This window comes from Mustela putorius, unplaced genomic scaffold, assembly GCF_011764305.1.
Source record: "Mustela putorius furo isolate JIRA1106 unplaced genomic scaffold, ASM1176430v1.1 tig00000275_pilon_pilon_pilon, whole genome shotgun sequence".
Taxonomy (NCBI): domain Eukaryota; kingdom Metazoa; phylum Chordata; class Mammalia; order Carnivora; family Mustelidae; genus Mustela; species Mustela putorius.
In genome coordinates this window covers 7,322,116-7,610,473 of record NW_025421341.1, presented here as the reverse complement: position 1 = coordinate 7,610,473, position 288,358 = coordinate 7,322,116, and the positions used below count along the sequence as shown (strand labels likewise).

General features: G+C 38.4%; 4 protein-coding genes and 1 non-coding gene across 20 annotated transcripts; 4 read left to right on the top strand and 1 right to left on the bottom strand.

Annotated features, from left to right (window-relative positions):
* Positions 1 to 1,619: 1,619 nt before the first annotated feature.
* Positions 1,620 to 77,530, top strand: ALS2 (alsin Rho guanine nucleotide exchange factor ALS2). Of its 10 annotated transcripts, none has more exons than XM_013062309.2 (35): positions 1,668 to 1,813; positions 2,132 to 2,220; positions 14,819 to 14,895; positions 16,075 to 16,229; positions 19,113 to 20,050; positions 22,996 to 23,353; positions 26,003 to 26,171; positions 26,967 to 27,063; positions 31,822 to 31,899; positions 34,770 to 34,952; positions 36,828 to 36,999; positions 38,890 to 39,070; positions 41,824 to 41,889; positions 45,254 to 45,416; positions 49,216 to 49,347; positions 49,748 to 49,876; positions 50,416 to 50,486; positions 50,888 to 50,954; positions 51,297 to 51,499; positions 51,620 to 51,685; positions 52,779 to 52,877; positions 53,658 to 53,822; positions 55,189 to 55,300; positions 55,621 to 55,698; positions 61,425 to 61,558; positions 62,465 to 62,629; positions 67,049 to 67,166; positions 68,007 to 68,164; positions 70,049 to 70,171; positions 71,463 to 71,639; positions 72,487 to 72,532; positions 72,757 to 72,818; positions 73,590 to 73,739; positions 73,929 to 74,025; positions 76,198 to 77,530. In XM_013062309.2, the coding sequence occupies exons 3-35, from the start codon at positions 14,876 to 14,878 to the stop codon at positions 76,234 to 76,236; spliced, it is 4,971 nt and encodes a 1,656-aa protein (XP_012917763.1). In that variant the 5' UTR covers positions 1,668 to 1,813; positions 2,132 to 2,220; positions 14,819 to 14,875; the 3' UTR covers positions 76,237 to 77,530. The 10 variants fall into 10 exon arrangements, 8 of the variants coding, with proteins under 8 accessions (XP_012917767.1, XP_044934511.1, XP_044934510.1 ...); XM_004764171.3 differs by having other exon boundaries at positions 1,672 to 1,813; positions 62,462 to 62,629; XM_013062311.2 differs by lacking the exon at positions 55,621 to 55,698 and having other exon boundaries at positions 62,462 to 62,629.
* A 3,392-nt stretch (positions 77,531 to 80,922) lies between these two features.
* On the top strand, positions 80,923 to 120,924 carry MPP4 (MAGUK p55 scaffold protein 4). The gene is made up of 24 exons (XM_013062345.2): positions 80,923 to 81,033; positions 81,228 to 81,382; positions 84,498 to 84,607; positions 85,630 to 85,751; positions 89,148 to 89,225; positions 91,207 to 91,287; positions 92,450 to 92,581; positions 93,477 to 93,558; positions 94,707 to 94,792; positions 96,281 to 96,352; positions 96,778 to 96,974; positions 99,993 to 100,057; positions 102,180 to 102,197; positions 103,628 to 103,630; positions 104,298 to 104,333; positions 106,494 to 106,514; positions 108,137 to 108,151; positions 109,515 to 109,556; positions 111,338 to 111,508; positions 113,075 to 113,155; positions 116,211 to 116,304; positions 116,675 to 116,783; positions 117,937 to 118,071; positions 120,367 to 120,924. The coding sequence occupies exons 1-24, from the start codon at positions 80,923 to 80,925 to the stop codon at positions 120,556 to 120,558; spliced, it is 2,208 nt and encodes a 735-aa protein (XP_012917799.2). The 3' UTR covers positions 120,559 to 120,924.
* On the bottom strand, positions 119,289 to 119,390 carry LOC123391713. Its single transcript, XR_006606407.1, has one exon. It is a non-coding gene; the product is annotated as a U6 spliceosomal RNA (small nuclear RNA).
* A 1,467-nt stretch (positions 120,925 to 122,391) lies between the features above and the next one.
* TMEM237 (transmembrane protein 237) lies at positions 122,392 to 140,901 on the top strand. Of its 3 annotated transcripts, none has more exons than XM_045078572.1 (13): positions 122,392 to 122,568; positions 124,556 to 124,587; positions 125,199 to 125,209; positions 126,242 to 126,298; positions 127,222 to 127,362; positions 130,878 to 130,992; positions 131,735 to 131,892; positions 133,764 to 133,887; positions 134,182 to 134,373; positions 136,496 to 136,569; positions 137,242 to 137,335; positions 138,171 to 138,292; positions 140,273 to 140,901. In XM_045078572.1, exons 1-13 carry the CDS (start codon positions 122,530 to 122,532, stop codon positions 140,338 to 140,340), a joined length of 1,227 nt encoding a protein of 408 aa, XP_044934507.1. In that variant the 5' UTR covers positions 122,392 to 122,529; the 3' UTR covers positions 140,341 to 140,901. The 3 variants fall into 3 exon arrangements, 2 of the variants coding, with proteins under 2 accessions (XP_044934507.1, XP_004764227.2); XM_004764170.3 differs by lacking the exon at positions 122,392 to 122,568 and adding an exon at positions 123,215 to 123,330; XR_006606347.1 differs by lacking the exon at positions 137,242 to 137,335.
* Positions 140,902 to 146,430: 5,529 nt separating this feature from the next.
* Positions 146,431 to 270,508, top strand: C2CD6 (C2 calcium dependent domain containing 6). 5 transcript variants are annotated; one of them, XM_045078567.1, is made up of 18 exons: positions 146,431 to 146,720; positions 174,544 to 174,630; positions 178,203 to 178,254; positions 180,659 to 180,804; positions 182,755 to 182,877; positions 183,608 to 183,652; positions 184,748 to 184,816; positions 186,497 to 186,576; positions 190,832 to 190,972; positions 198,807 to 198,912; positions 208,697 to 208,763; positions 210,963 to 211,006; positions 212,434 to 212,799; positions 229,639 to 229,696; positions 241,346 to 241,389; positions 262,229 to 262,303; positions 263,450 to 266,962; positions 270,040 to 270,508. In XM_045078567.1, exons 1-18 carry the CDS (start codon positions 146,472 to 146,474, stop codon positions 270,385 to 270,387), a joined length of 5,613 nt encoding a protein of 1,870 aa, XP_044934502.1. In that variant the 5' UTR covers positions 146,431 to 146,471; the 3' UTR covers positions 270,388 to 270,508. The 5 variants fall into 5 exon arrangements, with proteins under 5 accessions (XP_044934502.1, XP_044934503.1, XP_044934505.1 ...); XM_045078569.1 differs by lacking the exon at positions 146,431 to 146,720 and adding an exon at positions 173,252 to 173,293; XM_045078568.1 differs by lacking the exon at positions 182,755 to 182,877.
* The last annotated feature ends 17,850 nt before the right edge of the window (positions 270,509 to 288,358 follow it).

Below are 288,358 nucleotides of genomic sequence, written 5' to 3'. Positions count from 1 at the left end.
AAAAACATCCTAGCCCATACTCAGGTGAAGAGGAAATAGAATCCATCTCTTGACATCAAGTGTGGCATTTATATACATGGAGGAAAGACTTGACAGTTGCCATCTTTGGAGTGACTTTTCTACACTACCAGAGTGGAAGTTCCACTCGAGCGATGACCCTTGTCTGTTTTGTTCATTATCATGTCTCTCTAGTGCCTAGAATAGTGCCTGGCACATAATCAAGTATGCAATAAAGATTTATTCAGTCCAAGAACTTAAGGGACAGGTTAGGGTTAGGGTTAGGTCTGAAGAAATAGGGGGGAAACCCGGAAGGAGTGTGTCCCAGAAGCCAAGGAGAAATCAGGAAAAGGAAGACTTAAAGTCTAGGGCTGCCAGGTAGGTTTTGTAATAGTGGTTAGTGGGAGTTAGGGCAATCCATCCCAAGGGGTCCCATTTTCCTCAGAAACGTAGGAGACAATTTTTAAATTTTCATTTTTAAAAAATTTTAAAAATTTTAAATAAACATATAATGTATTTTCAGCCCCAGGGGTACATGTCTGTGAATCACCAGGTTTACACACTTCACAGCACTCACCATAGCACATTAAATTTTCATTTTTAAAACTGTTTACCGAAGGGTAGGTAAAGTTCAGTTAGCAACGTGTGCGGGTTGGGAATAAAAGAGAAATTCCTAGTAGCCAGGTGTTAAGGACTGTTCTAGGCTTCGCAAGATTGCCTGCCCACATATAAGTCCCGACTGAAGCTGGACACCTATTCGTTTGCAGCGCTGCCAATTCTCAAGGTTATGTTGTTTTTAGCACTGGTGCAACAGTGGACAAGGTTGGCCGAATTGGTGCAGACCTTAACGATTTTGCAGGTGGGCGGAGGATCAAGGATGCACTGGGCTGAAGGTGAACAAGACAGAACGTTTATGCAAAGGAGCTTCAGACTTTGTATCTCGGTCGCTGATGGACTGAATGCAGGTTTGCAGGCTCAGAGATGGCACACTGCCTGGCAGCAGAAAGTTCGCACGCACTGTGTGCCAAAGGTGGCGGCTCGGGAAAATCTTCCAGAGAGGACTTATCAGCCGCGAGCTGAGTCGGGGTGGGGCTGCGGCTGCGACGAGCAGATTGTTGCGAAACTGTGTGCTGAGCCTTCAGACTAGTTTTACTCAGATCGTACATTGGGGAACGCTGTGCGTATTCATAAAAGATACCAATTTACTTCCTCTTACCCCATTGCACCTTTCGGGGTTGCAACCAAGTAACACTAGGACCAACTGGCGCCATTGCCAATGACGTCATTTGCGGGGCGGACGGGACTACGTTAGGGTATAGCCCGTAGAAGCAGAAGATATCTAGCCTTTTCCCTGTAAAGAGTAGCGAACTCATCCTTCTGACTTCTGCAGTTTGAGGTGGCAGCAAAATGCCTGCAGCTCCCGGTCACTTTCCTCACCACCTGTTACCATGGAAGCTCCCGGGTAGTTAGGCCCCGGCGACTCCATGTTACGTCACCGTCCAAGCGCGGTTGTTTTTTTTTTTTTTTTAGGCCTGGTGGCTCCGCCCTATCCTGAGGGAGGGGCAATACTCCCGAGGACATTACCCACAGTGCCTAAGGCCTCTTGGATAATTTTGATCCCTATCAGACGCCGTCGGCGTCTACCTCCACCTATTTCAGGGGGCGATCCCGGCCCGCCTTCACACTAGCCGGCCGCCCCGCAGCCCCGCCCCCCCGGAGGCCCCGCCCACCCCCGTGAATCAGCTGATCTCAGGGACCCGCTGGGCTGGGAAGCTCGCGCCGGATGGAGACTGCTGTGCTGCCGGTGGAGCGTCAGGTGAGCGAGGCTGAGTCTCCGGTCGGCCCTTGGCTTCGCAGGGCCCCGGCCCGGCTGTCCTGTGTGCGGGAGGCCGGGGTAGGAGAGAGAGGCGGAGGCTCAGACCGAGGCCCGGGAGCGCGCTTGGTGACCCACGGAGACGGCGCCCGCGTCTTCCAAAAAGCTTGCGTCCGACCGTCGGCTCCTGCCCGCCAAGGAGCACCCGACGCGGCCCCCTGTCCCGGCCCCAGGTTCTCCCACTCGCCCCCTTACTTCCCTCCCCAGACGTCGGAGCGGCGGGAAGTTCTTTCACGACCCCTTTCCCGCCTCCACCCACAGGTCCTTTCCTTCACCCATTCATGAGGATTTACTGAATGCCCGCTCTAGGCGCTCGGCACCGAAACCGGGGTCCCTGGCCGCGAACCTTGGTGAGTGTCCCAGGCGGGTTTGCCCCAAGGATGCAGATCACAGTGGAGGGTGGACCTGGTGCTTCGTGGGCTTGAAAGGGCGGTTGCTGAAAAAGACAATGACTTTGATAATAAGAATGAGTCGTTTAACCGAGTCCTTTGGCGTGTCAAGTGAGCATCCGAGGGTGAGCAGTTCTTTTAAGAGCCGAAGACGGAAAAGTAGCATAGGTCTGTCATTAGGAAATGGTCCCGACGCTGGTGTTGGTCCTCTGGGTAGTAGGACTACTTTGGAGACAAGCGACTGTAGGTTGGCAGGAGTGTTGTACTCTGGCTTACTGAGGGCTTTGATGATGAGGGAAGAGGAAAAACACCGGCTAAAGCGGCATATTCAAATACAGTATTCTCTCTAGGATGGAAAAAGAAATAACTGTTAAACGCAAACACAGATCTTTGTCTCTTGCCTTTTAAATTTGTTGGTGGCTGTATATGTTCTTTAAAAGGCCTTATAGAATAAAATAGTGCGATGTGTGTTTATTCGGAACAGGTATCAAAATTCAGCAAGATATTGGTCCATTTCTCCCCCCTGGTTTATCATGAATGTGAAGGATTTCGAGTGACCACTTGACTCTTGGGTTAATGAGTATTTAAGGCAGTGAAAAATTTGCTTTTGGAGTAAATTGCAATATTTTAATCTTAGTAATGTAAGCAAGCATGGGCTTTGGATATGGACATACCTGACATCACATTCACTTATTCTTTGATTTGGGGAAAGTTACTTAACTTTTCTACATTATTCTTCTAAATTGAGGATTAAAGTACCTTTCTCATCAAAGTACCTTTACTTTTAATGGTTCGTGTATTATGACAGTGCTGGCTGTGGTAAATATTCAGTACATATATATTTCCTATTTTTATAATTATTTTTTCTTCCACTATCTCATGACCCACACTGACTCACTGTTTTCTAAGTGGGAAAGAGAACTGAATATATATAGAAAAATATAATTCGCTTTTTAAATTCAAGGGATAGTTTCCAGATAATTTACTGATACAGATATCTGATAGTTACAGGAACTAGGTCTTCTGGTTGGTCTGTAGTAACTTTGGTATTCAGTAAGGGTTTTTTAGTGTGAAAGATGCTTTTGGAATCTATACTTAGTTTACACTTATTACTTAGTTTGCAAACTATGAACAGTATTGGCATATTCAGGGTTCATAGTTATAGCAAGAGAAATTCAAATCTGTTTCACAATATTAACATTTGAAAAGATAATGATCCAGAAAATAAAGTACCAAAAGGTCATTTGGTGTTGGGGTGGGGGATTCTGAGTTGTATCAGATAATCCTCTTTTTTTTTTTTTTTAAGTAGATTGAAGCAGTACCAATGGGAATTCTTCTGTTCAGATTTCAGCCTTTCAGAATTTATGTTCTTCTGAGACACTTAATTTTGGGCATTTTGACTGTTAAAGACACAAGAGTGTGTTAAGAACTTCACTGACACATGATTTCACTCTTATGTGATTAGGTGGAGAGAGTTCTATTAATTACCTTTCAACAAAAAGTATGGGTTTAATGCGTACTGCTGAGTCCATTTTAAGGGTATTTCTGAAGAATATGACTGACTTCTAAAAACCTTTTATAATCTTTTATGAATAGGACACTAGGTAAGGTATGGGTTAAAAAACTACAAAGAAAGGTAAAAATTGGTGATTTTTGAGATGGTGTAAAAGAAGGTGTGCTTTTAGGTAGTAAGAGGTTGAGCTCCTTTCTCAGACACTCCGAGGAGTGCTGGGAGGATTTTAATGACTTTCTAGATCATTTAGCCCTTTTTATAACTTTGTGGGATTAAACCTAGCATATAGTCCAACTATATTAGAGATTTTACTTGTACAGTTTTTTGTAAAAGCTGTTTTTCTTTCTTGTTACTCTTCTCTGTTGAAAACCAGATAATTCAGTCATCAGTAATAAGAGAGTAGTCGACTTTGTAGGTTATCAGTCCTTAAGAAAATGCACAGTAACCACAAATAAAATAGGAACAAACTGTGACATGGTTCTTTTGAATGTTGCGTTTATTTTCCTATACCCATCTCTTAACACTATATATGTTCAGGTGCTGTCTTTACATTATGTCTGGATGTTCATTGCATCACACAGTTGGTAGATTAGCTGAGAAACTGGTACAGTAGCTGAAGTAAGTGATCCACATGGGTAGAGCAAAAATATTTAAATCAGTGAGATAATGAGTACTTGTTTGGACTCTTGCAGGATTTCTCTTTCATATAGACTTCTTTTTCTTTTTCTTTCTTTTTTTTTAAGATTTTATTTATTTGAGAGAGAGCACTCACACGAGAGTGGGGTGAGGGGCAGAGGGAGAAGCAGACTCCCCACAGAGCAGGGATCCCAGTGTGGGGCTCAGCACTGGGACTCTGGGATCATGACCTGAGCCCAAGGCAGGCACTTAATCGACTGAGCCACCCAGGCACCCCTAATAGAGACTTCTTTTTTGGAGAAAATGTACAGACTGGGGCTGTTCCATAGAGTTTCAGTTGGCTACCAGAGAATTATGCTCATAGAGATAAACTTTAGTATCGTTAATTTCACTAATCAACTCATGGTTCTCTTTTACATATAATGTAAATAATAAAAATTATTTATTTATTAAATAAAAATTATTAAATAAATTTTGTTCTTTAGCATCCTCATACAGTTCTTCATTTCACATGATCTCTCTGTTAGGAACATGGTGGTTAAACCCAATGATGGCATCTGGATGGGTAACTTTCGTTTTGGGGTTCTTCCGCAACCAAATTTTTGTTGAGTTGAATTCTTAACTAAACTTAGGGCAACTGCCCAGGCAAGCATGCAGCAAAGATGATTATAGCAGTTCTTAAAATAGCAATGAAGTAGAACAATCCAGCTGTACTTCAGTAGGTTAATGGATAAACTATGGTTTATTCATGCAATGAAATCCTATCCCCAAGTAAAAATGAATGAACAAGATCCATACTTATCAATGTGGATACATCTCAAGTGCATAATAATGGGTGAAGAAGCAGGTTGCCAAAGGATGTCTACAATAGGATGCATTTATGCAGTTTTAAAAAAATATAGCTTACATGTGTATCTAATGAAATACATTAAAGTACAAGAACATATGGAAAATAAAACACATTAAAAATAGTGGCTAACTCGGAGGTAAGTTTGGGTGGAGCTCTTTCAGAAAATTGTGTAATGTTTCTTTCTATTTTAAAAATAGTTGAAGCAAATATAAAAATATGTTAACATTTAAAACTGAATGATGGGAGATCAACATGGAGTTAATCATTATTTTTACAGGTTTGTGTATAATTAAGATTGTGAAACTAGCACTTAAATTTTAACTTTAATTCTATTCTCATTTAAATTCTATGTAATTAGAGAAAAAATTCAAAAATAAATTTTTTATTTATAATTAGGGCTCTCTTCTGGTATGCTTTCTTTATTTTACTTTCTAGTCTCATGGTAGTTGCCTATGGAAAAATAATTCTTTTCTTTATGTAATAGGAAAAGGATGTGCCACTGCAGCTCCACCATGTAAAGCTTTTTCTAAGGAGAGGAGACAGACCAATTATTTAGTCAATTTTATTTTGCTGTTTGACTTGTGCTCCTGTGAAAATGCTTTTCTTAAGATGAGGAATATTTCCTTAAAAGGTTACAGAGGAATTTACATTCTAGAGACTCTTGGGGAATGCAAGCTTACATTGATCATGATCTCTCAAAGGATCGGGGAGCAGAATATATCATAAAGTCCTAAAAGGAATTTGGATAGAGTGACTCAGATACGACATGACCACAGATATCATGTGGTCATTAACACTTATTTTTAAAGTTTGGGTTGATTACATTTTATTATAGTGTGGTGAAACTGAATTTATACTGTGACTGCTGGTGTCCTAGTTACTGCTCAAAGAAAATCTAATTCTCTCTTAAATAAGTATTAATAAGTAAACATGATGAGCATGTGTTAAATGGTTCAAGTGGTGAATAGTAAATTTAATAGCTGATCCCTTATTTAACCTCAGTATTTAAACTTGAGTTAAATAAACTTTGATTCCTAATGAAGAATACCTGTTACGTGGGGCGCCTGGGTGGCTCAGTCGGTTAAGCATCTGCCTTCAGCTCAGGTCATGATCCCAGGGCCCTGCTTCTCTCTCTGCCTACCACTCCCTCTGCTTTCTCTCTCTTTCCTCTCTCTCTCAAATAAATAAATAAAATCTTAAAAAAAAAAAAAAAAAGAATACCTGTTACTAGCATTTTCAAAATAAGTAGGATTTATGTCTCCAGAACACTATTTTTTGGCATGTATACCCCCTGTTCAGTTATATGGCCCCATGATGACCTTAAGTCCCAGATGTTTTTGATTGGTAAAATAAGCCAACATACTTTGAAATGTATTTGTGTAGTATTGTCTTATTTAAAAAAAAATTGTGGCCATTTAAATGAGAGAATAGTAGCAAAATATTAAAGGAATAAACAATTTGTATCAGAAATTATACTCTATCATGTAATAACAGACACAAATTGTTACAGTACCTGAGAATTTGAAATTCAGTTCCTAGTATAATATCCATCAAGATGTTTCATGGTGATTTTAATTTGGGAAGATGTATTTTAAAAATTTTGCAGTGGATACAAAAAGGAGCTAAATGGGCATTGCTGGGCGTTTGTTTTACTGTATTTACCCCCCTCCTTCCCCCTCCGCCCGTGGGTAATATCCATTTTAGAGGATTTTCACAATCAGAAGAGTGTAGTTTTAGTAATTTTCAAGGGGAAAATAGCAGCCCTTGAGAGAGAGAGAGACCGTGAAGTGTCGTGTCCCTGATGGCACCGAAAACGGTCTCCATGTACTAAGACAGAGACTTATTTCCTGGGTTGTATAATATTTGTGAACTGACATGAAATAAAAGCATCTTCATTGTTAGGAAATACCATCAGCAAACTGAGAGTTTTTATCAAAAGTAGACACTTTGCTTTTGTGTCCTATATTGACTTTAATTATAGGTGGTGGAAATCTACATCATTTGGAAGTGGCGTCTCTCACTGAGTCCTCACTTAAAGGTAGCCCACTTGTACCTAGTGGTTACTATGGTTACAAGAATGCACCAATGAATAAACCATAGTTTCTGACCTCCAGAAGTTTATAATATATTTTGAATCAATGACTTAGTGAGTGCATTATCCCATTAGTAACAACATAATAAATAATAAGTACTTTCTAGGCTAGCTTTATTCAGTGTGTTAATTTACTGAATCCTTGAACTCTGGGTCAGTATTTAACGGGCCAGTCAGCTCCCATAGTTGTATCACAGACTGCCTTCTGGGTTGTAATTAAGGCTAAGAGGACCGGGATTTGAAGTGGCCTCCGCCTCTGGTGATGGTTGGTTTGTCAAGGCTGCAGTGCAAGGTGAGTGTTTCCCAACCTTCATCAGTGTTGGGAAAGGCTTCGGTGGTGGGATACCCAGGAAGCAGCAGTTATTGGTGTATAGATAGTATAGTAAGTCAGGTCATAATTTGCTTTGATCCATGTATAAATATATTGACTGAGTCTCTAAAAAAATATTCATTGAGCATTTGCCATGTGTGAAATAGTATAGTGTCTTAAATTATTGTTTACTACATTCATGATATAAGGTCTGGTTTACAACATTTAAAAATTTTTAAAAAGGTTATTTATTTGAGAGAGAGAGAATGAGCGTGTGCCCATGCTGGGCTAGGGGCAGAAGGGGAGAGAGAATCCACAAGCAGACTCCACACTGTGTGTAGAGCCTGACATGGGGGCTACATCCGAGGACCTTGAGGTCATGACATGAGCTGAAACCAGGCGTCGGCCACTCAACCAACTGAGCCAGCCGTTCAGGTGCCACCCAGGTGCCCCTGGTTTACTACATTTTAATAAAATGAAGCCAATTCAAACTTTGGAAAGAAAGTGTAAGCGCCTGCAATTTTACAATTTTGCAGTGGACACGAAATACAATTTACTACTCTATTGTTTATTGTCCTGTCTTAATGTCTTGTCATTCTAATCTCTAATTATCATTACTCTTGTAGCTACAATTATTGCAGTTGTCTAATCAATAAAGCTATTTTAAAACAGTAAGTGAGACAAGAGAGTAAGCCTGGAAGTGCTGTTTTACTGGCTTTTTCTTTGAGGGTGGTGTCTATAGAGAGCCGTGATTCTAGCCAGAAAGACAGAACATGATAGCATGTAAACTCCTTAAGGACAGGAGCTCCTTTATGTGGGCCTAATCTCGCCACAGATATTTCTTGAGTACTTGTTATAGATCAGGACTATGTTAAGCAGCTGGGCTGTAATAGAGAATAAGACATTTTTGGCTTTCACAGAAATTTTAGACTGGCATACCCAGAACATAACAGACAAAAAAAAAAAAACAAAAAACCAAAACAAAACATGTGTGGTGTTAGTTGTGGAAATTTCAGCATTTGAAAGTTGATGTATTTATGACTTACAAATTTATCTTTCACTAAATCGTTAAGGGAAAAGGACTTTATCCAGAGAGTAAAGTTTACTAGAGATGAACAAAGAGAATCCTGCATGATTTAATTTTCTCTTTGCAAGTGAGATAGTAGTTCACTAGCAAATTTCTGTTGCACATTAAATTTTTTAAAAATCTATATTCTGCTGTCATAAAGGGATTTAAGGCAGTTTGCAAAAATGTATAATATGGCAAGATGGAATAAAGAAACAGAATGACTGGAGCCAGGAGCGAGATTGGAATACATAGCACACATGGACTATGAAGTCCTAGTCACTTAACAGATGGCATCATATGAGACTCTCTCTCACCACGAAATCTGTACCCCTGTCTATATCTGTAACTGTGTCTGTGTATCTGTACTCTAGATCTGTTTCCTTTTTCATTAAAACATAGACCCTTCCTTCTGTGAAAGATCAGTGCTGAAACACGTGTTCCAGACGCTGTCCTCTTTCACTTTGTCCAGGACCTTGTTTCTTCCTCTGTCCCTGGCATCTGGGATGGGTGTCGTTGTCAATGCAGACATGCTTCTATTCTCTCATCTCCCCAGCCCTGCACATGCAAAAAACACACCCTTTATCTTCACATTCTTCTCTAGGTATTGCTCCATTTCTGTCATTTTGACAGTGTTTTTCAAAAGAGTTCTTTACATGAACTTAATTTTCTTGTGCTTTACCTCCCTTTTATTTTTATTTATTTATTTTTTGCCTCGCATTTAAAGCCAACCTACTACAATCTGGTTTTCAGTCCCCTATCACCACTGAAACTGTGGCCATGCTCAGCATTGATTTCCGTGTTGGCACATGCACTGGACACTTTTCAGCTCTCATCCTATGAGACCCCAGCAGCATTGACCTAATTGACCAGGCCTTTCTCCTGGAAACACTCTGCTTTGTTTTTATGGGTGCACATAGCCTCATGCTTCTCCCACCTCTCAGGTCACTTCTCAGCCAGTTGTTATCGCTTGTTCCTCGTCCTGACCAACCTCTAGGTGCAGGACCTCCTTACCGCTTGGTTTTGTTCCTCCCTTTCTCTTAGGACACACCCAGTGATACTCTGCATTGTCTTCATTTCACATATTATCCATATGCCTCCCAAGTTTGTATCAATAGCTGAGACTTTTTTCCTGAACTTCGTACTCATGTATTTAGCTGCTTTTGCTAGGTACCCTAGGATTTCTCACTGGCATCTTGAAATTACCATTAAAAAAACCCTTATCTTAACCAGAATCTTATACTTCAGAATCCTATTTTTTTTTTAATGTATTTATTTGACAGACAGAGATCACAAGTGGGGGTGGGGGTTGGGGAGCAGGCTCCCTGCCGAGCAGAGAGCCCGATGCAGGGCTCTATCCCAGGACCCTAGGATCATGAGCTGGGCCGAAGGCAGAGGATTTAACTCACTGAGCCACCCAGGTGCCCCCAGAATCCTGTCTTTTACTCTTCTCCATCATGGTAAATAGTACCACCAATACACAGTTCAAGGGAGAACCTAGAAATCATTTTTGATACCTCCTTCTTTATATTCCAGTTATGTCTAAATATATCACCAGGTCCTAGTTGTTCTAGGACAATATACCTCTCCCATTTGTTTACCTCTTTCTCTTCTACCAAATTGGTAACTTTGTATGAAATTAAAGAACCTAGGCTTCCTTCTTCTACCGAGAAGATGAGCCAGGTCAGTATTTGCAAGGATATTCCTTGGAAAATTAATTTGGGCACTGTATGTGAATATGTTTACCATAAAATAGACTTAAAACTTCTGAGATGAATGTAAATCATCACCACTGGAATACATTGTTAAAGCACCTATAGAATGTTTTGTAAGCAATGCAACTTTCTAATATACTGGTCAAGATGAAGTTTATATTAAAAGTACATAAAAGTAACTAAAGGAAATATAAAATAGTTAAAAGTTGGGGACCCCTACCAAAAATGATAGTTGTTTGTTTTAGAATACAGGTTCCTGTGGTGCCTGGGTGGCTCAGTGGGTTAAGCTTCCAACTCCTGATTTTGGCTCAGGTCATGATATTGGAGTCCTGGGATCAAGCCCCTTGTCAGGCTCTGTGCTCAGCAGGGAGTGTTGAGGATTGTTTCCCTCTATCTCTGTCTCTCTCACTGCTCAAGCTTGCGCGCGCTCTCTCTCTCTCTCTCTCTCTCTCTCTCTCTTTCGCAAATAAATAAATCTTAAAAAAAAAAAAAATACAAGTTCCAAGTACCTTTCTTGGACCCCCTGAGGCAATGTATGTTTTAGAATTCAGAATTTTTTGATATTTAAAGTGATTTGCATAAACCGTATATTATGTAACACTTTCTGTGGGATCTTTGGTACCACCCCATAACCATATTAATGTTTTTTTGAAAAAGATTTTAAAATTATTATTTAAGTAATCTGTACATCCAATGTGGGGCTTGAACATAAAACCCCAAGACCAAGAGTCACACATTCTACTGACTGAGCCAACCAGTCACCCCTTTCATATTAATATTTCTACAGCAAAATATATGACTATTCACACTAAAGGGACAAAAACTAACCTCATATTAGTTTTGGTCAGGTTTGCTATCAGATAAGTTTAAAACAGATTAGATTTTGCCAGAGTTTGAATTATGAAAAAACTTATTTTTCAGAGTTTTTTGGGCTTGGATTTTTCTTTCTTCCTTTTTTTTCTTTTTTAAAGATTTTATTCATTTGACGGGGGGTGGTACTTTGGATTTCTGGTTAGGGTTTTGTGGATCTGTAGATCATTTGTAGCTTTATCTAACAATAATTCGGATGCCTAGATCACATTTTTGGGGGGGCACTCTCAGATCATGGTGTTAAAAGCATACCCTCTGCTCGTACAAGGTAGCTTATTTCTCTCTCAAATGTAGCAGGAGGTTGTTTCCAATGGGATCTAAAGATGGAGTCAGATTGTTAAGAACCAGGGTTTGGTTTTTGTTTTAAAGGGCCATCTGAGAGTTTAACTGCTTTACCTTTCACTGTAAGGGAGATAATTTAAAGTATAGATGGCATTCTTTAACAGGAATCTAGCTTTGTTCTGGGACTCCTAGAATTTAAGAGCTGGAGGGGATGCTTGAGTCTGTTTTGCTCATTTTACAGATGTCCTTGATCTCTGGAAGACCATGCAAGGCAAAAGGGGACCCCATATTTTTTTTTTAAGATTTTATTTATTTGTTTGACAGACAGAGATCACAAGTAGGCAGAGAGGCAGGCAGAGAGAAAGGAGGAAGCAGGCCCCCCGCTGAGCCGAGAGCCCGATGTGGGACTTGATCCCAGCCGAAGACAGGCTCAACCCACTGAGCCACCCAGGCGCCTGAGGACTCCATATTTTGACTGTACAACATCACACGGTTTCTTTATCAGAGCTAATTAATATAATAAAGGCATCTGAAGGAAAGTTACTATAATAGTAGAAAAGAAGCAGAGTTTAGGGATTCTGTCTCCCAAAGGAATGTAGAATGAGAACCTTAAAGTTTATCTGGAGAGAACTATCCCCAGAAGAAACCCCATGATTAGGCAGTTTTATAACAAACATGTGAAGCAATGAGAGAGCTTAAAGGAAGTTTAGGTGCTATTTGAATGCTTGAGGCAAATCTTAAAGATTTCCATATAGAGGATCATAAAAATATTAGAAAAACAAAAATTTGAGGTTTACTTTTTCTTACAGATACATTAATTGAGAAGAATGTTAGGTTTGTTTTATTTTGTTTTGTTTTTAATGTAGACTTCATGCCCAAGAAAGAATGTTAGGTTGAATAGAGTTACATTTAAGTATGTGAGATAAAACTTTGTAACACAAGCTTTCCACATTTAGCTGTAGTATTCTTTTCCAGTTACAGTTTTCTTAGCGGTCATTTCTTTCTCATTGCTCTGAGTCTCAGATGTATCTTCTTGGAAGAAGTCAAACATATTAAAGCAAAATGAGACAGATTTATAAATACTGATATAGAAAGATGTCTATGAAATAGTACATTAGCTAGCTTTCTGTTGCTGTTTAACAAATTGCTACAAATTTAGTGGTTTAAAATAACACAAATTTATTGTTTTTGCGGTTCTTTGGATTAAAAGTATGACACGAGTCTCACTGGGCTAAAATCAAGGTGTCAGCAGGGCTACATTCTTTTCCGGAGGCGAAAAGGAGAGAATCTGTTTCCTTGCCTTTTCCAGCATCTAGAGGCCACCCACATTCTTTGGTTTATGCTCCGCGCCTTCCCATCTTCAAAGCCAGCAGTCTCTCTGACCGTGTCAGCACATCTCTTTCTCTGGCTCTCCTTCTGCCTCCCTCTCGGCACTTCTAAGGAGGCTTGTGATAAACACAAGGATAACCCAGTAATCTCCCTGTCTTCAAGTCAGCTGATTAGCAACTTGAGTTCCCCTTTGCCATTAACCTAAGCTATTCATAGGTTCTTGGCATTAGGTTGTGGGCATCTTTGGGGACCATTATTCTGCCTAGCATATATAGTAAGTAACAAAAGGAAGTTACAAAACAGTTTTTCTGGCTTTAATTCCATTTGGATTTGGAAAAATGTGCGGTGGTGAAAATATGGCAAAAGATGAAATCTACTTTAAGAAAACTCTGTATTAAAAAAATGTAACACTAAAAGAGGAAAAAGGCTGACTGTTTTGTTCACTTCACCAAAAGGGTCTCAACATTTTTGATTGTCAGGCAGTAGGATAAAATTCAATTTACATTCAGTCAGTCAGTGATGGAAGCAGAGTGTGCTCGTGTATGTACTTCCACACCCTCCCGGAGGTGTTCTCTGGTTTGTGCTGGGTAGTGTTTAACTTTAATCAAGGGAGCAGTTATTCCTTGATCTCTGATGGATAAACACAGGTTAGATCTGGCTTCAAGAATGTCTCTGTATACCATGAACTATACATTTTCCTAATGGTTAATTATTATCACCCACAAGGCGTAGTACCACTTAATAATCATAGTTATTTAAAAATAATCATTTATTAAATTAATAGCACTTATTAAATCTATTCAGGTATATGTTTTATTTACATGCTACCCTTCGTCCAACTTTGAATGATTCAAAATCTTTCTAAAATAAGCGTTAGGTAGAGAGTAATTTCCTCCAGATACACAGATGGCAAACGGTAAGAATTCACAGGCAACCTGGAGTAAACAGATGGGTCTTACATCACTCCTGCTGGTATGGGCTCTTTTCAGAGTACAGTGACCATGCCATATCCTTTGCAGGAAAATCATAAATTTGGCTTTGGTCTTTTTATGGTTGACACAAACAAAACTTCATTGCCATTATGTATTTTCATGAGTTTTGGTGCCCTTAAAAATATGAATTTTTGGTTGAAATGCACTGAGTATTTCTGTCTGCTTATTTATATTTCTGTCTCTTTATTAAACACTGAGTTTCTAAACTGATTGGTCATGATATTTGTACCGTAATTTCATATAACTCTTTATTATTAAATGGTGGATTTTGAAACAGAAACAGATATTTTAAAACCCCATTTTATCCAGCCTTTTGTACTATGGTTTCGAGTTGAGGTTGATTTGAGGAAAATACTCCTAGTTCCGATAAATAGAAATCTTTCTAACTTTAATAATGTAGTTTTTTGTGTGCATTGCTGAAAACTGTAAATTAAAACTACTTGAATCTGATACATTACTGAAGAGATTTTAGAAATTCTTTCTTATTTAATTGGTGTTTATATGTTTATGTGTTCCAGAAGCATTTTAAAAGTAACCCTTAAAGTGTGTGAAATGGGTAAGGAAAAGAATTTTCAGATTGAACTTCCTTATTTATAATAAAAAAATAAAATCCAGTGCCTGACAAAGTACAGCTAGCTTAATTATACGTAGTCTGGTCTTCCTTTGACGTTACATTAGGTGGTCAGCAGGCATTTTTATAAGCTCAGTGGGCAGGCTCAGTCTAGATATTCGACTTTGGCAGGCGGGATATGAAATAGTTGAAATAGTTTCACTGCATATTTATTGCCTAGTGAATGTGCACTTGTTAGAGAGCTGCCCCTCCCCCCTTTTTTTAAAATCTGAGGAATGAAGTAGCACCGTATGCTTTCATTGCTTTTTGTGCTTACCTGTGTTTGCCATCTAGGTCTTTATATACTTTTCACAAAGAAGTGATTTGGTGATGGAGTGCTTCCCCTGACCGATGGACTCAAAGAAGAGAAGGTAAAAGCATTTCTTCTTTTACCTTATTCTTCTAGGAAAACACAACAAGCTATTCCACATACACGTAGCTTCTCTTTGGTTTAATTTTCTCGTTTGTGGTTATTAAGTAGGAATAGTGATGTTTATGTTGATTGGTAAAGAGAGAAAGATACTATAATAAAACTGACTGGTGATAAGCTTTGTTGCTGGTTTCTTTCTTATGCTTGTAAAAAGGCAGAAAGTGTCTTCATCATTTTAAAGCTTTTGAAGCCATTTTTTCTCACAAATAATTTCAGGTCTTCAGGCATAGCTTTATTAGTTTTAATCCTCTCTACCCTTAGAAAACAGGATTGAGTTTGTGGCTCTCCTTTCATATAACCATGGTTATGCCTAATCATAACTGAGAGGGATATTACTTAGCAAAAGCAGAGAAATTTTATAGGTATTATAAAATAAATAAAACCAAAAAACTTTCTGTGCCTCATTAAAATTAGCATCAGTGTTCCAGAAAAAAGAATGTATCATCACTGGCAACAGAGGAAAATTTGCTATAAAGGAAACCCAGCGTATCTTAATAGACCTTTTTCTTCAAAGGGTAGGCAGTTATGGTATGGTCATTATCATGAAGCTTTGTGTCTTGTGTCCTTTGAACCGGAATCATCACATGGATAGAATTCTTGGGCTAGAACATGAGTAAAGCATGAAGGATTTTATTGTTCCTGATACAAATTTGATTCTCAAAAAACTAACAATTACAGAGCTTACCCAGTATAAAGTAAAATATGGATCTCTATTCCTTACCAAACACTTTTTTTAGCATGTTCAAAACGAAAATTTTGAAATAAGACCCCAACTTGGGACATGTTCCAACTTTATCATCTAAACAATGATTTAATAAATGGAGAAGGTAGAATCTTAAAATTTTGTGCTATTAACTCTAAAATGTCAAAAAATAGTCCAGGTTTTGTTTGTTTCTTAGATAGAGGTAAGTAATTTGTGGGTTTAGATTATCCTCAAGCCTTGTCTGTAAATAGTTGTTCTATCTCTGCTCCTGTGTCCCAACCAAAGGTAGGTGCTGAGTGATCTGACCCAGTCACCCATGTGCTGGTAAAAGATACAGATCTAATGAAATTAGTAAGAAATCCCCAAATACAGTTTTAATTGCAGGACCAATTAAGCTATTTTTCTTAATGTTTGTAGCTCAACAGAAGCAGAAGGATCCAAAGAAAGAGGCCTGGTCCACGTGTGGCAGGCAGGATCCAATTCTGTAGCACCAGAGAGACTGCCAGGCTGGGGAGGAAAGGCTGTTCTTCAAGCAGCCCTTGGAGTGAAGCATGGAGTTCTTCTGACTGAAGGTAGTGAAAAGAACCTTTTCACTTAAAGGTTCTTTCGTTTAACAAATACTCACTGAAGTGCTAATAGTACCTGTGTGTGTGAGATCAGGTAAGGGAGTTACTGGATATCAGAAATGCTTAACGAAGATTGTTGGAGCCTATACTCTTTGTGTTTTCAAAATATGTTCTTACTCCCTTCGTCAAAAATCAGATTAGTTCTTAAATTTAAGTTCCATCATATCTAGCATAAAAGGGAGAAGTACAGTTTGTAAGTTTTATAGTAATTAGTAATGAAGAATTAACTATGGAAATATTACCTATTAAGAAACTCTTTTGCTGTGCCTTTGTTCATTAAGTGTATCAGAAGAATCATGCTCATACTAGCTAGTGTTTATTACACAATCTTGCATGCCAGGCACGGCACCAGGCGCTTTGTACCACCTCGCCGAGTCGTCACAACCATGTTGCGAGGCAGGCCACTGTTGGTGTCCCCTCTTCACAGATGAGGAAGCTGAAGGTCAGGAGATGAAATGATTATCCCCAAGCCCCCACAGCTCTTGGAGTGTCAGAGTCTGAATTGGGATTCAGAGTCTGATTTCAAAGCCTGCTTTTTATGCAGCTTGGCTGTACTATGTCAGTATGGTTTTTCTCAGGCATAAATAGCAGCTTATAAGAACATGTAATGAAATCTATAAATCTATAACAGATAGGAACAGAAGCTATAATTTATAGAGAGAGTTGCCTTTAATTTTGACAGCAGTTTAACAACTCAGTCATGGCAAATTTGGCTTGAGCCAGGACTGCCATCAACTAATTTCTAAATTTCAATTCCACAAGCATTTATTAAGTATTCAGTAATGCTTTGCTATTTTCTTCGTAAGAACTAAGGGAAGCCAAATTCTACAAGGCAAATTTAACTCTGACCTTGGTAATTTTGTGGGGTAAACATGAATTTCTTTCTAGCCTGCTTATTACTATATCACTTTTATTATAATAATATAGAATACTCTTATTATTAGGCCAGAATTTGGAAAAAGCTTTATTGTAAAAATGTACACTATATTCAATCACTATCTGCCCTGGAGGCTTCAAAATCTATCATTCTCAAGCACCTATAAATAGAATTCTGTTGTTTTATTTACCCTTCAGTAAGATATTTAGGAACCCTTCATGAACATGATCTTTAAATCTCTAGAATCATACCTTAAGTGGGATAACTGAGGGAAAACATTTTAAAAATATATGAATAGCCTATCATTGTCCATGTTTAAGCAGTGTCCTGTTTTTAAGCGTTAAAGCTACAGGATGTCTGGGTGGCTCAGTTGGTTAAGTGACTGCCTTCGGCTCAGGTCATGATCCTGGAGTCCTGGGATCAAATCCCGCATCAGGCTCTCTGTTCAGCAGGGAGTCTGCTTCTCCCTCTGACCCTTCCCTTCTCATGCTCTCTCTCTCTCTCTCTCATTCTCTCTCTCAAATAAATAAATAAAGTCTTAAAAAAAAAAAAGCTACAAAAAAGAAATCTTACATAAGTGTGTGTTTGAAATAGCAAAAAGATCTCCAGTGCTATCTTTTCCAGATGAGAAAATGTTACTGATGGAATGTTGGAAATTTTCAAGTTCTTTTTTTCTATTCAGTTTGACTCTCAGCTCATAATTCAGTGAGGACACTTCATTGAATCACTATTTTTGAGGTATTCCAGGTTGAAAAAAGGGAAGAGTTGTCTGAATATCTATTTCTTTGCTCGATTTCTCTCTCTAGTGGAGTGATAATCATTGAAAGAACTAGTGAGCTGTTGCAAGTGTATATCGCTGTATCACTCGGGAAGAAAAATTTAAATATCTTAACCTATGAGCTGATTTTATCAGTACTCTATCCAAACTGGAAATTCCTTAATAAAAGCTCATGTCTTCCTTCTAGCCACTGTTGTGTTCTTTCTTAGGGAGATGTTCTGTTTAGTTAATTTGAGTATATAAATATATTTTATATAAATAATAGGCCAAAGCTAAAGAATGCATTTTTTTTTCATTATCAGCTCAGTTGCTGCTTTGTAGGGAAAAAATACTACTATAAATCTACTTCATTATTTCTTTATTAACTTAAAAAAAAATGGATGAGTCCCTGGTCATATGGAAAAGAAGAAATAGTGGGCTTGCTTTAGTATTTTTCAAAACCCATGGCTAAGTTGCCCTTGGCCAGCCAAGTTGCCCTTCATTCTAAAGCGAGCTGTCATAGTTTTTATCATTGTTTGTTTTTTTGCTTCGTTCTGTAATTTACTTTTTAAACAAATGGCACCTTAGAAATGCTGTATAGTGCGCAATATATATGATATATAACATTTAAAATTATACATGATACTGTACACATCACAAAGACAGCCATGTCTTATTAAACCTGGTGCTTTCGTACAACCTAGAAGTATAAAGCTGGTTTCTTAGTTTTGGCCAAAATGAATCTCTGATATTTTTATGCTACAGCATAATTTTCTGCTGCCCAAGTAGCCGTGAATGTTGTAGATGTTAACGAATGTATCTGTATTGTCCTCTGCTCATTTTATCTTATAGTCATTAGTTTGTCTTTGAACACATTCCTGTAGTAGCGCGCATTGACAGCCATTAGTAGTGGATCTGTATAGGACTTTGTAGGATGAGGAGCAAGATTGCTTCATTTGGAAGTAGCCTCCTGTAGTTGGTAGAAATTCTCACTATTTTTCAGCATATTAAAAATGATACTTGTTAAAAGATGAGTAAATGTGGGATATTACATGCTTGAACTAAAATCTCTATAACTGCGCTTAAACAAAAAACAGCCCTATTTTGTTAACCTAGAGGAGCCAAAAATTTGCTGGTAAGATTTCTAGCTAACTCACTAACTCCTTTTTTTTTTTTTTTTTTTTTAAACATTTAGATGGTGAGGTCTACAGCTTTGGGACGCTTCCCTGGAGAAGTGAACCAGCAGAGATTTGTCCGAATAGCCCCATTCTAGAAAATGCCCTGGTTGGGCAATATGTTGTTACCGTGGCATCAGGGAGTTTCCACAGTGGAGCAGTGACGGAAAGTGGCGTAGTGTACATGTGGGGGGAGAACTCTGCAGGCCAGTGTGCAGTAGCTAACCAGCAGTATGTTCCAGAACCGAATCCTGTCAGCATTTCTGACTCTGAGACCAGTTCTTTGGTTGCGGTCAGGATTTTGCAGTTGGCGTGTGGTGAGGAGCACACACTGGCGTTGTCGATAAGCAGAGAGATTTGGGCATGGGGTACTGGTTGTCAGTTGGGTCTCATTACCACCGCCTTCCCGGTGACAAAGCCACAAAAGGTGGAACATCTTGCCGGCCGAGTCGTGCTACAAGTTGCCTGTGGCGCCTTCCACAGCTTGGCCCTTGTGCAGTGCCTCCCTTCCCAGGAGCTGAAGCCAGTCCCAGAAAGATGCAACCAGTGCAGCCAACTCCTGATTACTATGACCGACAAAGAAGACCATGTGATTATATCAGACAGTCACTGCTGCCCCTTAGGGGTGACACTGTCAGAATCCCAGGCAGAAAACCAGGTCAGCACTGCCATCAGCCCCTGCACTGAAACCCTGGACAGTCAGGGAGAAGTGTTCGAGAACACGCTGGGAGGAAAGGAGCCGCCTGTTGCTACTGACACGAACGTTGGAAATGTTCAGACCACGGGTGGTGATGCCATTTCCTCCCAACAAGATGTCGTGGAAACAACTGAAATTTCTTCGGCCAGAAATGTACCGTCATACCCTGATACTCAGGCAGTGAATGAGTACATGGCAAAACTCTCAGATCGCTCAGTAAGAGAGAACTCAGAGAACGGCGAAAAGCCAGTGCCATCTCAGGTACCTGCTAAATTTTATAATATAAAGGTGTTTCTGGAGTTAGGAGTTTTTCTTTAGCAACTTTAAAATGCTTAAGTCTTGAGCTTGACTTTACATCTCTTTTATCATGCAATCCTAGAGAAGGGAAAACCCGGATTACTCCAAAATTACTCTTTATGTTCAAATTCTACCCTTTAAGAGGCTGAAAGATGTCGAAAGATGTCATGCTGGGCTTCTTTTTTAAGTAGCAAAATCTCATTTATTTTTTTCTAGTACTTTTTCTCCCATGGCTGACTATACTGAATTTTGCTAGGCTCCTGAATACTGCCCCCCCCACCGAATACTTTTAATATAACTATACATTCATAGAGATTCATCTCACGTGTATTTGTATGACTCCAGATTCTGTGGAGAGTAGTCCTTTCCTTCTTTATCAGGGAAAGTTGCCATGTGGTCAGTCCCTCAATTGTAGGCAGATTTAAAACACAAACAGACTCCTGGTGTTATATGTTGTTTGAATTTTTTTCAGCATATACCTGTAGTCCTTACTGGGCTTTGTTGTGGGACAGGGGATTCATGTTTTCTTCATTTTATTTGAACTACTCTCATTTTAAAAACGTGTAAATGGAGAAAAGCTGTTGACCAGTAGCATACAGTAAAGTTTGAGTCTCCCTGATTAAACAAATTGTTTTAAAAGGATAATTTGTTTTTTTACTCTTCATGTAAGCCTTTCAATTTTGTTCTTACCAAAACTCTAAGAAAATGAAACAAAACAAAAACCTCTAGTCATGTAAGAACTATACCATGGTGTTTTTTCAGGCCTTTGAAACCATGTACCTCTTGATTCTTTGTTTTTGTTCTTCACTCCGTCAGGATGAGAACATGGCTTAGAGGTATTTTTAGAAACAGTTTTTATTTCACAGTTTACTCATCGAACCTTGTGGATATCTGATTTTTTTAAAAATTAAGAATAAGCTGTTTGGAGAAAGATACTATTAAAACCTAAACACAAAAGTAATGATTTAATAGGAATGTACATAGAACATTCTTAGACTTGAACATGCTTATAAAAATTTGGACTTTGACTTTTTAGAAGTCATTCTGCTAATTTATTAAATTTGAAGGTAAAAATTTATTGTATACACTTATTTGATTATTAAATAATTATCATTGAAATTGCATTTTCATTTGGATTTATTTTGTTAAACATGTACATTTTTGTTGCCTATGCTAAATTTGGCAATGTCTGTTTATACTAAATTTAATTCAGTTTTTGCAAATAGTGTCTCAGACAGCTAATTTACTAGGAATTTATATAGTCTAAGACAAGTTTTTTCTCCTCTGACCAGAAATAACTGAGAAAGTATCTCATTTTTGTGAAATAAACCATAATACTGGGCCATGAAGCATATACCTCATAATTGAATTTTATTATTGGTTGACCAGGACTCCTAAAATTATGTCTTTCATCAAAGTTGCTGGCTCTATATTTTTGTTTTATTGATTTATGTATTGTTAAACATAATTAAATAGAGCAGCCAGTAAGAACAATAATTTAAAGTTTATTGAAGATAGAATTTTATGACTTTCCTGTTAGGTAAGAAGGCCCTAAAATATTGACCCATAAATACCTATCACTGTTTCTGTTATGAGACTTCATACACAAAGGGTGAAAAGAGTGATGTTACTTCTCAGCAAGTTTTTAGGGAACTTTGGCGCCAAGGAATTAATAGGCTTTGTATTTATCTTTTGCTTGATATGGCATATTTGTTTGTTTTGTTGAATATTTTAATTAAAGACTCCTTTGCTCCTCTGAATTTAGTATTTAATTCAACAAAATGTATTGAGTACCTACTGCAATCAGGTACTGTGCAGGAAACGGGGATTATTTCCTTTAAAAGAATCAGAAGTCAATGTTAAAAAATTTGTTTTCATTTAGCTTCCAGTTCAGAACAAATTAAGGAATGTATATATACCATTTGAGACCTTTGTACAGCCTAGGAAGTAAATTTTTTGTAGTGACTTATGCTGATAAGCTAAAAGCTTTTTCTGTGTGTTTTTAGTAGTTACATTTAATGATTTTCCTTTAAACAGTGGTGCTTGACTGCTCAGAGTAAGTTTCAACTGATCTTTTACTAAGATACTAGACAACTTTAGTTTGACTTTCAAAGAGAGCTATGAATAACACAGAAAACACTGGTCCCAAATGTTTAATTATTAACCTACCACATTTACTTTATCATAATGAGAGCAAAAGTAATCCTTCAGCTGACATAGCCCATGGATCATGGAAAATAACACATTCATGAGGCAGTGGAAGGGCTTGAACTTGAGAGCTTAACTTGGGGACAGTTATATACTGCCTATGCAGTATGTATATAACTATAGGTCAGAGGTATAACTTCGTTTTCTGCCTGTATATATAAATATATAACAGCTAAAGTACTTTTTCTTAAATATTTCAGGAAAAGCCTTTTTTAGACATACTTTTTTTCTGGTATTTCTTAGTAGCAACCTGTAAATTTTCCTAGAAGCGATCAATAATATTACATTTAATTATTTTTTTTTATGTACTGTTAAACCTTTTCAAGCTTATATCCAGGGCTGTTATACATTGTACCTCATATGAAACGCTGTGTTTTCCAGACCTTTCTTTCCCTCTCCCCTTCTGTGCTTAATTTTATTAAAGCAGCTGGGGCTTCTGTTTGAATAACTTGGAAAAACACAACACTCAAACAAAAGGAAGTACTTTTGATAAGGAGCTGTAGTTTGAGTCCTCATTTCCATATGATATGTTAAATCCAGTACGGAGAGCAGATAATACCTTTAAGTTAAAGATAGAAGCCCTTGTTTCAGATTCTTAAATTTGCAAATAGTGGTGGTTTTTGTTAAACTTTGTTTTTATTGATTGCTTGTTGTATAAGGGATTATATTTTTATATACTTTTTTATGTGTGTATATTTTAGCCTCTTGTAGAAGAAGCAGTTCCTAATCTTCACAGCCCACCAACCACAAGCACCTCAGCCCTAAACAGCCTAGTAGTCTCTTGTGCATCTGCTGTTGGTGTGAGAGTGGCTGCTACATACGAAGCTGGGGCCTTGTCTCTTAAGAAAGTTATGAACTTTTATAGTATGGCCCCTTGTGAACCTGGAACTCAGGCAGGCAGTAGTTCCATAGGCCCAGAAGGTCTGAAAGATAGCAGAGAAGAACAGGTTAAACAGGAATCCATGCAAGGAAAGAAGAGTTCAAGTCTTGTGGATATCCGAGAAGAGGAATCAGAGGGAGGCAGCCGGAGACTCTCCCTCCCTGGCTTGTTGTCTCAAGGTAAGGAGATAACCAGGTGAAAATCCAAGATGCTCCGACATCACATGTTATATTATTATAAATCCGTAGCTCTCCTAATTGCTAACTGACATATTCAAATGTCAACAGTTATTTAATTTTGGTGACTTGGGTGGTTTAAAAAGAAAGTTACATATTCCTCTGCTAACCGTAGAACGTAATTTTTTTGTGATGTCTGCTTTTGCTTCTGAACCTTACTATGAATCTTATTTTATTCTGGAATGCAGTGACAGCCTCTGTATATCCTAGTTTGGGGCGTGTAACCCAGAGAGATGAAGTTGCAGATGTGACTGTGGTTAAGTGGGAGGGTCTACTGTATTTGACCTCAAAGTGGAGATAATTTAAACTTCAAGAAGAGGAAAGTTCATTTTCTGATACAAATAGCAACAAACTTCTTAGAATATTAAGACCGTTACCCAGTTGATTCTTCAGCATTTCTCGGTTGGTTTAGGAATCTCAGTTCTCTCCACTTTTGCTTCTCAAACTGTGACCTACGGACCCGAAACAAGAGCAGCAGCATCTGGGAATCTGTTAGACATGCAGGGTCTCAGGCTTCCCGCCAAACTTACTGTATCGGAATGTGCATTATACCAAGATTCCCGGGTGGCTGGTGTGCACAGTAAAGTTGGAGCAGCATTGGATTTAGGCCAGGAGTTGGTAAACTTTTTCTGTAAACAATGAAAGAGAAATATTTTATGATTTGCGGGCCATGTGGTCTCTATTATATAAATACTCAATTTTGCCATCGTTGCTTAAAAGTAGCCGTAAGTAAAAACAAATGAGTAAGGCCGTATGTTCCAGTAAAACTTTGTTGTCAGTGGGCTCTATTTGACCTGTGGTCTATGGTTTCCAGCCCTCAGTCTTTACACCATTTTGTACAAAGTTCTAAAATGGGGAATCCTACCTTTCTTATCTCCTTACTTAGGGCTCAGTTGTGCCACAGAGTACTTCTGTTACCCTGTCTTCTATTTCTTATTGCCACTAGATTTTTAGCTTGCAAATAAAGCCCTTAGTCTTGATTGACTGCTTGTCTATAAAAAGAAAGCCCATGGATTCTGTCAAGTCTGAAGGAGGACTTTGTGCCAAAATTGTCTTGTTGTGAAATGTCCTTTCATATTTGTAGCATAAATATATTTGAGATCTCCTGGAACCACAAATGTGGAATATTGATTTTTGTCACGTCATTAGGTCATTGAAATATGCAATACTGCTAATAGATTTTTTTTCCTTTTGGTTAAATTTTACTTAGTGACCCAAAGTATCTTTATAAAAATTTTACATGCACTTTTTTTTAAAAAAAGATTTTATGTATTTATTTGAGGAAGAGACAGTGAGACAGAGCATGAGAGGGGAGAACATTAGAGGGAGAAGCAGACTCCCGGAGGAGCTGGGAGCCTGATGTGGGACTTGATCCCGGGACTTGATCATGACCTGAGCCGAAGGCAGTTGCTTAACCAACTGAGCCACCCAGGTGCCCCTACATGCACTCTTTTTCTCTATTTTAACCTGAAATACATCTTTGAGGGAACTTCAAGTAGGTTTATTTGAGTGTCTGTGTGTATAAATGGATGGCACATTTATCAGAAAAGATGTTGATTTTAGCCAGTGATGATCACTTTTTTGTGCCCTCAAGTTAATGACCAAGTCTGCACTTAAGCGACATTTGATGATTTTCTTTAAAACATATCCTGCCACCAAATCAGTAACAACATTTACATAGTGTTACGTGTCGTTATTATAATTTTAAATACTATAAATGATTATAAAGATATTTTAAAACATTAAGTCCTCTATAAAATAATTTGAAATAGGCAAAATTCAAAAGTTATTTAGTACTTATATTCATAATCTTTTTCCCACCATAGAAACTTGAAAATTTTATATCTAAAGTAAGTCCTTTATTACCATGTTTAAAATATGTTTGGGGGCACCTGGGTGGCTCAGTAGGTTAAGGCCTCTGCCTTCGGCTCGGGTCATAATCCCAGGATCAAGCCCCACATCAGGCTCTCTGCTTGGTCGGGAGCCTGCTTTCCCCTCCCCTCTCTGCCTGCCTCTCTACCTACTTGTGATCTCTGTCAAATAAAGAAATGAAATCTAAAATAAATAAATAGATTAAATAAAAAATATTTAAAATATGTTTGAACTTAGACCTTAACTTGGAAAGTCTTAACTTTTAACTCTGCTTTGAAATGGGAAAAATATTTGTCAGCCTTAGCGAAGTATTTTGTTAAGCATGTTCTGTAGAATACGAATTCCATAGGATGTCACAAAGACATTCTGTGTAATAAAAATATTATACAGAAAGGGATTCTGTGACCAAATGCTTGGAAGTGGGGCTAAGTTAAATAAATCTAAACAGGCCTTTTAATTGCAGGACTTGTCAGGGCCTTTAGCTTGCTAATAATGTGTGTATGAATCTATAGGGCAAGATAGTGTGGAGGATAGAATGTAGTAGGCAGCATTCATACCAAACTCATCTCACTATTAAATCCCCATTTTTGCAGAGAACCTATAGAATATGCTTCACAAATACCACGTTAGTGTATTTCTTTGAAAAATCAACATCTGGTCAAAATGATATCTTTTTTCCCACCCATCTACTCCCTCATTCCATCTCTGGTTTGTTTTCAGTTTCCCCCAGGCTCTTAAGAAAAGCTGCCCGGGTGAAAACACGGACAGTGGTTCTGACTCCTACATACAGTGGAGAAGCAGATGCACTTCTGCCTTCTCTGAGGACAGAGGTGTGGACCTGGGGGAAAGGGAAGGAAGGACAGCTGGGACATGGTGATGTTCTGCCTCGGTGAGTGCTGGCTTTGTTCACGGGTAGAAGTTGGCATTAACCAATAAATCTCTCTCCTGTGAAGGCAGTGTCATGTTAGCCTTGAATTTGTACCTAATAATAAAGGACTTCAATATCTTTGGTGTACTTTTCCATCTCTTTGATGTATATTCATCTTGGAACAGAAAGTGATGTTTGGGATAAGATTGTATTTCATCAGGATACTTAAATAACTCAAATTTTTAACTTAAAGAGCCAACAATTTTTTTTTTTTTTTTTAACCTGAAACATGTCCTTTGTGGCTTCCAAAATAACTGTAATGGCAATATTAAACCATTAATGTACATCAAGGAAAAACTGTTGTTTTATTTAAGAACTCATAATGTTAACAAATTAGATATTTGTGAAAGTGTGTAAATGGGATGATTATCTAAAATAGCCAGTTAATGTGAATGTCTCCTTGTAGCAAAGCGGAAGGCAACTGTAGCTTTAGACAAACAACAAAAAGACCTCTCTGTGGCTTTATAGTTCATTGTGTCCTAAGTATATTCTGCTGTAACAAATCAGTTAGTTGTTTTTGATTCTTAACAAATTCTGAACTATGTTAATTAGTGACTGATGGACAGAGATTAAATTAAAACCATCCATAATCATTTACAATATTTAGGAGTAAATTGAACATATATTTAATATTTTAATGCTTTCTTTTGAAATGTTTATTTTTACTTGAAAGCCCTTGCTCTATAATTTGAAAAAGGTCATGATTCTTTCTGAGCCTCCTTACTTTGAGTTTGTGTGTGTATGTTTTTCTTTAAGGCTTCAACCACTGTGTGTAAAATGTCTGGATGGTAAAGAAGTAATCTATCTGGAGGCAGGTGGTTACCATTCTCTTGCACTTACTGCGAAATCCCAGGTAGGAAAAAATGTCGAAAGCTGATCTTAATTTTGTGGAAGCTTAACATGATCAAATTAGACCTTCATTTATTGAGTCTCTGCCGTGTGTTAGGCAATAATGCCATATCTCATTTGATCTTCCTAATATTTTACATCATTTTGCATTACCTCTGTTTTACAGAGGAAGAAAGTAAGGTTTAGAGAAATTAGGTAACTTGTGTAAAGTTACACATATGATAGGAGGATTGATTGAACACTGGTCTACCTAACAAAGGTTTTTATAATGTGTTCTTATCAAAAAATAGAATTCAAGATTTTCCGGGATATTGATGATTTTTTTTGTATTGATGAATTTTTATGTTTTTTGATGAAGAAAATCTATGATAAGACACTAAGAAAAGAAAACAGGTATTTTTCTTAAAGTTGTGGGACTTGAAAGTGACCTCCAGAATCATTTAAAACCACACCATGATAAATTTTATTTATATCATACATCCAAATACATAAAGTAGTTGTTTTAAGTTGGTTTCTTTTCTTTCTTTTTTTTTTTTTTTTTTTTTAAGATTTCATGTATTTATTTGACAGAGAGAAATCACAAGTAGATGGAGAGGCAGGCAGAGAGAGAAGAGAGGGAAGCAGGCTCCCTGCTGAGCAGAGAGCCCGATGCGGGACTCGATCCAGGACCCTGAGATCATGACCTGAGCCGAAGGCAGCGGCTTAACCTACAGAGCCACCCAGGCACCCCTTTTTAAGGATTTTTATATAATCTCTACAATCAATGTGGGGCTTGAAATCATAACCCCTAGCTCAGGAGTTGCACACTATGTGGACTGAGCCAGCCAGGTGCTCCTAAGTTGTTCTTAAATGTAGTCCTAATGATTCTTCATCAGTCCCTTCATCTTATTAAAAAAGTCAATAAAGAAATCTAAATTCTTAAATATTTTAAATTTCACATACTAGGCTAGCCAAAATGCTAACATAGCTCAAATAAATAAATGAAAATATTAGGAAAGAAAAGGATAATTTATTGTTATTAACACGATGAATCATTCAAAAGACTTTAAAGTAAGAGGTTAGGAAGACGGTCAGTTACAAAACAAACATGAAAGTTACTAGCTTTTTATACATATAAGGTAAAACAGAAGACATAGGGAAAAAGAAGCTGTTCACAGTGGCAACAAAAGTATTAGGAAAATAAGAATATTTTTAATAGGAAGTGTGTAGATCCCATGTGATACAAACTCACAAACTCTTCTGATAGGTTATAAAAGAAAATAATAGAAAGGGATTTTTTTTTTTTTTAAATTTTAGAGAGAGAGGGCGGCAGGGGGCGAGGGTGAGGGGCAGAAGGAGAGGGGGAGAGAATCTCAAGCAGGCTCCATAGAGCCCCAGCTTGGAGCCCCATGGGGGGCTTGATCTCACAACCCTGAGATCCTGACCTGAGCCAAAATAAAGAGTCAGACACTTAATCCACTGAGCTGTCCCAGGGCTTGGAGATTTTTTAAAATTTTATTTAATTTATTTATTTATTTAAAGATTTTATTTATTTATTTGACAGAGAGAGATCACAAGTAGGCAGAGAGGCAGACAGAGAGGAAGGGAAGCAGGCTCCCTGCTGAGCAGAGAGCCCGATGCGGGACTCGATCCCAGGACCCTGAGATCATGACCTGAGCTGAAGGCAGCAGCTTAACCCACTGAGCGACCTAGGCGACCTGATTTTATTTATTTTAAAAGATTTTACTTTTTTTTTTTTTTTTAAAGATTTTATTTATTTATTTGAGAGAGAGACAGTGAAAGAGAACATGAGCGAGGAGTTCAGAGGGAGAAGCAGACTCCCCATGGAGCTGGGAGCCTGATGTGGGACTCGATCCCGGGACTCCAGGATCATGACCTGAGCTGAAGGCAATCATCCAACCAACTGAGCCACCCAGGCGCCCAAGATTTTACTTATTTTAGAGAGAGCCCATGAGCAGGGGGAGGAGCAGGGGGAGAGGGACAAACTCAGTGTAAGCCTGACACAGGCCTTGATCTCACAACTTGTGATCATGACCTGAGCTGAAATCAAGAATTGACTGCTCAATTGACTGAACCACCCAGGCACCCCCTGAAATTTTATTTTTAGGTGGAAAGAATCAATGTTGCAAAAATGCCATTTTCCCCTAGGTCATTAAATATTTCAGTGTAAGATTTACAGCTTGATAAAATGATCCCAAAACTGTTCCAGGAGAATAAATACAGAAGGTAAATCATATAAATTCTGAAAAAGAGGGGCGCCTGGGTGGCTCAGTGGGTTAAGCTGCTGCCTTCAGCTCAGGTCATGATCTCAGGGTCCTGGGATCGAGTCCCGCATCGGGCTCTCTGCTCGGCAGGGAGCCTGCTTCCCTCTCTCTCTCTCTCTCTCTCTGCCTGCCTCTCCATCTACTTGTGATTTCTCTCTGTCAAATAAATAAATAAAATCTTTTAAAAAAAATTCTGAAAAAGAACAGAAAGGAAGGGTGAGAATTTGCCTTATAAAATATACTATTAGGGGTAACTGGGTGGCTCAGTAGTTAAAAGTGGGTTAAAACCTCTACCTTCAGCTTAGGTCATGGTCCTGGGATCCAGCCCCACATCGGGTTCTCTGCTCAGCAGGGAGCCTGCTTCCTCCTCTTTTTCTCTGCCTGCCTCTCTGCCTACTTGTGATCTCTTGTCTGTCCAATAAATAAATAAAATCTTTAAAAAAATATATACTATCAGACTACAAACAAATGAGTGAGATAGAAATATACCTGTGGACTAGAAATAGACCCAAGTATATATGAGAATTTAGTATATGATAAAAGTGGACATTTTGTATCAGTTGGGGAAATAAGACTGCATATTCAATAAATACTGTTGGAACCATTGGCTTCTTATTTGCAGAAGAAAATTAAGAGAACCACATATTCTACTTCTGGATGGATTAAAGATATAATGTTAAAAAATAAAACCTTACATGTGTAAGAACAAGTTTGGGTGTTTCTTTTTCTTTCTTTCTTTTTTTCCCCCAATAACCTTAGGAGTAGAAAAGGACATGATACCAAAACCAGAAGTTAGAAAGTAAAGATATGTTTGTCTACCTAATAATTCAACGCTCCTAAATAGCAAAACTGCTACACACAAAATTAAAATACATAACAAACTGGGAAAAAACTTTTGTGATATATGTGATAAAGTGTTACTGCTAAAGATACAAAAGAAAAATTGTCAAAGGGTGCTTCTATTCAATTCATAAAAGAGCTAGAAATGACCAGCAATGAATGAAAAGATGGTCAGCCACTTAGCAGACAAATATAAATGAAAACAACAGTAAAATATTTTCTCACTTACCAGATGAACAAAGATCCCATTTAATAGTGGGTGCTGGTGAGGGTGGAAGGAAACCTAGAGTGCTGGCAGGAATGTACATTGGAGTTGGCTAGAAAACAGTTTGTCGGTATGTATCAAAAATCAAAATATACAGGTTCATGGACCCAGAGTTCTTTGCCTAGGAATTTATTCTAAGATATGCAAATATGTATATTCAAGGATTTTTAATATTTTTTATTAAAGAATTAGAAATTATAAACAAATATGGTTACTTTGTTAGGTATTTTATTAAACTACACCTGCAGGGTTCTGCATAGTTATTCTAAATGATGTCGTAGGTTGGGGCGCCTGGGTGGTTCAGTTGGTTAATCGTCTGACTCCATTTCAGCTCAGGTCATGATGTCAGGGTTGTGAGATTGGACCCTGCCTCTGGCTCTGCACTTGGTGCTGAGTCTGCTTGAGATTCTCTTTCTCTCTTCTTCTGCACCTCCCCCTGCTCCCATGCTCTGTCTTTCATAAATAAAGAAAAAGAAAGAAAGAGAGAAAGTTGTAGCTCGATACTTACTGACAAATGTCAAGGAAGAGCATTAAGAAAAACATCAGGTTGCAAAACAGCATTGTGTTTTGTGTCTACGTTATATACCATAAACATTAAAATTTCTAGAAGTATGTATGTGAGTGTGTTCCCAAAACAAAATAGCAGTTGTCTCTAAGTGGTCAGTTCATCAACTGTTTCCGACTTCTTTTTGTTTCTTTGTTCTGTGACAGTCTTGTACAGTGACAATGAATAGCTTTTAAAGCCGGAAGAAACCAAACCATTTGCATAAACATGGTCACTGTCATCTAGTTTCTTTTGTCTGTAATGGAGCATAGGTACTTGTGTACCTTATACATAACTCTTCGATAACTCTTTGAGTATGAAAAGGTGTTCTAGTGATTTCACTGTACTCCTGTCTACAGAAAAATAATCAGGATTAATTTTTCTTCATAGCATTTACCTTTTTTATCACCTTCTTTGTAAGAGGCAGTGTAGGATAATTCCTGGGATTATATCCTGACTTGGCCGCTTATAAATTTGTGACTCCTCTGAGCCAGTTTCCTTATCTGTAAAGAAAGGATTGTCTTGAGAATTAAACATTAATTAATACAAACAAAGTGTTAACAACAATGCTGGGCTGGTAGTAAACACCTGAGAAATGATAGTTTTTGTTAACCCTTGGACTCTATCTATGTACTGTTTGCTCATTATCTCTGGCCTTATTTAAAGATGAATTTTTTAAGTATTTTAAAGAATGTAAGTGATATGTGTATAACTATTGGGAGTGTGTGTGTGTGTGTTTATACATACACACATATATACACGTATATATGGATATTTTGTTATAGACATTCAGAAATGACATGTAGTCAGATTCACAACTCTTACCACATTTCTATGATTTTGTAATAGGTTTACTCCTGGGGAAGCAATACCTTTGGTCAGCTTGGGCATTATGATTTTCCAACAACAGTTCCTCGTCTTGCAAAGGTACTTTTGAGAACTTGGTGATTTTTATAGCAACTTATTTCAGAATTCTAAGTTATAGCACTTTATATATCTCCATTTTGTGCTTGAAAAATTAGTAGCATCCTGTATTTGTGACCTAAATTCATTTTGGTATACTTAAAAAAATTTTTTTTATAAAGCCATGAAGCCCCTTATTTTCAAGCTAAATTTTTTTTAATAACATGTTTATATTTCTTTTGTTCTTAGCTTCTATTGTTCATTGAATATTCATATTCCTTTGTCTTTTTGTTTTTTAAATAAATGCAAAAGTTTTTTTTTTTTTTTAAACAAAGGATTCTAGGACTGTGATATTGACTTCTGAGCTTTGTACCACCAAATGATGCCTACTCTGACTTTTCACTTAAGTTTGATATTTATATAACATTATTTGTTGGTGGTATTTTGCGGGGGCGGGGGCTTTTGTTTTTTGTTTTTGTTTTTTTTTTACATATGTAATCCTAGTAGTAAAGCTTTTTTGTAAATCTTTTCATTTTCTATAGTGAAGCTAAAAGTATAGATGATTTCTTCACTGTTGTATAAATTGCTTTTGGTTTACGCAGTGCTATTCCGAGGTTGGTAACTTCTGGTCCCTTTGATGCAATTCTAGAGGACTATTTATCAATCTTTTTTTCTCCTCCAAAACTGTGTGGAAATACTAAATTTTCATCAATGGTGTTGACTCCTTATGTGGGATTTGTTTTTTTGGAGGGTAGAGGGCCGGGAGTTATACATGGCAGCAGCCTAACAGAATGAGATATGGAGCTCATCCTTTTGTAGTTTTTTTTTTTTTTTTTTTTTTTTAAAGATTTTATTTATTTATTTGACAGAGAGAGATCACAAGTAGGCAGAGAGGCAGTCAGAGAGAGAGAGAGGAGAAAGCAGGCTCCCTGCTGAGCAGAGAGCCCAATGCGGGACTCGATCCCAGGACCCTGAGATCATGACCTGAGCTGAAGGCAGCGGCTTAACCCACTGAGCCACCCAGGCGCCCACATCCTTTTGTAGTTTGATTCTGCTATCAACCCAGCCCAAGACATGCTCCCTCTACTGAGAGCAGCAGAGACAAAAAGGGTGGTTATGTCAAGTTCAGGAGCACGATTGACATATAAACTTCAGATAATATATATTACAGTAATGCATGTTTTCAGGGTACACTGTGATCCATTGCTTCATAAGACTTAAACGTGCTGCCTTTCCTTCCAGGGAACTTCATTTCCCAGAGAGGAAAAGACTTAGATAAAACATTAGGCAACAGTTATTACTTTCTAGTTCCAATCTTAAATATTTTCACTATAGAGCATTTCAGTGGTAAGCTATTCAAACTACTGATATTATATAACAAAAAAATGTGGTAGATCATTGTTCCTTGTTTTTTACTTCAATGAAATAGATTGTACATTTATTCTTACCAAGGAAAGTTCTGTAATAGGATGGAGGCCCTGGAAATCAAGTTTTTATGTAACTCTGTACAGTCAGACTAGAGAGAATAAGATTTTAGTTTCATTACTCATTAACTGTACAGATAAAAATTACAGCATCAGGATTTTTTTTTTAATTTGTGGGAAGGATGAGAGAAACATTCTGATGTCATTTTAATTAATCTGTGAAATAAAAGTCAAGGTAGAAGGAGATCTGAATTAGTTTTGATTAGAGACTAGTAAGAAGACTTTTGTCTCCTGCAAAAATTGTAATCCATTCCTTACAGAATTAACAGGAAGCCAGTTATTTGGAGAGCCTGAATTTGAGAAGATAATTTCATGCCAGAAGGGGATAGCTATGAAGTAGTGGAGACATGTGCACACACTCACACAGTCATCCATTCACCTAGGATTTGGAGCCTGTCTAGACACAAAGAATCAGACAGATAAGAGGGTTTTTGCTTATCAGTATTGAAGTCACAGCTAAAGCTGGGGCTGGTGGTTGGGGCAGGAGTTTTCATAGCAGAATACTTTCTTCAAGTGAAATCTGTGTAATCCCATACACAAAATGGATAAAGCTAGAACTACTTTAGTTGAAGGATGGAGAGGGATGGGGCAGAGCCCTGACACCTGCCTTTCCATGGGGCCTCCTGAATCACCACGTGAAATCCTGAGAGGATTGAAAACCATTGGTTTAAGGCAGTGGCTCTTAAACTTTTGCACACATCAGTGTCAAACCAGATGGCTTTACCCCAAGTAGCTCTGTGGCTTGAGAGTTCGCATTTCTAACATGTTGTAGGTGTTTGCTGCTACAAAGACTGCTTGTTGAGAACCTCTGATTTGGGGATCCCTGTAGATGGGCTTTGAGGGGGCCTTGCCTGTTTCAACAGCCTGGGAGTTGGTACAGTGAAGTCACATCAGAGAGGTAGTGAATTCCAAGTAGGACAACTAAGTTTTAGCACGCAAGAGTCTAGTTGGCTAGAATGCACTTGTGCCTTGTTAGAATTTTTTTCTTTTTGATTTTTGTACACACAGTTGGATATGAATGGACAAAGGTGTGTCCTAGCTGTCAGAATAGGGCTCTAGAAGTTTCTGCGGCTCCTAATTGTAGTACAGCCTAAGTCTTAAGTCTTATAGAGACTTCCAAAAATAACTATTAAAAATTAGATCTACAGTTTATCCTTTTTAAATCCTAGTTTTTCAGATTTTTATAGAAACAATCCAGTTCTGAATTTAAAAGCTGAACACAGGATTCCTTCTTATCTATGTGTCTGTGCTGTGGTTGATAGGGCACATTCGTGGATGAGTTTTGCCAGTAGAGATATTAGTGACTGTGCACCCACATCTGTTTAACCCAGCGTTTCCATTCTGGTGAATCTGAATTTCTGTTTAATTTATTCTTTCATCTTGGACAGATGTATCTTGCTGTCATTACAGGTGAACAGTGAAAATGGAGTTTGGAGCGTAGCCGCAGGCCAGGATTATTCCCTGTTTTTAGTGGATACAGAAGACTTCCAGCCTGGGTTATATTACAGTGGCCGACAGGACCCTGCAGAAGGTGACAACCTTCCAGAGAATCACAGTGGTACTAAGACTCCAGTACTTCTCTCCTGTAGTAAGGTGAACGGGCATTGGATCCTAAGGCCTTCCGTAACACATGAGCAGTCTTTTGGTTTGGTTATTATTTGTATGTATGCCTGTTATGACTTGTCTTTGTCTACTGGGTTTAAAATGGCAAACCCTGCCCATCCCCCCTTCTCCTTACCTCCTTTTCCTGACTGACTTCTCTCCACAGTGCGTGGCACCATCAAGTACACTATATAGTTTACCCTTTTTGGTCTATTTTTCTGCCCTCAACTATAAGATTCTGAAGAGTAAAGATTTTAGGTGCTCTCATTCACTGCTGTATCCTTATAGCAAGTACTTTACAAATACTCATTGAATTAACACCCTCATGTAGGAATATTAAAAACTACATTTCACAATGAAGTTTCCTAACTATGTTCATGGAGCCCTCAGAGGTGAATTAGAATAGAAATGGAGTAGATGAGGTTTTTAAATTTTGTTTTATTTGCCAAAGATTTTATTTATTTGAGAGCGAGAGTGTGTGTAGTGGGTTTGGCGGGGAGAGGCAGAGAGAAAGGGAGAAGCAGACTCCTCGCTGAGCAGGGAGCCCCACAGAGGGCTCGATTCCAGACCTTGAGATCATGACCTGAGCTGAAGACAGATGTTTTACTGACTGAGCCACCCAGGCATCCCTGGAGTGGATGAGGTTTTAATTGTAAATGGGAAGTAAAAATGTCAAAAAAAGATGGGCTCATGGCAGACTGGACAGGCCACCAGCTGTGCTTCTCTCCTCTGTTAACTTGTTTTATTTACTGCTATTTACTCTCTTCTTTTTCATTTGTTGATTTATATTTCTTTGCTTTCCTACTTCCTATCTCTTTTTCATGAACCTAAAATGGCCTGTTCCTGGTTTTCTTTTTTTCTCATTAAAGTAACTCATATCCTCAAAGTGCCATGATTTACCTTCAAAGCTAGTACATTCTGGATTTCTTATTCTTACTGGATAATACAGTCTATGGATTTTTTTTTAATCTTTCATATTTGTTTTTCTGGGTAAATGCATAAGCTATGAATGTATAGGGAAAAGTATTTCTTGGTAAAGGCAACACTGGCCAAGATTTGGCTGCTGACCAATACACAGGCTGTTATTTCCGATGTACTCGACTCTTCGTAGTTGCTGGCCCTTGCTCCACATTCCCCATGAAAGATCCCACAGTCCAGATAAATGAGGAAATACGCTGGTGAGAGGAGTGAGGCTTTAGTATGTATCATCAGTTACCATGGATATTAGTCTGCGTGGTCTGCAGCTTGGTTTCCTGGGTTTATAGTGATCTGTGTATACACTGATTATTTTTGTCAAGTGGTATAGTGGATAAATGACAAAAAGTCCCTTTTAAAGAAAATCCCTTTATGGTGCACTTTTAAGAGACAAGATAATTTCTAGACCCTTGATGTTCCAGTACACAGTATAGAGATCCTCTGTGCTGTCATTTAGCCTATTTCACAAAAAAAGAGGATCCTGAGACATGTATCTCTATCGTTTGGATCTTTGTATATTTAGGGTGTCTGTGGTTCTAAATACATGTAATATGAAATAAAAGATACTGTGGCAATAAAAGTATAGATATATGTGGTAATACATAGGTCCAGATACACATCTAGAATAATGTTGTACTGGTAAACCAGCTCTAAAAAAAGACAAAACAAAACAAACAAATAAGTCCCGATCTGTAGTGTTTGCCATTTTGGGGGGGTAATTTTACTATTGCCACTTTCAAGCTACGGGTGATTTAATAACTAACTTGCGAAATTCTTGAATGTAAATATTCCATTTGGTTTCTGCCAGCCGATACGAGCCAGTTTTAGCACCCAGATTACTGCTAGTACATTATATTCTATCTTTAATCTTTTTCTCCTCCTCTGTTTCAGCTCGGATATATAAGCAGAGTGACAGCAGGGAAAGATCGCTATCTAGCTTTGGTGGACAAAAATGTTATGGGATATATTGCCAGTCTCCATGAGTTGGCTACTACGGAAAGACGATTCTATTCAAAACTAAGTGACATCAAATCGCAGATTCTCAGGCCTCTTCTCAGTTTAGGTAAGTAGAACCTCCCCCAACCCCCTCAGTTATCAGGACTCTTTATCTGTTCTTCCTGTAGCACAAATTAAAAAAAAAAACTTGAGTTAGGGTTTCTTTCTTTCCATTCTCTTATTTTTGTACATAGGCTGTCAACCACTTACAAACTGTTTCCACTTCGCCAGGAGCCCAGCTGCCCCTGAGTGTTCTACCATTCCCAGAGCTCTTTTTCCCCTGTGGAAATAGGAAGTGGAGCTTTCCAGAATATTCATGGTAGAGAAGCAGAAACAGCTTTGGGAAAGTTGATCTAGGAGCTAGACTTCAAAACAGCACTTCTGGCCCCACTAGTTCTAAGAGATCTTATGTCGTACTACCTGACTTTTTCATTTTCTTGGTTGTAGTTCTTAGAATTACATCAAGTGGAGATTCGTCTGGATTTACAAGTAGTCTCTCAAACTGTGGGCGAGAGCATTCAGGGTCTTATCCAACATTACCGTGAACTGGTTAAATCCGATTCCTTTCATTAGCTGCAGTCAACAGGGAGGAGGGGCTGAAGATGAAGCGATACTACAGCAGAATTGCAGTAGTTCTAGAGGGGGTCTGCTGTCAGGGTACACTAGCTCCCTGGGTCTCCAGGAGGTTAGAAAGGCATACAGATGGAAGTGGGAGAAATGACTCTTGAAGATCAGAGTTCACTTTTTTCAAGAAATTTTGTAGGTTTGGCCTTGTGCGTACAAAACGGAGAGGAAGTTTTTCTCTCTCTTTCCTGTACTCTGTGGCCCCTGTGAGGGCCCTGTGAGGACCTGGAATTCAGATCAATACTGTAGTGCTTAAATTCTGCCTTGTTTAGTAGATCAGTTTTTCCATGTTAAGTTTGCACTGGTTTGTGTGGGTCAGCTCATTTTTATAATGGGAAAACACTTATTTTTTCAAATAAGTAATTTATAGTCTTTCAGAATGTGACCTTTGTAAGTTAGGGTCTGTCTGCATTTTAAAATTTCTTTATTTTATTTTATCTTATTTATTTTTTTATAGCTTTTTTTTTTTTTTTTTTTAAAGTAATCTCTACACCCAACGTGGGGCTCAAACTCATGACTTGGAGATCAAGGTTTGCATGCTCTGACTGAGCCAGTCAGGAATCCTAGGTGGTTTCAGTTTTTATTCTGTTTTGCCTTTTTTAAATGTCGTAGAGTGCCTCTTCTATAAATTCTCTTCCAGTGGGTGGGCATAACAGCACAGGAGATTGGCAGGGGAAAAGCAGCCGTCCCAGCTGGAAGCTTCCTGGATTGCTCTGAAAGAAAAGTGATTTCTGTGTTCTTCTTGCCTCATCTGCTCATCAGCCTCACTGCTTAGAAGTCCTGGAAATTAGGAACTTTGGACTGGGAAAAAGCACATAATCCCCTGGCACCCCCTATAAAGTTCAGAGCAACCTGGTCAGTCTGATTTGAGGATTGCCCTCTCTTCACTCAAGTGTTGGGCTTGTCCAAGGGTCAGTAGAGCAGAAATCAGAACAAAAAGTTGAAAATGTAACTAAAAAAGTGCGCTGAATTCCTGGCTGTCACTTACCAGTTGTGTGAAATCAGATAGCTCACTTCCTTTTCCCCAGCTTCCGATTACTTATCTTCAAAATGGGAGGAGAGTGAGATTTGCCCAGTGGTTCTCATGTTCGGCCTACTGAGTCAGAAGCTATGGGAACCCTGTGCCTGTGTTCGTAACAAGTTTCTCAAGTGACTGGATTCTCTGGTCTCTGAAGCTCCTTCAACATTGTGATGATTTGAGTTCCACAGCTGAGAGTACATCTCAGCTCGTTAAGTATTTTTAGAAAAGGGCGATTCGTCATCTTGATCTTGAGAAGGTGTTCACAGTCATGAGTCTTCAGGTTGTGTCATCATCATCATCACTGTGTTACAGAAAATTTGGGCACCGCAAGCACAGTCCAGCTGTTGCAGGAGGTGGCAAGCCGTTTCAGCAAGCTGTGTTACCTGATCGGTCAGCACGGAGCCTCACTGAGCAACTTCCTCCATGGGATAAAGGAAGCCCGGAGTTTGGTCATTCTGAAGCATGCAAGTCTCTTCTTGGATAGTTATACAGAGCAAGTATCCAGTCCCGTGTCATGTTCAATCTCTGCAGGGTTATTCTGCCAAGGAGAACAGCTCCTTAATCAGAAGAGACTAGATTAGGGACAGTGATATAAGGTAATAGAAATTGCAAAGCAGTATTTTAATCTTAAGCCGACTGTAGTTCTGCATTGCTAAAGTTTCAGTTTTCTTTAAATGGAAAAAAGGTTGAAAAATAATGAATTACATTTCTTTTTGTAGTCTAGCAGAATGATTGATAGTGTTTAATTTAGAATGAAATATTCTTAATTTACATAAAATATACTATAATAAATATGGTTCTTTAGAGAACAATTTCACTTACTTTAGTAAATTATGATAAATTAGAAGAAATAAGTAACTAAACAAATTATTCTAAGACCAACTGCTAATGGTAAATATGGAGTTGTTCCAGTGTCTCTTTTATTGTTGTGTAAATGGAGGGCTTAAAGAGACCACACTATCTTCAAAATAAGGATATTTCCTTAATAAAATCTAGCATAAGTTATCCAAGATTCTTTTAATTTTTTCAAATAAAATATCCTAAGTGTATTTGAAAATTTAAAAATTTATCACTTTTTCTTCATTTATTCTTTGCCATTTTGATGTGAGGCCTAATTTGTTATTTTAATGCATATTAAAATGACATCCGTGCTGTTGATCTGAAGTGAAAGTTTTATTCTTTATTAGTACCTCATCCATTTAGCAAGTATGGACCGACCGAGCACCCACTAAGTGCCAGGCACTTTGTTGTGCTCTAAGATCACACAGCCACAGCCAGGAGCCAGTGAAAAGGAGTTCATGTTCTGTTGGTGTTTTGTTTAGGTTATTTTTAATATTAGTGATGATGTCCATTACTGAAAATTATACAAATAAGAATAGTCAAAAAGATACTTAAAGTTGTCTGCAATTCTACCACCAGAAATAACCATTGTTAATTTTAGTGTACTTCCTTTCAGATTTAGGCATATACATGTGGAGAGATGCATGTGATTTTAATTGTAAGCAATATTGAATATATTTGAAGATAATTGTCTGAGAGGAAGTAGCCTAGTTGCAGTCTCTCGTATTCTTTCAGGCATGAAAAATAACATAAATTGATACCAGTGTACTTTTTATTTTGGCGGGTGGGAAGAGGGAGAGAGAGAATCTTAAGCAGACGCCAGTGCAGGGCTCAGTCTCCTGACCCTGAGATCATGACCTGAGCCAAAACCAAGAGTCAGATGCTTAACTGGCTGAGCCTCTCAGGCACCCCCCAATTTACTTTTTTAAAATAGATTTTGTTTGCATGAGGGTTTCAGCTTTTGCTATTGTAGTTCTTTTTTGTCTTATTTATCTCAATTTTTTAAAAAATTTCTTGTTCTGTGATACTTCAGGACTTAGAGATGCTTTTATTTTGATACGTTGGACTATCTTTTAATGTAATTTATTCATATAGATGAGGCAAGTAAAAAAATCTTGATTTGTTTGAGTTTCTAAAAAATTTATTTATTTAAATATTTTATTTATTTATTTGACAGACAGTGAGAGCAGGAACACAAGCAGGGGAAGTGGGAGAGGGAGAAGCAGGCTTCCTGCTGATCAGGGAGTCCAGTATAGGGCTCGATCCTAGGACCCTGGCCGGGATCACAATCTGAGCCAAAGGCAGAATGCCTAATGACTGAGCCACCCTGGCGCCACTGCTTATGAATTTTAGAAGTTACTTTTAATTGTGGTAAAACACACATAACATTTAATTTATCATCAGGACCCCCCACTTTTTTTTTTTTTTTTAAAGATTTTTCATTTATTTGAGAGAGAGAGAGAGAGAGAGAGAGAGAGAGAACATGAGTGGGGGTGGGCAGAGGAAGAGGGAGAAGCAGACTCCCCAGGAGCCTGATGCGGGGCTGGGTCCCAGAACCCTGAGATCATCACCTGAGCTGAAGGCAGACACTTAACCTAATGAGCCACAGAGGCTCCCCACATCAAGATCATTTTTAAGTGTAAGGTACCTTAGGTTATTTTGAATAGGCATTTGCCTTCTCTTGAAGTCCATTGATTCCATTTTGCCATTCTGAGAGTATGGTAGAAATGTACATGCATCAGTGTATCAAGACATTCTGTAACAGTAGATCAAAACTTAACCGACATTTTCTAATAGTTTCACTTGAGCTCTTTTAACATATTTTCTTCCCTTCTCTCGTTTATTTCTGAAGACTTAATTTTCATTAAAAATCGACTGTTTTAATTATATTTTCTCAAGTTTGTTAAGTTAGCAAAGTAAAGAAGTGCTTGGTGGCTCAGTTGTTAAAGCATCTGCCTTCGACTCAGGTTTTGATCCCAGGGTCCTGGATCGAGCCCTGCATCAGGCTCCCTGCTTCACGGGGAGCCTGCTTCTCCCTCTCCACCTGCTTTGCTGCTCCCTCTGCTGGGTACGCTTGCTTACTTTCTCTCTCTCTGTCAAATAAATTAAAAAATCTATGAAGCAAATCCTAGCATCTTCTGCATAATTTTAGTTGTATTTTAAATTTACAATTATATTAACATCTTTACTAAAATGGTTTTTTCCCCTCCTCATTATTGTGATTATCACATAATCTGCCCTTCTTTTCAGTCAAGTCCGTTCATGACTGTAATGTTGACATCACAAAAGTTCTGAAAGTTATTGGTGAGACCAAGAAGTACCTGCTCCAGATGCTTGTTATGTAAATTTGTCCTTCAGAATTTTCATTTAACGCTAATGTATGTGTGTTTTCTTTTTTTGCTCAAGGTATTGCACATCTATTACAAATTTCCTGGTTATGGGAGGATTCCAGCTTCTTGCTAAGCCTGCCATGTAAGCAAATACATTACCTTCCAATTACCATTCTAACAAACAAAGATCATATTTTATAGTGTTCTGTGTTTTTGAGTGCCCAGGAAAAGTTTTGGCATAATCATTTTATCAAATGAATCGAAGTGTAGACTTTCACTAACTCTTACAAAAGACAGGTATTATTAGCCCCTGATTATCACTGGAAGTCGTATGGTATTGACAAAACAGAATCTGGGGCCTTCTTTATTATCCCTGAGATGGTGGACAACTCTCTTAACCAAATTGAGCCTAATTTTTTTCATCTGAAAAATGGAAATGTTTTTTCCCCTGCTTGTGAGTAACAAATAATGTATGTGATGGTATAGAGAAAAACACAAAGTGTTACACAAATATAAAGATTTTGCATTTAGCTTCTGGGTAATAAATCTAAAAGGCCCCTTACATGAGGCTAATCATTCTGAACAATGTAGATTCTTAACGAGTGTTGACCTAGAGACAAAAGCAAGTTTAAAAAATTCAGTTATATTTTAGAAGTCAGTATATCAAATATGTACTCACAACCCAGATTTAATAGATGTTAATATCTTGCCATGTTTGCCTTTAATCTTATATCCTAACATAGTAATAACACCCTTGTCTTACTTCTGAGCTTCAAGGGAAATAGTTTTAGTATTTCCTCATTAAAGATGATTGCCTTAGGTTTTTGGTAAATATCATTTCTAGTGTTACAGGTCTCCTTTCTTAAAGGAAGGGGGGAGCATTCCTTTCCATTCCTTTAAGTTGAAGAGCAATAGATTTTTTTTTAATGTAAACATCCTTGAGTTCCCAAGATAAATTCAGTGATCTGCCTGTATTAGTTTTTCAGTACATTGCTGGATTCAATTTGCTGATACTTAAGATTTTGCATCTATATGAATGTGAGGTTTTCCTTTTCTGAACTTGAAGTTTTGGTAAGAAGATTGCACTAGCCGTTATAAAGTGGGTGTGGGAACTTTGTTTTTCTGGAATAGTTTGTATGAGATAGAGAATATCTGTACTTTGAGATTTTGTAGAATTCATCTGTAAAAACATATGGCTTCTTGGGGGCATTTCTAAAGGGAGTTTTTAAACTACTGACTTAATTTCTTGGATGAATAGATCTGTTCAGGACTTTATTTTTTCTTATGGCTTTAATTATTTATACTTTTCTGGAAAATTATTGCATCCAAGCTTTCAAATTTATTGGTATAATATTGCTACCATTTTCTTAAGATGTTTTTACCTCCATAATAACTGCAATTTTATCCCCTATTTTTCATTTTTCTTATTTGAGTCTTTTTTCTTTTTATCTTAGTTTTGTCCGCAGTTTACCCTCTTTAATTTTCTTTTCAAAGATTAAGCTTTACTTACTTCTTTCTTTGTTTTCTATTCCATTAATTTCTCCCTTTTTAAAAAATTGTATTTATCTGAGAGAGAGAGAGCTAGCCCAAGTGGGTGGAGGGCAGAGGGATAAGCAGACTCCCTGCTGAGTGCGGAGCCTGACCCGGCTCCATCCCAGGGCCCTGAGATCGTGACCTGAGCTGGAGGCAGACACTTAACGAACTGAGCCACCCAGGCGCCCCTAATGTGTTAATTTTTGAGTAACACATACAAACCCAGCCATGTAAGGGGAAAGCAATATTGCCACTATTGGATTAAAACTCCCAAGAGAAAATAAGCTGAACAGTCCCTGGTTCAGGTTTCTTGAGAACACACAAGGCCCTTTTGGGGAAAGTCCATAGGCCAAGGGCCTGAGTGAATCCTGAAAAGTAATAGGACTTAAAAGAGTGGGAACATTTCTGGTGTCATACTGGGCATCCAGAAGAAACGTGGTCATAGTAGGTATGTGTTCAACATGGGCTATTTCAGGCTCTCGGGAGCAGTTTAAAGCAGAGCAGTTCTGTGGGTTTAAGTGAGTGTCCTTAGCTGATCTCAGCAACAGAATATGTAGGAGGAAGAACATGTAGGAGGAAGGAACATCCACACAAGCCAAATACAAATAATAATCTGGGTCATGTTCCCCAAGGCACCCTCAGATCTCTTACTTGCGTTATAAGACAGTCCACTTTGCGCTATTGAACTTCTGGGCTCCTGGAAATTATTACGTGTTTTCCATTCCAAGATAATACTTCATAATTTCAGAGCTAAACATTTATTTTTTAGTTCTCTAAGAGATTGTAAAATGATTCATTCTTGCTTATAGCCTTGTGTGACATTGTCTAATATGAAGCCTTGTGGGTAAGAATTGTAATAAATGCTTATAAAGCACTCGGGGTAGTACCTGCCACATAATTATTGCTTTTTAAGGGGCAGATAATAACTACTATTCTGTCCCACTAACTCTTACTTCTTTCACTAACACTTTCTTCTTTCACATCTTTTATGTATTTTGGTCTGATCATTGTCTCAGTGGGTTATTGATCAATATTAAAATTTGCAAAAAATTTTAATAATGAACTTAAATGAAACTAAATATAAAAACTAAATGTTGACTTCAGTTTAAAAGGATTTTGAATATTTCATCATTGCAGTCTTCACATAGAAGTAGCTCTCCTGTTTCCTGTTAATTGTAGTACTGGTACCTACAGCTTTTCATTACTCTCTTGTAATAAATTTGTATTAGGTGTAGGAAAAAAAAAAGAAATTTGAAGTATTTTAGTATATGTGCTGCCAAAGCAAGCACTAAATAGAAGTATTTTAATATTACATGTCAGTTGGGGCGCCTGGGTGGCTCAGTGGGTTAAGCCGCTGCCTTCAGCTCAGGTCATGATCTCGGGGTCCTGGGATCGAGTCCCGCATCGGGCTCTCTGCTCAGCAGGGAGCCTGCTTCCCTCTCTCTCTCTCTCTGCCTGCCTCTCCATCTACTTGTGATTTCTCTCTGTCAAATAAATAAAATCTTAAAAAAAAAAAAAATATTACATGTCAGTTGTGTTGGAGCAAAGAGCTTTGTTTTTCTCCATTATTTCTGTTTAGAACCACTGATTAGAGCAATTAGTCTTGCCATTTATTGCTGTGACTTTTGGCTTGGAAATTAACAGGTAATGGTGTCAGCTGGCCTGCAATTATTCCCTGAAACTGCGGGATGCATGATTCATTTCCTAGAACTCAAGGCGTAGTTTATGATTAACCATCTCTATTATAGAGTTACTATTGCTACCATATGCTGCTTTTCATATGCAAAAATCTATTTTATAGGCAGGCGAAATTCTGTTAATTTTACCTACTTATTTCATTGTATTTATAGTCTACTGTCATAGCACCTAAAAATGTGCATTCTGAAAAAAGTTGTGAAATATATCTATTCAATATCATGCATATTTCAATACCAAAAAGATTAACTAAATTTCCTTTTTTCCTCTATCTCCAGTGATTTCCTAAATAAAAACCAAGAGCTGTTACAAGATTTATCAGAAGTAAATGATGAGAACACCCAATTGATGGAAATACTGAATACTCTGTTTTTCTTGCCAATCAGACGACTTCATAATTATGCAAAAGTTTTGCTAAAGCTTGCTACTTGTTTTGAAGTGGTAAGCTCCCGTAAATATCTCATTTGAACTCTCGGGAAAGCCGAGGATCATGGTGGTTTGTTTGGATTGTGCTACCCCAAGACCTCAGACTCCACTGATTTACTATTTGTATGTGTCTAATTAAATTTATTTGTCTTTAAGAACATGAAAGAAGAAAGTTTGTAGGTAAATCAAGTTCTCTTTGCTGTTGATTGGGTTTCTTTTCAGAATCTTCCCAAGATTAATTTTATATTCATTTTTTGAAACTGTGTCCGAAGTCGAGACCCAGTTATGCTACTTGCTCAATAGTTGTCGAAGTGTATTGAGTGCATACTAATCCAGGTTGCACAGAGCTCTTTAAAACCCTGGCCTTCTATGTAATGAGATCCCTGTAAGGCAATGGAGTTATCCTGGCCAGGACTCAGGATAGACTCACGCCAGGGATTTTGGTCACCTTAGCATACGCTCTGAGAAATCACAGTGTTACAGGACTTTCTCAGAGGTTAAGTGATCCACTTTCTGTATGAAATGAGTTGAGTAGAGTCCTAGAAAATTAGTACCATTGTAGGATATGGTGTATGTTAAAGCTGGTCCTGAGACATTGACCTTTGAAACTGTACTAAAATGTGTAGTTTCCTTTTATTCCCACTCTGAAGTGCTCCAGAGAAACCAGGATGATTCTCGGGTCTCCTGTACCTTAGAATCTTCTAAATCCCGGAAATTACCTCCTGATCTGGACAAATTGCAGTCTCTAGAGTGACCCTCAAAGTGCTGTGGGCTTTTTACATTTGATTCTATTGTGGTCTCATAGATCCTTTCTTTAGTCTGATTTCAATGTTAACTTAAACTGATGTAGTTTTAACAATGAAGGTTTGAGCTACACAGGTAACCCCCTGAGCTGCAGATGTCATCTCAGTGTATCTTCAGTTAATCGCAGATCTTCCCCCTCTAGACCAGCTAAGAACTATTCAGGGGGTCTGGTAAGACAGTTTCCAGTCTGAAGGGTCCTAAATCTGTGTGAAAAACCAGACTCTTTTAGTTTGGCATTCAAGGCTCTTGATAATCTGATACCGTCTTTTGTTTCTAGCCTTATCTGGTTTGTTTAGATCCCTGAACATCATACATGTTTTATATTTCCTTCATGAGACTGGGGATCAAAATCATCTGGGGAAATTTTTTCAAAATACGTGGCCATATCCCAACACTGCACATTATTATTTAGTAAATCTCAGGTACAGCTTAGACATGATATATACCTATAAATTTCTCTAGGTAAAAACACCTGATATTTATTAAATGCATTCCATGTGCCAGGTACTAAGCATGTTATGTGTATTCATTTAATCCCCATGTCAACCCTGTGAAATAGATTTTATTATTATTAATATTATTATCCCCTTTCATCAGATGAAAGAATTGAGGCACAGCTGACAATTAGTCAAGCTAGAATTTATATCCAAAGGCTCCAGAGTCTTTTCTTTTAACCACTTTACTATATTGTCTCTTCTGATAGATAACCTGTTAACAAATCCATTGCATTATTCTGCTATGTTGTATATTTTTCTATCTTTTCTGCCTTGTTTTAAGCTCCCAGAAGACAACGATTGTCCCTTATTTTTTTTTAGTCCCTGACACTGAGCAGAATATTCTGTATGTAGTACATGCCATTAAATGTCTTTTAAATGAATGGAAAATGAATATGAATCACTGTAAGAATTGTGGAATGTAAAGTAATTACTCATGGACATGAGGAGGTCATCCTTTTGTTTTACCTTCTGCTGGCTTTCTACCTAGCATAGCAATTATACCCTGCCCTGTATTTGGTTCCCCAAGCTTGGCCCACAAACCCCTGGGGGTTCCAAAGACCCTTTCAGAGGGGTCACAAGATCAGACTGTTTTCAGGACAGTAGTAAGACATTTGCTTTTCCATGGTGTGTCATTTGCACCAATGGTGCAGAAGTAAGGATGGACAAAACTGCTGGCTCCTTAGCATGAATCAGGGCAGTGGCACCAGACTCATCATTGTGTTCTTATGCTGCCGTGTGCTTGCAGTTAAAAAAACAAAAGCAGTAAAAATAAAAATATGCCAGTTTCACTTAAAAATACTCTTGGTGACACAGCAAAAATTATTAATTTTATTTAACCTCAACCAGTGACTTTTTTCTTTCTTGTTTTTCTAGATATAATTGACTTGTTACATTCTGTTTTCAGGTATCCCATGTAATAGTTCGCTAGAGAGATGTATTGTGAAATGATCATCCACAATAAATCTCATTAACATCCATCACCACACACAGAAGTACTTATCTTTTAAGATTCTGTGTGATGGGCTGGGAGTACCAGAGCAGCTCTGCTGCATATCGGAGTAGAGAGGTTTTTCAAGAAAAAAGCTCAAGATCTCTATTGTTTGAGTTGAGAGCTGGTTTTTGTTTTTGTCTTTGTTTTCTCACTTGAAAGAACAGTTGACAGATAACTGTGTTTATTCAGATTTGGGTATTAGGCAGATATTTTCTCAAAAATGAGTAAACGAACCTGTTACTTCAAGGAGAACAACTATTTGTGGCAAATGATAAAATCTGAACTCTGAAGCAAAAAGTAAAATGTGGGAAGTGTGTATGTATCACTGTTGAGATTGGCAGTTTCCCAGTACTTGACAACTTTTTCTGATGAGATTGGTGATAATATTAACATAGAATTTTTGATGTTTTATAATAAAATGTATCAGCATTTGGATACATAACTCAGTGAACCAGTATTTTTCCAGAAGTCTAATCCACATGCTATAAAATCATGTGTAAGTAAAAGATCTATCCAAAATGTAAGATTGATCAGTGGATTTAATTTAACAGTAGAAAAAGTTTGATTAATATAGTTTCACATTCCACATTTCCATTACTCTTTTTTTTTTTTTTAAGATTTTATTTATTTATCAGAGAGAGAGGGGGAGAGAGCGAGCACAGGCAGACAGAATGGCAGCAGAGGCAGAGGGAGAAGCAGGCTCCCTGCCGAGCAAGGAGCCCGATGTGGGACTTGATCCCAGGACGCTGGGATCATGACCTGAGCCGAAGGCAGCTGCTTAACCAACTGAGCCACCCGGGCGCCCTTACATTTCCATTACTCTTTAAGAACTTACCGCTTAACAACTTTTGGTTTAGTTTCAAAGATGTCCACTGTTATTTGAAATGGCTGTAAAAATAATCCTAGCCTTCCAACTATATATCCTTATAAAGTAAGATTTTCTGCATCTGTTTCAACTAAAAGATTAAGTCAATAACAAATGGAAATCTATTATCTTGTCAGCCAGATAATAAGTAGATTTGAAAAAATGTAGAATAATGCTGCTTTTCTCACTAAGCATTTTGTTGTTGTTTTGGAAAATATATTTTTCATTTAGACTGTTACTGTATTTGAAGTGAGTTAATAAAGATTAAAGGTTATTTTTATTTTTCAACTTTATTTTCTAATATGGTTAATGTCAGTACATGTAGCCCAGATAAGCAAAATAGAGGGCCTTCCCGAGACCAAAACATTTGAGAATTCCTCCCATATTCTGAATTCTCTGCTGTTTTCCTCACTGATAACTATCTAAGGAGTTTGTTTGTTTCTCTCCCCTGGAATTATGCCTCTGTTTCATATATACATGTGTATAGTAGAATGTTCTGGAACCAATCTTCTTTCTGCTCAGCCCCCTTTAGTGCACCGCGTCTGTTCTTCATTTAAATTTCTTCCCTAAATTTAATACTGTATCAACACCACACTGAGATTCTGGACAATTGTTTTATATTATTTTTCTCCCCCTTCCCCCTTTATTGGCTTTCAGACATCTCCGGACTACCAGAAACTACAGGATTCCAGTTCTTGTTACGAGTCTCTTGCTCTCCATCTCGGCAGGAGAAGGAAGGAAGCTGAGTACACACTGGGCTTCTGGAAGACCTTTCCCGGGAAGATGACGGTAAACCATGCCAATTGTCATTACCCCAGCAAACAGCAGGCGTATCCCTAACAAATGTCAAATTTTCTCCTTTCCTCACTTGTTTATGATAATGTTTTAATGAGCCCTCTTCTAAGGGTGGTCAAAGGAGCACAGCAATAGGAGCTCTAGACCTCAGCACCTACCCTCATTTCTAGGACTCCTCTCTGAACACATAACACTTTTTGTTTGTTCCTGTGTTTTTCTTCATTTCCTTCGAGTGCCTTTATTAAATGTTCAGATCCTGTCTAACTTCAGGTTTAACACCAAACTAAGCTATGAGGCACACATTCTCCTAAATGTGATTTGTGTCTTTTTCATTTTCTCTTTGTGTGCTAACATAATTCTGATGGTTCACTTATGTGTCTGTGTTCAATTCCAGGATTCCTTGAGGAAGCCAGAGCGTCGGCTGCTCTGCGAGAGCAGTAACCGAGCCCTGTCTCTGCAGCATGCCGGGAGGTTTTCTGTGAACTGGTTCATTCTTTTTAACGATGCCTTAGTCCATGCCCAGGTATGCCAGATTTGTAACTTTTACTTAATTAAGCCATCAGTCTGTAATAAAAATATTGTGATTTCGCTGAAACTGTTGAATAAAAGAGAATGTTCAGGGGCACCTGGGTGGCTCAGTGGGCTAAGCTTCTACCTTCAGCTCAGGTCATGATCTCAGGGTCCTGGGATTGAGCCCCGCATCGTGCTCTCTGCTCAGCAGGGAGCCTGCTTCCCTCTCTGCCTGTTGCTCTGCCAACTTGTGATCTCTCTCTGTCAAATAAATAAATACAATTAAAAAAAAAAAAAAAAAGAATGTTCAGCTTGCATTTGTGGTATGAGCCACATTTCAGGGAGCTCTTTTAGTTTCCAGCTTGAAATGAATATCAGTTATGTGAAGGGGTCCTTGTAGCAGAGATGACAAGACCCACTGGGATTACCTATGTTATGGGGACTCTGTCCGAGATGTGGCACCGATGTGGACTCAACCATTTGAAAGGGTATGCAGAGACTCCAGGGCCCACATGAGCTTTCTCAGATATGTCTCCGTGTTCTTTCTTTCAGTTTTCCACACATCATGTTTTCCCTTTGGCTACGTTATGGGCAGAGCCACTTTCTGAAGAAGCTGGTGGTGTGTAAGTGTGTCCCCTTCCCAGGCCCTCACCTCATTCTCTCCCTCTGCTACGTAGGTGGTTTCCTTAGACAAGAAGAAAAGCTCAGGAGTCCTCCCCATTCTGCATAGTGAGGCTCATTTTCTCGGCCTATAGATAGTAAAGTGGCCTGTTGGGAAGATCGTGGCTATTCTAAGTGAGGGAAGGGCTTCTCCACTGCTCACAACCCCGTTGTGCCACACAGAGCAAAGGGACTCCGTGTCCTTTCTGTCTCCTACTGTGAGAACCAAACCCAGGGCATGTCTGCATTTACATTTAATTGATTTCTGCTCCTCTTGAAACAGACAAGTTGCTTTTCATATTTGAGGAGTGATACTATGACGGGTTGTCATACCTATCTGTATTTATCCTTGTGAACATTTTAGGAACGGCTTAAAGATAACTACACCCGAGGAGCAGTTCACTCTCGTTTCATCAACACCCCAGGAAAAGGTTAGTCCATGAGGACATTTTCTTTTGATCTTTTGGCCTGGCTACTTCTGTCTCTTATGCTAGGAAAGAAAAGATAAAAATTGTTCTTCCTTGGCTAATGATCCATAATTATCTGGTAAATCTTTGTTAAACCAAGACTGTAAGTTTGTTTTCTTTGTTTTTTAATGTGACTTAATTTGGAACATCCAGCAGTGAAATCCAAGAACCAGTCAGGATTACTCAATAAGAAAAGCATTCGGAGATGGACAAATTATTCCCAGCAAGGAGAGCTATCAGGATTTAAAGCAGTGCCTGAATGAGGTATTGCCTTAGGCTTATTGACACTTACTTTTTTGTTCCTAGACTAAGTGGCTGCGGGCTATAAGCCAAGCTGTGGATCAGGCTTTGAGGGGAACATCTGATCTTCCGCCCTATGGAAGTGGCAGCGGTATTCAGAGGCAGGAGCCACCCATCTCACGCAGTGCCAAATACACTTTCTACAAGGATCCTCGCCTGAAGGATGCGACCTATGATGGACGCTGGCTTTCAGGGAAGCCTCATGGCAGGTGAAAACCTTTAAGATTTATGCATGGGGTGAAGGGATGATAGCCTGATTCGATACTGAAAAAGTATCGGTTCTCTGAAACATTCATTGATGTGTATTATTTTTTGCTTATGCTTTCCAGAGGGGTTTTGAAGTGGCCAGATGGGAAGATGTATTCTGGCATGTTCAGGAATGGCTTGGAAGATGGGTAAGAAGATTGTATAAAACATACGAGTGAATTCAGCTTTAGCTCACTGATGATACTGTTAATGTATTAGGAGTTATTTTCAAAACAAATAGATTTTTGTTTTCTCTTTTAGAAATGCATGCAGTGTACTAGGGCTTACAATGTGGGTGTGTGATCATAAGAGGGCTGGGAATGTAGGAAGCAGCCTTGGTTTACCTGGAGTGAATCATTTACCTTGATAGCCTTGTGACGTCAAGTGACACAGCCCTTCTGTCTGTTAAAGTGGGACTGTCATCTGTCAATTTCTCAATGGTGAAGACTGAGAACCTGGGGTAATATTGATGGGGAACTGTTGAGATAGTAGTACCCTTTACACAAAGGCATAGACAGATTTTCCTTTCAGTAGTTATACTTTTTTTTTCCTTTCAGTAATTTTAAGTCATCTTTAATTTCTGGGGTATGCTAAAGGAGAAATCTTCTACATGATATATTCTCCTAATGGTACTTAAGTGACATTATTTTTGTATAAGCTTGTCATGTTTTCTAACACAAAATATTTGCACAATAAACTTACGGCAGTGAAGTATTTTATATTATGTAAGAAAAGTAATTTACTTTACTATATGGAAAAGATTACTATACAAATTGGATAGATTTTTGTGTGTGTGATGATGTAAATTTTTATAATGTCTTTAATCTCCCTTTAATGGAATTTTACAATGAAAGGAGACTTCAGATAATCTCATTTACACCACCACCACCATCACCCCCTCCCCCTGCGCAATGCATGGGTGAGGGAGGTGGGTATCTGCGCTTATCCAAGGTGATGTGGCTCCTTAGTAGCAGAAAGGCTTAGGACATAGGTTTTCTGTTTTTCACTGGAGTTAGGCTGAAACATGTCTGTGTGTAGTGGGGTTGAGTGCTCACTCCTTTAGACTTGCTGGTAGCTTGGGATCACAATCGATACATTTTAAACCGAAACCCCCTTTACCCCTTTCCGCCATAGGTAGTTCTTTTTCCTGTTCTCCTTGTTGAAATGTTTACAAGTGCATCTGTAGAAAAGGTGGATATGTCCAAATGTATCGTTTGATCCTTTTTTTTCCCTCTGCGATAGATATGGAGAATACAGAATCCCAAACAAAGCATTGAACAAAGAAGACCATTATGTGGGCCATTGGAAAGAAGGAAAAATGTGTGGTCAAGGAGTTTATAGGTAATAACATTGGAAAGGTTGTTGGGCTGGTATTGCTTTTTCAAAGACTCATTTAGACTTAAATGTTTGTGTAGCCAGAATTTCCAAGGAGTAAGTAAATTTTATTTGTTCTTTTTATGACTGAAACTGTTTAAAAAATCTTATAAAGGTAACTTCTTATCTATCACAAGATGAAAATATTAGGTTATTTTTTAGTTTTCAACAAAACTACAAACCTTAGAAATCTTACTTTATCATAAAATCTGCTAAATGTCTTCCTTATAAATTTATCTTATATTTATTAAATAACTCTAATGTGGACAAAGCCTATCATTCTTTCAGAGATTACTCATTATTTAATTTTCCCCTCAGGGATTAATACAATTTTCTGGGTACCTCTGGCCCAGTTGGTTAAGCGACTGCGTTCGGCTCAAGTCATGATCCCAGAGTCCCTGGATCGAGTTCCGCGTTGGGCTTCCAGCTCCACAAGGACTCTGCTTCTCCCTTTGACCTTCTCCCCTCTTATGCTCTCTCTCACTCTCTCTCATAAATAAATAAAATCTTTTAAAAAAAAATACACGTTTTCCCCTGTGTTAACATGGAATACCATCCATGATGTCTAATTTCTAAGCCTCATTCATTCAAATATGAAAAATTTTGATTGGTGAAAAATAATCATATAAATAAATAATTATAGCTACCAGTGGGACATGAATATAATTTTGAATTTCCTAAACTTTGTAAAAATTAGCATCAGAATTCAGTGTTTTTGTGATCTTTATCCATTCTTTGTAACCACAGTTATGCCTCTGGTGAAGTGTTTGAAGGCTGTTTTCAAGATAACATGCGTCATGGTCATGGTCTCCTGCGAAGTGGAAAATTGACTTCCTCTTCTCCCAGCATGTTCATTGGCCAATGGGTAATGGATAAGAAAGCAGGATATGGTGTCTTTGATGATATCACTAGGTACAGTATTCTGCTTCTAATCTCAGCATTGAGTGATAGAGGATAAAATTCCTGCACTTCTCCAGTAACAGCGATGCTTTCATGAAGGCTCAGCTAAGATCTTAATTAGACAGTATTGAGACATTTTTCACTAAGACGACATAGTTGTCAGGCATCATTTTATCCATTTGCTTATAAACTAGATAATTGGTTACTTCTTTACAAGATCGAGATCTTTCAAAATTAACCTTGGAGCCATTTTCTTAAAGCTCCACATGTACAAAGCTTTTAGTGTTACGGAGGTTACCAAATCTTTAAATATTATTAAAAAACAAAACAAAACAAAAACCAACCTTTAAAACAATCTGTAGATAATAGGAGTAAAAGGTCAGTGGCAACCAATGGAAATTCCCTTTTGGGGTCATAGGATGGCATCCAAACCCCTTTCTGCTTAGGTCTTTGTTTAGGTCAGAGACTTGTCACCATGCTAGCAACCCAGCAGACAAGCTTAAATTCAATTAACTAAACCTTGGGGAGGAGTGTATTTCTTTTGCCTCCATATTTGATTTAGCCTGATTTGCTTTTGGACTTAATATATACTTTTTTCCCCTTCATGTTATTTTTATAATGTGGGGTTTTAAACTTTAGATGTTATTACTAAATTCCATGATTATTTAACAGGCACTTCATACCTACTTTGTTTTTTTAGTGGAGATTAGTAAGATTTCCCTGAGTTTGAGTTTGTGAAGAATGAGACTTCTTATATGATAAACCTCATTTATTTCTTTAAGGTTAGGAAGTTTTGGAGTTAAAAAAGTATGCAAGTATTTGAGCCTGTGTATTATTACATTTTGAATTATTTTGAGTTGAATTCTTGGCATTCCTATTTTCAATTATCAAGGACATACATGGAATATATGCAAACCTATGTCAGGTAGACTATATTAATTAAATTCCTGAGAGAACGTTACTCTGAGTAAGACATCTTTGTACTACATTGTTCCATGTTTCAGGAGACACAGAGTTAAACACTTTAATCAGAAGAATGGAACAGGGGGCGCCTGGGTGGCTCAGTGGGTTAAGCCTCTGCCTTCGGCTCAGGTCATGATCCCAGGGTCCTGGGATCGAGCCCCATGTCAGACTCTCTGCTCAGTGGGGAGCCTGCTTCCTCCTCTCTCTCTGCCTGCCTCTCTGCCTTCTTGCTCTCTGTCAAATAAATAAAATCTTTAAAAAAAAAAAAAAAAAAAAAAAAAAAAAAAAAGAATGGAACAGATACTAACGAAGGGGTGATGCTTGGAATCTTCCATGTTATAATTGTTGTTGTTGTTTTTTTAATCTCATCCTTATCATCAGTTTTTCATTTCATTTCTTTTCTATTTCTATATAGGGGGGAAAAGTATATGGGAATGTGGCAAGATGACGTATGTCAAGGGAATGGTGTGGTAGTTACCCAGTTTGGATTATACTATGAAGGCAACTTTCACCTTAATAAAATGATGGTAAGTAGTAGAATACTTAGCTTATAGTTATTGACTTTTTAAAACTTCCATGCCCTTAACTTTTAAATCATCATTTTATTAATGTTCTACGTTCTTGGTAGTATTTTTCTTGTCTTTTAAGCTTATTTAAGGCTTTGGGGGATATGGCTGTATGAACTCTTAAGTTCTTTGAGTTAGAACTCTAAGTTAGTTTTAGAGTTCTAAGTTTAGAGTTCTAGGTAACTTAGAACTCTAAGTTACTTTTAGAGTTCTTACTTTTAAGAACTCTAAGTTACTTTGCATTTTGTCTGTTGTGATTTTTGTTTTGTTTCTTCCCATAGGGAAATGGGGTTTTACTTTCCGAAGATGATACTATATATGAGGGAGAATTTTCAGATGACTGGACTCTTAGTGGAAAGGTTGGAAACTAACTTTCTTCTTCCTCTAATATAATCTTCTACTAATTTTTCTTTGACTTAAAAAAAAAAGTCTACCTTACCATAAAATTCACCTGTTTTAAGAGTACATTTCAGTGACTTTTAGTAAATATAGAGTTGTACAGCTATCACCACAATCCAATTTTAGATACTTTCACATTATCCAAAAAGATTTCTGTCACCATCTCCTGCTCATTCTCAGTCACTCTCTGTTTCTACCAGCAGTTCCAGACAACCTCTAGTGGACTTTGTAACTCTGTAGATTTGTCTTTTCACGTCTGTCCTTTAGTGGAATCAGGCAATATGTGGGCTCTTCTATGTGTCTTCCTACACTTGGAATAATGTTTTTGGGATTTTTCTGTATTGTAGCCTATATAGCAGTTCATTCCTTTTTATTGCTGAGTAGTATTCTAAAGTCACATTTTGTTTATCCCTTCACCAGCTGATGGGCATGGGATTATTTCTTTACTTCTCTATAGCTCTATATTTTTCTGTATTTCTTTGTATTTCTCAGACTATTAGGAATAATACTGCTATAAAGATTTGAATACAACTTCTTGTTTGAACATGTGTTTTCATTTCTCTTGGGAAAATATTTAGGAATGCAGTTGCTGGGTTGTATGGTAAATTGATATTTAACATATCAAGAAGCTGCCAACTATTTTCCAGAATGTGGCTACATCATTTTACATTCTCATCATCAATTTATGAGGAATCTAATTTCCCCACATCTTTGACAGTATTTTTTATTTTATTTTTTTTTTCCATTCTACAGTTCTAGTAGGTGTGAAATGCTATTTCATGGTTTGGATTTACATTTTTTAATGACTAATGAGGTAGAGCATACTGTCATGTTCTTTTTTTTTTTTTAATTTATTTGATAGAGAGAGACACAGTAAGAGAGGGGAATACAAGCAGGTGTAGTGGGACAGGGAGAAGCAGGTTTCCTGCTGAGCAGGGAGCTGGATGTGGGGCTCGATCCCCAGACCCTGGGATCATGACCCGAGCCAAAGGCAGATGCTTAACGACTGAGCCAACCAGGGCCCCTTACTGTCATGTTCTTATTAGTGATTCCTGTATCATCTTTGCTGGAACACTTCTTCAAATATTTTGACATTTTAAGAATTTGCTTATATAGTCTTTTTGTAGTCTTATTGAATTATAAGGCTTTTTATATATTCTGGATATAAGTCCTATATCAGCTATAAGATTCACAAATTCTTACAGTCTATGGCTTTCCTTTTATTTTCTTATTAGTGCCTTTTGAAGCACAAAACTTTTTAATGAAGGCCAGTATATCAGGAAATTTTTACAAATCAGGCTTTGGATGTCATATCTAAAAAATCTTTGCCTAACTCAAGATTACTAAGATTTTCTTCTTGGGGCACCTGAGTGTCTCAACTGGGTAAGTGTCCAACTCTTGGTTTTGGCTCAGGTCATGATACCAGGGTCATGGGATCGAGCCCTGTGTTGGGCTCCGCATGCTCAGTGCGAAGTCTGCTCGAGATTCTCTCTCCCTCTCTGTCTCCTTCTATCCCTCCACTGCTTGCATGCAGAAAAAAAAAAAAAAATTTTCTTCTAAACGTTCTATATTTAGGTCTATAATTCATCTTTTTTTTTTTATAATTTTTTATTTTTTATAAACATATATTTTTATCTCCAGGGGTACAGGTCTGTGAATCACCAGGTTTACACACTTCACAGCACTCACCAAAGCACATACCCTCCCCAATGTCCATAATCCCACCCCCTTCTCCCAAACCCCCTCCCCCCAGCAACCCTCAGTTTGTTTTGTGAGATTAAGAGTCACTTATGGTTTGTCTCCCTCCCAATCCCATCTTGTTTCATTTATTCTTCTCCTACCCACTTAAGCCCCCATGTTGCATCACCACTTCCTCATATCAGGGAGATCATATGATAGTTGTCTTTCTCTGCTTGACTTATTTCGCTAAGCATGATACGCTCTAGTTCCATCCATGTTGTCGCAAATGGCAAGATTTCATTTCTTTTGATGGCTGCATAGTATTCCATTGTGTATATATACCACTTCTTCTTGATCCATTCATCTGTTGATGGACATCTAGGTTCTTTCCACAGTTTGGCTATTGTGGACATTGCTGCTATAAACATTCGGGTGCATGTGCCCCTTTGGATCACTACGTTTGTATCTTTAGGGTAAATACCCAGTAGTACGATTGCTGGGTCATAGGGCAGTTCTATTTTCAACATTTTGAGGAACCTCCATGCTGTTTTCCAGAGTGGCTGCACCAGCTTGCATTCCCACCAACAGTGTAGGAGGGTTCCCCTTTCTCCGCATCCTCGCCAGCATCTGTCATTTCCTGACTTGTTTATTTTAGCCATTCTGACTGGTGTGAGGTGATATCTCATTGTGGTTTTGATTTGTATTTCCCTGATGCCGAGTGATATGGAGCACTTTTTCATGTGTCTGTTGGCCATCTGGATGTCTTCTTTGCAGAAATGTCTGTTCATGTCCTCTGCCCATTTCTTGATTGGATTATTTGTTTTTTGGGTGTTGAGTTTGCTAAGTTCTTTATAGATTCTGGACACTAGTCCTTTATCTGATATGTCGTTTGCAAATATCTTCTCCCATTCCGTCAGTTGTCTTTTGATTTTGTTAACTGTTTCCTTTGCTGTGCAAAAGCTTCTGATCTTGATGAAATCCCAATAGTTCATTTTTGCCCTTGTTTCCCTTGCCTTTGGCGTTGTTCCTAGGAAGATGTTGCTGCGGCTGAGGTCGAAGAGGTTGCTGCCTGTGTTCTCCGGGTCTATAATTCATCTTGAATTACTTTTGTGTATGGTGTGGGTTAAATACCAAAATTTTTCTTTTTGCATGTGGGTATCCAGTTGCCTCAGCAACTTTTCCCATTGAATTTTCTTGACGCCTTTTCTGAAATTAAGCACCATAAAATGTGTGGGGTGTTTTTTGTTTTTTGTTTTTTGTTTTTTTTTGGACTCTTGAATTATATTCCAGTGATCTACTTATCTCTTATTGTGCCAGTACAATACAGTACCTTGATTACTATAGTTTTCTTGTAAGTTATGATATCAGGAAATGTAAGTCTTCCAACTTTGTTATTTTTAAAAATGTTTTGGCTATTCTGGATCTTTTAGCCTTTCCATATTAATTTTAGGACTGGTTTCTTAATATTTGCAATAAAGCCTACTGAGAGTTTGAGAGGGATTGTGTTGAATCTGTGGATCAATTTCAGGAGAATTGCTGTTTTTAATAATATGGAATCTTCCAATCCATGAACATGGGATATCTTTTATTTAGATCTTTAATTTTTTGTCAGCAATATTTTGTAGTTTTCAGTGTGTATCTCTTGCATGTGTATCTTTTTTTTTTTTTTTTTTTTTTAAAGATTTTATTTATTTATTTGACAGAGAGAGATCACAAGTAGACAGAGAGGCAGGCAGAGAGAGAGAGGGAAGCAGGCTCCCTGCTGAGCAGAGAGCCCGATGCGGGACTCGATCCCAGGACCCTGAGATCATGACCTGAGCTGAAGGCAGCGGCTTAACCCACTGAGCCACCCAGGCGCCCATTGCATGTGTATCTTATTTTTTTTTCCCTAAGTGTTCTATTTTTTTTAAAAGATTTTATTTGTTTATTTGACAGACAGAGATCACAAGTAGGCAGAGAGCCAGGCAGAGAGAGAGAGGAAGGGAAGCAGGCTCTCCGCCAAGCAGAGAGCCCAATGTGGGACTCAATCCCAGGACTCTAGGAACATGACTTGAGCCGAAGGCAGAGGCTTTAACCCACTGAGTCACGTAGGCACCCTGCTAAGTATTCTTTTTAATGCTATTGTAAAGAGAGTTGGTTTTTAATTTTATTTTTGGATTATTCATTGCTATTATATAAAAATAAAATTGATTTATGTATTTTGTTCTTGTGTCCTGAAACCTTGCTGAACTCATTTATTCTACTAGGAGTTTGGTGTGAAGTGTGTGTGTGTATTTCTTAGGAATTCTTTTATACAGGATCATGTCAACTTAAAGACTGTTTTACTTTTTCCTTTGCAGTATGGAGGATTTGTTTTGTTTTGTCTGATTACACTGGCTAGGTTTTTCAGTAAAATGTTGAAGAGAAGGGGTAAAAGTGGATGTCCTTGCCTTGTTTCCTGTTTTAGAAGAAAAGCATTAAATCTTTCACCATTAAGATGTTAGCTAAAGATTTTTCATAGATTAATCAGACTGAGATAGTTCTGTTCCTAGTTTGTTGAGAGTTTTTGTCCTGAATACATCTCGGATTTTCTCAGAAAGCTTTTTCTGTGTCTGTTGAGATCGATCATGTGATGTTTGTCCTTTATTAATATGGTGTATTATATTTATTGCTTTTCTGGGATAAATCATAATTGGTCATGATGTATAATTGTATATTTTGCTGGGTTTAATGCTAATATTTTGTTGAAGATTTTTATATCTATATTTATGAGAGATAATGGTCTATAGTTTTCTTTTCTCATGATGTCTTTGTCTTTGGCAAAACTGGCACCATAGAATGCATCGGGAAAGGTTCCTTCCTACTTTGTTTTCTAAAAGAGCTCGTGAAGTCTTGGTATTATTTCTTCTTTGAATGTTTTTGAGACCAAATGAAATCATCTGGTCTTGAGCATTATTTTGTGAGACTATTTTTAGTTTTTAATTCAGTTTCCTCCTATTCATATTTTCCACATCTTCTCAAGTCAGTTCGGTAATTTGGTTCTTTCTAGAAATTTTTCTGTTGTATCAAAGTTATCAGATTTGTTGGCATAAAGTTGTTCTCTTAGTATTCCCTTGACCTTTTTAATTTCTGTAAGACTACTGTAGTACCCCCTGTTTCATTCTTGATTTTGGAATTTCATGTCTTTTTTTTTTTAATTAATCTAGTTAATGGCAATTTTGTGTATCTTTTCAAAGAAGCAAATTTCAGTTTCATTGATTTTTCTTTTTAAAAATCTCATTGATTTCTCCTCTGTTGTTTATTATCTTCTTCCTTCTTGTTTTGGATTTCTTTGCTCCTCTTTTTCTAATTCTGTAAGGTGGAATTTTTTTTTTTTTTTTTTTTTTTTTATTTTTTATTTTTTATAAACATATATTTTTTATATACATATATTTTGGGCAGAAGGTGGAATTTTTTTTAAGAGGTTTTATTTATTTATTAAAAAGTGAGTGAGAGGAGGAGAGAGCACAGGCTGGGGTTGTGGAGAGAGAGAGGTAGAGGCAGAGGGAGAAAGAGAAGCAGACTTCCTGCTGAGCAAGGAGCCCAATGGAGGGCTCGATCCCAAGATCCTGGGATCATGACCTGAGCTGAAGGCAGATTCTTAACCAACTGAGCCACCCAGGAACCCAAGGTGGAATTTTAGATTACTGATTTGAAGGCTTTCTTATTTTCTAAATAGACATTTATAGTTTTAAATTTGTCTTTGGGCACCAGATTGGATAAATTTGGGAAGTTTTGTGTTCATTTCATTCAGCTCAAAATATTTTATCTGTTTTTTCAGTGATTTTTTTTTTTTTCTTTTACCCATGGATTATTTTCATACAGTCTTTACACATGTATATACACATACTCTTTTTTTTTTTTTTTTTTAAGAATACTGGGGACTGTAGAATTAAGGGAAAACGTTAACTAATTGGTGTTTTTTTTTTCTTTTGATTTTTAAATTGGAAATTCTTCTAAATTTCACATTTTCTTTAACTTTACCTAGGGAACACTGACTATGCCAAATGGAGATTATATTGAAGGTTATTTTAGTGGAGAATGGGGATCTGGGATAAAAATCACTGGAACCTACTTCAAGCCTAGTCTGTATGAGAGTGATAAAGACAGACCCAAAGTTTTGTGAGTAACTGGTGTTAATTGTGGATTGATCATTAAGTGTTTTGAGTTGTCTTGCTTTTATCAAAGCTGGTTAATATTTTAATTACAGAACAACTTTTTTTTTTAAGGCAGAAGAATTTTTGAAGTCATTTTTTAACAAAGTGTAACTTCTTTGAATTGCCAACTGCTGCTATTATAACAGAATCTATAGTCTTGGTTAAGATTATAGCCTCAGAGTATAGATGTTTAAAATAAAAGTTCTGTGTGTGGGATTAATTTTACTGCTAATGGTGCAGATACCCAAACTGATTGAAAGAGAGCATTCGTAAATGGAATCCTTACACAGCTTGATTTTGAAAAGTAAAAGCCAAACCTATATATAGCCGATATATACTCTGCACATGTGGGGAAGAAAATAAGATCTATATCTCTAAGGGTTATTATGTTCTGCCTCCATGTTTTTGGCACATATCTATTCTTCTTTATTGATTCCAGCATTAGCTTTGTTTTTGTATTTTGGTAGCTTCTCCTATTCTTTGTTCTGATGGTGCTTGATATATTTTTAGAACCCAGTATTGTATAATGCATTTTACAGTTCTCATTATGAGATGGGCAAAGCATAGAAGTCCTTGTTTTAACAGAAATCAATTTTACAAAATCAGTTATGTGGAAATGTAGACAGCAAAGGAGTCCGTTCTGATGCGCTTCGTACTTAACCATTTATACACTTTAGTACCTAATAAACATTAAGTAGCTAAAAATCGTTCCTTTAAAATTTCCATTCAGTGTTTATAAAATAGAACCACTGCCAGTTTCGGCAGATTTGTTGGAGAAGCGTTCCCAGTTGTATATGAGAAAGTTTCTGTTCTTCAGAATTTTTGCACAAAAGAAGTGATTAATAAAAGCTTGATGTGACTTTATTAGCAGGAAGCTGGGAAACCTGGCAGTGTCCGCTGATGAAAAGTGGAAAGCGGTATTTGATGAATGTTGGCATCAACTGGGCTGTGAGAACCCAGGCCAAGGGGAAGTCTGGAAAGCCTGGGACAATATTGCCGTGGCCCTGACCACTAGTCGGCGCCAACACAGAGACAGGTGAGTGAAGGCCTACCCGGCAGCGTGTTAGAGGCAGTTGAAACTTAAAAAGTAGGCAAGCCTTGCCATATTTAACTTCAAAATACAATTTTAAAGTCAGTGATGTTTTTCTGTTTCTGGTAATATAGATACAATACACCTCCCTTTGTCTTCTACTGAACTGAACTATAAAGCCAGGCAGAATTACGTGGACAGCTGTTCTGCAAAGAAAATATCAGCTGGTGTATTGAGGAAAAACACCTGAATTCCAAGTACCATCGAACCAGTTACTAGTTGTTTTTGTTTTTGTTTTAGTTGTGAATTTCTTAACTTCAGTATCCCTCAGTCTGAATTCAGTGTAACCCGAAACCTTGGCGTAAGCACTGTGGTGTATACGCATAGCTCCAGAAATAACCTTCTGCTCCTGGCTCAAGATGCAAAACAGAGACTCTTAAAGCTCAGAGGAAATGGAGGAGACACACTTTGTTCTTTTTCTCTTTTTCCTTCAGTTCTCAGGCTCCCGCCTCTAGGTACTTCAGTGGCAGGGATGACAATGGCGTTTGCTAGAGCAGCCAGGAACAGGAAGAACTCTTGGGGGAGAAGAAACTTCTTCCTCTGTTAGTGGATCCTCAGGTCCAATGGTCATGGCCAAATCCCACAGTTTTTTTGGCCTTGCGCTCTGTCCTCCCACTGCTTCGCCCTCAATGTGGTACACTCACAGAAGTGGGCATTTTCCAGCCTGAGGATCTAATAGGGGCCCAGAAAATGCAGGGGAGGTAACAGAGAGCAAAGAGCTTGAGAGAGCAACTCTGTAAGGTTGTTGAACTCCTGGGCTCACCCTACACCTGCTTTGTGTGGATTTGGTCCTAATTAGCACACAAACACTTTGAGAACTGAGCTAATAGGTAGATTTCCACTCAGGCCCCACACTACTGCCCGCCGAGGGGCATGCTCACAGACAGACCTAAACAGGACTGCAGAGGCTTTGAGAAGTGAACTGACATGGAAACCACGGCCCCCAGAAGGCTGAAACAAAAATGTCAGCTGTTTCAGAGGTTTCCAAGATCAACTACATGTTCAGTGATCCACTAGAGGGACTCACAAGACTCAGTCGTCCATGTAAGAGTTCCTACAGCAACTCGGCGAGGAGCTACAGCCGGATCGTAAGAGGAGACCCAGGCAGAGTGTAGAGGAATCCATGGGCGAGCTTCCCATGCTCTCTTCCTTCTGGGGGTGAAAAAAATGCTTGAAGAAATAATGGCTGAAAACTTCTCAAATTTGATGAAAGTGCTGATTCAAGAAGCTGATTCAAGAAGCTGAGCAAACTGCATCCTAAAAAAAAGACATCCATGAACAGACACCTCATAATCAAACTGAAAGACAAAATCGGAAAAGGAGCTAGGGAAAAAAAGAGGCACTTTTCTGGAGGGGAACTGCTATCTGAAGGGTCCCACAGAGCCCACTCTCTGTCCTCAGCAGTAAAATTCAGCCACACATGTACAGTCTTTCTGCCCAAGGAAGCCCGTTAGGGACTCAGTGCCTACAGTTTTTATTGGGGGCTGGTCACATAAACTCTCTGTGCTTAGCAACTGTCAGGATTCCACAGTCCCTGAAGGAAAGCCGATATTCACCATAAATCACATTGTTAGCCGCCTTGTGTACAGCAAAATACCCTGACTAGTTAGGGAATATTGCATGTTTTTTTAGGGGACTTTCAGGAAGCAAATCCTTCTAAAGATAATAGTTTCAACTCTATTATGTTTATTATGCCTATCAACATTCTTTTTTAAAATTTTACTTAAATTTAATTAACATATAGTATATTGGTAGTTTCAGAGATAGAGTTCAGAGATTCAGCAGTTGCATGTAACACCCAGCGCTCGTTACATCACGTGCCCTCCTTATTGCTGGTCACGCAGTTATCGCATCCCCCGTGCACCTCCCCTCCAGCAACCCTGTTTGTTCCCTATAGTTAAGAGTCTTTTATGGTTTGTCCTCTCTCTGATTTCATCTTATTTTTCCCTCCCTTCCCCTAGCCTGTCAATATTCTTCATAGTTTAAAAACAAGACCTAAAGTGTTATAACATGATACTCAAAAATGTCCAGAATATAAACCAAAACTACTTGGCAATCAAAGAAGCACCACCTCATTTTGGGAAGGACAGTCAATACATACCATGACTTCCCAAAATAAATTTTGACAGAATGACAAGAACTTTTTAAAGGAGCTAATATATAAATGCCCAGATGAGCAATCACAAACACACTTGAAACAACTATTAAAATTGGAAATATCAGCAAGGAAAAAGAAGTTGTAAAGAAGAACCAAATCAAATTTTTAGAATTGAGGATTCTAATTCTAAATTTTCAGAATTTAGAATTATGAGGAAATCTCATAATCAAAATCACTGGGTGAGCTCAGTAGCAGAATAGAGATGACAGCAGAAGAGTCAGTGAACTTGAGAATAGATGAATAGAAATTAACCAAACTGAACAACAGAGAGAAAATACATGGGGCAGGGGGAGAAGGAACAGAGCTTTAAGGACCTGACAGTCTAATGTTTGTGTCCTTGGAATCCCAGAAGGAGAGGAGAAAAATTATGGGGATGAAAAAAAAATACTTGAAGAGATAATAGTAGAAAACTTCTCAAGTTTGGTGAAAGGCAAATGTGCTGATTCAAGAGGCTGAGCACACTGCATCCACAAAGGAAGATACCCGTGAACGGGCACCTCAGAATCAAATTGAAAGACAAAATCGGGAGAGCAACTAGGGAAAAAAGAGACACTACCTGGAGGGCAACTGCCATTTACGACGAGCCTGCGTGTTTGTCATCAGCATCCTCTGGAGATCCGGAGCAGGTGGCCCCGCAGTTCTGCAGCACTGAAAGCAAGATTACAGCTGCACCTCTTCCTTCCTTTCTTCTCCTTATTTTCTCCCTTGTTCTCCTTTTTTTGTTGTTTTTGTTTGTTTGTTTGTTTGTTTTGTTTTGTTTTCCCTCCGTCTGCTCTTCTGCATATTTCCTTATTCTTTAACTTGGCCGGAAACTCCCACAGCATTGCTTGGCATTTGGACCCAAAGAACTTGATGATTCCTGCTGTATAGAAAGAAGTTTGGGTTTTTTGGGGCCCTCCTATATTAGGGATAAACAGGAACGGATAATAGTGTTTCATTCATGAAGTTCATGATTTTTGCCTTATATTCTTTCTATTAGTAGAAGAAATGGAGACTCTTAGGATCATGAAAGCTGTGGACTCTGCCCTGTGTGTGATGCTGATGGTGCGCCTTCACTGTTAGAGCCTGTCTGTCTAAATGCTGAGACTCTGGTCCTCTGGTTGACCTTGGATAGCTGTTGTTGGGTGTTTCCGAAGATGAGAGTGAATGGACTGTTTTGTTACTTTTTTAAAGATTTTATTTATTTATTTGATAGAGACACAGCGAGGGAGGTAACACAAGCAGGGGTAGTGGGGGAGGGAGAAGCAGGCTTCCCTCTGAGCAGGGAGCCCATTGCGGGGCTCGGTCCCAGGACCCCGTGATCATGATCTGAGGCAAACGCAGATGCTTAATCACTGAGCCACCCAGATGCCCATGAATGAACTTTTATATAATAAAACATGTTGCAACCACAGAGGGCTTGTTTATCTAAAATAGGATAGTAATAATGATTGCATGCCATTTCCAATTGGCTGTAATCTAATAATGGGATACCATTACCAAAAATGTCTCTTGATTACTGAGTATGTGTTTTACCGTGGCCTCTTCATCCAAAGCTTCCCTTTACCCATTTTGTGCTTACCTCACCGCCCTTACACCGTCCTCATCTCCTTGTTTGAGCTCAGTTCCCTTCTTCCTCTGCCCTTTCATGTGTTTTTGGTTTTGTTTTGTTTTTTTAAGATTTTATTTATTTATTTGACAGACAGAGATCACAAGTAGGCAAACAGGCAGGCAGAGAGAAAGAGGGGGAAGCAGGCTCCCTGCTGAGCAGAGAGCCCGATGCAGGGCTCCATCCCTGGACCCTGGACCTGAGCTGAAGGCAGAGGCTTTAACCCATTGAGCCACCCAGGTGCCCCGCCTTTTCATATGTTTTTGCTTTTCCTCACTACTTTCTCTCTCTTATTACATTTTTCTCTTGTTACTAACAAGTCTATCACCAGTTTTCTGTTCAGGCTAACATTATAGTACCTCCTGACACCATCATTGATACTGAAGCAAAATCCTCATTAATTAATTGTAGTTGGTATGAAGTAACATTAAATGACACAGGAATGGCTGTTAGAAAAATCTACTAGCAGGTCACTTACCAGTCATGAGCTCATTTGGGCCAAACACTGCTGGGTAGTCCATTTCCTCCTTATTTGATGACAGTGTTTCATGTGCACATTACAGTTGCCTTGTTTTTCTGATATGAAATACATAATGGGCTTTCTTTGGCTTTTTTACAGTCCAGAGACATTAAGTCGTTCACAGACTCAGACACTGGAGAGTTTGGAATTCATTCCTCAGCATGTTGGAGCCTTCTCTGTGGAGAAATATGATGACATCAAGAAATATTTAATAAAGGTAGAGTCAAAATTACAGTGGTCTTGTGAATGAATGACGCAGCTACTACGCTGTATCATTCCATTGCGCTCAAGCTTATTGGTACTCTGTTCCTATCTTTGCTTTCCAGGTATTCCCTTTGTTAATTGTCTGACTACTAAAAGCACATTTCCACGTGAATATTGTCCTATTGTGATGATAGAACTTTTTAAAGTTTTGTGATGGTGCTCAAGGGAGTTCTTGAGAACAAGGGTCAAAGTTTAAAATGGCTTTTTGTTAGTAACATGAGCAGACTAGAGGTTGAATAAATCATGTTGCCCTCACCCCGTGGTTATGCTCTTTGCGTCCTTCTCAAACCCCATACGATTAGCTACACTTTAAAGCATGACGTGCATTGATAAGGGGTTGCAGGAAGCCGTATCAAGAGAAATCAAGGGAACTAGAGAGTGACAATATTGGAGCATAATCAACTATCAAGTAGTTGTAATTATATCAACATATAATATATATTATATAAATATAATTAAGCTATAAACTTCACCAAAAAAAATAGGAGAGGTTACCTTTGAGCAATTTTTTTGGTGAAGTTTATAGCTTAATTATATTTATCAGTATATCCAGAGCTATTTTCCAAGATGCCAAAAGGATTCTTTGATTAAGATTAGAAACTCCTACTCCATATAATTTGGGTAGACTCAACACTTTCAAGAAAAGTTGAAGTATTTGAATTTTCCCGATCCAAAAGTTGACTCCTGCCGTTTTGAAAATTGTTTATCATTTATGAAATTGTTTTATTATTTGTTGGTTGATTGTTTCTGCTGTTAGTCCTTGACTGACTTCGGTGATCCTCTTCCTGTTCAGGCCTGTGACACGCCTCTGCACCCCCTGGGCAGGCTTGTGGAGACCCTGGTTGCAGTTTACAGAATGACATACGTGGGTGTGGGAGCCAATCGCCGGTTATTGCAGGAGGCTGTGAAGGAGATCAAGTCTTACCTTAAGCGAATTTTCCAGCTGGTGAAGTAAGAGATCCTTCTCGCTGAAGTCTGCAAGCTGCAGAACGCTGCTTTATACTAACGCTTAGGTGTCTTCGTCCTGAGTCTAGAGATTTATAGCTTTGTGAAGAATCATTACGGTTTCTCATCCTTGAAGAAATTATTCATCAAGACAATAGTTTTTGTGCCACAGATTCTTAAATAGATTAAACAACAAAAAACATGTTTTTTACTTTATGCAATAAACACAGGAAAGGAAACCACTAACAAAACAAAAAAGGCAACCTACTGAGTGGGAAAAGGTATTGGCAAATGATATATCTGATAATGATTTGGTTAATACCCAAAATATATAAAGAACTTACTCAACACTAAAAAACAAACAAACAAACAAAACCCCACTAATAATCTGATTTAAAATGGACGCAGGACCAGAATAGACAATTTCCCAAAGGAGAGATACGATCACCACGTACCTGAAAGAATGCCTAACATCACTAATCATCAGGGAACTGTGTGTGTTCTCGCAGGCTTCCATTCTAGCAGGACAGACTAAATAAAATACGTAGTGTGTCATGGGATGGTAAATGTGGCAAAAGATGGGGCTGGAGGTAAGAGGCTGCTATTTTAAATAGAAGGTCCAGGAGACCTGCCTAATGTACTGTCTGAGCAGAGACTTGAAAAGAGGTGAGAAAGCAAGCAAGTAGAATACCTTTGGAAAGAAAGTTTAGGTAGGAAATCTGGAACTTGTGAAATTTAAGATCTTTTACTGGGGTTAAGCCAACATGTAAATACTGTAATGAGGTCATTATACAAAAATTTATGAAATTTCCAGGAAAACTTCTATTATTAACTTCAGAATTGATAGATGCATTTGGAACTGTCTTCAGTTTTGAGGGGACAGTGTCATCCACTAAAAGACCGCTGGCTGGGAGTGTTTCAACTCTGACGTTACTTAGATGAGTATCATGAAGATAAGTTTTCTGACTTTTGGTTTAGTTTTTCCAACTATAAAATTAGGGGCAGAGACAGGGGTGAGATATAAGTCTACAAAAAATAGAAAAGATTACAATTTCCCTTTAAAGAGTCAAGGTGTATGTCTAAAAGAGGACCATGAACTTGTTTATAGTGGAGCCCACCATTGCATATAAGAGGTCAGAGATAAAATCTAGAGCAAATTGAAAACTTAGGGGAAAAAGTCCTCAGTAACCTATCTATCATCTTGATAATTTGGAAAAATATTTTTTAGCAACTTGAATTTTTGTTTTAAAGATTTTACTGAGAGAGAGCAAGAGAGCAGGGAGAGTGGCAGTGGAGGAGGGAGAGGGACAAGCCGACTCTGCGCTCAGAGCCGAGGGGGCTCCGTCTCGTGACCCTGAGATCATGATTGGACCCTAAACGGAGAGTCAGCCATTTAACCCACTGAGCCACCCAGACGCCGCAGCAGCTTGAATTAAAACAAAAAAAATTTTTTTTATATTTTACATTTATTAGATTTTCAGTTTTTCTTAGTGTTGAATATTTAAGTAGTTTCCAACTAATTGTTTGTGCTGTGAGAATAATGGTCTCTGCTTGAAGAGTCAATACAGATTGACCTCAGATGAAATTTGCCAGTAAGAAAAACACAGAGATAAGAATTTCTCACTCTTTAATAATCAGACAGAGAAAAAAAAAAAGCACATGATTTTTTAGTGGTATTATTATTCATTAGCTACACTCTTAATTTTATCCTGTAATTACGAAGAATCAGTTAAGAATCTTAGGGAACTAAAAAATTTAGTTGATTTAAAATTTGATTGCATAGATCCTTTAAATAGATGAAATAATAGAAATGCATAAAAATGCATTTTACTCTTTTTAACCATTCTCGAGGTGCAACATTTTATAATTGTATTTTCTGTTATTCCTTAGATTCTTGTTTCCTGAGCTTCCTGAAGAGGGCAGCACAATTCCCCTCTCTGCCCCTTTGCCAACGGAGAGGAAATCCTTTTGCACTGGCAAGTCAGACTCCAGATCCGAGTCGCCAGAGCCAGGGTAAATGGAGTTGGGTAGAGACAGTGAAGAGGGTGGGCAGTCCTAGCCAAAGAATCCCAAGGAGGGGTGCCTGGATGTCTCAGTCTTTAGGCATCTGCCTTTAGCTCAGGTCAAGCTCCCAGGGTCCTAGGATCCAGCCCCACATTGGGCTCCCTGCTCGGCAGGAAGCCTGCTTCTCCCCCTGTCCCCTCCCACCCCCAGCTTATGTTCCCTCTCTCCCTGTGTCTCTCTCTGTCAAATAAATCAAATATTTAAAAACCAGACATAGTGGGGCGCCTGGGTGGCTCAGTGGTTTGGGCTGCTGCCTTCGGCTCGGTTCATGGTCTCAGGGTCCTGGGATCGGGCCCCGCATCGGGCTCCCTGCTCCGCGGGAAGCCTGCTTCCCTCTCTCTCTCTCTCTCTCTCTCTCTCTCTGCCTGCCTCTCTTCCTACTTGTGATCTCTGTCTTTCAAATAAATAAATAAAAATAAATAAAAATAAAAATAAAAACCAACCATAGAAACAAATACAAAGAATCCCATTGAAAAGTTTTCTCTTGATCTCAGTTTCCTTATTTTTCAAATAATGTGTTTGGGCTAGATCCCTTTTAGGCTGTATTACATTGTATGAGCCAAACCCCACGGAAGCACAGTCCCAGATGACTGGGTGCAAAGACTGCTGAGCAAAGTGATGTCATGCTGATCTAGAATAACCACAGGGAATTCTTTTCAAAATGGAACCAACTAGATTTTCAGTTAGATTTTGAGTTAATGAAAAGTATTCACAGTTGGTCCAAGATAAAACTCTGGGCCCATATAGGTAAGGCCCTCCTGTTAGCTCCAAATATGAAAGTAGAATAAAGTTATAACTTTTTCTTTTTTTTTTTTATTTAAATTTTTAAATTTTTTTTTAATAAACATATGATGTATTTTTATCCCCAGGAGTACAGGTCTGTGAATCGCCAGATTTACACACTTCACAGCACTCACCGTAGCACATACCTTCCCCAATGTCCATATCTTTCTTTTCTTTTCTTTTTTAAAGAGAGAAAGTAGGGGGTCTGGGGGAAGAGAGAATCTTAAGCTGACTCGCTGCTGAGCACAGAACCTGACTTGAGGCTGAATTTCACCACCCTGACATCCTGACCTGAGCCAAAATCGAGTCGACCCTTAACTGACTAAGCCGCCCAGGTTGCCCCTCTTATAACTGTGTCTTTACTTGAAATGTCCCATCTTTACTTTCAGCTCTAGAAACTGAAGCTCGTTGATTCTGTATTCCATTTTAATATGAATGCTTCTCCAATATTTTGTAGTTATGTGGTAACAAGCTCTGGGTTATTGCTTCCCGTACTGCTGCCTCGGCTCTACCCACCACTGTTCATGCTCTATGCCCTGGATAACGATCGCGAGGAAGACATTTACTGGGAATGTGTTCTGCGGCTGAATAAGCAGCCAGATATTGCTCTTCTGGGCTTCCTTGGGGTACAGAGGTAAGTGCAGTAGTTAGGAGTAGAATCAAATGGTTTTAATTTAAAATGCAAACAGCATTGTCAAGAATCTGGTACTTTACTACCCAATGGAATATATGATTTGCAGTTTCTTCCCTTATTTGCTTATCTGTTATTCAGCAAAATAGTGATATTTAACCTTTACTTTTGAGAATTTTTGGAGTGGAGTGTAAAACTTTTTTATTCTTCTGAATTGTGTTGTATTTGAATGTGTGCGTGTGTATAAAATGTGTGTGTGTATATATAAATTTTACCCATCCTATTTGCAGTCCTTAAAACAGAATACATACGTTGACAGTTTCAGAAAAAATTCATTATATTTTGTCTTCGACAGTCTTCCTTTCCTTCTCTTTCTTTCCTCCCCCTCTCCAGTTTCTAATTAAAAGTTTTAGAAATGCTCTTTGTTGTGGAGCATTGTTTCTTGTTATTCCAAGGGAACACATTATGCTTTTTTCTTAGTGCTGTGATGAGGCTGGTCCCCCCGAACCCAGTAACTATGCATATGTGCAATCAAAAGTGACCAAGCCTTAACCAGAAAGTGAATTTTTTTCAGTAGGATAATTTGACAGTAAAAATACAATAAAACTGAGTGAAGGAAAGACTTTGGCCAACTTGGTAATATCCATAATGTATGGGGGTACATTGACAGATCCCTTAGAATGTGATAGGAACTCTTAAGTTATTTCTGGAATGTTTATTAAAACTGTATCTGTGGAACAGTTATTTTAAATGGGGACAGGGAAGGCAGTATAGCCATCAGCTTTTTTTAATGGGTATTAAACTATCATAAGTAACAACTTGTGCTAACAGTGTCTGGATTCCATTGTAGGAAATTCTGGCCTGCAACCTTGTCAATCCTTGGAGAAAGTAAAAAGGTATAGTAAATTATGGTAAATTTTAATTTCCTCAGTAATTATGTTTTTCTTCGATGTGGGATATTGAAAATAACAAAACATTTCCATTTTACTTTGATACAATGGTAGCTAAGCATGAGTTATTCACTGAAGAGCCACACCTTGCTACCAGTGTCATTTAATTTTTGTTGTTACTGTGGAAGATAGCTTTCTTTGCTGACCTTCATAAATTCTCTTTTTTGCAGGTTTTGCCAACTACAAAAGATGCTTGTTTTGCCTCAGCTGTAGAATGTCTACAGCAGATAAGGTAATTGCTGATTTGTTGAAAAATCACACAAGTCGAAGTAATAGTCTATTAAGATACTATTGAGATCTTATCTTTACCTAAGCTCTAAGTGCCCCCCCTTCACTCCTAGAAGGTGTCACACTTAGCCTGGAGATCAGAAAAGGCTCTCTTGATGGGGCGCCTGGGTGGCTCAGTGGGTTGGAGCCTCTGCCTTCGGCTCGGGTCATGATCCCAGCGTCCTGGGATCGAGCCCCACATCGGGCTCTCTGCTCGGCAGGGAGCCTGCTTCCTCCTCTCTCTCTGCCTGCCTCTCTGCTTACTTGTGGTCTCTGTCTGTCAAATAAATAAATAAAATCTTTAAAAAAAAAAAAAGAAAAGGCTCTCTTGAGACATTTGGCTTACCTTTTACTCTACAAGGCCATTGTGTTTTCAAAAGAGGTAGAGAGCCTACCCAGAAATGTATCTACGTAATCACATCTTTAGCCAGATGGAAATTAACCAAACTTTATTACTCAGAGAAGTGTTAGGAGAATAGTGTCCTACATGGTTAAGGGGGGTAATCTTACGATTTAGTGAATTCTTCCATGTGAACCATAGAGAGTTGGAGGCATCCTTTCTCAAGGAACCAAGGGATTAGTCATCCCTTCCAGCAACTCATTATGCCTGATGTGTGCAACTTAAGACACCCAAGCCCCAGGAGGGCTTATTGTCCAGAAATTAATATTTAATATTAAACACTTCTATTAAGAAAAATTACAGGACTTTTTTTTTTTTTTTTTTTTTTAACAACAGCACAACATTTACCCCGTCAGACAAACTTAAGGTGATCCAGCAAACTTTTGAAGAGATCTCTCAGAGTGTGCTGGCATCACTTCAGGAAGACTTCTTGTGGTCCATGGATGACTTGTTTCCTGTTTTCTTGTATGTGGTGCTACGGGCCAGGTGACCAACCTTTTCTGACTTGATTATTAGGGACTCATTATTTTAATAAGTGTTTTTCTGAATTGATGAGCCATTTCTCTTTACCCATTCCACTGTGGTGAGCTGTTCTTTATTTTCCCTTATGTATATTCAGAAGGAGGATGTACATATAAACAGAAATAATTCAATGTCTTTTTCTCATTGGGGCAGGATTAGGAATTTAGGCTCCGAAGTACACCTCATTGAGGATCTAATGGACCCTTATCTTCAGCATGGGGAACAGGGAATAATGTTCACCACCCTGAAGGTAAGTATAGGTAATATTTAATGTATATTTTTTAATCTTAAAGTCTGTCCTTAATTTACCATATTATAAATCTGTGATTAACCACTGTCATCTTTATACAGAGGTTTAATGCAAACATTAAATACCTTTAGAGCACATATTGTAAATTATTTTAAAATATAATAAAAGTAGAATCAGTTAGTTATTTTTCAAAATACTAAAGCAAATTACCCAATCCTCCCTATAAACTGAGAAAGCAAATCATTAGAAATGCTTATAACGAGAGACCATCTATGTAAATGTTAACTCTAGAAAAAAAGCAGAAAGGATTCGTAGTGTCCAAAAAAGTGTCCAGCACTAGAGCTATTTAACAGAAATGAGGTAACACAGGGAAGGCAGTATGTATATAGTGAATGTGAATTGCATCTTCTTTTTTCTCCATGAACTTACTGTAACCAGTGTCTTACGGATGAGCTTCTGTAGTCTGAGTACTCTCTAGGGATTGTTGCAAGTCATTGTATTTCCTCGCCTTGACTTCTCTTGGAATTTTAGAATAATTCTGCAGTATATTGGAACAACAACAAATAGAAAATGGCATAAACACTCCTGAAAGAAAGGGAGAATAAACCGACTCTGCCAATTAGTAAAATAGAAAATTACAATAATTAAGACAGTATGTTACTGTCACAAGAATGGACGTGACCCCTAACAGAAGGGACGGCCCTCACAAGAGCAGTGTTACAGTAAGAATTTCCCATGTGAAATTGGAAACATCAAACATAAAAATGGAAAAGAAGAATTATTTAATAAATGGTTAATGTATTGGGATGCTTATTAGATGTTTTGGAGGGAGGGTGGAATCAGGGTAACATCACCCCCATTGTTAGTGGCAGATGCTTTGGAGAATTTAAGTGTAGAGAAAAGAAGAGAGGAGAGACAGGCAAATTAAGATGAGAAAAAATCCTAGAATTTAATGGCAGATTTAGGGCTTGGGGTAGTTGTTTCAACTTTTCCCATGAAATATCACTAACATTTTCCATTAAATAGACTAGAAAAGGTAGAGAAACTAGGGAAAATATTGCCCACCTAGAACTTAAATTTTTAGTATTTATAAGAAGAGTTTCTCTCAACATATCTGCAAGGGAGAAACAACTGATACGTTTATATGTAGGAAAATGCTCAACCTTACTGAAAATTACAGTACTGCAGATTTAAGCAAGATGGCATTTTGTGCCTACTAAAATAGCAAGGATCTTTTAAAATTATAGCCAATTATAGCCAATGTTGGTATAGGGGTATAGTGAATTCAGGAATGTGCTCATATTGCTGGGCATATTGGGTTAAATAGCAGTCACTCTTTTAGAAAACTGTTGTTAATATTGATATCATCGATATCAAAAATGTTCTTGGGGTTGAGTAATCCAGCTCCTGGAGATTTATCCCGAGAAATTGAGGAATGGAAAACATACATGGTTTGACTGAGGTATTCTTTGTAGCGTGAGTAACTTCCAAACTTGGATACTTTCAGGATCACCTCGGAATGCTTCTTAAACATTCATTCCTGGGACATTTGGGTGGCTCCGCTGGTTGGGTGACTGCCTTCGGCTCAGGTCATGATCCTGGACCCAGGATCGAGTCCCGCATTGGGCACCTGCTCAGTGGGGAATCTGCTTCCCCCTCTGACCCTCCCCCATCTCATTCATTCTCTCTCTCTCTCTCTTTCTTTCCCTCAGTCAAATAAAATCTTAAAAAAAACCAAATTCATTCCTGGAAATTCTGACTCACTGATGCTTACTCTTGATTTGTAGTTTCCTAAACATACTAGATGATTCCAGTTACAGTTGTTTGTATACCTTATAATGTTCAGCATATTCTAAATGTCCACTCAGTAGTGGCTTAGCAATTAAGGTATTTCTATTTAGTGAAGAATATTAAACAGCTTGTAAAAAGCTTGTTTATTTTAGAAGTAGAAGAAAGTGTGCAAAATCTTCTCTCTACGAATTTACAAGTAGGCCGAAGAGACCGTGGACAGGTGAACTGGAAGTAAGCAGGGAAAAATAAAGCACCTAACTGATTTTGTTGGAGCATTTGGTATTAATCAGACTTTCCCTTTCTTTTGTCTCCTGTGCATTGCTGTGTTTATGTGGTTTCTTTACAAGTAAATTTTAAATGGTTTTGAACTTTTTTTTCCAGGCATGTTACTACCAGATCCAGCGTGAGAAGCTTAACTAGGATGCACGACAGCTTGCCAACTGGATTATCTGTAGGATGTTTTTGTACCATCTGGCGTCTTCCCGAAGTGGCGAAAACGAATGGTGTTGAAATTAGGGGACGTTGTGTTATTTTGGTGGCTATTTCTGAGCCTTACTAATGATGATAGTCCTGCTCCCAGAAAAAAAAAAAAAAAAAAGACTGTTTGACTCAAAGAGAGGGTTGGAACACAGATCAAATTCAATTAAACGAGTCCCTGGCCTATGTTAAATCCCCCAGATATCACACATTTGCTGTTCGGGAAACCAGGACACCCCTTCCTGCGGTAAAGAGAATGCCAGCTGTCAGAAGAGTTCCCAGTATAGCTTCTTACATTAAAGAAGTTAATAAATTGTTCTGAGTTCTGGGTTTGCCTGCGGTTACCCCAGACCCCTTTGCAAGGAGCAGATTGTACTTGAAACTGTAGTCGCCACACTATGCCTTCCTGAGTCCCTTGCAGTCACGAGTGCATCGTGCTTCTTGGCTGAGGGAGGGGAAAGAGGACCTTCTCGAACTGCAGTTTTAACTTTTTCTAAGCTTTTCCACCAGGGTATTCATGACGGGAGAGGTTCTATGCCGTGACGACCGCAGCCCGACCCCCACCATGGAACATCTAAACAGGAGTCTTCTGCCTCCCTACTAGAATATTCTTGGATTCCTTTCAGTGCTGCAGAGTGAACACACTGGAATTCACACACTGACCCCGAGCTGCTGGGGCCCCTCCCTCGTCCGGGTGCAAGTGCTGTATCTCGGGGCCCGTGAATGAGAGCCCGAGGAGCTTGTGCATGTGGGCTGTGTTTTGGAGCAGGACGAAATTCTGGGAAATTCCAAAGCAGGGGACTGCATCCATCCCTGGCCTGGCGTTCTGCTTCTTTCCTGTACCTCGCACTGAACTCACAGAAGGGAAGAAGGAAACAAGCTTTGGCTTTTCCCAGCTCAAAAGTATTGTAACACCTCAACATTTTAGTGTTTTGCCTTTCACATTTTTTTTTTTAAATGTCCTATTGTGAATGGTTGGTTTACACTGTACAAGTAACACTAGGAGCTGTTTTGAATAACACAGGTGCTCTTCCTCATCTCATCTCCTGCACACCGTGGGGAGCACGTGGAGTGTCCTCCAGATTTATGTTAACATCAGCAGGTGTTAATCAATTTTAAAAAAAAGGATCATGATTTCTGCTCTACTTTATAATCAAGACATGTTTATTAAAATACTGTTTCGGAATGTTGGCTGTAATGTAACAGCAATTTTCATAATAAAAAACATTCATCTCGATGAGGTTGTTTTATGACTATGTAAGAAACGACTCAGGGGCAGCTTAGAAATTTAAATCCAGACTTAGTGGTTTGTTTATTTTTGTTTTGTTTTGTTTTTTACTTATTTATTTTTTGCCTGAAGTGTAATCAGTGCCTCTTCGTATTGGCCTCAGAGGTCCCTCTGGCATTTTAGAGATCTGTCTTTAAAATAAACATAAATTCATAATTAGAGCCCCTTTGCTGGCAAATTGATTTTCTGATCCTAATACCCCAAGGACAGGGGTCTTAAATCTATTATTTCTTTGAATAAAAGGCATATTTTCATAGTCACTGTTTTTTTGTTTTGTTTTGTTTTGTTTCTCCTGAACAGATTCAGGGAAGGGAAAAGTGAGGGTTTAAAATTATCATTGGACCTACTACATTACATTAGTTAGCTGTTTCCCAGCTATGTCTTCTCAAGAAGGCTTTCCATGTCACCACTGCTGTCTACCAGAAGGTGGCTCCCCATTATAGGAAAGGAACCAACACTCGATTAGTTTATGTTAAACACCTTGCATTTCCATTTGAGATTCTTTTGATTTTAGAATAAACACAGATTCCACATCTTGGTTTTAAAGGCAAATTTACCCAATGTCTTGGATCCCTTGAGAGAGAGAGACAGACAGGGACAGTTCTAGAAAATGAACGAAGAAAGACTTGAGACCCACGGAGAAATTCTCAAATGATGGTAGACTGTTTCAGTCCTAAGAAAATCATATTTTAACTCCTCCTTTTTTTGGAGGTTTGGATGGAACTTTCCAGTTACTTTAGGCCCTTGATGCTGTTATTTATACCTTTCAGATAGCATAGCAAAACCATAAATTTTCAAGTTCTAAATCTAAATCTCCAGGCCACTGTCTTTAAATAGAAATACCTAGCTCTCATGCAACGGGTTACAGATCTTTCCTATGTGTGGTGAATGCTGAGAGTAGCTCTGAGGGGCAGGTATTAACCCCACTGATGTAGACACGGACGGTGACTGTGATTTGCTCACTGTTTGAGCTGGGACTCTGAGAGAGTATCTCTAATTCCAGGGCTCTTTCCCACCACTGTTGCCAGAGATGCCACTTCGAAGCTGGGTTATGTGTTAGAGCATAGAGTAGTGGCACCTGGGCAGCTCAGTCGTTTGGGCAGATGACTCTTGATTCCTGCTCAGGGTTGTGAGATCCAGCCCTACATCTCAGCAGGGAGTCTCCTGAGACACCCTGTCTCTCGCCCTCCACTCCTACCCCTGCTCACACACACTCATGAATGCCCTCTCTCTCAAATCCTTTTTTTTTTTTTTTTAAAGATTGTAAAGTAAAAAATGAGTTAAAAATAAAACCTTTTTTTTTTTTTTTAAAGATTTTATTTATTTGACAGACACAGCAAGAGAAGGAACACAGCAGGGGGAGTGGGAGAGGGAGAAGCAGGGAGCCCGATGCAGGGCTTGATCCCAGGACCCTGGGATCATAACCTGAGTAGAAGTCAGACACTTAATGATTGAGCCACCCAGGCACCCGGAAATGAGAACTTTTCATAACATTAGGTGTTTATGGTGAGATATGGTGTGCTCAGAATCGTCACCGATCTATCATAGTCCCAGCATCCATTTTCATCAACAGTGAAAAGCAAAGAAAACCCATCTGTTTAATTTCAAGTAAATGGACAGATAAACCTCTGACTGGCCATTTTGTCTTTATTCTGCTCTGCCCTGCTGTGAGCAGAACCTTTAGTTTTCTTGTAGGTTATCTACTTGCCAGTGTGCTTCCCACCGACTCGCGCTTCCTGTGTGTCGCTGCAATAGAAGATTTTCAAATGAGTAACTCTAATCTGAGAGAATCGGTATTGACAGTCACTTGGTAGGGAACCTTCCAGAAGGAACTTTTTTTTCCAGGCCTCATTATTATTGGCCCAAGGGTCTTCCATCATATTCTCATAACATGAGACAATAAGGTTAAGAGGTCTGCTTACTCTCTGGTGTCTCCGGTTTTTCCTTCATTAAAAATGCTATCATCTGTTGGGCGTGTGTTACCGAGGAGTGGTCAACAAAAACAATGTTTGTCGTGGTTAACCACATGGTGACATTTTGAGAGAAAATACCACAGCGACGACTGAAAATGATATAAATTATACTTCTCAGTGTGAGGAATACTTAAGATTTGTGGCAGGGGAAGCTTATGAGTATCTTAGTGGTTAGGTTGGGTTAGGCTTCTGTGGATTAAATCAAAGAGGATGTGCAGAGATTTTATCTAGAACAGTGAGGTGACTTTGGCAGCTAATAGCCCACTAGTATTTTCTACCAAAGCTTTTCTCTGGATTGGAGTAACATTGTGTGTTTGCAGTCTTGCAGGTAAGAGACTCTACCAAAGGATCCTCAGTTACCAGAAGAGATCTATAAATGTCTGTGCTGCTGTGACTTTTTAATAGCTACAGATAAAATTCTGGGTAATTTAATTTGAATGGTTTAGTTTCATTGTAACCCAAATCGTATGGAGAATTCTGTGATTTTGAAAGAGCAGGTTTTGCTTTGGGAAACTGTTTCTTATGGATGGAATAATGCGCTGTCGCGCAGCCTGAGTAAAACTGAGCATTTGTTCCAGCCCAGTCAATGGCATTTTTACCCAGAGGAAGCTGGGCCATGTTTGTACGGGCATTAAGTTTTCAAGTGCTTTATCAGGCTTTGTTTAATAGGAAGCATTGTTTTGAAAAATGAACTTAATAGGGGTAAGGGGAATGGCATTTAATAGTAATCACTGCATTTTCATAAGTTCATGGAAATACTGATTTTTAAAGTAATATTTAGGACAAATTCCTCATGAGTCCGTAACACTAATGCAGCTTCTCAGTGAGTAAGAACCAGTGACCCTTCACCTCTTACTTAATTAGTCCAGAATTGCATGTAGTTTTATGTCTACCTGCAGCCTCCATCGTGACTTCTCCTCTGACAGCAGAAATAGGTAAGTTCTAACTGACAAACTTGGTCCAAAAGTCGAGAAAAGGTAAGGAAGAGCGATTATAGTCCTTTGCCAGGCATTTGTCACGGCTAGTCCCAGAAACAAGAGGAAAACTTTTGATTTTGCTACTTGTTAAGTGTACCGAATTCCTCTTTGAATGTCCATTTCCACGTCTGAAAAATGAAAGTTTTTCCAAGTTTGATAGGGAAGGAGGTTGAAGTCAATATAAGCAGGCTGAGGTAGAGAGGAAGCGCACAGGCCTCTGGTATCCCCCGCTCCCACCTGAGGACGTCCCAGCTGCTTTTGAACTCCAAGGGCAAGTATCAGCCTCTGACTTCCATATTTCGGTCTCCCGTTTTTCCACCCCTTCTCAACGACCTGACATACAGCCCAGCCCCTGCTACACATGCTGAGGCTTCACAGTGAACTGGAGACCATGGGGTCCGCCTTCCAGAACTTCTGCAGACATGACCCACACAGAAGCCAGGCCCCGAACAGGTTAATTCAGAAGAGAATTGTGAAGCAGATTGTGAACCGAAGCATCGCAGTAGTTTTCAGAGACGTCCGGAGAGCGGGAAAACCATTTTCCTAGTTTCCTTCTAAACTTCTTGTCTTGCCTTGGGCTAATACCAGGGGCTCAGTGGCTTAAACAACAGAGGTTTTCTTTTCCCCCCACAGTTCTGGAGGCTGGTAAGATTAGGGTACGAGCATGGGCGGTTCTGGTGCTGTCCTTCTTCCTAGCTCAAAGAGACAACTCTGTCTTCTTCTGGCAGAGACATTGATGGAGAGCTCTCTGATGTCTCTGCTTACAAGGGCACTAACGCCATCATGGGGACCCCACCGTCGTGGCCTCGTCTCAGCCGCCTCTCTCCCAAAGGTTCCATCTCCAAATACCGGCACAGTGGGGTTAGGGCTCCAACATCTGAATTTGGGGGAACACCATTCAGTCCCCAGCAATTTGTCACAGGAACCTGACAGTGACTCTGTTTTTAGAATTCCCCCTAAAAGTCACGGAGATGAAAATCGCTGTTTATGACTTCATGGGAAAGGAGGTTTTACTCAACATAAGCTTTTTAGCATATATGAATTCACTTTCTGCAACCCTGGAGTCAGCATAGATTTACTGGAAGCTATGTTAATAATTAAAACTCGCTCTAGAAATCACAGTCTATCTGTAAACGTCCCTCACAAATCAGGTCAAGTCTGGAATGCACAGTCAGGTGCCCCCGCTGCTGCACGGACAGCCTGGTTCGGCACATGGGCTTTTGGACATTAATATGGAAGAAATGTGATCCACCTTATGATGCAGAGATAGCGGTAGGCTTGTTTAATCTGTACTTCCTCTCCAAGGATGTGACCTCTGAACCACGCTTTGGGTAGCATTTCCAGCATTTGCCTGAATATGATGGCTTGCTGTCGGACCCATCTGTCTGCTCTGACGTCTGTCTGTCTGGCAGATACTCCACCTCCCTTTTCTTTTCTTTTTTTTTTTAAGATTATATTTATTTATTTGATAGAGATCACAAGTAGACAGAGAGGCAGGCAGAGAGAGAGAGAGAGGGAAGCAGGCTCCCCGCTGAGCAGAGAGCCTGATGGGGAACTCAATCCCAGGACCCTGGGATCATGACCTAAGCCGAAGGCAGCAGCTTAACCCACTGAGCCACCCAGGCACCTTCCACCTCCCTTTTCAATGATCTATCCTCCATATGCTCCCCTCTTAGGGAGGGGAGGTAAGTCATACATGCAAATGTTGTGCTAAATGATTCGACAGAGTGCTCAAAAACTAGAACACAGGAAAATGGCAGGGTTTAACCTAACTTGGTTGGGACTGGGCAAGGTGCGTGGTGGTGGGCATGGCAAAAGCATGTGATGTCAGGTTTTGGTAGAATCTAGCAAGATAGAATACTTCAGTGTGACTGGGAGACAGTGTGTATGGGACAGTTGTTTAAAATTCTATGACTGCTTTCCTTCTTACTGTCTGGGAATTTAGGGACAACATAATAATGATCTGTCTTCTTCTAGACAGCCCTCCTGCTTCAACTCCACAGCCTGTCTAAGTTCTAGACAGCGGTTCTCACCCATATCAGATGCAATATCGCAGGCTCTAAAAATTAATTTGCAATACTCCTTTTTTTAAAAAAAAAAAAATCCCAATTTCTCCTTTATTATCCTACTTGGATACAAATGCTGCTGTTGCCCTACCCATAGACCCTTGGTCCTTACGGCTTTGGTGCCCTCCAGGCCAACCTCCTAGGGCCAGCACCTGACCTCACTATCTAAGAGGATGAATGTAGGAGGCTGGAAGAACTAGAAGTGACATTCGCTGACAAAAGCTCTCACCCAATGACTGGCAACATTGATGTATAAATACCCTCCATTTTTGTCCCTTAGGCCCCCAAGGGATTAAGCTCCACAGTGCCCAGAGTAGTCACTTGCTTGATGCACTTTTCACTAGCTTTTCTCCTGGCCTTGTCTTAATATCCCACTCTGCTACTGGTGTTTCTTGGGATCACTTTCCAAACAAATCATCCCTCTAGTATCCTTGCTCTGTGTCTAATTCTGGGGAAACCCAAAATAAGATGCTTGCTTATACACAACTTCAAAAAGAAAAAATCTGTATGGTGCCCTAGTAATAAAAAGATGTTAAATAAATGTTGTCAATAAGTCATTGTAAATTTCAACAGGTAAATGAACTACCACTACACCAAAAGATATAATGAAACAACATGTTTGCACCTATTAAAAAAATCCACCAGGGACACAGCTGCAGCCTTCAATGCAGACACAGATAATAGCCAGATAGTGGTATGTTATAGTGATGCCCTAAATGTTAAGTTTTTAGGATTCTAATGCGATAATTTGTTGGGAAAGTGATCCCAGGAAACACCAGTAACAGAGTGGGATATTTCTTAAGACAAGGCAGGGGGAAAAGCCAATGAAAGGTGTATCAAGCAAAACAGCCTCACTATTATTGACATGATTTTCGGAAAGGGTGAACAACTTGATAAAGTCCAAGCAAAACAAGGTGAATTCATTTCTAAATTATGGTGGTAGCATTTCAGAAAATTCAATGTATGTTAAAAGTATGCAAAAATACTTTGTATTTTTAGGTAAAGAAAAGCTGGGTTCTAGGCTCTGATAATTAATTTTAAGTATGTGTTTTGTTTTTGTTTTTCTAAGCAACGTGAAAGTCCAGTGAGGTGTTTTAAAGTTATACCAGGGCATAAGTTTCATTATATAAGGCAACTTCTGTGAAATTTCCACAAAGAACAGTGAGCTTATTCCCTTTGCCTCATTTTCTTAATCCTCCTTTTGCTGGCGGAAAAGTAGAGGTGATGTCTGGAGCTCCAGCCTCCATTTTGGAACAGGAAGATGGGAACCACGGCACACCCCAGGAAGGTAGAGCAGGGAGCTGGAAGGAGCCCGTTCTCTGAGTGCTTCATGGAGCAAGGTTGCCCTACCCGCCCTGAACTGTCTCTGCCTCTACACTTTTATATAAGCAGGATATAAACTTCTACCCTGTTTAGCCACTACTATTTTGGGTTTTTGTTTCTTGAAACCAATCCTTCCTAAAGCTACATAGAAAATAACCTCTGAGAGTATGCCTTGGATATAACCACGCCTCTTGCCATTCTGATCAGTGGCAAGAAGAGCTGTAGGTGCAGTGAGAGGGAACAGGGTCCCTGAGTGGAGTCCGGCCAGGGAAGGCCCTTCTGAGCTCTGACGGATGGTAAAATTAACTAGGTGAGAAATAAACAAATATTGGTTACTTGTTAAAAAAAAAAAAAAAAGGAGGAGGAGTATTCCATGAAATACTAATGCTCTCTCCTAGGGTTGGTTAATTTAGAGAGTAAGCGCCAAGGGCCAGTGTTTTGTTGGACACGGGTCCCCAGATGTAGCATAGGGCTCCACTTGCTCAGTAAATGTTGTTGAAAATATATTCCAGCGCGTGAGAGCTGCAGGGCCAGCGTGACCGAGTGAGCTGTGTCCTGTTTACGGGTCTGCTCCCAGTGCTGAATTCCGCCGGAAAGCTTGGGCAGGAAGGACACAGTCAGACAGAGGAGCACATCCACTGGACAAGAAGAACATGAAACCATCCACGGCAACCAATCCGGAGAATGGTATGTGGTGCCCGGACTCCTTCCTGGACCAGAAAGGTCTTCTAATGTCACTCTAGATGTGAGATCGAATTTAGGGGCAGGGCTTCTAGAAATATTTATTGTGATTCTTATGAGGAACTTGTGGGACACTACCTGTCTTAGTGATGAGTGTAAGCAATTTCCAAGGCACGAAGGTAGGAGATTGTCACAGTGGATTCAGAACCTTCTTTTTTCTCTTTTCCCCAATGTTTTATTTAAACTTGGAACTTCACATTAAAAATATCACTACAAAAATAGAATGCCTATGAAAACATGTAAAAAAAAAAAAAAAACCAGCATTCGCTGAAATCTGTTCAGTTCCTTTAATCAGTAGAATCCTGAGATTTGTGTTAAACACTTATTGGCAGTTAGAGTACTTTTTTTTTTTTAAGATTTATTTATTATTTATTTGAGAAAGAGAGGGCACAAGCAGGGGGAGGGGCAGAGGGAGAAGGAGAGAGCATCTCAAGCAGATTCCCTGCTGAGGGCAGAGCGAGACTGGACCCTGAGATCATGACCTGAGCCAAAACCAAGAGTCTAACATTTAACCCACTGAGCCACCCAGACGCTCCAACAGTCAGAGTTTTTCAACAACACTTTCAATAAGAACTTTCAGAAAAGGTGAAAACAAATGATTGTTTGAATTAGAGAAGGAGGATCCAGAAAACAACTCGATGATTTTGGAATAAACCAAAGGTTGATAAGGTGGGGGAAAGGAAAGAATATTGCTCTCATAAAATCTTCCATCTGTAAATGATCTATTATTTCATCTAATGTTAGCAACAACCCTATGGGAAAGCTAGCAGATTATTTTGCCCCAAGGATGCTGGGCTTCAGGTCGACGGATGACTTTCTGAAGTTCCCACAGTGATAGAACCAGAGCTCTTGGCCTTAAACCCAGCGTCATGTCCTCTCATTTGTCCCCGCTGCCGGAGTTCTTCACGCTTCCACCTGCCCTTCTTCACCGCCGCCCGCCGCCCACCTCTGCCCTCTCCCTCTCCCAGGTGTCTCCCAGATCCTGAGGCTTGTGCTGCGGGAGCTGAATCTGTTCTACAGCCGAGACGTGAATGGCGTGTGTCTCCTGTACGATCTTCTCCACTCCCCGTGGCTGCAGGCTCTGCTGAAGGTGAGTGCCCCATTCCCGGAGGCCTTGGCTGCTGCGGGAGCTGGAAACTGCTCACCCATCTGGCCACTCTCTGGTCAACGGGCAGGGAATTTCAGCTTGGTACATTTCTCAGAAGGCAGTTCTTTTGTGTGTTCTGAGAACTTCCAGCATGGGTGTGGGGCACCCCCAGCAACAGCTGTCGGGGTGCTGGTGGATGTCTGTAATTGATCTCAGTTCTGCCGCTCTCTATCGGGAGATGGCATCAGATCCCATAAGGAAAGGGTTATGTCTCCTGGACTGCTGCCCTTCCCCCCCCATGTCAGTCACCAGTCACAAGTCCAGGCTGTTAACCTGTACTTCTGACCAACGGTCTATAAATCAGAGATTCCCATGACCTTCTCCTTGGATGTGATTAATTTGCTATAGCCCACAGAACTCAAAGAAATATTTTATTTGCTACATTACCAGTTTATTATAGAAGGATATAACTCAGGAACAGCCAGATGGAAGAAATAGATAGGATAAGGCATGTGGGAAGGGGTGCGGAACTTCCATGCCTGCCTCCACACTCCCCTAGATTTCCACAAGGTCACCAAACCAGAAATTCTAACAAACCCAGTCCTTCGGGGCTTTTCTGGAGGCTTCATTACATAGGGGTCTTGATTAAGTCATTAGTCACTGGGGATGGATTCAACCTTCAGCCCCTCTGGTTCCCCAGAGGTGGAGGTGGGGGTGGGAGAAGGGACTGAAAATCTGAAGTCTAATTACATGGTTGGTTCTCCTGGCAACCTGCCCCTAACCTTAGGTGCATTCCAGAAGTCACCCCATTAACATAAAAAAAGGCATCTTTGTCAATTTCCTCACTTCGGGAATTCCAAGGGTTTTAAGAACTCTAAGCCAGTGTCAGGACCAAATGCATAATTCTTATTATAAATCACAATATTACAGCAGTCCTCAGAGAAGAACTACACAAAGCTCTTAGCTTACAAAGGGTTAATTTAGGTGGGCAGTTCCTCTTTCCTCCCCCAGTTCCTTTGCTTCTAGAGGACCCTGGGATCACAAAGTACCACAAATGGCCATTGACAGGACCCTTAGCATCGGTCTACAACCCTTTCTCCTTGAGGCTAAAACTCAGGACAAATAAAAATGCTTTTAAGAAACTGTTCCTCTTTGGGGTGCCTGGGTGGCTCAGTCGGTTGAGCATCTGACTCTTGGTGTCAGCTCAGGTCATGATCTCATGGGTGGTGAGATGGAGCCCGGCCTTGGGCTCCCTGTTCAGCGGGGAGTCTACTTGGAGATTCTCACTCTCTGCCCCTCCCCCCAATAAATAATTAACTTTTAAAAAAGTATTCCTTTTTGTTTCTTGAAATCGGGAAATGAAAGATCTACAGTCCTGTTTACGTATCTTAATTTTTTTTTAATCCTGAAAATTTCTTTTTTAAAAAATTTGTGGCTAAAACATTATGCACTCTACAATAGCATTAGCTATGTGATTATAATTTTGTTCAAAAGCTATTTTTAAGAAAGATTCTTTTAAAGTTATTTTTGGGGGATATGGGTGTTTCCTTCAGCTAAGTGTGAAATGTGGTCAGTCTTTTGACGCATGTTAATACATTCTTCAAAATAAGAGAAAGTGGCAACATCTTTAGCTTGAACTAAGAGGTGCTCTCACGGCGCTTGTTTTAAAGCTCTTGATTTCTTCGTCTGTTCCTCTCCTGCTGGGGTCACTGGTTCCGCGTCATGACTGCTGTGAACAGAGCCGTGGTGAACATGGGGGCGCAGACATCTCTTTGAGTTCGTAATTTCGTTTCTTTTGAATACACACCAGGAAGTGAAATACACAATGGGATGGTATTCATGAAAAAGAAAGAAATCTTCCCTTCTGTGACAATATGGATGGGTATCTCGCTAAGTGAAATAAGTCACACAAAGAAAAGCAAGTATCGTATATTTTCACTTGTGTGTGAAGTTTAAAAAAAGTAGAGCTCGTAGGGACTGAGACTAGGGGCTGGGGCTGGGGAAAATGGGGAGATGTTGGTCAAAGGGTCCAAGTACCAGTTATGAGAAGAATAACTTCAGGGATGTAATGTAGGCCATGATGACTATAGTTAGTAACACTGTATTATGTACTTGAAAGTGGTGAAGAGGGTAGATCTCCAACACACAGTTGTCATTATGAGAGGTGACGGAGATGTTGACTTACTGGGGTACTCGTTTTGTGAACATACAGATATCAACCCAACATATGGTGCACCTTAAACTCACACGGTGTTATCTATCAATGACATCTCAAGAAAGCTGGGAGAAAAAGCCCCTCCTGATTCCTCTCAGGCATGTTTTTTCCTCCTGGGAGTAGCTCACACAGGAGTTCTGTCACTACAGGGATTCCCGTGCTCACGCGTGTAGGCTGTGTGTCCCCTGCAGGCCCTGCGTCAGGGCACCAGCCTTCTCACTTCCAGGCTGATCTGAGCAGGGGCTTGGAGGCAGCCCAAGGAAGCACCGTCAGCCCAGATCCGGATGGAGGAAGGCTGAGCCTAGTTGGCCTCCTGGGCCTCATCTCTCCGTCTGTGAGAGAAAGGAGATTCCTACCAGAAGAAGGTTGGGACCACAGAGCGAGCCGTGGCTGTGTGTCCTTGAGCCAACTCCAGATCTCAGTATGGGAAAAAATCCCTCAGGTCAGCAGAGATGAAGTTGAAAGAAAAATTTTTTTTAAGATTTTACTTATTGATTTGACAGAGAGAGAGGTGGGGAGCCCAAGCAGGAGGACTGGCGGGCAGCGGGGGAGGGAGAAGCAGACTCCCCACTGAGCAGAGAGCCCGATGCGGGGCTCGATTCCAGGACCCTGAAGTCATGATCTGAGCCAAAGGCAGCCGCTTAACTGACTGAGCCATCCAGACGCCCTGAAGCTGAAATTTTTGTGACTGAAACTTTCTGGATGATTAAGGGAGGAAAAGGAAACAAATAGATACGAGCCGAGTGCAATCAGCGCTTGCAGCGTGCCTGTCCTCTTGTTCGGATCCTCCGCGGAACCCCGAGCCGCACAGCGCATGCCTGGCCTTTGCCCAGCACAGAGGTTCCTACAGGTCTCTGGCTCCAGATCCCTATTGGCCTCCACCCTGGAGACCCCAGTTGTTCATTTAACAAGAGTAAATGTCTGCATTTCTTTTCATCAATGACTCTGGCTGGGGAAGATCAGATTCCAGTGGCCGCCAATAACCAAGCCCCTGGAGGGTGGGAGCCACCTGACTTGGCCCGTTTCTGACGGACAGTGACAGACACCTTAGGAAAGGCCAGCACACCAGCCTCTTGACTGCTGGTGCCGTGGTTGGCCAGGCTCTCCGCTTGCAGATCTTTTGCCCCCCGACGTTAATGGTCCTGTTATCAACATGTCATTCTCCTGGCACTGCCTCTCTGCAGGTTTATAATTGTCTCCTGGAATTTAAAGAAAAGAAACTTGTTCCTGCCACAACTCATGCACAGACATTATCCTGCGAGGTAAGGTGGTTTTTAATCCACAGAATAGCGGGGCTTTAATGAATTAAAGGATCTAATGGCGAAGTTGGATTGAGGATGATGCATCTCACAGGTGTTTCTAATTGAGCTTCAATAGAAGGAAGAAAATTGGTCAATCCTTCAAATTTAAAGACAAAAAATAACATTTTTAGCATGTACCCATTTCTTTTTTTCTCTAAACCTTGGACTCTGTTTATCCTATGTAGTCCAAGGGTAAATATTGTTAGAGCATATGTAGATCTCTCTCCAATGTAGATCTCTCGGTGGGCTCTTTGCTTGAACTCCAGACTCTCATATCAAACAGTCTCCTCTCCACCATAAGTAGATGCATGCTTGATGGACCCTGGAAACTCACCGTGTCCCATGAGCTCCTGATCTTCCCCACACCCAAGGCCACTCCCCTGCCAACCTTTTCCATCTCAGTAATGACGTCTTTATTCAAAATATATCCAGAATCTTATCACTTCCACATTGCCACCAATAGAAACCTTCATCATCTCATATACTGACAATACAGCCTCCTACCTGGTCTGCTTCTACACTTGCCCTTCTATAGTCTATTTCAGCATAGCTATTGAACTGATCTTCTTGTAGGGTGTGTCAAATCATGTCACTCCTCTGCTCAAACCCTCCCAATGACTTCCCATTTCAGGGTACACATCATAGTTCATAGATAGCCAAACATAACGTAGTTCCCTCTTTGACTTAACACTCAGTGCTCTAGCCCTTGTTCATTCTGCTCTAGTCAGATTAACCCCTTGTGGTTGTGTGAACCAGACACACTTCTGCCACAGGCCCTTTGGACTTGCTATTCCATGTCAATAATATTCTTGCCCATATAGCCACATGATTTGCTTCCTTATTTCCTGGTCTCCACCCAAATGTCACCTTCTCACTATGGCTTTCTCTGGTCACCGATCTAAAATTGCAACCCCTCAGAGCACTCTCTGTCCATTTTCCTGTTTTATTTATCTTCTTAATTCTCATCAAGTAAAAATGGAGATTTTTTTTTTAGAATGGGGATTTTTGTCTGCCACAGTATTTGTATCATTGAAAACAGTGCCTAGCACATTGTAGATACTCAGTAGATATTTGTTGATGGATGAATAAGTGTAATCCCTTTTATTATTACTTTTTACGCAAACCATATTAAAAGATATGGGAAAAAAAGAAGCAAACGCTGTACCCTCAGTTTCAGAAATCAACGATTCAAATTCTTCTCAGTTGTCCCCAGGAAAATATACACATGATATTTTATTTGCATGTAATCCTAGGGAATGGGGATAAAGCTTAGTAAACTACTGTTTCCATTTGACTATATATAATAAGGCTCAACTGCTGGGGTTTCCTGGGGTTCAGTAAAGTCTTGAAAGGTTTTATGTCCTCCCAGAAAGCAGGTCTACACCCCAAAAAGGAAAGACATCAGAATTAGAATTTTTAACACTTTTTCACTGCAACAAATATTAGAATTGGTAATCAAATAGTAAGTCCTAAAAAACAAATTATTATTCCCATTTTCTACTTGACAAATGGAACATCCCATGGAATTAAGCTCCCTGAGTTCTTCAGGTATTTGAGCCTGTGTCTGGAGAACTCAGACAACTTAACCTGACCGTAAAGATTCACATTAACAAACTGTTGTCTTAGCGCCACTGGAGGGGAATTGCCTTGATACATATTACAAAATTGTATTTGTTTTTCCTCCAAGCCTCTGGCATGCCAGGATAGAGGCATTGGGGTTTAGACTGTCCCCAAATCTTGGATTCTACCTGCTGTAGCAAAGTTGAATGAATGAGAGAAGATCCTAGACCCAGACTTTAAAGATAAAAAGGAAGATTTCAATAAAAGCTTTTCTTAGGTCAATAAGATGCTGGTCAATGTATCTGTCATCCAGCTTGGGTGGCCTTAACTAGGTGATGAAGATTTAAAAAAATTTTACAGTGTATGCTTTTCCACCAATCAGGTAGTGGGACTATTACGTGAAACTCCTAAATCCCCTGAGATCCAAGAGCTGAAACAAATCCTCCAGGACCCACACTTTAAGGCAAGTGCTTGCTAAAATAGACAAGATATGCCCATCTGGCATGTGGGCAAAGTTGGCAAGAAGAAGTAAGGGTGATAGGAAATGTACTTTCTGAATAGATGCTCTATTACTGTACGTGGGTGACCAACAGATTGTTCTTAAAGATGTGGGACTCAGATGTGACTGATTCTGTGTTGTTAGCCACGGAGCCAAGCCTGCCGTATTTATGAAACGTCCAGAACTTTCCATGATGTCTTGTTTCCACCCTGAAAAGCCATTGTCCCTCCAAAATTCTGGGGGACAATCAGGGTAGTATACTTCCTTTCCAACTTGGAAATATTTTAAGTTTTGGACAAAGAGTGTGAAAGTGTTCTGAAAATATAGTGTAAGGGTGATCAACTCAATGAGGGAGTATATGAAGGACAATTGATTAAAGAACGTTTGATTGTAGAACAGAAGCCTGTCTCATAGTACTCATAGAGTTTGAGTTCAGTTTATCAACAAGTGAGAACTTTAAGAGACTCTCTGCATTTGGAACAATGGAATTTATAAGTCAAATTTTCAGTTCACAAGTTAACCCTAGACAGTTTTCTCTGAGTTCCAGTGAAGTTCTGTCCATCGGTCTCATGTTGGCCTATAGAATGACTACTTCCCCACCCAAAGAACTAAATATTTAACATAATGGACCATCAGAAGGAACTCTTTAATCACACCCCAGATCAGGAAACTACTTTTTCTTACTCCGTTCCTCATAGTTCCTTGGGAGTCACTGACAAATGAAACCAGCAAGATGTTTTGATTGCTGTCTCCCATTCTGCCTTAATTAGGGAAAACCTTACAAAAGTTATTCTGTAGTTCAAGCTTATGGGAGCATCATGGATTACTTGGGTTTGCAGGAAAAGAGAAAGTGACAAAGTACATTTTAGGAGAAATGCAAGACTATCTTGTGTATCACTTAACCTCTCTGTGCCTCATCTCTTTATGAAGGAGGACAATCAAAAAGCCCGCCTCACGGCGTGATCGTGAAGATTGAGTTAATCCACGTAGAAGGCTATGCCCAGCATGCGTGTGTTGGTTGTTGTGGTGATGGCGGTGGTGTGTCTTACAGAGTGTTGGCTCACCTTCTTCTAGGAGAGGGTGTCCTCTGTGTGACCTTTGTTCCCCTTGCCTTCTCTGTTCCTAGGCCTTGCTCAGTGCCCATGACAGCGTGGCTCAGAAAGATTTTGAACCCCTTCTCCCCCCATTGCCAGACAATATCCCTGAGAGCGAGGAGGCCATGAGGATTGTTTGCATAGTGAAAAACCAGCAGCCCCTGGTAAGGAAATCACTTCATCTTCTCAGAATGATATCGGGGCTCATGGTGAACCAGGGGTTAATTATGAGCTAAGGGTTAATTGTGAACTACATTATCTCCTGTAGTTATTTAATATAATGTTAAATATTCTTGTTTGTAGTCACAGATATAGTTTGAGGCATTCAGATAACATGGGGATCCGTGATAATGGCTAGAGCATGACATCCTAATGATTTTTGCCTGTGGTTTCAAGCACGTTATATGTTACAATGTTTTCACAAGGAAAGACTTCTGCTTTGTGTTTTTCTTTGTTGAAAAATCTGTGAGAAATAAGACTTATTTTATTTTATTTATTTTTTGGGAGAGAAAGAGAGAGAGAGAGTGAGAGCATGAGCCAGGGGAGGGTCGACAGGAGAGAGAGAGAGAATCCCAAGCAGGCTCCACACTCAGCACGGAGCCCCTTGCAGAGCCCAATGTGGGGCTCGATCTCACAACATTGAGATCATGACCTGCGCTGAAATCAAGAGTCAGACGCTTAACTGTCCAAGCCACCCAGGTGCCCTATATTTTATTATTTAGCCCTCTGATGTACATAAATTTCACTAAATTCCGGTGTATTTACCTAACTTTTTTTCTCTTTATTAATTGGAAGCTAAGTGAGGCATTAATTTGATTTTCTAAGAATAGTCTCTTTGATTAGGTTGTAATGGTAAGAGCTTTCTTTGTGCGTGGAAGGATCTAAATATTCTTTTGTATCTATGTGGTGGGATAGAGGCTTTGTTCGGCCAAGGCTGAGTGAATGGCTCTGGCTGGTATATGTACCCTCTTGTGACCAAACCAGAGCTATACTGAAGGAAGCCACCCGAAGAGTGATCATGTTAGGTAAAAGAGGGATTCCACTGCACTCTCTCCCCAGGGAGCTACCATCAAGCGCCACGAGATGACAGGGGACATCCTGGTGGCCAGAGTCATCCACGGCGGGCTGGCTGAGAGGAGCGGTAAGCTGGAGAAGCAGGGCACACGCATGACCAGAGAAATAGGAAACCCTCAGTTGTTTGGTCGTTCCAGGGCAACCCGTCTTTCCTAACCATGGTCAAGGCTTCTCCGCATGGCATTGCTCGGTTACTAAGAAGGAGGGAATAAATATTCCAGAGAATCCTGTTCCCCTCCTTCACCGAGGCCACATTTTCCTGTCCACTCGGTTTACATTCTCGTGGTGACCCAACAAGCTAATATTAGCACGCCATTCTGTAGAAAAGGAAACTGAGGCTCAAAAAGATGAAGTAAGTAACATGCTCGAGGTTACACAATTCAAGTCAGGAGGCAAGTCCAGGTGTGCCTGCTCCATATTCCCACCTCCCGCTCTTCCCCTGGTCCTTCTGCTCTCAGCAGGCGTAGCTCTGCCCCACCTTGCAGTGCCCGTTGCTTGCCTTTCTACCAGGCAACCGAATTTCTTCCTTTCGTTGCTATATTTCTGAGCCTGCTGTCCTGCTTGTCCACTGCCCAAGGCCCTGCAGACCTGGCACGGGCTTCATACCCCACCATTCTTAGAGCAGTGACCCCAGGGATTCCTAATTGCTAAGCCCCCAGCCCTTCCTTTGGCCTCAGTTTTATTTTTACATCTCTAGCACATTTGACATTGACCATAACTGCTTGACGTTTTCACTGTCATGGATTTCTGTTCCATGATGTCATCCTGCATCTCATCTCTTCCCTCTGACAACCGTCCTGCTTCCTTCCTGTTTCTCAAAGCTTGATCGTACCCCCGTGTCCCTCCACATTTCCTCTTAGGAGAATGCTGCACCCCCTCTCTTCATCATTGATCATTTACTCATGACGCCGACATCTTTACTTTTAGGGTTATCCTTGTTTTGCAACATCAGTTTAGCAACAATGAAAATATCACCATCACTTAGTACCCAGTGAAGAGGTGTTAAAAGCACAGTTCTCTGTGCTTTTGTGGAAGCGTCCACTAGAATAACCAGTCTGTTGATTAGGATTAGGATTAGTTCAGAGTAAATTTTTAAATGTTAGAGTATGCTTGGGTTAGTGAGTGTGCTAAAAGTCTTTGGTGGAGCTACCTCCTTTTTTTTTTTTTTAACCAATTTCCTGTACCCTTCTTTGTTTTGTGTTCCTGTTTGCCTAGGGTTGTTATATGCTGGAGACAAACTGGTGGAAGTGAATGGAGTTCCCGTTGAGGGACTGGACCCCGAGCAAGTGATCCATATTCTGGTAACAGTCTCCTGTTTGCCTTATCAGCAACTCAGTGCAAAGCTGTGGCTATCCTGAGCCTGTCTGGCCCATGGTGCAGACATTGTACTGTGAGGGGGCTTTGGTCCCTCAGGGCAGTTTCCTTCCTCCAGACCCCCAGACTTTCCTGCTTCTGTGCAGCTCAACCCTCAAACTCACACCCCAATCTGGTTTCTGCTGGGAGACTTCTCTTGCCAACCTGCTCTTCCAGCCTTGGGAAGGCTGCCAGTTCCCCTAACCCATGTCCCTTGTTGTTTGGGTTGTTTTTTGGGAAACTGAGCCTGGGGTGGGCAGACTGAGACTCTGGAGGGGAGTCCGAACCTGAGCAAACTACCCTTACTCCACCAACATTTTTATACAGCTGGAATCTATTTAACATCTCCTTTGATGTAGCTTCGGGATGGGAGAGATGTCTTGGGAGTCAGGCCTGTGGGGAGGGGGATTTCCTTGCTCGCCCTGCCACTGTCCTTGGTGGTTGAGACTGGGGATTTATGACCGGATGATGGTTTCTCCTGGAAGAAACTTTTCAAACCTTTGTCTGAATCACAGTCCTAGTGGTATGTCCCCGCCATCAACCCCATGCATACTCTGAGCGTGGGGCCTAAGGTAGATGACTATCTATCATATAGACTATGGTTCCCAACTGGGTTTTGGGGGAACTCTACATTTTCATAGATGTGCCTCAGGGACTGAGATGAGACATGGTGGTATAAGGAGTATACCAAGCACCGAAATATTTCACAAATAACCATTGCTGCAAGGTGTTGGATGGCACGAAGCCACCACGAATGGAGCTCGACAAGCTGTCCATCACAGACGCATGTGGCTCCACTCATGCCATTTAGGTGGCAGCTGCACAGCTAAGATGGCGGAGCTGTGAAATCTCTGAGTAAGGACAAGGTTGGTTCCTCTCTGGACTCACAGTGCCTGTGGCAGGAGCATTTTACTTTTCCCATCAGGCTGAGAGGTTCCCTGTCTCCTCAAAATGTGTGAGGGCTCCCCATTCCCACCATTAACTTGGAGCTGTCAGTCCCCTCAGAAGACTGGGGAAGCCCCCTCTCCCCAGAGTGGGCTGCCCGGTGCGGGAACAGGGGCTCAGGAAGTAAGTACTGACGGAGTTTTGAGGAAGGGAAGTCCGACTGAGACCTCATCTCCTCCCCCAGCATCTGCGGGAAGAAGACCTTGTTGAATAACGTTGTAAGATGGAGTGTTCCTGGGAGAGGCCAGGCCTCAGGGTAGGGCTCAGCAGGCCAGAGACTCCAGAGCCCCACAGCCAGGCAGAAGCTGAGCTGTGTTTCTTCCTGATTTCCACTTCTGCATGTGATATTTAGCTGTTGAACCCTTGTAAAATCTCTGTGGGGGGATGTCGTCCTTAAAGCTGGCCACACTGTGTTGTAACTCCCTGTGGGGAACCCCAGTAACCCAGTGGACCCTGTGACTTGTTATCCCCTCCCTTTTGACATTTTCTAGGCCATGTCTCGCGGCACAATAATGTTCAAGGTGGTTCCGGTTTCTGCCCCTCCTGTTAATAGCCAAAAGACGGTAAGAATGTACTGTGCCTTCATAATCACACACAGTAAATTACCAGTGACAGTGACTTAATATTTTGTATCATAGCGCCCTTCTTTATAATGTGTTGCCCATTTTTTAGTACTGATGATATGAGAAGCAAATAAGTAAACGGATGTGCTAAAAGGAGATGGGGTACAAGAATTAAAAAAAAATAATAATAACATTAAGAATGGGAAACACTGGAACAAAAACTTCTCGGCACTAAAAGATTCTGTTGCCAAAGTCACTTTTTTCCATGGATCTTAGGACTCAGTTAAAGAGGCAGGCTCTCCCTTTTGGAGAATATGGGGAGACAAGACAGCAACAGCAGGTAGAAGAGTGGGGAAATGGTTTCAAGTCTTGACAGCCCATGGCCAAGGGTTCTTTTGATGGGGACATTTTGCACCTGCTGTCAGGTGTATGTTCGCGCCATGACGGAGTACTGGCCCCAGGAGGATCCCGCCATCCCCTGCATGGACGCAGGGTTGCCTTTCCAGAAGGGGGACATCCTTCAGATTGTGGACCAGAATGATGCCCTCTGGTGGCAGGCCCGGAAAATCTCAGACCTTGGTACCTGTGCTGGCCTGATACCTTCTAACCACCTTCTGAAGAGGTAAGAAAATTCTCACTCCTGGACTCAGGACTGAGCCTTCAGGAAATAAAATGTTTTCTCAGGCTTCTGTTACTGCAGTTAAGATGGGGTGAAGGGAGAGAAGTGGATGGATAAACACATACACTGGCCTCTTAATCCAAAAGTCAACTTATCCACATACCTTAAGCATCTTAAATACCAAGGAGATCGGCTAGAAAAGAGAGAAAAGCACTTGTGAAACTCAAACGTAAGAAGATAATTCTAACTCTCTCTATTAGTCATTCAAGGCTGAGCTGACTCCTCGGCTATTGAATCTGAACCCATGACCCTCACTTTTGTGTTCTTGAGGTCCAAGGGAATGAGTAAGGGTAGAAGATAGGAAAAGGTCCAAGGCTCAGCGAATGTTAAGAAGTCAAAGAAGGAAAGGAGCCAACAATAGAGATTAAGAAGGAGAGACCAATGAGGCAGGATGAAAATCAACCACGTCAGCTGCCGTAGAGAGGACTGAGAAGTCACCATTGGATCTGGTAATATGACAGTCACAGGGGATCTCAATAAAAGCAATTTCAATGGAGGGTTGGGACCAAAGACCTAGCAATGTGGGATTTGAAGAAATTGATGGCATGAGACCTTTTACTACAAAGCAGAGCAGAGCAGTGGAGATACAGCTGGGAAAGTGGAATGGTAGGGGAGAACTTTTTTAGATGAGGTTCATAATGCTGGTGGGAACAGTTCAGTGACAGGGAAAACTTTTATGAGAGAGAAAAAAGAGAAAAGAATTGTCAATGTCTTTGAGCAGACAGAAGGAGAGATAATCTAGTACAGTTGACATTTGAGCAACGTAGGGATTAGAGGTGCTGACCCCTTATGCAGTCAGAAATCTGTATATGACTTCTAACCCCCCCAAACCTAGCTACTGAGAGCCTACAATTGATCAGTAATGTAAACAGTGGATTCACACATATTCTGTGTGTGAATGTATTATATATTGTATTCTTAGAATGAACTAATCTCGAGAAAAGAAAATATCCACAGGAAAATCATAAGGAAGAGAAAATACATTTACAATACTGTACTATATTTATTGAAAAAAATCCATGTATAAGTGGGCCTGTTTAAAGGTCAATGATGTGATGGGCGCCTGGGTGGCTCAGTGGGTTAAGTTGCTGCCTTCGGCTCAGGTCATGATCTCAGGGTCCTGGGATCGAGGCCCGCATGGACTCTTTGCTCAGTGGGTATCCTGCTTCCCTCTCTCTCTCTCTCTGCCTGCCTCTCTACTTGTGATCTATCTCTGTCAAATAAATAAATAAAATCTTAAAAAAAAAAGGTCAATGAGGTGCAAGCAGAGGGGTTGACCTTATACGGGATCATAAACAGTAACAGTAACAGTAGAGAATCCTGAGTGTGTGGACACGGATATTGTGGGAGCTTGTGGAAGTTCTGGGTTAACCACTGTGATTTCCTCAGTGAAATAAGAAGTGATGTCATAAGCTGAGAATAAGGATGGATAAGGAGGTGCTGGGAAGAAGAGAGTAGAAAGTTCGACATTTTCTATGAGAACCTGCCAGCAGATGCATTAGGTAAATATAGTACAGTCAGCATGATTGGCCCACGCAAGGTTAAATGTCATGCATTTGAAATGATTCCGGTTCACTTCCTGGTGGACAGGTCCGGATGAGGCAGAATTGGATTTAACAGTAAATCTAGAAAAGGGCATGGGAGTGTTGTAATGATGGACCCTGATGCTCAAGCTAGTAAGGAGAGAAATGAGGGAGTAAGAGTCCGTGGAAAGGAAGTAAGATAATGGGTTATAGGTGCACAGGAGGTTAGCAGATTGTTGGGGCTGGGAAGGCAGGGGGTGATGGGAGAAGAAAGGGATGCTGGAAGGTGAGACTGAGCTACTGATACTGAAAAGGTCTGGGCTGGGACACTGGGAGGCACTGGCTGAGGCTGAATGAATCCTGAGTAAGAACTGGAAGGAAAATCATGCCAGAATCATGTTGAGAGCGTGAGAGTGAGTAGGCATGATCTGGAGAAGGCCAAGACCCCACCTCCGGCCCGTGGAGCCAAGGCCAAGTGCACTGAGTGGTGGGCTGGAGGCAGCTCCCAGAGCCCGTGTGCTCTGTCCTGGTGTCCTCAGTCAGCGAGGTCAGGTGGCAGCTGGAAATCAGCCACCAGGAGAGTACTAACTTGAGAGACATCAGCAGAGCAGCTCATCTGCTCCAGCCAGTCCTGCAGAGCTGGTTGACCAGCAGCCCACTGGCGGTGGGAGAGGAAACTAGCCACCTCTTGAAGGGTACAGGGGAGCAGCCCCCTTAGGAGTCCCGGGCTTGGGTTAGAGCAAGGCAAAGGGGCTCACTCACTCACGGTAGAGGCTGAAGTCAGGGAGACTCGGGGAAGGACTGACCCCGAGATCTACCCGGTGTGGAGAAGAGCTTGGGGTGGGGGTGGGCGAAGCCTGACAGGAATTAACGTGCAGAGGATAAGGGATGACCCGAACGTAGGAGCTGCCACAAACAAGGCTAAAGCACTCATGAGATTAGTCCTTACGGCCTGGTGGGGGCCTTGCAAGGTGCCCACAGAAATGACAGCTTTACTGGCTTAGTGCACAAGGAGCAAAATCCACGTGGCTCTAAGGGAACTGGAGAGCACCCCCAGCCCAGGACAGGGCGGTTGGGTGGGGGTGTGGGGGTGGGCCGGGACAGGCTGTGAAGACTCAGAGGCAAGGGTGAGGCAGGTGAAGAAGTGGGAGAAGCAGGGGCCTCTGGGCCAGGGACCGAAGCCCTGGGGCTTGTGAGCTCTCCATCACCGCAGGATTTTCAGCAGAAGTCAGAGTTGCTCTGGAAGGATCCTGTGAGGCAGGAAAAGAGTACTGAGAAAGCCTGTGTATTTGGAGACTATTTGGGGATGTGTTTGGAGAAGAAACTTCCATCTTCCCATGGGTGGAGGCAGCAGAGTTCTAGGAAACACTGAATCTGATTCACCTGGGTTGACCTGGGTTGACTTTTCCCCCCTCACGGTGTATTTCTTTGTGCACAGGAAGCAACGGGAGTTCTGGTGGTCTCAGCCGTACCAGCCCCCCAGCGGTCTCAAACCCACCATATGTGAGTGTGCTGATAGCTTGAACCCAGTGTGCGCGTCACGGGAAGCCTGCTCCTTCTCTCCCAGGGCTGCCTTCCTGCCCGGGAGAGGATCCCTAAATGCTCCCCCCCCCCCCGCCCCGACTGCCCAGATAACCTCCTGCGGCCATCTGAAGTCCTACTCTGTACCTCCTTTCCTTTGGCTTTAGAAGACAATGCAAATAAATGTTCCAATGTCGGTGACACCTTCCAGGATGGTTCCCCAGCTTGGAGTCCCCCACGATTCTGCAGCTAACATGCACCTTACAGCCGTGCTGGGGAGGGAGGCATGGGGGGGGGTGTGTCAATTTCATGCTCTTCAGAAGCTCAGCTGAGCAGCGATGTGTGTCTTTGATGAATAAATGTGAGACTGAATTATTACTTAATCCAGGCAGCTTGCTGGCTAGACAGTATTATTCAAATGGCAGCGGGGGAGGGGTGGTGGTTAGTAAGGCATCCATGGTGACAAATGCTTGTAAACTCCTTCCTGCCTTAATAGGTGGGGGCTGCCCCGGCAGAGCTCAGCGGGGACCGGCTGGGTGAGGCCCTTCAGAAATGGCCCTCACCCCAGGCCCCTGGAAAGGGGGAAGGGAGGAGATGCACCAGGTGGAGGGAGAGGCGCCTGGCAGGAGGCTGTGTGGGAAGAGTGCAGACAGTAGGGGCGGTGTCACAGATCAGCCCTGGCTAGTCCTCGGTCACTTTATTACTCACTTGTCTCGGCCCCGCATGGGGTTTTCTTTTCTTTTTCTTTTGAAACCTTGTGATGACAACTACAGAGAGAGTTTTGAAAGAAGAAAACCCTCTCATGAATCCTTCAACCTGGTAGTGTTTTCATATGACCTTATGGATACATATCTTACAGCCTTCGCGGACAGCAGGAGTGCCGCTTCCTATCTTTTTTTAACCTAATTTTTTTTTTAAGATTTTATTTATTTATTTGACAGAGAGAGATCACAAGTAGGCAGAGGCAGGCAGAGAGAGAGGGAAGCAGGCTCCCCGCTGAGCAGAGCTCGATGCAGGGCTCGATCCCAGGATCCTGGGAACAGACCTGAGCCGAACGCAGAGGCTTTAACCCACTGAGCCACCCAGGGGCCCCTAACCTAACATTTTATGAGAAACATTTTTCATGATATGATCGTCATAGTGGTATGTTAGTTATTTCTCCTGTGTTTTGGAAAAGTTTTTTGGTTTTTGGTTTTCGTTTTTTTACCAAACCAGATTGAAGTGCTTCTTTAATTCGGTTTCCTACTTCATTTCTCAAAGGCACCTGGAAAAGCTGCTGAAGCTACTGATCTAGCATGACCCCCCGGGTGATGTTTAATTTGCTTGTGTAGCCTCAGTGCGATTTACGTTAGACGTTTGGAAAAGTCCATCCTGAGAAAGAATTTGCAGCCCCTATTATTATACTCTGATATCTCTGAGTCCAAGAGCCCCAAGGATGGAGCTGCTGACTTGAAGGCTCACAGTGTTGTTTCTGAAGGAGTGTGATCAGTTTCTAAACTATTACGTCATTTCTTTTCTTTTAACTGTTGTAGATGGTGCTGCCAGAGTATTATTTTGTACCTTTCTGTTTCATGTTACCATAGGGAGAAAATAATCTAAGGGAGAGGTTATTGAGTTCAAAGGTATAGGCAATTTTATTTCACTTTAAGGGAAAATGTGCAGATCACTATTAAAAATATATTTACTGAAGACGCACATACACTTGATCCGTTGCCTCTGTTTTCTTCCTCCCTCCCTCCTTTCCTCCATTCCTCTCTCCTTCCTTTTATTCCAGTCAAAATTTGAATTCCTAAAATATAATGCAAGTGCATTAACTCAGAGATGAGTAGAATACAGCCCTTACAGAACTTTAGTGTGGGAAGGGAGTGGGTTTGCCGGAAGCAAGTTTTCCATTTCCAGCAAGATCCATAAATGAATAAGTTTCTGTAGGATATTCATTTATCATTCCATTACCAAATCTCTACCAAATTTCTATAGATTAAGCCCAGAATATCAATTGTTATAATTTTGGCACTTCACTTTTCTTATTATAAGTTAACCTGAAAAACTATAGCATTAACCAATGTGCTCTTTTTTTCTGTTTTCATTATTTGTCTGTACCCAGCAATTTCTATGGAAGATGGTAAGAAATGGTATTTAAAAAAAAAAAAAAAAAAAAAAAAAAACCTCCAAAGTCTTACAGAAATTCTGTATAGTTTTCTTAATTCACTTCAGTGCAGGTTAGCTATTTATTAAGCTCTTCCTGTATACCTAGTAGTGTGCTAATTTGCAAAAGAGATGTCAGTAAACAGAGAGCACACATGGTATAATTGTTCTAGGACTGAGGAATAGGAGAAAAGAGAGAGAACATTTAGATGCAGCTCATGGTAAAAATTCAGTAGAAGCTGTGACACTGGTTCACTGTTTTGTGTCAAATGTTTTAGATACATGGTCTTAAAAATAACCCTGTAAGGAATTGCGATCATTCCCATTTTATGGATGAAAAGATTGAGGTGGAGAGAAAGTAAGAATTTTGGGAGGTGTTACAGGCAGTGTAGTCTGGATTGAAGCTTCCGTCTGGAGGGCGCTGCCTGAAGGGACAATGGAACTTCCAGTTGTTATTTCTCCTTCTCCAAGCCCAGACACGTGGGGGACTCATTATGATGCCAAACACACACACACACACACACACTCACAAAAGCAAGAAAAGCAAGAAAGGTGCCATCTGCTTGTGGAGGGGGAGAGAAGAAAGAGGAGCAGTCCCCTAGCTACTCCCCTATTTCAGTTCTGAAATTAGAAAGGGTACAGGGAACATGGGCAGGCTTTGGAGAGCCTGGGTCTCTGTGGCCTTGGTGGGTAACAAACCCACTGTCTTAGTCCGCTCAGGCCGCCATCACAAGACACCACAGACTGGGTGTCTTGAACAACAGACACTTATTTGTTCACAGTTATGAAAGCCTGAAGTCCAAGATCAAGATTCAGTGGGTCTGCTTTCTGGTGAGGCTTCTTTCTGGGTTGCAGATGACTTCCTGTCCTTTTGGGCTAGGGCCCCAATAGTATGACCTCCTTCAACCTTAAAGACCCTGTCTCCAAATATGGCTGTACTGGGGGCTAGAACTTCAACATACAAATTCAGGAGGGATACAAATCAGTCCATAACACCTACCTGTGCCAACGGTATGGAATTGTTGTTTTGAGAGAGTAAAATCAGTGTCTTAGATCCCCGAGTTGCAAGTTAGAAAAATCAGGGTTCCTTGTGCCGTTTTTAGAAATTCACTCCTGTCCTCTGTAAAACAGGAATACTAATTGTAGTTTTCCTTTGCTTAGAAAACAAAACCAATAACACACAAATCCTCTAGTGATGTCTTGGGAACTAATGGATCAGCTGTTATTATAAAATACTGACCTGAAAAATAATCTTTCAATAAATGGAAGGAATTGAATGGTAGCTATGGTACGCATAAGCAAAGGCCCAGAGGAGACCTGATGATGGCTACTCTAATGCGGGCACAAGACATGCAAAGGAAAGAAGTAGATGACAGCCTTCAGATTTGGGCTTGGGTCATGTTGTAGAGGGTTTTGGATATTAGGATAGGATGGGTGGTTTTAAAAATTATATTCTCTTATCCTGTTATAGATATCTCAGCTAAAGGTACAAATAGTTAACATTTATTGAGCACTTAGCATCTGTCTGAGCTTTTCATATATTATCTCAATGAATCCTCTCTTATATGGTAGGTATTTCTACCATGTCCATTTATAGATAGAAAACTGAAGCTTTAGATAAACTAATTCGCTCACTCAAAAAGATGATTTTTTTTTTTTAGATTTTATTTATTTGTCAGAGAGAGAGAGAGCACAATCAAGAGGAGCAACAGCAGGAGAGGGAGAAGCAGACTCCCTGCTGAGCAGAGAGCCTGATGTGGGACTTGATCTCAGGACCCTGGGATCATGACCTGAGCCAAAGGCAGTCGCTTAACTGACTGAGTTATCCAGATGTCCCAAAAAGTTGATGCTTTTAAAATTTTTACCATTTTTTGTTATGTAGCCTTCTATACCATAGATTTTCATTTTCATTTATTACAGTGGAGTCCTTTGCTCCGAGTGAGTGAGCATGAGGGATAGTTGTCAGAGTATCGTTATCATAAAATGGTCTTGCACTGACATAAGTCTGTACATTGGGAATTTTGTTTGTGGTACGGATACATTTTAAGTTTGTTTTTCCCTTTCCATCCTCTTTTAGATGACATGAAAATTGATGAGAAGTGTGTGGAAGCAGGTAACATTTCCTCTTGACAGATTTACCACCAGAAGGAATATGAAGCGTCTTAGCTGTAGATTTTCGGAAGCAGAGTTAGCCAAATGGGGCCCCAGCCCTTTCCTCTGGAAGTAATGTGTAAAATGAACTCCTCCTGTCCCATGGTCCTGGCACTTGGAAGGGAGGCACAGCTATGAAAAGGTCTCCAGGCTCCAAACCAACCTTCTAGAAAGTGTTCTAGAAAGGAGTGTCTTGGAAATGATCACAGGAACACTTAGTAATACTCAGGTGTTACATTCAGTAACATTCAGGCGGAATGTCTGGAAACCGCCATGCTCTTTATAAAATACTATAAAATATTGAAATGCCAATTTTTAAAAAGCAACATATATTTTTTGTTATTGTTTGGTAACATATGATAGATTCTAGTATAGATAATTAGTAGTGGGTTCCAAATTTTTGAGAAATGTATGAAAACTTTTTATGTTTCTACACTTAATTTTTTTTGGAAGTTGGGAAAAGATGTCCCTAGTTTAGTGGCAGAACTAAGATTGGCTAAAGAATCAGGAGGGTAATGCTAGAAGACTATTGGAAAGGCTTTAGTCTGAGAGGTCAATTTGTCTTGGCTTTCTGGGCTCATCTAGTTTTTAGAAATTAAAGAGCAATATGAAATCTTTAAATAGTGGATATTTGAAAGATTCATATATACTTCCCAGAACAACTACAAAATAATGCTGACACCATGTTTATCCTATCAAGTATACATTCTGGTTGTTTTTTTTTAAACTTCCACCAATATTCATTTCTTTCTCTAATTTAAATCTTTTATTAGGTACTATATTCACATGCTTTAAAATTCAAAAACTACAAAAGTACAGAGTTCCCTTTCCCTGCTTCCTTACTCAGTTTTATTTCTCGAGGCAATAAATGCTCTCAATTTCTTGCAGATCCCTCCAGACATATTCTGTGCACATAAAAACAATGCTGTATATTTTTTTCTCCTCTCCCCACCATCATCCTCACCATTTCTTTTTTTTAAAAAAGCACCTTTAAAAATAAAGACTTTTTTGATGGTACACACTACACGCTGTTCTGTTCCTGGCTTTTTTTTCCTTAGTGTTATCTATGATTTCATCCTAGCACTTAAAGAGCCTCCTCATTTGTTTTTAATAGCTTATTGGTGAGGTTAATTATTGTGCATTTATGCAATCACTTATCCATAGACATTTGAGTTATGGCCAGTCTTTTCCATTACAAGCAGTGCTACAATGAACAGCATTGCAAACGCATTATCTAACACCTGGCCGAGTATGTTCTCAGTGCACTCTGGTCTGATCCAAGGACACACGCTTTGGTAATGTCGCTACGTACTTCAAACTGCTCTCCACATACATTCTTGTTTCTTAGTCCTTAATATCTCTTTAAACTACTAATAAGAACTGTGTTTTTTTTTTTTAAGATTTTATTTATTTAGGCAGAGAGAGAGAGTGAGAGAGAGAACACAGCAGGGGGAGTGGAAGAGGGAGAAGCAAGCTTCCCACTGAGCAGAGATCCTGATGTGGGGCTCGATCCCAGGACCCTGGGACCATGACTTGAGTCCAAGGCAGACGTTTAACGACTGAGCCACCCAGGCGCCCCGCTAATGAGAACTGTTTGACTGATGAGGAAGTTGATTAATATAGAATCTTTCCTTGACACCTAGACAAGCCTATCCAGTCAAACCATTTATATACTCTTTCTCCTCACCCCACTCCTGTTGCTTATGCCCTACCCCCTCCAAAATCTTCAGGTGGGGAAGTCCCCTCTCCCCCTGCAAGCCTTCTCACTGCAACCCTGTGCGCTGTCTGATGTCCATTGGCACTTCCTGTGACATTCTACCTTTCTCTCCCCTGAGCCTCTTTTACATTCTCTTTATTCTCTTCTATTTTATTTATTTTAAGCTCCTGCAGCACCCGTGCTTGCTGTTGTGGCCCCACTGCTTAACACCATGTATCTCATTTAAGGTTCTAATATGCCAGAGAGACCCCACGGACTTGGCCTTGATTTAGGAAAGAATTTCAAGAAGTTGGTGTGTCCACAGAAGCATAGGGTTGGGGAATTAGACTATTAAAATATAGACTCAGTACAGATTGTACTATAATCACACATTTGGTGTTATTTTTTCTCCATGGGAAACTATAGATGAAGAAACATTTGAATCCGGTAAGTAAAAAATGAGTCTTTGGTGTTGATTTTTAAGAGTCTGTTCTACATTTTGGTATATTTTAACCCATATTTAGGGACATCATACGATGATTGTTTAAATATCTCAACAGTATGGTTGTGAGATATTATATTCTTTGCCCTCATTGGTGCTTCTTATGAGGGACATTTTGGGGCTCTGTGGGATGGGCAGATAGAGCTGGGAAGTATGCACATAACCGGATAACTTCCCACTTACGTTGATTCTAAATTTCCCGTTTTTAGTTAGATAGTTGGTCTGTTTATTTGTCAGAGAGAGAGAGAGGGAGGGAGCACAAGCAGGGGGAGCAGCAGCAGGAGAGGGAGAAGCAGATTCCACTGGACACGTGGCTCTGTGTTCGGGACTGGCTTAATTTTTATTGCCTCTGGATCATAGTCTTCCTTTGCTCTATGTTCAACTCCTCATTTTTCTGGAAGACAGTCTAACACATGAACACCATGGCTGAGGCCCAGAGGTATTTGTGGCATCTGTGGACGGAGAGGCGGTCCGGGGGAGTGGGTAAAGCCAGGGACTGGAGCCAGGCTGTCCCAGTAGAATCCCTCTCCGTGACTCATTACCTGTGGGTCTTCCTTCATGTCACCCCCCTGCCTCACATCTAAAGCAAGAAAAATAACTTATACAAGTAAAGTGCTTAGGATGTTAGCGGTACACAGAGCGTAGCTAGCATTGTTCGGCCTCTCGCTCTGGACGGGCATTCTGCAGCCACCTCTCTAATCACTGCAGAGGAACACGTGAAGCCCCCCCTTAGTTACTGGGCGATGCCCCTTCTGGACCCCTCTTAGTCAAAAGATTGAGAATGTCCCTGTACCTTCTGAACCCAACTCACTGAAGAGGTCATTTAAGGAACAATGAGCCCCCAGCTGGCAGGTTTCCTAAGTAAGTATCTCTTGATATTTATTCATGATGCTTAATTCTGTTACTTAGAGCTCTAAGTGGGTCCTTCCGTCTCTTTGGTTTGGGGCTCAAGTCTTCTCTGAATGTGGTACCCTGTGACCTCCTCGCATTTTTCAGGGGGTGTTGATATAGTCTAATTAGGAATGCCATTAAAAACAAAGCAATGGGTGTTTTAAGACATCTAGAAAATGCTTTGTGTTCAGTTCCCCCGTCTCCAGTGGAGCAGCTGGAGAAGTCCGTGTGTCACTGGACCCAGTGAGAGGTGAAGGAGAATGCTCAGGCCAGAGGCTGCCTGCCCGAGGGCCACTTCACAGGACTGCGTATGGCCTCTGGGAGAGGAGAGAGGAGGCTCACAGCAGTTGCCTTCCTATAATTTCTCTCCCTCTCAAGCCCTATTTTGTGCCAACCAGTAAAGAGAAGTCTCCCCAGACAAAAAGCCCTCAGAGAGAATGTAAGTAAGCTGCAGAAAAAGTTATTGTTCCCCGAGCAGCACAGTCGGTCCAATGAGTCCCCAGCCCCCAGCCATGTGTATGTCGCTCATTCGCTGTCCCAGGCCGACCCCCGAGTTACAGCCTGCTCTAGGGGTGACCTGAATGCCTTGCTTTTGTGTTGGTCTTTATGGGCTGGTCAATTTGATCATCTCAAAGGCGTAACTTTTTCCTGTTTCTTCACTCACGCAAATATCCAGAGGAGCTTTCAGAAGGTAATTGTTTGTTTTCATGTTCTGGACAAGCCACCTTGAACTATAGTTAAGATCTTGCAGTGCTTCAATGTGCGTGCGTGACAGGATACATTTTAAGATAATGTATTTTAAGGGTGAAATCAGTGGTGAGATATTCAATTTCATAGAAGAATATTTAAAAATGAACAATGAAAAGTAGTTAAGCTATGAATATATCCTTAATATATTAAGGATATATTCAGAGCACTTCCGTAAAAGACTCTTAACTACAGAGAACAGACTGAGGGTTGCTGGAGGGGGGGGGGGGAGATGGGTCTGGGGATGGGTGAAATGGGGGATGGGTATCAAGGAGTGTACTTGTGCTGAGAACTGGGTGTATATGTAAGTGATGAATCACTAAATTCTACTCCTGAAACCAATGTTACATGATATGTTAGCTAAGTAGAATTTAAATAAAAATTTGAAAAAGAAAAAAAAATCTTAAAAAAAAACCTTACTGACATATTTCAGTTAGAAAAATGTGCTTACTTATCAGATGATGGGATTGATATTGGTGTGTTTTCTTTGTATTTTAAAATATATGTTTTTTAAAAAGAAGAAAAGGTTGTATATGTTAATTCATTCTACAGACAATGGCTCTTTATATATTTCAGTGATCAGAACAGAGTTGCCTAAGTGAAAAGGAACATGTATCTGTAAAAAGTAATTTGAAAATGACATTTTTATAACAGCTTTTTTTTTTTCCCCTGGAGTTTTAAGAATTTTTATGAGACCCCAGTAGAAGCAGAGGTGGAATTTAAATAAGTTCTAGGTGCTTCAGTCCCCCTGGGATCAGTGTTCCTCAGCCTTGTCCCTCAGATTCCTGGACAGTCAGAAACAATTAGCAACCATAAAGCAAATACTAATTTTGTACAGAATAAACCATTTTATCAGGGAGAAAATAAAAACCCATCTTTAACAAAAGGACTAATTATAGGTCCTGCAGAACACCATTTCTACAGTTGAAGCCAAAGCCAGTTTACCTGTTCTCTTCTTTAAGACAGCGTTCGTTGGGCCTGTTTAACAATGTATACCTAAATTTATTTGTTTTTATGTGACTCAGTATCTTTCTTGTCACTTTAAACCAGTGTAAAATAGCTTTTTGTTTCAATTGTACTTGACAGAATATATTCAGTGTTTTGGTAAAATTCTGAAGAGTTTTCACATAGTTTGGTGCATGTGAGAGACTGGAAAATGGCAAGAAGCCATTCAAGATTAATTCAGCTGTACTGACGTCTACTGAAATGTGTCACTTGCAGATCTGAAGATAATTTCATGCCTCTGTTCTAAGTAAACTTCTCCTTCTCCTTCACATATTCTGTTCGGGCCATTCTCTGTGTTCCAGACAAGGAGGAATTTGTTGGCTCCGGTCAGAAGTTCTTTATCGGTAGGTAATGATTAATAAGAGGCCGGTCATTGTCACTTGTCAAGTTTTATTCATACCATCTTGACTCTCCTGAAAGCTTCTTTTGCGGATGAACATTTCCAGACTTGTTCTTTGTTCTGTTTTCCCTCTATCCTCCAACTCGTTTTTTGGATCAATATTCTGCTGTGTTGATCATTCATTAGAATTCATCTATTTTCCACTGGATATGTCTTAATTATTCATTACAAATCTTTGGTTCTCTTCCAGACTGTTCCATGATATACTTATGTTACTCAAAAGAGACCCATTCTCTGACTACTAAACTTGGTTTTGATGGCCACATTTCTGTCAACTGGGCAGAGCTTTCTGAAGGATCCATTTAAAGGCTCACGCAAACCCATGCTGAGCTTCCTCCAAAAGACAGCAGGGTCTGTAAAGTGAAATGTTGGTTACTCAGGCCTAAATATACATTGGAATCATTGAGAGAGCTTTAAAAACAAAACAAAACAAAAAAACCCATGAGGCCACTTTTCTGATCTCTTTGGAATAACTCAGCCCGAATGCCATTAGGTAGGCCACAGGAGCAGGCGTACACAAAGGTGGAGAAGCAGCAGCCTGGGGAGGGGCATCACTGAACGGTGTGAGGAGAGCGTCTGTGCGGGGAACGTTGTTGACTGGTACAGGGTGTCAGGGCCAGAGCAAGGTGAGGAGGACTGTGGCCATCACTTGGGTTCTGACACCTTGCAGCCTCTACAAAGATGGCGTCCTCACCTCGTGTGGGCTCTGACACTTTCTGCTAGGTTGCCAATGTCACTTGTCCCTTGTCCTGCACAGGTGCTCGTGACCAATACAGTAAGTAAATGTACTGAGGACGATTAGGTTTCTCAGTGTTAGAGAAAGGAGTTACACAGGCAGTGAGGGTGGGGACAGGTGGCTGGAATGGATCCTGTGGTGTTGACTTGGCATTGGTGGTATTGGTGTGAACTCATGGTGTTCGACATAGATAGATAGATATAGTGCACGTGTGTGTGTGTGTGTGTGTGTGTGTTTATATACACAAAGAGTCCCGAGCTGTACCTCAGGGAAGGACCTGGGAACAGCAACAGAGGACTTCTTCAGAAACATAAACCATGTCACACCCATTTCTCCACCACCCAGTGACTTCTCAGTCCCCGTGAACCACAATCCAACACGGGGCTGGAGCCCGCGGCCACCGCCCCGGCTTCCTCTCCAGCCTGCCCCGCTCGGGCCTCCTTGTGCTTCCCCCTCATTCCCGGGGCCCTCCTTTCTCCGCACCTGAGCGCTTGCTGTTCCCTTAGCCTGGGTTGCTTTTCCCCCAGACGCCGCCTCACCTGGCTCCAGCGCTTCACTCTCCCGCCCGCTCGACGTCAGCGTTTCACACCCGCTGTGCTTGCACCACCGGCGGCGGAAGCTCCGCCATCGCTCTCGATGCCCGGACCCTTCTAAGCACTTATTTTTATCGATGTGTTTACTTTCCTCTCTCCTCCTCCATGAAACGTAAACATCAGGAGTAAACGGTTTGAGGTGATCGGCCCCCGGGAGGCCCAGCCCCCGGCGCCTGCGGTGGGCCCTGGGTGCCGCGGAGGCAACACGGGCGGGAGGAGGGGGCGCGACCCGCTCTTCTTCCCTCGCGCCGCGTCTGACTTCCGGCCTGCCGACGGACGGCCGCGAGGAAGCTCCGTCGCACTCGGCCGCGCGGCCCCCGAAGGCTCCGTCAGGCGTGGCGGGGTCGGGCTGTCCCCCGGCTGCTCGTGACGTCCCGCGCCTTCCCACCCCCGCAGCTGGCTTCCGCCGCAGCATGCGCCTCTGTCGCCGCAAGTCGCACCTGGGCCAGCTGCGCGCCGGCCTGGGCGGTGGGGGCGGCGGCCTCCCCGCGCCCGGCGCGCCCTACGAGGAGGTGGTCCGGTACCAGCGCCGCCCGTCGGAGCAGCACCGCCTCGTCGTGCTGGTCGGTACGTCCCTGCCCGCGGCGGCTGTCCGCCTCCCTCTGCGCGGCTCCTTCTCCACCGGGCAGTGTGGCCTTGTGGCCTTGGGAGTGGTGGCAACAGCAGCATTCTTTATCCCCTATAAACACCTAAAAAACAACAACAACAACAACAACAACAAAAACACCTGTTTTCTATGTAGGTGTTTATAAATAAAAAGGTGGTCCCACGCTTTTATGGACGACAGAGGAACGGCATGTGCCCGGCGCATGTGTACCGGGGTAATAACAGGCTGTATTATGATGAAGCTTGTCTTTTTTTTTTTTTTTAAGGTTTTATTTATTTATTTGACAGAGATCACAAGTAGGCAGGGAGGCAGAGGGGGAAGCAGGCTCCCCGCTGAACAGGGACCCCCGATGCGGGGCTCGATCCCAGGACCCTGAGACCATGACCTGAGCCAAAGGCAGAGGCTTAACCCACTGAGCCACCCAGGCGCCCCTTTAAAACCTGCTTAGGGTTCACTTTATAAGCGTAGGTGAGTAGTCCCCCAGACTGTATTATCAGTCTGTATCAGAAATAAGAATCTTTAAGATCTATTTCCCTGCGCCATTTGTAATCACCTTCCGTAGAGCAGTGTTTGGAGTCTTCTGGCCTGTGGCTCTGGCCCCGCGGAGCAGGGCAAGTACAGTGCGGGGGCACCTGCTTTCGCGCGCGCGAGCTCTGCGGACCAGGGCCTGCCGCAGTAGCAAGGCCGGTCTTGCGCGTGTCTGCGCATGCTCCAACTGTGACCCGAGAGAGGATGCTGTGGAGCAGGATAGCGCGCTTGCAGCCGGCCCGGCTGCAGAATCCGCAGGGCTCCGTGCAAACCGAAAATGCTAGAGCTTATGATGAACATTCCGGGGCGCCTGGGTGGCACAGTGGGGTAAGACCTCCACTCTTGGTTTCAGCTCAGGTCCTGATCTCGAGGTTGTGAGATGGAGCCTGGCGTCAGGTTCCCCGCTGGGCATGGAGTCTGCTTAAGATTCTCTCTCCCCCTGCCTCTTCCCCTCGTGCTCTCTCCATCTCTCTCTCTGAAATAAATAAATACATCTTAAAAAAACAAAAAAGTTTAACATTTCAATATGGCAAAGCAAAAGCATTAAGCCTAAGCACGGACCCTATGTAACTGTTTGAATTCAGCCCTGACTCGAGTTAGACACGGGGTGCTGATTCTCAGAACTGGTAATTCGAGGGGCTGATTTCGGGGTTGTGATGTGATAAACACTTCGTTTGCCGGGAAAGTTAGATTGTCTCAGATTATCTGAAATGAGGCCAGGCAGTTCTCCCAACATTAGATTACTTCGCTGGGGTGACCGGTTCCTGTAACTCCCCAGCTGATTCCTGGGATGTGGAAGAAGTGTGGGTTACTCCCTGGGTCCCCAGGAAAATTCCCAAGAGCTTTCCGGAATTGTTTCCGTTTCTGAAAAGATATGTAATTTCCTGAAAAACATTTGCTCTCAGATGTCTTAAGTAGAAGTACTGAAATGATGATGTCACCACACAATTATATTTATCCACGTCTAATGATTTCTGTATGTGGCTTTTTGTGTTTAGGACCTTCTGGGGTTGGAGTCAATGAACTGAGAAGACAACTTATTGAACTTAATCCTGAGCAGTTCCAGAGTGCTGTGCCGCGTAGGTGTGCCTTTTCTTTCCTAGCGGTTCATGTTCTGGTCAAACTGTCTTTGCCTCGCAGATGCACTGATCTCATTTTAACTGTGCCATACCATCTTTGTTGTAAAAATAAAAGACACAAGGGGGTAGTCCTTATACAATATTTTGAACTGTATTTAAATAGAGGGAGTTGATTCATGGCCATGTTGCTGGCGAGGCTTTTAAAAGGTGACTGTCTCTTTTCCATTTCTTAACAATCATATAGATGACCCTTTAGGAAAACTAACAATATTTAGTAATAATAGCTAAGTCATAATAGTACTTACTATCTTCCGGGCACTGTGCCTGGCTCTTTAAATGCCCTATCTTATCTTAAAATTTTTAATATATGCAAAGGTAATTTTATGTAAACTGTAAGTGTGATCATACCAGGTAAGAGCAAGTACACGTGGGTGCTTTCCCTTCACTTCAGTTCCAGAGAGGAACTTAGAGAAACGAACAGAAAGCTTAGTGTTGTTCCCTGCAGTTTAGGGGACGAAGAAGACTGGTGTCAGAATTATACTTGAAAAATCTGAAGAGTTTAGAGCAACCAGGGGTGTGGCTGGGGAGTTGCTGCCCTTTTAGAACTCACAAATGATGAGCGGAAATAAAGATGGATACTCGGTGGTGGTGGCGGTGGTGGTAGGGTTTGCAGAATAACCCATGCGTCCTCCAGGAGAGCAGAGCCACATTTAAATGTCTGCCAAGTCTAAAAGAAACCTGTAGTATCCGGCATCAGCGTCAGCATCATTTTCCTGCTCTTTCCTCTCTTCTCTGCACTCCAGCCTTGGACAGACATAAAACTGGGGAGGAACAGTAGAAAGGCAATGAAAGGGAAGGGAAGAAGTGAATTCTACTTCCTTTCCTGACTTCTCGCTTTTCTGGCTGCAACTTTTGTGGCTGCAGCAAGTCAGAGCAGATGTCGGGAGGAGAAGCCCAAAATAGGAATGAAATTCACAATTTTGATTATTACATGGGAATGGAATTTCATTCCATTTTTATTGGTTATTTATAATATATAAATATATTTAGTATAAGTTATATTAAATATATAGATATAATAAATTTATTATTACTTTGAGACTGTGTTTTGTGGCACAAATGATGGTGGCCTTTTTTTTTTTTTTTTAAACTAAAAGTAATCAAAAGAGTCATGGTAACTGCTAGATTTTCATCCAGAGCCAGAAGAAGGTCAGTAGGTGACAGAAAACGTTGCCTTATGGTCACATACCTTAGCTTGTGCTTTGCAAACACTGTTCACACATGTAAGAATGGGCATTGATCCCCAGCACGAAAACTACAAAAGAAAGTGCCATTTGTCAAGAACGTAGATAAAAATAAAATTCCCACAGAACATAGAAGAATTATAAGAAGTATGGCTAGCCATCCTTCAAGGTGAGAAAATGTTGTGCATATTTTGCTTTTTAAACTGAGCGCATAGTTTTAAGTTTATGATGAATACCTCTACTTATGTGCCCGTTCACAGATTTTTTAACCCACCATATAAAATATAGGTAGAACCACGGAGGAGTCATCTTGGGTTTATATTTACATAGTTTATTATAACCTGAGAGCTATAGTGTTTTACTGGAATTTTTTTTCAGTATGAAGCTGTAGGAGAAGTGGCATAACTGTGGGAACTGTAAGGATCTGCAGAGAGGCTTTGCATAAAGAACAAAGCCAGGGCGTCTGGTGGCTCAGTTGCTTGAGCGTCTCTCTTGGTTTTGGCTCAGGTTGTGATCTTGGGGTCATGAGATCAAGTCCTGCCTTGGCTCTGCACCCAATGTGGTGTTTGTTTGAGATTCTTTTCCTCTCCCTCTGCCTCCCCACTGCTGCCCCCCACAAGTTGCCTGTGCACATGTACACTCTCTCTCTAAAATGAATGAACAAACTCCTTTAAAAAAAAGAAAAAAACAAAAATGACCCTCAGGTGACATTTGCCTTTTGAGCCTCTTGAATGTTCATAACGCCTTTCATCATTTAGGGCCTATTTCAAGCTCCTACTTGGTCATTCCCATGTGCTGGTGTTATCACGTGTTCATATATTTCATTCTTAAACTTTGGCAAATGCAAAGACACCATTGTTTCAATGAACATGGAGAAATTGTGGTAATGCAGATGAAGGGACTACCGGCTTTGCAATATACATAGGACACTGGGTTGGAACTGTGTTTTGCTCATCTTTGTGTTCAAAGAACTGAACATATCTGGGACAGAGGGAGTTGGTGCACATTCATTGAATAAATGGGTGAGCAGATAATGCATCACTTTTAGTTACTCAGTGAGCTCCTGTGTTCTGTACCTAGTACTATTTAAGTTGGAGAATATATAATAAAAGAATGGGACTGAATTCAGTCTCCACCAATCCTTCCCTTCTGGGGATCCCCCCAAATTAATCACCATCTCACTTAGCCATCAATACTTGGGGCAAGACTGCAGACTGTCATGGGATCTCTCCGTTTCAAATCAGAGACAATCTGGTGTAGCAGAAAATACTAGTCTAGGAGGAGTCAGAGCAGCTAGGCTCTTGTTTGCAACTTTGCTTTTCATTAGTCTGCATGTACAAGCAAGTTAGTGGCTCTCTAAAATCTTCAGTTATTTATTAGTAAACTTTGGATAATAACGTTTCATCTGGCTACGTGTGTGACAAATGAAACGGAATTTTGGGACATGCACTTGCTACACAGAAGATATCTTATGTGCTGGGGCCTTTAGGCCTCACACATCATTCACTCATGCCTGCTTTGAAGTAAGAGCCGGTACCCCTTAGGGCCTTCTCACCTGGCTTAACACCTGACACATTCATGTCCACACTATGAGCCCTTAGAAAAGGTTTCTAGATGAACTGATTTTGGTGTGAGAACTTCTTTCTTATCACCAATTCAGGATCCCTCATTTTGGTTCTAGCATTTTATTTATCTGTTTATGTATTCCTTTATTTATATTGATTGGACATCTTTATCCAAATGCATGTTGGTACTAAATCAAAACATTTTATAGATTCTAAAGCTTTTTTAAAAATTCCATATTTTGATAGATACCACTCGCTCCAAAAAGAGTTATGAAGTGGATGGACGTGAGTATCACTATGTGTCAAAAGAAGTATTTGAAAGCCTCGTGTATAGTCACAGGTAAACTAGATGTTCAGAATCTGGTTCTCCCCTTTGGTTATTTTACCTTCAAAAGAGATCTACTATTTTTATGCATTATCCAAAGCTCCCAGGATAATTCCTTTTTTTTCTGAAGAGTTAAACAAGGAAATGTAAACTGATACACTTGTACACTAACTCATTGGGTTTGGAGTGGGAGCAGAATTGAATTGCAAATTTTAGAGACTTGGAGAAAGAGTTAAGCCCTAGATCTCCTAATATTTTTTTCTCCTGTTGATTTTCCACTCATTCTTCTTGTGCTAGCAAAGTCCACATATTTATATCCTATGTTACTACTAGTAATATTTTACTGGTAGAGAGAGTTCTTATTTTCCTTGTGGCACTCTTGCAGGATGCTTGAGCATGGTGAGTACAAAGGCCATTTGTATGGCACCAGTGTGGACGCTGTTCAAACAGTCCTTGATGAGGGAAAGATCTGTGTCATGGACTTAGAGCCCCAGGTAGGTCTGTGGTGGAGCGTTACCCATCTGCCCAAGGTAGTGAATGAAGGTCATGCGTTTTGTGCACATACTGTAGATTGAGGTTGAGACATTTTATTCTGTTAGTCTTTTAGGGATAAGACCACTTACCATATCTAAGGGCTAGCATCATACGTGAGGGAACATTTTGCCAATATCTTGTCTTTAGTTAGGAAAGAAGTCTTGCTTCTCACATACCAAAAGAAAACTGAGCTGGTGGCTATAAAAAAGTTGGAATCCTGCTTTGACCTTGATCGCAAAGGCATCAAGGACATTGGTAGGGGGAAAAAGATGTTGCCTGACACCAGGAGGGGAGGTTCCTGTGTGGTTGCGCCTACGGCTACCTCTGTGAGACCATATGTGGGATGGGGCAGATGCGAGCATGTTAAGACAAAGAGTACACAATGGGGGCGCCTGGGTGGCTCAGTGGGTTAAAGCCTCTGCCTTTGGCTCAGGTCATGATCTCAGAGTCCTGGGATGGAGCCTCCCATCGCATCAGGCTTTCTGCTCAGTGGGGAGCCTGCTTCTCTCTGCCTGCCTGCCTCTCTACCTACTTGTGATCTCTGTCTGTCAAATAAATAAATAAAATCTTTAAAAAAAAAAAAAAGAGTACATAATGTGTAGGCTCCATTTTCTTGATCCTTCTATTTTGGGTTTTTTGTACTCATTTAAAAATATACCACATGCGCTAAAGAGAATAAGGGGACCAGACAGTTGTTCTTCCTTGGGTCAAGGCTGGTGGTCAGTGTGAAGGTATCGGTAGTATCCAATATAACATAATAGCACGAGGAAAGGGAAGTGAGAGTGAAACAGAACTGATCCACCTTTAGAGTTTGTCTTTGTCTTTGTGCCATGAAATTATGTATAGAATCCTATTCTCAGATTTCATTAGGGTGTCATGACTAGTAAGAGGAAGAGCCAGTTTAAACTTAATTTTGATTCTAGAACCCGCTCTCTTAATTATTAAAATGTTTATTTTTAGAGTTGAGGACTTGGGGGCAAAGGAGAATAAATAAAAATAAATTAGCTAAAAATAATTGCTGATTTCTGTTCTTAGAAATTTTGAGAACATTTGTGTTGACTCTAAGAACTTAAGACTTCTATTTTTAAATGTGCACTTAATTTTTCTGTGTAGGGTATTCAGTTAGCTCGAACCCAAGAACTGAAGCCCTATGTCATATTTATAAAGCCATCTAGTATGAGCCGTATGAAGCAATCTCGAAAAAATGCCAAGATCATTACAGACTACTTTGTGGACATGAAGTTCAAGGTAAGATACAGAAGAAATAGATGAATATACATTTTTTTCCTAGTAAAAACTCACCATATTGTTTCTACAACATCCCTATATTAAGGCATGTGATTTTTGTTTCTAATTAAAAATGCCCTTATGATTTACCCTTTTTACTGGACATGATTTGTAGATATTAAATAAAGTTTAATAAATGCTATGATGCTGCTCTTATTTTTTTCTTTTTTCTTATTTAGCTTAAAAAAAAAAAAAAACTCCCACCACAGTTTGCAAAACCACATGGAAATTGGGTGTGCATAAGATTGACATTAATGTTTCATTATTCAGTGTATGAAAAAGTTAGAGAATTTACTTTAAAGAATGAAGGGGGAGCCTGGGTGGCTGAGTCGGTTAAGTGTCTATGTTCAACTCAGGTCATGATTTAGGTCCTGGGATGGAGCCCCCACCCCATTGCCTGCTGAGCAGGGAATCTGCTTCTCCCTGTCCCTCTGCTCCTCTCCCTTGCCCCTCTCCCTGCTCGTGCATACTCTCTCTCAAATAAATAAATAAACAAATAAATAAATAAAATCTTTAAAAAAATTCTGTAGTGAATATATCTTATCTGTAATAATAGGGATCTATATAAAATGTATTTCTAAATGCAAACGTATTAATTATGGAAATTATATAGGGCCTAAGACAGGTGGGATTAATCAGTGAATTCTTCCTAGAATAGGTAATTTTTTCCATTTTTTAAAAAATTAAATCCATCCTAACTATTTTAAAACATCATAAACATTCAGCAAGATGTATAAATATTACATGTAGCAGCTCAATGAATTTTTATGTGTGCCTGAAGCCAGATAACCATCACTTAGATCAAGATACTACATTCACTTATTTTGTGTGTGTGTGTGTGCGTGCGTGTGTGTATGTTAAAAAACACATAAAACATAAAACTTACCCATCCTAACCATTCTTTATTAAAAAGATTTTCATTTATTTATTTGACAGAGAGAGAGAACACAAGCAGGGGGAGTGGGAGAAGCAGGCTTCCCACTGAGCAGGGATCCTGATGTGGGGCTTGATCCCAGAACCCTGGGATCATGACTGGAACCAAAGGCAGACACTTATCACCTGAGCCACCTACGCTCCCCCCATCCTAACCATTTTTAACTGTACAATTCAGTAGTGTTAAGTATGTTTACATTGTGAAACAGATCTCTAGAACTTTCTCATCTTATAAAACTGAAATTAAACATATGGAATGCATCACAAATTTGCCTGTCTTCCTTGCATAGGGACCATGTTAATCTGCATTGTTTCCAATTTAATACATGTGCTGCTGAAGTGAGCAAGAGGTATATTTATATAATCCCTTGTTATTAATGCTATCTTCATACTTCTTGTGATTATTCTATGAAAGTCTGATTCTTTAGTTTTCATTTCAGACAGTGGAGTCCATGGATATATTCTCTGAATTTTATGGGCATTTACAATTGTGTTCTCATTTTTATGGTGATCTAAACAAATTAACAAAATTGTTTCTGGGTCACAAGCATGGTCATCTGATAAAGGAGTACTGTCACAACATTTCAGTGCTTGCATTTGTATATGTGTTTATGATTGTACAGGCAACAAGTTGTACTATTTTAATTGTTGTGGACAAATAAGAAAATAACAGCAATGAGATTAATGCATAGTGCCAAATGAAGGTCAGCTGACCTTCACTAAATGAGCATTTCATAATAGTGGAAATAGACAATATTAAAGGTGAATTAGGTCATGTCATCATGAAGCAAAGGACATTAGGGTATATCTAATTCAATAGAACCATATCATACCATATTCGTGCTGAAAGTGGCAAAATAATGTCATTCTTACCAGTATTTAATTTCAGGAACTGTTATTTTACCTTATAAAAGTCCATCTTTGAAATTTATGTATAGGTTATAAATTCAACTGATAGTTTTTTTTCCTTTTCCTTTTTCTTTCTCTTTCTTTCCTTTCTTTTTTTGTTTTGTTTTGTTTTATACAGTTTGAAAGCTTCGAGTGTTTAGATAATAGAATAAGATAATTTAAGTCCAAATGGGAAGTTGAAGGGCTTGTTCTGGCTACCATTTCTTTGTTTTGCAAAACCTTGACCAGGGAAACATTAAGTAAGGCCAAAAATAGAAAACATAAATTTTGAGGTTTAGAATATAAGACATTTATTTGACCTACGTATTTTTATCAATAGCTTCACAACTGAACGTCACAGCAAAACAAATTGTGTATCATTTCTATTTATCTCATTAAGTCTGTGCTATCCATATTTTTCTACCTGTCATAAAGGATGAAGATCTACAAGAGATGGAGGATTTAGCCCAAAAAATGGAAGCACAGTTTGGCCAATTTTTTGATCACGTGATTGTGAATGACAACTTGCAAGATGCATGTGCCCAGTTGGTGTCTGCCATTCAGAAGGCTCAGGAGGAGCCTCAGTGGGTACCGGCAACATGGATTTCCTCGGATACTGAGTCTTAAGGAAGGCCTCCTGCTTAATGCTGGAGTTTTAACAATAGTCCTCTACTACAGAGCTCTGGAGTAACAGCTGCAATCTGAAACAGTAGGATTTGCCCCATTATAGCATATGCAGATGTAAACGTGGTGCAATTTATTAATTAATCTTATTTGAAAAAAAACTGCATTGTATACATATAGAGTTACCTTCTTGGCTTTCAGGAAAAAAATGTTTTCCTTTTCCTCATATGTAGCAATGATAAGAATACAAACAATGTTAAGCCACTGAGTATGAAAACCTTTTATAGATTTTGTATGGTCTTTGTACAATTCAGATAAGAGAGCTTCCCTAAATAAAATAAGTAGTACTTAATTCCAGAAACTGTATTTAACCTCATGAAATTTCTGTTTTATGAAAATGGCTTTTCCAAAAAGTGCCTACTTGACTGACTCGGTAAGAAAAAAGAGTTAATGTACACATTTCACATCTAACATGAAAATTTATAGAAATGGCACTGCCGTCATCATTTATACATCAGTTCTACAAGGAAAAATTTATTCTTCTGATCAGAGTTGTAACAATCATTAATTTGCCTAAAAGCCAATATCCACATCATGCCTAAATTAGGAAAGGGCAATTGACTTTAGTCCTAGAGACTCATATCTGAGAAAAGCACAAGATGAGAATGTTATTCCAGGAAGTCTTTTTTTTCTTTCCTAGGTCTTGAGACTTCCAGTCAATCTTGCTGCCCCTGTATCTGTCTTCTGCATCATTTTCTAATGTTCCCCATACCCACAGCATCCCTCTACCCCTCCAATCTCTTTCTTAACTATAAAACAAACTAAGTGCATACTTCAAAATATTTTTTTATTTTTTGCTTAAAGTGATTATCTTAAAAAAAATTAAACCCAACCCCCCAAACCCAATCAAAGAAAATTAAGTCACTTTTAATAATACATGAACTTGTTGTTTTAATACAACAACTATGTTGTTTTGAGAAAAAGCTTTTCCAAGCTTGATTACAGAGATGGTGGATAAGCAATTGGCGAAATTTTGAGAACTGCCCGTATCAACACACAGACAGGCAGACACACACACAACTGGAAGAAATCTGTTATTTGTCCGTGTCCATATATACCCATCCTGAAATATTGGGCTTGGGGGGGTGGTGGGCGTCTCTAGCACCCTACAAAGGCTGTGCATGAGTTGTGTCTTTCCACAATGTCAGCTTTATTCATTCATAAAGCAGGTTTACAGAATTCTAACAGGTGTAGGATTCCATATTGAATGACATTTCACTACCCGTTTAACTTGGCTTCACATACGCCACATAAGAAATACAAAGTCACACAATAAACGAGATACAGGGTAAGGAGTTAAAGAACCAAACGCCAAGTCAGTCAGTGAGTGCCTAGTTGGAGGAAGACTCAGTCTGGCAGGCGTCAGCTGGGTGCTTACTGCTTATTATGTTCACGCAGTGGAAGGGTCTTTTGTTGAGATTAGACGGCAGAATGCTGTCGGGCATAGAAGAGTCAGCGTCTGGAGAATCTGACAGTTTGCTCCACTTTTAAAGGAGTTTAATTGATCTTTAGCCTTCCAGACCTTCTGGTTCTAGTGATTATCAGCTCCTGGTTCGGTTCTTGCAGGCATTCCTGGCCTTGCTGACCATCCGTTCTTGGTACCAGCGGCAAGCTTGGACTTTAGCGGTACCTCGTCTCTCCCCGCCCTCGGCGGCCTCCCGGATTCATTACGTCACCGCTGGAAAAGAGCGATTCCACGAAGCTTCCGCCGGGCTCACCCGGCGCCTCCTAACGCTGACGCCTCGGAGGGCGGGGCTTGGCCCGGCGGAGGCCGGCGGAGCGCGGGACCCGGAGCTGCCGCCGAACCAGACGCGGGCACGTCCCCGCCGCTCGCAGCTCCCGGAGGCGGGGGCGCGGGGAGCCAGGCTCGGGGCGCCGGCGGTTGCACCGACAGAGGCCGGCGGGGAGAGCGCCATGAGGGCGGACTCGGGGCTTCGGCTGGAGGCCCTCCCGGTGAGCGGTGAGGGGCGCTGCGGCCACGGGAAGTGGCGGAGGCGGAGGGTGCTGCCCTGACGCCTCAGTTGCCCCCGGGGCGGGCCCGGTGCGCAGGGCTGGGGGTCGCCGAGGGAGAGCCCCGCTCGTGGTGTCTGCGCGTCCGCCCCCTCGGTGCTCACAGGCTTGCACCCCAGCGGGCGCTTCCAGTTCGTTCCGAGGCCAGGACGCGGGCGTGAAGTTGCCGGGGGCCTGAGGTCCGTGTTGCTATGACGACGCCTCTCCTGGTCGCCTGCCCCGCCCTGGCGTGTCCCGGGACAGCCAGCGAGGCCTGCCCTGCGGACTCCTGCCGTGGGCGTTTAGCCACCCGGGACAGACCGCAGTTTCCGAGTGGAGGCTTTTCATCATGGTCTTTTCCCGCCTCCCTCGAACCCATCACTGCGACCACTGGGGAAACCATGGGTAGAACCGTGGTTGCTCCCCGACGCCCCCCGGAATCTCTCTTCCCGGGCATGTCAGCCCCGACTCCCACGTCCCCTTTCCCGCAGAGCTAGACCGCACAGGCGCGACCGGCTCCCGCAGCAGGCGCTCACCCGCCTCTCGCAGGGAAGGGGCGGAGCGTCGCCGCCCCCCGCGCCGCGCAGTCCGATGTCGCACGGCGCCTGCGCCCGGCCGGCCCGGCGGTAGCCCGCGGAGGGGGGTGCGGGCTGTGCGCTCCTCGCGCGTGGCGGCCGGCGGCTGCGGGGAAGCCCGGCTTTAGACAGAATGGGAAAGAAGCAGGTGGTAAGCGAGCCTTAGTTAGAGCTGAATTATTAGGATTTGGGGTTCAGGTGAGCCGTCCGACTTTTGAGGGCTCAAAGGTTGTCCTTGTGGCTGGGTGACACGTTTTTGCGGGACTTTTGAAATGGTTAAGTGTCGCGTGGACTGAATCCTTGGAGAGAACGCGATCCGGGGCATCTCTGCCGTAGTTCTTTTTAGGACTGTAGTTCTTTTCCAGTTGTAATTTTAACGACCGGATAGTGTTAAGACAGCCTGCTTTGTCCTGACCTCGTAGCATTGGTATTCATCCACCGAACGAACGGATTGCTAAACGGGTCGCTCGTAGACCGAACTAAGAGTGTCTGCAGTGGAACCCTTTGGAGTCCGTGTCCTCTGCAAGCAGCGTGAGACACTTGGAACATTACACGGATTTTCAAGGCATTTCTGCTAGTATTTTATTTTGAAAGATTTCAGAATGCTTCTCAACTGTAATCTCTCTGAACTGCAAACACAAATTTTCATGTAGGGTGTATGTGTTTTTTTAAATTCTCTGCCCTAAAACGCATTCCTTATGCTGTATTCACATTGAGGTTTTTGTTTTTGTTTTTGTTTTTGTTTTTTTTAGTCTGTTACTGTGTGGGTTAAAAACCTCCATTGGCTTCTTATTGAATTAAAACAAAATCTGGAATCTTCCCCTTTTGTCTTCAAGAGCCTAATTTATCTGGCCCTATCTATGCCTACCGTTAGTAACTGTGCCACAGCCTTGCTGGCCTTTTATCTGAAACCTTTTATCTCTCCCGAAAGACTTTGTATTTGCTCCCCTTTGTCTCCTTTCTTCTCCTTTCTTATTCAGGCCTCGGGTCAAGTATCTCTGAGAGACTTTCCCTAAACTGAAGAAGCACTCCACATCCCCGTGTGTGTGTGTGTGTCTGTGTGTGTGTGTGTGTGTGTGTGTCCTCTAATACTTAATCAGTACGACGGAAGTACCATAAAAGCAGGGATTTCTTTATTTTGTCCATTAAGGGATCTGTAGTCCTTTGAACAGAGCCTGGCCTCTGGATAGAAAGGAGTGTAGGAAGGAAGGAATTTTATATGAAATTTAGAAATGCTAAGACAAGTTTAGAATTGCCCATCTGATTCTCCTAAGTACTTCCTAGGTTTCATTTGATGAACAGGGTTAGCAAAAGATTTGATGTAATGAAGTAAAGATGTTTTGAGACTTTTACTTATAATTTTCTTCTCCCCGTAGCGTCCTCCACGAGCCCTTCCACCTGTGCCAAGGTAAAAATAAGTTACAGTAATTTTATTATTGAGTTTTAAAAATGCACAATGAATAAAGTGCAAAAATTGACTAGTATCATTGCAAAATTATAATAATTCAGAAAAGACTTCTTGAAAAGTCTTCCTAAAGGTTTAAAGGTAAAAAAAAAATCCTTGAATATTAGGATAATGGTTGTAATTAAATGTTTTGTTTCAAAGCCTGAATGTCAACATAGTAAGATAATGGATCCATTTTGAATGTTTTAATGTCTTGTTTATCAGACTTTTGATCCTCTTTTGTTTGCTAGAATAGTTTCCTCAGAGCTTAAGCTGATTTTAGTCAGTGACAAAATAAGAATTCTTAATCTGCTTAATCCACTTTATGAATAGACAGTAGGAAATATGTATATGTAAGTTCAGAAAATATTAGGATTATTTTGTTATTTTGTTAGCTTTATGAGCTTTTTACTTATAAAGAACAAGCTAGTTTATAAACTAGCTGTGTGAAACCTTATTTTATTTTAAATTTATAATGACATCAATTAAATCAGTCTGACATTAAAATAGATTTCTAATTAAAAGTTTCTTTTTTTTGTCTTTTCCTAATTAAATTGGGTCGGTGGCTTATAAAGTGCTAATCAAGGTGAGTTAGTTCACTCTTAATGTAAAACTTTTAAAATTTGGAGTTAAAAAATTAATTTTTTTCCGTAATGTTTTTCTTAAAGTTGAATCTGAATGGTATAATTTATAATATTGCAATATTCTTTTATCAAAATAATCTCTTATGACTCCCTTTTTTTTAAATACGGGTTGATATATAACACTAGTTGTATGATTGATATTTGGCTCATTCTTGAATTGAGTCACCTAGAACATAACCACTGGCTAATTTATAGTTCTGTAATAGAGACAACATTTTCTTTTGTCTCATTTAATCAAGATGGACTGGGTTATGCTATATTAGCCTCAAAATCTCCAACTTAATATCATACAAGGTTATTTCTGGTTAATGCAGAGTTCGCTGTGGCAGCAATCCAGGGCAACTGTCTTTGACCACTCTTCACTAATGCTGTAATGATTCAGGCTGCTTTCATTCTGCGCTTCTGCCATCTTATCATGCTTCAGCAAAGGAAGAAAAATCTGGCTCTTTCAATGTTTTGGCAGATTGGCTTCTGCTCACAGTATATGGCCCAAACCAGTCACAGGCCTCTGCAGGAAGTGTAGGGGATCAGATGAGTATTTTGTGAGCCCACTTTTCTGATATTAGAAATGTCACAGTTTCTAATATTATTGACCAACATTGAGGTACTGGCACCTTGCTTTAGGCTTTCTTTGACTTTGTCAATTTCTTCTTCTTCTTCTTCTTTTTTTTTTTTTTTTTTTTTTTTGAGTAGGCTCCACACCCAACATGGGGCTTGAACCCTGGACTCTGAGATCAAGAGTCACTTGCTCTACCAACTAGGCCAGCCAGGCACCCCCTGAATTTGTCATTTTCTTATCTTCTTCCCCTAATGCGTAGGCTGGACCTAGGGAAGAGAGACCTGAAGACCTAAAGTTGGCTGGACCTCGGGAAGAGAGGGCAGGGTCTTCCCTACTAAAAGTTCCTTTTGACTGTTTTCTGCATCGAATTTTAGGCAGACTTTTCTGTTGTTGTTGTTTTTTTTCTGTTTTATAGGTGATATTCCACTTAGTCGTCCTAAGAAAAAGAAGCCCAAAACAAAGAACACACCAGGTAAGATGTTGCTCTTTTTTGTGTGGGATCAGAAGTCTTTCCAGGACTTCAGGAATGACAGATATCACAGATCAGGGAGAAGCAAGGCCCTAGCAGTCCCAAGTAATTGCTCTGTTGAGGATAGAATCAAGGTCAGTTTAAAGTAATGGGATTCCTAGTGCTGGTGAGGACTAAGGTTGTGGACAGCTTGAAGAGTGTCTAGAAGCATTCATGGAATAAAGGATTGTGCCACTTAAACTCTTACTTCTATACCATTCGTGGACTCTTTGGTCTTTAATCCCTAGACAACATAAATTGTCTTAGGCTATGATTGGTTCCAGACCTTTGAATGGGATACTGCACACAAGGTCCTTGGATCCCTCATTTTAGTCAGAGCATTTCTTCATTAGAGCAAGAGTCTGAAGGCAGGGCCATATCATCCAGGTGTTGGAGGTTCTGTATTGAGTAGGTTCTGTGAACTTCTTTTTGTCTTTGTTAATCCACTGGTAATCCTGGATGTTTTATCGGTGACTTAAACGTAGCATGTTCTAAATCATTACCTTCAGCAGTATATCAGTTTTTACCTCTCATAGATTTCGGTTAATGGGATTCCCCACTCTCCTGGTCACTCAGGCTTGAAGCCTCAGTTCTAACTGGTCCTTTCACTCTACCTGCTGCCTCTCACAAGTCTTAAGATGTGAAAATACCAGGATTTGTATGTAGTGATATAGTAAAAAGAAACTTTGATGATTGATTTGATGTAGCAAGTACTGAATTTATTATAACTTGTGATACGAGTGTGGGTTAAGACAGTTCTTATAGGCAAAGAGTTAACAAAGTTGTCATCACTTAGGAAGCATTCCAGTTCTCTTCTTTTCATCTTTTTGAGACTCAGTGATCTCTGCTCAAATTGTCCTGTGTTTTCCCACTCTGCTTTTCTGTAGGTAGTGCTTCTTTGGAAGGCCTTGTTCAGACTGCTGTTCACAGGCCATCTGAGGGCGGTGAGCCGCCGACTAAAGAATCCACAGAGCATCCAGAAGAAGCTCCTGTTCAGAGGAGACAGAAGAGGACAAGGCTACCTCTTGGTATGTGAAGAAACCAAGGTTAGGTTGTAATAGTAGCTGTGATTTTGGGGGTAGGATTAAAAACGTCTATGTTCCCATTTTTCTCCACCCACATCCCTTTTTTTTTTCTTTATTAAAATTTTTACTATTAGAGTAATTCCAGTAGCTTAAGACAAGAACACTGTAGGCGGTCTCTTTCGGTCATATGTCCATATATTGTCAGGGAAGGGATACAAATTCAGGATTAAAAGAGAAAGTTCAGAACTTGGTGTGTATAAAAATGTAGTATATGATAAAAATGGACATTTCAGATTAGCAGAGTAAGGATAGATTCGGTATTAACAATAATACAATGAAAGAAGAGTCATCATTTATTGAGTCTTACATTGTCCCAGGCACTACTCACAAGGTAAACAAAATACCATCAATTGGCAATGGTTTTTTCAGCATATAAAATTCAAAAGTGATAGGTAAGTGTTGATGCGAAAGAAGTGCATTCGTATACTGCTGATAGGAGCATAAATTGGTCTGAACTTTTAGAAATAGAAGTAATGACAATAGCTACCATAATTAAAGGATGTTGACTGCAACTTTATTTATAAGAGTAGAAACTGGTAATAACCAATAATAGCTAACAAAGTGATACTGGCTAAGTAAGTCAGATCTATTGAATAGAGACCAAGCACCTATTAAAAGGATTGTTTTTTGTTTTGTTTTTGTTTTAAATATATATATTGATTTGAGAGAGGGTGAGAGCTAGAGAGAGCACACACAGAGGGAGAGGGAGAGAGATAAGCAGGCTCCCTGCCGGGCCTTGATCCCAGGCCCCCAGGATCATGACCTGAACCAAAGGCAGACGCTTAACCAACGGAGCCACCCAGGCGTCCCCTGTTAAAAGGATTAAGGTGAAATAGTAACGTAGAAAACCATAAGTAATGTACTGTTGAGTCATCATCCACATATAATAGTATATATCAATGGATCTTTTTTCTTTTTAAGGATCCTATTTTTATAAAATATGTTATATTAATTTCCTAGGTGCCATAAGAAATTATCATTAACAGAGTAACTTAAAACAACAGAAATTTACTGTCTGACAGGAAAGAAGTCGGACATCAGGGTGTCTGCAGGGCCACTCTCCCTCTGAAGCCTCTAGGAAAGAATCCGTCTTCGCCTCTTCTAGCTTCTGGTGCTTGTTGGCAATCCTTGCTGTTCTTTGGCTTGTGGCAGTTTAACCCCATTTTGTACCTCTGTCTTCACGTCTTTCCGTGTGCTTCTGTGTCCATATCTTGCTCTTGTTTTTTTTAAGATTTATTTATTTGAGGGAGAGAATGCATATGCACATGCAGGGGGAGGGGCAGAGAGAGAAGGAGAGAGAGTCTTCATGTTGAGTGTGGAGCCTGATGCAGGGCTCGATCTTGTGATGTGAGATCACCACCTGAGCCAAAACCAAGAGTCAGCTGCTTAACCAACTGTGCCACCCGGGTGCCCCCATATTTTGCTCTTCTTGTAAGGATAGGAGTCATTGGATTTCAGGCCCATACTTATCCACCATGATCTCACCCTAAATTAATTATAGCTTCAGAGACCTTATTTCCGAATGAAGTCTCATTCGCAGGGACTGTGGGTTAGGACTTGAACGTACCTGTCAGGGGGGACACAATTCTACCCACAACACGTGTATATGCATCCATATATATAGTAAAAACAATGGAAGGATATAGCAAAGTGTTGACAGCGTTAGATTTTTTGGAAGGAAGAATTAGGGATGATTTTTTTTTTAAAAGATTTATTTATTTGACAGGGAGCACAAGTAGGGGCAGCAACAGTGTGAGGGGGAGATGCAGTCTCCCCGCTAAGCAGGGAGCTTGTTGCGGGGCTCTGTCCCAGGACCCTGGAATCATGTGAGCCGAAGGCAGACACTTAACTGACTGAGCCACTCAGGTGCCCCTAGGGATGATTTTTATTGTCTTCCTTTCTTCATTTATAGTTTATTAATTTTTCATACATTGAGCATTATGACTTATATGGTAATTAGAATAAAGACAGTGGGTTTCATTTGAGTAAAATAAAGGGACGGAATAAAGATTGGGAGATTAGCTCTTTCCTACTAACATCAGTCCCTGATGAATGATTTGTTACAAAATAATTTCCTTGACCAGTTACTTAGTCTTTTGGAAAATAGTGAGTCCTGATTGGATGAAAGTATTACAGGAAGAGAGGGCAGAAACTGGAAAGTCCATAGGATGGAGCTCAGTTTTTAGAGGCAAGATGAAGTGGGATCCTCCAGTGCCTGGGCAGAAGAGAGGAAAAAGAGAGAAACGATGCTCAGATAGTTTTGGTTTATTTCATTACTGGCAGTAAATAGTTGAATTAAAACTACCGTCTTAGTTAATTCAGTGAGGGTACCAATGTGAAAATCAAGATGGCTACCAGTACCTAGTTTCACAATTTATGAAAAATGTATTTACAGAAAAGAGTTGACCATTTTTAGAAAATTCAGGACCCAACAAAATTCTGGGCCAAAGAGCACCTGTCATGGTCATTCCAGAATGCACCCACCTTTGCAGGTAGAGATTTATAGGTTTCTGTGTTTTTGATTTTACTTTGTTTTGTAGCTTCTATTGTATTTCCAATTTTAGCTGTAAGTGTTTTATTAAAATAGAATTTTGGGGCTTTGAGGACATTCCAGGAAGCCATTGCCAGTATTTTCAGATGGGATGAATTAGCTAGCATCTGAGGAGTCTCCATTGACTTACTTAAACTTGATACCCTGTGCTCAGGAAGGAGTGAACATAGCAGGCCTGAAACTGCTCTCATTAGAAAGGCCTGCCTCTTTACTGGCTTCTGGAACTTGGCTGGTAAATAGTTCCTACACTGATATAAAACTTCCCTAAATTATAAGGGCGATTTACTGTGCATTTGTGTACACAATATGATTTATGCTGAACACCTGCTTTGCTTCTGGGAGTCTGGAATTTTGGTATGTGTAAGGCAGGGGGTGCTTCTGTGTTTAGGTGCCACTAAAAGCCTTGGGTGCCGAGTTCGTAATGAGCTTCCCTGGTAGAGAAAGTCACACATGTCAGCTTGTTGCTGGAGAAATTAGCCCATCCTGTGTGACTCCATTAACGGACTCTTGGAAGCTTATACCTGGTTCCTTCTGGACTTGGCTCTATATGCCTTTTCCTTTTGCTGATTTTGCTTTATGTCATTTCCCTCTAATAACTGTAACTGACTGTAAGGACTTGTGAGTATAATGACTTCTGAATCCCATGAGTCCTTTGGGTGAACTACAGGTAATCTGGGGTCTCTCCTAGTGCTCTGGGTGTTGGATTATTTAATTTTTTCTATATTTTTTGGCATTACAATTTCAATTTTTTTGGTGTTTAGAGGTATAAAATTATAAAAATCAGTAAAGTGGTGAAAAAATTGGGGCCTCATTAAAATTTTTAAAGTTACCTTGTCATAAAAGTTTTATATATTACTTTTCTTTTTGCATGATAGACATTTGAAAATTTAATCTACTTTATTTTCAGAATTGGAGACTTCCTTAACCCAAAAGAAGACTTCGTCTTTATTAAGAAATGAAAATGGTATTGATGTGGAGCCGGCTGAAGAGACAGTTATTCAAAAACCTCGAAGGAAGACAAAGTAAGAATTTAGTTGTTCTTCTAAATATTCTTCAGGGATACTGTGCTACTTAATTCAGAGGTACCTTTTGATTAAGTCTTATTAAACACTTTAAGATATGTGGGATTACAAAAATATCAGTTAAACCAACTAATGATAAATTTGAGGAGAGTAAGCAACCAAAGAAGTAAGATACTATATTTAATTAAGGACCCTAGGAGCTCTCTCTAAAAACGAGGAACATCAAGAGAAAATATTACATAAGTAGCAAAAATTAAATGTGCAAGATACTGAAATTTGAAGGTAATATTAATAAAGTAGGCTATTGTGATATAGTTTCTGATATTAATAGAATTCAGGTTATGATTATTTCAGCAATAAATAAAAGTGTGTATTTTAGTACGGAAAATTAAGTTGTGGATAAAATAGAATGGCATAGTTTAAAAAAGTACACTGGGAATTATATAACACTATGGTTTGTCTTTAGAAATAACCCTGTATATTGTGATCATTATTTATATAGAATCCTACCATTTTAAGTTTAAAAAGAACCTTATAAGTCTAATTCAGTCACTTCATTTTCCAGATGAGAAAACTGAGGCCCACATAAATGTATGTGACTTACTGCACATAACAGTTAAGAACAGATCCATTTAAGTAAAAACCAAATTTCTCAACTCCCAATCCAAGGCTCTTATACAGGTATGTGGGTCTGTAAAAATTCAACAGTAATCTGTTTTTCTTACATTCTTCCTGATGACAGGAAAACCCAGCCAGCAGAATTACAGTATGCCAATGAGCTAGGTGTTGAAGAAGAAGACATAATTACTGACGAGCGAAGTGGCCCAGAACAACAGTCCGTATTCACTGCACCCACTGGAGTTAGCCAGCCTGTAGGCAAAGTGTTTGTGGAAAAAAGCCGTAAGTCATTCCAGTTTTGGAGCATGAGCTTTCTGGGATTTACACAAGGGTATCCTTTGATTTAGGAATTATATTTCTGGAGATCGGAATTAGGGATAAAATAAAAATATGGACAAAAATTTATACACAAAGCTGATCGTCATATTCTTGAGAGTGAAAACTGTAAATAACATAAATATAAAATAGAAGGCGTATGATTTCAGTCAGATATGGTATATTTATAGAATAAAATCCGCACCATTAAAATAATGTTTAGGGAGAATTTTTCATTTCGTAGGAAGATTTAATGAAAAACACACACATATGTAGTTTGATCTCAACTACAGAAAAATGTATAGGACCAAAGACTAGAAGGAAATGTGCCAAAAATTTAATGCTGGTTATTTCTGGGTTATAGGATTGTGGGTGATTTAGAAAATCCACCCCCAATCCCCACTTAATCCATTCCCTTATTCTTGTACTTTATCCGTTTTTCACAATTAGTGGTGGTGGTGGTGGTGGGGCAAGTAATGATACAAATTTTATAACTAAAAATAAATGAGAGAAGATACATATTATTAAATAAGAATTACAACCTTATAGCTCCAGATTCTTTTGGAAGGTAGTTCTGACATTATATAGTGTGCATGGATTATAAGACTGCATTTTCAGTGTTTAAGAAAAACATACATAAAGCATGATTACAACTATATGTATCCCATGGATATACTATGAGTATGCTGCCTAAAGAACTCAATGAGCCATAAACATTAGTTCTAAAAATTTACAATTTCGATTTCATCTCTACCATTTTAGAATTTCTGCTCTGTAAGATGTCATCTAAGGGATCTTCAAGTTCTTAGCCAATGAGAAACTTCTGATCCCGGGAGGCTGCCTTCGCCAGGGTCTCACAGTTTGTTAGTGCGGAACTGGGACTTGAGTGGAGGTTTCATGGCTTCTGGTCACGTGCTTTGACTAGTATATGGTGTTGCTATTTAGTTTACTTCTGTTTTTAAGCCATATCACTCAATCCTCATTTTTAAGCAAGATCTATTTTTTTTATAGTCTGATTACTAAGCAGCATCATTCAGTCCTCATTTTTACTCCTGTTTGCCTCAGCTCAGCAACTTCCCTACTGGGATAACTGACCACATAAAAGACACCTGTTGTCTGCCCAGAAGTTGTCTTTTCTTAGGGAAAATAAGGTGTTAAACCTCTTTCATCCTCCCAAATACTTGACAGCCAGATTTGGCAAAGGTAATTGAAATGGAACCTTCCCTCCTTCCTGAGGTCCATTGGTAGATCTGCAAGAAGGAGCCTGGTGACCAGTACAAGGGGAAAGCTCTGTGCACATGGGGCGGCTGTGCTGGCACTCGGACTGATACCTGTCACAACAGTCTTCTCAAGTTTGTGAAACAACCTTTTCTTCTCTGTCATCACAGAATGCCATGCCGCACACACTGGCATCTTTTCCTAAGAAATTTAAAGGTTTTCAGAGATCGACTTATCTTTGTCATGTTGACATTTAAACTTTAATAAACTTCCAAAGTCTCAAAATCAGACTTCTGTAGATTATGTCATGTTAAAGATTTCCAGACTTTGTTCTGAGTGGGAAGTTCCTTACTGTATTTCATTAAATATAATTGATTTCTTAAACTGTTACTTTAACATCTGTTTTGGGATGAGAGGAAAGTATATGGACTTTATTTTGCCTAAAGATAAAAAGATAGCATAAGAAAAGAGCCTTCTCCAATTGGTACGGGATCAGGGAGAATTTTTAGATAGAAAACAGCAAAATCTCAGTCCCAGGGTTCTAACGGTGTGAAATAAGATAAAAACAGGGCCAGGGTTGTCTCTTGCTAGTTGTTAATAATTGTGTAATGTGTACTTAGGGCGATTCCAGGCTGCTGATCGTTCAGAGTTGATAAAGACCACAGAAAATATAGAGGTGTCGATGGACATGAAGCTTTCCTGGACAACCAGAGATGTCGCACTCTCGGTCCACCGGGCCTTCAGGTGGCTGCTTTTGTTGGACTTAAAACAAATGTGCTCTCCTTTTTAAACTTTTAAGGTGTTGATTTCCCAATATTGTTTTTAAAAAACGGACAACTTAAAATAGTCAATATGTATATTTTTAAACACATTTAATTGTAGTTAAATCTTCTGCCTGTCAGTGTCATACTAAGAAAAGGCTCGTTTTTACTTTTTTGAAATGTTGAGTTTTATTCTTATATTTGAAGAGATTTAAAAAATATTTTAGCTTTTTACTTTAGTAATACATTTTTAATAATTAAACCCTTTTCCACTTAGGATGATTGGTCTCTTCTCTCACGGCTTCTTGGCTGGCTGTGCTGTGTGGAACATTGTTTTCATATATGTTCTAGCAGGAGATCAGCTTTCTAACCTCTCCAACCTTCTGCAACACTACAAGTCCTTAGCATATCCATTCCAGAGTCTTCTCTACTTGCTTTTAGCTCTAAGTACAGTTTCAACTTTTGACAGGTAAGACTATTGTGACTGTACATCCCTCTAACTTTTCTTCAGGTGGAAATGTTGAGCAAAATATGTCCCGATTATGACAGTCTTCAGAATAGAATTATAATATGTTAATATTATTTTGACTTTATTTTAAAACCAGTCTGTTTCTGATTGTTGAGGGCAAAGGGGGTTGGAATACTCAGAAAGCATCCTTAAAATCTAAACCCATTCCAGCATCAACTCTAAGTCTAAAATTTCATCCAAATTTAATCAATGAAAATAGCCCCAAATATCTTCTAAATCATCTGAATCAGGTATGGGTGAGACTGTCGGTATTGAATGAGTTGTTGTTTTTAAAGATTTTATTTATTTACGTGACAGATCACAAGCAGGCAGAGAGAGAGAGAGGAGGAAGCAGGCTCCTCGCCAAGCAGAGCCCAATGCGGGGCTCGATCCCAGGACCGCGGGATCATGACCTGAGCTGAAGGCAGAGGCCCAACCCACTAAGCCACCCAGGTGCCCCTTGAATGAGTTTTCTAGGGCTTCTGTAATGAAGTACGGTTGGCCCTTGAACATCACATGGGTTAGGTGTGCCAACCTCCTGCAAGTCAAAAATTCATATATAACTTTTGACTCCCTCAGAACTTAATAGCCTACTGTTGACCAGTAGCCTTACTAATAGCATAAATAGTCAATTACCACGTATTTTTTGTACTATATGTGTTATATACTCTATTCTTCTAAAAAGATAAGCCAGGGGGGGTGCCTGGGTGGCTCAGTTGTTGAAGCGGCTGGCTCTTGATTTCAGCTCAGGTTATGATCTCAGGATTCTGGGATCGAGCTCCACATTGGGCTCAAGGATTCTCTTTCCCCCTCTGCCCCTTGTCACACTGGTGTGCACACAGTGCCTGCACGCTTGCTCTCTCTCAAATAAATAAATCTTTAAAAAAAATTAAAAAGTAAGCCTGAAAAAAACAAAAATTATTAAGAAAATCATGAGAAATACCTTTACAGTACTGTGCTATATTTATTGAAAAAAATCTGCATACAAGTAGACCTGTGCAGTTCAAACCTGTGTGGTTTAAGGGCCAACTGACTCCAAACTGGGTGGCTGAAAGCAACAGGAATTTATTCTCAGTCTGGAGGCTAGAAGTCTGAAATTAAGGTGTTGGCCAGGTTGGTTCCTTTCTGGAGGGCTGGTGCGAGAGTCTCTTCCAGGCCTTTGCTGAACTCCAGGTTGCTGGCGATCCTTGGATTTCCTTGGCTTGTGGGTGCATCACTTCAGCCTCTTCGTTGTCATACGGTGGTCTTCCCTATGTGTCTCTTCTTCTGAGGACACCAGTTGTATTGAATTAGGGCCTTCAAATGACCTCATCTGAACTCAGTACATCTGTAGAGACCCTATTTCCAAGTAAGGGGTTAGAAGTTCAGCATGTCTTTGCAAACACAATTCAACCCATTAAGAAAAATAGCAACTTGTAGCTTGATGATACGGGTAATAGAGGTAGAATCTGAAGAAATTTTGCAGATCAAGTTTAATTTGTTTCTTTAGAGTGTCTCACTCCAAAACAATGTTGGCTTAATCTAGTTAAATGTTTTATGTGGCTTTTGTAAATAAGATGCTCTTTCATGTGTATTTAGTATAAACTGTAGTTACTTAAAGCTTAATAATAGACAATGTATGTGGCCTCTGCCTTTGGCTTAGGTCATGATCTCAGGGTGCTGAGATCGAGCTCTGCATCAGGCTCTCTGCTCCGCAGGGAGCCTGCTTCCCCTGCTCTCTGCCTACTTGTCATCTCTCTCTCTGTCAAATCCATAAATAAAATCTTTAAAAAAAAAATAGAGAAGGAAAAAACATAATTCAGGGAGTACAGTTTTGTTTGTTTGTTTGTTTTTAATTTATTTATTTGTCAGAGAGAAAGAGAGAGCAAGCACACGCAGAGTGGCAGGCAGAGACAGAGAGAGAAGCAGGCTCCCCGCTGAGCAAGGAGCCAGATGCGGGACTCGATCCCAGGATGCTGGGATCATGACCTGAGCCGAAGGCAGCCGCTTAACCAACAACTGAGCCACCCAGGTGTCCCCAGGGAGTACAGTTTTGTGAGAAGTTTACCAGTGCAATGTGACAAGAGGCATTTGTATTTTCTAGGATCGACTTTGCTAAAACATCAGTAGCGATCCGAAATTTCCTTGCCCTGGATCCAACAGCTTTAGCATCTTTCTGTGAGTAAATACTTTCATTTGATAATTGTGTAATACTTGAATTAACACTGTAATTTTGAACCAGGAAAAGTTTAATTTTACTTTTAGAATGATTTTATTTTATTACTACTTATAAACATTACATTCAGTGGAATTTCCAGTTAAAAAAACATGATAGACATAATTTTGATAGAATCATTTTTCTATAGAGGTTGATCTAGATAACCGTTAAAAGTTGAATTAAAAAAAAGTTGAATTTGTTCTATATTTCTTAATATTTTGGTTTTATATTTTCTGCTTGATATCAGACAGATTCAACTGACATGGCATTTCAGTAACAAATTCTATTTTGTATCTTTTTGATAATTTGGGATACATTTTGTTCTAAGTTAGGAGAATAGGAATAAAATTAGTTTTAAGACCTTGAGTAAGTCATTTAATTTCTTAAAATATCTTCTAGGTTCTTGTAATGTCTGATGATGAAATAGTGAGCATCTCAAAATACCCTTCTGTACCCATATTCTTTAAGGATAAGAGAAGGCTAGCTAACTTACTGAAATTGATCAGATGAATTTCTTTTGTCATCATCCTCCAAAGTATAGATTATTTTTGACCTTACAGTGATCTATAAATTCAAAATAAACTAGTTTGTTAAAAATACATTATTAGTAATTTCATTTGTCTTTTTCTCAGTGTACTTTACTGCTCTTATATTATCTCTGAGTCAGCAAATGACAAGTGACAGAATCCATCTTTACACACCTTCTTCTGTCAATGGTAGCCTCTGGTAAGATCCACAGTAGCATTAGCAATTGTTGATGGTAATAATAACAGCAACAATGGGAGTAATGGTACTATTCTTATCCTTCACTCTTTTTTACATTTCTCATTTATAAATAACATCGAAGGCCCTGTTTTTGTTTCCAAAATTACGGCAAGAAAATACCCATTACATTGGTTAATGGGTAACTATTTTTACTTACACCTGCATTTTTAACGAAATGTATTCTTTTTATAAAAATCTATTTGAGATTTATTAAGTTATGGTTATAAGATTAGTCATACATAATGAACTGGAGAAGCCTTCTACCCCCACTCCCAATCAGGGAGTCTAATATCCCCTAGGAGTGGGAGTAGATAGCTGGAACGGAGTCTGAAAACCAAGCAATGCTGGAAAGAGAGCAGTCTAGGGAGAGCCGCCCCCTGCAGATCAGTGGCCAGTCATGAAGCTCACAGGCAAGTTGAGAGTCCAGTTCACAAAACCCAGAGGGGCAGTGTTTTTTGATGGAGTGGCTAGGGGAATGAGTAGCATCACAGTAGTTGGAAGGAAAACTTAGAAAAATTGTTTGGCAATACTAAATTTTCACTTTTGTCAATGTATAAAGCAGATTTGTTTAGAGTTCAGTAATTTGAACCTTTGTTCCCATGGTTGTGTGTGTGTATGTGTGTATGTTTGTGTATAGTTATTTTATAGGGAAATTATATAGGATATATTTATTTCATGCTTTACTTGTTTTTTCTCTAAGCGAGGGCTGCTATTTTTTAAATTTCATTAAATAGTTATATTTAAATATATGAACCCAAATGTAGATATTTCTAATGAATATTTTCTATACCTTTAGGGCAGCAGGTGTTGAGGAACAGGTTCTCCAGCCGTGGATTGTGGTGAATCTGGTGGTGGCCCTTCTGGTTGGACTCTCTTGGCTTTTTTTGTCTTATAGACCAGGCATGGATCTTAGCGAAGGTATTAACGAAAAAATAGTGGGGCGCCTGGGTGGCTCAGTTGATTGAACATGTCTGACTCTTGATTTCAGCTTGGGTCGTGATCTCAGTGGTCAGGTCACGATCTTGGGGTTATTGCTCAGTGGGGAGTCAGTTTCTCTCCCTCTGTACTCCCCCCCACTCTCATGGGCACTTGCACCCTGTCTCTCTCAACTAAATCTTTCTAAAAATAAATAAATAAAAATAAATAATAGAGAATATCATGAAATCTGTTGATTTTTTAAATGTTCTTTTAATGGATATAGATTATGATAGTCTGATAACAAGATCATTTAAAATAAAATAACTAAGAGAAGTGACACTAAAGTAGGGAAACAATGCCAAGAGAAACAGAGTGTCTAGGAGGGCCGGAGCCTCAAAGTACTTACAGAAAGTGCGTCACCCATGTGCGTATTTATATTTCAGAGGTGTTTCTTTTCTTGGAACCCTTCGGGTATTTTGTAGAGTCTTTGCTCTTCATTTCTCCTCATTTCCTCCTGATCAAAGTATCTCTTAGTTTGCAATAAATCATGCTTCAACTGTGTAGCCTTTGTTAGACCCATATTCATTCTTACCTCCTCGTCTACTTGGCACAAATTCTTCACCCTTCATTGTCTAATGAAGCATTTAGTAATCCCAGCTTTAGTGTGCCCAGTGGAAGGGGGGATTTACTAATCCCTAGTCCCTGGCCTCCTTTTGGAACACCAGGAGGAGAGGAGTCGTCTGAGCGAACCGACAGTCCTTGAGCGCGCTGCTTTAGAACTCTTCGTGTTTCGGGTGTCTGTTTGTTTTCTTGGCAGATGTTCCACGGTTTCACCCTTGAGTCTCTGGTATTTTGTGGACTTTGGTTATGATTTTATTCTTGATTGGTTAAATATCTTGAGCCTTTCACTGCAGTTTGATCAACTAATTACAACCTCAGAAGTCTGAGAATTGAGAATCATCCCAGTATTTCCATTTGTAAAAATGAAGACAAAAGACATAATCTGGTGCTTTTTATTCATAATGTACCTTTTTGCATCAGAATTCTCATCTTCCTCCAGTGAATATTCTGTTGCTTTATTCCCTTAGGTTTATTTAAAGTATTTTTTTTAAAGGTCTCTTAGGCTTTACATATTTTGCTGTTTTTTGTTTTCACTTAGTAGCATCGTTTTTAGTCATTTGTAGAATTTTTCATCTAATATTTATGTCAAAGGACTTTCTTTTATTAAATTCCTTAGGTCTTCTTTTTCTCTATTTCTTAGTATTTTGGTAAATTACACTTGTATGCTAAGTAATAGTTTAAATGTAGAAATGTCAGCTAATAAACCATTCTATGCTGTGTTTGGGATTGAAGCTGGATCCAGCTGGGCTTGTGTGGTATTGAGCCTAAATCACAAAGCGCATGTTACTTACTAAATATTTCCAGAATCCTGCTGTCTTTTAGGTCCATATGAGTCATATAACATTTTATTTCCATGGAGATAAAAAGAGTAAATATAAATTGAGGATGATAACACTTTGCTTATTGGGTTGTTGTGGTGATTAAGTAGGGTAACACATTTAAGACATCCTGGCACACACCTCCTGTTAGTTCCACATGCTTGGTCTGTGTCCGACCCTGCATTGTATATTGCCGTGGGCACTACAGAGTTAGACCTTTCCGCTGTTTTGTGACCTGGCTTGTCTAAGTGACTTAAATTTTCTGGTAAGAGTTATTATCTTGTCTCCATTATATATATGTTTTATTTTTCAGTGGTTTACATTTAAAACTTGAGCATTTTTAAATGCAAACTTAATTTCTCATTCACTACCTTTTAAATCAGATTTCATTATCGTGAATTCTTATTTGTACTTGAGGGCTTTCTATTATATATATTAAATATGTCAATATTTTGAGAGACTGTTTAAAACTAAGCTGTAAAATTCTTTTTGAGTTACTGGGAAACCATTCTGAGTATGATCTGTTCATTTTCTCTCCCAGAGTTGATGTTCTCTTCTGATGTGGAAGAATATCCTGAAAATAATAAAGGACTCAAAGCCTCTTCGTAACGCCAGCTCACCTGCAGTGTAGTAATGGTCCAGTATTTAGAATTTTTCCTATTCTTGTTTTTAAGTGTATTTTTATAAGATATGTACAGGTATATTTGGAATTGATCTTTTGATTATATAGTACTGAAAATTTTCTCAATATTATGGAAAATGTTAAAACTTGAGTCTTCAACTCATAACCAAACATTAATCTCTCTAGCATTATTGTCTTAATGAGAAAGGAGGTAATGAGCTAGAAACCAGCAGGTGAGGTGTTTATTTCCTGTTTTCTCAAATTAGTTGCATATATAATCATTATCTTATAAAGCTCTACTACAGAAACGGCCATTACTTTAGTGTTACAAAATATACATCAGGTTTAAAAATAAAATGTAAGGACTAGGATAGAAGAGGGCAAGAGACCTTTATTTTTAATGTCTCCTTACTGAATAAATTAAATATGAAATTTATCTTTTTTCAGATTGGCTTGGTGGTTGTGGTTATGTATCATGTAATAAGCATAATGTAATTCAGCTTGAAAGATGGTTTACTTCATAACTAATAAAAAGAAAGTGTACCTTTTCTGTTTGAGAAGTTTCATATTGGGACTACACCAAAATAAAAAGCCTTTGCACAGCAAAGGAAACTATCAACAGAAGGAAGGGCAACTTACTGAATGGGAAAAGATATTTGCAAGTATTTGATATATTTGATAAGGGGTTAATATCCAAAATATATAAAGAACTTATACAACTCAACACTAATAAACAATTAATCCAATTTAAAAATGGGTAGAAGACCTGAGTAGATATTTTGCCAACGAAGGCATACACATGGCCAACAGACATGTGAAAAGCTGCTCAGCATCACTAATCATCAGGGACATGCAAATCAAAACCATAATGAGAAATCACCTTACACCTATCAGAATGGATAACAAGTGTTGGAGAGGATGTGGAGAAAAAGCAACCCTTGTGTACTGTTGGTGGGAATGCAAACTAGTGCAGCCACTGGAATACAGTGTGGAAGTTCCTAAAAAAATTAAAAATGGAGCTACCCTATGATCCAGTAATTCCACTGTTGGGTATTTGCCCAAAGAAAACAGAAGCACTGGGACGCCTGGGTGGCTCAGTTGGTTAAGCCGCTGCCTTCGGCTCAGGTCATGATCCCAGCGTCCTGGGATCGAGTCCCACATCGGGCTCCTTGCTCGGCAGGGAGCCTGCTTCTCCCGCTGCCTCTGCCTGACATTCTGTCTGCCTGTGCTCTCTCTCTCTCTCTCTGATAAATAAATAAAAAAAATCTTTAAAAAAAAAAAAAAAGAAAACAGAAGCACTAATTTGAAAAGATACATGCACCCCTATGTATATCGCAGCATTGCTTACAATAGCCAAGGTATGGAAAGAGTCCAAGTATCCAACCATAGGTGAACGGATAAAGAAGATGTGCCAAATACATACAACGGAACAGCACTCAGCCATTTAAAAAAGAATGAAATCTTAACATTTGCAACAACAGGGATGGACCTACAGGGTATTATGCTAAATTAAAAGAGTCAAAGAAAGATGATTACTCCATGATTTCACTCATGTGGAATTTAAGAAACAACAAAGACCAAACAACAACAACAAACCTGACTCATAAATACAGAGAACAAACGGGTGGTTTCCCGAGGGGAAGATGGGTGGGAGGATGGATGAAATCGATGAAGGGGATTAAGAGCTACAAACTTCCAGTTACAGAGTAAGTCACAGGGATAGAGCGTACAGCACAGGGAATACAGTCAACAAGGTCGTAAAAACGTTTGGTGGAGGAGGGGGCCACAAGTCAAGGGACGGGGGGGATCTGTAGAAGCTGAGAATAGTCCTTGGCTGACAGCAAGAAAATGGATGTGGGCTCAGTCCTATATCTTTAAGGAACTGAATTTTGCCAACATCCCACATGAGCAAAGAAACATCCCCTAGAACCTCCACAAAGAAATTCAGCCCTGCTGACACCTTGATTTTATTTACTGTGACCCATGTCAGACTTCTGATGGACAGAATGCTAAGATAGCCAGTGTGTGTTGTTCAACCTGCTAAATTTGTCAGAATTTATTAGGGCAGCAATAGAAAGTTAATACAGGGTTGAAGGAAGTTTTGATCCTATGGAATGCGATGGGGAACATGGGCTATGTTGATGATGGTGTACCTGACATGGGCATAGTGCCTTTAAATTCTTCAGGCCTGGCAAGGATGGCCTGGACTTCAGATCTCCCAATCACCCCAGCAAGTACATACTCCGGTGGACCTGTACAAGTGGATCAAGTGCAGCTTTGGCCATGATGACTGGGAAACTTTAAGGAAGTTCATTGCCAATTACATGTCTACATAAGTGGCTCAAAGTCATCTTTTTTCCTCACCTTCTCTCTGCATCCAATGTCAGTAGAGTGGCTTAGTGGAGTTTCTGAGGTGTCAGCAAGCAAGATCCCCAGTGAGGCTTTTGTTTTTTGGGGGGTGCAGGTTATTCAGAAATTAATACCTACCTCTCCCCACTCCCCTTAAGCAGAACAACACATAGGGACTCCTTGGCCTGTCCCCAGAAATTCAGATTTAGTAGGTCTGAGGTGATGCCCGGAAATCCACTTTTTAGAAGCTGTCCCAGGATTGTGATAATAGCTAGTAGACTAACTAGCACTTGGGACCTCTGGCCTACATCACCATTTATAATCAATTATGAAATGTAAAGCTTAAATTATGATACATGATTTGATTTCAATCAAATTGCTAGTTTTGTGAGAGGACAAAAAGATGAGAAAATGAATAAAACAGACTACCTGTCTTCCAGAGACTTATATTCAGAAGACATGACAGGCATAGGAGAAACAGAATCTAGAAAAGTTCTGTGGGTAAGATTGAGTATGGGCATGTCCTTTATGAGATGGATGGGATTTCTACTGGTGGAGATGGAGGCAAGAAAGGGGCCATATGCATGTGAGAGCTCTGTGGGCTTTTCATTTGGAAACTATCAAATGTAAAAATGTTGAAAGACTAGTGTTACAGCAACTGTAATGTAAAGTAACCTAGATTTAATAATTGTTAAAATTTTGCCACATTTGCTCATTTATTTTTCCTGGTGTACCCCACACCCCTTTTGTTCTTGCTAAATCTTTTTTTTTTTTTTTTTTTTTAAGAGTGAGAGCAGGGGTAGGGAGAGTAGAGGGAGAGAGAGAGTCCCGAGCAGGCTCCTTTGCCCAGCATGGAGCCCAACATGGGATTCAACCCCACAACCCCAAGATCATGACCTTAGCTGAAATCAAGAGCCACACACTCAATGACTGAGACACCCAGGCGCCCTGTTCTTGGTAAATCTTTTGAAAGTAAGTTGGTACCATCATGTCACTGCAGTGGAATATGTAAGCATGCATTCCCCAAAAATAAGAATATTGGTTTACATAGCACAATATCATTAATAGTCTATCCTCAAATTTCCCCAGTTGTCTCTCAAGATGTGGTCAAGGCTTATGCATTTCATTTGGTTGTTTTATCTCTTAATTTTAAATGGCCTTCTCACCTTTTTTTCTCCTCCCTATGACATTTTTAACTGAAAAATTTCCTGAGATAAATGTAGATTCATACTTGAGAAATAATACAGAGAAATCCTTTGCACACCTTGCCAGTGTCTCTGAATAACATTTTACAAAGCTGTCGTATAATATTATATCTGGAATATTGACATTGATAAAACACACTGATCTTTTTCAAATTTCCCTCGTATTACTTCAGCTGGTATGTGTGTGTGTTAATTTCTCTACAGTTTACCAGTTAGGTAGGTTTGTGTATCTATACAAATTTCCAAAATTTTGTCATTTCAAGAATGTAATCTTTTGGGATTAGCTTTTTTCTGCCCAGGAGAGTCATCCAAGCTGAGTGACCATCTCTTTTCATTGCTCAGTTGTACTCCAAGGTAGGTACACACTTTGTACCTACAAACCTGCAGTTTGTTGAAATATTTCCCTGTTGGAGAACATCTGAGTTGATTCCATTTTTGGCTGTTAATGAATAAAACTGCTATAAACATTTGTGTGCAGGTTTTTGTGTGAATGTATGTTTTTATTTCTCTGGGATACTGTCCCAAGAGTGCAACTGTTAGATTGTATGGGAGTTACAGTTTTAGTTTTTCAAGAAATTGCCAAACTGTTTTCCAAGTGGCTATGACTATCTATACTTCCTCTTAATGTTTCTTTTTTTTTAAAGAATCCAAACCATTTTGTTTTCAAATGTCCCATCTACATTTTGAATATTGTTGATTTTTTTTCCCCTAGTAACATCACTCAATTTGTTCTCTATCTCCTGAATTTCCTGTAGACTGGAGGTTAAGTCTAGGAGTTTGACTAGATTCAGGTTAGATATTTTTTATGTTGTGTCACATGAGCCCTTAGGAAGTTATCGTGAGCTGGTGGGCACAGTAGTTAAACACCAAACACCATAGACTTGATAACAGCAAACAGGTACTGGGGGCCTTGGGCTCTTATGCCATGAACCCTGAGGGGTACAAGGTGAGGATCAAGTTCTACTCCTGTAAGGGCCTACTTAGCCAGAGGGAGCCATTTTGTTGTTTATGCAGTAAACATCGATTGACCCTGCCCCTCCCAGAGGAACTTACTTAAAAGCAAGTCCGGGAACCCAGTCCCAGGTAGCAAAGTCCAGATACAAGGGCGGGTCAGGCCAGGTGGATACATCCAATCAGTGGGGGCACATACTGTCTCCCTAGCTACCAAGGAGAGTGGGCCCCACCTTTTGGGTGCCAATTCTGACCAAGGTGATAGGCTAGTTCAAATAGCTACTATGGGGTAAATTGAAATTCAATTGGCCACCCATGTGTGACCTACAATGACTATGCAGTTTTCTGTGTTGCAATCTCATTGGCCACCTTGTGTGGGGCCAGGCTCAACCACATGACCTTTGCTCTATAAAAGTTAGTCTGTGAGGCTGGGAGGGGTTGCCTCTTTGTAAGAGAAGGCCCCTACTGGTCGGGTTTGATTCTTGATGCTTGGCGCGAAATAAAGCTTTGCTTGACCTTCACTTTGTATCAGTCTCACTCCTTTGATCATGGACCCATTATTGGGGGCCCTATCACCCCCAAAGAACTAGCTTTTAAAATTAACTAATTCTCATAGCATGAGCCCACTAATAGTGATACGCCAAGTCGTAGCTTAGAGACAACAGTCAATTCTGCTTTGAGGGTATGTATATGGGGTTATAAGATTTAACTGAAAGCTGAAGTTTGAGCTGGCTCTTGAATAAAAGAAAAATAGATCCCAAGTAGAATATGCTGAGATAGAGTGCATTTTTGGATCTCCTTGGTTTCAAAGGAATTCAAATTTATGGCTAATGAAGAAGCTCTGAAAGTTTCTGGTTTTGATCCATTTTTATTGCTTTGTTTTGTTTGTTTTTAAAGGTAAACTGTATTAATATTGGGGCAGTGGAAAGGGTGGATGGCCGCAGGCTGGGAGATCCAGGAGTAAATCATTACAGTTGTGTATGTGAAGTGTCCAAAGCTAGGTGCCGTAAAAAGAAAGAGTAGGGTTCAAATACTTAAGGTTAGAATTAAAAAGCATGTCTGAAGTTTTCAGCCTTTGTGGCTATGATATTGCCTTATTGAATGAGTTTGCAACATACTAGAGGTCTGGGAGGGAAGATGAATATTAATGTGTGTGATGAGTGTACAGGACAGTAAAGATGTCCATCCAAGGAGACTGTTGGAAGCATAATATCTGGAGCTCAGGTGACAGCATAAGGAGGTGATTACTGATATTGTAAATCCCCCCAGAAGGAACTGGTTTAGGGAAAAGAGGCTTATGATGGTTTAAAGGGCAGACAAGTAAATGAACTAAGGCGTTCCATCACAGTGGTGAAGAAGCTTGCTGTTCGCCAGCATGCTACCACTCCCCTCTAAGGGAGACTGAAATGGCTTAGTTAGGCAAGTGCTTGCAGCGGACCCTCTAGGTTCATTAAGTTCACTCTCCTACAGTGAGCTCCAGCAGGTGAAGGGGTGAGTCGCGCGTTGCGTGCACGCATGCGCCGGAAAAGTCCTGGCTAGGCGGCTGGAGGACTGCGCCTGCGCACTCGCAGGCCGGCAGTTAAGCGCAGACCGGTCCCGCAGAGGATGGAGGGATGGAGTCGCCCCAAGAGTTGCGCAGAGGTTCCAACGCAGCTGATAACCGTGGCGGGCGCGTCCATTCCCTGTACACAGCCCCTATACTTCAGAGGAGTCCTCCTGCCAACCTGGAAAATATGCACAGCAGAACGTCGGGATTTTCTGCGGTTCGTTACACCCAGGACCAAAACAAGACCGTGAATGGTCTGGACCAAAACATGCCCAAGGACCAGAACAAGGAGGGCGCTGGGTACCGGCTGCTCAATGTGAGTGGGGCCCGGCCGGCGGCGTCTGTCCCCTCCCTGGCCAAGGATCCAGGGGTCAGTGAGTGGGAGAGAAGGAGACCTGCCCTAAGTTGGAAGGTGTTCATAGCTGAGGAAGCGCTTAGTTGTGGGAGCTTGAAGATTATTTAACTTGTCAAAGCCTTGTTTTATTAACTTAAAATAAGACAATAATTTAGATAATAATTATGACAGTCTGCCTTACATATAGGGTCGTCCGAAGATCTGAGGGAGATAATGATGTAAAGTGCTGAACAATGCAAAGCGCAGAGTAAAGAATTGTCAGCTGTTGTCATGACCATCATTAGGAATCCATTTATATGGTTATAATTCATTTATATGGTTAAAGGGCTAAACTCCAGAAACTTCAGTTACCTTGTCTTCAATTCCTAAGGCTCTTACAGATGAACTTGTAGGAGCAAATCTGTGTCATGTCTGAAAGTGAATTGTTGGTCTTCTGTTAATAATTAGGAAGATTAATTTATATTTGAAATGTGTGAGACGCTTGAGTTTACCATATAGTGGTACAGGCAGAGGATGGAGGAAATGGAAAAGGAGAGTCACAATGAAACTCACCTTTTCAAAGCGTTAGAAGATGATTAGGAAATTTTACAGTCTCTCTTGGTCTTAAGTTATTAAAAGAATAGTACAGTTAAAAGTATCAGGAACAAATGGTACACAAAAAGATGATGTCTTTTGTAAAATCAAGGAGTTGAATAATTTGATCTCTAAAGTACCCTCCTAATTCCAGAAACCTAGAATACTCTTGGGGCATTGTTAAGATAAATTGAGAGCATATTAGGATTTAGCTATAATTGTAGGAAAAATTTGTAAAGGTTGTGTAAGAGGGGTGTGCTTGGAAGTTTACGCCATAGAAGGTGTTTGTTGTACGTCGTTTTAAGGAATATGTACTTTATTTTGTAAAATGGTGATTTCCACTGCTTTTTTGAGTAATAGGATTCCTTTTTATTGCAAAAAAAAAAAAAAGGGAAAGTTCCTCACAGAAGAATAACTGGCTTTTTATTGACTGGGAAAATCTTTAATGATGAAAACCTACTGACTGGGAAAATCTTTAATGACGAAAACCTATTGACTGGGAAAATCTTTAATGACGAAAACCTACTGTGCAACATTGTTTTTAATTTGCTGATAGGTACAACACCAGCTACATACAGTCAAAACAGAGTTGTGCACCTATATGCAGGGTACAGTGTTTACCCAAGTTTGGTTTCCCAAATATTTGACCATAGAATATTTTAATATTTTGACAGAACAACAAAAAGAGCTTAGGAAATGAAATGTGCACTTGAACTTAATTGTAATGCTCTTATGGACGAATTCCTTTCAAACCCAGATGCAAAGGAATGAGTTCATGTGCTGTAGATGTTCATTATACAACAAATTTAGAGTAATATGAGAATATGTTATTAAAATTATTATAATAGCTCTAAGATACACAGTATAGATCATTGACCACAGAATGGATGGCTCTCTTTAATAAATGTAACTGCGCATCGGTATACAGATGGAACATTGTATATTTAGGCAACATGTAGTCTTTCTATGATTTCTTGGCATTTTATGGCACATGATTTCTTGAAAGCAGATTATCATAGAGTAATAACAGCTATATAAATGGGTTAGCATTTTCTATTCAAAATACAGTTTTTTAAAACTTGGAAGCAAATACATCGCTGAGTTATATTTCACATTGTATCAGAATACATTTTGGAAAGCAGTAGTTTGCAGATAATGCTTAGAATACATTTGACTTCACGGATGTCCAGGGTTGAGAACCATGGCTATAGGAGGTAGGAAAAGCTGGTGGATTTTAAGCAGGGGGAAGACATGAATCAGATGGGCTGTGTTGAAAAAAATGTTTGACTGTGAGGGTTTAAGGAGAGATGAAGAAACAGTAGGCAGTGAGGACAGCAAAATCTCTGAGCGATGGGAAAGCATGAGCTTGAAAGCACAAGAAGCAGTATCCTTCTTGGATAGGAAGAAGGGCGTCTCTTCCTCCAGATCAGTGTTTATTTTATCCTTGGATCTCCAGTATCAAGACCTTCAGGGGTGCTTATTAAAATCTAGATTCTTGGGCTTCCACTTTAGACCTACTGAATCAAGAGGGCTAGGGCCCAAGAAATGTGCTCAAATCGTAAACTACTCCCATGGTTCTTAGGTTCATGTTCGAAGGTTACCACAAATAGTGGGAAAAGATAGGCATGGATGTGGGGGGTGTGGACTGAGGGTGTAGGCGGGAGAAGGAAGCATATGGAGTCAGAAGAGTTTCATGAACCGGGTGAAAGAAAAAGGAGGGATGAGTGGCTGGAGGCTCGGGGAGATTAAAAGAAGGTTTATTGAATGTGTTTCACTGGGTATTTCCACCTTGTTATATCTTGTGTGAGGGTTTTTTTTTTTTTTCAGTTCAATTATGATTCTGTTAAAGATGGTTTTCTTTAAGTATAGCTGACACACAGTGTTGCATTAGTTTCAGTTGTACAGCTTAGTGAAGTGGCAAGTTTACACATTGTGCTGTGTTAACCACAAGTGTAGTTGCCATCTATCCTGGTACATTGTTACTACAATAGCATCGATTATGTATTCCTTAGGTTGTGACTTTTATTCCCATGATTTATTCATTCCATAACTGGAAGCTTGTATCTCCCTCTCTGTCAACCCATTTTCTCCAATTTTCCCGTCCTCCTCTCTGGCAACCATCAGTTTGTTCTCCATATTTATAGATCTTCTTCTTCTTTTTGTTTGTGTATTCATTTTATTTATTAGATTTCACCTATGAGTGGAATCATATGGTATTTGTCTTTCTCTGAGTTATTTAGCTTAGCATTATACCATTAGGTCCATCCATGTTGTTGCAAATGACACAATTTCATCTTTTTTATAGCAGTGTAATATTCCATTGTATGTATATACCACATCTTCTTTATACATTCATCTGTGGATGGATACTTGGGTTATTTTGATATCTTGATGATTGTAAATAATGCAGAAATAAACATAGGGGTGTGTATATCTTTTCAGTTAGTGTCTTTTTTTTTCCTTTGGGTAGATACCCAGTAATGTGATTGCTTGATCATAGGTCATTCTATTTTTAATTTTTGAGGAGCCTCCACACTCTTTTCCCCATTGGCTGCACCGGTTTTCATTCCCACCAATAGTACATGAGGGCTCCTTTTTCTCCACATCTTCACCAACACTTGTTTCTTATGTTTTTTATTTTAGCCCTTCTTACAGATATAAGGCGATATCCCATTGTGGTTTTGTTTTTGCATTTCCCTGGTGATGATGTTGAGCATCTTTTCATGTGTTTCTTGCCCATCTGTATGTATTCTTTGGAGAAATGCCTAATCAGGTCCTCTGTCCATTTTTTAAATTGGATTGCTTGCTTTCCTTGTTTCCTTGTTGAGTTGTATGAGTTCTTCATTTTGGATACTAACTCTTTATCAGATACATTATTTGCAAATATCTTCTCCCATTTCATAGGTTGTCTTTTAGTTTTGTTGATGGTTTCCTTTGTTGTGCAGAAGCTTTTTATTTTTAATTATTTATTTATTTTTTAAAGATTTTATTTATTTATTTGACAGACAGAGATCACAAGTAGGCAGAGAGGCAGGCAGAGAGAGAGGAGGAAGCAGGCTCCCTGCTGAGCAGAAAGCCCGATGCGGGGCTTGATCCCAGGACCCTGGGATCATGAGCTGAGCCGAAGGCAGAGGTTTTAACCCACTGAGCCCCCTAGGCACCCCAGAAGCTTTTTATTTTGATGTAGTCTCAATAGTTTATTTTTGGTTTTGTTTCCTTTGTCTTAGGAGACACATTTAGAAAAATATTGTTGCAGCTGATGTCACAGAAATCACTGCCTGTGCTCTCTTCTAGAATTTTTATGGTTTCAAGTCTCCCATTTAGTCCTTAACACATTTTGAGTTTACTTTTATGTATGGTACAAGAAAGTGGTCCAGTTTCATTCTTTTGCATGTAGCTGTCCAGTTTCCCAACCTTTTGTTGTAGCGACTATCATTTTCTCATTGCATATTCTTGCCTTCTTTGCCAAAGATTAATTGACCATATAATCATGGTTTATTTCTGGACTTTCAGTTCTGTTCTATTGATCTATGTATGTGTTTTTCTTTTTATTTTTTACTTCAATTCAATTTAATATAGAAGATATTTAGTTTCAAGGGTAGAATTTAGTGATTCATCAGTTGCATGTAACACACAGTGCTCATTATACCAAGTGCCTTCCTTAATGCCTGTCTCCCAACTACACCCTTCTCCAGCAACCATCCGTTAATTTCTTTTTTAAAAAATTTATTTTTTATTTATTTTCAGCATAACAGTATTCATTATTTTTGCACCACACCCAGTGCTCCATGCAATCCGTGCCCTCTATAATACCCACCATCTGGTACCCCGACCTCCTACCTCCCACCATTAGTTTCTTATAGTTAAGAATCTCTTATGGTTTGCCTTCCTCTCTACTTTTATCTTACTTTATTTTTCCTCCCCTTTCCCTATGTTCCTCTGTTTGGTTTCTTAAATTTCACATATGGTATTTGTCTTTCTCTGACTGACTTATTTCACTTAGCAGAATACCCTGTAGTTCCATCCATGTCACTGAGATTGCCACAATTTCATTCTTTTTGATGGCCGAGTAATATTCCATTGTATGTTGTCAATGGGAGTGCCAATGCTCATATTGGAAAAGCTTGACAGTTTCCAAATAGCAACTTTGGAAAAGTTTGATAATTTCTTATAAAAGTAAACATATGCTTAACATATAAGCCAGGGATCCCACTTCTATGTGTTTATGTAAGACAAGTGACAACAAAAGTCTATACAAATACGTCTTGTTTATCCATTCATCTGTGGGTGGACATCTGGGCTCTCCATAGGTCAGCTATTGTAGACATTGATGCTATAAACATTGGGGTGTATATGCCTCTTCAGTAACTATTTTTGTATCCTTTGGATAAATACCTAGAAGTGCAATTTCTGGGTTATAGGGTAGTTTTATTTTTAACATTTTGAGGGACCTCCATATTGTTTTCCAGAGTGGCTGCATTATTTTGCATTTCCACCAACAGTGTAAGAGGTTTCCCCATCCCTCACCATTATCTGTTATTTCCTGAGCTGTTTATTTTGGCCATTCTGACCAGTATGAGGTAGTATCTCATTATGGTTTTGATTTGTATTTTTCCTGATACCGAGTGATATTGATCAATTTTTCATGTGTCTGTTGGTCATTTTTATGTCTTCTTTGGAGAAATGTCTGTTCTTATCTTTTGCCCATTTCTTGATTGGATTATTTGTCTTTGATTGTTGAGTTTGACAAGTTCTTTATAGATCTTGGATACTAACCCTTTATCCATAACATCATTTGCAAATATCTTCTCTCATTCTGTAGGTTGCCTTTTAGTTTTGTTGACTGTTTCCTTTTCTGTGTAAAAGCTTTTTATCTTGATGAAGTCCTAATAGTTCATTTTTACTTCTGTTTCCCTTGCCTCTGAAGACTTAACTAGCAAGAAGTGCTGCAGCCTAGGTCAAAGACGTTGCTGCCTGTGTTCTTCTCTAGGGTTCTGATGGATTCCTGTTTCACATTTAGGTCTTTCATCTATTTTGAGTGTATTTTTGTGTGTGGTATAAGAAAATGGTCCAGTTTCATTCTTTTACATGTGGCTGTCCAATTTTCTTACACTATTTGTTGAAGAGACAGTCTTTTTACTACTGGATATTCTTTCCTGCTTTGTTAAAGATTAGCTGGCCATAGAGTTAAGGGTCCATTTCTGGGTTTTCTATTCTGTTCCATTGATCTGTGTGTCTGTTTTGTTGACAGTACCATAAGATCTTGATTACAGCTTCGAAGTCTGGAATTGTGATGCTTCCACAAAGTTATTTGTGGTCTACATTATTATATTATATTATTTATATTTGATATATTTGTGGTCAACATTATTCATTTGGTTTTTTTTTTTTTTAAAGATTTTATTTAGGGCGCCTGGGTGGCTCAGTGGGTTAAGCCGCTGCCTTCGGCTCAGGTCGTGATCTCGGGGTCCTGGGATCGAGTCCCGCATCGGGGTCTCTGCTCAGCAGGGAGCCTGCTTCCTCCTCTCTATCTCTGCCTGCCTCTCTGCCTACTTGTAATCTCTCTCTGTCAAATAAATAAATAAAATCTTTAAAAAAAAATAAAGATTTTATTTATTTGTCAGAGAGAGAGCAAGTGAGAGAGTGAGCACAGGCAGACAGAGTGGAAGGCAGAGTCAGAGGAAGAAGCAGGCTCCCTGTGGAGCAAGGAGCCTGATGTGGGACTTGATCCCAGGACGCTGGGATCATGACCTGAGCCGAAGGCAGCTGCTTAACCAATTGAGCCACCCAGGCATCCCTCATTTGGTTTTCTTTATCAACATTATCTCTGGTCTTTTCTGGTTCCATACAAATTTTGGAATTGTTCCAGCTCTGCGAAAGATGCTGGCGCTATTTTTATAGGGATTGCATTGAATGTGTAGATTGCTTTGGGTAGCATAGACATTTTAACAATATTTTTTCTTCCAGTATTTTTCCATTTTTTGTGTCTTCCTCAATTTATTTCATAAATGTTTTATAGTTTTCAGAGTACAGATCTTTTACATGTTGGGTTAGGTTTATTCTCAGGTATCTTATGGTTTTTGTGCAATTGTAAACAAGATTGATTCCTTGATTTCTCTTTTTGCTGTCTCATTTTTAATATATAGAAGTGCAACAGACTTCTGTGCATTGATTTTATGTCGTGCTGACATAATTGCAATAGTAATTCTTGAATTCCTATATCAATTCTATCAATTTTCTGCTGGAGTCTTTGGGTTTTCTACATAGAGTATCATGTCATTTGTGAAGAGTGAAAGTTTGACTACTTCTTTGCTGATTTGGATGACTTATTTCTTTTTGTTGTCTGATTACTGAGGCTATGTCTTCTAGTACTATGTTGAACATCAGTGGTAAGAGTGGACATCGCTGCCATGTTCCTGGCCTTAGGGGGAAAGCTCTCAGTTTTTCCTTGTTGAGGGTGACATTCACTGTGGGCCCTTCATATATAGCTTTTCTGATGTTGAGATACGTTCCCTCTATTCTTACATTGTGGAGGGTTTTTAATCAAGAAAGGATGCTATATTTTGTCAAATTCCTTTTCTGCATCAGTTGAGAGGATCATATATTTCTTATCCTTTCTTTTTATTAATGTGTTGTATCATGTTGACTGATTTGCAAATCTTGAACCACCTTGCAGCCCAGGCATAAAGCCCACTTGGTAATGGTGAATAATCCTTTTAATATACTGTTGGATCCTATTAGCTAGTCTCTTGGTGAGATTTCTTGCATCCATGTTCATCAGGGATATTAGCCGTAGTTCTCTTTTTTAGAGGAGGCTTTTTCTAGTTTTGGGATCAGGGTAACGCTGGCCTCATAGAGCAACTTTAGAAGTGTTCCCTCCATTTCTGTTTTTTTGGAATAGTTTCAGAAGTATAGATATTCTGAAAATATTTGGTAGAATTCCCCTGGGAAGCCCTCTGGCCTTAGACTCTTGTTTGTTGGGAGTTTTTTGTTTTTTGTTTTTAATGCTGGCATGCTGAATATCTTCTTTTTTATTTTTTATTTATATTCAGTTTAGTTAACATAAAGTCTATTGCTAGCTTTAGAGATGGAATTTAGAGATTCATCAGTTACATGTAACAGCCAGTACTCATTCCATCAAGTGCCCTCCTTAATGCCCGTCACCAGTTATCCTTCCCATCACCACATCCTCTCCAGCAACCCTCAGTTTCCTATAGTTGAGTCTCAACTATATAGTTGCCTCCTTCCCTGTTTCCATATTATTTTATTTTTCCTTCCCTTCCCCTATGTTCATCAGTTTTGTTTCTTGAATTACACATATGAGTGAAATCATATGGTGTTTTTCTTTCTCTGACTTATTTCACTTAGCATGATACCCCCAGTTCCATCCATATTATTGCAAATGACAAGATTTTGTTCTTTTTGAAGTTGTAGTAGTCTATTGTAGTGAGTAGTATTCTAATATATATATATAATATATCTATAATAGATATATATAATATATATCTATTATAGTGAGTAGTATTCTAATATTTAATAGAATACTATTCACTACAATAGACTACTACTACTACTACTACTGAGATATATATATATATATATCTATATAGATATATATATAATCTATCTCACATCTTCTTTATCCATTCATCTGTTGATACACACCTGGGCTCTTTCCATAGTGTTGGGAGATTTTTGATTACTACTTCAGTATCCTTGCTGGTTATGGGTCTGTTCTGGTTTTCTGTTTCTTCCTGTTTCTGTTTTGGTAATTTGTAAGATTCTAGGAATTTAGCTGTTTCTTCCAGATTGCCCTCTTTTTGGTATATAATTGTTCCTAGTATGTTCTTATAATTGTATTTCTGTGATGTTGGTTGTGATCTCTCCTCTTTCATTCCTGATCTTATTAATTTGGGTCCTTTTTATTTTCTTTTTGAGAAATCTGGCTAGGGGGTTTATCAATCTTGTGACTTGTTCAAAAGAAAAGGCTCCTAGTTTCATTGATATGCTCTGGTTTCTTTTATATCTGTCATTGATTTCTGCTATGATCTTTATTAGTTCCCTTCTCCTGCTGGATTTAGGTTTTATTTACTACTCTTTTTTTTTTTTTTTTTTTTTTCAGTTCCTTTAGGTATAAGGTTACATTGTATTTTTGAGACTTTTCTTGCTTCTTGAGGAAGGTCTGTATTGCTATATACTTCACTCTGGACCACCTTTGCTCCATTTCAAAAGTTTTTAACTGTAATGTTTTCATTTTCATTTGTGTCCATGTATTTTTTAAAATTAATTTATTTATTTTCAGAAAAACAGTATTCATTATTTTTTTCATATATCATGTTACTTTCATCTGGCCTGCAAAGTTTCTGCTGAAAATTTAGCTGATAGACTTAAATGGTTTCCTTTGTATGTAACTGTTTTCTCGTGTTTCTTTTAAAATTCTTTCTTTATAATTACTTTTTGCCACTTTAATCACCTTGTGTTTTAGTACGGACTTCCTTGGATTGATTTTGTTGGGGACTTTCTGAGCCTTTTGGATCTGGGTATCTGTTTCCTTCTCCAAATTTGGAATGCTTTCAGCTATTAATTTATCTTCAAATTTTTTATTCCTTTCTTTCTCTTTTCTGCTGTGATCCTTATAATGCAAACATTGTTACACTTGATGGGGTCACTGAGTTCCCTTAATCTATGCTCAGTTTGAGGGGCACTTGGGTGGCTCAGTTGCTTAAGTATCTGACTTCAGCTCAGGTCATGATCTCAGGGTCCTGGGATTAAATTCTATATTGGGCTCCCCACTTAGCTGGGAATCTGCTTCTCCCTATCCCTCTTCTTCTCCTCTCGCTGCTTGTGCCCTCTGTCTCTCTCTCAAATTAATAAATAAAATCTTTTAAGAAACCTATTCTTATTTTTCATTAATATCTTTTTTTCCTCCTGTTACATTGAATTGTTTTTCATTATTCTGTCTCCCAACTCACTGATCTATTTCTCTGCTTCCTCTAGTCAACAATTTACTTTGTTTATTTTTAGTATATTTTAAAATTTAGTTATTGTGTTTTTCATCTCTTCATTTAAGATTCATGCTTTTTTATGTTTTTTTCTCTCTTTGTTCAAGTTCTCACTGACGTTCTTCTCTGTTTTCTCAAGTCCAGTGAGTATTTTTGTGACCATTACTTTAAATTCTTTATCAGCCTATTAGTTATCTCTGTTTCCTTTGGTTCTCTTGATTTTATTTTGTCCTGTTCTTTAATTTGGGGCATATTCCTCTGTTAGGTCATCTGTGTCTGTTTTTATGTGTTAGGAAAGCCCGCTACATCTGCTATTCAAGTAGTGGCCTTATGAAAAGGACCTGTAGTGCCCCCTCTTCACCAGAACCAGGTGCTTCAGGGGTATCTCTTAAGTGTGCTGTGTACTTTCTGTTGTGGTTGAGCTCTGATTGTCTTCAGTAAAGTCATCTGCAATGGCCTTGTTTGCTTGTTGTGGGAAAAGTTTAGTCCCTGTGCTGCAAAGGGCCAGTCTGGGGTTACCTTGGGCTTGAGTTGGGTCAGACCAAATGCCTGCACTCAGCTTGTTTGTTAGAACTGCAGTTGCAGTGAACTGCAGGATATTCTCCCTGCATTGCCTTTGGAAGGCTTTGTTGGTGGGCAGGGCCTATAGTCAGACCAGATGTTTCCCCCAGTTTCTCTGTTGGAGGTTGTAGTGACCCTGTACTACTGGGTTCCCTTCATGTGCTGCCCTCTGTGAGGTTTTCGTTGGTGGTTGGGGCCAACAGTCGGATTATATGTCTGCCCTCAGCCTTGGGCCACAGATGTACTGGTGTGTTGGGTTATCTTCTCTCCCCAGGGTGGGAGTACTTTGGACTGGTGCTGGCCACTGGGCTGCTTGCACAATGCCATGTTTTTGGCACCTCCTTGGATGGGGATATCCCCTAGTGGGGATAGTTGGATGGCATAGATCTGCAGGAGAAAATAGGGGTGTGGAGCACTGTTAAAAAGTTAATGGAAACAGAAGGAGTCAAGATGGTGGAGAAGTAGCAGGCTGAGACTACTTCAGCTAGCAGGAGATCAGCTAGATAGCTTATTTAAAGATTGCAAACACCTGCAAATCCATCGGCAGATTGAAGAGAAGAAGAATAGCAATTCTGGAAACAGAAAAACAACCACATTCTGAAAGGTAGGACTGGCGGAGAAGTGAATCCAAAGCGACGGGAAGATAGACCCCAGGGGGAGGGGGGCTCCCGGCAAGCGGTGGAGCAACAGAACACAAAATCAGGACTTTTAAAAGTCTGTTCCACTGAGGGACATCGCTCCAGAGGCTAAACCGGGGCGAAGCCCACGCGGGATCAGCGTGGCCTCAGGTCCCGCAGGGTCACAGAAGGATCGGGGTGTCTGAGTGTTGCAGAGCTTGCGGGTATTGGAACAGGAAAGCCGGCTACAGAGACAGAGCCGACAGTAAGCTCGCAGCTCGGGGTTACCTTGAACTGGTCTCAGGCTCGGTGAGCTCGGAGTGCAGCTGGAGGCCAGGCCCACGGGAGTTACTGGGCACTGTTCTCTGAGGGCGCACTGAGGAGTGGGGCCCCGAGCTCTCGGCTCCTCCGGGCCGGAGACCAGAAGGCCGCCATTTGTATTCCCGTCCTCCAGAACTACGGAAAGTGCTCAGGGAACAAAAGCTCCTGAAAGCAAACCCAAGTGGATTACTCAGCCCGGCCCCTGGTAAGGGTGGTGCAATTCCGCCTGGGGCAAAGATGCTTGAGAATCACTACGACAGGCCCCTCCCCCAGAAGATCAACAAGAAATCCAGCCAAGACCAAGTTCACCTACCAAGGAGTGCGGTTTCAATACCAAGGAGAGCAACAGAATTCCAGAGGAGGAGAAAGCAAGGCACGGAACTCATGGCTTTCTCCCTGTGATTTTTTTAGTCTTGCAGTTAATTTTTTTCTTTTTCATTTTTTTTCTCTTCTTCCGCTAAATTTTTTTTAACTTTTACCCTTTTCTTTTTTAACATTTTTTAACTAGTTTATCTAATAAATATATTTTTTCTTTTTTATATTTTTCTTTATTCATTTTCTTTTTTTAAATTCTTTCCTTTTTTTTTCCTTTTTTTTCTTTCTTTCTTTTTGAACCTCTTTTTATCCCCTTTCTCCACCCTCACGATTTGGGATCTCTTCTGATTTGGTTAAAGCATATTTTTCTGCGGTTATTGCCACCCTTTTAGTATTTTACTTGCTCCTTCATATACTCTTATCTGGACAAAATGACAAGGCGGAAAAATTCACCACAAAAAAAAGAACAAAAGGCAGTACCGAAGACTAGGGACCTGATCAATACAGACATTGGTAATATGTCAGATCTAGAGTTCAAAATGACGATTCTCAAGGTTCTAGCCGGGCTCGAAAAAGGCATGGAAGATATTAGAGAAACTCTCTCGAGAGATATAAAAGCCCTTTCTGGAGAAATAAAAGAACTAAAATCTAACCAAGTTGAAGTAAAAAAAAGCTATTAATGAGGTGCAATAAAAAATGGAGGCTCTCACTGCTAGGATAAATGAAGCAGAAGAAAGAATTAGCGATATAGAAGACCAAATGACCGAGAATAAAGAAGCTGAGCAAAAGAGGGACAAACAGCTACTGGACTACGAGGGGAGAATTCGAGAGATAAGTGACACCATAAGACAAAACAACATTAGAATAATTGGGATTCCAGAAGAAGAAGAAAGAGAGAGGAGAGCAGAAGGTATACTGGAGAGAATTATTGGGGAGAATTTCTGCAATATGGCAAAAGGAATGAGCATCAAAATTCAGGAGGTTCAGAGAACGCCCCTCAAAATCAATAAGAATAGGCCCACACCCCGTCACCTAATAGTAAAATTTACAAGTCTTAGTGACAAAGAGAAAATCCTGAAAGCAGCCTGGGAAAAGAAGTCTGTAACATACAATGGTAAAAATATTAGATGGGCAGCTGACTTATCCACAGAGACCTGGCAGGCCAGAAAGAGCTGGCATGATATTTTCAGAGCACTAAATGAGAAAAACATGCAGCCAAGAATACTATATCCAGCTAGACTATCATTGAAAATAGGAGAGATTAAAAGCTTCCAGGACAAACAAAAACTGAAAGAATTTGCAAACACCAAACCAGCTCTACAGGAAATATTGAAAGGGGTCCTCTAAGCAAAGAGAGAGCCTACAAGTGGTAGATCAGAAAGGAACAGAGACAATATACAGTAACAGTCACCTTCCAGGCAATACAATGGCACTAAATTCATATCTCTCAATAGTTACCCTGAATGTTAATGGGCTAAATGCCTCAATCAAAAGACACAGGGTATCAGAATGGATAAAAAAACAAAACCCATCTATATGTTGCCTCCAAGAAACTCATTTTAAGCCCAAAGACACCTCCAGATTTAAAGTGAGGGGGTGGAAAAGAATTTATCATGCCAATGGACATCAGAAGAAAGCAGGAGTGGCAATCTTTATATCAGATCAATTAGATTTTAAGCCAAAGACTATAATAAAATATGAGGAAGGACACTATATCATACTCAAAGGGTCTGTCCAACAAGAACAATTTTAAATATCTATGCCCCCAACGTGGGAGCAGCCAACTATATAAACCAATTAATAACAAAATGAAAGAAACAAATCAACAATAATACAATAATAGTAGGGGACTTTAACACTCCCCTCACCAAAATGGACAGATCATCCAAGCAAAAGATCAATAAGGAAATAAAGGCCATAAATGACACATTGGACCAGATGGACATCACAGATATATTCAGAACATTTCATCCCAAAGCAACAGAATACACATTCTTCTCTAGTGCACATGGAACAGTTTCCAGAATAGATCACATCCTCGGTCCTAAATCAGGACTCAACCGGTATCAAAAGATTGGGATCATTCCCTGCATATTTTCAGACCACAATGCTCTGAAGCTAGAACTTAACCACAAGAGGAAGTTTGGAAAGAACCCAAATACATGGAGACTAAACAGCATCCTTCTAAAGAATGAATGGGTCAACCGGGAAATTAAAGAAGAATTGAAAAAAATCATGGAAACAAATGATAATGAAAATACAACTGTTCAAAATCTGTGGGACACAACAAAGGCAGTCCTGAGAGGAAAATATATAGCGGTACAAGCCTTTCTCAAGAAATAAGAAAGGTCTCAGGTACACGACCTAACCCTACACCTAAAGGAGCTGGAGAAAGAATAAGAAAAAAGCCCTAAGCCCAGCAGGAGAAGAGAAATCATAAAGATCAGAGCAGAAATCAATGAAATAGAAACCAAAAAAACAATAGAACAAATCAACAAAAGTAGGAGCTGGTTCTTTGAAAGAATTAATAAGATTGATAAACCCCTGACCAAACTTATCAAAAAGAAAAGAGAAAGGACCCAAATAAATAAAATCATGAATGAAAGAGGAGACACATAGATCAGTGGAACAGAATAGAGAGCCCAGAAATAGACCCTCAACTCTATGGTCAACTAATCTTCGACAAAGCAGGAAAGAATGTCCAACACCAAAGAAATACAAACTATTATAAGAACATACTATGAGCAACTCTACGCCAACAAATTTGACAATCTGGAAGAAATGGATGCATTCCTAGAAACATATAAACTTCCACAACTGAACCAGGAAGAAATAGAAAGCCTGAACAGACCCATAACCAGTAAGGAGATTGAAACAGTCATTAAAAATCTCCAAACAAACAAAAGCCCAGGGCCAGACGGCTTCCCGGGGGAATTCTACCAAACATTTAAAGAACTACTTCCTATTCTCCTGAAAGTGTTCCAAAAAATAGAAATGGAAGGAAAACTTCCAAACTCATTTTATGAGGCCAGCATCACCTTGATCCCAAAACCAGACAAGGATCCCAGCAAAAACGAGAGCTATAGACCAATATCCTTGATGAACACAGATGTGAAAATTCTCACCAAAATACTAGCCAATAAGATTCAACAGTACATTAAAAGGATTATTCACCACGACCAAGTGGGATTTATTCCAGGGTTGCAAGGTTGGTTCAACATCCGCAAATCAGTCAGTGTGATACAACACATCAATAAAAGAAAGAACAAGAACCATATGATACTCTCAATAGATGCTGAAAAAGCATTTGACAAAGTACAGCATCCCTTCCTGATCAAAACTCTTCAAAGTGTAGGGATAGAGGGCACATACCTCAATATCATCAAAGCCATCTATGAAAAACCCACCGCAAATATCGTTCTCAATGGAGAAAAACTGAAAGGTTTTTCGCTAAGGTCAGGAACACGGCAGGGATGTCCATTATCACCACTGCTATTCAACATAGTACTAGAGGTCCTAGCCTCAGCAATCAGACAACAAAAGGAAATTAAAGGCATCCAAATCAGCAAAGAAGAAGTCAAACTATCACTCTTCGCAGATGATATGATACTATATGTGGAAAACCCAAAAGACTCCACTCCAAAACTGCTAGAACTTGTACAGGAATTCAGTAAAGTGTCAGGATATAAAATCAATGCACAGAAATCAGTTGCATTTCTCTACACCAACAACGAGAGAAGAAAGAGAAATTAAGGAGTCTATCCATTTTCAATTGCACCCCAAACCATAAGATATCTAGAAATAAACCTAACCAAAGAGGCTAAGAATTTATACTCAGAAAACTATAAAGTACTCAAGAAAGAAATTGAGGAAGACACAAAGAAATGGAAAAATGTTCCATGCTCCTGGATTGGAAGAATAAATATTGTGAAAATGTCTATGCTACCTAAAGCAATCTACACATTTAATGCAATTCCTATCAAAGTACCATCCATCTTTTTCAAAGAAATGGAACAAATAATTCTAAAATTTATATGGAACCAGAAAAGACCTCAAATAGCCAAAGGGATATTGAAAAAGAAAGCCAAAGTTGGTGGCATCACAAAATCCTTGAGGAGAACATAGGCAGCAAACTCTTCGACATCAGCCACAGCAACATCTTCCTAGGAACATTTCCAAAGGCAAGGGAAGCAAGGGAAAAAATGAACTATTGGGATTTCATCAAGATCAAAAGCTTTTGCACAGCAAAGGAAACAGTTAACAAAATCAAAAGACAACTGACAGAATGGGAGAAGATATTTGCAAACGACATATCAGATAAAGGACTAGTGTCCAAAATCTATAAAGAACTTAGCAAACTCAACACCCAAAGAACAAATAATCCAATCAAGAAATGGACAGAGGACATGAACAGACATTTCTGCAAAGACATCCAGATGGCCAACAGACACATAAAAAGTGCTCCATATCACTCGGCATCAGGGAAATACAAATCAAAACCACAATGAGGTATCACCTCACACCAGTCAGAATGGCTAAAATCAACAAGTCAGGAAATTACAGATGCTGGCGAGGATGCGGAGAAAGGGGAACCCTCCTACACTGTTGGTGGGAATGCAAGCTGGTGCAGCCACTCTGGAAAACAGCATGGAGGTTCCTCAAAATGTTGAAAATAGAACTGCCCTATGACCCAGCAATCGTACTACTGGGTATTTACCCTAAAGATACAAATGTAATGATCCGAAGGGGCATGTGCACCCGAATGTTTATAGCAGCAATGTCCACAATAGCCAAACTGTGGAAAGAACCTAGATGTCCATCAGCAGATGAATAGATAAAGAAGATGTGGTATATATACACAATGGAATACTATGCAGCCATCAAAAGAAATGAAATCTTGCCATTTGTGACAACATGGATGGAACTAGAATGTATCATGCTTAGCGAAATAAGTCAAGCGGAGAAAGACAACTATCATATGATCTCCCTGATATGAGGAAGAGGTGATGCAACATGCGGACTTAAGTGGGTAGGAGAAGAATCAATGAAACAAGATGGGATTGGGAGGGAGACAAATCATAAGTGACTCTTAATCTCACAAAACAAACTGAGGGTTGCTGGGGGGAGGGAGGGATGGGAGAAGGGGGGTGGGGTTATGGACATTGGGGAGGGTATGTGCTTTGGTGAGTGCTGTGAAGTGTGTAAACCTGGCGATTCACAAACCTGTACCCCTGGGGATAAAAATATGTTTATAAAAAATAAAATTAAAAAAAAAAAGTTAATGGAAACATACAAAGTGTTTAGGCTCCTTTCCACAAGTTTCAGTGACTCTAGACTGATGGGCAGGAGAAAGAAATGGTACTAGCCAGCTCCTTTGTTCTTAGATAGGTTTTACAAAGGAACTTATCCTTTCTGTGAAGACTCTGAGAACAGCAAAGACATCTTCCTGTATACCTCTGGTGCCTCAGAAACTTCTGCTTCTGTGTGTAACTTGGCAGGGTTTTTGTCATGCTGTCTTTTTAATGCCAAGGACCCAGTTTTCTATAGCCCTTTGGTTTTTGAAGAGCCAAGCCTGCTCATTTTTAATGTTCCTGGTGTTTAGCCCTACTGGTTTTTAAAAACTTACAAAGTTAAGCCCCCTTAACTTTTTAACTTTTCAAATGCTATGGGGATCCATCTTCCCAGTGCAGGTCCCCCATGCCTGGGGTACCTAGTATGGGGCTTGCTTCTCCTCCTTCTCTATGCCTGCAGTGTCCCTCCCTCCTGCAGTCAGTCTTGAAGGTCAGTTTGGTTCCTGACTGTGTCTCTCCCCTTCCTACCATTTTTTTGATGTAGCCTCCTCTCTACAATTAACTGTGGAGAGCTTGATCCGCCAGTCTTCACTTCATTTTTTGGGTTAGTTACACTGATATGGGTATTATCTAGATGTGTGTGTGGGACTGGGATCCTCCGATTCCACTATTTTCACCAGCATTTGACATTTTAAGTATTATGTGCCATATTGTGGACTTCCTTGGGTTTACATTGTTTGGGACTCTGTGTTTCTTGGATTTGGATGTCTATTTCCATCTCCAGGTTAGGGAAGTTTTCTGTTATTATTTCCTCTAGTAACTTTTTTTATACCTTTCTCTCCTATTCTTTTAGGACTCCTATGTTTGTTCACTTCATGTTGTCCAAGAGATCTCTTAATCTGTTGTCAGTTTTTTTAAAAAGTTCTGTTTTCTTTTTACTGTTCAGCTTTTGTGCTTTCCATTACCTTTTCTTCCAGATCACCGATACATTCTAATCTATTGTCAACTCCCTCTAGTATGTTTTTCATTTCATTTATGGTAATTTTAACACTGATTGGTTCTTTTCAATATTTTCTATCTCTGTATTGACAGACTACTGAGTTCCCTCTTTGTTCCACTCCAGTGAATAAGTTTACAATCATTATTTAAATTCTTTAGCAGGCATACTGCTTATCTTTGTTTCATTTAGGTTTTTTTTTTTCCTGAAGTTTTTCCCTATTCTTTCTTTTGAAGTATATTTTTCTGTCTCCCAATTTTGCTTGACTTTCTGTGTTTGTTTGAAAGGATTAGGCAGAAAGACAACTTCTCCTAAACCTGAAGGACTGTTTATGTGTATGGTATCCTCTGTGTAGACTGTGTGTACTTGGTGCCTGTTGCTGGCTGGCTGGAGCTGTGGCAGCAGATGCAAGTTACTGGTTGAAATGGTGGCTTTTTATGGGAAGAAGGAGGAGGAGGAGGGAAGAATGGAAGGGAAGTAGGACAGGGGAGGGGAGGAGGGGAGAAGAGGAGAGGAGGAAGGGAAAATAAAGCCTCCAAAGAATTAAAAAACAAGGCAAATTTTAAAAATTTAAAAACTTAGAAAACTTAAAAATATAATTTTTAAATAAAATTTATACATGTAGCTTATTTTCTGTGCCCCAGCACCACAGAGGCTGGTGTAGTATTATAGACTCTAGGTTCACTGAGCTTATGAGCTCACTGTGAGCCAGATCCTGTTCTGGTCTGTGCTTCTAAGGTGGAAGGGGAGAGAGCATTTCCAGTTCCTTGGCCTATTTAAACCCTGTTTTTGTTTGTTTGTTTGTGTTGTTGTTTTTATTTCCATGCCCTAGTGCATTAGGGGCTGGTGTGGTCTTGTGGATCCTGGGCTTGCTTAGCTTGCAAGCTTGCTGTGACAACTGAATCTCCCCATTATCGTGTCTGAACACTGTTCTGGTCTAGGCTTTGTTGTCTCTTAGTTGCTCTTTTAAACTGTAGGTTTTTGTTTGTTTGTTTGTTTTTGCGCAAGGATGGAGGAATCTGTTCCCAGTTCCTCAGTATTATCCCTTCCCACTGCCATTCACAGTATCAGGTTGCGGGGCTCCCCTTGTTGCCACATCTCTGTTTCTCTTGCTCTTCTCCCACTTATCTATCTTTGATTTTCAATTAGCCTTCAGGTTTTCTTCAGGAGGAATTGTTCTATTAATAGGTATAATTTGGTGTGTTCTGTGGAGGAAGTGAGTTCAGGGTCTTCCCGTATTACGGTCATGGACTGGAAGGTCTTAATTGTGTTTTATTCGTTTTTCTTGATTAAGTTAACTAGTGGTTTATGTATTTTATTGGGAATTGATATGTTAACAGTATTGAATCTTTCCATCTGTGAACATGTAATATTTGCCATGTATTTCGGTCTTTAATTGCACTCAGAAATGTTTTGTTGTGCAAGTCTTAATGTTTTTTTTTCTGTTAGGTTTATTATTTTATCATGCTGCTTCTGTTAAATTTACTACATTTCTTCCGTTAAATTTATTTTTAAGGCTCTTGTTATTTTGGTGCTATTTCATATGTACTTGTTTTCATTGTTATTATATAGAAATACAAAATATTTTTTTTTTGCATTTTATTCTTGTATCCTGATATTTCATTGAGCTTATTTACTAGTTCTAGTAATTTCTTTTGGTGTTTGTGGATTTCTTTAGGCTTTCTATATATGAGACTGTAATGCCTCTATATAAAGAGCAATTTTACTACTTTCTCTCAAATGTGGATGCTTTTTGTTTCTTTTTCTTGTCTGACTACTCTGGATATAACCTAAGTACAATGCTGATTAGCATTAGTAGGAGTGAATACTTGCCTTACCAACCATAGGGGAAAAGCATTTAGTCTTTTACCATGGAGTGTGATGTTAGGTAAGTTCCTTTCTATTTCTAGTCTGTTCAGAGTTTTTATTAAGAATGAATTTTAGATTTTATCAAATATGTTTTCTGCATCTCTTGAAATGAAATCATGTGATTTTTGTTCTTTATTGTACATGTTTATTAATATGGCTTATTACATTAATTAATATTCAGATGGAAAAATCCCACTTTGTCATGGTGTATGGTCCTCTTTATATGTTGCTGGATTTTGTTTACTCATAATTTGTTAAGGATTTTTGCCTCATTCTTGAGGGATTTTGACCTATTGTTTTCTCTTCTTGCATTATCTGTCTGGCTTTGGTATGAACATAATTTTGACCTCATAAAATATCTTGGGGAGTGTTCCTTCCTCTTCCTCCCCACACTCCCTCTTTTTTTCCCTGAGTTTGTGAAAGATTGTTACAATTTTTTCAAGTGTTTGGTAGAATTCACCAGTGAAAGGGTCTGGGCCTGAGTTTTTCTTTTTAGGAAGTTTTAGTTACTAATTCAGTTTCTTGTTATAGGTCTTTCAGATATTCTTTTTTCTTGAGTTGGTTTTGGTAATTTGTGTCTTTCTAGGAATTTTTCCATTTCACCTAAATTGTCTTATTTGTTAGCATAAAATTATTTATAGCTGTAGTAGTTTATATGCCTTAAATGACAATGAGCTTTGGAGATAAGATGAACTTTAGGATTTTGAGTTGGGGAGATCATCCTGGATTATCTGAGTTAGGCCCTCAAAGTAATCACAAATGCCTTTATAAGAGAGAGGTAGAGGGGTGCCTGGGTGACTCAGTCAGTTAAAATCTGCTTTTGGCCCAGGGCATGCTCCTGGGGTCCTGGGATCAAACCTCGCATCGGACTCCCTGAAACAGGGAGCCTGCTTCTCCTTCTGCTCCTCCCTCTGCTCAAGCATTCTCTCTGTCTCTGTCTCTCTCTCTCTGTCAAATAAGTAAGTAAAATCTTTTAAAAAAGAGAGGTAGAGGTATGCTGTTGAGGACATATCTAGTAATGGAATTTCTGGGTCATAATTATATATATACTCAAATTCAATACATAATACTAAACAGTTTTTCAAAGAAGCTAGACCAATTTATATTCTTACTGGCAGTGTATTAAATTTGTGACCCCACATCCTTGCCACTTGATATTGTTGGTGTCTCTATTTTTAACTCTCTGGGAAATATGTTATTCTATCTTTTTTTTTTTATTTATTTTTTATTTATTTTCAGCATAACAGTATGATTATTTTTGCAGCACACCCAGTGCTCCATGCAATCCATGCTCTCTATAATACCCACCACCTGGTACCCCAATCTCCCACCCCCTCACCACTTCAAACCCCTCAGATTGTTTTTCAGAGTCCATAGTCTCTCATGGTTCACCTCCCCTTCCAATTTCCCCCAACTCCCTTCTCCTCTCTAACTCCCCATGTCCTCCATGCTATTTGTTATGCTCCACAAATAAGTGAAACCATATGATAATTGACTCTCTCTGCTTGACCTATTTCACTCAGCATAATCTCTTCCAGTCCCATCCATGTTACTACAAAAGTTGGGTATTCATCCTTTCTGATGGAGGCATAATACTCCATAGTGTGTATGGACCACATCTTCCTTATCCATTCGTCCATTGAAGGGCATCTTGGTTCTTTCCACAGTTTGGCGACCATGGCCATTGCTGCTATAAACATTGGGGTACAGATGGCCCTTCTTTTCACTACATCTGTATCTTTGGGGTAAATACCCAGGAGTGCAATGGCAGGGTCATAAGGAAGTTCTATTTTTAATTTCTTGAGGAATCTCCACACTGTTCTCCAAAGAGGCCGCACCAACTTGCATCCCACCAACAGGAATGCAAGAGGGTTCCCCTTTCTCCACATCCTCTCCGACACATGTTTCCTGTCTTGCTAATTTTGGCCATTCTAATTGGTGTAAGGTGATATCTCAATGTGGTTTTAATTTGAATCTCCCTGAGGGCTACTGATGATGAACATTTTTTCATGTGTCTGATAGCCATTTGTATGTCTTCATTGGAGAAGTGTGTGTTCATATCTTTTGCCCATTTTTTGATATGATTGCCTGTTTTGTGTGTGTTGAGTTTGAGGAGTTCTTTATAGATCCTGGATATCAACCTTTTGTCTGTACTGTCATTTGCAAATATCTTCTCCCATTCCATGGGTTGCCTCTTTGTTTTCTTGACTGTTTCCTTTGCTGTGCAGAAGCTTTTGATTTTGATGAAGTCCCAAAATTTTATTTTCACTTTTGTTTCCTTTGCCTTTGGAGACATATCTTGAAAGAAGTTGCTGTGGCTGATATCGAAGAGATTACTGCCTATGTTCTCCTCTAGGATTCTGATGGATTCCTGTCTCACGTTGAGGTCTTTTATCCATTTTGAGTTTATCTTTGTGTACGGTGTAAGAGAATGGTTCTATCTTTTTGTGGTGTTAACTTTTTTCCCTGGATGACTAATAAGGGTGAGTTCCTTTCCAAATGTTTACTAGCCATTACATATCCTCTTTTGTGAGGTACCTATTGAAGTTTCTTTCTCATTTTTCTCTTGAACTCTTGACCTTTTTCTTATTAATTTGTATAATTTTATATATATATATATATTCTAGTTTTATATATATATATATATTCTAGTTATGGGCTCTTTGTCACTTATGCCATACATATGTTGTAAATATTTTCTTCCAAATATGTATGACATCTTTTGATAAGCAGAAGTTATTAAATTTAAGGGAGTTTACTGTATAAAACTTTTTCCTTATGGTTATTGCTTATTAATCTTTGTGTTCTGTTTTGGAAATCTACTCCAACCTCATGGAAATATTTCACCATGTATTATCTTGTTATTTTTTTTTCCTTTGACACTGAGATCAACAATTCACCTGTAACTGATTTTTGTGTATATGGTGTGAGTTTATAAGTCATGTTTTCTTTTCTTTTTTCTCTCTCTCACCTTTTTCCTCTTCTTCTTCTTTTTTTTTTTTTTATTGGCATGGTAATTTTCACTTGACCTACCTTAGAGTGTTTTTTCTCTACTATTCTGCATTACCAACTTTATCACAGGTGCAGTGCCTGTGTTGGGGCCTATTTCTAGACTCTAATCAGTTTCTTCTGGTGTATTTATCTATGCTTTTGCTAATGTCTTCAGACAGCAAAAATGTTAAGAAAAAATGTTCTTATTTCTTCAATTTTTAAATACTTCATTTTGTTTTTCTTCTTCAAGATGATCTCAGCTATTCTTGGTTTTTCCATTTCCATATTAATTTTTGGAAAATCTCATCAATTCCAGTAAGAAAACTTTTTGGGACTTTCATTTTGGTTGCATTGAATTTATAGTGCAATTTGAGGAGCTGAATTATTTAAAGTTGACTCTTGAACAACATGAGGGTCAGGGACACTAACCTCCATGCAGTTGAAAATCCATGCATAACTTTTGATTCCCTTTAAAATTTGGAACTAATGTTTACTGTTCACTGGAAGCTTTACTGATGTCATAGTTGATTAACACATATTTTGTATGCTGTATGTATTATATACTATATTCTTACACTAAAGTAAAGAAAATGTTAAGAAAATCACAAGGAAATGAAAATACATTTATATTACTATACATATATTTATTGGAAAAAAGTCACATATAAGTGAACCCACACAGTTCAAATTCATGTTATTTGATAGCTATCTGTGTATGTGTATATAATGAAGCAATAATATTTACATATATAACTATAAAAGTACAATATAAACATGTATATAATAGTATTTATATATTTCCATGTAAGTATATATACTTACTATACCTAAGTATGTGTATCTCAGTATAATTCACATATATATGTTATATGTGTATTATATAAATATAATAATGTAATTAAACTATGGCTCTCTTCTTTATCCTTTTACACTTACTTATTCTGTCTAGGCTTCTCTCCCTCTAGTTCTTAATTTTTTCCTCTTCAAGCTCACTTGAGTTATCATCACCTCCCTCCCTAACACTTTCTCCTCACTCCCCTTATCTGCCACAGGTTTATAAGATACTTTATAGGCATCCTGGGTGGGACTTGGTACTGGAATCTTACCTCCTGCTCCTCTTTTGCTCCAGGATTGTGGCCATTAGTATTTGCTAAAAAGTGGACTAACAAATGAGAAATTAATATCAGTTTTATCTCAGGATTTCTGGTAACGAGTCTAAACTGGAAACTATTGTGGAAGTCCTACCTCCATCTCAGAATGAAGGCAGCATGTTCTGAAATGGGGAAGGTAACCTGCTTCATTCTAAGCAGACTGGGCCTAGGTGGGATATGCATGGGAACTGGCAGCTTACAGCCTCCAGAAAGGCAGATTGAGGAAAGTGAGACATATGATAGGCCTTTAGCTATGACTCCCTAGAAGTAGTCTCCAAAAATTGCTTTGATTGCACTGTCTTATCAGTAAAAAACATATGAACATCTGTCACCAATGTTTGTATATTTATTTATACATTACTTAAATGTACTTTAATTTGCTATATAAATTCTACAATATACAAAAAATTAAAAATGATAAGCATTATTTCAAAAAAATGATTTCCATGTTGTTCTTAGTGGTACAGAGTTCAATAAGCACTACTATTTTTGAAAAGTGTGATTTAATATTTGTGATGTAGTAATTTGAAGGTCTCATTCTAAGGCAAATTTATTACTTCGGCATATGGTTTTTAATGCCATTGTATTTGAAAAAGATACTTTCCGTATTTGAAATTTCAAATGGAAGAGGTGCACCCTGGTTGCACTTATTAGTAAAACCGCATTTCTCATTTTTCATTTCTACTCTACTTTGCAAAGTTTTCAGTCAGATTTTATCCGTAAGATTTCATCTTTTCTAAGTAATTAGTTCTGGCAAACTAATTGGAAGGTGTTGCATGTTTTTATATTTGAAAGGAAAAATGGTCTCCTAATCTGCCGAAACCTTTCCTTTGTGAGATTTTTAAACAGATGAGGAAATGGTTTCTAAGTTGTTAAAGTGTGATACTCCAAGCTTGTAGGTGATCATAGCACATTTGCACACACAGAAAATAACATTGGATGAAAATATTTCTAGTAGTTTTCACAAAATATTCTTATCTTAATATGAGTTCATTTCAAAAAAGTTATTTTCACACTCATTAAAATGTCATTACTTTACTCTGAAAAGACAGATTAAGAAATATCTATTTTAGCTGGAGGGGATTATACTAAGTGAAGTAAGTCAAGCAGAGAAAGACAGTGATCTTATGGTTTCAGTCATATGTATAACATAAGCAATAGCACGGAGGACCATAGGGAAAAGGAGGGAAAACTGAAGGGGGAGAACTCAGAGAGGGAATTGAACTGTAAGAGACTCTGGACTCTGGAAAACAAACGGAGGGTTTCAGAGGGGAGGGGGCGGGGGCAGGGATAACAAGGTGATGGGTACTAAGGAGGGCACGTGTTATGATAAGCACGGGGTGTTATACCTAACTTATGAATCACCCAACACCATCAGAAACTAATGGCGTGCTATATACAGTGGCCAACTGAACATAATAAAAAGATAGTTTCAGGGGTGCCTGGGTGGCTCAGTGGGTTAAGCCTCTGCCTTCGGCTAGGGTCATGGTCTCCGGGTCCTGGGATCGAGCCCCGCGTCGGGCTCTCTGCTGTGGGGAGCCTGCTTCCTTCTCTCTCTCTGCCTGTCTCTGCCTACTTGTGATCTCTGTCTGTCAAATAAATTAAAAAAAAAAAAAAAAAGATAGTTTCATAGTAGCCAAAAATAAAAGAAATATTCATTTTTAAATATTTGTTAGTTTACATACTGCTGATAGTTATTTGTTATCCCAGAAAATGTTAGCAAATTTAGAACACTTGTCTTTTTATAAGAACAATGTACATAGTATATCTTTGTTTGCCAACTTTTAAAAATATTTTGCCAGGAAATTTTTTATGCTCAGTCCTCATCTATTTGTAAAGCACACTGAATATCTGCTTAAGGTAGTTACCCACCTAACTAGCAAATGCACTACCCTGGACTCATGAAGGTGTGGTGTGACCTCTTTGAGTATAAAACTCACACTTTTCCTCAGAATTTGTCTACGCTTATAGATATATGTGCTCACTTTCCTATTTGTTAGAGAAAATTGTTAAATTCTAACATTTACTTCCACCATCTAGGGGATAATCCCTGGGCCCTGTTGTGAGTGTCCTTGTTTCAGACAGACAGAACCACAGAGGATGAAAAAGAGTCATCGCTCCTGAGTTAGGCGGGGAAAAGAAGACTTAAAAAATATCATTTAGAGTTAATAATTCCCGGTACTTTTAGTTTGCAGAATGAATGGGGATATCTGAACAATCAAATACATTATTCTTTTTCCCATGTAGGAAATCTGGGTTGGATAAAAAAAAAAGTAAAGATAAAAGTCTCTTTTTCAGTCATCGTTTATCTGATAGAGAAACGATAATTTTTTTTTCACCTCTCTGTTTTCAACACCAGACTGAATTTCTCAAGGGCAAGAACACTGCAGGGTGGGGCCATTACAGTGCCCAGCACACAGCTGTGCCGGCACATAGTAAATGTTCATTAAAGTCAGTGAGGTTTCTTTTAGGACTAAGGAAGTAGGAATATACTGGAAAAGCTAAGCGTGTAGGCTAGTGGGTTTCCAAATAAAACTGGAATGGAGGAGAGTAGGTACAAAAGGTCATTAGGGGAAGAAGTGCAGAACAACGTAAGTGAATATATCGACTTTTAATTAAAAGACGTGCCATGAGGTACTTTTATTTGGAGTGGGGCCAAAAGTGACAGAGATGAAAGGCTTAGTGGAATTAAGTGAAGTAAAAATTCTCTGCGGGTTCAGGAGAAATTCTAGGTGGTCTAAGTAGGCCTTATGAGACTGGTCTTTAGAACTTTTGTTCAAGATTCTAACAGAATTTTGGCAAAGAGTTGTTTTGCTCTTGTTGCCGCTGAAGAGAACTCTGCCCAGGTAAGGAAAGGCAAGTAAAAAGGTAGTGACCTGAGGTTGGGGCTGGTATTTTGCCGCATAGCTAAGGAGAAATCAAGCACGTATGTTCCAAAAGATTTTCCCCCAATTATTTTGTATTTGTTAAAATGCACATTCAAAGTAGACTTCATAATAAGGTTATCATAACATTAGAAAGCAGGAGGGTCCACACTGAATTCACATATAATATACCTCAGTTTGGTGTTTTTGTGACAATACAGTAATTGTCACTCAGTTACCTTAAACTACGAGTTATACAAATATATAAAAATATGTATAAGACCCATCAAGCCAATAAGATGCAGCAGTACTAGCAAAATGACCCAACATATATACAACAATTTTTTTCAGTAAGCTACAGTGTTTGTTATATACTTGGAAGCAAAAATTTTTAACATAATTGAGGATTTATTATATATGTCAACAATAGGAACAGTTGATTCTTGCAAAGACACAAAACAACAGATTCCTGGGAAGTTAACGTTTATAAGTCAGGCCATGTTGATCCAAGTTAGCAAAGGTTGGGGCTAAATAAATTCTTCTTTTCAAGCTAGATTTGCCATCGGTGTTTTCCATATTCCCCTCCCCTCCCCTCCATTACCTCCTTTCTCCTTCTCCTCCCTTTACAGTCTATACTGAAGTGTCTTGTAATTTTTAAAAGCTAGTCATCGTATGTGGTGACCAGAGCCTTTAAAAACAAAGTTAAAGACCAGCTCACAAATATCTGTTAGTGAAGTGACTCCGGGAGAAAGGACACAACTCAAAACCAAAAGCCATTTGTCCATTGCTCCATTCCCTTTTACCTACTGTTCCAAAGTATTAAATTGCAGTTCCTTCCAAGGCTAATCAACTGAACGAATATTGGAATAACTTGCGAGCAGGATCACTGCCATCTGTGTGATATAGTTTTTAGTCCACGCCAGGTTAAGATTAAAATGTGGTAATGGCGGTCATTTTTAGTTAGCAAGCAGAGCTCATTATTCATGGTACTATGCCTTCTCTCCTCTCTCATGATTCCCTGAATTATTTTATATTTAATTGTTTACATTTTGTTTCTCTGTTAACTTATTGATAAACTAATTGAGGGTAGGAATGATATTTCTACTCATACTAATATCCTACTGCCTAGAATAATACCTGTTACTTAGTGGATACTTGTATTTGTTGAAATGAACTTTTATCTATTTCTTCTTTGCCTTCTAAAGTCTAATGTTAATTTATTTACATTGTAGATGCTGAGAATAACTCTTAAGGGGTCTGAAATTAAAGAACCGGAAATAACACCTGAAGTTCCGACTTTGGTACCATTTGGGGACGTGGTATGTGAAACTTGCCTCCACAAACTTGTACAAGTTATTTCTTATTTTATGTGAAGACTAGTTATTATTTATTATTTGATAATCAAAAAGTATATATAGAAAATGGTTCTCTCTGATGACATTTGTGAATTGTTCATTTTTTCATCAAGTTAGAAAAGCATTCTGTAATCACTGAAATTAAGGAAGACATTTTGATTCACAGGGGAAAAAATTGTTTCTATATAGGGGTTCCCAAAGTCTCACTACATCAGAATCATCTGGGATACATTTTAAAATCACTGATTCTCAGTCCCCACCTAAGATCTGCTAACTTGGAATCTGGGCATGGGGCCCAAGATTCAGTATTTTTATTGTGCTGGTTCGGTGACTATATTTATTGTCAGATTTTGGAGGCTTTGAGCTATGATTTAAAAATTGACCTCACATCTTTCCTTCAAGTTCCAGGTACAAAAGCAGACATACTCATGAATCAGACACATACACCCAAACACACAGGTAGGACCAACTGAGAACTAGGCTGAGAACCAGAAAAATCTCTGTTTTTCTTTTGGGTGCTACGGAGTATGGGACATGAGACTCTGTGTACATTGAGAACTATTAAATGTTGTGGTATTCTTTTACAGTTATCTTTCTTCCTGAGCATCATTAGAACAGTTAATAGGTATGAAGGGAGAGAGTTTCCCGTGGCCTTCTGCTCTAGATCCTATCATATACTATACATTTTCTTGATTAAAAAATATATGATGAATTCAACACCATGATTTTTTGGGGGAAAAGTAAAACTGTATTCATGCATATGTTTTGTTTTTACAAAACAAGCACAGTGCGCATTTATCCATGTAATTATATAGTGATGTATGAAACATCACGGTCAAAGTCACTGTTTGAGGGACGCCTGGGTGGCTCAGTTGGTTAAGCAGCTGCCTTTGGCTCAGGTCATGATCCCAGCGTCTTGGGATCAAGTCCCACATCGGGCTCCTTGCTCCGCAGGGAACCTGCTTCTCCCTCTGCCTCTGCCTTCCACTCTGTCTGCCTGTGCTCGCTCTCACTCTCTCTCTCTCTGACAAATAAGTAAATAAAATCTTTAAAAAAAAAAAAAGTCACTGTTTGAATCTAAAATTAGAAAAAGTTTTCAGGACACCTGGGTGGCTCAGTCGGTTAAGCCACTGCCTTCGGCTCAGGTCATGATCCCAGGGTCCTGGAATCGAGTCCCACATCAGGCTCTGTTCAGCGGGGAGCCTGCTTCTCTCTCTGCCTCTGCCTGCCACTCTGCCTACTTGTGTGTGCTCCTTCTCTCTCTCTCTGATAGATAGATAAACAAACAAATAAATAAATAAATAAATAAAATCTTTAAAAAAAAGAAAAAGAAATAACTTGAAATCACTTTTGGCTGTAAGCTATTATGCATGCCGCTGTGTTGACAGACTGATCTCCATCACCAGTGCTCCTGAGTGAGGCACCTTCCTTCCTTCAGAACTGATTCTTTGATTTCATTCACACTTCCTGACTTCGTAGTTTATATTTTCCTTAGTTGAATTACATATCGCTAGACATTAACAACCTTCTTTTAAAAGTCAGCTGGAAGTTTTTGACAGGCGTTTGGCATGTGATAGCTCCACTCAGTGTACGATTTGTCACATGACTTTCTCTCTGAAAGTTCTGTGATTCGTTCTGAGGTATTTGGCAAGGCTTGGTGTGTGTCTGCGATGACAACTACATCGCAACCCACTGTTCCTCTTTCTGCTAGTCAGAGCCCTTTTTCAGAAAACATGTGAAAAATCCTGTCTTCAAATTGGCTGCCGAAAGTGCTTTTGCAAACACCTTTCTAGTTGTTTTCCTATTGTACGTGCATGTTGGGGGTTGGTGACACGGTTATAGCTTTGGGCCACAGATGGGGCTCAGAGTCTGTGGCAACATTTGTCCCCCATAGCCTGGGAATGGTCATCATTATCTTTTTAAGTGTTAAATATTTTTCTGTATTTGGAAAACCTTGAGAGACTCTTAACTCTAGGAAACAAACTAAGGGTTGCTGGAGGGGAGGTGGGGGGAGATGGGGTAACTGGGTGATGGGCGTTAAGGAGGGCACGTGATGGGATGAGCACTGGGTGTTAAATGCCACTGTTGAGTCACTGAACTCTACCTCTGAAACTAATGATGTGCTCACTATATGTTGGCTAATTGAGTTTAAATTAGAATATATTTGAATAGAAATTTTTCTTTTTTATTTTATATGGATCGATGATATTAAAGTATAAAGAGCTGCTGAAATATAAGGAAAGTTGGGGTAGTTGCCCAAGGCACAGAATGTTAATGTGTAACATTATGCAATATAACCTTGTAGTTATACTTCCGTGTTTTACCCTCCTCACATATAATTCCAGGTTTAAGAAATTATGATTCATGGGATCACCTATGACAGGACCATTTAAAATCCTGCCTAGATCATGTAATATGCATTACATGCATTTGCATTTGAAAACTTGGAAACTTCCCTTTAACATAACATTTCATATCAAAGTTTCTGTAAGCAGTAGACCACAGTACTTTCTTCTTAGGATTTCATCATTCACATGCCATAGTCTTTTAATTAAATACTGGATGCTGATTGATTTCTTTCTTTCTTTCTTTCTTTTTCTTTCTTTCTTTCTTTTTAAGATTCTATTTATTTGACAGAGAGAGACACAGAGAGAGAGAGGGAACACAAGCAGGGGGAGTGGGAGAGGGAGAAGCAGGCCTCCTGCCAAGCAGGGAGCCCAATGAGGGGCTGGATCCCAGGACCCTGAGACCATGACCTGAGCTGAAGGCAGATGCTTAATGACTGAGTGACCCAGGACCTCTGGATGCTAATTTCTTTTTCTGTATTATTTTAAAACCAAATCTTTAAAATTATTTACTTACATTTAAAAATACTATTGGGCCATTTATTTTGCTTCATAGTGTTTAATATAATATTGCTGTTGTTTTTACTTGGTTTTTAAGACCAAACATGGCTAAATATATTTGGGTGATAATGCAAATCAGTATTCAGATATTCCTGTATTCATTTTTTATTTGATTTTATGCTTAAACAGGAGCTATAATTTTCTTTATCATTTGGAAATACTTTTACAAGAGAGAATGAATATTTCGCAGTCCTTGGGACATTGTATTGGATGAACGATTGTTAAATGAATAGAGTGGTTTTAGGATACTGGATAAAAAAGACATGAATGAAGGCATATTTTTTATTATTATATGCAGGATGCTACACTTTGTCAATGCTCACCTACTATAAAATAACAGTGATTCAAAGAGTGATGGTTGGATTTAAGTTAATAATGCTTTTTTTTTTTTTTTGCTTTGTATTCTTATTCATTTTAGTTTTACTTTGAATAAATCCTGCCTATTTTTCTTCTGTATTTCTTTTTTCTGGTGTTTTCCCTCAAGGAGATATTTCTAATGGGAAACACTATTTTTAAGAAAAGAATTAGCAAAGTGGAGCTTTTAAAAATATATAGTTTGGTATAGAATAAAATGCAAGGAAAGTTAACTTTTAAAAGCTCATTGGCTGTGTTTTACTTTGATTATTTTAGGTTGGCTGCATTGCTATTCATATAAAGAACTGCAGACATTTCACACCTAAAAGTATCCTTTCTTTTGATTTAAGAGTTGGACCGTGATCATTTATGTCTGTTTCAGTTACATATTGCTGCCTTACAGAACACTGCAAGACTTAGTGGCTTAAACCCTGCACCGTTTTATTATCAATCACTGTGTGTATTCGCTAGGTGCCACTTCTCCCCATGATCACAGCAGGCTCTGCGGTCGCCCTGCAGTTCAAACAGGCTAGAACGTCGAACATGGCTCATTTACATACCTGGTGTTTCAGGGACAGTGGCTGGAAGACCAGACTTAGCTGGGAAGCTGAAATGGTTAGACCTTTCTCTCTTGCCATAGAGTCCCAAGGTCTTGTCTTTCCGTCGTATTTTTTTTTCTGCACTAATTTTGATCTTTTTAAAAATAATATTACATTAGAATAAAAAATTATATTATTTATTTTGATTACTGAAGTTTTGGAGCCCCTTCAATTTTGGACCGTGGCTGGTGCCTCTCTCATCCTGTCCTAGTCCCAGCCCTGATCATGTCCAGTGCATATTAAAGTAGTTACAAGACCAGACCAGATTCAAGAGCAGAGGAAAATAAACTCCATTTTTTGATTGTGCAAAGTGACAGAAATTTTTCACCCATATGGTGAAAAACCTCAATCACCATATAAGTTAAAGGAAAAATATATATCTTACAAAAAAAAGGAAAAATACGTATCTTAGATGATAATATTATTTCTTTTTTTTTTTACTCAGATGGCTTCAATGTATTTTTTTATTAATTAATTTATTTTTTATTTATTTTCAGCATAACAGTATTCATTATTTTTGCACCACACCCAGTGCTCCATGCAATCTGTGCCCTCTATAATACCCACCACCTGGTACCCCCAACCTCCCACCCCCGCCACTTCAAACCCCTCAGATTGTTTTTCAGAGTCCATAGTCTCTCATGGTTCACCTCCCCTTCCAATTTCCCCCAACTCCCTTCTCCTCTCTAACTCCCCATGTCCTCCATGCTATTTGTTATGCTCCACAAATAAGTGAAACCATATGATAATTGACTCTCTCTGCTTGACTTATTTCACTCAGCATAATCTCTTCCAGTCCCATCCATGTTGCTACAAAAGTTGGTATTCGTCCTTTCTGATGGAGGCATAATACTCCATAGTGTATATGGACATATTAATTATTTCTAAGTAATAATTGTGCTACCTTAAACATTGTTTGAAGGATTTATTTATCTTGATGCCTTTAAATAAACTGATTGCTTATTATCATGGAATTAAACCAATCTCATTATGAAGATTTGGTGTTTCTTTTTTATATAAAGTGAATTGTTTTTTTAAAAGATTTTATTTATTTTTGCGAGAGAGAGAGATTGAGAGAGAAAGGACATGAGTTGGGGGTTGGGGCAGAGGGAGAAGCAGACTCACACTGAGCAGGGAGCCCGGTGCAGGACTCGATCCCAGGACACTGGGATCATGACCTGAACCAAAGGCAAATGCTTGACCAACTGAGCCACCCAGGTGCCCCATAAAGTAAATTCTTGAAGAGAATTCTACATAAAGAGATTTTTGAAGATAATTAGTTAAATCATAAAAACAAAATTGTTTTAATTCATAGAGTGCTATGAAAGATAAAAATATAGTAAACTGAAGTATATAGTGACATGAATAAGAGAATAGAAAACTACTTAGAGGAGGTTGTGCTGAGTGAAATCAGTCAAGCAGAGAAAGTCAATTATCATATGGTTTTACTTGTGGAGCATAATGAATAACATGGAGGACATTCAGAGAAGGAAAGGGAAAGTCAAGTGGGGATATCAGCAGGGGAGACGAACCACGAGAGACTATGGACTCTGAGAGACAAACTGAGGGTTTTAGAGGGGAGGGGGTTGGAGGGATGAGTGGTGATGGGTATTTAAGAGGGCACAGACTGCATGGAGCACTGGGTATTATACGTAAACAATGAATCTTGGAACACTGCATCAAAAACTAAGGATGTTATTGTATGGTGACTAACACAATTTAAAAAAAGAGAGAAATTTCCATGCTACACACACACACAAAAGAAAACTGCTTTAAATTTTGTCTTAATGTTAAAAATAAGTGACTTTTGAATTTTTGCATTTCTGTATAATTATGCTTAGAAAAGTTTTTAACTATATATTGCAAATGTTTAGTCACCTTAAAAATAATATATAGCGGGGCTCCTGGGTAGCTCAGTTGTTAAGCATATGACTCTTGATTTTGGCTCAGAGTGTCACACTGGGCACGAAGTCTGCCTGCTTAAGATTCTCTCCCTCCTCCCCTTCTACAATTTCTTTCTTTCTTTATTGGATTGATTCTTAAGTTTTGCCTGAATTGTTTAATGGATTAATTTTATACTGTGTTATTGTACAATGACAACAAATTTTTTCCTTAATATCTGTGTATTTTCAGTCAGTTTACAACATTTCAAAAATTTGTTCATTCGCATCTCTATAAACAACATTGTGAAATGTACAAAAATATGTAGCTTGGCATCCCCAAATGGTGAAAAGTACACTACAGTTAATTTTGATGACACAAAGTACTTTTCTGTACAGGTAAATGTTAAAGTTCTATTCTGGATATAAGAATGCATTTTTATAGTTTCAAATAATCTACACTAATTATATCCTTTTCTTAGGGGTAGGAAAGAAACAAATGCAGTGCCTTTTTTGATATTTTACAGGCTTCTATTTCTGTACTATGAGATATATTATTGTTTTCAAATAAACAACTTAGTAGAAAATGCATAATCCTGATGCTTCTTCTTCCCTAAGACCTTACTGCCTGTGGTTCTGAGTGTTCAGGAAACATGCATTTTTCTCTGTCTTGCTCTCCTCCTTGTCCTCCTCCACCCTGTCTGAGCTTGGGCTGCTCTAACAAATGACCATAGATATGGGGTGGCTTAAACAACAGACACTCATTTCTCAGCTTTCTGGAGGCTAGAAAGTTCAGGATCAGGGTGCTGGCAGACCTGGTGTCTGGTGAGAGCCTGCTTTCTGATTTCCTGATGACCATCTCTTTGCAGAGAGCAAAGAGATAATCTTTCTTGGGTCTCTTCTTGTAAGGGCACTAATCCAACTCTTGAGGGCTCTACCCTCTGACCTAACTACCTCCCCAACACCACACCTACAAATAACATCACATTGGGGATTTAGGCTTCAGTGTACGAATTTTGAGGGAATGCACAGTTCAGCCCAGAGCATGCCCTTTCTCTCTCTTTCATTTCCTCCTCATTCCCCTCTCTCCTTTCTTCTTACATAAAGTCTAATCGTTTTTGCATGGATAGCTTATTTAATCTTTATAACACCCCCCCCAAATATATATACATTCTCTTATTATGATCCTCATTCTACCGATGAGGAAAGAATTTTCTTAAGGTCCTAGAACTAGTAAATAGTGGAGCTGGGAATGGAGTCAGTCCGGCTTCAGACTATACTTTATTAAACTTCCTCTCACTCTCGAGCTTCCAGTGCTAAGAGTCTGTGTCTCTTTATAGCTAAGCTTCTTAGAATCTTAAATGTATCTCAGAGTTTAAGTGAGCAACACTATTTCATGTAGCTATAGGATACATTGATTAGTCCAGTTGTAAGTCCTAATAGTTTTGTTATATTGGTTAAATTTTAATGAAATCCTAAAACATTTCCTCAGTGCTCTACATTTTTTAACCTTCAGTTTTAATCTTCAAAACTTTATTTTGCTTTAGTCTTGAGTGTAGAATATAGTTTTTCAAGCATAGTTAAAAAAAAAACAAACCCGACATAGTTTTGCTAAAGGCAATCTATACTATTTGTTTTACTCTGAAAATAGTTTTCCTGAGCTTGCCGGGTTTTCAAGAATATAGTGGGTATATGTCCAGTTAAATAACACTTGAAATTAATCCTGGAAAATAGTATAAATTAATAGGGTGCTTATCTTTATTAGCATAATCAAAATCTTTCCCCCTATTTTAAGAGGAGCTATTAGTTTGAGCTTATTAAGAGGAGAATTTTAATGGAACTCTAAGGGAAAGTTGGGAATAATTTAGTAATAAGTACGTAGAAAACTGCACAAGGAAACAAATATTAAAAAGCAAAACACATTATTAACTCTAAGGGAAATTAAGAAGTGACAGAGAAAAAGAAACATAGTTGTAATTATATTGCTAAACTCTGCAGAATAGTTACATACACACAAACATTAAGTGTTGAACTAATAAAAAAAAGTATGATCTATATATAACATATTGGAGGAACGAAAGGAAGAGAATGTTAAGATTGTGGGGACGGGTGTTGAGAATATTTTTCTTCCACAATAAGCAGTTAATTGGTAGGATCTAAAACTAAAATATCACTTAATGTAAGCCTGTTACTTAGAAACCAGACAAATCAATTTAGAAGCTTGAAAGCTGAAAACTAACTGAGATGTGTATATAATAAGATCTAGTTATGGAGGTACTTATTCAGAAATTATATCTGGAATTCAGACTGAAAATGGGATAATTCTTTCCATATGCATATTATGTCAAGGTTCCCAGGCGTCAAGATGATGAGCGGAATAATATATACTTGGAACTAATGCAATATAGAAGTACAGAAAAATATCCTCTCTTACTAGGGAGTGTTAAGGTACACCTTTATGATGTAATTCAGGTAAGTATCAAGGTTGTTTCTTTCACCGTGGTATCACATTGTTATTATTTATCTGTATCTGATGGACTCCTTTTGGTTTATTATCTACTTTCAAACTCATATGTCTCGCTCTGGCTATATTAAAAAAAAAAAAAGAGTTGGCTTTGAACAGCCTAATATTTTTAAGAACTGATTGTGTGGCAATGGTACAACCTAGGAGACGACATACACATGTTCTGTTGTGTTTTCTGGAGTGTTTCTAAACAGGACTCAAATCACAAACTCTGTCTCTTAATTGACTGCCCAGATTTCAGTTGTTTTTCTCCTTGTCTGGGCTGCTTGCCTTCTGCCCTGGGCCTGTGCTGTTCAGGGCTCAGCGAAAGTTGGGGGCAAGGTTTGTACACAGATTGTGTCATTCCTTCTCTCTTGCTTTCCTCCGGGCTAGGGTTACCCTCTCACTTGCCAGCAGCCATACTGCCCTGGACTCAAAGGAAGAGAACTGATTAGTGAACCAATCTAAACCATCTGAAGGATTTTCAGGAGTATTTGTTAGGATGCAAAAGCAAGGAGGCCTTCAAAGACTAACGAAGTTTTATCAAAGGACACAGGAGCTATTAAGTTAACATGTGCATTAAAAATCATTACCTGATTTTTCAGAATTTGTGAAATGTTTTAGGTTATATACAGATGGCCACATGAGTGACTCTGTATTGGGGGATTTTATTGTTCTTTCCCTTTTTCTTTTTTCCAGAAAGGGTGCTTTATTGAAGAATTTGAAATGTTGCATAAAAACCTGGTAAGAGGGGCGCCTGGGTGACTCAGTGGGTTAAAGCCTCTGCCTTCGGCTCAGGTCATGATCCCAGGGTCGTGGGATCAAGTTTCGCATCAGGCTCTCTGCTCAGCGGGGAGCCTGCTTCCTCCTCTCTCTCTCTGCCTGCCTCTCTGCCTACTTGTGATCTCTGTCTGTCAAATAAATAACTAAAATCTTTAAAAAAAATGTTAAGAACTTTTTGTGCATACACTTAACATTTCATACAACTTGACTCTGATACTGTTTTAACTCCTGTTAGTGTTTTTATGCTCCGCTACCGTACCAATCACTGTTTGAATTAATGGAAATATATTAAACAGAAAGAACAATATTCACAAAATCTTCATCTTCACCTTTCTTTTTTTTAGTGATGCTACTTTACTGCTAAATGATGAACAGGAAAATTGAAATAATTGCATTAGGGAGCAAAATGCCCTATCTGCTTATTTGTGCAGCTTTAATTGAGGAAATATTTTCTCCTTGAGGAGATTTTAAAGAGTTGTTTACAGTTCTCACTTGAATTTCTTTTAAATAAATATTTAAAATTATTATTTTGATTAATTGATCTATTCAGAGAGAACCCTGCTGCCAATAGCCAGAACAGAGAATGATGAACATTTGGGGTCATAATCTCTGACACAGTCTTTCATTTCACATTTGAGCAAGCTGGGGTTCAGAGACTTGAAATCGCTTGTCCAAATAAAAATTTCATCTGAAAATGGAAGTGGAGGTAGGAAGTAAATGGAAGTGTGAGCAAATAAAAGCATATGCATGTGTGTGTACACACACACACACACACACACACACACACGTATATGTATCTCAGGGTAATCCTATTAATTATAAACTGATATTTTCTATATTATAATCATATATTCTTTAACATAAAGTTTTTAACACTTTAGGAACTCTATAATTCTTCTCTAGTAGTTCCTTGTGTGAATTTTTCTTTTTTAACCAGGAGATTCACACTTTGGTTTTTCTAACATAGATTTGTGAAATAGAAATACTACTTGCTACCCCTTTTTCATTAAAATATCTTTCTGATAAAATAATAAAATAAATGTGCTGTGTGTTTAGCCTATCTGCAAGGTGGCGGTGGAATTTATGTTCTCCTATGGAAACTTTGGTTATGGATTTTCACATCAGGTTAGTTCTTTTTTATTCTACAGCACTGCAGTCAAATCTCTTCTGAGCCTCTTTGCTTTCTAGTTTGATAAAAATTTTTAAAATATATATTTTTTAAAAGAACATTTTTAAAGAATGCTATTTTCTCCATTGTACTTAAGGAAAAATGAAACTACTATTTTTATTTGCATATACATTTTAAAATAATCTTTAATTCAAAATGCATTTATCAGGAAACTTGCTTTTGTGTGTCTGTGTTTTCATGTGTGAAAACAAAATTATTTTAAGTATATAAGAAGTGTGGATTTTTATATATAAAAATGCTTATTAAAAATGGAGTCATTGATTATATTTGCATGACATTTTTTATTCTGATCACATATGCTCGTTACCTTCATGGTATTTCAATGTCTGATGCTACTTGAGCCCTCCTTGATTTATCAAGAGAGTAATATGTTGAAGTTCTCTTCCTTGCTTTGTCCTAGGCCTTTAAATTTATCACATATATCCATGTTCCTGTGAAAATTTTTGTGTAGTAACCTGTGTCCTGTCCTTTTATTATATGCCTAGGCTAGATTCCTAGAATGGAAATTATTGTCCAAAAACAATGACTTTGTCAAAGAATTGTTCTAGAAATGTTGTACCAACATATATTCTCACCAGGTGTTTGAAAGAACTCTTCATATCCCCAGGTATTATCACCACTTTGGGGCATTTATATATCCAAGCACATTAGTGCTGCTATTATACAGGGACTGTGACCCCTATACTTTGCATATGATCTTTCTTTTCCATTTTTTGCTGTTTTTTATAGTCTTGGTTGTTCTTTTAATTAGGAATTCAGAGTGGTACATTACTTTTATTAAACCTACTCTTACGTTAACTGAGCAGCCCCTGGTAAAATGTTGTTCTAAAATTTTGCCTATGGTATATCATAATGATTTTTAATGCATTTCAAATCAGAAATAAATAATACACAGAAGAAAGCCACTAGGCACGATTTTTTTCATCTTTTTTCCTTCTTTGCTTTGATTTTTCTTTCTTTTCCTTCGGCCTATTTTATTTATATTTGTATGAATTGGGCCTTATAGGGTCTTGTAACTGTTGAATTCCTTTCGTGACATAGTTTATAAGCACCAACTTCAGAGGTAGGTTTTGTGTCTGAATAGAAGTAAAACATGTAATAATCACCTTCTTACGGAGATATCTCCTTTTCAGATAAATTAGGAAAGTATTGTTTTATGGAGGTAGATTCTACCAAAAACAAGGAACCAAGATATTGTGTGGAAAAGAGTGGGAAATACAAAAGTTCTTGATTTTGATTTTATATCTGTGAACTTTTTGGTAATATAGTCCCCTACTCCTCTGTCTTGATCATGTAAAAAAGGTACTACCCTTGGTGGGGGGAGCAGATAAAGCTGCATTCAAATCCTGGCTCTGATGTCTTTTGGGTAACCTTGAACAAATTACTGATCCTCAGCATTTTCTGTAAAATAGCCACAGTTATCTACATCATAGGATTATTGAGAGGATTAAAAATAATATTATAGATAAAAGGTTCCTGACAGATATCTAGTGCTCAATAAATGTTGGTTCTTTCTTCATCTTAAGGCCTATTTTGTAGTCCTGGAGGATGTTAGTATTAGAGTAAACTACACTTGTAACTAAGCAGTGTTATAACACACTTACCATTTTCTTCAGTTAAAACCTCTTCAGAAAATTAACAAGCCATCCATGTTTATGAATATTGCACCACCTCCAGGAAGAATAGATCCTGTGACGTAAGTGTTTGAAGTCTTATTTGCACAATTGGATTATGTGACATTTAAAACACTTAATCCATTTTATGGACCATTTTGGTTGTCTTAAGACATAACCAGAATGGGCTAGACTCTAAGGAAAACAGAGCAGTGAATTGTTATGCTTAATAAGGTGGGAGAAATTTTGGGGTTTCTGGGTATAGCCCTGGCGAAAGGACATGCGAAGTTCTGGAGATAAGATAAAGAAGAGAAGAGAGTGCCAGCTTCATGGCTGAATGAGGGAAGACAGGGTTAGGCTGACAAGGAAAGTTGGCCAGTGAGATATCCTTTTCTAGAAGGAGGTGAGGGACTTCTAAGATCAAATTGTCTAATATTTGTTAGTTTTCCTCTACAATATAGTAGTGTTACCTCCATTCCACACATTCTAATTGTTTTTTCCCAAATCTTCAGCAAAAAGTTTATGTTCAAAAAATGTCATTAGTGGGCACCAGGGTGGCTCAGTGGGTTAAGCCTCTGCCTTCGGCTCAGGTCATGATCTTAGGGTCCTAGAATCATGCCCCACATTGGGCTCTCTGCTCATCAGGGAGCCTGCTTCCCCCTCTCAGCCTGTCTCTCCCTACTTGTGATCTCTCTTTCTGTGTGTCAAATTAAAAATCTTTATTAAAAAAGTCATTAGCAAACCAAAAGTAACTTAAAATTTGTCAACCAGACTTCAAATTTCAATAGTAAAAATAGATTAAAGAGTGTAATCTATAGTACTTTCCCTGATTAAGAAATGGGAAAAAAAGGGATTGAGGAAATTAGGTATAGGATGGGAATGTATATTCTGAAGTGCTTATTGTCCTATAGTTTCACCAATACTGGGTATTATCATTAAAAATAAATTTTGCCCACTTGATATTGGTCATTTGTTGAAATAGTAAAATTTGAATGTTTTATGTTTATCAATCATTATTTATTTTTTTTAAAGATTTTATTTATTTATTTGACAGAGAGAGATCACAAGTAGGCAGAGAGGCAGGCAGAGAGAGAGAGAGGGAAGCAGGCTCCCTGAGCAGAGAGCCCCATGCAGGGCTCGATCCCAGGACCCTGGGATCATGACATGAGCCGAAGGCAGCAGCTTAACCCACTGAGCCACCCAGGTGCCCCAATCATTATTTCTTTATCCACCAATGGATTCAGTAAACATTCATTGAATGTCTGCTATATCCCCAAGCCATTGCAAATACTAAAATAAATGAGGCCTGGTACCTGCCCTCTGGTAGCTCATGGTTTAGTGTGCACAGATAACTAGTGAAAAGAAACTATAACACAAATGGGATAAGAACCTTCCTGCCGGTGAGCGTAAGGAACCCTGGCACATAGGGTGCGGGGTAATGATGGGAGGAACATAAAGTTGTGTCATAGCAAATTTATTGATATGAGCTCACTAAGCAGAGATTCTGCATTTAATGGTACAGATTAGGGGGTTAGAAAAGACTCATTCTGGTTGTTTGGTTGCAGAAACATGTACCAAAAGATGCCCACTTGGGTGGATTGGAAATGCCAGACTTGCCTTGGCTTAATGTAGAAGGAAGGTATTCAAAGGGTTAAAGAGATGGTGATGTTGGTGAGGATTTGTTTTTAAGACCTGCTCACTCCTCCAGGGAGATTCCAGAAGATAGACCTTTCACTATGACTGTAAGAACTAAATTTGAAGGGGAGCCCCACCCTTGAAGAGCTCTGTGATCTTCTCTGTTAGGCAGACCTTAGAGTGGGAGCCGCAGTCACTGACCTGAGAAACCCAAATGCGATGGGAGTGTAACAGTGGAGAGCCCAGTGATGGCGCCACCACCTAAGGCAAGATGCGTGTGCTTACTGTAGTGGACAGTAAAGTCAAAGCAGCAATCAGAATAGTTTGACTCATGCAGACCTATAGCATTGGCTAGTTGATCATGATGTTCCTAGAAATAAAATATATAGAAAGCCTCCCCAATTCTTAATCTGTATAAGCAGAAAAGTTCTAGGTCAAGTGAATAGAAGTGTGACCTGGATCATAAAAACAGAGTCATAGCTCCTCAGTCAATTCCCAGAGTTGAGCCAGTTTGCACACCCAAAAGCCTTTGAATGTAGGGGAGACTTGGTCCCCTTAAAGAGAGACGCTGGTGTGCTGACAAAAGTTTATAATGTTGATCTTTCTCTAAGCTTTCCCAAAAGGGAAGGAGAGCCTTTTACCAGGGTAACTATGCATTAGGGAAAAGGAACTAATCAGACCTTTCAGAGTCTACTGGACGCTGGTTCTAAACTGACACCAGTTCCAGAAGATCCAAATGTCACTGTTGTACACCGGTCAGACTAGGGACTTATGGAGGACAGGTGATTGATGGAATTTTAAACTCATCCTGTGATTATTTCCCCAGTTCCAGATTGCATATTTGAAATTCGCACACTTAGCAGTAGGTGAAACCCTACATTGTTTCCCTGACCTGCGGACAAAGGGATATTATGGTGGGAAAGGCCAAATGGAAACCATTAGAGAACTACCTCTACCTAAGAAAATAGTAAGCTGAAAGCAGTACCACATTCATGGAGGGATTGCAGAGATGAGGGCCATCATCAAGGACTTGAAAAATGCAGAGGTGGTGATTCCCATCTTATCTCCATTTGGGTTACTTATTTTGGCCTGTGCATAAGACAGATCTTGGAGAGTGATAGTAGATTGTCATAAGCTTAACCAGGCAGTGATTCCAATTGTAGCCACTGTAGCAGATGTGGTTTCATTGCTTGAGCAAATTAACACATCCTCTGGTGCGTGGTATAAAACTGTTGATCTGGCAAGTGCTGTTTTCCTCATGTAAAAACCAGAAGTAGATTCCTTCAGCTGGTAAGGCCGAGTGATACACCTTTACTGTCTTATCTCAGGTATATCAACTTCTCCAGCCTTATGTCATTCATTTAGTTCATTTAGTTCACAGGAAGCTTTTTTTTTTTTTTTTTTTTTTTAGTTTTACTCATTTTAAAGAGAGAGCATAAGCAGGGAGAGGAGCAGTGGATAGGAAGAAAAAGTCCCAAGCAAACTCCACACTGAGTGTAGAACCCGACACAGGGCTCCATCCCAGGAGCCTGAGATCATGACCTGAGCTGAAACCAAGAGCTGGATGCTTAACCAAGACTGAGCCACTCAGGTGCCCCACAGTTTACAGGAGTCTTGCTTGCCTTTCCCTTATACAAGATATTACACAGGTCCATCAGAGTGATGATCATGACGCTTATGGGACCTAGTGAACAGGAAGTAGTAACTAATCTTGACTGTCTGATAGGACGTTTGCATGTCAGAGGGTGGAAAGGGTTCTAAAAAAATTCAGGACTCTTCTACCTCATTGAAATTTTGAGGATTCAGTGGTATGGGGATTGTCAAGATAATTCTGCTAAGGTGAAGGATAAGTTGTTGTATCTGGCCCCTTCTACAACCAAAACAGAGGCACAACACCAGTTGGGCCTTTTTGGATTTTGGAGACAACATATTCCTTATTTGGGTGTACTACTCTGGCCCATTTACCAAGTGACCTGAAAAAAATTTATTTATATAATAAATGTATCTTCTTCCCTCTCATTATCTCCTCATGTAACATAAGGTCTGTTGACTTTATATTGTAATATTTAAGTATTGTTAAACTTATAGCATACTATTTTTTAAGTTTCAGGATATTAAGAAGAGTAAACATCATCCAAAGACTTTTTTAAAAATTTTATTTTGTTTTTTCAGTGTCCCAAGACTTGATAGTCTTTTCTGGGGAAGAGGCTAGTGAGGTTTTGGTTGTATGCAGGATAGTTTTATCATGTTAGGTGGAGTTATGACCTGTTTATTGCTCTCATTTGGAGATTAAATATGTTTTAAAGAGATGCTTATGGGGGCCAGGTTGGCAAGGGGTAGGTGGACTTGTGAAGATTACTTTCACATGTCAACTTGACTGGGCCATAAAATAGAGACTTGTATCTAACGACTGGGAGAGAGGTCTGGGCTCAAACCCTGTCTACTTATCTTTAGAACTCCAGGTCTAACGTACCGCCTTTTTCATCCCTGCTGCTCATCTCAGTAGTAAGAGTATTCAGTGGAGCACTTCTGTCAGGATTTCTGACCTTTGTCTGCTTCCCGAGCTCTACCCTCTGATGGTTCAAGGTAGACAGGTGGGCTTACAGTCTAAAAGAGAGAATGATTCAAAAGTGATAGCCATCACTGATTTTAGAAGTGTGGTTTTGTATAATTGCAATATTTAACATTATAAACATTTTGCAGAAATGTTATTACACCACAACCGATAGAGTACCCAGCATTCCTATCCCCAGACCTGAATGTTACTGTGGGGGCGCCAGCTGTAGTGCCCAACCAGTCCTCTGTAGTGCGACTTGAAAAACTTCAGCAACAACCTCGGGAAAGGTAAATACATACATACATACATGCATACATACATATATACCAACACAACCCAAACAATCTTCATCTTATTTATGTGTTAGTGGGACATTATTATTTTTTTTTTTTGCTTGGGGGGCATATGGGCTTTAGATATTTGTTTAGAAAAGTCAATGTTTATTGACTCTGTAATGCATATGGTGGTTCACTTTGTTGTGTCCTATGAGTCCTTCAAGCTGTCTTTACTCTTTTTCATTTTTTTTCTTTTTGTTCTTCTGATTGGATGAATTCCTTTGCCATCTCTTTGAGTTTTCCAGTACTTTCTTTGACACCATCTAGTGCTCTTGAGCCCCCCTACTGAATATTTCAGTCCAGTTATTGTTCTTTAGCTGTGTGATTTCTATTTGGTACTTTTCAATATTTTATATCTCTTTGTTGCAATTCTCACTTCATTTATGAATTTTTCTCCTGAAAAATGAGCATCATTATGACCATGATTTTGAATTGTTTTTTTGAAAATTATTTTTTTTGAGAGAGAGAGAGAGAACAGAGTAAGTGAGAACATAAGTGAGTAGGGGCAGAGGGAGAGGGAGAAGCAGACTCCCCATTGAGCAGAGAGCCCCATGCAGGACTCAATCCCAGGACCCCAGGATCATGATCTGAGCCGAGGGAAGACACTTCACCTACTGAGACACGCAGGTGCCCCTCATTATATTTCATTATGGCCTGTTTTATTTGTTTGTTTGGAACTTAATGTTTCTGGAGTTTTGTGTTGCTGTTCTGTTCTCATTGTTCTCTTTCCTCATTTACCTTCACTCTCTGTGTTGGTTTCTGAGCACTAGATGAAACTGCCACCTTTCCTAGTCTCAATGAAGTCACCTCATGGTGGGAAATGAACCTTATCAAGGAACCCAGCCCAAGATTTTGGCTGTCTCTCAAACCTTTGTGATTGTCCAAGCAGCTTTCCTTTTTTCTTAATGTCTTCCAGTTATTGAGAGTGTGTTGGGATTTTTCAGTATTCCAAAGAGGAAGATCTCAGCATCTAGATTCAGGCTGACTGGAAGCTGAACCTCAAGTCACCTGATGGGAAAGTATGTACCTAGAGCCCTTTCTTGGAAAAACCAGGAGAAGGGCTTTCTTGCCTGCTCCCTTTGTGCCCAGTCTGGGGGTGTAGCCACTAGGGTGGAAGGCATTCCTGCACCCATTGAGAACTGCTTCTTTGTGTGCTGAAGTTCCGTGGGACTGTCACCAGTCCAAGCCCCATTGGTTATGACAGCCAAACAATCTAGGGGCCCATCTCCTCGGCAATGGCCACAAAGTCTGGGGTGCCAGATGTCTGTATAAGCTCCTTCCAGGGAGCTACTGATGATCTGGGTTGGGCCGGAGAGAGGAGGAGATAGTGTCTCCTGCTTCCACAGGTCTCTAACAAGGATTGCAATCAATCCCTGGATGCATACTCAATTAGAAGCCTGACCTCCAAATAGTAGCTTTTAAAGAATACAGTAGGCCTTTTTGGAGACTAACTGGGAGATGAACTTATTTTTGCACTAATTTCCTATTCTGTGCTGAGTGCTGAGCAGATAGCATGGTAAGTCATAGCAGACCTATGAAAAACTTTTTATTTTTTTCTGTAGCTTTGTGGGTCTTATAGTCACAACTGTGTTAACTGTGTTAACAGAAATAGGTGTTTTGGGGGCTTGTCCCTCAGATGGGAGTCCTCAAAGGTGGGGTGCTATGTGTGTTGTCCAAACCTTTTTCTCCTCAGGGAGATGCTGGGAGTTGAGAGTTCTGTCCTGTTTGTATGACACTGTGCCAGTGGTGGAGTTTCTGGTATGTGCCTCATCCTTTCTCAGCTGTTTTGATGTGTGTATTTTCTCATTTGCATGATGTGTAGGAGTTGCTCAGCCTATTTCTAGATTTCTTTCAGAGAGAATTGCTCTTTGTAGAACTGTAGGTACCATGCATACATGGGAGGAGGTGAGTTCAGGAGCCTGCTTACCATCTTGAATTAGAAACTGCAAATTTCTTTAATGTCTTGCCTAATAGTACACAACCGGATCCTCATAACTGCTTCCACATTTAAACAGAGTGGCTCCAGCTGCAGAACCTCTGCCTATCTGACTCATAGCGACAGTGACAGCTACTGCTCTCATTTCCTTCCTGTAGCGTCACCAGCTGATCCCTTCTTCTTAGCAAAATGGGTCCCAGTGAGTCATCTTGCCATTGTGTTCACTGACTCTACATGTATTTTTCTTGCATGCTTTCAAAGTCAAGGGTTGTTTTTCTGCTCCTTATTCTCTTCTTCTTATAACTATTCTGGAATTTGGCGCTGATAGTTTTATCTTACTCAGTTTTATATGGAATTAATTTTCCTGATTTTTTTTAATAGGAGATATAGTTTAGAAAGCCTCTTGAGCCTCACAGAACTCCCACTATTAATGTTTTCATTTGGTGTTTAAAAATATGAGTTGCTTTCTAGAATTTTCTGGGACCATGCCAGTCAGTGTCTCATGTAAATGGCAAGGGTAAACATCCTTGTTTTTGTTCAGGATCTTTAAAGGCTACACTTCTAGCATTTAATAGTTAAGAACATTTGATTATGTAGGTTTTTTACATATAGATATGCTATACCACGTTAAGTAAATTATTCCACTTGGTTCCAGTTTTCTAAATTTCTTTAAAACCACAAATAGATGTTGTATTTTTGCCAAATGCTGTTTCTTTTTTAATCAGTTAAATTGTATTTATGTTTTCTAATTTTAATTTCAAAATATCCTTATATACCTGGAATAAATCTAATTTGTTCATAATATATTATCTTTTCTCTATATTACTGGATTTTTTGTATTAAAATTATATTTTTAACATTTGTATCTATGTTAATGAATGAGATTATTTTTATAATGTCCTTATTAGGGTTTATCATCAAGGTAGTAATGTCCTCATGAAATGAATTGGAAAACATGCCCTCTTTTCTATTTAATTCATGTCGGTTATATCTTTAGATGACCAAAGTCTTTTTTTAAAAAAATTTTTATTTTTTAAATTTCTTTTCAGTGTTCCAGAATTCATTGTTTATGCACCACACCCAGTACTCCATGCAATACATACCCTCATAATACCCACCACCCACCCTTGATGGGACTTCATCAAGATCAAAAGCTCCCACCTCCACCCCTCCAAAACCCTCAGATTGTTTTTCAGAGTCCACAGTCTCTCATCGTTCATCTCCCCCTCCAATTTCCCCCAACTCCCTTCTCCTCTCCAGCTCCCCATGTCCTCTGTGTTATTCCTTATGCTCCACAAATAAGCAAAACCATATGATAATTGACTCTCTCTGACTTATTTCACTCAGCATAATCTCTTCCAGTCTTGTCCATGTTGATACAGAAGTTGGGTATTCATCTTTCTGATGGAAGCATAATACTCCATAGTATATATGGACCACATCTTCCTTATCCATTCGTAGGTTGAAGGGCATCTTAGTATTAGAAGTCCCAGCAACAGCAATCAGACAACAAAGAGAAATAAAAGGTATTCAAATTGGCAATGAAGAAGTCAAACTCTCTCTCTTAGCAGATGACATGATACTTTATATGGAAAACCCAAAAGATTCCACCCCCAAACTACTAGAACTCATTCATCAATTCAGTAATGTGGCAGGATACAAAATCAATATACAGAAATCAGTTGCTTTTTATACACTAACAATGAAAATACGGAAAGGGAAATTAGAGAATCTATAGCACCAAGAACAATATGATACCTGTGAATAAACCTAACCAAAGAGGTAAAGGACCTGTACTCGAGGAACTACAGAACAGTCATGAAAGAAATTGAAGAAGACACAAAAAGATGGAAGACCATTCCATGCCATTGAATCAGAAAAATAAACACTGTTAAAATGTCTATACATTTTAACAATCTGTACTTTCAATGCCATTCCAATCAAAATTCCACCAGCATTTTTCAAAGAGCTGGAGCAAACAATCCTAAAATTTGTATGGAATTAGGAAAGACCCCAAATTGCAAAGGAAATGTTGAAAAAGAAAAACAAACCTGGGGGCATCACATTGCCTGATTACAAGCTTTACAAAGCTGTGATCACCAAGACAGCATGGTACTGGCACAAAAAAAGACACATAGACCAGTGGAACAGAGTAGAGAGCCCAGATATGCAACCTCAAATCCATGGTCAAATAATCTTCGACAAAGCAGGAAAAAATATACAGTGGAAAAAAGACCGTCTCTTCAATAAATTGTGCTGGGGAAATTGGACAGCTATGTAGAAGAATGAAACTCAACTCTTCTCTTATACCATACACAAAGATAAACTCAAAATGGATAAAAGACCTCAACGTGAGGCAGGAATCCAACAGAATCCTAGAGGAGAACATAGGCAGTAACCTCTTTGACATCGGCCACAGCAACTTCTTTCAAGATATGGCTCCAAAGGCAAAGGAAACAAAAGCGAAAATGAATTTTTGGGACTTCATCAAGATCAAAAGCTTCTGCACAGCAAAGGAAACAGTCAACAAAACAAAGAGGCAACCCATGGAATGGGAGAAGATATTCGCAAATGGCAATACAGACAAAGAGCTGATATCCAGGATCTATAAAGAACTCCTCAAACTCAACACACACAAAACCAATAATCATGTCAAAAAATGAGAAGACGTGAACAGACACTTCTCCAATAGAGACATAAAAATGGCTAACAGACACATGAAAAAATGTTCATCATCACTAGCCATTAGGGAGATTCAAATCAAAACCACATTGAGATACCACCTTACACCAGTTAGAATGGCCAAAATTAACAAGACAGTAAACAATATGTGTTGGAAAGGGTGTGAAGAAGGGGGAATCCTCTTAAACTGTTGGTGAGAAGGCAAGTTGGTGCAGCCACTTTGGAAAACAGTGTGGAGATTCCTTAAAGAATGAAAAAAAAAAAGTTTCCCTATGACCCTGCAATTGCACTACTGGGTATTTACCCCAAAGATACAGAGGTAGTGAAAAGAAGGGCTATCTGTACCCCAATGTTCATAGCAGCAGTGGCCACAGTTGCCAAACTGTGGAAAGAACCAAGATGACCAAAGCCTTTTGAAATTTCTTGGATCAGAAGCTAAATTCCTATTTTTTCTTTTGTTCTGTTGTAGAAAATATCATGTATATATTGGATAATTTATTATGTGTGTGTGTATATATATATATATATATATATATATATAAACACTTTAGATAATGAGACCAGTGTATATACTGAATAACTTCTAAAACTGTATATAGCTTAAATAAACATAAGACTGATGCCTAGATATTTATGATTCAGGTTAAGAAATACAACATTGGGACACCTGGGTGGCTCGGTTGGTTAAGCTTCTGACTTGTTTTGGCTCAAGTCGTCATTTCAAAGTCGTGAGATTGAGCTTTGCAAGGGGCTCCATGCTCAGCATGGAGTCTGCTTGAGATTCTCTCTCCCTGCCTCTCTCCCTCTGCCCCTTCACTCACTTGTACACTCTCTACCTCAAATAAACAGCAAAATCTTTTTTTTAAAAAATGAAAGAAATACAATATTGCTATATTGGAGTCCTAGCAATAGCAGTCACACAATGAAAATAAATAAAAGGCATCCACATTGGCAAGGAAGTTCAACTATCACTAGTTGCAGATGACATGATACTTTATATAGAAAATCCAAAAGATTCCACCTAAAATTGTTAGGACTGCTACATGAATTGAGTAAAGTTGCAGGAGGCAAAAATCAATATACAGAAATCTGTTACATTCCATACATCAATAATGAAACAGCAGAAAGAGACATCAAGGAATCAATCCCATTTATAATTGCACCAGAAACCATCATGAGATACTTAGGAATAAACCTAACCAACGAGGTAAAAAACCTGTATCTGTTTTCAAACTGTAAAACACTGATGAAAGAATATGAAGATGAAACAAAAAAATGGAAAAATACTCCATGCTCATGGATCAGAAGAATGAACATTGTTAAAATATCTATGCTACCCAAAGCAATCTACACATTTATTGCAATCCCTATAAAATACTAAAAGCATTTTTCACAGAGCTAGAACAAACAATCCTCAAATTTGTAAGGAACCACAAAAGACCCCAAATAGCCAAAACAACCTTCAAAAAGAAAAGTAAAGCTGGGAGCATCACAATTCTAGACTTGAAGTTATCTTGTAAAGTTGTAGTGATCAAGGCAGTATGGTACTAGCACAAAAACAGATACTTAGATTAATGGAAAAATGAACCTACAATTAAATGGTCAATTAATCTTCAACAAAGCAGGAAAGAATATCCAATGGAAAAAAGATAGTCTCTTCAATAAATAGTGTGGGAAAATTGGACAGCAACATGCAAAAGAGTGAACTTGAATCATTTTCTTAAAACTGTACCCAAAAATAAATTTAAAACGGTTTAGAAACCTAAATGTGAGACAGGAACCCATTAAAAAAATCCTAGAGGAGAACAGAGGCAGTAACCTCTAACATTGGTCATACCACCTTCTTACTAGATATATCTCCTGATGCAAGGGAAACAAAAGCAAAAATAAACAATTGGGACTTCATCAAAATAAAAAATTTCTGTGTAGTGGAGGAAACAGTCAGCCAAACTACAAGGCCATGTACTGAATGGGAGAAGATATTTACAAAGGACATATATCTGATAAAGTGTTAGTATCCAAAAGTCTACAAAGAACTCATCAAATGCCACACCCCAAAACCAAATAATCCAGTTAGGAAATGGGCAGAAGACATGAATTAGATACTCTTCTAAAGAAGACATACAGATGGCTAACAGACACATGGAAAAATGCTCAACATCACTCATCATCAGGGAAATACAAATCCAAAACTACAATGAAATATCACCTCCATTTGTCAGAATGCCTAAATTTAACAACACAAGAAACAATAGGTGTTGGCAAGGATGTGGAATAAAGGCGAATTTATTCCCCTTTACTAACAGCTTACACCGTTGGTGGGAATGCAAACTGGTAAGCCATCTTGGAAAACTGTATGGAGTTCCCTCAAAAAGTTAAAAGTAGAACTATGCTATGATCCAGCAGTTGCACTACTAGGTATTTACCCAAAGATTACAATAATAATTCAAAGGGATACATGCACCTCACTGTTTATAGCAGCATTAGTAACAATAGAAATTATGGAAAGAGCCCAAAAGTCCACTGACTGATGAATGGATAAAGAAATCTTGCCTTTTGCAACAACATGGATGGAGCTAGAGTAAGCAAAATAAGTCAGTCAGAGAAAGACAAATACCATATGATCTTACTCATATGTGGAATTTAAGAAGTGATCATGGAGGATTAAAGAGAGACAAAACAAGAAACATCTTAACTGTAAAGAAAAAACTGATGGTTAGCAGAAGGGAGCTGGGGGGGAGGGTTAAATAGGTGATCGGAATTAAGGAGCACACCTGTTGCGATGAGCACTGGGTGTTGTATGGAAGTGTTGAACCACTAAACTGTACTAAACCACTAAACTGAAACTCTTATTACACTGTATCTTAACTGCAATTTAAATATCTTTTTTTAAAAAAAAGAAAGAAATAGAACATCATCAATAGCAAAAATGTGTTTTGTATGCCCTCGTGAGATTCCATCTTCTCCCCAACCCATCCTTAGGTAACTACAGCCCTGACTTCTGTTGTAACGGTTCCTTTTCCTTTTGTATTCTTAAACAAAATATTGCTGGTTTGCCTCTCTAAGAAAAATTTTGTAAGTGGATCATACTGAATGTATCCTCTTGTGAATCATACCATATATGTTCTTCTGTCACATTTTAAATGTATAACTCATTTATTTCTTTAGGCTGGAAAAAATGAAAAAAGAATACAGAAATCTGAACACATGGATAGAAAAAGCTAACTATTTAGAAGGAATTCTTAACCCAAAAATGGCCCATCAAGAACTTAAGGTAATTAACATAATTCATTCTCTACATATAACTTCTAATACTTTTTATTTTAAAAAGATTGTGATAATTAAAAGTGATAAGATATTGCTTATTCTTAACATATAAAATGCTATTCATGGCTCATGTACTTTACTATTTTGGTAATGTGACATTAGATAAATATTGACTAATAATTTGTAAGATTTTTGAACAGCTTTGTTAAGATGTAATTCACCTATTCAAAGTATATAATTCAGGGGCACCTGCGTGGTTCAGTGGGTTAAAGCCTCTGCCTTCAGCTTGGGTCATGATCTCTGGGTCCTGGGATCGAACCCTGCATTGGGCTCTCTGTTTGACAGGGAGCCTGCCTCCCCGCCTCTCTCTCTGCCTGCCTCTCTGCCTACTTGTGATCTCTGTCTGTCAAATAAGTAAATAAAATCTTAAGAAAAAACCCAAAGTATACAATTCAGTGGCCCTTACTATATTCATAGAGATGTATGTCGATTGCTATGATCAATTTTGAGATATTCTCATTACCCACAAAAGAAACTCCACGCTCCTTAACCAAACCTCCCAGACACCCAGTTCTCTAGACAATAATCAGTCAACTTTGTTTCTATAGATTTGCTTATTCTAAACATTTCATTTGAGTGAAATGATACGATATATGGTTCTTTTGTGACTTGCTTCTTTCACTTAGCATAGTGTTCTCAGGGATCACCCCCATTGTACCCTGGGTCAACACTTTGTTTCTTTTTACTGCCAAATAATATTCCACTATATGGATATGTACCACATTTTGTTTATCCTCATTAGTTGCTGGACATTTGAGTTGTTCAATTTTTAGCTCTCATGAATAATGCTGTTGCGAACATTCCCGTGCAGGTTTTATGTGAGCATACATTTGTAATTCTCTTGGGTCTATACTGAGGATGAGGATTGTTGGATAATATAGTAGTTTCCTCTTTAACTTTTTCAGGAACTACCAAACTGCTTTCTATAGTGGCTGCACAGTTTTATATCTAACTAGCAATGTATGAAGCTTCCATATCTTCTCCAAAACTTGTTATTTTCCTTTTTTGTTTGTTTCAGTTATAGAACTCTTAGTGGGTTTGAAATGTTATCTCATTGTGGTTTTGATTTGCATTTGCCTGATAACCAATAATGTGAACATCTTTTTATGTGTTTACTGACCTTTTGTATATCTTCTTTGGATAAATGTTTATTGAAATCCTCTGTTGATTTTAAATTGGTTTTTTTTTATTGTTCAGTTATAAGAGTTCTTTGTATTTGGAGTACTAGACCTTTATCAGATATATAAGTAAGGTTTAATATTTAGAAATACAGTCTGACCTTTACATTTTGACCTGGCAATAGGGATTCATAGGAGTTTCAGTGAATTAATAAAAATATTACTAAGATCATAGCCTTGAAATGGTAGTCACAGCATACTGATATATTAATGTTTTTCAATGCCTCATTATAGTTTGGCATAGTGTTATTACCTTAGGATAAGTTAATTAGCACTTATATAGAATTAATATTTTAGGGAAAATTTGAGGGGCTCTTCATTCATTAAAGGAACTATAGACTTCTGGTTCTTTTCTTTTTTCTAATTTTTAAAATTAACATATAATGTATTATTAGCCCCAGGGATATAGGTCTGTGAATCGTCAGGCTTACACACTTCACAGCACTCACCATAGCACATACCCTCCCCAATGTCCATAACCCAACCACCCTCTCCCTACCCTCTTTCCCCTGGCAATCCTCAGTTTCTTTTGTGAGATTAAGAGTCTCTTATGGTTTGTCTCCCTCCTGATCCCATCTTGTTTCATTTTTTCCTCCCCTACCCCCCAAAACCCCTATTCTGCCTCTCAAATTCCTCATATCAGGGAGATCATATGATAATCGTCTTTCTCTGATTGACTTATTTTGCTCAGCATAATACCCTCTAGTTCCATCCACGTCATTGTAAATGGCAAGATTCCATTTCTTTTGATGGCTGCGTAGTATTCCATTGTGTGTGTGTGTGTGTACACACACCACATCTTCTTTGTCCATTCATCTGTTGATGGACATCTAGGTTCTTTCCATAGTTTGGCTATTGTGGACAATGCTGCTATAAACATTTGAGTGCACATGCCCCTTCGGATCACTACATTTGTATCTTTAGGGTAAATATTCCTGTAGTGCGATTGCTGGGTCATAGGGTAGCTATATTTTCAACTTTTTGAGGAACCTCCATGCTGTTTTCCAGAATGGCTGCACAAGCTTGCATTCCCACCATCAGTGTGGGAGGGTCCCCTTTCTCTGCATCCTTGTCAACATCTGTTGTTTTCTGACTTGTTAATTTTAGCCATTCTGACTGGTGTGAGGTGGTATCTCGTTGTGGTTTTAATTTGTATTTCCCTGATGCCAAGTGATATAGAGCACTTTTAATGTGGCTTTTGGCCATCTGGATGTCTTCTTTGCAGAAATGTCTGTTCATGTCCTCTGTCCATTTCTTGATTGGATTATTTGTTTTTGGGGTGTTGAGTTTGATATGTTCTTTATGGATTTTGGATACTAGCCCTTTATCTGATATGTCATTTGCAAATATCTTCTCTCATTCTGTCAGTTGTCTTTTGGTTTTGTTCACTGTTTCCTTTGCTGTGCAAAAGCTTTTGATTTTGATGAAGTCCCAATAGTTCATTTTTGCCCTTGCTTCCCTTGCCTTTGGTGATGTTTCTAGAAAGAAGTTGTTGTGGCCAAAGTCAAAGAAGTTGTTGCCTGTGTTCCCCTCAAGATTTTGATGGATTCCTGTATCACATTGAGGTCCTTCATCCATTTTGAGTCTATTTTCATGTGTGTTGTAAGGAAATTGTCCAGTTTCATTTTTCTGCATGTGGTTGTCCAATTTTCCCAACACCATTTATTGAAGAGGCTGTCTTTTTCCCATTGGACATTCTTTCCTGCTTTGTCAAAGATTAGTTGACCATAGAGTTGAGGGTCTATTTCTGGGCTCTCTATTCTGTCCCACTGATCTATGTATCTATTTTTGTGCCAGTACCATACTGTCTTGAAGATTACAGCTTTGTAATTGAGCGTGAAGTTGGAATTGTGATGCCACCACCTTTGGCTTTCTTTTTCAACATTCCTCTACCTATTGGAGGTCTTTTCTGGTTGCATATAAATGTTAGGATTATTTGTTCCATTTCTCTGGAAAAAAATGGACGGCATTATGATAGAGATTGCATTAAATGTGTAGATTGCTTTAGGTAGCATAGACATTTTCACAATATTTGTTCTTCCAATCCATGAGCATGGAACATTTTTCTATTTCTTTGTGCAGTTTCTTTCATGAGTACTTTATAGTTTTTTGAGTACAGATTGTTTGCCTCTTTGGTTAGGTTTATTCCTAGGTATCTTTTATGGTTTTTTGTGCAATTGTAAATGGGATCAACTCCTTAATTTCTCTTTCTTCTGTCTTGTTGGTGTATAGAAATTCAACTGATTTCTCTGCATTGATTTTATATCCTGATACTTTACTGAATTCCTGTACAAGTTCTAGCAGATTTGGAGTGGAGTCTTTTGGGTTTTCCACATATAGTATCATATCATCTGCAAAGAGTAAGAGTTTTACTTCTTCTTTGCCAATTTGGATGCCTTTAATTTCTTTTTGTTGTCTGATTGCTGAGGCTAGGATTTCTAGTACTATGTTGAATAGTAGTGGTGATAGTGGACATCCCTGCCATGTTCCTGGCCTTAGCAGAAAAGCTCTCAGTTTTTCTCCATTGAGGATGATATTTGTTGTGGGTTTTTCATAGATGGCTTTGATAATATTGAGGTATATGCCCTCTATCCCTTTGAACAGTTTTGATCAGGAAGGGATGCTGTACTTTGTCAAATGCCTTTTCAGCATCTATTGAGAGTATCATATGGTTCCTGTTCTTTCTTTTATTAATGTATTGTATCACAGTGATTAATTTGGGGATGTTGAACCCACCTTGCAGCCCAGGAATAAATCCCATTTGGTCATGGTGAATAATCCTTTTAATGTACTGTTGGATCCTATTGGCTAGTATTTTGGTGAGAATTTTCACATCTGTGTTCATCAAGGATATTGGTCTGTAATTCTTTTTTTTTTTTTTTTTTTTTTTTTTTGATGGGGTCTTTGTTTGGTCTTGGGATCAAGGTAATGCTGGCCTTGTAAAATGAGTTTGGAAGTTTTCCTTCCATTTCTATTTTTTGAAACAATTTCAGGAGAATAAGTATTAATTCTCCTCTAAATGTTTGATAGAATTCCCCTGGGAAGCCGTCTGGCTCTGGGCTCTTGTTTGTGGGGAGATTTTTGATGACTGCTTCAGTGTCCTTACTGGTTATGGGTCTGTTCAGGTTTTCTGCTTCTTCCTGCTTCAGTTTTGGTAGTGTATACATCTCTAGGAATGCATCCATTTCTTCCTGATTGTCAAATTTGCTGGCGTAAGTTGCTCATAATATGTTCTTATAATTGTTTGTATTTCTTTGGTGTTAGTTGTTTTCTCTCCTCTTTCATTCATGATTTTATTTATTTTGGTCCTTTCTGTTTTCTTTTTGATAAGTCTGGCCAGGGGTTTATCAATCTTATTAATTCTTTCAGAGAACCAGCTACTAGTTTTGTTGATTTGTTCTACTTTTTTTTTTTTTTTAATTTCTGCTCTGATCTTTCTTATTTATCTTCTCCTGCTGGGTTTAGGCTTTCTTTGCCGTCCTTTCTCCAACTCCTTTAGGTGTAGGGTTAGGTTATGTATTTGAGACCTTTCTTGTTTCTTGAGAAAGGCTTGTATCGCTATTTATTTTCCTCTCAGGACTGCCTTTGCTGTGTCCCATAGATTTTGAACAGTTGTGTTTTCATTTTCATTTGTTTCTACGAATTTTTTCAATTCTTCTTTAATTTCCTGGTTGACCCATTCATTCTTTAGAAGGATGCTCTTTAGTCTCCATGTATTTGGGTTCTTTCCAAATTTTCTCTGGTGATTGAGTTCTAGCTTCAGAGTATTTTGGTCTGAAAATACGCAGGGAATGATCCCAATCTTTTGGTACTGGCTGAGACCTGATTTGTGACCCAGGATGTGATCTATTCTGGAGAATGTTCCATGTGCACTAGAGAAAAATGTGTATTCTGTTGCTTTGGGATGGAGTGTTCTGAATATATCTGTGATGTGCATCTGGTCCAGTGTGTCATTTAAGGCCTTTCTTTCCTTGTTGATCTTTTGCTTAGATGATCTGTCCATTTCAGTGAGCGGGGTGTTAAAGTCCCCTGCTATTATTGTATTATTGTCAATGTGTTTCTTTGGTTTTGTTATTAATTGGTTTATATAGTGGACTGCTCCCATGTTAGAGGCATAGGTATTTACAATTGTTAGATCTTCTTGTTGGACAGATCCTTTGCATACGATATAGTGTCTTTCTTCATCTCTTATTATAGTCTTTGGCTGAAAATCTAATTGATCTGATATAAGGATTGCCACCCCAGCTTTCTTTTGATGTCCATTAGCATGGTAAATTGTTTTCCACCCCCTCACTTTAAATCTGGAGTGTCTTTGGGTCTAAAATGAGTTTCATATAGACAGCATATTGATGGTTTGTTCTTTTGTTGTTTTCTTTTTTATCCATTCTGATACCCTGTGTCTTTTGATTGGGGCATTTAGCCCATTTACATTCAGGGTAACTATTGAGAGATATTTAGTGCCATTATATTGTCTGTAAGGTGACTGTTACTGTATATTGTGTCTGTTTCTTTCTGGTGTGTTCTTTTTAGGCTCTCTCTTTGCTTAGAGGACCCCTTTCAATATTTCATGTAGGGCTGGTTTGGTGTTTACAAATTCTTTTCATTTTTGTTTGTCCTGGAAGCTTTTTATCTCTCCTTCTATTTTCAGTGATATCCTAACTGAATATAGTATTTTTGGCTGCATATTTTTCTCATTTAGTGCTCTGAATATATCATGCCAGTTCTGTCTGGCCTGCCAGGTCTCTGTGTAGATCTGCTGCCAGTCTAACATTTTTACCATTGTATGTTACAGACTTCTTGTCCCAGGCTTCTTTCAGGATTTTCTCTTTGTCATTAAGAGTTGTAAGTTTTACTATTAGATGACGGGATATGGACCTATTTTTATTGATTTTGATGGGAGTTCTCTGTGCCTCCTGGATTTTGATGCTTGTTCCCTTTGCCATATTAGAGAAATTCTCTACAATAATTTGCTCCAATATACCTTCTGACCCCCCTTTCTTCTTCTTCTGGAATCCCAATTACTCTAATATTGTTTCATCTTATGGTATCACTTATCTCTCAAATTCTCCTCTCATGGTCCAGTAGTTGTAGTCTTTCTTTTGCTCAACTTCTTTACTCTCTGTCATTTTTTAAAAATCACTAATTCTATCTTCTTCTTTATTTATCCTAGCAGTAAGAGCCTCCATTTTTGTATTGCACCTTATTAATAGCTTTTTTGATTCCAGCTTGGTTAGATTTTTGTTCTTTTATTTCTCCAGAAAGGGATTTTATTTCTCCAGACAGGTTTTCTCTAATATCTTCCATGCCTTTTTCGAGCCCTGCTAGCACCTTGAGAATCATCATTCTGAAATCTAGATCTGACATATTACCAATGTCCATATTGATTGGGTCCCTAGCCTTCGGTACTATCTTTTTGTGTGTGGTGAGTTTTTCTGCCTTTTCTGTCGTTTTATCCAGATAAGAATATATGAACAAGAGAATAAAATACTAAAAGTGTGTCCAGAACCCCAGAAAAATGTACGCTAACCAAATCAGAAGAGATCTCAAATTGTGGGGAAAAGAAAGGGAATAAAAATAAATTAAAAAAAAAATTTTAAAAGGTATGTGCACACACATTATAAAAAAATTTATATATATATAAAATAATAATTAGATAGATAGATAGATAGATAGATAGACTGGTGAATAGAGCAGAGCCACTCACTTGATTTTGGGTGTATTTTGATCTCTTAGAAGAAACTACCTCCCTGCAATATGTGCTGTCCACAGCACTGGGTGTGGTGCATAAACAGTGAATTCTGGAACACTGAAAATAAATTTTAAAAATAAAAAAAAATTTTAAAAAAGGAAACTACCTCCCAAAATTTTAAAGAAAGAAAAACTTATCTATATATATATGAAAATAAGGGTAAACATGATGAAGGGATGGAATATGACTATAAAGATGAAAAATTTTTTAAAAGAATCCTAAAGGAGGAATTGATAAGTTGTTTGGAAAAAGAAAGAAGAAGAAAAAGGTGGGGGGGTAGAAAATGTGCTCAGGCTGGAGACTAGAACAAAGCCCTGTGCTAAAGTTAGGGTATATGTTAATCTATTGGAAGAAATTGTATCCCAAAATTTTTTCAAAGAAAAAACCCTATATGTATACAAAAAATAAAGTTAGACACAATGAAGGATAAAAAGACAACTATCATATGATTTCCCTGATATGAGGAAGTGGTGATGCAACATGGAGGCTTAAGTGGGTAGAAGAATAAATGAAACAAGATGGGATTGGGAGGGAGACAAACCATAAGTGACTCTTAATCTCACAACAAACTGAGGGTTGCCGGGGGGAGGGGGTTTGGGAGAAGGGGGTGGGATTATGGACATTGGGGAGGGTATGTGATTTGGTGAGTGCTGTGAAGTGTGTAAACCTGGTGATTCACAGACCTGTACCCCTGGGGATAAAAATATATGTTTATAAAAAATAAAAAATTTATAAAGACAAAAAAAAAAAAAAAAAAAAAAAAGAAATTTAAAAAAAAAAAATAAAAATAATGAAGATTCAAAAATATTTTTTTTAGAAAGGTACTGTTAAGATAAAGTAGTTAAAAAAACATTAAAGAGGAAAGAGGAAAAAAATTAGAATAAGAGAAAAATAAAATTTAAAAAACTAATTAACTTTGCTAGACTAAAGAATCATGGGGAGAAAGCCATGAATTCCATATTTTGCTTTCCCCTTCTCTGGATTTCCATTGTTCTGCTTGATCAGTGAGCTTAGTCTTGGCTGGATGTTCTTGTTGATCTTCTGGGGGAGGGGCCTGTTGAAGTGATTCTCAAATATCCTTGCCCAAGGTGGAATTGCACTGCTCTTGCCAGGGGCCAGGGTAAGTAATCTGCTTGAGTTCGCTTTCAGGAGCTTTGTTTCCTGAACGCTTTCTGTAGAGCTCTGAAGGATGGGAATGAAAATGGCAGCCTCCCAATCTCTAGCCTGGAGGAGCCAAGAGCTCATGGCCCCATTCCTCAGTGCACCCTCAGAGGAAATGCTCAATCATTCCTGTCTCCCTGGTCTCCAGCTGCGCTCTGAGCTCACCCAGCCTGTGACCAAGCATTTCTGTCTCTGGCACACGGCCCCATTTGGAGTCTCTAACCCAGCAGATTCCTGCTGCTCCGCTTTTCCAGTGGATGAAGGTGGGTCTCCCTGGATCTGCCACTTGTGGGGTCCCTGCTCAAAGAGCAGTGGTCTGACTGTGCTGTGGATCACAGTTTAAGGTAACCCCAGGCTGAGAGCTCACTCCTCGGCTCTGCCTCTGTAGCCGGCTTCCTTGCTCTGATACTTGCAAGCTCTGCTACTATCAGAAACCCCTGATCCTTCTGTGACCCTGCAGGAGCTGAGACCACCTGTCTCCACAAGGGCTCCACCCCTGCTTAGCCTCTGGAGTGATGTCCCTCAGTGGAGCAGACTTCTAAAAGTTCAGATTTTGTACTCCATTGCTCCACCCCTTGCTGGGACCTGGCCCCTCCCCACCACGGTCTGTCTTCCCATAGTTTTGGATTTTATTTATTTTTTTTTTGAGACTCAGTTTGTTGAATGTTTATTATGTGCCCAGGCACTGTTTCCAAAAAGTATTTTAGTTATCAAGAGAATGAGGTAGGCACTATTATTTTCATTTTATTAACACAGGAACTATTGCATCAAAGTTAAAAGAGTGGCCTAGGTTTAAAAATGGAGAGCAAGGATTCTAAGCCAGGCCTTTCTGATTCCAGTCATCCATCTCTCCATCTGTCCATCCATCTAGAAAGCCAGCCAAACATCCATCCATCCATCCAGTACTTATTTATGATTCTCAAACTGAGGTGCATTTAGAAAGCAGCAATTGGAAAAATGTAGTTAGTAGCCCAGGATAAATAATGGCTCATCTTCTTAGAGTGTTGATTTTACTTGATAGTTTGGAGAGAAGGAGAGGGTAACACATCCTCCACATGTCCTATCTTTCAGAAAGTGGTTGATTTTCTGTTTCTAGAATTGCTGCTCTTCTTCTCTTCAGTCCCCTTTTGGGTTTGTAGGTGTTTGGAATGGTTTGATAACAATGTAGATGTCATCTTAGTCTGCTACTCTTCGGACATCTTGACTCCTATTTTTGGTTCTTATTAAAAGATCAGTATTTTGTAAGAGTCAATGATCACTCTACCTTATAATTCCTCTTGGAATATTTTTAAAGATCCACATCAGTTTGTAACTCATAATGGTTTCCAATAAAAAAGTAATCTGTTTTCTGGGGGTATCCTCTTTTATCTCTTGAAGTTACAATATTATGTCATTTATCTCATAATCTTTTTCTCTGATATATTTGTCACTCAAATACCCCATCAGTTCTTGGATAGCTAGCTTCTCCCTGAAACATTAACTCCTTTCCAGGATATACTTCTCTTTAAAATAGTGCTGTTTGGATGGTTTTCCTCATAAACCCATATTCTTCTGTAAATTCTAAAGTACATAATAAAAGAAGCTATAAAGGCAGATTGACTCTCTAAACATTTCTCCAATATCTTTTTTTTTCTTGTTTCTAGGAAACTGATACTGAGAAGTTACTAAAAAGCCTACGTGAAGCAGAGTCTGAAGTTTTTGAAGCATCGGGTTAAGAAACTATTCACATTTGTGTTTATTATTAAGATAATTAAAAAGAGGATAGTTGTATCACAAAAAGAAAATGAGTAATTCACTTTAAGTGGATTTCATTTTTTGTTTGAAATAAATATGCTTCTCATAGTTTTAGTATGTACTATTTATTTTGTTACACTCCAAAGAAAATACATTGACCCAATTAGGAGCTGTTTGGTTTTTTTTTTTTTTTTAAAGATTTTATTTATATGAGACACAGCATGTGTGTGAGCAGGGGGAGGGCAGAGAAAGAGGGAGAGAATCTCAAGCAGACTTTGTATTGAGTTTGGAGCCCAATGTGGGTGTTGATCTCACAACCCTGAGATCATGACTTGAGCCAAAACCAAGAGTTGGATGCTTAACCAGCTAAACCACCCAGGCACCCAAGAGTGTTTGTTTTTCTTTTTTAAAATTCTCCTTTCCTCATTTAAGGACAAGAAAAAAGTTAAATCTTTTTTATATTAATCTTTCACTATAATCTGTGAAAAAGTATTTTTCTTAAACATTAGCTATAGGGCTATTGGTCTCTTCTAAGTAGAGGTGTGGTTGTGTGTGTGTGTATGTGTGTAAGGAAGGATAGAGAGAGGGAAATGGGAAATTCAATTAGCATTAAATTTGAGAACTTTTTACAAATTATCAGTAAGATAATGGAAGATATTGTTTGGCATCCTTTTAAAAAATCTCCATTAAAAATTCATTGAAAGTAAGTTAAAATAGTTGCATAAACTATATCTGTAAAATCTTGGATTCTGCAGGTGTTAAATAATAACTTATTGTTGTAAGACTTGTGCCACAAGTTACTTTCCTACTTCCTTACTTCTACTTCCTGGCTACCTCAGCCTTTGATATCTTCATTTCATAACCTCTGAGAATCAGCCAGCCTAGCAGAGCTATGGTGTTTTTAGCCTACTCTTTACCTTGAAACGTTCAATTTTCAGGTGTAGGAGAATCACAATTTCCATCTTCAGTATCATTGTTGAAGATTTGAGGTTAACATGCCTTAGTCACTGTTGGTTGCCAATTTTTTTCTTTCTTTCTTTCTTTCTTTTTAATCTGAAGAGTTTATTTCAAGTCTAGTGACTTCTTTTTTCTGGTATTCCTCTAGCTTCTTATAGCTTCAGCTAACATTTATTGACCACTGTGTTGCAGACCTTTACCTAGATTATATAAATCAGTCCTCACAGCAGCCATTTGATGGTGCTATTATTTCTTTTTAAGATTTTATTTATTCATTTGACAGAGAAAGAGAGAGATCACAAGTAGCAGAGGCTTAACCCACTGAGCCATCCAGGCATCTGGAGAGTGCTATTATTATTTATCCGTGTTTTACAGATTAGAAAGCTGAGGATCAGAAAGATTAAGAAACAAGTCAGAAGTCACATAGCCATCAACTGGATAGGAATTAAATTTAAACGTTGTCCATTTGACCAAACAGATTAAGCATTTAGCCATATTGCTGCTCACATCTTACATGTACTTGTATCATACCTGTAAGATAAGCATTATTAATCTTATTTTACATATGAGAAAACCAAGGCTCAGAAAAATGGGCCAAGCTGACTACAGTCACATAGCTAACAGTGACCATAATAAATTTTGTGTTATTAGACTTAATACATCCCTTTGTTATTAGACTTAATACATTCCTAGACTTAATACATTCCTTTGTATCTCAAATTTTTATTCTGTCTCCTTTTAAGGTTTTCCTTTTCTACTTGCTAAATATATAACCTTTATATTCATAGGAAAATGAATCAATCAGCCTCTTCCAAATGGTCCTACTTTGTCTGCTTACATGCAACTTTATTCCAGTCTCTTCTTCCAATCCCAACCTTATTACAGACCATCTGGGATTTATTTTATTTCCTTTTAACTCATAGCAGAATATACTGTATATATGTTTTTATATCTTACATTGATGGATCTGAAATCTTACCACTTAATGCATGTATTCATTTTTATCTCTACACTTTTTCAATTTATAAATCCCCTATCTTCCCAGAGATTCATCAGCCTGTTTTTACTAAATAGTATTTATGTTTGAATAACTGCTTTGATTTAAATTGTTCTTTGTTCTTGTGAGAAAAATTAAAATAGCATTTTATTAGTGTACATATGTTTAAATGTGTTTGTTTTATAATATAATAATGAAATACTCTATTAATTTATTAACAGATTTCCCTTTTGTAATGGAGGAAGCTGAAACTGTTCCAAGTGAGGTAAGGGAACGTGGAAGAGAACTTCTAATAGTCACTATTTTATAAGGGGATGAAACATTTATAATGAAAGAAATATTTATAAATGGGGAAAAAAAAGCACCCAGAAAGTTATTCAGGTTTTTACGGTCATTTCTGTTGTGGCACTGTTTCTACAGTTACATTATTTATTTAATTAAGTTACACTCTTAAAAGGGAAATTACAACATAAAATGATAATATTTTAAAATACATACAAAGATAGGGGACAAAAGATGTTGATAAAGAGAAAGTGAGCAAGAAGCAAAAGTAAAAGCACGAAATTCTGCACAATGACCTTGGAAGTGGATGCTACAGACGTAACCATGTTCTTTACTTTCTCTATGGATTTATAATCTATCTTTAAGATAGAAGCAAAAATAGAGTTCACATAGTATTTGATTTAATGATATTTTCTTTGTGTTATTTTGCTATTAAAATTTCCCTTATTTTTATTTTTTAAAAAAAGATTGATTTCTTTTAGAGTGTGCACATTTGAGTGCTGGAGGAGGGCAGAGAGAAAGAGAGAGAGAGAATCAACTGAATGCAGAGCTTGACATGGGGCTCAGTCCCATGACCCTGTGGTCATGACCTGAGCTGAAATCAAGAGTCGGACACTCAATGGACTGAGCCATCCAGGCAACCCTAAAATTTCTTTTTATTGTAATATATTGGTGTAGCATAATAACAGCAAAATGTTGGACTGAATTATCTTTTTTAAGATGTTGCTGATTTATAAAATCTGAATATATGAGAACCACTGCATTATAAGGTGTAATTGGGGCACCTGGTTGGCTCTGTTGGTGTAGTGTCTGCCTTTGGCTCAGGTCATGATCCTGCAGTCCTCTGATCAAGCCCGGCATTGGCGGGGGGGGGGTCTCTGCTCAGTGAGGAGTCTGCTTCTCCCTCTCCCTCTGCCTGCTGTTCCCCCTACTTGTGTTCTCTCTCTGTCAAATAAATGAATACAATCTTTTTTTAAAAAGCTGTGTGATTGGGGCACCTGGATGGCTCAGTGGGTTAAGCCTCTGCCTTCCGCTCAGGTCATGATCCCAGGGTCCTGGAATCGAGCCCCACATCGGGCTCTGTGCTCAGAAGGAAACCTGCTTCCTCCTCTCTCTCTGCCTGCTTCTCTGCCTACTTGTGATTTCTCTCTGTCAAATAAATAAGATCTTAAAAAAAAAAAAAGCTGTGTGATCATTTTAATGAATAATGTTCTATAGTCCATGGTTTCGTGCAAGTGAAGAGTTTAACTCTTTCAATAAGGAATGTAATAACTGATAGATATTGAGGGTCACTTTTTATGATAAAGGATAAGGGTACAAATGATTTTTTAAGTCCAGTTTTCTTAGTTTTAAATATTTTCTAGTCAGTAGTGATTAATTGGTAGCTTGCTTTATTGATATATTTTCTAGTTGCTGGATAATGATGATAAGAAAAGCCTGACTCTACCAACTCTGAACCAGTCAAATCAAGATAATTCAAGGGCTGTTGCTTCTGAAAGTGATGAGTCAACAAAGCAAACAGATGAATCAACAAAGCAAACAGACGAGTCAACAAAGCAAACAGATGGATCAACAAAGCAAAATGAACCAACAAAGCAAACTCCATGGCCTGTCATTCCTATCCTGACAATAACAGACCAGAACCAAACATCACCTCTAGAAGAATACCAATCAAAAGCTGCACCAGAGGGGGGGAAAAATATGTTCTTAACACCAGATGTAAAATGGAAAGATAGATATCCAAAGCTTTTAAAAACAGACTCATCTTCATCAGAGGTAAAATTGAAAACTAGCTATATATATCCAGGTAAAATAAAGTGGAGGAACTTAGAGTCATCACCAACAGAACTTAGATGGCAAAGCAACAATTTAAGCTTAGCTAGAAAGAAGAGCACAAGCTTAGTTTCCCCAGATTCAAAATCCAAAGGTAGGTCTCAAACCCAAGATCCAGAGGAAGACCTTGTATTAAAAGTATAAGACTAGGGAAAACAAAATAATTCATTTAAAAACAACAAATAAATCGAAAATGCATTCAAAAGTCCCCAAGTGGAAGTGTGTCTAAGTATACTAAACATTCCTACCCTACTTAGATTCAAGTAAGGAGGGAAAAAAACCCTTGAAGGAAAAGCAGAGTGATGTGAGATACCCGTAGTACAGACTACTCTCATGGATGGGTATAAAATTCAGCTGAAAGTGTAACAATAGGGAGATGTAAATTCAAAGGAAATTCAAAATCTGGGGAAATTATTTCAGTGGAAATTTTTAATAAAACTGTTAGAGAAAGTAACATTCTTATTACAAATAATTTTATAGTTTAAAATGAGAATGCTTTGAATATAAATTCAAAGGGTTAAACCACTTTTCAAAATGACAGTTATTCTACTTAGATCTTTACTTCTTATTTGAATTACTATTATACGTAGCTCCTAAAGCAGTGTAAAAATGTATACTAGTCAATGGGTAAACAATCTGAATTCTAAGTAAGGTTCTGTCTCCAAATACTTCAGCAAACTTGGGCATCTAAACCTCTAAACCTATTTCCTCATTGTTGAATGGTGGATCATATCAGGTCATTTCTAAATCCTCTTCCAAATTGTAAGATAATTTCATTAAATATCTATAGTTGGGGAATTATTCTTTTTTAAATTTAATTAGTTTGATAGAGTGTCTGTACAAGCAAGGGACTCAAGTGACAGGCAGAGGGAGAGTGAGAAGCAGGTTCCCTGCTGAGCAAGGAGCCCAGTGCGGGCCTGGAGCCCAAAATGGGGCTGGAGCCCCATGTGGGGCTCAGTGCCACACCCCAGAGATCATCAGCTCAGGTCATGATCTCAGGGTCCTGGGATCAGGCCCCGAGACGGGTTCTCTGCTCGGCGGGGAGCCTTCTTCCCCCTCTCTCTCTGCCTCCCTCTCTGACTACTTGTGAACTCTGTCAAATTTAAAAAAAAAAAAAAAAAAAAAAAAAAAAAAGAGCTAGGCATGGAACAAACACAGGGTCATTTCTACTGAATTCTGTTAGTTAAAGCAAGTCTCATGCTCAAGCCTGATTCAGTATGGGAAGGGACTGCAGAAGGGCCGGAATCTTAGAAAGTGATGTTCATTGGGGCTCACATTTGGAGATATAACTGCCGCAAATTAACTATCTCTACCCACAAGTCATTCATGTGCCTCCCACATGCAAACTATATTTACTCCCCTTCTAAGATCCTTGCCTCATAGTATTGCTGCATCAGGCTTGGCCTTGAAGTACAGAATTTGAGCATCTCAATCAGATCCAGGTGGATGAGGCTGCTTAAGTATGGCACCTCTCAGTCTTAAAATCTGAATTGAAGAGACCAGTTATCTGTGTCCTGTGTACACGGTGAGTAAGGAACAGGAAAACACATAGGCACTTATATTCCAAAGGTGGAAAAAGGGAAAAGTGAAGCATACAGCAGTGAGTGAGTGAGTCATGGTAATTTTGAAGCTCTTGCCTCTACCCTCGTGGCTTGGCTTTACCTTCTCTTTCCATGAGAAAGAGCTTATATTGGTAACTGAGTAACTTTTCAGCCTCTGTCTTCTCTGTAGAAAGCCGAGGGCCCAGGGTTCAGAAACCTCTTTCCATTTAAATTGTCTCTGTTCCTGTCCCAGATGCTATGATTCTTAAAGAATTTGTGATTTCCTGTATTATCAAGTTATGATCTTAGCCAACTGTTACACTTCTGAATATCTTTAAGACAAGCCACAGTTTATCTTTGGTTGAGAGCCAAGGTGCTGTAGTACAATATCCTTAAGAATCATAGAGGCTCAGGGTGCCTGGGTGGCTCAGTGGGTTAAGCCTCTGCCTTCAGCTCAGGTTATGATCTCAGGGTCCTGGGATTGAGGTCCTGCCCGGGGTGGGGGGGAGGGGGAGCCTGCTTCTCTGCCTGCCTCTCTGCCTACTTGTGATCTTGCTCTCTCTCTCAAATAAATAAATAAAATCTTTAAAAAAAAATAAAAAAGAATCACAGAGGCTGTCCTAACCAGCCGAGAGGATCTAACAGGCTATCCTAAGATACTTAGAATATATTTTGTTTAGTTGAGTGGGTCTGTGAAACATTATCTTAAAACATTTTGAGATCTGGGGGCACCTGGGTGGCTCAGTCAGTTAAGCGGCTGCCTTCAGCTCAGGTCGTGACCTTACAGTCCTGGGATCAAGACCCATGTCAGGCCCCCTGCTCAGCAGAGAGCCTCCTTCCTCTTCCTGCACCTCTGCCCACTTGTGCTCTCTCTTTCTCTCTCTCTATCAAATAAATTAAAATATTTACTAAAAAAAACCTTTCTGAGATCTGAACAAGAGAACTTACAGTCACACCCTTGTGATCTTGACCCTGAAACCACATTTTCCTGATTGGAACCCAATCAGTGAAGTCAGGAGGCAAGGATTTCTGTCATTGGTTCAATGGCTTAACAATGTCTTTAAAGACCAGGAACAGGCTCTTACCTTTCCTCTTTTTCATGTTCATGCTTGTCACTTTATGATCACAAGATGTTTGCTCTAGTCCTAGGCATCATATGTAAATCAAGGCAGGTGAAAGAATGGGAGGTTGAGCAATCATGTTCTAGTGCCTGCGGAAAACTAGGATTAAGGAAGATGAAATTGGGTAATGTGATACCACTAAACTTTTATTAATTTGTTGAATTTAACTGCCTTCCTTATGCTATCAATTTCATTCATGAAATGTAAACCCTTGCATGATGATTGATGGAACTGGTGGGAAATATTCCATGATCTCTCAAATTCATTATCTTTGCTAATTCTTCTCTTTGAATCAACCCAACTCATGCATATATGAAATGCACCTTTACAATTAGTTTATCCGATTTCTTTTTTAACTCAGTAATTTTTTTCACCTAGAAGTTTGTCTAATCTAATTCATCTGTGAATTCTTCAAACTAATTAAGACTATAAAAATAGAGATAAAAAATAGTTTCCATGATTTTTGGAGTAGGAGAACTTTTCCAATTAATCAAAGTAGACCTTCTTTTGAAACAGGTAATTTTTAAATTTCTCATCATTTTTCTCTGCTCCTATTGTTCTCTGGAAGATCTGTTTGTCCAGTAGTATCTGAGATGGATTTTGTCAGAGGTAGTTTACTTAAATCCTTCCTTTCCAGAAAAAGAAAAGGGAGTCATTTTATATTTTTAATGGCTTTAATATTGCTTAGGCTTTTATTTGCCTATGAGGAACAGAAATATATATATAAAATTAGAAACAATACATATCAGAGAACATCACTGAATTTTCAGTGTTTTCATATTCATTGAGCCAACATTCCTTGACTTAGCTGGGCACCCTAGACTAATTGCATGTACTACGAGCTTGAAGAAATGTGTGTCTCTACTGAGGAGCAGAAGGTTCTGTCCACTTTCTTCCAAGTCAGTCTTCACTTGAATATGGTAAATTACAGTTTCGTTAGCCTTTTAATCTGTTTTCATCTTGACCATAATAGAAACACTTTTGGACAGTTGAGCACCCGTGCTTATTTTCTGTCTGGTCCCCACCTAGGTCTGCTGTCTGCCCTTCTTTGTTTTATGCCCCAAGACGATGACTGCTATGGAATGCCTTATGAGACTGTCATCCTGGCTGATTTCTTGTTAGGTCCGGGAAATGGCAAACACTGGCAGAACATTGGAGGTCGATAGGGAAAGAAAGGTTGAGTTTTTCCGTTCTACTGTTTACCTGCCTTGCTGCTGTGGTTCTGACAACAAATTTTCCTTCATATCTACATCTTCAGCTGAGTGGCCCCAGCTCCATGACTACAGCTATTACCAGACTTTGCCTGGAGTGGTAACATCTTTTCAGTGTTTCCCTCAACATTCATTATTGGTTCCTTATCCATAAATACACTTTCATTAATAGTAGGTCTTTTTTGGTTGAACCATTTTAGAGGAATACTAATTCCTGCCCTAACTCTAACTAGTAATATTCCCAGTTTTCTGGTATGCATGCATATTTTCCTCTATTTTTTTAGCTCTGAAATTTTTTTAAATTTGCAGTATAGTTGATACACCATTTCCCGCGTTTTTGTTTTTTTGCTCATTTCACAGCAGCTTTGTATTGAAACGTTCATTTTTATCTGAATGCTCATTATGCATTTTTAAAGTACAAAATTGAAAATGATGTGTGCTTATTATTAAAATTCAAGCAATCCCCCCCAAATGTAAGAAAGAGCCATAATTCTACCATCCAGAAATTACCAGTTTTAATATTTGGTGGCATCATTTCATAAATCTTCCCATATTTTTGGGAGACATTCTCCATGGTGCTTCTGAGAGGTATAGGATTCTTTTCCTGTAACAATCAATTGCATGTGATCTTGTTATCTGGCTCACTTTGCATTACTTTGGGAATCAGGCTTAGGGAACTGATGTAAAAATGCTTATACTCTGGCTGCTGTGATTGCTCTGAGTAATAAACTTTTGTTTCTGATCCAGGAAACTCATTTCTTCTATCAGCCTCCATGAAACTGTGGCAAGCTAAATAGTTAGCTTACAAGCATGGTACATTCTTGACAGCTTTGGTGACAATATGGGATACTGAATGAAGGACCAGAACCTTGTGGTCTGATCAGTTGCATTTGGGGGAAGCCCACAGGAATTGGTGGAAAGTGATGATCAATTTGTATGATCAGTCAGTCAATAAATAGTCCTTAACTCTAGACTATTGAAGAGATGGTTGCAAGTTAAGTGTTGGAAATTAGGCTTAAAAACAGCTGCCTGAACAGTTCCCTGGATGTTGCTAATTATCCTCAAGTAGGGAGACTTCCTTGCCAGTCTGATGATCCACCTCAATATCTGTCCCATTTTAACAATTAGTCCTAAGGTCAATCCTGAGTGAGCAGAGGATTCTGCTCTTAGACAAGAGTTACAGAGTTGCATTCCTACACTCAGGATCATTGAGTAGAAATTCATGACTGTTATGGACAGAAACCAAACGAATCATTAAAACTTTGGCTGGTTTTCTTGGGAGATGAGGATGTAGGCTATATAATATCTATAACAGAAGGATGGCAATGGCTGGGCCATCTTAGGAGGGTAAGTATTCCTGAAGTATATGGTGATAATCTTGTATCCATTCCGAAATAACAGTGAGAGATCTCGGTTTTTTGTCTTGAGTTCTGGCTGCTAAAAGATTTGTCTATCTTGAGACAGACAAACCCTGGTGGGAAATCATAATAGGCATTGACTAGTGCTTGGGCACTTACTACCTCAAATTGTGTACACAACACTGATGACGATGATCCACTGCCTCAAAGCAACAGACCCAAAGAAATAGAAATTCTTGAAGTCAGCTCTGGTGCTGTGGACAGCTCCCTCAACCCTTATGTTGAAGCCAGGGAAGAATTTGAGATGTCATCATGGTAAAGGGACCGCAGATGCCCTCGACTGAAGTGGACTTCACACATCATTACTGTGCAAGCCAAGCAAGCTTAAGTCATCTGAGGACATACACACCTCATGGACCTATCGAGAAAGCAGTGTGGCTACAGCTCTCAAATAAAATAATTCCCAAAGGCAAAGTAGATGGTGTCAACTATGAAGACCTTGTTGCCTTATATAGACTGTTGGACAGACCAGCAACATTAGAAGTTCATTTGATTGAACTGCGAGTTGCTATTACATCACTCCAAACCGAAAGTAAACATGGAGTCTTATTAGATGGCATGGAGTGGCCTCCTACTTCTGAATACCTTGACACCTTCCTTTCCTCTTAACCTGATCCCAGATGCGTTAAAGAGAAACATGATTTAAGGTGGAGCCAAGATCTTCCTATCCCTAAAGGGGATAGAAGGTTCTATGCAGCCACTGCACTGGGGGAATTTCAGAGAGGTTAGGGACCCAATGTTTTATGGGTTTGTTGGTTAGGAATGTTCAAGTCTCTGTCTTATCCAGATCTATGGAAGAAAAAATAAGCTGGATTCAACTTACAGGGTTGGGGCAGTGTTCACCATAGAGAAGGAAATTAATATTGCCTTCTGGATGGGTCTCTGTAGGTCAATTGAATGTACTGTTGTTTCCACATCTGAATTTGTGGTAGGAATTATGTTATATACTTGTCTCCATCTTATAGAGCCACATGTAGAGAAGTGCTGGTGGGACATGTAAGTTGCTACCCAACTCCTCTCCCTGTGCCCTTTCAGATGGTCCAACAGAAAGACTAAAATCCTAGAAGGAATAGGGAAATCACAACCTTCGTTAAGAATTTAAAGGCAGCAGGGAAAGTAAGTGCTGCATTATCTCAAAACCCCATCCCTGTATGGCCAGTGAATTCGCATTGAAGTTGGAGACTTCGAGTTATCACCAGCTGAATCCATTTGTTGCATCTGTGTCCCAGCTGTTTCAGATATCGTGATTATAACTATCTACTACACAAGAGTGATGGCACTTGGTATGCTGTGTTGTACACTGCCAACACCACCGTTGCCATACCACTGACATTTGAGGGTCAAGCTAGTTTGCATGTGATTTTCATACTTAGCCAGGACACCTACTTACCTGCTACTTTCTACCGGTGAGTGGGTCTGAGCTCCTGAGCACAGACGCACTCTGAAAGCAGGATGGTGCATGAGGGAGGTGGGGGTTCTGATGTTGAGATAAGATAAAGGGCCTAATAGAAACAAAAGCCTTCTAGGAACAACTGGGTAGCCTAGACAGATAAAATTTACTCTTGATCTCAGCTCAGGTCTTGATCTCTGGGTGGTGAGTTCAAGCCCCACTTTGGGCTCCTACTTGGAGCCTACTTAAAAAAACAAGAAACAAAAAACCTTCTAGTTGCTCTAGATGTCCTCCATAGGCTAGCCTCCCTCACACCCTTTTTCTTCCAGTGCTCCCAATCTGGAAATAATAATCTTCTGATGGCTATTCTAACTGTTGGTAGCCCCTAACATGAAGGAAAGTCTGTGTTACAGGAGGGGAAAAAAAATACCTGAAATCAGCTGAGTTTGGGCAAAACTTGGAATGGGGGAAAAGGTTAAAGTGACCTAATGGGCAGGACCCTCTCTGCTGATCCAATGTACTGTTATAGTGCTCACCACTAACCATATAATGAAATTAATGTGTTGCATGCATAGCATAGACACTCACAGATTGTCAGAAGACATCTCCCATTCAGGATTCCTGCCACAGATATAGAAGTCCTTGTCATTTGCCACAATGGTGGATCAGGATATATGTGAGTGCCTCCACCCTCTGATTTCTAATGATGTTCTGCTGGTTAGCAAGTCAAAAGTCTCCGTCTCAGTGGCTCAGTTCTCACCCATGGCTGCCTACAGGGGTGGCTGATAAACCCTGAAAAATTCAAGGACCTGCTTTCCAAATAGATCTTTTTTGGGACTATGTGGACAGATTCACAGTTCTCAATTCTTTTGGCAGTCAAAGAAAAAGTGCTGTTGTTCCAACCACCTATCACCCAAAAGGAGGCCCACCATATTTTTAAATTATGGGTATGAGACACTCTATATACATCATTAAGCATTCAGCATGCTTTGAGTGGGGCCTATAAACCAGTTGGTTTTACTGGCCAAGTGGTAGTAGTATGTTAGAGGGGTGCATCTGACTTGGTCCTAGCATCATTCTGGTTTTGCATGAAAAAATAGAAGCTACTGGTTTTGACCCCAAACTTACCCTCCATTTGCCACCTGAAGCAAAGCCAATGACTCAGAGGAGCCCTGGGATTCACAGAGGTACCCCCATATATCTAGGCAAAGTTCACTGATGGGTCAGCTAATCTGAAACCTGATGGTGTCAATTAGCTACTATGGCTGTTTAACGGTCAGCTATGCAGAAGCAAAAATGGATGTGGATACTTGACTCAGTTGGGCAGAACTCTGGCCAGTACAACCCTTAAGAACCTTGTTATATTTTTACTTACTTCTTGGCTATGCCAATGGCTGAGCTGCCTGGTTCATCATTTGGAAAATCACATACTGCCAGATTGAAGATACTTTTCTTGGGACTGCAAACTACAGAACTAAATTACTACTATGAAAAGAACCACCTAGGTCACTTATGCAGATGTATACAGTAAGGGCATGTTCTTGATGAGACTGACCGGAGTCAAGCTGCTGATTTAACCTTTACTCCCCAAGTTGCCACCTTTGTTGCCTGGAGTTATTGTTATACTGGATACAGCAACATATCCACCTTCATAGCTGGGAACAAAGTAAAGAAGTCAACTTTGGTGAAGTTTCTAATGTGTAGACTAGGCTACCACTGAATGCCCAACTTGATTCCTTCCAAATGTTGACCCATTTGTCTTATGGTAGGAGAGCTTACATTGCAAGTATCCCACCTCCTCTCAGCATTGGACTTTGAGATACCTTTGATGGTAATTGGTTGATAATTTTTCAGGCTATGATATTACTTTCAGTCCAGTCAGATGACTCCAGCTACATCCACATCATTGTAAGTGGCAAGATTTCATTCTTTTTTCCTGAAGAATAATCCATTGTGTATGTGTGTGTGTGTGTATTTTGTGTGTCTGTGTATATACATATATATGTAGGTACATATATATGTGTGTGTGTACACCACATCTTTTTTGTCCATTCATCAGTCAGTGGACGCTTGGGCTACTTCCATAATTTGGCTACTGTCGACAGTGCTGCTGTAAACTTTATGTATCCCTTTGAATTAGTATTTTTGTATTCTTTGGATAAATATCTTGTAGTAAAATTGCTAGATCATAGGGTAGTTCTATTTTTAACTTCCTGAGGAGACTCCATACTGTTTTCCATAGATGTTGCATCAGTTTGCATTCCCACCAAGACGGTACAAGTGTTCCTTTTTCTTTGCATACTTGCCAACAAGTGTTATTTCATGTGTTGTTGATTTTAGCCATTCTAAAAGGTGTGAGATGATATCTCATTGTAGTTTTGATTTTGTATTTTGCGTGATGTTGAGCATCTTTTCATGTGTCAGCCATCTGTATGTCTCCTTTGGAAAAATATCTATTCATATAGTCTGCCCATTTTAAATTGGATTATTTCTTTATATATTTTGGATGCCAGCCCTTTATCAGATGTGTCATTTACAAATATCTTCTCCCATTCTATAGGTTGCCTTTTGGTTTTGTTGATTGTTTCCTTTGCTACACAAGAGCTTTTTATTTTGATGTAATCCAAATAGTGTAGTTTGTATTTGTTTTCCTTGCCTCTGGACATTTATCTAGAAAGAAGCTGCTATGGCTAATGTCAGAGAAATCCCTGCCTGTGCTCTCTTACAGGACTTTTTTTTTTGGTTTCAGGTCTCACATTTAGGTCTTTAGTCCATTTTGAATTTATTTTTGTGTATGGTATACACACAAAAAAATTTATTTTGTGTATGGTCCAGTTTCATTCTTTGCCACATTTTAGGTTTTTGCCACAATTTACCTCTTCTAATATTGTGAATCCATTCATAGATTATTATATAGTTATTTTTAATACTTTGTTCCTTAACCTTTATACTAAAGTTAAGTGATAATATACCTTCATATTATAATGTTAGACTGCTTCAGTTTTGGCTGTATAATTACCATTACGGTGGTTTTATATTTTCATTTGTTTTTTATGTTATTAATTAGCATCCTTTCATTTTGAAGAACTACTTTCAGCATTTTTTGTAAGGCAGATCTAATGATGATAAACTCCTTCAGCTTCTGTTTCTCTGGGAAAGTGTTTATTTCTTTCATTGCTGAAGGACAGTTTTTCTGAGTAAAATATTCTTGGTTGGCAAATTTTTGTTCTTTCAGCACTTTGGTTGGCAAGGTCTCTGCTGATAGCCTTATGGGGATTCCTTTGTATGTAAGGAATTATTTTTCTTTTCCTGCTTTTAAAATAGCCTCTTTGTCTTTGATAATGGACAGTTTTATACTCCCCAGATCCATCCATGTTGTGGCAAATGGCAAGATTTCATTATTTTTTATGGCTGAATAATATTCCATACATATAAATATATATACGCTACAGCTTTATCCATTCATCAAGTGATGGACACTTGGGTTACTTCCATTATTTGGCTATTGTGAATAATGTTACAATAAATATAAGAATGCTTAAATCTTTTTGAATTAGTGTTGCCATGTTCTTTGGGCAGATACCCAGCAGTATGATTACTGGATCACAGAGTAGTTTTATTTTTAACTTTCTGAGGAACCTTCATACTGTCTTCCATGGTGGCTGTAACAGTTTGCATTTCCACCAACAGTGCACAAGGGTACCCTCTTCATCACATCCTTGCCAACACTATTTGTTTCTTGTGCTTTTTAAATTTTAGCTATTTTGACAGGTATGAGGTGATTTCTCATTGTGGTTTTGATTTGTATGTCCCTAATGATGAGTGATGTTGAGCATCTCTTCATGTGTCTGTTGGCCATCCATGTGTTTTCTTTGGAGAAATGTCTTATGTCTGCTGCCCACTTTTTAACTGGATTATTTGGTTTTTGGACATTGAGTTTTATAAATTGTTTATATATTTTGAATACTAAGCCTGTATTGATTTTGCCATTTGCAAATATATTCCCTTTCTGTAGGTTGTCTTTTAGTTTTGTTGATTGTTTCCATTGCTGTACAAGCTTTTTATTCTATTATATTTTTAATTAAAGATTTTATTTATATAGTGAAGAGAGTGCACGAAGGGAAAGGGAGAAGCAGACTCCCTGCTGAGCAGAAAGCCCAATGTGGGGCTCAATCCTAGACCCTGAGATCATGACCTGAGCCAAAGGCAGATGCTAAACTGACTGAGCTGTGTAGCACCCCAAGAAGCTTTTTATTTTGCTTGTAGTCCCAGTAGTGTATTTTTGCATTTGTTTCCCTAGCCTCAGGAGACATATCTAGAAAAATGTTGCTACAGCTGATGTCAGAGAGATTAGTGCCTGTGTTATCTTCTAGGATTTTTATGACTTTGGGTCTCACATTTAAGTTCTTAATCCATTTGAGTTTATTTTTGTGTATGGGGTAAGAAAGTGGTCCAATTTCATTCTTTTGCATGTAGCTGTCCGGTTTTCCCAGTACCATTTGTTGAAGAGACTGTCATTTTCCCATGGGATATGCTTGCCTCCTTTGTTGAAGATTAAGTGACCGTATAATTGTGGCTTTATTTCTTGATTTTCTATTCTATTCTGTTGATTTATGTTCTATTTTTGTGTCATAGCTAATTACAAATTATCTGAGTTCACAGATTCCATGTTCTCTACTGCATTTTTCATTTCACTTATTCTTCAGCTTCTGAATTTATTTGGTTCTTTTTTTATGACCTATTTCTCTATGAAACTTACCATTTTGTTTTTATATTGTTTTCCTGACTTTGTTGAATTGTTTGTCTGTGTTTTCTTGCTGTTTGCTGATCTTTCTTAAAGCGACTATTTTGAATTCTTTATTTGGAAGATTGCAGATCTCCATTTTTTTGGCCAGTTACTGAGACTTTATTGTTTTCCTTTGGTGTGTAGTGTCACATTTCTGTGATTTTTCATGTTCTTTGATGTCTTGCATTGCTGTCTTAAAAAAAAAAAAAAAGATTTATTTACTTGAGAGAGAATACAAGTAGGGGAAGGGGTGGGGGAAGGAAGACTCCCCACTGATCAGGAAGCCAAATGCAGGGCTCACTCCCAGGATGCCAAGGTCATGACCTGAGCTGAAGTCAGACACTTAATGGACTGAGCCACCCAAGTGCCCCTGCCTTAGTTTACTTTTGATATCCAATTTAGACTAGTTTTATAGAATGAGATGAGATATAGTCTTACCAAAAAGCAGCAGCAGAAGGAGGAAATAGAGGTGAAGACAGAGAAGAAGAAAAAGGGAAAGGAAAAAAAAAGGTGGATGCAGGAGAGGAAATTAACATACACTGAAAAAGAAAAAGAGATCTACGATTTAATCCAATTAAACTTGTGATAAATGCCTATATTAAGAAAAAAGAGAAATTGCAAGTAAAACACCTAACTTCACCTCAAGGAACTAGAAAAACAAAGAACAAACTAAGGCCAAAGCAAAAAAGGAAATAAGAAAGATCAAAAAGAAATAAGTTAAATAGAAACCAGAAAAGCAATAGAAAAGATAAATGAAACTAAGAGCAGGTTTTTGAAGAGATAAACTAAGAGAAGACTCAAATAAAATTGGAATCAAAAGATGTTACAACTGGGGCGCCTGGGTGGCTCAGTGGGTTAAGCCGCTGCCTTCGGCTCAGGTCATGATCTCAGGGTCCGGGGATCGAGTCCCGCATCGGGCTATCTGCTCAGCAGGGAGCCTGCTTCCTCCTCTCTCTCTCTGTCTGCCTCTCTGCCTATTTGTGATCTCTCTCTGTCAAATAAATAAATAAAATCTTAAAAAAAAAAAAAGATGTTACAACTGATATCACAGAAACACATAGACTCATAAGAAACTCTTGTGAACAATTATATGCCAACAAATTGGATTGCCTAGAAGAAATGAACTAATTCCTAGAAACATACAACTTAGACTGAATCATGAATAAATAGAAAATCTGAATAGACTAATAATGAGTAAGGGGATTAAAAATAACCAAACCCTCCTGACAAAGAAAAGCCCAGGACCAGTTGGTTTTACTGATGAATTCAACCAAACACTTAAAGAAGAATGAAAATAAATCCTCCTCAAACTCCTCCAAAAAATTAAATAAGAAGAAACTCCCAAACTCATCTTATAAGGTCAGTATTACCCTGACACCAAAATCAGATAAAGACGCTACAAGATGTGGTCCATATACACTATGGAGTATTATGCCTCCATCAGAAAGGATGAATACCCAACTTTTGTAGTAACATGGATGGGACTGGAAGAGATTATGCTGAGTGAAATAAGTCAAGCAGAGAGAGTCAGTTATCATATGGCTTCACTTATTTGTGGAGTATAACAAATAGCATGGAGGACATGGGGAGATAGAAAGGAGAAGGGAGTTGGGGGAAATTGGAAGGGGAGGTGAACCATGAGAGACTATGGACTCTGAAAAACAATCTGAGGGATTTGAAGTGGTGGGGGAGTGGGAGGTTGGGGGAACCAGGTGATGGGTATTAGAGAGGGCACGGATTGCATGGAGCACTGGGTGTGGTACAAAAATAATGAATACTGTTAGGCTGAAAATAAATAAAAAATAAAATAAAATAAAAAAAGATGCTACAAGAAAAGAAAGCTGTAGACTGACATCCCTGATGATTGTGGATGCAAAAATTTCTCAGCAAAATCTTAGCAAACTGAGTTCAATAGCATATTAAAGTGATCATATTACCATGATTATGTGGGATTTATCCTGGGGATGCACAGGTGGTTCAATATAAGCAAATCAGTAAATGTGATATACCACATTAGCAGAATTAGAGATAAAAATTATATGATCATCTCAATAGATGAAAAAAAATTTCACTAGAAGATCTTCCATGATAAAATATCTTAACAAATTGGGTATGGAAGAAACACACCTCAACATAATAGAAATCAAAATATATCAATCCCATAGTTAACATCATCCTCACTGATGAAAGTTTAAAAGCTTTACTCTAACATCAGGAATAAGATATTTTTACCACCCTTACTCAATTTGTATTGGAAGTCCTATCCAGAGGAATCAAGATAAAAATAAAGAAATAAAAGGTACCTAAATCAGAAAGGAAGAAGAAAAATTGTCTTTATTTACAGATGGTAACATTTCATATGTAGAAAATCCTAGAGTCATCAAAAAAAATCTGTAATTCAGTAAATTTGGAAGATATAAAATCAGTACACAACATCAATTGTGTCTATATATTAACAATGAAATATCTGAAAAAGAAATAAAAATAATCCTATTCATAATAGCATCAAAAACAATAAAATACTTAGAAATAAATTTAACAAGGAGGTGAGAGATCTGTGCATTGAAAGCTGTAAGACTCTAATGAAAGAAATTGAAGAAGATGCAAATAAATGGAAAGATATTCTATATTCATTGATCAGATAAATGAACGCTGTTAAAATGTCCTCATTACAAAGCCATCTATTGATTCAGGGCAATACTTATCAAACTTCAAAAACATTTTTCAGAGAAAAATCCTAAAATGCATGAGGAATTACAAAGGACCATAAATAACCAAAGCAAACTTGAGAAAGGACCCAGCTAAAGGGCCCCCACTTAATAATTTAAACTGTATTACAAAGCTATAGTAATCAATATAGTGTGGCTTTGACATAAAAACACATGCATAGACTAAGTGAATAAAACAGAATCCACAGATAGGAACCAACACAAATACAGTCAACTAACAATTGGCAGGCAACCAAGAATACTCAATGAGGAAAAGATAGTCTCTTCAGTTAGCAGTACTATGACAACCAGATAACCACATGCAGAAAAATGAATTTTATACTAGAGTTAAGTGATAATACACCATCATATTACAGTATTAGACTGTCCTAATTTTGACTGTATACTTACCATTACCAGTATATTTTATATTTTCATATGTTTTTATGTTATTAATTAGTATCCTTTCATTTTGAAGAAATATTTTCAGCATTTTTTGGTAAAGCAGGTCTAATGGTGGCAGTTGCTGGCCACATACTGGCAATAGAGATTCTCACAGGCCTTGAGCCTGTGACCCTCCATACTCAGCTGCCCATTATGCCTTGGTCATGGAATTAGCACCTGGCCAACTCACTCAGCACAACCACCAAAGCCTTCTTGCTAGATGGAACCAAAGGTGGGTCCTCTGTACTCAGTCCCTTGCCAGGTGCCACAGTAATGGAGGAGATCACCCCTCTCCCAAACCATTTGGTTACCTGGGTAGCCCCTTGAGATCAACTTAGTAGTGAAGAATGGTTCTCTCTTTATAACTACTTTTTGATATTTTCATTATTATGTGTGTTGGTGTGGACCACTTTGGATTGATTTTGTTGGGGTTTGCCATGCCTCCTGGATCTGGGTGTTGGTTTACTTCCCCAGATTCTACAAGTGTTTTAGCTTTTATTTCTTCAAGTAAATTTTTCCCTCCTTCTTCTCTTTTTTGGGGCCCCTATAATGTGAATGCTATTATGCCTGATGATGTCGTTGAAATCCCTTAATCCATTTTCATTTTTTATTGTTCTTTTTTTTTCTGTTCCATATGGTTGTTTTCTATTACTATTTTTTCCAGCTCATTAATCCTTTTTCTGCTTCCTCTATCTATGATTTATTCCCTCTAGTGTATTTTTAATTTCAGTTATTGAGCTCTTAATCTCTGAATGGTTCTATTTATATATTTTCTATCTCTTTGTTGAAAGTCTGAGATCCTCTACTCTTTTCTCAAGTCCAGTATCTTTATGGCCAATACTCTGAGTTAGTTCTCTGGCATATTGCCTATAGCCATTTCATTTAGCTCTTTTGCTGACTTTATTCTGTTCTTTCCTTTGGTACATCTTCCTGTCTCCTCATTTATCTCTCTGTATATGTTACCTTGTATTAAGCAAGTCAGCTACATCTCTTGATCTTGAAAGTAGTGACCTTAAGAAGAGGGACTTTGGTGTCCTGTAGTGATGTTCCCTCTTCACCAGAACCAAGAGCTTCAGGGGTGTCTCCTCTTTGTGTTGCATGTGCCCAACTCCTGTGATTGAACCTGTTTGTGTCCAGTCCAGTCAGCTGCAATGGCCACTTAGTCTATTGTGGGCAGTGCTGTTAAGAGGCTAGTCTCGGGTTGCCTTGGGCTTGTAATTTAGTCAAACCAGATGAGTGCCCTCAGCCCATTTGCCAGGACTGTGGTCACACCAAATGGCAGGGTGTTCTTCCTGAATTGTCCCCTGAGAGTCTTTCATTGTTGGGTGAGTCCGGTACTTAGATCCAATGTCCAACTCTAGTATATATGTTTGGGTTTCAGTCAAATAAGTGTATGTGGTTATCTTCCCCTCTTCCCAGGGTAGGAGTCACTTTGGAGTAGTGTATTAGAAAAAGAAATTAAACCTCCTACTCATGTACCCCATGATCTTTTCAAACTGCTGCTCTAGTGTTGTTATCCAAGTGGGGTTGTTTGTTATACTGGACCTTTAAGGTGGGGCTCAGCTTCCGGTCATCCTCTTGCTTTCTTAGAGAAAAGCCTGCTGATTTTTAAAGTTTCCAAAGTTAAAGCCCTGGTGACCTTAAAAACTTGTGAAGTTAAGGTCCTCTGGTTTTCAAAGCCAAATGTTATAGGGATTCATCTTTTAAGTGTCCCCCTTGCCTAGGGTGCCTGGGGTGGAATCTGTTCTTCTTCCTTCTCTGTGTTTGTGGTGTCACCCTTTTGTGGTTAATCTCTGTGGGTGTTTGGACCCCCCCCCCCCCAATGTCTGTCCTTTCTACCCTTCCTGATGTGGACTCCTCTCTATGATTAACTGTAGAGGGTGTATTCTGCCCAATTAATAATAAAATAATGGCACTTTCTTTTATGCTTACCATTTCCTACCTCAACAACCTACTAATACAATGTTTCAGCTATGCAAGTTATCTCACCATCTCCAGTTGCACTGGAGGTTAAATTGTAAATGAATTCTTTTCCTTAATATAATAAGGCCAAATGGTAACATTAGATCTCATTTTATTACTTATAGCCATCAATAATGCTGTTTAAAAATCATATTGATATTTAGTTACTTTTCATTCACTTTTCTTTGTTTTTTATTTCAGAGTCCTCATTGTTCTACTAGCACAATGAATGAAAATATAAAACTTCCTTATACTGTAGGTAAGTTATTATTTGTATATATATTATTTAGATTTTCAAATATTCAGTGAAATAGACTATGAACTCACATAAAGTTATAATTATCAAGACTTTCCTCCAAAATGTAAATTATGCTATGATGCTTTGTGGTTATTTGCATGAAAAAAACCTATGGGAATTACAATATTAATTGGAAATCAAGCAAAGCAAAATAAGGATCACCTTAAAATCCTGGATAATACTTACTTTACATGATTATAATTTACTAAACAATTTACTCGATTTATGTGTATTTACAAACATTTAATCTACCCTGTAAATCTACCTAATGAAGATATTTTTCTTATTGAAGATGTTCAATGATATCATTATGAAGACATATTTAACATATCAGTAAACCCAAAGGATACAATCAAAATATTTAACAACCATTACATACATAAGCATGGAACAACCAAATTTGGGTTAGAGTTCTAGAAGGCCCCTACTGTGCTGTACTGGGATTAAGGGAAATGGTAGATTTCTAAGGGAATCAGGTAACCAAAGCAATGAATGTAAGGTGGGCATTTGAACATCGTGAGGCAGCAACTTTTTATAAATTAGTACAGAATGTTTAAATATTTAACAATTGGAATAGTTATAATTGTGTAGAGATTGAGTATCCATCCAGAGAGATTACAGTAATCTAATTAAAATGAAGAGAAAATAAGATAACAAGAACTCTTGACAGAAAAAATAAGCAAGCAAGCACATTTCTTTGTAACAAGCAAAATTTCTCCAACACTCCATCTTATGGGCTAGCTGATGAAAATGTGATTGACAAGTATGTTTTTAGAACAGAGATTTTCCCCAAAAGGGAAACTTTGCTTATTTGAATAGTTGAATATAATGAAATAAAGATGATTAGAAATTAATACTTTAGGCATATATGTTTTTGTGTTTATATATATGTACACTAATGTATATGTATTTATACATTTATTCTATACATCAATAGCAATTCTAAAAATATATGTTGGGGTGCAGGAAGCTATTTTAAAGCATAGGATGTCAGTTTCAGGAACTAATATTTTAAATGTCCGCAAAGTTTTAAAGTACATCTAAATTATTCTTTATTCTAGAAGAAAAATGATTTGGATTAACATTCAGGAGTAATAAGACAACTTGGGGGTGCCTGGGTGGCTCAGTCATTAAGCATCTGCTTTTGGCTCAGGACATAATCCCAGGGTCCTGGGATTAAGTCCCACATCAGGCTCCCTGCTCAGTGGGAAGCCTGCTTCTCCCTCTCCTACTCCCCATGCTGTGTTCTCTCTCTCACTATCTTTCTCTGTCAAATAAATAAATAAAATCTTTTTTAAAAAAAAGGACAACTTGGGAGAGTGGGATGCTTGTGTATTCATATTTTGTAGGATTCCCACAAAACTTTCATCCTAATGCCCTTTGGATTCTTCTAATCATAAAGAACCTTTGGGGTAAATCTGATAGAATTGCAAACAGGTTCCTTATTCTATTATTTCAAACTATTCTTTGAAAAAAAGAAATACTCTATCAAATAATAGAAAGTATTAATGAGGGGATAAATTGGACCTTACCTCTGCCTTGGTACTAACTCTGCAACCTTAGGGAATCATTTGTCTCACGAAAAACTTAATTTTCTCATTTTCAAAACAAAAGTGCAGAACTAAATACTAAGAATAAATGTTTTAACACTTTCCTTGCCATTGCCTGATATTGCCTTATTTAATCTTCATAACTTTTAAAAATGCTTTCCATATATTTATTTAATTTTCACACAACTGTGTAGGGTTCACACTACTATCCTAGCTTTACATATGAGGCAACTGAGGCATGGAAAAGCTGAGTAATTGGAAAATTATGTAAAAGAAGTATATGAGCCAAGTCAGTGATCCAGTTATCTCTGGAGGGTAAATAACCTTTATAAGTAGTGTCAAATCAAATACAGGATTAGAAAGAACATCTGTATCTTTTTTTTTTAGATTTATTTATTTATTTGAGAGAGAGAGAGAACAAGCTGGTAAAGGAATAGAAGGAGAGGGAGAGGGAGAATCCACAAGAAGACTGCCCACTGTGCATGGAGCCTAATGCGGGGCTCTATCCTAGGACCCTGAGCTCATGACCTAAGCCAAAACCAAAAGTCAACTACTCAACCAAATGAGCCACTGAGATAACCCTATAGTATATCTTTTTTTTTTTTTTTAATAAGTAAATTCTTAGAAAACAGGACTTATTTCCTTATTGCTGACTTCTGTCTTGCTCTTGGGCAGGTCATTAAGTTTTCTGAATTTTTCTCATTGTTAAAATGGGAGAAATGGTTTTAAGATGATTGGGTCTCCTATTACTCTTTGAGTCTCTATTCCTAAATTCATATTGAATAGAGCCTTTAAGAAAAAACTAAGATTCCTAAATATACATTTTATTTGTTTTTATTTATTTGAGAGAGAAAACAAGTGGAGGGAGATGCAGTAGGAGAAGCAGGCTTCCTACAGAGCAAGGAGCCCAATGTGAGGCCCAATCCCAGGACCTTGGGATCACAACCTAAGCCAAAGGAAGAAGCTTAACTGACTGAGCCACAAAGGCGCCCCTAAATACATTTTAAATGGTTTTGTTATACTTTCAAAACAAACAAGGATGAGGCACCTGGGTGGCTGAGGCAGAGGCTTCGGCTCAGATCATGGTCTCAGGGTCCTGGGATTGAGCCCCGCATCAGGCTCTCTGTTCAGTGGGGAGCCTGCTTCCCCCTCTCTCTCTGCCTGCCTCTCTGCCTACTTGTGATCTCCCTGTCAAATAAATAAATAAAATCTTTAAAAACAACAACAAAAAAAAAACAAGGAGGAAAGAAACAAATCAAAGAAGACAGACTCTTAAACATAGAGAACAAACTGGTGGTTACCAGAGGAGAAGAGGGTGGGGAAATAGGTGTAGGTATACTTACTGTGATGAGCACAGAATAACATATAGAATTGTTGAATTGCTATATTGTACACATGAAACTAAAATAATGCTGTATATTAATTATACTGGAATTTTAAAATAAATACATAAATCAAGAAAAAATGGTTTGTTGTACTTTGAACTATAATTTTTAGTTTACTCATGCAGACCAGTCTTACATAATTAACCCAGTACTTTTAAAAATACTTTATATGAGGGGGGAGCTAAGATGGCGGCTTAAGTATGAGGACCGTAGGCTTGCCTCAGTCCTTGGACACAGCTAGATAACTACCAAATCATTCTGAATACCCAAGAAATCGACGCAAGGACTGACACAACAAAGTGCACATGTAGAGGGAGAGAAGAGGCTACATTGAGGAAGATAGGAAGTGTGGAGACATGATTTGGGGGAGAAATGGATCACAGGTGCTATGGTGGGGAGGGAGCCCTGGTCAAGGAGAAAGGTGAGAGGGAGAGAGGAGCACAATTCCCCCAAAGCCACTGGCTGGGAAAATGAAAGTGACTGTTTTTGTGTTTTAGCAAACAACAAGGCTCAAAGTTTAGAGTTTTAGATGCTAGTTGGCTTGGCTGGAATAGAGACCTGAAGGTGCTCCCCTAACCCTGGAGAGAAGGCAGGCAAGCAATCCCAGGGCAGATGGTATGATCTGAGGATCACCTAAGGCACACAGGGAGAGAGACTTCACTCTACTTGGAGCACATCTGTGAGAGGTGGCATTCACAGAGTTGCCTATCTGAGGACAAATGAATGGGCACCATGTCCCTCCCCCATCCCCAAACATAGGTGCAGAGACACCTGCTGAAGGCGGTGAACTCAGACACTGGCTATCAGCCTGCTTCTTCCAAATCCCATGTCTCTGAACTCTAGCATGACTTCCCTTCTTGGTCAAACTTACATCAGTTCCAGTGCAGTGAGACCTGCCCCCAGAAGACCAGTGCATGTCCCCACCACACCAGGTCCCTAAAATTTGGAGTTTTAAAAGTTGGCAGGTTCGACTGGTATTGAACCTAAAGTGGCTCCAGGAAAGCAAGCAACCCAGAGACAGATAACATGAAAATAGCAATCTGAAAAACATCTGGAACACACATGGGGGAATTATTCCCTCTTCTGGAAGTGCTTTCCTGAGAGAAGCAAGTACAAAATCCCAACTCTGGGGACAAAGCAACTGGCTGGCGCCATTTCCCTCCCCCTTTCATCATAAACAAACTTCAATAAATAGCACAATGCCAACACTGATGCCTCACCTGCTTACACCAAGTCCCACCTCCTACACTCTGCTGGTGCTGCTTTTCTTGGATGAGTGTGCCTAAGAATGAGCATAGCAGGCCCCTTCCCCAGAAGATCAGTAGAAACCCCTGCATGCAGCACATCTACCAACCATAGAGTTCCTCAAGACTTCAGTTCCAGTGGAAGTAGCATTAGGTCTCATTTAACAAGCAGATCAGAACACCCCTAATTGAAACTCGCAAAACTCTGCCCAACATCTAAACATTCCCCGCTACAGGCAAGGAGAACCTCTTCAGATGAACTAACCTGTGGAATAGAGAAGCCAAAACACAGCAGCAGAGTGCACACAGCACACACAAGAGACATTCCCTGAAGTGCCAGGTCCTGGACACAATATGACCTCTTTTTCATAAAGCCATTACTCTAAGGAGCAGGAAACATACCTGGCTTTTCTAACACAGGAGAAGACAAGAGACCTAGACAAAATGCCAAAAGGAGGAATTCATCCCAAAAGAAAGAAGAAGAAAAGGTCAAGCCAGAGATCTAATAGAAGCATATGTAAGTTTTATGTCTGATGGAGAATTTAAAGCAACAATCATAAGGACTGGACTGAGAAAAGCATGGAAGACATCAGGGAGACCCTTACCTCAGAATTAAAAGAATTAAAAAAAAAGAAAGAAAGAAAAATGCAGTAACTGAGATTTGAAAAACTGGATGTAATGATCACAAGGATGAAAAAAGCAGAGGAAAGAATAAATAATCTAGAAGATAGAATAATGGAAAATAATGAAACTGAACAAAAGAGAGAAAGAATTATGGATCATGACAGTAGACTTAAGGAAATCAAAGATTCATCAAATGTAGTAACATTTGTACTTTAGGAGTCCCAGAAAAAGGGGAAGAAAGGAGAGGGCAAAAAGGTTTATTTGAGGAAATAATAGCTAAAAGCGTCCGTAAGCTGGGGAAGGAAACATACATCCAAATGCAGACGGCACAGAGAACTTCCATCAAAATCAACAAAAGCAGGCCAACACCAAGACATATACTTTAGTTAAATTTGAAAAATACAGTGATAAACCCTAAAAGCAGCAAAAAACTCCCTAACTTATAAGGAAAGACCAATAAAACCAGCAGATCTATCCACAGAAACTTGGCAAGCTTTAAGAGAGTGGCATGATATATTCAAAATGCTGAATGGGAAAAACCTGCAGCCAAGAATACTCTATCCAGCAAGGTTACCATTCAGAATAGATGGAAAGATAAAGAGTTTCCCAGACAAACAAAAGCTAAAGGAATTCATGACCACTAAACCAGCCCTGCAAGAAATACTAAAGGGGACTCTGGGAAGGAAAAACCAAAAGTGACAAAGACTGGAAAGGAACAGAGAAAATCTCCAGAAACAATGACAAAACAGGCAATAAAATGGTACTAAATACAGAGCTACATGTATTTATTATCAATAATTATCAATAATTACTCTGAATGTAAATAGACTAAATGCTCCAATGAAAAGACATAGGGTGTCAGAATGGATAAAAAACAAAACAAAACTGGGCCCATCTATATACTGCTGAAAGACACCTGCAAATTGAAAGTGAGGGAATGGAGAAACATTTATCATGCAAATGGACATCAAAAGAAAGCTGGAGTAGTAATGCTTAAATCAGACAAACTAGATTTTAAACCAAAGACTGTCCAAGAGATGAAGCACACTGTATCATAATAAAGGGGACTGTCCAACAAGAACAATTGTAAATATTTATGCCCCCAACATAGAGGTACCAAGTATATGAAATAATAACAAACATAAAGGAACTCATTGATAATGATACAGTATTAGTAAGGGACTTTTAACACCCCACTTACATCAATGTACAGGTCATATAAGCAAGAAAACAGTGGCTTTGAATGACATGCTAGACCAGATGGATTTAAATGATACATCCAGAACATTTCATCCTAAAGGAGCAAAATACACACCCTTAAAAAAAAAAAGATTGTATTTTTTTATTTGTCAGAGAGTGCATGCACAAGCAGGGGAGTGACAGCCAGAGGGAGAAGCAGCTCCCCACTGAGCAGGGAGCCTCATGTGTAACTCCATCCTAGGACCCTGGGATCATGACCTGAGCTGAAGGTACATGCTTAACTGACTGAGCCACCCAGGCATCCTGCAAAGTACACATTCTTTTCAAGTGCACATGGGATATTCTCCAGAATAGATCGCATACTAGGTCACAAATCAGGCCTCAACAAATGCCATAAGTTTGAGATCATGCCATGCATATTTTCTAACTACAACGCTATGAAACTTGCAGTGAACCACAAGAAAAAAATTGGAGTAATTTGGAATAAACAACATGCTACTAAATAATTAATGGATCAACCAGGAAATCAAAGAAGAAATTTAAAAATACATGGAAACAAGTTAAAATGAAAACACAATGGTCCAAAACTTTGGGGTTACAGCAAACATGGTCATGGAGGGAAGTATATAGCAATACAGGCCCACCTCAAGAAGCAAGAAAAATCTCAAAGAAACAATCTAACTTTATACCTAAAGGAGCTAGACAAAGAACAATAAACAAAGCCTAAAGATAGAAGAAGGAGAGAAATAATAAATATTAGAAAAAATAATTGATGTAGAAGCTAAAAAAAAACAAAACAGTAGAACGGGTTCTTTGAAAAAAATAATAAAATAGATAACCCCCAGCCATATTTATCAAAAAGAAAAGAGAAAGAATGCAAATAAAATAATAAATGAGAGGGCAGAAGTAACAACCAACACCACAGAAATACAAACAACTATAGAAGTATATTGTGAAAAATTACATGCCAACAAATTGGATAATCTGAAAGTAATGGATAAATTCCTAGAAACATATAAACTACCAAAACTGAAGCAGGAAGAAAAAGAAAACTTGAACAGACTGATAATTAGCAATAAAATTGAATCAGTAATCAAAAATCTCCCAAAAAACAAGAGACCAGGGCCAGATGGCTTCATAGGCAAATTCTGCAAACGTTTAAAGAAGAGTTAATACCTATTCTTCTCAAACTATTACAAAAGATAGAAATGGAAGGAAAACTTCTAAATTGATTCTGTGAGTCCAGCATTACCTGCTTCCGAAACCAGACAGATACTCCAACTAAAAAAGATAACTACAGACTAATATCCCTGATGAACACAGATGCAAATATTCTCAACAAAATACTAGTAAATCAAATCCAACAGTACATTAAAAGAATCATTCACCATGATCAAGTGGGTTTTATTCCTGGGCTACCAGCATGGTTCAGTATTCACAAAATAGTCAATGTGATAATACCATATCAGTAAAAGAAAAGATAAGAATCATATGGTCCTCTCAATAGATGCAGGAAAAGCATTTGACAAAATACAAAATCCGTTCACAATAAAAACCCTCAACAAAGTAGGTTTAGAGGAAACATACCTCAACATAATGAAGGCCATATACAAAAACCCCATAGCTAATATCATCATCAGTGGAGAAAAACAGAGATTTTCCTCTGTCATCAGGAACAAAACAGGGATGTTCATTCTCATCATGTTCATTCATCACACTATTGGAAGTCCTAGCCACAGCAATCAAACAACAAAAAGATATAAAAGGCATTCAAATTGGCATGGGAAAAAAAGAAAACTGTCACTCTATGCAGATGACATGGTACTCTATATATAAAACCAGAGAGACTCCACCAAAAAATGGCTAGAACTGATATACAAATTCATTAAAGTCATGGGATACAAAATCAGTATATAGAAATCTGTCACATTTCATCTGAAGCAGCAGAAAGAGAATCAAGGAATCAATCCCATTTATAATCACACCAAAAACCATAAGATACCTAGAAATAAAACCAACCAAACAGGTAAAAGATCTGTATTCTGAAAACAATAAAATACTGATGAAACAAATTGACAGCGATACAATCAGATAGACATTCCATGCTCATGGGTTGGAAGAACAAATATTGTTAAAATGTCTGTACAACCAAATTGTGGAAGGATCTGAGATGTCCTTCAACAGATGAATGGATAAAGAAGATGTGATTCATATATTCAATGGAATATTACTCAGCCATCAGAAAAGATGAATATCTACCATTTACATTGACATGGATGGAACTAGAGGGTATTATGCTAAATGAAATAAGTCAATCAGAGAAAGACAGTTATCATATGGTTTCATGCATATGCAGAATAGAAGAAATAGTGCAGAGGACAATAGGGGAAGGGAGGGAAAACTGAAGGGGAAGAAATAAGAGAGGAAGACAAACCATATGAGACCCTTGGCTCTGGGAAACAAACCGAGGGTTATGGAAAGGGAGTTGGGTAGAGGGATGGAATAACTTGGTGATGGGCAAAAGGAGGGCATGTGATGTGATGAGCACTGGGTATTATATGCAACTAACGAATCATTGAACTTTATATCAAAAACTAATGATGTGCTATACACTGGTTAATTGAATTAAAAATTTTTTTTAAATGTCTATACTACCAAAACCAATCTACACATTTAATGACAGGGAACAAAATACAACCAGCATTTTTCACAGAGCTGGGACAAACAGTCCTCAAATTTATATGGAACCGCAAAGGACCCCAAATAGTCAAAGAAATCTTGAAAAAAGAAAAATGAAGCTAGAGGCATCACAATTCCAGACTTCAAGTTACATTACAAAGCTGTAGTGATCCAAGACAGTATGGTACACACACAAAAACAGACCTATAGATTAGTGGAACAGATTAGAAAACCAAGGAATGAAATGACAACTATATGGTCAACTAACCTTCAACAAAGCAGGAAAGAAGACTGTCTCTTCAACAAATAATGTTGTGAAAACTGGACTGCAACATGCGAAAGATTGAAAATGGACCACTTTCTTACACAATACACAAAAATAAATTCAAAATGGATGAAAGACCTAAATGTGAGACATGAAGCCATTAAAATCCTAGAGGAGAACACAGCCAATAACCTCTTTGACATTAGCCATAGCAAACTTAGACAATTAAGTAAGTCTCCTGAGGCAAGAGAAACAAAAATAAAAATAAACTGTTGGGACTTCATCAAATTAAAAAACTTCTCTACAGCGAAGGAAACACATCAATGAAAATAATAGGCAACCTATGGAATGAGAGAAGATGTTTGCAAATGACATATTGACATATGGAATAATTGAATAATTTGTATGACATTATGTCATGCAAATGACATACTGACATATTAAATAATATGACATTGACATATGAATACCCACGAATACACTGACATATGAATACAATATGACATATTGAATAATGTCCAAAATATATAAAGAACTTATACAATTCAATACCCCAAAACCAAATGATCTAGTTAAGAAATGAGCAGAAGACATGAATAGACACTTTTCCAAAGTAGACATGCAGATGGCTAAGACACATGAAAAGATGTGCAAAATCACTCATCAGCAGGGAAATACAATCAAAACTACAATGAGATATCACCTCACACTAGTCAAAAAGGCTAAAATGAACAACACAAGAAACAATAGATGTTGGTGAAGATGCGGTGAAAGGGGAACCGTCTTACACTATTGGTGGGAATGCAGATTGGTGCAGACACTCTGGAAAAAGGTGTGGAGTTTCCTCAGGAATTTAAAAGTAGAGCTGCCCTATGATCCAGTAATTGCACTACTACATATTTACCCAAAGAATAAAAAAAATACTGATTCCAAGGGATACATGCACCCTGATATTTATAGAAACATTATCAATAATACCAAATTATGGAAAGAGTCCACATGTCCATCGACTGGTGAATGGGTAAAAACAATATGGTGAATATATATATATATATATATATATATATATATATATATATATGCACGCACACACACATACACACAACAGACTATTAGTCTTAAAAAAGAATGAGATCTTACCATTTGCAATGACATGGATGGAGCTAGAGAGTATTATACTAAGCAAAATAAGTCAGAAAGTGAAATGTGTATCTCATATGTAGAATTTAAGAAATAAAACAGATGAACCCAGGGGGAAAAAAGGAGGAAAACCAGGAAACAGCCTCAACTAGAGGAAACAGAGTTACTGGAGGGGACATGGCGGGGGGGGGGGCGGTTAAGGGGGATGGATTAAGCAGATGATGGGTTAAGGAAGGTACTAGTATGAGCACTGGGTGTTATATGTAAGTGATGAATCACTAAATTCTATACCTGATACTAATATTATATTGTATATTAACTAATCGGAATTTAAATAAAAACTTGAAAAATTTTTAAAAAATAAAAACAAAAGCACAGGTTAGTTTTGCTTTCACAAAAATACATATCTATACATACATTATATAAGATGAAAAGCAGTACGTTTAGAGTTTATTCTTTTTGAATTCCTTGATTGATTATTATCTACAAACAAATTAGAGGAATGTGCCTAGCCCCATTACTTTGGAGCTGATTTTAGTGATACCGTTCACCCTTGAACATGAACATAAATATTTATATATTTCAGTCTAGCAGCATTAATCATTGAAGACCATAGTTGTTCCATTACACACACTTTATAAATTTTTTTAGTTTATTTCATAAGATTCTCTTCTATGGTCATGAATTCTTGAGGAAATACAGAATTATCCATGGAAGCTTTCTAGAATGTAAATTGTCAGTCTATACAACTTTATAGAGGTAGATATGTTTAGGAAATGTGTGATGGAAGTTTACCCAAATGACTGCTAGAGGATAGGCTAAAAAGGTGCTCCTAGAAGGATGAGTAAAACCAATCTTTTAAGCATTCAGTAAAGCACCACTTTGAATAATGTGCATAAAATTTAACAGCCACAAAAACACTTAGAATGACTTAGAGTGCAATGATAAGTTGTTTTTTGATTTTTTAGTTTTTACTTTTTGAACTAGCATTAAGAATCACAAAAGTAATACTCCATACAAACATTTACTCTCATATGACTAAAAGACAGTCTTTTATGTACATAAAAATCTAGGTCATGATGACATTTCATTTTAATCACTTAATGTATGCACTTTAACAATACTACTGAAAATCTAATTGGACTTATTAGGTGACAAACCCAAGGGTACAATGTGTCAGGAGTCAGAGTACAGGGAGTAGTAGTGATAGTACTTGCATTCATTTGGTGCTTATTATGTCTCAGACCCAGTGTTACATGCCTTAGCCCTTTAAGTCACACATTTCTCTGACATAGGATCTTTATCCTTTGACAGATGAGTAAACTGAGACAGAGAGCCAAGATAACTTGTCCAAAGGCAGATCGTTATTTGCAGGGACTATCTGAGTCCAAGCAGTCTGACTCCAGAGCCTGTCCTCTTAATTGCTTTGCTATACCATCATTAGTTAGAGATATGCCTTTGAAACATGTTTGTCAAGTGCCACCTGTGCCAACTTATTTTTATAATCTTTTTTTTTTTTTCAGATTATCCCTGTGGACAAAAAAATACAAATAAAAAAGGAAAATCAGTAAGTAGATTGATATATCCCTTAAAAATCACTATTCTTTTTTTATTGTTTTGAATTAATTTTTACTGACATTCTTTCATCAAGAAAGCATATACCTTATTATTATGAATTTATTATAAATGAAATTTTTAGATATTTTATAATAGTTTATTTTAAATTTATAAATTATTATAAAGCAATATAAACATAACATTAACTTTAGCAGGCTACACTTTTGAATTCTTTGGTTCTGCCTCCTCCCATATAGCTATTGCTTAGTGCAACTCACAGTAGCACTAGGGAAGGATAGACTTCTTTGCCCATCTATCTTTTTTTATTAACATATAATGCATTATTTGCTCACAGGCCTGTGAATCATCAGGCTTACACATTTCACAGCACTCACCATAGCATATGCCCTCCCCACTGTCCGTAACCCAGCCACCCTATCACTATCTCCCCACCCCCCAGCCACCCTCAGTTTGTTTCATGAAATTAAGAGTCTCTTGTGGTTTGTCTCCCTCCCAATCTCATCTTGTTTCATTTTTCCCTCATACCCCCCAACACCCCTTTCCCTGCCTCTCAAATTTCTCATATCAGAGAGATCATCTGATTGACATATTTCACTAATCATAATACCCTCTAGCTCCATCCATGTCATTGCAAATGGTAAGATTTCATTTCTTTTGATGGCTGCATAGTATTCCAGTGTGTGTGTGTGTGTGTGTGTGTGTGTGTGTGTGTGTGTACCACATCTTTTTTAATCCATTCATCTGTTGATGGATAAGTTCTTTCCATAGTTGGCCATTGTGGACATTGCTGCTATAAACATTCTGGTGCATGTGCCCCTTCAGATCCCTACATTTGTTGCTCATCTATTTTGATATGAGCAATTTTAAAGAATCAATTCTCCTCACCTCATTTGTTCATTAATACTTGAAATTAAGTATACTGGATTCTTTTCTTCTACATCTTGAAAACTTTCAGTTGCTTAAGATTCAGCTGTTTAAATGCCATGCCAGGCTAATAATAAATATTTCAGAAATGGGACAGGGCTTATGTGGCTTGGAATGATTAGCAAAAAAGAAAGACTGACTTCAAAGGTGAAAAGAGAAAGAAAAATTTGGCTTACTTCATATTTTGCACTCAGTAGATAAGAACCATCTCTCACTAAGGGGAGAATTTAAGTGCTTTTCTTTGTAATTTAATGAATAACTGACTCCTTAATCCAAGACATTAGAACCCTATACTAATACTCTTTTGTAGATGGTAGAATTTGATGTATGGATATCTTGAACTCCATGCAAAAAGGTTTAGTTACTTTAAAGGCATCAATCCCAACTGGCCAGGGCATTACTGATTCTAATATTCAATCTGGTTGTTCCAATAAACCATCAAAATATTGGATATTTTAATGATTTGGAATTCAAACTACCTCTTCCGGACTGATTCACGCATCTAAAAATAGCACAAAAATCCCATCTAATTACTGGCCTAAACTTTTATTTAGGAAATAAATGGCATAATATCTACAAAACATCCTACTGTTACAGAAGAATAAGATTTTGAGTCAGAAGACTTGAATTCTGGCAGGAGTCTTTTCACTATTGGCTGAAGGTTAAAAGGGAATTAATTACAAAACATTTATTGAATACCTACTAGATAAAAAGCACCATGTCTAATTAATAATTAATGATAATATGAATGGGCACCTATTAAGCATTTTGTATGCATTATTTTATTTAATCCTCACAATAAAGTAGGCATTGTTATTGTTTATATTTTGCAGATGAGGAAACTGAAGCTCAGTGAGATTAGAAAAATTGTATCAGGTCACATAGTAAGGCAGTTGGGATATGGCCCTAGAGCACATATAATCAACCACCTTCTCCTCTTCCCCTGACTTTGAGTAACCAAAAATATATTAATGAATGTATCAGACATAAAAGTAAAAAGGAATTATAATATAGCATACTAGATTAACACACAGGGTGCATTGGGAATATTCCATGAAAAATGTACTTTACAGAGACCTGGGGCAGAAAAGGAGGGTAGACATGGGTAATGAAAGGCCTTTTTAACCAAAGTTGTGATTCAGTGAGATAATATATATAAAATACTTTCTAGTGCTTTACACATACACATACAAATGCATTTTTGCATTGTATTGGTTGAAATGAATTGAACCCTCATAGCAGTAGTATTACCAAGCCCATTCAAACAATTCATATTGTGATAAAATCAATGAGCTAAAGAGAGAGAGATTTTATGTCTATCTAATTCAAGGTATTTTGATGAAGATAAATTTTATCAGAAAGATAAATTTTATCAGAAATTTATAGCCATAAGGGTCTCCAAGGGACTCAGAGACTCTTAACCCACTGAGCCACCCAGGCGCCCAGTGCCAAGGGACTCAGAGACTCTTAAAGCAATGTGCAAACCACCTTCTAAATGCCAGGGTAGATAAGATCTTTAACCATAGCTGTCCATCTTTTCTACCTGAATGTAAGGATATTGAGAGCTGGGAGATTCTGTGTCTTATATTCCTTTCATCTGGAACAGTGTCTGAAACCTAGGCACTTGACAAATACTTTCTGAATGAGTACCTACTATGTACTAGGAACTATGGATACAAAAATGAACAGAATATAGCTCTTGGCTCAAAAGATCTTATAATGAGGTAGTGGGAAAGACTTATTGGGATAAACCATTATATTACAGTAAATAATTGTTTTAAGTGAGATAAATTTACAAAGTACAATAGGCATAAGCAAAGTAGCACTGACAGTTAAAGATGATTTGACAAATAGCTTCAGATTGAGCTTGATTACTTTAAGTGCCATTTTAGCCTAATACCACCAAAAGAAATATCCCATCCTTTATAGCTGATGGTATAACCATAGCCTTTACTACACTGGGGTAAAGTATTTAGCATATCTTTCTTTCTTTTGGCACCTGGCACAGTAATAAAAAGTAGCCACCAACAGATGTTATATTTTGTCTATTTGTCATGTAGGTTTTGGTTTTTTGCTGTTATCACTAATAGCTTCTATCTATTAAATGCTCTGTGACATCCCTCCAAAGGTGTTGGTAGTGTGTTAGGTAAATGACCACAAGCATACTTTATATTTTTTTACTCCCAGGTGTACTACGCTCTTCACCCCCCTCTAGATCACTTGCAGCCAAGGCCAAAGATCACCTGTGGATGTGAGGAACTACATGCCACAATTCCCAAGGATCTAGATTGGAGGAAGTGAAAGTTCATGTGGGGAGAGGGATATTCAACTTGGCTAAAACCCTGCAATTTCTTTGTTAGAAATATGCACAAACACATACACACAAAAAGTTCACCATTTTGAAATATATTCACCAGGCTGGCCCCATTCTACCTCTCAACAGGGTAGAATGAATGAATGAATGATTATATAATCATTTATTCATAATCATTCATATATATAATCATTCATTCATATATATGTATATAATCATTCTTATATATATGTATACAAACACACACACACACACATATATCTATCTATCTATATATATATATTTTTTAAAGAATCTAGGGTCTCATAATATAAGATTCCATGCATCCAGGATATGTTTGAAAATTACTTGGCATACCAAGAACCAGGGAAATCACAACATAAATGAGAAAAGATAAAGAAAAGATGCCAACATCAAAATGAATCAGCTGCTGAAATAACCAGACAAGGATTTTAAGCAACCACCATAAAAATACTTCATCAAACAATCAGAAATCCTCTTGAAACAAATAAAAATTATCAGCAGAGACTCAGAAGTTGTAGAAAAGACCAATGGAAATTATAGAACTGAAAATGACAATAACCAAAATAAAAATCTCACCGTTTGGGCTTCATAATTGAATGGAGATGACAGAGGAAAGAAGCGGTGAACTTAAGAAAATATCAATAGAATTTACACAGTCTGAACAATAAAAAGAAAATAGACTGAAAAAAATTAACAGAGCTTCAGCAAAAGAGTAAACATTCATATTACTGGAGCTTCAGAAGGAGTGGAGAGAGACAGGGAAAGAGGGAGAGGAAGGAAAAAGAGAAGAGCGAGAGGAAAAGGAGGAGAAGGGGAAGATGGAAGGGGAGAAGGTGGAGAGGAAAAGAAAAATACATGATAGAGTAAGAGAAGATATTTTAAAAAATAATCGTGAAAACTTCCCAAATTCGGTGGAAGACATAAATCTATAGATTCAAGAACCTATTTCAAGATTTCAAGTTCAAAGAGTATAAATCCAAAAAAATCACCAGGTCACATCATCATTACACATTTGAAAACTGAAAAAAAAAAATTAAAAGCATCTGGAAAGAATGCATGACCTATAGAGTAATGAGTAGGATAATAGGGTAAAGGATGACTGATTTTCTCATCTAAAATCACAGAGGCCAGAAGGATGTGGCACAATATTTTTTCAAGTACTGAAAGAAAAGAACTGACATATGTGAATTTATACCCAACAAAAATTTCTTTCAGGTGTGAAGGAAAAATAAAGACATTCTCAGATAAAGGAAAACCAAGAGAATTTGTTGGTAGCAAACAGATTCTTAATGAATGGCTAAAGGAAAATCTCAAAAAGAAAAAAAGAACAGAATGAAGGCTTGGGACTTCAGAAAGAAAAGAGCAAGAGAATGGGCAAATATTACAGACTATCCTGCGTCTCATGAGTTTTAAAATAATATGAGATGGTTAAAGCAAAGATTATAACACCATCTACTGTGATGCACATTGTAAGTAGAGAACATGCTTAAGACAATTATATTTTAGGGACGCCTGGGTGGCTCAGTTGGTTAAGCGGCTGCCTTTGGCTCAGGTCATGATCCCAGAATCCTGGGATCGAGTCCCACATTGGGCTCCTTGCTTGGCGGGGAGCCTGCTTCTCCCTCTGCCTCTGCCTGCCACTCTGTCTGCCTGTGCTTGCTCTCGCTTCTCTCTCTATGACAAATAAATAAATAAAACCTTAAAAAAATTTAAAAAAAAAAGAGACAATTATATTTTAAAGATAAAGGGGCCTCAGGAGTGCCTGGGTGGTGCAGTGGGCTGACCAACTGACTTTTGATTTAGCTCAGATCATGATCTCAGTGTCATGAAATCAAGCCCCATGTCAGGCTCTGCACTCAGCACCTAGGCTGTTTGGGAATCAAATTTTTTCCTCCTGCCCTTGTCTGCCAATCTCTCTTTTTTTCTCTACAATAAACAAATCTTTAAAAAAAAAAAAAAAAAAGGAAGGAGCTTAAATAGAAGTAAGATTTCTGTACCTCACTTGAAGAGGTAAAATATCAATTATCATTGATTGTGATGTTATGTAAATATAATACATAGCACAACCACTAAGGAAACTATAAAAAGCAACATACTAAAAAAACAGTATGCATGAATCAGTGTGGGAATTCTAAGAAATATTAACCCACAAAAAATAAGAAAAAAGAAACATAGGAATGAGAAGTAGAGGGAATAAACAGAAAACAAAATGATAAAATGACAGACTTAAGCTCTAATATGTCAATAACTATTTTAAATGCAAAGGGCCTAAGTACATCATTTAAAAGATAGAGTTGGCAGGGTAAATAAAAAATATGATCCAACAATATGGTTTCTATAAAAAATATATAAATAAAATATTTTGTTTTAAATATGAAAGTTAAAACAAAAGAGTGGAAAAAGATATGACATGCAAACATTAATCATAAAAAGCTATATTAATCAGATATATATTGATTATATAACGGCTGTATTAATATCAGATAAACTAGATAGATTTCGGTACAAAGAAAATCACTAGAGACACAGAAGGATGCTATATGATAACAAAAGTATCAATCCACCAGGAAGACATAATAATCCTAAAGTAAAAGAGCCAAAATACATGAGGCAAAATCTGATAGAGCTTAAAGAGGAAATAAAATCCACAGTTAATTGGGGATGTCAACAGCCCACTCTCAGTCATTTATAGAAGTGCAAGACAGAAAATCAGCAAGAATGTAGAAGACTTGAACAACACAGTCAGGTAACAGGCTCTGACACTCTACCCAACTTGTTTTCAAGTGCCCATGGAATATTTAGATTTTATGGACCACATCTTAGTTCAAAAAACCAAGTTAAGCAAATTAAAAATAATTAAAACTATAAGAAGTTGTATTCTCTGACCACACACAAGTCTTATTTGAGTAACAATGTAATAGGTTTGCATGTAAGGGAAGTCCCTCACAGCATGAGACCATCTGGAGGCTATAGCACAGATACTGCCACTCAGAAGGGGAGGACAGCAAGGAAATTTGTGGGGAACAAGGTTTTTAGAAAAGGTGTTGCATGTGTAGGTGATTTCATGCAAATAGCTCAGCAAGGACTCTTTGAGTCAGAGAAGTCCAAACGCAGCAGAGGTCTTTATGTCCCCAGGGTTTATCTTATCTATGGATAGCATATGGTTGGCACAGTTTCATGTGCTATGCAAAGCAGGCAGGCTATAAATAGTTAAAAATATGCTTTTGTAGTAAAGCTTGAAATCAGGTAACATGATGCCCCGTTTTACTTTTGTTTTTCAACATTTCCTTAGAGATTCGGGGTCTCTCCTGATTCCATACAAATTTTAGGATTATTTGCTCCAGCTCTTTGAAGAATACTGGTGGAATTTTGATCAGAATAGCATTAAAAGTATAGATTGCTCTAGGCAGTATAGACATTTTAACAATGTTTATCCTTCCGATCCAAGAGCATGGAATGGTCGTCCATCTTTTTGTGTCTTCTTCAATTTCTTTCATGAGTGTTCTGTAGTTCCTCAAGTACAGATCCTTTACCTCTTTGGTTAGGTTTATTCCCAGGTATCTTGTGGTTCTTGGTGCTATAGTAAATGTAATTGATTCTCTAATTTCCCTTTCTGTATTTTCATTATTAGTGTATAAGAAAGCCACTGATTTCTGTACATTGACTTTGTATCCTGCCACATTGCTGAATTGTTGTATGAGTTCTAGTAGTTTGGGGGTGGAGTCTTTTGGGTTTTCCATATAAAGAATCATGTCATCTGCAAAGAGAGAGAGTTTGACTTCTTCATTACCAATTTGGATTCTCTTTGTTGTCTGATTGCTGTTGCTAGGACTTCTAATACTATGTTGAACAAGAGTGGTGAGAGAGGGCATCCTTGTCGTGTTCCTGATCTCAACGGGAAGGACACACAAAGCTGTGATCACCAAGACAGCATGGTACTGGCATAAAAACAGACACATAGACCAGTGGAACAGAGTAGAGAGCCCAGATATGGACCCTCAACTCTATGGTCAATTAATCTTTGACAAAACAGGAAAAAATATACACTGGAAAAAAGACAGTCTCTTCAATAAATGGTGCTGGGAAAACTGGGCAGCTATATGTAGAAGAATGAAACTCGACCATTCTCTTACACCATACACAAAGATAAACTCAAAATGGATAAAAGACCTCAATGTGAGACAGGAATCCATCAGAATCCTAGAGGAGAACATAAGCAGTAATCTCTTCGATATCAGCCACAGCATCTTCTTTCAAGAGATGTCTCCAAAGGCAAAGGAAACAAAAGTGAAGATGAACTTTTGGGACTTCATCAAAATCAAAAGCTTCTGCACAGCAAAGGAAACAGTCAAGAAAACAAAGAGGCAACCCACGGAATGGGAGAAGATATTTGCAAATGACAGTACAGACAAAAGGTTGATATCCAGGATCTATAATGAACTCCTCAAACTCAACACACATAAAACAAACAATCATATCAAAAAAATGGGCAGAAGATATGGACAGACACTTCTCCAATGAAGACATTCAAATGGCTCTCAGACACATGAAAAAATGTTCATCATCACTAGCCAACAGGGAGATTCAAATTAAAACCACATTGAGATATCACCTTACACCAGTTAGAATGGCCAAAATTAGCAAGACAGGAAACAACATGTGTCGGAGAGGATGTGGAGAAAGGGGAACCCTCTTGCATTCCTGTTGGTGGGATGCAAGTTGGTGCAGCCTCTTTGGAGAACAGTGTGGAGATTCCTCAAGAAATTAAAAATAGAACTTCCTTATGACCCTGCCATTGCACTCCTAGGTATTTACCCCAAAGATACAGATGTAGTGAAAAGAAGAGCCATCTGTACCCCAATGTTTATAGCAGCAATGGCCATGGTTGCCAAACTGTGGAAAGAACCAAGATGCCCTTCAATGGACGAATGGATAAGGAAGATGTGGTCCATACACACTATGGAGTATTATGCCTCCATCAGAAAGGATGAATACCCAACTTTTGTAGTAACATGGATGGGACTGGAAGAGATTATGCTGAGTGAAATAGGTCAAGCAGAGAGAGTCAATTATCATATGGTTTCACTTATTTGTGGAGCATAACAAATAGCATGGAGGACATGGGGAGTTAGAGAGGAGAAGGGAGTTGGGGGAAATTGGAAGGGGAGGTGAACCATGAGAGACTATGGACTCTGAAAAACAATCTGAGGGTTTTGAAGGGGCGGGGGGTGGGAGGTCGGGGTACCAGGTGGTGGGTATTATAGAGGGCATGGATTGCATGGAGCACTGGGTGTGGTGCAAAAATAATGAATACTGTTATGCTGAAAATTAAAAATAAATTAAAAAAAAGTTAATTCCTCAATTTGATAAAGCACATCTGCAAAAACCTATAGTTTACATTATACTTAATTATGAAAGCCTGAATGCTCTTCTTCCAAGATCAAGAAAGGATGCATGTTCTCACTACTCTTTTTCAATATAGTACTAGAAATCTTATCCATTGTAATAGGGCAAGAAAAGAAAAGTCACAGATTAGAAAAGAAGAAATAAGAGTATATTTTTAGATGGAATGATTGTCTATTTAGAAAATACTAAAGAGTCTACAAACAACAACAACAACACATACAAGAACTAGTAAGTGAGTTCCACAAGGTTGGAGGATGCAAATTCAAGATGAAGAAATCAATAACATTTCTGTATACTAGCAATGAACATGTGGAAACAAAAATTTAAAGCACAATAACATTTATATGAACTCCAGAATAAATTAAATGCTTTAAAAAATGTACAGGATCTGTATGATTAAAAACTACAAAATGTTTGCAGAAGGAATCAAAGGCCTAAATAAATGGTGGGACATACCATGTTCGTGGGTTCAACGACTCCACATAGTAAAGATGCCAGTTCTCCCCAGACTGAACTGTTGACTTAATATAATTTATATCTTTTAAGTTTTTATTTGAAGTCCACTTAGTTAATATGCAGTGTAATATTAGTTTCAGGTATATAATATAGTGATTCAACAATTCCATACACCTAGTGCTCATCACAACAACTGCATACTCTAATCCCCATCACCTATTTTACCCATCCCCACCCCACCCCACCTCCCCTCTGGTAATCATCAGTTTATTCTCTTATAATTAAGAGTCTGTTTATTAGTCTGTCTCTGTTTTTTCCCCTATGCTCATTTGTTTTATCGTTTAAATTCCACATGTGACTGAAATCATATGGTATTTGTCTTTCTCTGAATGACTTATTTGCTTAGCACAATACTCTCTAGCAGCATTATTCATAATAATCAAAACAAAAAGCAATCTGGTTTGTCCTTCAGCTGGTGATTGGCTAAACAAACTGTGGTACATCCATACCGTGGAATAATAGTAATAGAAAGGAACAAAGTATTGATATATACAACCTGGATGAATTTCTGGAGAATTATGCTGGTTGAAAACAATCAATCCCAAACTGTTATACTCTGTATGACTCCATTTATATAATATTTTTGAAATTATAAAATTACAAAACTGAAGAATAGATTAGTGGTTATTAGGCATTAAATAGGGAGTGGAGGTAGGAAAGTGGATGTGACTATAAAAGGACATTAGGGATTCTTATGGAAATAAGATCTTGACTATACAGTGTCAGTATCCTGTTGTGATATTTTACTAGTTTTATAAAATGTTACTATTAAGGGAAACTGGATAAATGATATGTGGGTTCTCTCTTGTTTCTTACAACCCATGGAAAACTGCAGTATTTCAAAATAAAAAGTTTAGTTTTTATAAAGTAAAGAAAAAGAAATCTTACCTTAAGTATTTTCTTTTAGGGTGGTAGTCAGACCTTATATAAAATAGATAAAACTTAATTAAATTGAACAATATAAATTAAGTTGGTGAACCATAAAACATAGGTTATATACAATTTAACAGATTAAAAGTTTGAAAGAATCTATCACCTAGGGCAACAAGCTTGTAAACTGAAGACCTATCAGAATTCTAGAACAAATTCCTTAAAGTCTAAGGTAATTGCTTCACAAAGTCACAAAATCTTCAGAATTCTGTGGGGAAATAAAGTTTGAAGTTGTTTGAAATTAAAAGAAGAGTTTTTTTATGAACCAAGGTAGACAGTGTGTTAAAGAAATGCAGTATTTTGAGACAAACATCTGGAGTGCTAATCTGAATTGGAAAGGACTAACAAACATCTCTTTCAACTCATAGCTGATTCAGGTGACAGTCTTTCAATAGTTCCTTCACATTTTTAGAGCCCCTTCATAAATTAAGACTTTCAAGATATAATTAGTTTCTATTTAAACCCTGACCATGATGGGACGCTAAATCATTTCCCCAAAGGTCAGGGTGAAAGAAAAGTGGGGGAAAAATGGGGATTTTGATCTTTCCTACCATTTAAAGGCATTATTTGGCAATGGTATGAGAATTAGACTAATATAGTAAAAAGACCTTGGATTTTACAGACAGAAATATCTAGGTTCAAATCCAGATTCTTCCACTTTCATTGTCATATAACTATATAAACTCAAATTTACATTTGAGTTTCAGTTTTGTCATCTGCAAAATGATTATACTATCATCTATTTCAAAGAATTTTAAAGGGCTTGGAACATAATAGTCACTTGCTAAATGGTAAGTATTGTCTTTATTCACGTGTACAAATATACCATAGGATAAATATGAGAAGTAGAATTGTTGGATCAAAATGAATGAGGATATTTTGATATCTATACTGCCAGATTATCCTTTAAACCAGATTTACTAATTTGCATTTTCACCTAAAATGTAAGGAAAAATTCAGTATTCCATACCCTATTCATTTTAGTTTTTGTTAATTTTTCACACAAAAATGGTATTCCATTGTTATTTTAATTGGCATTTCTCTGATTATTAATGAGGGAACAATTTTCATGTGTTTATTATCTATTTGTATTTCTGTTATTTAACTGCTCTCATAATCTCTACCTATATATACAAATTGGGTTGTAGGTTTGATTATATGTGAGAATGCTTTATATATTTTGAATAACAATGCTTTGTGATCTAGGCTCTTTATTACCTATGTTTTTTAACTTCTTTGGGGCCCTTATAGCACTTTTAAATATTCATTTTGTCAAATCTGACAACTTTTCCTTTGTGGCTATTAGTTTAAATCTTTTTTAGAAGGTATTTCAGCTCCCCATGATTATGTCAGTATTCTCTTAGGTGTTTTCCTAGTATATGCTTTAATTCACTTGTATTTTTTTTCTGGTATGAGGTAAGAATTTACTGATACTTTTGCTGAAATAGGCAGTTGCTGGGGGACCTGGGTGGCTTAGTGGGTTAAGCCTTTGCCTTCGGCTCAGGTCATGATCCCAGGGTCCTGGGATCGAGCCCCGCATCAGGCTCTCTGCTCAGCGTGGAGCCTGCTTCCTCCTCTCTCTCTCTCTGCCTCTCTGCCTACTTGTGATCTCTGTCTGTCAAATAAATAAATAAATCTTTAAAAAAAAAACTTTATTGCTAAAAAATACCAAATATCATATGAGCTTTCAGCATTGTAATAAATGATCACAAATCACAAGTAAACTAATAAGAAGTCTGAAATATTGTGAGAATTATTAAAATGTAACACAGAGGGGCGCCTGGGTGGCTCAGTGGGTTAAGCCACTGCCTTCGGCTCAGGTCATGATCTCAGGGTCCTGGGATCGAGTCCCGCATCGGGCTCTCTACTCAGCAGGGAGCCTGCTTCCTCCTCTCTCTCTGCCTGCCTCTCTGCCTACTTGTAATCTCTCTCTGTCGAATAAATAAATAAAATCTTAAAAAAAAAAAATGTAACACAGAAACACAAAGTGAGCAAATTCTGTTAGAAAAATGACACTAATACAATTGCTTAATACAAGATTGCCACAAACTTTCAATTTGTTAAAAAATGCAATATCTGGGAAGTACAATAAAGCAAAACACAATGAGGCATGCCTGTACATTTTAATTGTCCATATACTTAACATATTTTTGTCTATTTTTCCCTTCTTGAGGGTATCATCCCCGTCCCAACTCTAATCCTGGGTGTAACTGGCAAACTTGACACTTCCTCTGTGGCTATAGGGATCACTACATAATTTGATATAAGAATATTAAGAGAAGTCTTTATTCTTTTACATCACAAGCCAGCAGTGATCTAAGAGAGAATAAATAAGAAAACCAACACAGAGGAAGAAACATATGGAGAGATAGTGACTTGGTCACATTGAGTCCCTGGAATCGGATCTCCTAGTTATATTAGCCAATTAATTTCTTTTCTTAATGAAGTATTTTATTTCTAAATAAATATATTTATATTTTTTGTTATAACCCAAAATGATATTGTTTATTTTTTGCATAAAATTTTCCAGCTTTGGCCAATAAGAATTCTTTCAGTATGTTCTGTGTCCCCTTTGACATGCTTGCTTCCTTTTGTTTTTTGAGTACTTTCCTACTTTTTGTCTGTAAGATATTCCAGATTTGTCTTGTAACTTTCTTGCCCCAGTCCTAGAATCAATCATTTCTACAAGGAGCCCTGGTTTTTACTGGAGAATGACATTTTTAAACCAGGCTCTGGGAATTGGGTGTATTGTTGCTATTATGCCTAGGCCTTCTCAGCAGACACTTAAATAATATATGTGTGAATACAAACCCCTGTATAAACATATATCTATACTTGTTTCTGTATATATCTGTCTCTCTATATATATTTTGTTAATTATAAGTTTATACTGATATCTCTGAATCGGTTCCAATATCACTGAGTTTATTCTAACCCTCTTTTCTTGCTTGTATCTGTTGAAACTTCTCTTTCCCGCCGTGAGAAACCTGGTTGTCATTATTCCATTATTCATTTATTTATTTATTCCACCCCAGTATAAATACAAAGCAGTGTTAGAATTACTACATTATACTACACTCATGAAGTACAAACTTACCTACTAGCACACATTGTTTATATACAGTTTACTTTGTCTTTAGTCTTATAATTTCCAGTCAAAACATTACTTTCCAAAGTTACTAAGGTCACTCCCTTTTTTCTTCTACCCTTCAGTGTAGTTATAGATCTTACATTTGTTATAAATACAGGTGGATTAATTTGTCAATGTCTACATTATTTCTGGCCTACCGACATTGTTTTTTATTGTCTTAGTTTACACTCATTAGTGTTCATTCTTTGTGAAACACAGAACAATTGATTTTGGCAAATGGATAATCATGTGTTTTAATTATTTAAAATTTAAAAAAAAATCATTGTCTACTGAAGTTTTCCCATTCCATTTAAGTCAGTTTTGCAAAGACTTCCCTATATACCCCTGGCACTTTCCCAGACTGCTTATTACGATCACCTAATCATCTGTACCTTAATTTTTCATTTAATAACACACTGCTTATACAACCTATATATCAATTTCATTATTTTAAGTGGCATAATGTTTTTATTTTAATAATAACCAGTAGTTTTTTTAAATTAAAGTATAATTAACATACAATGTTATATTAGTTTCAGATGTACAACATATTGATTCAACAATTCTATATGTTATTCAGTGTTCATTAAGTGTGTGGTCACCATCTATCACCACATGATGCCATTGCAATACCTTTAACTCTGTTTTCCACGCTGTTCCCCCCTCTCTCCATGATTACTTATTTTGCAACTGGAAATTTTGTACATCTTAGTCCCTCCTATCTAGTTTGCCCATCCCCCCACCTGCCTCTCTTCTGGCAACCATGAGTTCTCCATATTTAAGAGTCTGGTTTTCTTTTTTTGTTTGTTTATTTTGTTTTTTATATTCCATAATTCATTCTTTTTGTAATAATACCCAGTACTTTCATTGCAAGTTCTTATAATAGTATCTTAATACATTAACTCATTTAATCTCCATAACAGTCCTGTGAAATAGCTATTTTTTTACTTTATTTTTTATGTGGGAAATTAAGTCATGGAGCATCTAACTGATTTGTCTGAGGACAATCAAGTGGTAAGCCTGAGTCTTGAACTGAGGCAGACTAGCTCTGAAGTCTGTGCTGCAAACAACTGAATTCTACTGCCTCTTATTGTAAGCCTGTACAAAAATTATTTAATCAATGTCCTATTAAGAATGTCCTTTGGGGGGAAAAAACGATGACATAGTTTTTTGTAAATTTCAAGCTTTTATGTTTTCCCACCCCCAGTTTTTTTTTAATTAAAATTATACCTACACGGTACCCCCCCCCATCAGTCTGTGCAGAAGGGTATAAAATGAAAAAAAAAATGTAACCTTCTCCACCCATAGCTACACTATCAGCTTCGTTTACCCAAAACAACTACTTTTAACTGTTGGTAGTTCTTCTAGTACGTTTTATTATAGTTTTAAATTATGTAGTTCAAATTCTATTTGATTTACCAACTATTCAACTTCAGGTAGAAGTTGTTGTGTTAATGTTGATGTCACAATCTGAAAGATGATTTAGAGCATTTATAATGTTTTAAACCTTCCTTCTACAACTTTTATTCCCAGTTTTATTAATATTAGTTTTTATTTTTCTAATGGCTCTTTGTAAGGATCCTATTAATATGTTTAAAATATTTCTTGACATGTAAACCAAGAGGCATTATCTACTAACTTCCTACTATGAAATATGAAAAGGTTTTTAAAAAAGTTTCATTTTCCTGTCTCTTCCATTTTGCTTTTGTTGTTGTTATTCCTGTAGTATCATTTCTTTGTTAAGGTTTCTAATATCTTCTGTTATATGGCTTTAGTTAAATCTCCCATGCTTTGTTTATAGATTGAGTCTATTTTAAACCTAATAAAAGTTAATTAATAACTGTTATAATATATATTATATATCATATTATTATAATTTAAATATAAATCTCTGCTGGAACAAATAATGTATGTGATGTGATAGATCCATGAAAAGTAAATGTCCAAATTCTGCTTCTAATAAAGATGGAGCTGGCAGAGATAGGATTTCTCTTTCTTCATTAAACAATAATAAAACCAGAAAAAATTATGGAAAAGTTTTTTTAAACATTGGGAAGATGACAGTATGGGACTGTGATTTCTTAGAAAAAAGCACAAAGTAAACCCTATAGTTGCACCAGTTTTCTGCACAGCAGCACCAGGAGGGAGAACCAAAACAGAGTTTGGAGTTATCACTGAATTTAAGAGATGGAGATTAGAGTTTGTTGGGCAGAGGCAGAATTTGTGGAGTAGAGTACCAGAATGGAAGGAAATGTGGAACAAGAAATCTCCAGATAACTGTGAAGGAGGTCCACTTCAGTCTTTGAGATTAATCTAAGTAGTTAAATACTGGAGGCAAGAAAAAGAAAGGAGTGGGTAGAACATTCTAGGAATTCACTGAAAAGGAGTGGGTAGAACATTCTAGGAATTCACATAGCTAGAAATAAACCATTTTCCTGTATGCCAGAGAGGAAAGATTCATAACACATGTGACAGCAAATAGAAGGCCATCATCTTAGTAGAGAGACTAAGTCAGCCCTACATTAAAGGCTTTTGGACAATATCCCCCTCACCGCCAATAAAGCTTAAAAGTAAACTTCGAAGGAGCCTGTTTCCAAGTATCTCAATATGTACCAAAATAAATCAAATACTAGATTAAAGAATAAACCCCAAAATGCAAAATTTATCCTTCTAAGCATCCAATTAGAAATTACAGACATTCAAAAAAAAGCAAAATATGACTCATAATACATGGGAAAATCAGTCAATAGGAATAGACCTAGAAATGACAGAGAAGATGGAAGAAACAGAAAAGAGGTTAAAAGAGCTATTACAAATATATTCTTTATATTCAAAATGGTAGAATAAACATAAACCTAATGAGGGAAGACATGGAAGGTACAGATAGACAAAACAGAATTTTTAGAGATGAAAAAGGATATAACAGCACATTAGGTGCTGCAAAAGATCAATGAACCTGAAGACATAGAAGTTACACAAAACACAATGAGAAAAAAGATATTTTTAAAGTAGAGCATCAGTAACTTGTATGAAAATATCAAGTGGTAAAATGAACATGTAATTGGAGACTTATAGAGAAGGGAAGCTGAAAAATGTATTTGAAGAAATAACGGTCAAAAGTTTTTCATATTTTATGAAAACTGTAAACCCACAGATCCAAGAAACTCAATGAACTCAAAGAGAATAGACCTTTTAAAAATTCTCAGACATATCATAATCACACTGCTGAGAATCAGTGGTAAAGAGAAGACCTTATGGGGAGTAGTGGAAAAGAAGGCACATTTATAATAGAGGAAGAGATAGAAAAACAACAGACTTTTTGTTAGAGACTATGTAAGGCAGAAGACTATGGAATGTCACCTTTAATAGAAGGAAAAGCATCACCAGCCTAGAATACTTTAATCAGTTATAACATTTTTCAAAACAGAAATTAAAATATCCTTTCAGCAAACAAAAGCTGAGAGAATTCATTGCAAGAAGACTCCCATCATAAGAAATGTTAAAGGAAAGTGATATTAAAAAAACAACAAAAACAACAACAACAACAAAACGGTGGAATAAACAGCTCCAAGCTCTTGTTCCTCTGAAAAATACTGAAAAAGCATCCAGAAGCTGTCTGAACCAGCTTCATAGGAGCTCTGGAAGACAAAGCTTTTGGCAACCAAGCAAATACCCAATGAGGAAAAAGTCATCTTCAAAATGGTAGGAAATTTCATGGCATTTTTACTCTTGCTCTACTCCCTCATTGGATGGCAGTGCTCTTGGTCTTGAGCGGTGGCAGTCCAGTTCCCAGTTACCTTCATTGAACTAGATAGAGTGAAAGAAGATCTTATGTGCAAATCATTGTGTATGTATGTTTTAACCTTGCTGGGTGGATATGTGAAAGACTGACCAGTTGATTTCTATCATAGGTAGGCAGATGATTAGGTTCCTGTCAGCTGAGTTTGCCTCTATTTTAAGATACTCCCTCAGAAAATTCTCCCAACAACTTCCAGTTATATGTAGTTGGCCAGAAACTTGTCATATAGTTACTCTTATAGTTACAAGGGTAACTCTTCAATGGAGGCTGGAAAATGTACCTTTTTAAAAAAAATTTTAAAGCAGGGAACATTTCCACCTAAGTGCTAAAAAAAATATGTTCTTGAAATAATATATATTGTGGGAAGGCAATTATTAGTCTCTGTCACAGAAAACAAGAGACTAGTTAGGAGACTGTTTGGAAAGAGATGATAGTGGCTTGTGCTAGGTGGTAGTGGGGTAGTGGTAGTGGGGTTGTGGGTGAGATGTAATTGATATATTTTGAAGGCAGCAACCAGAAATCTTAATGCTGGATTAGATATGGTAATGAGAAGGAGAGAAATAAAGAGTGATACTTGGGTTACTAGCTAGTAGATGGTAGCACCAATAATTGAGATGAGAAAGGCCAAGGTTTTGTGGGGCTTTGGAAGGAGGGAGGGGAGAAGCATTTGTAATTCAGAATTTTTTGTGTGATATGTTAAATTTGCAATGACTATTATATAGCTAAGTGGAAATCAATACCTTTTAGAATTTCTCAAGTTTGTATTTAGAATCTTTTCCAAGGGTCACCCTCTCCTCACATTCCTCAGAAATCTCTCTATTTACTCTGAAGTTTTCTGTTTGCTTTTACTCATTCTTCATTTGCATATATTGATTTTCCTCATATATCTGGTAAGTTTTTTGGCTCATTTTATATTTGCGAATGAAGAAATATGTCGATTGTATAGGTATGCTCTGTGAGACAGGCAGGCTTCCCAGGAGTGTATATGGCGATGGTAGAGAGTAGGCAGGATGGCTGAGGACCCAACAACATTTCCAAAGAACCTATGTGTTTCTCTCCTGATGGAATTTTCTTTTTAAACCCCTGCTGTTATCTGATGTGGAAATGTCAGTGACAGCAAGCTTTATTCTACTTCCCTATCAAGGCATGAAATTCACAGGATCTCCACCTGGACAGATGGCACATTTTCTTTGGAAAGCAATTTTTTACTTTCTAAATGATATACTGTATAGTACATCATTAGTTTTTGATGTAGTGTTTAATGATTCATTAGTTATGTATAACACTCAGCACATTACATTAGTTATATATAACACTCAGGACACATGACTCGTGTCCTCCTTAATACCCATCACCCTGTCACTCCCTCCCCTCTGAAACCCTCAGTTTGTTTCCCAGTGTCCATAGTCTCTCATGGTTCAAACTACAATGAAGTTTGATCAGCTAAGTTGAAATAAACTGAGATACTAGGCTGATATTTCACATTTTCCCCTTTTCTGCCCCCTTCAGATTTCCATCCCTTTGCCAATGGTCCTCTGTGCTATTGCTTCTGTTCCACATATGAGTGAAACCATAAAATTGTCTTTATGGTTTATGAAACCATAAAATTGGCTTACTTCATTTAGCATAATCCCTTCGGGTTTTTTTTTTTTTTTAATCTTTTGTGTGTCTGATTGGGAAAGACAACGCTGCCAACAGCATGTGCTCTGTGGGCTAAGAAAGAGAAGATCCAGCTGTTCTGAATGTAGCTCTCTAATTAATAACTATGACAACTGCACCATCACCTGATTCTCTTTGTATATGCTGTCCTTTGTATATGCTGAATTTTTTTGCTTCTCAGGCCCACCTGATTTCTGTAGTTCAAGGCTCTAATTTTCTTGATGCAAGTTTCCATTCAATCAGTCTCATCTGCTTTCATATTTTCTGAATTTTCTCAACTTTCTAAATCCTGGTGTCTCACCTGATTGATTACCAGTATTGCCATGGGACTTTTCTTTTTGAAATCTTGTTTTCTGTTACTTTACTAGAACCTTGGGAAGTGGGAAAGAAGAGAGCCCCATGTTTAGTCCATCATCCTGAAGCTCCTATATTGGTTTGTTTTATTGTTCTTTTCTAGCTTCATGAGAAGAATGCCTAGAGCATTTCTCCTCAGTATAAATGTACTAGAGTTTTTTATTCATAAAGTGTTCCATGTTCATTTAAATAATAATACAGAGTTAAACAATAAAAGTTAATAGTGTCCTGTTTCCTCTCTTCCAGGGATGTTAGCATTTTATGTCCTTTCACACATTCTTTCAAGCTTATGTTAGGGAAGAATTTTTTTTTTTCTTTTGTGTTTTTTGCAAAAAAGAGTTCATGTGGTTTTTTTGTTGTTGTTTTGGGTTTTTACTGTTCTTCTACTTCCCATATATATTTCATTTATTTTTAATTTTATACTCTATTTATTTAAAGTAATGACATTTCAAATGTTAGAGTTAAAATTGTTTTTTAGGGGAAATTCAAGCAAAGAAAAAACAAGCAAAAGAACTGATGTGGAAAAGTCTGAGATGTATTTCAAGAACTCAAAGTTAGACACAGTTTGTCTGAAGGAGAGAAACTCTAATGGGGAAGACTGAGAAACACATAGAAATTATTTAGTCAATGTGTTAGGGCAATGAATAGCAGCAAAAATGGGAAGCTGCTGAAAATTTAAGAAAAGTCATGTTATTAACTGCTTAATATTAATGTACACTTAAAACCAAAAGTATTACTTATGGAAAGATCATTCATTGAACTGTTATTTTAATTAATATGATATATAATGAACCTTCTGCTGTCTACAGGAGAGAGTATATTTGAAAGTAGTTTGTAGCATTATGTATGCTCAGAGAGATGGTATCAAATTTGGTCTAGTTAAGAGGGCAGTGTGCATGCACGTTATGATGCTTCCAAAGCATCATTCTCAGTCACTGCAGTCTTGATTGTGTAGCAAAAGGAATATCAGATGAAAATTGAGGACACTTCTAATCATCTGGTTAACTTGGGACAACAAACTTGAACTTCAGATTCTTGTATGAAACAAGGAGTAGGATTGAATTATCTCTATACAGCACCTTTCGCCTCCCAAAACTCAGTGGTTCTCTGATTCTCTGATAATTGTTCCTATACACCTTAATCTAGCACCAAGTGTTTCCTTAGGCAGTGTTAAGTACACATTTAGCAATTACAGGTTAAGGAATTATTGAAAATGCTTTCTAGCCCAATACAATATCAAATGCCATTTTTCCCCTAGGGGTGGGAGAGGGGCAGAGGGACAGGAAGAGAGAATCCCAAGCAGGCTTCACACTCAGCACATGAACCCAATGCAGGACTTGATCTCACAACCCTGAGATCATGAACTGAGCCAAAAATCAAGAGTCAGACGCTTAACCAACTGAGCCACTCAGGGGCCCCTCAAATGTCATTTATTATCTAAAGCATTTTACAACCTTTTAAAATGAGGTTATATTAATTCTGACAATTCCAATTCTTCTTTACTTTTGTTTCTGCTTGAAGTTGCTGTGCACTCTTTTGATTTTATAAATTCAATAGTGTGAAAATTAGAGTATCAAGGAAGCTAAGGTTATATTTGCAAATATATATGTATAGATGTCTTATAATTGGCAAAATAAATTATAGTAGCTATGAGAAAAATATTTAGGTTTTACGTTTTTTATGTCTTTAATAACTATTGAAAGAATAAAGTTACCTTGGGAAATATTCTTGTATTACAAGCAGTCTAAAATTAAAACTTCTTTTTTTATAAGGTGATTTTTTCACCAAAGGAAAACATTATACCGTATTTCAGACCAGAATATATAGAATCCAAACCAAATTATCAGGTGAGTCCTGAATTATCCTATTCCAATAACAATTATATTTAAATACTAGGGTTCTCTAATACTTTATATAATTCAGTGGTTCCTAAACCAGACTACCCATTAGAAACATATGGCTGTCTTTGAAAAAATACATGTTCTCAGATTCTACCTCTGACCTGATGAATCTTGATCCAGAAATGGAGCCTGGGAATCTGTATTTCTCAGAAGAACCCAGGAGACTCTTATACTGTCATCTGGATATCAACTAACACTTGAAAAACAGATGTAATAAAATGTATCTACTACAATGAAGTTTGATCAGCTAAGTTGAAATAAACTGAAATACTAGGCTGATATTTCACATTTTCCCCTTTTCAGCTGATTAATATAGTGGTTGTATGAACAAATATAAGAATATGTTTGAAACATTTGAATAACAGACTTCACCTCAAAGACTATTTCACTTATAGACTTTCTTGATCCCAGAGCTACAAAACTGCCCGTGGATATTACACTGAAATTTCACTATAATCCAGAACTTTTTTGTACTGCTCTCTCATAACCATTGTAAGGCATGTATGGTATTCATCAAAAATGTGACAAAAATGTCACTACTGTGACATGCTAAGTAGTGGGTGGAACTTATTGTCATTGTTGAAATTCCCAGACTTAAAAGCAAATGATACATGCTCCCAAGTTAGTCTTTAGAAACTATTTGCGATACTTTTAATGGGATATTTACTACTAGCTTTGCATTTTAATTTTTTCTTGTATTGTCACTAAAATGGTAAATACTTATAAGATAGGACTTAGATCCTGATGTTAGCCATTGTCAAAGTAAGTGTAGCTAACACTGGAAATCAAGTTCTTTAAAAAAAACACACACACAACTATGTAGGAAGACTGTTTAAGTATTTTAAATATTCTAGGTTATGAAAAGCTCTTGGACACAAAATAGTATCAGAATTAAGAGTTCTAAAATTTTACATTAAAATTTTCATCATTCCAATTTCAAGTATTTTAAAATAAAGTCAGTTTTCTCTTTGTAGAAGGTGGGTGAATGAATAGATAACTTGACCGATTGCTCAAAGAAAATTAACTAGAAAATTTATTATAAATTCAACTAAATACTACAGAATTTCTTACCTTTTGTTTTTAATATTACAGTTCCAGAAATTCAACCTTAAGAATGGTTTTGATCCTTTTCTAAGGAATATAAGCAACAAAACATCAGTCAGTAAAAGGAAAGACCAAGATATGTCCAAATATAGAAACACTTCAAGTGCAGAGATTATAGAGCATGAAGACCAAGATCCTCCTTACCCAACATACTCAAAAACTGCAACACCTACTAATAAAACTTGGCCCTGCGATCCTGGTATCACCACAGTAAAGACTTTAGACACCAAGACTAAGTTAAAGTCAGCCTGTGATCCTGATTTCATCACAGTAAAGACTTTAGACACTAAGAATAATTTAGCCTGTGATCCTAACATGACCACAATAAAGACTTTAGATACTAAGAATAAGTTAGAAGAAAGACTACCAAATGTATCTCTACCTAATTCTGAAGGAGAATCATCAGTGACTGGAAATGTGAATACATATCGCCTCTCAAAATCATTAAGTCTTACTCCCCACCTAGAAAATTTAAAGCAATCAATGGTGCTCAAGTCAATTTTAAGTAAAAATCTGCAAGACCTAGCAGATAAATTATTTTCTGAACCAGAGATTCCTATGGACCCTGAAGCAAGAAAGAAAAGTCATAGTTCTCCACTTCTGAGTATTCATGATGGATCACAAAGTAGTCTGGAAAGTAAAGAATTTGAAAAAGTCCAAGATTCAAATATCTGTCTTTCAGAAAAAGACATGGTACATTCAAAGTCTCTTTTAAGACAAGTAACTAAAGATATTCTTGCAGATTTACTTGAAAGTGGACCATCACTTGAAGATGGACCAAGAAATTCTCCAGAGGTAGAAAGAGCACGTGTTTCACCTCCAGGTGATAAACACCTGGAAGCTGATGAGATCAATTTTCCACTTACAAAAAATAATCTCCAGAAGAAGCATTCAAAAATTGAAGTGTCTAGATCCAAACCAGGTGTAAGTGACATTGCAAATGACTATGTTATAAAGCAAATATTCACAGCACCTATCTTCTCAGAGTTGGAAGTAGGAGAGAAAGAATCGAGTGAGACACCAGTAAATTTGCAGAATCAATTACCCACAGCTTGGGAGAACTTATCTTCAAATATTCTACTTCATTATGAAGAAAATGATAATGAAATAGAATTGCCACAGGCCAAATCTGTCATAAGCCAAATAATACAAGCATTTCCTGTAGATACTCTTTTAGAATCTGGGATAATCAAAGTGATAGAGTTAGATAAAGAATATCAGAAGGGTTCTGTACAGGATACAGAGACAGTCTTTGCTGAAGAAGAGCCGAAGTATTCCACAGAGGATTATTCAGAAACCCAAAGAGGAGCAGAATCTCTTTCAGAGAAGAATACACTCCTCATTCCCAAAGAAACCACTTCTTTTAATAGCAATGAATATATGGATGAAGGTCAAAATATATCCTTACAAGATTCAAAATATCAGTCAACACCAGATAAAAAAACAGATACGCTAAATAATAGTCAGAGGTTGAATAGAGAAGAAAATGATCTAAATTCTGCTTTAGAAAATTTAAGTAACTCATTAATGGGTAAACTTAATGACTCAGATGTAATAATGTTAAAATCCTTTTTAAAACATATGTTTAAAATTTTTTTCAAATATAATCAGTCTGAAAGAAGACAACCAGGGAAAGAATTAGAAAGACTAATTCACTATCCTTTTCCAAATAACACAGAAGACTTGGAAGAAATTAGAGAGAATTTTGATAAAATAGATAAATTAGACAGAAAACCTATGTTGAGTCCAAAGCTGTGTGTATTTCTAGAAGAACTCTCGGAGTCAGAAATTAAAAATTTAAAATCTGAACTAAGTAAACATATCCAACATTACCTTGTAGAAAGACTTTCAGAATCTGGACACATCACCAAAGAAGATTTACCAAAAATCTACCAAAATCTGTATTTGATGAATGAGAAAGTGGAACCAAAAGGGCAAAATATTTTTCTGGAAAAATATTCAGAAACTATAAAAGAAATCATGTCTTTTGTAAATAATTTTAATCATCATTTCATAGATAAACATTTGGAAATAAAGCTAAGATCTTTCTTAAATGAAATTCTCCAAAACTATTTCCTAAAAAACCTTTCAGAAAGCAGTTTATTTAGAGAGACAGAATCTGAGACTGTCAACTCAAACATGTCTTCTCTAAGAACTAAAAGTGCCTCTGTATCATTTCATGAGTTAGGACAAGATATTTCAAGGGGGAGTTTTGGGAAAAGACTTGACTTAAACATGAAATACCCTTTAAATAAATCTCTGCAAAACTATCTTATAGGTTTATCAGAAAATGAACTATTAAATCTAAAAGTTGATTTAAGCAAACATTTCCAGAGCCTTTTTATAGAAAGACTTTCAAAATCAGGACTAATCACAGAAAGGCAATTAGAGGGGCTCAACCAGCGTATAAATTTGATCAATTCTAGTTCCATACCATTAAAATGTATAAAGCCAGATTTATCTTCTAGAAATGAAAACCAATTCATGGAGGAGAATTCAGAAAAGAAAAATAAATATTCAAAAATTATTCAAAAAACTACTCTACAAAAAGTTCCTGAGGGGAGACTTGTAGAAACAGAACTAACCAAAAAGAAAGAAAAGGAATATTTTTCCTTACAGAATATTGAGGAAAATCCATCAATAATTGGGGAACAGAAAAGATACTATCCTAAAGAAGGAGCCAAACCTTTGAGAATAATTAAAGTACAACCTTCTTTCATCAGAAATACCCAAGTGATTCCATTAAATAAGTCATCAGAAAGACTTACAGACAGAGTGCTTAAGAAACAAAGGAAAGAACATGGTTTCATGCAGCTTCCTCGAGCAGAAAACTATTATTTTAAAACAGAAATTCAAGACTCAAAAGCAACTCAGTCAAATATTTGCCTTGAAAGGACACTAAAAATGAAGTCCCTTGAAAAACGGGAGCAGAATCTCTATAAACTGATGGCACAGGAAAAACCGGAAGCAGTACTGTCTTCATATCCAAGAATTCCCAATTACGAAATGTCAAGTGAAAATGAAGAATATATATACAAATATACTTTTCCTTCCAGGCAGAATAACATTTTAAGTTATTTCAGTTTAGAGGTTGGGGAGAAATCAAAGCTAGAAGACCAGTATATTCAGAGGTTGAAAGGAAATAATAATAATAATAAAAAACATCTAGTAACATTGGCACAATACAAAAAATTACATACTCTTTCTGCACAGACAAATGGAATTTGTAATGAAAAGCATGCCAAGTTCCCTGAATCACAGTCGTTTAAATACAAAGGTGTGGATGCTGAGAAAAACTCAAAACCATCCCTCTTCCCAGAAGTATTAAAGAGAGAAAATCTAAAGCTCAAGGTCCGAAAAGAAAGAGATCATGGCAACAAACAAAAAAAGTCCTTCAGCAAGATGGTTAAGATACTACCAGCCTCACTGCCCTCTGCGAGAATTCTAAGGAAATCTGTTCCAAGGACATTGCTTCACTGGACCGCGAGAACAACTATACATGTAATACTGTCTTTCTAAATCTTCTCCTTTTGCATTTGGCAAAGTTTGTCCATCATCTGCTTTAGGGTGTGCATGTCTGTATGCAAGTATGTGTGTAACCTTTGTTGTCCCAAGATACACAGACTGTCAAACTTACAAGAATTCTTTTGACATTCAAATTCACCTCACCCAGATCGAAATGAAGTCACAGAAGCAAGGGACTGCCTTTGTATGAGACAGATAAAGGGCACTCCTTCTGGAGCATGAATCAGAAAAAGCCACCCTTTCCTCCAGGCAGACTCCGTAGAGGGCCGCAGGCTAGAGCCAAAGCCCTGAGCCCTGTCTATGGAGAACTGGCTGAATCTCAGCTATGACTCAGCCCTAACCCCGGGGGCTGCTGGGCTAGCACAACCTATATAGCTCTTGGCAGGGGCTCTGTCCCATGGAAACATAGCTGGGATTTTGTTTTCGTGCAGATAGAAGTATGAATAGTATTCTTCAGATTGCTAAATTATCTTCGTTTCAGTAAAGATATTATCTGCCGGTCATCCTGATAAGTATTATGGATATGCAAAATTTATAATCTATTGGATTATGAATGGAAAAAATTTTTTTCAAAGATTTTATTTATTTATTTGACAGAGATCACAAGTAGGCAGAGAGGCAGGCAGAGAGAGAGGAAGGGAAGCAGGCTCCCTGCCAAGCAGAGAGCCTGACACAGGGCTCAATCCCAGGACCCTGGAATCATGACCTGAGCTAAAGGCAGAGGCTATAACTCACTGAGCCACCCAGGCACCCCATGAATGAAAAAATTTTAATTTGACTTCACAAGTCTCTTCTATTCCCATTGCCCCTCTGCTCTATGATGGGCTGAGGAACTTAGGAATTTAAACTTATTAACAGAAAACAATTAGGACGGTAAACCTGCTACCAGACAGGTTAAAAACTAGGAATGGAAGGGACTTATTTTACTTTTCTGGACTACTGCTATTCTCTGTTTGTGTATATAAATAGGCATGCCCCACACCTGGGAGAACTCATAAATCCTAGAATGACATTACATTGATAATTTGATGCGCATAATCCTTTGAATGAGAAAAATAGTTCCAATTTAGAACAGTTGCTTTGAATTTGCTTTCTGTAGTAAAGCAAATATTTAGCTTTAGTAAATAGTAAAATTAGTAGCCGGAAAAATATTATCATTTTAGCTTACGCTCTCAACTTTGGATTTCTCTTTTCTATTTAAATTTGGTAATTTAGTATTGAGTGGTGTGTGTGTGTGTGTGTGTGTGTGTGTGTGTGTGTTGTACACATAAATGTGTGTATCCGCTAGGAACAAGAGGTAGAAGGGGGGTTCATAGTTCTGGGAACCGACTTTTTAAAGTTCCTTTAGACAAATTGAATCTTTAATGTCTGTTTTCCAAAAATACCCAATAAATTGTGTTTGTATTGTATAATACGAGATCATAGAGCATCTCAGAAACTTTATCCGTCCTAAGAGTGGGTAGGAGAGGTAGAGTTATCCTTATTCTCCTCTGTTAAACAAACAGTCCCTAAACTTTTCGCCCCAGTGAAGTTGACAAAAGAGAATTGAATGGTAGGAGGGCATTTTTCAGATCCTCAGAAAGACTGGCTCATCTGATTCGTTTCTAAAATCCAGGAATCTCCCAAAGGAATCAAAGTAGAACACAGAGAAACTGAACTGTAGGAGCATCCAGAAAAGTAACCAGTCGTGGGAGGGGTCTCCATGCCCTCCTATTGGTACTCTAGTAATCAGTTATTTCACCTGGGAAACAAGAACTATGTATTACTCACCAAAATAGCAGAAATTCCCTTAATAATGGGGCTTACCTAATTGTTGCCTGTACCTAAAAGGGGAGAAGGAGAATGTTTCCTTGCATTTTTGCAACCCAGGCAAAGATGTAAAGTAGGTACAACTTATCTCTAGATTCTTTATACCTTCATTTTTGTAAATCTTTCTTTTTTTTTAAAGATTTTATTTATTTGTTTGACAGACAGAAATCACAAGTAGGCAGAGAGAGAGAGGGAGAGGCAGGCTCCCCTCTGTGCAGAGAGCCCAATGCGGGGCTCGATCCCAGGACCCTGGGATAATGACCTGAGCTGAAGGCAGAGGCTTTAACCCACTGAGCCACCCAGGTGCCCCCATATTTGTAAATCTTTCTTGCTGCCCTAATTCTCAGCCCTGTACAACCTCTCTCCACCCTCCAATTCTATTAATTCATTCCCACCTTCTCTCTAAACAGAGTAGTTTTTTCATTTGGTGTGGTCATCTCTGCAAAGTGTTAAGGGACAAGATGCTCATACTGCAGAATAAACTAGCTTAAACTAGTTTAAGAATGATTAATAACTCCATACCCTCGTTGGGGTAATTGTAGGTTATTATAGGTTTATTATAAAACAGAGCCATATTATATAAATTTGAAAAAAGAAAAGGAAAACAAAGCCCATAATCCCACCACCCTAACCCAACCATCTTCTTTAAAAATTTAAAGAATTTCTTCTTTAAATTTTTTGGTGTACATCCTTCCAGTTATTTTCCTAAATGTTTTACTTCTTTACTCTCAGATTGTACATAACAATTTTTATTACTTTAATATGAATATTAGATGCCAGGCTCTCTATGAGTGTGTGAAAGTGTATTAAAGAAGATGTTTATTAACTTTAAAAGAATGAAACTTTGGATGATATGAAGTATGAATCATGATTTATATTGAGGGTTGCAGAAAATATAATTTGGAGAATTCTAGAATAGGCAGACTGCCTTTAGGCGTCTGACCCTTAAGGACCCCTCTCCTAAGTGTTTCTGGTTTCCAGCTTCATATCTTCTATCCCTTGTAAAATAACAGATCCGTTGAAACAACAAGACTTTTTTTTTTTTTTTTAAGCATGGTTTCTATGATAGTATCTAATAGGGAGCATTAGGTGTTGGGTCTGAATTTGGGGACTGCCTATAAAATATTTAATGCTCTCATTCTTTGTCTTTAACTATTGATATTCTACACTTGAGTTCTTGTAAATTTAAAATGTACTTTTAAGAAAACTAACTCACCAACCTGATCTTTTATTTTACTATTTAGGATTGTTCGGATAGATTTGAGGATATACCCGTGACCTCATTTAAGAATGTTGAGCAATCAAAATCAAGAGCAAGGCTTTTAGGAAAAAGCCCGGATGATAACCATAATCACTTAAAACACTTTGCAAGACCAAATACCGCTCCAGAGGTTCACAAACGGCGAGAGAGCTACCACGGAAAATTAACAAGTCCTCGAATGATTTCAGCAGGCTTAGTTCACATAAATGATGCAATCCCAGATTATGAAATCCAGAAAATGAGGCAAAAAAAGAAATTAAAAGAGAATATTGAAAAGTGTTCGCTCATTTGTGATATTATACAAATGTTAAAAGTTCAGAATAATATGTAAGGCCAACAGTCAATTTCTCCAATGAACAAAATGGTTTGGAGATCTGTCCTTCTGTGTGATAGATGTCAACAACCAAATTTCACCTTGTTAGAACCATTTTGTTTTAATTAAAATGAAAAAGAAGCACTTTTGATGTAAATGTGTTTTTGTTTATGAACCTTAGGGAACAGAGCAAGAAATATATATTCAGTTCATATCTATTAAGTTTTATTTCCCAGCTTTTCCCCCTTTTCACTATATAGCAGTATCACTCCAGTTGATAGTTCTCTGATTTCCCAAATCTTTGTTATTTTCTAAATTATTCCTGTCCACCCAGTTCTCAGAGTCTTTATTTGCTATTACTTATGTTTAGCCATTTGTTATGAATATACTCTTATACTTCAGCTCTAATTATGCTATAAGACCCAACAGTATGTCATTTTCTGGGCTTGGAGAACATCTCTTAATTTTAGTTTCTGATAGTACAACTTTTACACTATAAATAAAGCTAATCAGATTTTTATAGTAATTCCTGAGACGACTCCTATACTGAACACTTTGAACTTACTCAAAACACTATGAAAGGGCCTCTTTAATAGCACAAAACATAGGAAACTACATAAAATGGTAGAAACTACATAAAAATTAGCAAAATCAACAGAGGATTTAAATCAGAGACCTCCTGGGACACCTGAGTGGCTCATTCGGTTAAGTGACCCAACTCTTGATTTTGGCTCTGATCGTTAAGGTGAGGATTATGAGATTAAGCCCTGCATTGGGATCTGCGCTGGGAGAATCTGTCTCCTTCTGCTGCTTCTGCCCACCCCACTATCCCTCTCTTTAAAAAAAAAAATCAGAGACTTAATTGGTTCTACTCTTTTTTTTTTTAATTCAAGTGTAATTAACATAGTGTTATATTAGTTTCAGGTGTATAATATAGTGACTCAACAATTGTATGCGTTACTCAGTGCCCATCAAGGTAAGTGTACTCTTAATCCCCTTCACCTGTTTCACCCATCCCCCTGACCCACTTCCCTTCCGGTAACATTTGTTCTCTATATTTATGAGTCTGTTATTTTTTTTGTCTCTCTTTTGTTGTTTATTTCTTTTGTTTCTTAAATTCTACGTGAGTAAAATCATACGTTATTTTTCTTTCTCTGACTGACTTCTTTCCCTTAGCATTATACCCTCTAGATCCATTCATGTTGTTGCAAATGGCAAGATTTCACTCTTTTTTATGGCTGAATAATATTCCTCTGTGTGCGAATCTGTGTATCTTCTCTATCCATTCATCTATTGATGCACACTTGAGTTACTGGCAGATCTTGACTATTGTAAATGATGCTGCAATAAACATAAGGATGCATATATCTTTTCAAATTAGTGTTTTTGTATTCTTTGGGTAAATACTCAATAATAGAATTACTGGATCACATGATAATATTTTCAATTTTTGAAAAACCTCCACACTCTTTTCCACAGTGGCTGCACTGGTTTGCATTCCCCACAGTGCACGAAGGTTCCTTTTTCTCTACATCCTCACTTGTTATTTCTTGTGTTTTTTATTTTAGTCATTCTGACAGGTGTAAGGTGATTTCTCATTGTGATTTTGAATTGTACTTCCCTAATGATGGGTGATGTTGAGCATCTTTTCATGTGTCTATCTTTGGAGAAATGTCTATTCATCTCCTCTGTCCATTTTTAAATTGGATTATTTGTTTCTTTTGGGGCTGAGTTTTATAAATTCTTTATATATATTTTGGATATTGTTTTATTACATATATCGTTTGTAAATACCTTCTCGCATTCAATTGGTTTTTGTTTTGCTGACAGTTTCCTTTGCTATGCAAAAACTTGTTATTTTGGTGTAGTCCCAATATTTTAATTTTGTTTATTTCCCTAGCCATAGGAAACATATTAGAAAAATATTTCTACAGCTGGTAGAAGTAATTTCAAAGAAATTACTGCCTATGTTTTCTTCCAGGAATTTGGTTTTTTACAGGTCTTACAGTTAGATAATTAATCCATTTGGGGTTTTTTTGTACAATGTAAGAAAATAGTCCAACTTCACTCTTTTGCATGTAGCTTTCCAGTTTTCCCAACCCCATTTATTGAGGAAACTGTTATTTTTCTCATTGGATATTCTTGCTTCCTTTGTTGTAGATTAAATGACCTTTAAAGTATGGGTTTATTTCTGGGCCCTCTATTCTGTTCCATTGATCCTTTTTTTTCCTTTCAAATTTTTATTTAAATTCAAGTTGGTTCACATATAGTATAGTATTTATTTCAGGAATAGAATTTAGTGATTCATCAGTTGCATATAACACCCAGTGCGCATTACACCAACCGTCTACCTTAATGCCCTTCAACCAATTTCCCCTTTCTCCCACCCCTATATTTAAGAGTCTCTTATGGTTTGCCTCTCTCTCTGTTTTTAATCTTATTTTTTCTTCCCTTCCCCTGTGTTCATCAGTTTTGTTTCTTAAATTCCACCTATGAGTGAAATCATATGGTATTTGTTCGCTGACTCATTTCGCTTAGCATAATACACTCTAGTTCTTTCCACATCATTGCAAATGGTAAGATTGCATTCTTTTGAAGACTGAGTAATATTCCATCACATGTGTGCGTGCGCACACACACACACACACGCACATACACACACACCACTTCTTTATCTATTCATCAGTTGATAGACATTTGTTCTCCTTCCACGTTTTGGCTGCTCCACTGATTTATGTGTCTGTTTTTGTGCCAGCACCATACCATTTTGATTACTACAGTTTTGTAGTATACCTTGAAACCTGGGATTGTGATTCTTCCAGGTTTGTTTTTATTTTTCAAGACTGGTTAGCTATTCAAGGTCTTCTATGGTTCCATATAAATTTTTGGATTATCTGTTCTAGTTTTGTGAAAAATGCTGTTGGTATTTTGATAGGGATTGCCTTAAGTTTGTAAATTGCATTGGGTAGTATGAACATTTTAACAATATTGGTTCTTCCAGTCCATGAGCAAGGAATATCTTTCCATTTATTTGTGTCATTTCCAGTTTCTTTCATTGATGTTTTACAGTTTTCAGAGTAGAGAACTTTCACCTCCTGGGTTAAGTATATTTCTACATCTATTTGGTTCTTTTTGGTACAATTGTAAGTGGAATTGTTTTCTTAGTTTCTCTTTCTGCTACTTCTTATTAGTGCATGGAAATACAACTGATTTCTGATATGAATTTTTATCCCGTGACCTTACTCAATTCATTTGTCAGTTCTAGTACTTTTTTGGTGGATTCTTTAGGCTTTTCTTTTTTTCTCTTATTTATTTTTTTTATAATTTTTAAAGAATTTTTATAAACAGGGGACACCTGGGTGGCTCAGTGGTTTAAAGCCACTGCCTTCGGCTCAGGACATGATCCCAGGGTCCTGGGATCAATCCCCACATCGGGCTCTCTGCTCAGCAGGGAGCATGCTTCTCTCTCTCTCTCTGCCTGCCTCTCTGCCTACTTGTGATCTCTGTCTGTCAAATAAATAAATAAATCTTTAAAAAAATATTAAATAAATAAATAAATAAAATTAAATAAAGAATCTTTATAAACATATAATGCATTATTAGCCCCAGGGGTACAGGTCTAGGAATCACCAGATTTACACACTTCACAGCACTTACCATAGCACATATGGGGTTTTCTATGTATAATACCATGTCATCTGAAAATAGTGAAAGTTTGACTTCTTTACCAATTTGGGTGCCTTTTATTTCTTTTTGTTGTCTGATTGCTGTGGCTAGGATTTCCAGTACCATGTTGAATAAAAGTAGTGAGGATGGACATCCTTGTTAAGTTCCTGACATTAGAGGGAAAACTTAGAATTGAGTGTGATATTAGCTGTGGGTTTTTCATACATGGCCTTTATTATGTTGAAATATGTTTCTCTAATATTAATTTGTTGACAATTTTTATCATGAATGGATATTTTACTTTGTCAAATGCTTTTTCTGCATGTATTGAAGTGATCATATGGTTTTTATCCTTTTTCTTTTTAATGTGATGTGTTGATTTGCAAATATTGAACCACCCTTGCATCCCAGGAATAAATCCCACTTGATTGTGGTGAATGATTTTTTTAAATGTATTGTTGGATTCCATTTGTTAATATTTTATTGAGAATTTTTGGGTCTATGTTCATCAGAGAAATTGGATTTTGGGTTTTTTTTTTTTAATACTGTCTTTATCTGGTTTTGATATCAGGGTAATTCTGACCTCATAGAACAAATTTGGAAACTTTCCTTGCTCTTTTTTTTTTTTTAAATAGTTAGAGAAGAATAGGTATTAACTCTTCTTTAAATGTTTGGTAGACTTCCCCTATAAAGCCATCTGGTCCTGGTCTTCTGTTTCTTGAGAGTTTTTTGATTAGTGATTCAATTTCTTTGCTAGTAACTGCAGTGTTCAAATTTTCTAATTTTTTCCCAATATAGTTTTGGAAATTTTTATGGTTCTAGGACTTTGTTTATTTCTTCTAGGTTGTCTAATTTGTTGGCATATAATTTTTCATAATATTTTCTTATAATCCATTGTATTTCTGTGTGGTTGGCTGTTATTTCTCCTCTATCATTTTTGATCTTGAGTTGTCTCTTTTTCCCTTTTGATGAATCTGGCTAACAGTTATCAGTTTTGTTGATTTTACAAAGAACCAGCACCTGGTTTCATTGTTCTGTTGTATTTTTTTAAAGATTTGACTTCATTTGCTTTTCTTCTAGTCTTCATGATTTCCTTCCTTCCAGCAGTTTTGGGTTTCATTTGTTCTTGTTTTTCTAGGTATAAGGTTAGGTACTTTGAAACTTTTCTTACTTGTTCAGGTAGGCCTATATTCTATAATATTCCCTCTTAGAATAGCTTTTGGTGCATCCCAAAGATTTTTGAACCATTGTGTTTTCACTTACATTTGTCTCCAAGTATATTTTCATTTCTTCTTTGATTTCTTTGTTGACTCATTCATTGTTTAGTAGCATGTTAATTAATCTCCATGTATATGGGGTTTTTTTAAAAGATTTTATTTATTTATTTGACAGATCACAAGTAGGCAGAGAGGTAGGCAGGGGGTGGGTAAGTAGGCTCCCTGCTGAGCAGAGAGCCCAATGTGGGGCTCTATCCCAGGACCCTGGGATCATGACCTGAGCTGAGGGCAGAGGCTTTAACCCACTGAGCCACCCAGGCACCCCCATATATATGTTTTCTTTACAGATTTTTTCCTGTGATTGATTTCTACCTTCATAGTGTTGCGGTCAGAAAGATGTATGATATGATTTCAGTCTTTTAAATATGTTGACATTATGGCCTAACATCTATTCTGGAGAATGTTCCATGTACATTTGCAAAGAATTTTTAGAAAGAAATGTTCTGAATATATCTGTTAGATCCATCTGGTCCAATGTGTCATTTAAATCAACTGTTTCTTATTGATTTTCTATTTGGATAATCTCTCCATTTACTTAAGTGGGATGTTTAGGTCCCCTGCTATTATTGCATTACTATCTATTTCTTCCTTTATGAATATTAATAGTTGCTTTATGTATTTAGATGCTCCCATGTTTGGTACATAAATGTTTACAATCATTTTATCTTCTTGTTGAGTTATTCCCTTTATAATTATATAGTGTTCTTCTTTCTTGTTAGTCATCTTTTTAAAGTCTATTTTGTCTGATAGAATATTGTTACCCAGGAGGTTGGGGTACCAGGTGGTGGGTATTAGAGAGGGCACGGATTTCATGGAGCACTGGGTGTGGTGAAAAAATAATGAATACTGTTTTTCTGAAAACAAATAAATTGAAAAAATTAAAAAAAAATATTGTTACCCCAGATTTCTTTTCACTTCCATTTGTATGATAAATTTTTTTCCATCTCTTCACTTTCAATTGCATGTCTTTAGCTCTGAAATGAATCTCTTGTAGGCAGCATATAGATGGATCTTGCTTTTATCCACCATTCAGTCATCCTGCTTTTTGATTGCAGCATTTCGTCCATTTACATTGAGTAATTATTAATACATATGTACTTGTTGCCATTTTGTTACTTGTTTTAGGGTTCTTTTTTTGTAGTTCTCTATTCTATTCTTGCTCTATTTTGTGGTTTGATGGCTTTCTTTGTGATATGCTTGGATTCCTGTTTATTTTTTGCTTACCTAGTATTGGTTTTGGGTTTGTGGTTACCATTAGGTTTATATATAATATCCTATGCATATAGCAATCTATATTAAGTGATGGTCCCTCAAGTTTGAACACAAATTAAAAGCACTAAATATTTATTCCCCCCTTCCATGCATGTTTTGTGTATATGGTGGCATATATTACATCCTTTTATTCTGTGAATCCCTTGACTGATTTTTATAGATGTAATTGACATTACTGCTTTTGTTCTTTGATTTCCATTCCAGTATCGTTAATATACAGTGTTATATTCATTTCAGTTGTACAATACAGTGATTCAACAATTCCATATATATTTCAGTGCTCCTCAAGATCAGTGTACTCTTGCTTACTTCACCTATTTCACTCCTCCCAACCACCTTCTCCCACCTGCTCCCTTCTGGTATCCATCTGTTTGTTCACTATAGTTGATAATCTGGTTTTTACTTTGTCTTGCTCTTTTTTCCTTTGTTTGTTGTTTCTTAAATGCCGCATATGAGTGAAATTTTATTGCATTTGTCTTTCTCTTACTGGCTTATTTTGCTTAGCATTATACTCTCTAGCTCCCTCCATGTTACTGCAAATGGCATGATTTCATTATTTTTTTATGGCTGAATACTATTTAATTACATATATGTACCATATCTTTTTTATCCATTCACCTATCAATGGATTCTTTTTTTAAAATTTTTTAAATTTATTTTCAGCATAACAGCATTCATTGTTTTTGTACCACACCCAGTGCTCCATGCAATCCGTGCCCTCTATAATACCCACCACCTGGTACCTCGACCTCCCACCCCCCACCCCTTCAAAACCCTCATATTGTTTTTCACAGTCCATAGTTTTCACTTCTTTGTGGAGCATAACAAATAGCATGGAGGACATGGGGAGATAGAGAGGAGAAGGAATTTGGGGGAAATTGGAAGGGGAGGTGAACCATGAGAGACTATCAATGGATTCTTGGGCTGTTTCCATAATTTGGCTACTGTAAATAATACTGTGATAAACATATGTATCCCTTTAAATTAATGTTTTTATATTCTTTGATTAAATACCTAGTACTGAGATTACTTGATCATAAGGTAGTTCTATTTTTAATTTTTTGGGAAACCTCCATACTGTCTTCCACAGTTGCTGCTCTGGTTTGAATTCCCAAAAATAGTGCACTAGGATTCCTATTTCTCCACGTCCTTGCCAACATTTACTATTTCTTGTGTTTTTTTATTTTAGCCATTCTGACAGGTGTGAGGTAATACCTCATTGTGGTTTTGATTTGCATTTCCCTGATGATGAGTGATGTTGAGCATCTTCTCATGTATCTGTTGGCCCTCTGTATGTCTTCCTTGGAGAAATGTCTGTTCACATCTTCTGTCCATTTTTAATTGGATTATTTGGTTTGGGGATATTGCGTTTCATCAGTTGTCTATATATTTTAGATGCTAACCCTTTATTGGCTATATCTTTTGTAAATATCTTCTCCCATTCACTATGTTGTGTTTTAATTTTGTTGATTGTTTCCTTTGCTGTGCAGAAGACTTTTATTTTGGTATAGTCCAAAGAGTTTGTTTTTTACTTTTATTTTCCTTGTCTTGGGAGACATATCTAGAAAGATGTTTTATTGCAGTGTCAGAGAAATTATTGCTTGTGCTCCCTTCTAAAATTTTTATGGTTACAGTTCTCACCTTTAAGTGTTTAATCCATTTTGAGTTTATTTTTGTGTATGGTGGAAAGTGGTCCAGTTTCCTTCTTTTGCATGCAGCTGTCCAGTTTTCTCAACAATATTTCTTGTAGAGAGTGTCATTTTCCCATTGCATATCCTTCCTCCATTGTCAAAGATAAGTTGACCATATAATCATGAGTTTATTTCTGGACTTTCTATTCTGATCCATTGATCTATGTATCTATTCTTATGCCAACATCATGTTTTGATTTCTGCAGTTTTGGGGTATAGCTTGGAAGTCTAGAATCCTGCTACCTCCAGTTTTGTTTTTCTTTTTCAAGATTGTTTTGGCTATTTAGGGTCCTTTGTGGTTCCATACAAATTTGAGGATTGTCTGTTCTAGTTCTATTTTGATAGATATTGCACTACATCTGTAGATTGCTATGGGTAGGATGGATACTTTAATATTCTTTCAATCCATGAGCATGGAATGTCTTTCCATTTCTTTGAGTTATTTTCAACTTCTTTCATCAATGTTTTATGGTTTTCAGAGTAGAGATCTTTCACCTCTTTGGGTAAGTTTATGTCTAGATATTTTATTCTTGGTGCAATTATAAATGGGATTATTTTCTTAATTTCTCTTGCTGATGTTTCATTATTAGTAAATAGAAATGGAAGAGATTATGTACATTTATGTACCAGTTGAGACCTGATTTGTGATCCAGGATTTGATCTATTCTGGAGAATGTTCCATGTGCACTGAGGAGAATATGTATTCTGTTGCTTTGGCATGGAATGTTCTGAATATATCTGTGATGGCCATCTGGTTCACTGTATCATTTAAAGCCTTTATTTCCTTGTTGATCTTCTGCTTAGATGATCTGTCCACTGCAGTGAGGGAGATGTTAAAGTTCCTATGAGTATTGTATTATTATCAATATGTTATTTTGATTCTGTTATTAGCTGGCTTATATAATTGACTGCCTCCATGTTAGGGGCATAAATATTTACAATTGTTAGATATTCTTGTTGGATACACCCTTTAATTATGGTATAGTGTCCTTCATCATCTCTTATTACAGTCTTATTACAGATTGCCACCCCAGCTTTCTTTTGATGTCCATTAGGATGATAAATGGTTTTCCATTCCCTCACTTTCAATCTGGAGGTGTCTTTGGGTCTAAAGTGAGTCTCTTGAAGACAGCCTATTGATGGGTCTTGCTTTTTTATCTAATCTGATACCCTATGTCTTTTGATTGGGGACATTTAGCCCATTTATATTTAGGATAACTATTAAAATATATGAATTCAGTGCTATTGTATTACCTGTAAAGTGATTGTTACTGTATATTGTCTCTGTTCCATTCTTTTCTGTGTTACTTTTGGGCTCTTTCTTTGCTTAGAGGACCCCTTTCAATATTTCTTCTAAGGTAACAAATTCTTTTAGTTTGTTTGTCTTGGAAGATTATCTCTCCTCCTATTTTGAATGACATCCTAGCTGGATAAAGTATTCTTGGAGCTGTATTTTTCTCCTTTAGCACCCTGAATACATCATGCCAGTCCTTTTTGGCCTACCAGGTCTCAGTGGAGAGGTCTGCTGCCAATCTAATATTCCTATCCTTGTAGATTACACATCTCTTGTCCCAAGCTGCTTTCAGGATTTTCTCTTTGTTTTTGAGATTTGTAAGTTTCACTATTAAATGTTGGGGTGTTGTCCTGTTTTTATTTATTTTGAAGAGGGTTCTCTCTGCTTCCTGGATTTTGATGCCTGTTTCCTCCCTCAGTTTAGGGAAGTTCTCTGCTATAATTTGCTCCAATATACCATCTACCCCCCTCTCTCTTTCCTCTTCTTCTAGGATCCTAATTATTGTAATGTGTTTTGCTTTATGGTATCACTTATCTCTCAAACTCTCCCCTTGTGATCCAATAATTGTTTATCTCTTGCTCAGCTTCTTTATTCACCATCGTTTGGTCTTCTATATCACTAATTTTCTTTTCTGCTTTATTTATCCTAGCAGTTAGAGCTTCCTTTTTTTGATTGCATTTTGATAGCCTTTTTGTTTTCTACTTGGTTAGATTTTAGTTCTTTTATTTCTCCAGAAAGGGATTCTCTAGTGTCTTCTATGTTTTTGGCAAGCCCAGCTGGGATCTTTATAATCATTATTCTGAACTCTAGTTCTGACATCTTACTAATGTCTGTATTGATTAGGTCCCTGGCAGTCAGTGCTGCCTCTTGTTCTCCTTTTTGAGGTGAGTTTTTCCATCTTGTCATTCTTCCCAGAAAACAATAGAGGAATGAGAGAACAAAATACTAAAATGGCAATAATGACCCCAGAGAAATATACACTAAACACATCAGAAGAGACCCAAAACAGGGAAAAAATAAAAATAGAATATTTTAAAAATCAGGCAAGTGAGCAGAATAGAATAATACACTGGATTCTGTGTGTATTTTTTCCTGCTTTTTAAAAATGTTTTTAAGAAAACTAGATTCCTAAAATTGTAAAGAAAGAAAAAACTGTATATGTACAAAAATAAATACAGTGAAATGATAGAATATAACTGTAAAAATGGGAAATCAAAAACCAAGAAAAAACAAAAGAGAAAGAAACAACAACAACCAAAAGAGGGGATATAAACAGATTGGTGAACAGAACAGAGCAATACACTATCTCATACGTGTATTTTGGTCAGTTTGTTAGAAGAAATTACATCTCAAAATTGTAAAGGAAAAAAAAACTTACATATACAAAAATAAAATTAAGTGCACTGAAAGAATAGACTAACTAAAGATGAAAATTATAAAACACTAATAAAACAAAAAAAAGAAAAAATATGATCAGGCAAGTGAATAGAACAGAGTCAGTCATACATTAGATTTGGGGTATATTTTGGTCTGTTAGAAGAAACTACATCCCAAAATTTTAAAGAATTAAATAAATAAATAAATATGATTAAATATAATAAAGGGATAGAATGTGACTAAAAATTAAAACAAAAATTATTTTTAAAAAGGAGTTGATAGAATAAGGTTGAAAAAGGAAAGAAAAAAAATTTTAAAAATTAAAAAATTAAAGCTGAAAGTATCATAGAGAAAAAGCTATGAGTTCTATGTGCTGCATTTCCCTAGTGCTGGAGTTTTTCAGTTCTCATTGATCAGTAAACTTGGTCTTGGCTGGATGTTCTTGCTGATCTTCTGGGGGAGGGGCCTGTTTCATTGATTCTCAATTGTCTTTGCCCCAGGTGGAACTGCATTGCCCTTGTCAGGGCCCAGGCTAAGTAATCTGCTCGGGTTTGCTCTCAGTAGCTTCTGTTCCCTGAAGGCTCTCTCCGCAGCTTTAGAGGATGAGAATGAAAATGGTGGCATCCCAATATTGGCCAGAGCCGATTGCTTGGGGCCCCAATCCTCAGTGAGCCCTCAGAGAAAAGGAGTCAATCAATCCTATCTCCCTGGTCTCCATCTGCACTCTGTGCTCACCCTACCCATGACCAAGCATTTCTATTGCAGGCACATGACCCCTTTTGGAGTTTCCAAACCCAGCAGACTCCTACAGCATGCTCCCATGTTGCTCCTCCCAGGGGATGAGGGGATCTCCCCAGTTCTGCCGTTTCTTGGGCCCCTATTAGAGAACAATGCCTTGACTGTGCTGCAGATCATGGTTATGGCAAACCCAAGCTGAGACCCCACTCCCAGGCTTATTCTTTGCAGCTGGCTTCCCCATGCCAATACCTGGGAGCTCTGCTGCACTCAGGCACCCTATCTTCCTGTGACTCTGAAGATCCTGTAACCACAGAGTTCCAGGGAGGGTTCTACTCCCTGCTTAGCCACCTGAGCAAGGTCCCTCACTGGAACAAACTTCTAAAATTTCTGGTTTTGTGCTCTGGTGCTGTATCACTTGCCAGTAGCCAGCTGAGGGAGGCTCCCTCCTATGGTCTATCTTCCTATATAGCACTTCAGATTCACTTCACACCTCCTACCTTGCAGAAAGTGGTTGCTTTTCTATTCACAGAGTTACAGTTATTCTTTTCTTTGATTTCTGGTTGAGTTTGCAGATGTTCCCTATGGTTTGATATCTATCTGGCTGAATTCCTGGGACTACACAAAATTAAGGTCTCCTACTCCTCTGCCATCTTGGGACTCCCTCCTCCATGGTTTTTTGTTGTTGTTGTTGTTGTTGTTGTTTTATACCTTCTGATTTATTTTTGTTGACCTATTCATCATTTAGTAGCATGTTAACCTCCATATATTGGTGCTCTTTCCAGATTTTTTTCTTGTGATTTCTAATTTCATTGCATTGTGGTCAGAAAAGATGCATGGTGTAACTCTGATCTTTTTGAAATTGTTGAGACTTATTTTGTCACTTTATATGTGATCTAATCTAGAGAATATTCCATGTGCACTTGGAAAGAATGTGTATTATGCTGTTTTAGGATGAAATGTTCTGAGTGTATCTACTAAGTTTATCTTTTCCAGTATGTCATTCAAAGCCACTCTTTCCTTGTTGATTTTCTGTTGAGATGATTTGTCCATTGATGTAAGTGGGGTGTCCTCTACTATTATTGTTGTCAGTTCCTTTATATTATTAACTGTTTTATGTGTTTTGGTGCTCCCATGTTGTTTGCATAAATATTTACAATTGTATGTCTTCTTGTTGGATTGTCCCCTTAATGTTGTCTCTTGTTACAGTCTTTGTTTTGAAGTCAATTTTGTCTAAGTATTGCTACCCCAACTTTCTTTTCATATCCATTTGCATGATAAATGTTTCTCCATCCCCTCACTTTCAATTGCATGTGTCTTTAGGTATGAAGTGATTGTCTTGTAGGCAACATAAATGGTCTTGTGTTTTTATCTATTTTATCACCCTATGTCTTTTGATTGTGTAGTCCATTTACCATCAAAGTAATTATTGATATGTATTAATTGCCATTTTGTTATTTGTTTTATGTTTGTTTTTATGGATCTTCTTTATTCCTTTCTTCTCTTGCTCTCTTTTTTAACTGTAAGTTGGCTTTCTTTAGTGATAAACTTGGATTCCTTTCTCTCTTGCATATTTGTTATTGGTTTTTTATTTGTGGTTACCATGAGGTTTGTAAATCACATCTACATATAGCAGTCTATCTACATATAGCATATTAAGCAATGGTTGCTTAAATTTGAATCCATTTTTTTAACTCGTCTCTTTGTATTTTAGGCATATGGTACCATACTTCATTTTGTGAGTTCCTTGACTGATTTTTACAGATTTATTTTTCCTGCTTTTGTGCTTCTTTTTCTTACTCTTACATATGGTCTTTCCTTTCCACCCAAAAGGGTTCCCTTTAACACTTCTTGTAGGGCTGGCTTAGTGATCATGAACTCCTTTAACATTCGTTTGTCTGGGACACTCCATATTCTGAATGGTAGCCTTGCTGGATAGAGTATTCTTGGCTGCAGGTTTTTTCCTTTCAGCACTTTGAATATATCATGCCCATTCCCTTCTGGCCTGCAAAATTTCTATTGAAAAACCACTGATAGCCTTATGGGGTTCCCATTGTATGTAGCTGTTTTCTTTTCTCTTTCTGCTTTCAAATTCTTTATCCCTGCTTTTTTGCCATTTTAATTACTATGTGTTTTTACTGTAGACCTCTTAGGGTTGATTTTGTTGAGGGTGGGCATCTCTGTGCCTCTTGAATCTGAATTTCTGTTTCCTTCCCCAAATTTGGGAAGTTTCCAGGTGTTATTTCTTCAAACAAATTTTCTGCTCCCTTTTCTGTTTCTTCTCCTTCTGGGATCACTATAATCCCTATAATGTTGCTATGCTTGAGAGACTCATTGAGTTCCCTAAGTCTGTTCTCATTTTGCATAATTTTTTTCTTACCTGCTTAGCTTGATTTCTTTCCATAACTCTGTCCTCCAGGTTACTCATTTGTTCTGGGTCTTCTAGCTTGCTATTTATTCCATCTAGTATATTTTAAATTTCAATTATTGTGTTCTTCATCTCTTTTTAAAAAATCTGTATGTTAAGGGTCTCATTGATGTCCTCTACTCTTCTCAAGTCCCATGAGTACCTTTATGATCATTACTTTAAATTTAAAGGCATATTACTTATATCTGTTTCACTTAGGCCTTTTGCTGTGATTTTTCCTATTCTTTCACTTGGAGCATATTCTTCTGTCTCCTCATTTTGCCTAACTCTCTGTGTCTATTTTTGTGTAGTAGGAGACTCAGCTATATCTTCTGTTCTTCAAGGGATTAGGTGGTGTATGCACTTTTAACAAGATGGCACTCGTCCTCTTCCATAGGGGACATGCAGGTGTTGCAGAAATAAGGACACCCAAGACTGCTCTGTAAAGCATGCATGGGAGTGGGTGCACTTTTAACAAGGTATGTGCATCTTCCCCGGAAGTTGACAAGCTGCTGCCACCAGGTTAAAGGCCCTGCAAAGGGCACAGTCAGGAGATATGATGTTGGCAAGGTTTGTATGCTGGTCTTGTTGGGGAGGGCAACTGCAACGCCAGGGCTCAGGTAGGCCTTGGTGGAAGGGGCAGATCCACAGAAGCACAAGGGAGGGTGATGCAGTTTAAGCAATTTAGGAATTTAGGTAGTGAAGGCTCATTCCCACAGGTGGCTGTGGGTTTATGCTGGGGGACAGGGGAGGGAAAGGGTCTTCCCTGCTCCTTTGTTAATGAAAAAGTGCCCCAGTAGACTCTGACATTAGCCAATAACTTTCCCTCTTATATGTTCCAGGCATTTTTCAAACTACTGGTTCTAAACTGTGTCTCTGCAGGCTGTGTGTCATGCTATCTCTTTAAGTGTAGGTTCTCAGCTTTCTATCACCTTCAGGGCTGTCCCAGAGCTAAAACCACTGATTTCTTAACTTGCAGCTTTTAAGTCTCACTGGTTTTAACAACTCACAGAATTTGGCCCCTCTAATTTTTGAAGCCAATTGCTTGGGCATTTTTTCTTCTCTGTGCAGCTTCCTCTGGGTGTAGTCTGTTTCTTGCCCTGGTCTGCACCTGTGGCTCCCTACCTCTGGCAGGCAGGCAGACCTGCAGTGTTTAATTCCCCACCCTATCTCTGGTAAGAATATGGCCTCTTCTATACATTTAGTTGTGGAGTTATTCTCAGTGTTTTGGTCTTTTTCTGGGTTATAGTGATGAGTGTTATCTAATTGTATCCATGGGAAAGGTGAGTTTAGGGACCTCATACTCCCCCATCTTTGCCAGAAGTCCTCCGTCCTGATCTTATAAGTGATTTATCTACTACCTTTATTATGTTTGTATGTACCGATGGAGTTTTTACCTTTTCTAATTTTCTTACTCCTGTTTATGTTTTTTTCTTTCCCCTGAAATAATTACTTCCTTTTAACATTTCTAATTAGGCTGCTTTAGTGAGAATTCCTTTCTCTTTCTGTTCTGAATGATAATCTTATTGGATAGAGTATTTTTGGTTGCAGGTTTTTTTTCTTTCAGCACTTTCAATATATCATTCTACTCTCTTGTGGTTGTAAAGTTCCTGCTGAAAAATCAGAAGTTAGCCTTATGGAGTTTCCCTTGTATGTAACTGTTTTCTTTTGTTTTTAAAATTCTCTATCACTACTTTGTCATTTTATTGTGTCTTGGTGTGGCCCTCCTTGGGTTGATTTTATAGGGGGCTCCCTGTGCCTCCTGTTTCTGGATGTGTTTCCTTCCATAGATTAGGGAGGTTTTCAGCAATTTTTCAAATAAATTTTCTTCCCTCTTTTCTCTTCTCCTTCTAGGATCCCTACAATGCAAATGTTATTATACTTGATGGTGTTATTGAGCTCCTTATTTTCATTTTTTATGACTCTATTTTCTTTTTGCTATTCAGCTTGATCACTTTCCATTACTTTGTCTTCCAACTTGCTGATCTGTTTTGCATCCTCTAGTCTACTATTTTTCTCTTCTATTTTTTAGTTTTTTGAGTTCATCTCCAACTGTTTTGTTTTGTTTTTTTTTTTTTTTTTTTTTTCCTCTTTGTTGAGGTTCTCATTGAGATCCTCCTCTCTTTTTGCATGTCAATTATCTTTATGACCATTCCCTTGAATTCTCTATCTGGCATATTGCTTATATCCATCTCATTTAGCTCTTTGGTTGTGAGTTTGTCCCATTCCTTCATTTGGGGCACAGTCCTCTCCCCACTGACCCCCCACTCCACCCCATTTTGTCTCTCTCTCTCTCTGTTCTATGTATTGGGAAGGTCAGCTTCATCTCTTTATCTTCGAAGTAGTGGCCTTTGAAGAAGAGGTCCTGAGTGCAATGTCCCCTATTCATCAGAACAAGGAGCTTCAAGGTTTTCTCCTCTGTGTGATTGTATGCATTCTACTGTTATGATTAAGCCACATTTGCCTTCTGCAATGGCTCTCTTTGCTTGTTGTGGGCGGGGTTTGGTCCCTGTGCTGTTAAGGGGCCAATCTGGGGCTGCATTGGGCATATAGTTGGGTTGGACCAGATGCTTGCCCTCAGCCCATTTGCTGGGGTTAAGGGTTGCATGAAACTGTGGGGCATTCTCCGAGTTGTCCCCTATTTGTGGGTGGTGATGGCATTCAGATTAGATGTCTGGCTCCAGCTACAAACTGGTGTGTATGGTTAACTTCCCCTCTCCCCAGGGTAGAAGTAACTTTGAATGGCACTGGTCACTGTGGGAGCTGCTTGCAGGATGTGACATTGCGGGAGCCATTTTGGAGAGACTTTTCCCAGGTGGCATAGGTTGAATGGGGGCACATCCACAGCAGAAAGTAAAGGCAGGGTGTGGTGCGTTAGCAAGCTAGGTGGAGAGTGTTCATGATGTTTCCTGCAGATGTCCAGCTATCTAGGCTGGCGGGCAATGAACAAATATTCCTGCCAGCTCTTTTGACCTTGAACAAGTCTTCTCAAGATTCTTACCTCTCCAGCACATGTTCTGAGATTAGTAAATAAATCTCTTTCCTATGTACCCAGACACTTTTCAAACTGCTGCTTCTATGCTGTATCTCAGCAGGGTTGTTTGTTATGGCATACCTTAAGGGTGGGGACTCAAGTCTCCTACCACCCTCTTGCTCTCCCAGGTCTAAGCCCACTGATCTGTAAAGTACCAGGAGTTAAGCCCTGCTGATTGTAAACTCATCAAGTTAAGCCCCACGGCTTTTCAAAGCCAGATGTTGTGGTAACTCATCTTCCTAGTGCAGGGCCCCGGTGTCTGGGTGCCTGAAGTGCGGTCCATTCCTCTCCTTTCTCTATGCCTGTGGTGTCCCTCCCTTTTGTGGTTAGTCTTGCTGAGAGTTTGGGTACTGACTTCATCTCTGCCCCTTCTACACTTTTCCTTGTGGCCTCCTCTCTACATTAACTATGGAGGGCCTGTTCTACCAGCCTGGGCTATTTTGGAGGTTAGGTGGACTTATGTGGCTGTTATCTAGATGTATCTGTGGGAAAAGCTGAGCTTAGGATCCTTCTAGTCCACCATCTTCCCAGGTTCCTATATGTTCTATTCTTATCAAGTATAATATTTGTATCTTGTCAAACTTTGGTTCACTCTTGAGAAAAACTTTGATTTACAGAATATTGGTCAGTTTCTAATTTTCTACCATAAATTGTAAAGACTATGGGGCTTAAATAGAATTGGAAAATGGATTCTTGATCATTCATTTAATGGTATAATCAAGAGGTAGTAATTATTTTTTGGAGACCACGAATTTCTGGTAGTCTTCAAGGTTGTCAGTATGTGTATTAATCAGAGTGTAATTGGGAAAGTAACTGCATCTTTCAAGTAGAAGGAACACAGGGAACTGCTTTCATTGGTGATGGAACTAAGGCTGAGAAACCAAAAGGGATGGTGAGGCAATCCAAAGATTAGCAAGAGCAGGAAGTGACACCAGCCCTCAGATGGAAGGGACAGCAAGAAGTGTGATGAGAGTCCTAAAGTCAGAAGACAAGGAAGTTACAGCTGCTGCCAGAGACACCACAAAAAACAAAAACAAAAACAAAAAAAACAAAAAACCACAACAGGGAATTGGGACGAAAGGTAAGAAATAAATACATTTCTCCTGTTTCCTCTTATACTCTGATCTTCCAATGGTGCCTCCCTGGAAACCAGAGAGTGAGGGTGCATGGGAAATGTAGTTCTCAATGAAGCAGAGGAGAAGAATGAATAAATGGATTTGAGAACTAACAGGCAAT

Coding starts and splice junctions, on each gene's coding strand:
- ALS2 (XM_045078574.1), top strand. CDS start 14,876: ATGGACTCAAAGAAGAGAAG. Junction 49,877..50,415: donor ATGCCTTAGTCCATGCCCAG/GTATGCCAGATT, acceptor TCTTTCTTTCAG/TTTTCCACACATCATGTTTT. Junction 55,301..55,620: donor TTCACCTTAATAAAATGATG/GTAAGTAGTAGA, acceptor TTCTTCCCATAG/GGAAATGGGGTTTTACTTTC.
- MPP4 (XM_013062345.2), top strand. CDS start 80,923: ATGGGGTCCGCCTTCCAGAACTTCTGCAGACATGACCCACACAGAAGC. Junction 109,557..111,337: donor CGGTCAGAAGTTCTTTATCG/GTAGGTAATGAT, acceptor CCACCCCCGCAG/CTGGCTTCCGCCGCAGCATG. Junction 116,784..117,936: donor TCATGGACTTAGAGCCCCAG/GTAGGTCTGTGG, acceptor TTTTCTGTGTAG/GGTATTCAGTTAGCTCGAAC.
- TMEM237 (XM_045078572.1), top strand. CDS start 122,530: ATGAGGGCGGACTCGGGGCTTCGGCTGGAGGCCCTCCCG. Junction 130,993..131,734: donor AAACCTCGAAGGAAGACAAA/GTAAGAATTTAG, acceptor TCCTGATGACAG/GAAAACCCAGCCAGCAGAAT. Junction 134,374..136,495: donor ACAGTTTCAACTTTTGACAG/GTAAGACTATTG, acceptor TGTATTTTCTAG/GATCGACTTTGCTAAAACAT.
- C2CD6 (XM_045078567.1), top strand. CDS start 146,472: ATGGAGTCGCCCCAAGAGTTGCGCAGAGGTTCCAACGCAGCTGATAAC. Junction 180,805..182,754: donor CAAAGTACTTTTCTGTACAG/GTAAATGTTAAA, acceptor TATTATGTCAAG/GTTCCCAGGCGTCAAGATGA. Junction 212,800..229,638: donor CAGACTCATCTTCATCAGAG/GTAAAATTGAAA, acceptor TTTTTATTTCAG/AGTCCTCATTGTTCTACTAG.